The sequence below is a fragment of the Elephas maximus genome, chromosome 5, assembly GCF_024166365.1.
Source record: "Elephas maximus indicus isolate mEleMax1 chromosome 5, mEleMax1 primary haplotype, whole genome shotgun sequence".
Lineage (NCBI taxonomy): Eukaryota > Metazoa > Chordata > Mammalia > Proboscidea > Elephantidae > Elephas > Elephas maximus.
This window is the reverse complement of record NC_064823.1, coordinates 65,334,022-65,622,379: the sequence shown is the minus strand read 5'-3', so window position 1 is coordinate 65,622,379 and position 288,358 is coordinate 65,334,022. Positions and strand designations below refer to the sequence as shown.

Sequence of the window (288,358 nt, the reverse complement as noted above, 5' to 3'; positions counted from 1 at the left end):
GATTGTGTGACCATTCTCATTACAGTCCCTAAACATGTCATATTGATCCCTACATTGATGTCTTTATTTGCCTTGCCTTTAATCCCCCTATCTACCTCCAAGCTAAAAAAAAAAGTTGCCATGGGTCAATTCTGTGTTGCAGAGTAGAACTGCTCTGTAGGGTTTTCAACGCTGTGACCTTTTGGAAGAAAATTGCCTCTGCGTGGCCCATCTGAATCTTGCTTATTCTTCAAGGTTCAGTCCACATCACTCCTTTTATGGCTGAAAGAAACTTCAGAGAGAAGACATTCACCTTGCTGGTTTGCACATCCTGCTACTCAGAGATTTAGTGCTACTGAACTATGTGCCTCAGGATATGCCCAGGGTAGGGAAGAAAATGACGAAGAGGCTCTTTTTCTCTTCAACCACAAGTTTTTACTCATTTGATTTCTTTTGAGAAATGTGTGACCTTATTTAAAAAAATAAAAATAAAAAACCCTCAGGATATCACTTACTTAGATTTTAGGTTAAACTTTTATTTTACAGGTGGAGAAACTGAGGTTCAAATCTACAGATAATTAGTGGCAGGCATAGCAATCTCAGTTCTTTTCCCTTTCAGTCCAGTGTTCTTTCTGCTCATGTTCAGTGAACACTTCCCTGGTTATGGCAGTATGTTTGTTCACAAACACTCACTGCTTACAGAGTGCTGGGTCCTATAACTAGACCTCTGTGAAGCATGTGCTCATAGCTGTCCTCAAGCAGCTTCTAATCTCAGAGGGAGACAGACACCAAGAGATAATTATTTTATTGTGGGGAATATAAAATAATAAAGATATGCATAGCGTACTTATAATTATGTAATTCTTGCTTATTGCTTACTGTTATAATGTGTCTTGATTGTATTGCCCAAACTTCAATGTAAATTCTTTACATGCAAAGTGCTTTTTGGTTTTCTTCGAGTCCTCCTTACTTCTGTTTAATTCCTAGCACAAGACCTGTGTCATGATAACAAAAAAAAACAAACCCATTCCCATCTAGTCAATCCTGACTCATAGTGACCTATAGGACAGAGTAGAACTGCCCGTAGGGTTTCCAAGTAGAGTATGGTGGGTTTGAACTGCTGATCTTTTCGTTAGCAGCCAAGCACTTAACCACTGCTCCGTCTCATGGTAGACCCTATAAAAGCTACTGACAGAATGAGGCTAATCCATAGCTTTCTTTATCCTGTAAAAAATGAATGTATGGCTATACCAAACAAGGCATGGAGAGATTTTCTGAATTAGAATGCCACTAACCCTATTAAAAAAAAAAAAAAAAAAAACCCTATTAGAGATTATAAAATTTAAGTTGGGATGAAGTTCTTACCTGAAGAGGGAAGGGAGGTATATTAATAGCTAACACCAGGCTGACCAAGGTACTTTACTTATATTATCTAATTTAATGGTCAGAACAACCCAATTTTGTCATTATAATTATTATCCCTTTACAGATAGGGATACAAAAGCACAGAGACTTTTCAAAATCACTCAGCCAATAAATAATTCCTGGAGTTAGAATTTTAACCCAGGCAGCCTGTCTTAGATGCACACACTTAACCAATAATCTGCCCTCTGATAGTCTTCCTGTCCTAGCCAACTACCAAAACATCTTTTAGGGACCTGTATTTTGGGTTTTCAAAATTTTCTTTCTCTTAGGCTGGAGAATTGCTTCAGGTTAGAAACAGAGACATATATCCAGCACTCATATTTTTATCATCTACTGATATTAAAATAATGACAATGACATATGTACCATTCACATTTTCTCCAATTGTTAATAAAATCAGAAAAACTGAAAACCAGATTTTTCCAGAAGAACAGAAAAAGCATGGATCAGAATTAAAAATCTGATTAACCTGGATGAATTACAATTGTATATTTTCCTTCCAAATAAAACTATTACTAATTTTAAATCCTTTCTGCAGCATGAGGTCATACTTTGTTGTGCTGTGATTAATGGCTACAGTAATTCATTTTCTATCACTTAGAAGCTAATTTTAGACAATCTCCGCTTATAAGCAGACAGGCTGCTTTAAGCCTTCCTTTCAGAACTGGGCCAGCTCTCTAGAGAACCCAGTTTCCTTTTTTGGAAATGGGATCTATAAATTGACTGATACTCACACATACCAAAAAGGCTTTTGGGAAAGCCTTTGAGAAAGTTGACCTTCCCACAGGCCACTCACTGAAAAATAGATGAAAGAAGGCAGCTTTTACAAAATATTTACTTCTTTTTTGAATGAAAGTACACATTCATACTCACATACCTTGGCTCATGAATTTAGATTTTGGATTTCTGCTTAGGTTATTGGACAGCCCTAAACGCCACATTTTTCTTTTAATATTTATGGTATCTTTGAAATGTTTGAGAATACCATTTTTGCATACCCACAAAGTTAGCCATTCTGACCTTTCAGTGTGCTAAAGGGCAAATGGAAAGCACTGTCACCTTGGAAAAGGAACAAAAACGGTGATAAAGATTTTTAAAGAACAAATGGCAACTTAAGAAAACAAGCACTGGTCAAATGTGCAAGAAAATCAGTAAAAAGCTATTGCCTTTTGAAACATCAGAGAAGTTCCGGCTTTAAAGTCAATCTTGTTGAGACAAGAATTTGTCAGTCAGTTTAGCAGGAAAATTGGATTATACTTTGACCCATGATCGGATGAGTTGCAGAATATCTATCATTCAGGGCAAGAAATCAAATTAAATAAATTTAATTCTTCCTTGATGTCAGATATAAATATTATTTAGCCACCATCTTTTTTCCTACCAAAAACTAAATAGAATAAAATAAAATGCTATTTAAATAGAATGCTCTGGAGAACCAGTAAAGATACTACTCAGGACAAAATATATTTTCCCTTCTGACCAATTATCGCTTGAAATTCTGCCACTATTGATGGTGTTTTGTTTCCTTAATTACAGTCCCTTGCATTTGCATGGCCTCTTTATTAGAATTTTCACAATTACTCCCATAAGCATTGATGATTGTCTACTTAATAGTTGTTTCCCTCTTCTTCTTAGTAAGGAAACTCTTTTTTTTTTAGGTATCGGTATTCCTTCATGAGAGGGCAATGGTGATTCAGTGCTGTAATTCTCACCTGCCATGGGGAAAACCTAGGTTAGGTTCCTGGCCAATGCACATCCTTCACCCATCTGTCAGTGGAAGCGTGCATGTGGCTAGGAGGCTGAACGGGATACTGGGCCCAGAATAAGGCAGACTAGGAAGACAGGTCTGATGATCTACTCTCAAAACTCAGCCAATGAAAACCATACGGATCACATTGGTAGAACCACAGCTGATCACGGGGATGCCACAGAACTGGGTAGGGGTTCCTTTCTGTGTACATGAGGTTGCCATGAGTAGGGTGGAGCTAACGACAACATTCCTTCACGTGGGGACAAGTTTCAGGAAAGCCTGGCCCAGTCTCAGGGCAGAAATCTTGACTATCCCAATTATAGTAATTGGGAAATTATGGCTTGATAAAGCCAGCTGTGGTAATTCCAATGCCTTTTGACAATGATTGGTCGGGGAGTGTCATGTGGCCGAATCCAGGCCAGTGAGACTTAAACAGAAAATAGTTAAGGGGTTCTGAAAAAGGTTGTCTAGATCTTAAAAAGGAGCCCTGGTGATTCAGTGGTTAAGCATTTGGCTGCTAACCAAAAGCTGGACAGTTCAAATCCTCCAGCCACTTCTTGGAAACTCTATGGGGCAATTCTACTATGTCCTATGGGGTTTCTATGAGTTGCAATACTTGACAGCACATAACAACAACAGCACGATCTTAAAGATACGCAAGAGTTTTGATTTAATTCCTCTTTGTTTGTTTCCATTCAGACCTTGGTTTTATACTGTACTCATCCTGAGACCATAAGAGCTAGCTAACAAAATGAGAACAGCAAAGTGGAAAAAAGGGCCTTGAAGTTTCAATTTGAAGAAATCAATCACAAGATATAACAAAGAGATCTCAAGACTTCATCAAAGTGATGAAGTATGAAGCATTTTAAATAAAGGTATGGAGAAATAAAACCAGTATCTATTTATAGAAAAAGAAGAGGAATTTTCAGGTCATTTCAAGGATTATGAATCTTAGAAGTGAAACTACGCAATGGCAGGAGAAATAAGTTAATAAACCTCCTCATCATTTCCGGCACATAGTAGGTTCTCAATATCTCAATAACTATTTGAATTGATTCAAAGTCTTCATGTTAGTATATTCCTGTTTACCCTTTTGGTTTAGTATTTTGCTGTATACAGATGTCTTGCAAATGTTCAAAAGTGTCTTTCAGTGGCTCTATTTAACAATTTCCAGAATTAGATTTCCGCTAACTGATTTTAGTCAGTGAATAACTTGATAGTCAGGAATGTTCATAAAAGCACATTTCTCCCTACCTACTTTCATTTTCTGTGACTCTCTCTTGCACATTTTAATTCTTAGCTCTGTGAAACCACAATATTTCTGTGACTCTGTTATCCTGTCTCCTGCATCAGTGTCGTATTTCTGTGACTCTGATATCCTGTCTCCTGCATCAGTGTCGCCGTGTCCCAGGCACCTCCACCGCTACTGCCAGTGAAGGTAGTCTTCAAATGGTTTTTGTGGGAACTGTGGAGTTACTGAGCAATGGAAAATCTGTTTCAGTGCTGATTGCAAGAATGAAATGACTCTTCCTAAAATAAATAAATTAAAAAGAAAGAAAAGAACACCTTCCCTTTTGTTCCACCCACTTCATAGAGGAGGCAAGAAAAAAATACAGCTAAAATTCTGAGCAAAGAGAAGAAACATATTTCAGGGGTTAACAAGTAAAGTATTTAGACAGCAGTTTGCTGAGCAGATGGGTTGGGGAGGGTAAGGAAAGAAAGCAAAGTCTTTGTCGAAATCATTTGGTTAAGATTTAGTCCTTAAAACAAACTGAGCAATTGCATTAGCAGGGACTCAATAATAAGTCTTCTAACATGGTAAAGTGACACTCCCTCCCAGATAGCTTCATTTAGAAAACTGGCACACACTAGGAGAGGCAGCACCCAGAGGATATGCATTCTCACAGTTTCCTTAAGAAACAGGACCTCAGGAACTGAAGAGTGTGGTTTCAATCGTTCTCAAAAAAAAAAAAAAAAAAAACAACTTTCTACTTTCACTAAATCTTCTCAGGTATTTTGATGCAAAATCATAATCAGCAATTTTACTGGGTAGCTCACTCAAATTATTTTTAGTAAGTGCTTTAAATGAACAAAATAAAGCAAGTAAAACCCTATATTGGTCAGGGTCCCAGCAGGAAATAAAACAAATATCCGAACTGGGTTTATTTGAGTTGTGTTTAATAAAGGGACCATTTACAAAGTTATCAGCAAGATGTTGGGAAACCACAAGGGATTGAGAAAATCCTCTGGCTAATAAAGGTAATAAAGGTATGATGCTGTTATCACTCTGAGGTCTAAGAGACCAAAGGGATAGAGTAGTCACTGGAATCTAGAGAGAGAGAGGGCCATATGATATGACAGGAATTATGAACTTTGGTAAAGGGGTGCAGAGAGCCCTGAGTAGCTCTGCAGGGAAGGAGCTGAAGTAATACATTTCCTGGCCTCACTTTCTCCTTCCCTTGTGATATTCTGCTGGTGATTTCAATGGGTTGAATCCAATCAGAAGCCTGAGGGTAAAGGTGCTTGTTACTGGAAGTCAGACACCTGAGGCACAGTGCAAGACGAAGAAGAAGAAGATATCCACTGCTATCGTATTTTCGGATGTTCCCTTAGCAAGCTTTAATGATTTATATCTGGATATACTAGCAGTACATTTGAACACATTGTTTACATTCTACCTGAAATGGCCCTTCATTCTCCATTCTTCTAAGTTACAATAACCTCCCCTCCACTAACCCCAGGTTCATCTGGCTAAAATTCTACTTTACGCCTCAACTATCTGTATCTCCCCCTGGGAAGGTATGGAATGATCTTTTGCATTCCTGGTAACTACTGAATCAGAAGCATAAAACGGACACCCAACAAAAGAGTGGCTTAAACCTGATAGCAGTTCCTTACTCAAGAAAATTTGATTTTCTTAGGAAGAGTCACAGATCTCTAAAAATTGTCCTGTAGAAAATGGATGAACTCACCAAACTCCTGTAAACTGGGAGCTTGGTTCAGGCAGAGATGGTTTACAGCTCACAATAATTGTCAACTCACAATTGTAAGATGGAAAGACACTAGTTTCTATAGCATTGTAGTAATGATGAAAAGAGTATCGATTATATGTATAATGTCATGTGGTTCAATATTATCTAGAGATAATATATGTGTATATATATGTGTGAGTGTGTGTATAAACCCGTTGCTGTCAAGTTGATTCTGACTCACAGGGACCCTAGAGGACAGAGCAGAACTTCTCCATAGGGTTTCCAAGGAGCGTCTGGTGAATTTGAACTGCTGACCTTTGGGTTAGCAGCCGAACCGCTGAACTCTTAGCCACTACACCACCATGGTTTCCATATATATATATGTGTGTGTGTGTGTGTGTGTGTGTGTGTGTGTGTGTGTGTGTGAGGATAATATTGGAGCCATTATACCCTGTCTTAGAATGTGACCCAGCTGGAGCTGGACTCACAAGGACTTACAAGGACACATCAACTGGGCCCTGAGGTAAAAAAACCATTGCCGTCAAGTTGATTCCGACTCATAGTGACCCTATAGGACAGGGTAGAACTGCCCCATATGGTTTCCAAGGAGTGACTGGTAAATTCGAACTGCTGACATTTTAGTTAGCAGCTGTAGCCCTTAATCAGTATGCCACCAGGGTTTCCATGTACAGACAATAGCTAGGACAATCTTGGAAAACATCTTTTAGGGAACCTTTCATGTAAACTAATGAAACAGAACACAAAAGACTTCCCACTCTTATCTTTTTCTATTAGCATTTAGTGAATAGAACATTTATTGGACCAACGAAGAACCTCCAGGTTGTTACTATAACCTATACCAATGATTATTAAGAAAGATGATTTAAAATGTAGAATAATGGTGATCTAGCAGTTTTTAGCCAATCAGTGAAAGGGTGAAGCTGTCAATGATTTTACCCATTTGTAATGTTAATATATACTGATGATTCTGTAAAGTTCCTCGGACTTGGACAGACAAGGCGTGGCAGCACGGTTGTCCATTTTCCACTTTCGCCTCTTTGAACATACGCTGAATAAAACCTTTCTTTTTGCTTTACTAAACTTTATGATGTTTTTACTCTAGAACAATATGTATATATGCAGCCTTAGTGGCATGGTGGTTGAGAGCTATGGTTGCTAACCAAAAGGTTGGTAGTTGAAATCCACCAGCCACTCCTTGGAAATCTTATGAGATAGCTCTACTCTATCCTATAGGATCAATGTGAGAATCAACTAGAAGGCAATGGGTTTGTTTTTTTTTGTTTTATATAAACAGAAAAAGTACAATGATGGGGGAAAGGACTTATACACTGCAAAAACATTTTCTTTCAGGAGAACACAAGAAATGTAGTGAAAGAAAGATCTAGTTATGTGAGCTCTTCGGAAGTATCTTCTTCAAATAATTTGCTCTCCAATAAAGATAATCGTTATTATATGGTTCTCCAGTTGCGAGTACATATTCTCTGGCACAGAGGAGTATGGAGAGTTCTGTTAATGATGGTCAAAGTTATCAAATGACATGAAATCTAGGGTAATAGGTGAATGGAGAACCATTTACTCAGTTCTTCTGATAATTATCCTAACTGTCAAGTAAATAGGGATGCTGTATACCTCTGAAACCAGACACCACACACAGGAAAATCGTCTCATGTTCTTTGCTCCAGTAACATCAGACCTCATTCCAAATTACATAACACTCAGAAGGACATCCCCACTCTGAATTTTATTAGATTATATTGACTACTAGATTCCAGTACTAATTTGAAGAAAGTGCTAATCAAAGGACTGAGAGGAGAAAAAGTTATGCTACATGCTTCTCTCAGTTCTGAGATAATTTGGGAACAAATTAACTCTTTTTTCAAAACTCAGATCATAGAAAATCATTTTGAAGGGATTAATTTTGCTCATTACTCTTTTTGCGCTTGCTCTTAAGGTGGCACGGAGGCACGAAGAGTAAATATTGTGATTATCGCTTTGGGATGTGGCTGGAAATTTGTCAGTGAGCTAAATGTCTCTACTTTTGCTTTTGTAATCTCTCTCTCTCCCTCCCTTCTCCCTCATCCCATACTACAAATGTCTCTTATACCATATATTAAGTACCATGCAGTGTTTTTTGGATAATTTTATTTTATGGAGAAATGGCAATTTAAATATAGCTTCTGGAGGAAAATCTTTCAAACTACCAAGTGAAGGAAAGAGGGTTGAACTTGCGCATCTTTTTCGTGCTAGAACAACATGGAGCCCTGGCGGTGCAGTGTTTAAGAGCTATGACAGTTTGAATCCATAAGCTGCTCCTTGGAAACCCTATGGGGCACTGCTACTCTGTCCTGTAGGGTCACTATGAGTCGAAATCTATTCGATGTCATTGGGTTTGGGTTTTTTTTTGTGGGGGGAACAAATTTACTACCACATGACAATCCAGGAAGGAACAGGAAGGAAGAAAGGAAGGAGGGAAGGAAGGAAGGAAGGAAGGAAGGGAGGGAGGGAGGGAGGGAGGGAGGGAGGGAGGGAGGGAAGTGGAAACCCTTTCAAATCAAGGGAGAGGTGTTTATAAAAGACTAACTCAAAGTTTCTGATGAATCCTATGGAATTAGAGATTCCATGACACAAGTTTCCATTTCTTTAGACATTTTATAAATTAGTAAAGCAATACAGAGAAATGTAACACTGCTGCATTACTTTTAGAAATTTATTTGATAGAATTCTGAGAAATGTTCAGTTTGCAGAAACCTAACACATTATATCTAGCCATTAAATCTGGAGAAGAGAGATGAGTATAAAATTGTAACTACATTTTTTACTGCTTTTAATGCCATAAAAAAGAAAAAAAAAATCTCTCTATGATTCACACACTGTTCTCGTGTTGGCTTTATAGAACTGAATTTAAATGAGGTTTGACTGTGGAGGAGTTTGTTCCAGGTGTACTGGAAAAGAAGTATCATTCTGGTTTAAACGTTAACTCCCAAATACAAAAGCCCTGTGTTTGCTTTCGTATGTCACGGTGGAAATCAGCTAGAAACAGTTTTATGTCCCCTTGAAAAAGCGTTTTAAAGTTGGTGCTGAAGATTCATCTTCCAGATGGGCAACTTTAAGCAGGCCCTGCTGAGATGGCATATTAAAGGCCTAAATATGCCTCTAGTCTACACATGAATTCCCCAGGTTGACAATAAATATTTAAAGAGTTGCTCGTGTGTCACAAAAACAAATACTGCACCTTGTGTCTGTGTAGGATGGTTTATAAATAAATCTGTTTTCCACTTTTTCTTGTCTAGTTATTTTTATTTATAGGGGCTAAACCATCTGCATTCTCAAGTGCTTACCAGTGTGCTGAGCCACATAGCTGAGTTATATAGTCATCATAAGCTACAGATAGGCGCTACGCGGAATCACGTGTATGTTCTGTGGATGTCCTCAATATATACATTCATATATCCTCCCAAAGATGACACCACTAAATGAGCAGCAGTAAGACTAACCGCATGGAGCCCCAGAGCCCCAGTGGCACAATGGTTGGGAGTTCAGCGGCTAGCTGAGCAGCTCAAACCTTCTAGCTGCTCCTGGGGCTAAAAGATCTGGTGATCTGCTCCCATAAGGACTGCAGCCTAGGAAACCTTATGGGGAAATTCTATTCTGTGTGCTATAGGGTTGCTATAATTTGGAATTGACTGGATGGCACACAACAACAACAACAAAGACTAACTACATTCATTCATGTGAAAACTGCAAAGTAATAAGACTACAAAAATGATGACATTCATGATAACAATAATACTTATAACAACTAGATAATTTCTATCATTCATTGAGTAACTACCGTGTTGCAGGCATTGTACAGCATTTAATCCCCCTCTAAAACTCTTTGCGATGGGTATAGTCCCAGTTTTATTGCTATGGAATCTGACATTGAAGGGCAATAACATTCTTGCTGTCACATTTAAATGTAAATTTCATCTCCAAACTGGGACTCTTTGTATCTCTCAATTCATCTTAAATAAGTCACTTTCTCCTTTTGGAAGCAAATAACAAATATTTATGGGAGCCTCAGGACTATACTGGAGAATATATCATGAGGTTCTAAATGCTTAAGATTTTCACAAGTTTCTTCTAAGGAAAGTGGTCCCATGCAATTCTTTCTTTATAAAGCTACTCTGGTTCACGTAAGGTCTGTCAATTGAATTTCCACCTCCTTCCCTGGATCAGGATTTGGTGCACAAGCCAAAGAAGAGATGGCCCATAAGGAAGGCTTCTAAGATGGCTCAACACCATAACAGGTGGTAAAAAAGTTGACCCAAAGAGGCCCGATCTATGGGAAGGACGACTGCTAGGTACAAAAAATAGGACAAAGTGGAAGACAGATGGCAAGGTGTTCAACAGTCCTGAGTATGTGATGAAAAGGTGTACAATAATATAGTTTCAGTTCTATTAGGTTTTCTTGAAAGTGCCAAGTCCAATAATTAGCAAAGTTTTCCGTTACCAAACATAATCAGGACAACAGTGGGAAGACTCCAGTGCTGTTTATTGAGTGCTAACTCTGAATTGTTATTGTTGGGTGCTGTCTAGTCAATTCTGATTCATAACAACTTCAGTGGCAGAGTAGAACTGCTCTATAGGGTTTTCTAGGCTGCAATCTTTAAGAGATCAGATCCTCAGATGTTTTCTCCTTTGGAGCCACTGGCTGGGTTCGAACCACCAACTTTTCGGTTATCAGCAGAGCGCTTACCTTTTGTACCACCAGTGCTCACTTCCTTCAACATTACATACAGCCTAGGAAACCTTATGGGGCAATTCTACTCTGTCTGTCTCATGGGGTGGCTATGAATGTCAATTGCCTTGACGGTGCACGACAACTCTGAATTAGGAACTGTACAATATGTTTATATGCTCTTTTGAGTCAATTCTACCTACAATAGTTGCTCCTATTGTTTACTGATAAGGAAACTGAAGCTTGGTGACTTTTCTGAGGTTCATATAGGGTCGCTATGAGTTGGAATCGACTAGATGGCAATAGTTTTTTTTTTTTTTTTTTGATATAGTTCTTAAATGTTGAACCAGGAATTGAACCCAATAAGTACTCTTCGCCACTACTTTGCCTCTTTCACTTGCTGCATAACAAATACAGAATAGTTGATAATTGGCACAGAAATATATTTTACCCTTAATTTAATCTCTGGCCTTCTTGGATAAGAATCATACCAAAAAAAAAATTGCATTCACTAAATGAATGCAACATGAGATTAGCTCTAGCTTCCAATATTCAAAGCTTTGTTTTTTTTCTGGGGGGGGCGGGTAATATCTTTAATACAGGGTCCATGAAAGTGTATCTTGAACCTAATTCCCATTTGCAGAGGAGACAATCTAGCACAAGGCATTTTTCAATGCCAGAATCAAATTTCTGTAGTTGTCAAATAAAGAACTTCATGTCCAAAGACAGTATTTTGCCAGAGATTAAGCTAATAATAATAACTAGTATTTATTGAATACTTCCTACATGGCAGGCACTCAGGTGTTTTATTTAATCCTGAAAAAAAAAAAAATCCTATAATGTAACTACACTTATTTTTTCTCCCTTTGTAGAAGGAAAATTGGTATGTATTCATAAATTTATTCTACAAATGTATTAACTATCTACTGCAGTATAACAAATTACCACAAAGGTAATAGCTTAAAATAACACGTTTATTACCTCATAGTTTCTGTGAGTTAAGAATACAGGCATGGCTTAGCTGGGTCTTTTTTTTTTTTAAGGATCTCACAAGGCTGCAATCAAGGTATCATCCTGGGCCAGAGTCTCATTTGAAGGCTCTACTGGGGAAAGAGCCAATTACCAGCTCACATAATTGTTGGTAGAGTTTGTTCCTTGGGGGCTGTTAGAACCAGGGCTTTAGTTTCTTGCTGGCTTTTGATCACAGGCTGCCCTCAGTTCCTTGTCATGTGGGCTTCTCCACTTAACAGCTTGCTTTGTTGAAGCCAGTAAGAGAGTGAGTCTGCAAGCAAGACAGAAGTTACTATCTTATGTAACCTAATGACATCAAGGACATTCCATTACCTTTACCATATTCTAGTGGTTAGAAGCAAGTTGCTAGGCTAGCCCATATACAACAGGAGGGGATTACACAAGGGCTTTTGGGTTGGGTTGAATATTAGGGGGAAAGGATCATTGAGAAGCATTTTAGAGTTAACCCAAAACAACAAATATTTTTGAGCACTTACTGTATAGCAGGTACTATTTTAATCTGGGAATAGACTCCCTGTCCTCATGAAACTCATACTCCTGAGATGCTTAACACTGTTAAATATCTCAAAGTAAAGAATTAAATGATTAAAGGAAGAAATTTAAACAGTATTTAAAGCCCTTTCAGAAACAATCGATTTTAGAAAAAAAATTTGGAGCAAGTGATAAATCTAGTTTCCAATCAAAAGATGAGATATAACTTACATACACAATTATGCAACCATGACTTTCCTGTTTTAGAAGGTAGGACAACATACCATGAGGTAAGGTATATTTGGTTAAGGAGAATGTTTTCCAGTATTCAAAGCTGGTGATTACAAAATGATTTATTTTCAGTTATCAACACACTTTCATTATTCAATAAAACTTAAAACATTTCAGCAGCAGCAGAAATTTAAAGATGATGCCACAATAAATCTTCTCTTTCTAAAAAACCACTCCTAAGATACATTTCCTTTTATTTTTCACTAAACTAATGTACCAGAAGGTCTGTCATACTTACCTCTTTTTGCTTATGTTGCCATTTTTACTATCAGTGAAATATCATTAAGGCGGTCAAAATTCATCTTTTGTTGAGTTTAAAAGTCCTTTGAAATAATATTCAAGCACAAAAAGAAGCAGGAGGATGCATAACCAGCAACTTGCATCAACTACACACTCTGAAGGCAAGTACCTTCTCCTGCTTCTTTGTTTTCACAAATAAAAAACCTAAACCAAACCCATTGCCATCAAGTCAATTCCGACTCATACCAACCCTAGAGGCTAGCGGACAGAGTAGAACTGCCCCATAGGGTTTCCAAGGAGCAGCTGGTGGATTTGTACTGCTGACCTTTTGGTTAACCACTACACCACCAGGGTTTCACAAATAGTATATATGAATTGAGGAAAAAATAGAAAATCACACAAAAATTCTGTTATTGAATAACCACTAAAATATTTTATTATAGCTATCATTTTTTCTATGCATAGGTATACACATACATTTATGCAATATATGTAGTATTAATATGCATGATAATTTCATGAATAATCTGCTTTTGTAATTAACAATATTTCATATTTGTTCAATGTTAATGAATATACAATTATGCATAGAGTTTTTTCCATGTACTTTTTTTTTTTTAGTATTCTACTGTATCAAAAATACTTAAACCAAGGAGGCGGGACCAAGATGGCGGACTAGGTGGATGCTACCGCGGATCCCTCTTGCAACAAAGACTCAGAAAAACAAGTGAATTGATCACGTACATAACAATCTACGAGCTCTGAACAACAAACACAGATTTAGAGACGGAGAACGAACAAATATGGGGAGGCAGCGATTGTTTTCAGAGCCTGGAGCCAGCATACCAGTCAGGTGACCTTCGGAGCCCAATTCGGGGCAGAACCCAGGGGGGCAGAAGGCACAGACAAGGGGCCCAGCCCTAGCCCCCGAACTCATTCCGGGAGGGGGCCCAGCCAGTTTGCGCGGGCCGCGTGGCGGCGCAGCTGGTGGGAGAAGTCCCCGGGAGGCAGTGACTGGTCTTGGAGCGGAGAGAGCAGCGTCCCAGCCAGGGAGCCGTCCCGCCGGGATTTGCGCGGGCACGGGTGTGGTGTGAGCGCGGGGAGCAGCTACATCCCCCTGAATTGACCCCGGGGGGGGCCCAGCTGGTTCGCGTGGGCGGCCCCCAGCCGGATCGCGCAGGTGGTGCGGCAGCGCAGCCGGTGGGAGAAGTCCCCGGGAGGCAGTGACTGGTCTTGGAGCGGGGAGAGCAGTGTCCCAGCCAGGGAGCCGACCCGCCGGGATTTTGGCAGGCGCGGGCGTGGCGTGAGCGCGGGAAGCAGCTCCATCCCCCTGAATTGACCCCAAGGGGTCCCAGCCAGTTCGCGGGGGCAGTGCGTGACGCGGCTGGTGGGACGGGGAGTCCCCGGGAGGCAGCGACTGATTTTGGAATCTGGAGTGCACCATCCCAGTAGGGGAGCCTTAACCTAGGGGGTGGGGCGGACAGCGGAGGAACTGACCGTGACTCAAGCGGACCTCCACACAGCCAGTACACATAGGTGATGCGCCCTGCAGAAATCTCAGATATAATAGTCATTCCAAGCAAGACAAGCAACTCTGGCTATATTCTGAGGTGCTACTCTCCTAGCTCTCTGATCCCTCTCTCACCCTCCCCAGGTTGCTCCATTAACATCCGAATAGCCTGAGCCAGAGGGAGAACTCTGATAGGGATCTGACTGCATTTTTTTTTTAGCGGATTTTCTGGAAAAACTAGTTTCCCAGTGATGGCTTGGAGACAGCAGTCCATATCAAACCACATAAAGAAGCAGACCATGACAGCTTCTCCAACCCCCCAAACAAAAGTATCAAAATCTTTCCCAAATGAAGATACAATCCTGGAATCATAAGATACAGAATATAAAAAACTAATTTACAGAATGCTTCAAGACATCGGAAACGGAATAAGGCAAACTGCAGAAAAAGCCAAGGAACACACTGATAAAACTGTTGAAGAACTCAAAAAGATTATTCAAGAACATACTGGAAAAATTAATAAGTTGCAAGAATCCATAGAGAGACAGCATGTAGAAATCCAAAAGATTAACAATAAAATTACAGAATTAGACAACACAATAGGAAGTCAGAGGAGCAGACTCGAGCAATTAGAATGCAGACTGGGACATCTGGAGGACCAGGGAATCAACACCAACATAGCTGAAAAAAAATCAGATAAAAGAATTAAAAAAAATGAAGAAACCCTAAGAATCATGTGGGACTCTATCAAGAAGGATAACTTGCGAGTGATTGGAGTCCCAGAACAGGGAGGGGGGACAGAAAACACAGAGAAAATAGTTGAAGAACTCCTGACAGAAAACTTCCCTGACATCATGAAAGACGAAAGGATATCTATCCAAGATGCTCATCGAACCCCATTTAAGATTGATCCAAAAAGAAAAACACCAAGACATATTACCATCAAACTTGCCAAAAACAAAGAGAAAGAGAAAATTTTAAAAGCAGCCAGGGAGAAAAGAAAGGTTTCCTTCAAGGGAGAATCAATAAGAATAAGTTCAGACTACTCAGCAGAAACTATGCAGGCAAGAAGAGAATGGGCCGACATATACAGAGCACTGAAGGAGAAAAACTGCCAGCCAAGGATCATATATCCAGCAAAACTCTCTCTGAAATATGAAGGCGAAATTAAGATATTTACAGATAAACACAAGTTTAGAGAATTAGCAAAAACCAAACCAAAGCTATAAGAAATAATAAAGGACATTGTTTGGTCAGAAAACCAATAATATCAGGTACCAGCACAATACAAGGTCATAAAACAGAACGTCCTGATATCAACTCAAATAGGGAAATCACAAAAACAAACAAGTTAAGATTAATTTAAATAAATAATACACATAACAGGGAATCATGGAAGTCAATAGGTAAAAGATCACAATAATCAAAAAGAGGGACTAAATACAGGAGGCATTGAACTGCCAGATGGAGAGTGATACAAGGCGATATAGAACGATACAAGTTAGGTTTTTACTTAGAAAAATAGGGGTAAATAATAAGGTAACCACAAAAAGGAATATCAACTCCATAACTCAGGATAAAAGCCAAGAAAAACGTAACGACTCAACTAACATAAAGTCAAACACTATGAAAATGAGGATCTCACAATTTACTAAGAAAAACGTCTCAGCACAAAAAAGTATGTGGAAAAATGAAATGGCCAACAACTCACATAAAAAGGCATCAAAATGACAGCACTAAAAACTTATTTATCTATAATTACGCTGAAAGTAAATGGACTAAATGCACCAATAAAGAGACAGAAAGTCACAGACTGGAAAAAGAAACACGATCCATCTATATGCTGCCTACAAGAGACACACCTTAGACTTAGAGATACAAACAAACTCACACTCAAAGGATGGAAAAAAATATATCAAGCAAATAATAAGCAAAAAAGAAGAGGAGTAGCAATATTAATTTCTGACAAAATAGACTTAGACTTAAATCCACCACAAAGGATAAAGAAGGACACTATATAATGATAAAAGGGACAATTGATCAGGAAGACATAACCATATTAAATATTTATGCACCCAATGACGGCTGCAAGATACATAAATCAAATTTAAACAGAATTGAAAAGTGAGATAGACACCTCCACAATTATAGCAGGAGAGTTCAACACACCACTTTCGGAGAAGGACAGGACATCCAATTTATATCGATAAATAAAAAGAAGAGCCAAAATCAGAGAACTGTCCCTACAACTTGAACAAATAGAAAGTGAGCAACAAAAGAATCCATCAGGCACCAGAAGAAAACAAATAATAAAAATTAGAGCTGAACTAAATGAATTAGAGAACAGAAAAACAATTGAAAGAATTAACAAAGCCAAAAGCTGGTTCTTCGAAAAAATTTAAAAAAATTAATAAACCATTGGCTAGACTCACTAAAGAAATACAGGAAAGGAAACAAATAACCCGAATAAGAAACGAGAAGGACCACATCAGAACAGAGCCAAATGAAATTAAAAGAATCATTTCAGATTACTACGAAAAATTGTACTCTAACAAATTTGAAAACCTAGAAGAAATGGATGAATTCTTGGAAAAACACTACCTACCTAAACTAACACATTCAGAAGTAGAACAACTAAATAGACCCATAACAAAAAAAGAGATTGAAACGGTAATCAAAAAACTTCCAACAAAAAAAAGCCCTGGCCTGGACGGCTTCACTGCAGAGTTCTACCAAACTTTCAGAGAAGACTTAACACCACTACTATTGAAGGTATTTCAAAGCATAGAAAATGACGGAATACTACCCAACTCATTCTATGAAGCTACCATCTCCCTGATACCAAAACCAGGTAAAGACATGACAAAAAAAGAAAATTATAGACCTATATCCCTCATGAACATTGATGCAAAAATCCTCAACAAAATTCTAGTCAATAGAATCCAACAACACATCAAAAAAATAATTCACCCTGATCAAGTGGGATTTATACCAGGTATGCAAGGCTGGTTTAATATCAGAAAAACCGTTAATGTAATCCATCACATAAATAAAACAAAAGATAAAAACCACATGATCTTATCAATTGATGCAGAAAAGGCATTTGACAAAGTTCAACACCCATTTATGATAAAAACTCTTACCAAAATAGGAATTGAAGGAAAATTCCTCAACATAATAAAAGGCATCTATGCAAAGCCAACAGCCAATATCACTCTAAATGGAGAGAACCTGAAAGCATTTCCCTTGAGAACAGGAACCAGACAAGGATGCCCTTTATCACCGCTCTTACTCAACATCGTACTTGAAGTCCTAGCCAGGGCAATTAGGCTAGACAAAGAAATAAAGGGTATCCGTATCGGCAAGGAGGAAGTAAAGTTATCAGTTTTTGCAGATGACATGATCTTATACACAGAAAACCCTAAGGAATCCTCCAGAAAACTACTGAAACTAATAGAAGAGTTTGGCAGAGTCTCAGGTTATAAAATAAACATACAAAAATCACTTGGATTCCTCTACATCAACAAAAAGAACACCAAAGAGGAAATCACCAAATCAATACCATTCACAGTAGCTCCCAAGAAGATAAAATACTTAGGAAGAAATCTTACCAAGGATGTAAAAGACCTATACAAAGAAAACTACAAAGCTCTACTACAAGAAATTCAAAAGGACATACTTAAGTGGAAAAACATACCTTGCTCATGGATAGGAAGACTTAACATAGTAAAAATGTCTATTCTACCAAAAGCCATCTATACATATAACGCACTTCCGATCCAAATTCCAATGTCATATTTTAAGGGGATAGAGAAACAAATCACCAATTTCATATGGAAGGGAAAGAAGCCCTGGATAAGCAAAGCATTACTGAAAAAGAAGAAGAAAGTGGGAGGCCTCACTCTACCTGATTTTAGAACCTATTATACAGCCACAGTAGTCAAAACAGCCTGGTACTGGTACAATAACAGGCACATAGACCAATGGAACAGAATTGAGAACCCAGATATAAATCCATCCACATATGAGCAGCTGATATTTGACAAAGGCCCAGTGTCAGTTAATTGCGGAAAAGATAGTCTTTTTAACAAATGGTGCTGGCATAACTGGATATCCATTTGCAAAAAAATGAAACAGGACCCATACCTCACACCATGCACAAAAACTAACTCCAAGTGGATTAAAGACCTAAACATAAAGACTAAAACCATAAAGATCATGGAAGAAAAAATAGGGACAACCCTAGGAGCCCTAATACAGGGCATAAACAGAATACAAAACATTACCAGAAATGATGAAGAGAAACCAGATAACTGGGAGCTCCTAAAAATCAAACACCTATGCTCATCTAAAGACTTCACCAAAAGAGTAAAAAGACCACCTACAGAATGGGAAAGAATATTCAGCTATGACATCTCAGACCAGCGCCTGATCTCTAAAATCTACATGATTCTGTCAAAACTCAACCACAAAAAGACAAACAACCCAATCAAAAAGTGGGCAAAGGATATGAACACACATTTCATTAAAGAAGATATTCAGGCAGCCAACAGATACATGAGAAAATGCTCCCGATCATTAGCCATTAGAGAAATGCAAATTAAAACTACGATGAGATTCCATCTCCCACCAACTAAGCTGGCATTAATCCAAAAAACACAAAATAATAAATGTTGGAGAGGCTGCGGAGAGATTGGAACTCTCATACACTGCTGGTGGGAATGTAAAATGGTACAACCACTTTGGAAATCTATCTGGCGTTATCTTAAACAGTTAGAAATAGAACTACCATACAACCCAGAAATCCCACTCCTCGGAATATACCCTAGAGATACAAGAGCCTTCACACAAACAGATATATGCACACCCATGTTTATTGCAGCTCTGTTTAGAATAGCAAAAAGCTGGAAGCAACCAAGGTGTCCATCTACGGATGAATGGGTAAATAAATTTGTGGTATATTCACACAATGGAATACTACTCATCAATAAAGAACAGTGACGAATCTCTGAAACATTTCATAACATGGAGGAACCTGGAAGGCATTATGCTGAGCGAAATGAGTCAGAGGCAAAAGGACAAATACTGTATAAGACCACTATTATAAGATCTTGAGAAATAGTAAAAACTGAGAAGAACACATACTTTTGTGGTTACGAAGGGGGGAGGGAGGGAGGGAGGGAGAGGGTTTTTTATTGATTAATCAGTAGATAAGAACTGCTTTGGGTAAAGGGAAAGACAACACTCAATACATGGAAGGTCAGCTCAATTGGACTGGACTAAAAGCAAAGAAGTTTCCAGGATAAAATAAATACTTCAAAGGTCAGCGGAGCCGGGGCGGGGGTCTGGGGAACATGGTTTGAGGGGACTTCTAAGTCAATTGGCAAAATAATTCTATTATGAAAACATTCTGCATCCCACTTTGAAATGTGGCGTCTGGGGTCTTAAATGCTAACAAGCAGCCATCCAAGATGCATCAATTGGTCTCAACCCACCTGGAGCAAAGGAAAATGAAGAACACCAAGGTCACAGGACAACTAAGAGCCCAAGAGACAGAAAGGGCCACATGAACCAGAGACCTACATCATCCTGAGACCAGAAGAACTAGTTGGTGCCCGGCCACAATCGATGACTGCCCTGTCAGGGAGCACAACAGAGAACTCCTGAGGGAGCAGGAGATCAGTGGGATGCAGACCCCAAATTCTCATAAAAGGACCATACTTAAGGGTCTGACTGCGACTGGAGGAATCCCGGCGGCAATGCTCCCCAAACCTTCTGTTGGCCCAGGACAGGAACCATTCCCGAAGACAACTCATCAAACATGAAAGGGACTGGTCAGTGGGGGGGAGAGAGATGCTGATGAAGAGTGAGCTAATTAAATCAGGTGGACACTTGAGAGTGTGTTGGCAACTCTTGTCTGGAGGGGGGATGGGAAGATAGAGAGAGAGGGAAGGCGGCAAAACTGGCAGGAAACGAGAGACTGAAAGGGCTGACTCAATAGGGGGAGAGCAAGTGGGAGAAGGGAGTAAGATGTATGTAAACTTACGTGTGACAGACTGATTGGATTTGTAAATGTTCACTTGAGGCTTAATAAAAATTAATTAAAAAAAATACTTAACCCACTGTCTTAAGGTTCCCTTAATATATATGTATATAAAATGTTATGGTGCCTCAAAACAACAAATATACAGAGAGAAAGGAGAAGGAGAGATTTTGAGGAATTTGTTCATGTGATCATGTGATTATGGGAGCTGGCGTGTCCAAAATTTTTAGGTCAGGCAACAGGCTGGAAATTCTGGCAGTATTGTCTATTTACAGTCTTGAAGCAGAATCCTTCTTCCTGAGAAAACCTCAGTTTTTCCACTTAAAGCCTCAACTGATTATGGGAGCCCCATATTGTGGAGGGTAATCAGTTTAGCTCAGTGTCAAAGGACTTAAATGATAATCACATGTAAATACCTTCATAGCAACATCTAGGCTATTATTTCACCAAACAACTGGGCATCATAGCCAAGCAGACCCATAGAATTAACCGTCACACCTACCCTCTATTTTTGGACTCCTCCAGCATTTTTCAAGACTATATATAATATTGCAGCAAAAATACTGTACAGAAATGTTGTCATGCACACGCACACACTCACTCACAAGTGTGTATATGTGTATGCTTCAGACTCATATATGTATACATATCCTTGGAAACCCTATAGGACAGTTCTACTCTGTCCTATGGAGGCCCTATGAGTCGGAACTGACTTGACCACACAAAACAACATCAATATAATAATTTTCTAGAGTTAGAATTATTCAAAGAGTAAGCTAATTTAAATGGAATGATAAAAAAATACACATACTATAAAATGTGTACCAGAAAGATGGTATTAATTTACATTTTCCTCAATAGTATATGAAAGTATCAGTTTTCCTGCATTATTGTTAAGAACTGATATTACCATCCTTTTTAAAACTTTAGAAAACTACCCTTTTTTTGAACTTTTTAAAATTATACTTTAGATGAAGTTTTACAGAGCAAATTAGTTTCTCATTAAACAATACATGTACAGTTTTGTGACATTGGTTGCCAACCCCATGACATGTCAATACTCTCCCCTTTTTGACCTCCGGTTCCCCATTACAAGCTTTCCTGTCCCCTCCTGCTGTCTCATCCTTGCCCCTGGGCTGGTGTGCCCATTTAGTCTCATTTTGTTTTATGGGCCTGTCTAATACTCGGCACTGGGTTTGTTGGGCTAATCTTTGGATGAAGGGTGAACCTCAGGAGTGACTTCAGTACTGAGTAAAAAGGATGTCCACGGTCCATACTCTCAGGGTTTCTCTGGTCTCTGTCAAGCCAGTAAGTCTAGTCTTTTTTTGTGAGTTAGAATTTTGTTCTACATTTATCTCCAGCTTTTTTTTTTTTCTGTCCAGGACCCTGTATCTAGATCCATGTCAGAGCAGTCCATGGTGGTAGCCAGGCACCATCTAGTTGTGCTGGACTCAGTCTGGTGGAGGCAGTGGTAGTTGTGGTCCTTTAGTCCTTTGGACTAGCCTTTCCCTTGTATCTTTGGTTTTTTTCATTCTCTCTTGCTCCAGGTGGGGTGAGACCTGTGGAGTATGTTAGATGCCTGATCACAGGCTTTTAAGGCCCCATACATTACTCACCGAAGTAGGATGTACAACATTTTCTTTATAAACTATGTTATGCCAGTTGAGCTAGATGTCCCCTGAGACCATGGTCCCCGGCCCTCAGCCCAGTAATTCAGTCCCTCAGGGAGTTTGAATGTGTCTATGAAGCTTCCATGACCTTGCCTTGGTCAAGTTGTGCCAGCTTCCCCAGTACTGTGTTCTGTCTTACCCTTCACCAAAGTTACCACTTATCTAATGTCTATTTAATATTAAAAATTACCCTTTTAAAATTAAAAATATTGAGAAATAAAATACGGTGTCTTTTTCTTTTAAATTTCCATTTCTCTAATTATTAATGAATTTGGTCATAGTATTTTTTATATATATTTTATGAAATCGTATTTTATATACCTGATGATTATTTTCTTTTATTATTAAATTAATTATTTGTCATACATAACTTTATTTTTTTGAAATTTAAAAGTAGCTAGTCATTTTTGGAACATATCATAATAGGAGTTGACAAGTATATTGTCAAAATCAGTCACACAATGACAGTATGGAAATTATTGTTCTTTCCAAAAGCCTTTCTTGTGTGGCAAGTTTTTAGTCAACCCTTCCTCTAACCATGAATCCTGGGCAACTGTCTTGTACATACCATGTACTATGTGCTTTTTGATTCTGGCTTCTTTCATTTAAAACCAAAACCAAACCCGTTGCCATCAAGTCGATTCCAATTCATAGCGACCCTATAGGACAGAGTAGAACTGCCCCATAGGGTGTCCGAGGAGTGCCTGGTGGATTTGAACTGCCGACCTTTTAATTAGCAGCCGTAGCTATTGACCACTATGCCACCAAGGGTTCCTTCTTTCACTTAGTATGATACATTTCACATTGATGAATGTATTGATAGTTTGTTTCCTTTCATTGGTGAGTGCTATTCTGTTGTGTAGACATACCACAGTTTAAGTATTCACCATTTGGGGGAACTTTGGGTTTCCAGTTGCTATGAGTAAAGCTGATATGAATGTTTAAAAAATACCTTTTGTATTTATGCTATCATTTAAGAATATGAAACATTTTTTAAAATATCTTTTATGTTTTTATTTTATAATAGTTTTTATTTCTATAAAGGATATTTTAATTTGTTTAATAAAATATTGATAATATTTCTAATCAATAAAAAGGTTAACCTCAAACTGCTTAAATTCATAAATAAGATCATGTGTGAATACACATGCTTTGGCACTCAACCCTGAGACTCCCTAAAACATTTTCTGTTAGTAGATTGTTTTGCTATTACCACCTAGATCATTAAGTGAGATTTGTTAACATTTCTTTAATATTTTTCATGGTAAGTCATCAAGAATACAAAGCAACTTGAAATTTCAGAACTAAATGAAATAAAATTGATCTAGCTATAAGTATATGGTATGTAAGTATAAGTATGTTGTAGTCCTGGTGGTGCCACTGTGGCTAAACAAGAGGTCAGCAGTTCAAATCCACCAGCTGCTCCTTGGGAGCCCAATGGGGCAGTTCTACTCTGTCTTACAGAGTCATTACGAGTTGAAATTGACTCAACAGCAATGGATTTATAAGTATACTATCATATTATATTGATGAAGCATAACTCACTAAAGGCCTTACCCAAGTCAGGTCTATTCCCTGGTTTATAAGCCCACTCATTTATACTTCCAATTGTTAGATTCCCTCTTTGCTAGTTAGCGTCATATATTATATGTTACAAATAATCAAAACTCACTGAAATTTGAACATAAGGTTTATTCTGAGTAGTTATTCTATATGCATACAGGTAGACCATTTTGATTGCAGAAAAAAGCAAATGATTTGAAGAAGCCATGTACAATGAGGCTTATAAGGAGAAGAGCAGGGAGAAATATAGAAGATCAACCTAATAGGATTGATAGAACCATGCTTTCCCTCCCTTTACTGAGATTAACTTATATCAGGTTACTTCTGGGTTGGCTGCTAATACTTTGGCCCTCCACTCAACTGGAGCCACAAGGCTTTTTAAGATTTAAAACACTTCAATGACCATTGGGATACATACCTTGCTGCCCATGCAATTTTTTCACCCCTCAGGTTCATTGAGAAGCTGCTTTCCCACTGACAGTGCATGCTGCTGCAAGATAGGGGCCTTTGTGACTGTTTGAAACTGAAAAAAATGGGCATGTACAGCAAATTACTGTTTCTACAGGGTGTTGTATGAAGTGTGTACATTTTTGGTACGAAGCAAAATTTTTGAAAATTCTTCTTTGGGATATCTCAATATGAACTCCTCACAACTTGACCAATAAGTAACATTGTGATAAATTGAGAAAATATTGACGTTGTCAAACATTTCATTTTACTTGAGTCCACAATTAATGTCCACGGAAGCAGCAGTCAAGGAATCAAAGAACACATTGCATTGGGCAATTCTGCTGCAGAAGACCTCTTTAAAATGTTAAAAAGCAAAGATGTTACTTTGAGGACTAAGGTGTGTTTCACCCAAGCCATGATATTTTCAATCACCTCAAAAGCATGTGAAAGCTAGACAATGAATAAGGAAGGCTGAAGAAGAATTGATGCCTTTGAATTATGGTGTTTGCAAAAAATATCAAATATATCATGGACTGCCAGAAGAATGAACAAGTCTGTCTTGGAAAAGGTACAGCCAGAGTGCTCCTTGGAAAAGAGGATGGTCTTACATCTCACGTACTTTGAACTCCAGGGAGAATCCAGGGGTAGAATTAGTGGGATACCATTTGTCCCTTGGGACTCAGGGTGCAGGATTGTTTTTGGCAGGGGGGTGGGGGGAATAAATAAATAAATAAAAATCCATACTACCAACCAAAAATTCAGCAACACTCAATGAATCGGCATGCTTCCATTAATGAAAACACATGGCATCAACAATAAATTCAAAGCAAAAAATAATTTGTTAAATTAGAAGGTAATGGTTTGTCAACTACCCTTTTATAGCAGCAAAAGACAAATTTACATTACTATAGAGCAGTTTCTGGCAGGCTTTTGCAATTTAGTTCTGGTTTTTATGGTTAATACATGGTTTCATGGATAAGAAAAATGTTAAAATCAAAGTAAAATGTCTGTTATTAATTATCCTATTCAACAAATATTAAGACAGAGGTCTCCCCGCTGTGGAAAATTCCACTGCTTCAAGCAGCTTGCTTGGCACACCCCATAGCTTTACGTTAACATTCTGGCTCCCCTTTCCTCAATTGCTGCCCAAAACTAGAGGAAATCTGCAGAAACTGGTTTAAGGCACCGTGTTGACATTCTGGATAACCTCTTAGCTCATTACATACCTCATACATAGTAACTTCCCCTCCTTTTGGTGGAGTTTAACTGCCATTTTCTGAACATGCGATGCATGAAGTTATATGGAAACCCCATTGTGCCTGCATAGTATGATTAAAAATGTTGCTGGTGTAATGTGTGTAAACTTCCTGCTTGTAAACCCCATAAAAGTAACCTTCCCTCTCACCCTCAGTGAGTGGTCTTGACAGCAGCAGCCCCAACTGTCCCTTTCTTTGCACAACAAATTAAAATGGCTTTCTGATCTTCCACCTCGGTCTCTTGTTTATTGGCTGAGACTTGGGGTTTCCACCTGGCAACAATATTACGACTTTTAAAGACTTTAAGGATCACATATTCCCCTTATTTTTCAAATGGCACTAACAATTCATGTAAGTTGAGTGTCTAAAACAATATTACACCTTAGCAGGACCAAAAACTAGGCCATTTGATTTTTATACTACATCATGGCTCTCCTCCATGGATCCAAATAAGAGATATTTGCTGGCATTAATTTCAGCAAATTCTTTTATTTCTGAAGAAACAAGAATTAAATTTCATGGGGTGATTGAGATGTCAAGGAATAATTCTGGAATCATTTTGCTTTGGTGACTGCAATCCAGAATAAGGCTCTCAGTTGCTATTTTTTAATCCCCACTTCTACCACAGCAATCCAGATTTTAATTAACAGTGCACGGTAGAAAAGATGGACCATGTGAAAAAGAAGAAGCGGAACCTGGATTCCCATTTTTTAGGAAATGCTTTATAAAAAATAAGGCCAAAAAAGGCTAATATTAGATAATTCAGATTTCTAAAACCCTGAATTCAGAAATAGGACTCAACAGTGTTGAAGAGGAATATTAATAACAGACATCTTACTTTGATTTTCAGGTTTTTCTTACCCATGAAACCAGATCTTAACCATGAAAAGCCTGACCCAAGCTGCAAAAGCCAGCCAGAATTTACAGCAATGTAAATTCATCCTTTCCTGCTAGAAAACGATAGTCAACAAAACCATTACCTCCTGATTAAATGAAAAAGAATCTAGTTTCTCCTAATTTAAATCTTGACAATTGCCGTGGTTGCAGGTAGATGGAGAGCCAAATTATTAGCAGCCAGGCTAGAAGTAACCTGATACCAAATGATCTAAATCGAAGGAGGAGGGCAGCGTTCAATCAATCATGTTAAGATTAGCCAATGGTTGATACTCTATTCTTCTCTGTCCTCTTCTCTTTATAAGCTTTATTGTAACTAGCAAACTTCCAGCCATTTGCTTTTTCTGTAATCAAAATGGTCTCCCTATAAGCATATAGAATAACTGCTCAGGATAAACTTTGTGTTTCAATTTCTTTGAGTTTCCATTATTTTTAACAGTAGTATGATCCAAGTAACTCAATATCATCCAGGAGAGGGAGGGAGACCAAGCTGTAGCTGATGAGGGTGAATAAAGTAAGATTCGGGTTGCAAACTCTGGGCAGGGAGCAGATCGAATTGGATGGAAGTTGGTAAAGGAGCCTAAGGTAGACCAGAAAATCAAACTAGATAGAAAATTCCATGAGAAAGCATTCTGACTACTTGGACTGGGCCTCTGGCCATAACTGTCTTTTTCTTAACACGGTCGGGTACTGGATGCAATGGGGCTATGCCTGGTTCCTGACAGCCCCAAGCTTTTAATTTGGGATCAGAATGCTCTCAGTCCAGTCACTTGGGTACTAACAAGCTGCACCTCGCTTCCTTTGTTGGTTATTTCTGAGCAATGCCTGGACTTTTGTGTCAGAAAAACTTGAGTTCGAATCTCAGATTCAAGGTTATTAACAATATGACTTTGGGCAATTTGGTTAAACTCTCTGAATCTCACTTTATTTGTAAAACAGAAATAAAGATAACTATTGGGGTAACATATATATATTACATATATATATATTTATATATATATAAATCCATTGCTGTCACTCACTTCCGACTCTTAGCAACCCTGTAGAGCACAGTGGAACTGCCCCACAGGGTTTACAACAGCTGACCTTTTGTTTAACAGCCGGACTCTTAACCACTATGCCACGAGGGTTACCTATGTATAGGAAACCATGTTGGTGTAGTGGTTAAGTGCTACCGCTGTTAACCGAAGGGTCAGCAGTTCAAATCCACAGGAGCTCCTTGGAAGCTCTATAGGGCAGTTCTACTCTGTCCTATAGGGTTGCTATGAGTCGGAATCAACTCGATGGCACTGGGTTTGGCTTTTGGTTTTGGTATATATATATATATATGCATATATGTGTATGTATATACATACACATATATACATATATATAATTCGACTCAATGGCACTGGGGTGGTGGGGGGGCACAGTGGTTAAGAGCTTGGCTGCTAACCAAAGGTCCGCAGTTTGAATCTACCAGTTGCTCCTTGGAAACCCTATCGAGCAGTTCTATTCTGTCCTACAGGGTCGCTGTGAGTCAGAATTGACTTGACAGCATTGAGTTTGTTTGTGTTTGGAGCCATTATTCCCTGTCCCTGAGCATAAAGAATGTGACCCAGCTGGAGCATAAAGGACCAACAAGGACACATTAACTGGGCCCTGAAGTATAAGAGCAATGGCTAGGACAATCTAGGACATCTTTTAGGGAACCTTTCACATAAACAAATCATAAACAGCACAAAAGACCCACATTCTTTTCACTCTTATCTTTTTCTGCTAGCATTTAGTGAATAGTAAGATTTGTTGGACGAATGAAGTCCTATCATTACTGAAATCTGTACCAATGGTTACTAAGAAAATTGAAAGTGTAGAATCACAGTGGCTGAACAGTTTTTAGCCAATCTGTGAAAAGGTGAAGGTTTCAATGGTTTTGCCCATTTGTAATGTTAACATACGCTGATGACTTTGTAACATTCCTCAGACTCGAACGGACATGGCTCTGGCAGCATGCTTGTCTGTTTTCCCACTTTTGTCTATTCTGTAATATTCCTTGGACTCTGAGAGACATATCTGTGGCAGCATGCTTGTCTGTTTCCCACTTTTGCCTCTTTGAACATATGCCTAATAAAACATTTCTTTCTGCTTTACCACAGCTTTGTGATGATTTTTACCCTAGAACGCCTGGTAGGTTCAAGCCACCAACCTTTGGATTAGCAGCCAAGTTCTTTAACCACCAGCGCTCCATATATAAATATACAACGTGTTTGGTATAAAGATATGTATATATGTGTGTATACACATATATTTTAGATTCCTATATAGCACACGGAAACCCTGGTGGCGTAGTGGTTAAGTGCTACGGCTGCCAACCAAAGGGTCCACAGTTCGAATCCTCCAGGCGCTCCTTGGAAACTCTATGGGGCAGTTCCACTCTGTCCTATAGGGTAGCTATGAGTCAGAATCGACTCGACGGCACTGAGTTTGGTTTTTGGTACATAGCACATTGTAAGTGCTCAATGAATAGGAATCAACTTGATGACAACAACAAGAACTAATCAATAAGTGACATGTAGAAAGATTAAGAGTCTAAATCATAACTTTAATATATTGAATCTTTACATTTAAATTTATATCACTTAAAAAAGTGATAAAAAGTAATAAAAGATAAAACGAACTCTGTTTTTAACTTCTTTGCACAGTGTTTACTTGGATGCAATGGATAGAAACAAACAGAACAAGGCATTAACTCAAATTAGGGAGTGAAGCTAGAATCTAAGAAGACAATAACAACCTCACAATTTCCATACAAATGAAAAGTCTCAAGAGAAAGGAATAAATGGCAGCATAGTCCAACAGTCATGTACCTAACCCTCTTTTTAGGTCTGGTTATAATTTTTCTAATTTGTACCAATAAGAGCCCATGACCAGCATTTCCCTGGGGTTTGAGTCATCCAAGAGAACTAATAACAGAAGATTTATACTCTTGTATTTCAAGGTCAATTTTCATTGCAAATGCAGGAGGGTTACATCAGTCCTTGGAATGTAGGCATTATAATATCAAATTCTGAAAAATATAAGTAAATTTACTAAAGGCAGACAAAGTATAAAACTAAATGTGATAAAATAAATTCACTTAATTTTGTATTAAAATTTTTTTTTTTTTTTTAATTCCAACTCATATGGACCCTAAAGGAGAGAATAGAACTGTGGCTGGTGGATTGGAGCTGCCAACTTTCTAGTTAGGAGACAAGTTCTTAACCACTGCCCAGCGAGTGCTCCAGTAGGTCCTCAAACCAAAAAAAAAAAACCATTGCGGGCAAGTTGATTCCGACACATAGCGACACAGTGGGACAGAGTAGAACAGCTGCACTGGGTTTCCAAGGAGTGGCTGGTGGATTCCACCCGCCAGTCTCAGCTGAGCTCTTAACCACTGTGTCACAAGGGTTCCAACATAATACTATACAGCGATTTAAATATTTTAAAATAATTAAGCGCATAGAAATATGCTGATGAAATAAAATTAAGTGAAAAAAGAGAATAAAACTCCATAAATTATAACCCCAAATTTGGAAGGCTATATGCCATAATGTTAACTCCTATAATTTTTCAGAGCGCCTGGGTAAAAACTGGGTAGTTTAAGTAATTAACACATTTGGCTGGTAACTGAAAAAGATCGGAGATTTGAGCCCATCCAGGGTTGCCTCAGAAGAAAATTTACTTTTGATAAATCAACCACAGAAAACCCAGTAGAGCACAGTTCTACTCTGACACATATGGGGTCACCATGAGTGGGAACTGATGTGATGGAAACTGGTATAAAGTCTTATGGGAGCATTGGTGGTTCAGTGGTAGAATTCTTACCTTCCATGCAGGGCCAGGTTTTATTGCAGTCAACGCAACTTAGGAACAGCCACCGCCCCACTTGAAGGCTTACATGTTGCTATGATGCGGGGTAGGTTTCAGAGGAGCTTCCAGACTAAGATGAATGAAGACCAAAGGCCTGAGTTCCAACCATCTGATCATCAGCTGATTATGGGGATGGTTTTATTCCTTTGTGCATGAGGTAAGCATGAGTTGGGGCCAACTAGACGGCAAAAACCCAAAAAACCAAACCCAGTGCCATCGAGTCGATTCTGACTCATAGCAGTTAACAACATTTACAACTAATTATTAAGGGATGATAGGATTAGGGGAAACTTTTATTTTCTATCTTATATTTTTTATATTTTCCACATAAGAATGTGACTATAATCATAACAAGAGAAATTATACCAATAATATATAAAATTTATACCTATGTCTCCTGTCTTTTCTGAGCACCAGAACTTAATTGAGAAGTGACTGCTAGATATTTGCACTACACATTATTTTCACAGATAGCACAAGCTCTACATAACCCCCAAATCTGCTATTCCTCCTCAATTTCATGATTTGATTAATTTTATTATCATTGCCTAGTCATTCATGATAGAAACTATATTTATCTTCATCTGTTTCTCTTTCATTATTCAAAAATAATTATGTTTAAATTCCTGTACATTCTCTCTCCTAAATGGCTCTTGAATGCATCCTCTAGTCCCCAGATCATTAGTACCTACAGAATAAGGTCCAAAATTCTCTAAACCTGGTACAAAAAGTTCATAAATACATATTGAGCTTGATCTTTTAGACAGTCCAACCCAGTGTGCCATATACACCAGCCACACCAAACTCTTTACCACTTCTCAAGTGAGAAATTCTGTTCGCCTTAAAACTCCTACTCACTAAATAAAACAGCAAAAAATGTCTCCTCTTCTCTGTTTTCTGCTCTGAGTGTTCCTAGAACAGTTAATTAAGCCATCTTTATTGCCCTCTTACTACTTTATATAATTGACTATTAACAAACTCATCATACTGAACTGTGTTTATTTGCTTTCTATGAGTTCTCTTCACTAGACTGTGGGCTACCGTATAGAAGGGAACATGCCCTCAACCCTAACAGAGGATGAAATATATGGTAGGCATTCTGTAATTTTTTGCTGTATATACATTGCTGTCTAGTCGATTCCAACTCATAGCAACCCTATAGGATAGAGTAGAACTGCCCCATAGAGTTTCCAAGGAATGCCTGGTGGATTCAAACTACCAACCTTTGGGTTAGCAGCTGTAGCTCCTAACCACTATGCCACCAGTGGTTACTGTGTAGTCCCCTTTTAATTCTTATCCTGTTATTCTGCTTCTAAACTCAAATGTAAATTTACATTGAACCATTGATAATTATTTCACTGTAGTCTCTGCTCATATAATTCTTAGAATTTATCTTGATATCATTAAAAGGCCTGCGAAAGCAAGCCATCTTTAACTGTCTATGGGCTATATGTATATAGTACATACATACAATGGAGTATTACTCTGTCATAAAGAGAAATGAAATTCTGATACTTTACAGTATCAAAATAATTATAATGACTATTGTCAAGGAAATTACCTTTGCTACAAATCTACTAAAGATTATACTAGGCACTCTATATATTTAATCTTATGTACAGTTTTAAAAAAACTGAGGCTTAAAAAAAAATTTTTTTTGAGGCTTAGAATATTTTAAAAACTTGTCTGAGTTCTCACAACTAAAAGTATTAGATCTGCCTAATATTGAATCCAAGTCTGTTCGAATACAAAACCAGAGCTTTTTCTACCAAACTATGTCCTTCTTTTAAATTAATGGCCTGAATAGTTTTTGTAAGAAATAATATAAAATACCTAACTAAATGGGAAAAAGCAGAGGTTATGTGGGTATTTTCTGGCTAGATCACAAAACAGTTATAGAAGCAAGAATTAATAGTACTGTATTTCAATCATCTTGATATTTGTAGGAAATACCATTCAAGTAAAAAGTAAGTGTCTTATGTGATCCCAAAGTCTCTTACTTCCCTGCATATCTGTAATTGACAAAATATTTGACAAGGTAGATCAAATTATCCTTAGGGATACTACCAAGAAATACAAGCTAGATGTTAATGTTATTAAAGAGAAAAGAAATTGCTTATATTATCATACCCAGAAAGTATTAATGAATTGATCCCAATCTGTTACCATTTTATTAAGGCCTTGAATAAAGAATTAGAGAGCATGCATATCACATCTGCAGATATGATGGAAGACAGAATCAGGGTCAAACAATAGAGGCAGAGATTAGAAGAATGTGGTAAATCTTTAGAAATTGCACTCAAGAGGTGTTAATATAATTCCTTGTCCTTGGCTCTAAAATATCTGCATATTAGGAAAAGATATCTTAATAGCAAACAGAGGTAGGAAAAGAGGAAAATAAATGAAAATTTGTTGTTTTCCTTCAGTCATAAGCTTAGGGCGAATCAATGTGGCTGCCTCAAACAAATAAAATAAGAAAAAGGAATTCTAGTCTGAACTAACACAATTTCTGGAGGAATCATTTTACTTAATAAATTCAGATACTTCCAGATTTCAGCACTTAGTAGTAAAAGGCAGCTCTCTGGGTGAGGAAAGGCATCTAATAAAACAGGCCTTATAAGGTTGTCCATACATTATACCTTGTTCTCAGAATTCAGCCTCTTAGAATATGGCTGCCATCATGAGGTTGGGTGCCAGTGTACATTGCTCCCCTTCAATCCAAGCAATTACAAAAACGATAACTTTGCATACACATCACTAAATTAAGCCTAGTTAAGATTTTCAAAGAAATCTTACTGAACATTTGTTGTTTTTGTTGTTGTTGTTAGCTGCCGTCATGTCAGCCCCTAACTCATGGGAACCCCATGCACACACAACTGGATTGGACCATTGTGATCCACAGGGTTTTCACGGTGTGATTTTTGGAAGTAAATTGTTAGGCCTTTCTTCCTAGTCTGTCTTAGTCTGAAAACTCAGCATCATAGCAACATGCAAGCCTCCACTGACAGACAAGTGTAGGTTGAATTTGAGGTACATTGACTGGGAATCAAACCTGGGTCTCCTGCATGGGAGGCAATAATTCTACTAAGGGAGAATAAGAGAGAAATTATTAATGAGGCTATAAAAAACACAGAAACAGTTTTAGCTCACGAGGTTTGAGCACAAGGTTCAAATTCTGCCTAAGTCTATGGGTTTCTAAAAGTAAAGAAAGACACCTTTCTTATATCCCAAAGGAACTAATAGAGCTTCACAGGTGAAGGGTCAAAGTGTCCAATCTCTAGCTCTTAGATTGTTTCCACTTTTGATTCATTTTCCAGAAGTTACCTGCCTGAGCATCTTGTTCTCTTAACACACCCTGCTTTCCTCCTACCCAGTTCAGCTTTTAGGTCTGAGAAGCATGAATCTTCACGGTAGTTGGACAGATTCATGTTTTATGATCACTTTAATTTCACCTTTCAGGTCATTCTGCATGCTCTATACTTGGAAAGAGACCATACTTTTTCATGCTCCCAAGAGTAAATAACTGCAGTCTAACCCAGAATGTGTGCTGCAAGACACTACATGAAAAAGTGTTCTGAGTTCCAATGGGAAACGCATTATATTCACCTCTTGGTGAATCAACAGACATGATAGCATTTTAAAGTTTCTGACATGTCCTACAATTTAAAAATCTTTTAAATTCCCTAAACTTAAATTAACCAAAAGTTTTTCAAACTAATTTGAACAGAGAACAAATTATCTGTATGTGTTGTGTATGTGTATAAAATCGGTTGCTGTCAAGTCAGTGCTGAGCCATGGCAACCTCAGGTGTATCAGAATAGAATTGTGCTCCATAGGGTGGGTGGCAATGGCTGATTTCTCAGTAGATTACCAGGCCTTTCTTTCAAGTAACCTCTAGGTGGAGTTCAGCCTCCAACCTTTCAATTAACAGCCCAGCACATTAACAATTTGCATGACCCAGGGACTCATGTAGTGTATCAAAAACTAATCAAATCCATTGCCAGTGAGTGAATTCCAACTGAGAAGGACCCTCTAGGACAGAGTAGAATTGCCCCATAGGGTTTGCAAGGCTGTAATCTTTATAAATGCGAACTGTCAAATCTTCCTCCTGCAGAGTGACTGGTGGGTTTGAACTACCAATCTTGTGGTTAGCAGCCCAGCACTTAACCACTGTAGGTGTATACCAAAAAAAAAAAAAAAAACCCATTGCTGTCCAGTCAATTCTGACTCAGAGTGACCCTGTAGGACAGAGTAGAACTGCCTCATACAGCTTCCGAGAAGTGCCTGGTGGGTTCAAACTGCCGATCTTTTGGTTAGCTGCCATAGCACCTAACCACTGTACCACCAGGGTTTAGCACCCATTATATTCTTACGGAAAATATTTTGTACAACTCTGTCCTAATCAAAGAAGTATACTATCAGATTTCATATGTAAAAAGCAGGTCATTCTCTCCCAAAAGCAAAGTTTCTAGACCACATAGGATCCAGAGTGAAGGGGGAGGAGAGAGGGGCACTTGTCCCTAGGCACAAGTCCAAGGGAGAGCCAGATGAGCCATGGAATGACATTCTGAGGTGTCACAATATGAGGCGCCTGACTGAGGCAGCCGGACAAGACGGGTAAGAGATTTTTGCTGCTGCATCGCCACTGTCAAAGCCGATATTCATCTTGAAATCGGGGGTGCAACTTAGAGATTGCCCCGGGTCCTCATTACCCTCACCATGCCCCTGATTGGTTCTACTCTGTATCTTCAAACATACAGTATTTCAATTTGCGCACCATCCCTCCAAGTAGTATAGACATATACGAATTTTTTTTTTTTAATGGGAAGGACCGAGAGATTTTATAAAGTTATTGAAATCATGCCACATAGTGTATGTGTAGAGCAACCTGGAATGGGATACTTAGCATGGAAAATATCTAGGGTATACCAAAAAAAAAACCAAACCTGTTGCCATCACGTCGATATCAACTCATAGCAACCCTACAGGACAGAGTAGAAGTGCCCCACTGGGTTTCCAAGGTTGTAATCTTTACAGAAGCAGACTGCCACATCTTTCTCCCACAGAGCAGCTGCTAGGTTCTAACCACCAACTTTTCCTTTAGCAGCTGAACACTTAATCACTGCACCACCAGGTATAAGGTATAGGGAGGAAAAAATGTTATTGATTGCTTCAATAATTGCATGTGAAATAAATCCATGTAACGCATGTTTAAGGTTTTTCTGTATTGGCTCAAGAAAATAAGAAGGACTTTTCAGTAGACCCCATGGGAAACAGAAATCAGCTCAATATAATAATGCTTTATAAAAACCAGAGCTATCAAAAATGAATGGGCTGACTCCCAAAGACATAGGATTCTTATCATTAGAAGAGGATCTTTGATTCACCTGCATTCCAGATACTTAGACAACTCCGGATAATACAAAGGTGCCTTCTAGAAATGCATACCTAACCCAGAAACACACACAGGCACATGAAGGAAAAATAATATGAGAGCCTGGATTAAGACTTTTACAAAGCTCTGTAAATATACAAGGAGGGAGTGATTAGTTCTAACTAGAGATCACACCTGCTTCATGGAAGGTGTTTGAGAACACCCAGAAAGTTATCTTAGCTAAAATATTGAAGAGAAGAGTTCAGCCTTTGGTTAGTGATGTGATTAAATGATTCTGAGATCTCTTCAATATCTATTTATTATCAAATTCTATTTATTATTATTAAATTCTATTTATTATTTTAAGACTATCATGAGCAGTCCGATGGGTCACTTTTGTGTGACTTTTCTTGCCATGATCTCCTAATTCCCACCCAAGTGATTGGGTAGGACTGTGCAAATAAGGTAATTTTGGCCCACCAAGGGGATTAGTCAGACAATTAGAGAATTTCAGAATTGGGAGAAGGCAAATAATCTTTAAAGGACCCTAGAAAATGTTCTACTAATTTAAATGCCAACTGACATGAAAAATGAATTGATACACAAAAGCACAAAAATCTCCATAAAAACTCTCTGGCAGGAAAGTCAAAATCCCAGAGATATGTAATGAGCTACAGGAGAAATACTGTTATGAGTTCAATCCAAACCAAGAGATCTCAGAACTCATCAGTTCCTGTGTGCTTGAGCAGAAATTAAGGGCAGCAGGTCACCTTAAACAATCCACAAAGCTACTCCACTTGCCATGATACAGTTATATCTGGCCTATTATTCACTAATCACTATCAGAGAACATAGTTATAGCTAGCCAAAGGAGCTGTGAGGATTGGCAGAAAAAAAATAGATATAGGAGTCCCTGGATGGCATAAACGGTTAAGTGCTAACCAAAAGGTTGATGGTTTGAATCCACCCTAAGACATCTTGGAAGAAAGCCCTCGCAATCTGCCTCAGAAAGGTCAATGATGTGAAAACTCTATGAAGCAGTTTTACGCTGCACACGTGGGGTTGTCATGATTCAGAATACAGAGAAACAATATCTGTAATTACAGTAAACATTAAATTTCAGTCTATGAGGACAAAATATGATGAATCTCATGTGAACCTCTTATAGTTATCTGTATTTTAACTAATAGTTCTTCAAATTCAAAGGAACTTGGAGGAAGATAAACGATTACATTTCTCTTAATATCAGATATGTAACGAGACATTAGTATTAATTCATTAATCAATTCTATGGCAGCAAAGGTGAATTGAAATATATGATTCAAGTCCAAACACAAACTATTTCTATTTGTAAGTGGATGTAAAAATGGTATGGTGGAGGTGTTTGACTTCCTCTAACATCACAAGGCAGAAGGAGATTTGAGATCAATAACCCAAGGTGATTCCTATGAGACAGAGGTGAGACATGCCTTCTCTCTGTGCCATCTTTACCAATCCTGACACGAAACATTTCTCCCATGGCACTCTCTACTCTGCTGAGTTAAATAATTCATTGTAATGGCCACACAAAACTCACAGACCATACTCATGATTATGGGGTTTATTAGGGAAGTGATAGGTTACAAATCAGGTTCAGAAATGCTCAGGATATAGTTCTTCCCTCAGAACAGCCTCTTCTCAGCAGTGCCCGCAGGCACATCTCTTTCTGACTATTTGGCCTCTTCCCTGATCAGACAGGTATTACAAAGCACTTTTAGCTCTGACGATAAGTGCCCCAAGGCACCCCACTCTGCCAGTGAACCTTGGCCTGAAGGCACTCAGCTTTCTTGGGGAGCTCACTATGTCATCTATTACCAGTCTCTCCTGCCTCTGTTTCTCTGCCACCACTTCTCACCATCTTCAGTGTTACAACTCTCTCTCTCTCTTTTGGTCTTCTGGTTCCAGGAGCTTCTCAGTGCAGGGATCCTGTGTCCAAAGGACACACTCTGCTCCTAGCTCTTCTTCTTGGGTGATGGTGAGAAACTAACCAATTCCTTCATTAGGGTTCCACAGCCCTTCTTTGCATGGCTCCACATCCACAGGGATGCCATGAACTTTATTTGCATTATTAGCAAGCTATCCACCTCTCTTTGTGGGTCACAATTACCTTATTTGTATAGCCCCACCCAATCACTTGGGTGGGAGTTACAAGACCATGGTGTGAAAGGCCATATAAAAGTGATGCAACCCACCGAGGTATGTATACGTGCATTGCTATATATATGCAAATGCAAAATGCGATATATTTCATCTTAATTACAAAAAAGAAAAATAGGAAATATATACAAGGTCAAGTATTTTTCCAGCTTCTTTTATAGAGAATTACATGTATTTGCTTTCACAAATTCACTCACTGTAAGATATATTTCTTGGCCTACAACAAATGCACATATGTGGAAAGTGGTTAACATGCCCACTGAAAATTTTACATTCTGTTCTTTTTCAGGGTGGGGGAGGGTATGTTCATGTAAAGGTGTCTTTTTACAGATGTGCAATTCATACACACACACAGAGACACATATCCCATAAATGCCCATATACGTTGGAGATACATTTGACAAAGTGCCAAATGACTAAGTATCAAAAATCAGTATTTGGCTGAAGCAGATTATCAACTTCTAGGATGAATATCTAGGATAAAGAGATAATTGTGAGATTTTTATTTCCAAATCGATTATTTTTTATAATTTATTGGTTGACATTATGGTGCAGAAATAATAGTGTCTCAGCACTGTGAAGTGCTAGATTATTCCTCTAGTCACCACACTTGAATATTTGTGATACTAAATGATGTGAAGTATATTTTGGCTGGCTCTGCATAGGTTATTGCTCATTGGATAGTTTTGCCGCCTGTTACAAAGTAAAGGACAAATGAGGCAAAGTTGGTATTCATGTGTCAAGTCACCTTTATAAGACTAAAGAATTACTGAAGAGTGTTTTTAATTGAAAGACTTATGGGCAAAATGGGAATTAAGTAACTAAGCTTTAATTGCAATTCTTAGAGGTTGTTTTATTTAATGTTATATATACTAGTTCCCTAATAACTCTACAAAGACTAGAAATATAATACAACATAGTCTTTACTTTTCTGATTTTAGTTTCTATTGAAATTATTTATAGCAGTGCAATGGTTCTAAGGAGCCCTGGTGGCACAGTGGTTAAACAGGTTGGTTCCTAATCAAAATACTGGCAGTTCACATCTACCACCCACTCCTTGGAATCCCTATGGGACAGTTTTAGTCTGTCCTATAGGGTCCCTCATAGCTATGAGTCAGAATCAACTCAAGGGCAATGGATTTTTTTTGTATGGAGTCCCTATGAGTGGAATTGACTAGACGGCAATGAGTTTTGATAGCTTTAAAAGAATATAATGTTCTTCCTAAAATTATCTACATATTTTCCTTTGATATTAATAAAAGTCAACCAATTTTACTACCTACGAGTTCTTAAAAAGGGCTCATGTGAATATAATTAACAATTTCACAACTGTCATTAATGATTGCACCATTTTACTACTGCAATAATAAATATGCATTTATCTTCAGATTAACTAATACAATTTCATCATAAAAAGTTTCACTCTGAATTACCTATTTTTTTTTAATAATATTTTATTGTGTTTTTGGTGAAGTTTGCAGAGCAAGTTATTTTCCCATTTGACAATTTCCACACAAATCGTTCAGTGACATTAGTTACAGTTTTCACAATGTCTCAACATTCTTTTTGTGTTCTGCTTGTGAAGTTACCTATATTTAAAAGTGAGTAACAAGACATTGACAATAAATCAGAAGTATATATTCTTGCTCCTTGGTCATGTCGCTGATGTTATTTTGCTTAGATTTGATGGTAATCGATGTGATCATATTGATCACACATATGTTTGGTGTCAGAAATAACACTGCAGCAAGCATTTAGCTATTTGAACTTCCAAGGGACAAGACCAAAGATGAATCGAAATATTAGATCTTGGTCAAATCAAGTTATAAGAGCTCCTTATAACTCAGGAGTGATTAGTTTTACCAGACACACTCCAGTGATACAATCTCATTAATATAACACAGAAAACCCTGTCTATGTAGGATTACTTCCACAGATGTAATAGTCAAAACTAGAACACATATTTTCAGGGGACACAATTCTATCCTTAATGCCTTTCTTTAGCAATCGTGCACCAAATTCCTTTGAGATTTGGGTGGTACTGCTCCGTGGCATAATTAACAAAAAATTATTTGATAAGTAGCACTTCTTGACTCACAGCAGGTGCTTGAGAATATTATTTTATTGAATTCCACAATGTGCCTATGTTCACACATGTATTCCAAGGCCATTGTATATTGCATGAATGTTTTACCTATTTTAGTTTTTTTTTTATTATGTACCATTTTTCACTTGAAGTCATTTTAAGATTAAGTGTTGAATTAAACTATAAAGTCGTAGAGTTAGCTTTCTTAATGAAGCTTCTATAATGAGAAAATGAAGCTTTTTTTTTTTTTTTAGCCCAAATGACACCAATATATTGTCATTCTAGAAAGAAAAAAATATAATTCTTATTGGTTCCGAAGTAATAATTTTAAAAACTTTTCTGTAAGTTCTCATGGAACCATTACTTACATTTACAAAATTCACTGATAGACATTTTTAGATCCAGTTTTAAAATGATTTCTGTTTGGAACTTGCTTTTTGTCGTAGTTAGATCAGAGGATATTACAAAGAGTATATTCATCCTGATCATTGACCTGGACCTGGACCCTTTGGTTTAAATGCTGACTTGGCACGCCTCAGTCTTGTAGCAACGTTTGGAAGTCATTGCCTCGTTTTCAGAAGTGGTCTTTCAGAAGTCTCAACACGGAGCCAGTGGAACATCCTCGTTCTAATGTACCCGGCCTTGGGGACATCTGGTTAGAAACCCTGCACCTGTGCTCCACATGTTGCCCTTATGTGGGCATGTGACCCCTGCTGAAATAAGAAGACACCATTTTTAAAAGACTCCATGAAAATTTTTAAGGCCTCCGAGTGTTGCAAATGGTTTGCTCTTGACTACTAACCTAAAGGGTGGTGGTTTGAACACACCCAGTGGCACGGCAAAAGAAAGGCCTGGCAATCAGCTTCTGTAAATATTATAGCCAAGAGAATCCAATGAAGCAGTTGTACTCTGTAACACATGGGGTTGCTGTGAGTCAGAATTGACTAAAGGGCAACAGTTTAAGTTTTTTTTTTAAAATATTTTAAATAAATAGTAAGTTCTGAGATCAAAGTAAACAGCTTAAATATTTACCTAGTCAGAGATTATATCTTGGATTAAATCATTGGGCAAGATTAGACTTTTTTCCATTATTCATGGAACTTTCAGCTTCTTTTGAGGCATTGCTTAGATGCTCTAATGAGGTACAAGGACTTGGTAAACCTTTAATTAGTTTGCTATTAAGAGATGAAATTGATGTCTTTCAGTTCCTTGCCTATCCCAGCCCAACCACAAAATTATTCAGAAGGAACAGAAATAAACAGACAATGAGGAAAAAAGGATAAGAAAGTAAATTTAAAAAGAAAAAATTGCATAGACAGATATCCAGAATACGACTGTCTACCTTGTATTAGAAACACCTTATCCCTAGAATCTCTTCTGCCCTAATCTAGCTGCTCTCCACTCCCCCCAACCCCCACCAAAAAAAAAAAAAAAAAGCTTATATAATTTCTGGTATTGTTTCTAGATCTGAATACATAATAATTAATTCAATATATATCTAAATGTTCAACTACTTTATTTAAAGTTATATTTATAAAATTTAGCAATTTTTGTTCAAATCAGTGAAGCGTGTATTTATATATGGATATACCTACATAGAAAGAGAGAGAGAGAGATTTACCTCAAGGAAATGGCTCATGCTTTTGCAGTAGCTGGTAGGTTTCAAGTCCATGGGTCAGGCTTCAGGCTGGAGGCTTCTTCCAGCTCACACAGCTGCATGGGCTGAACAATCCAAGATCAGCAGCTCAGGTGACAGGTTGCTGGCTTACAGGCTGCAGAGGCTGATGAATCCCAAGATCAGCAGCTACCGGCTCAAGTTCTAAGAACTGGAGGACAGACGGTGACAAGCCAGATGCAGGATGCAGAGCCAGAAAAATTAGTGAGCTTTGTCAGAAAGCCCATATATGTTGGATTCAGGCCACACCCCCAAGGAAACTCCCTGTCAATTGATTGGCTGCTCACAGCAGCGCTCATCATGGAGGTGATTACATTATATCAGATTTCATCATAGGGCTGGTTACATCATTGCATGATTGCCAAACTTCATCATAACTGCCAAACCACTGAGAATCATGGCCCAGTCAAGAAGACACACAACCTTAACCATTACACAAACACAAATCAAATAGACAACATCAATCGAGTTTCTGTAGTACATTTTATCTTTAATTTAATTACAGCTTATTTGCCTGTGTATTTTTAGAATAGAAGAACTAATTAATTTTCTTTCCTTTTGTTCTAATTCTAAGCTATCAATAAAAATACAATTTTTTGGCAATGGGATTATTGCTATCCTTTTCTACACTCTGTAGTATGAATTTTGAAAAAATCTATTTCTTTTTAAAAAATTAAATTCATTTTGGAAAAGTTCTGATAATTAAGGAGAACCAAAAAGTCCCTCAGAATGAGTATTAGTTAAAACATTATGTATTGTTGATTATTTTTTAAGACTTACCATTATATATTTGAAAAATAATTGATAGATAATATTTTTCCTTAAAATGTCAGTTTTGACACAAAATATTTATTAAAAATAAAATAATATTAGGAAATTATGTGCTTTAAGATATAGGAACAAAGCTTTGGGACCTAATTTTTTTTTTCAGTGATGGATTATCAAACACTACAATGAGTGCTTGAGCAGCAGAAAATAAAATAGATAACTGGGACCTCATAAGAGTTAAATATTTATGTTCATCAAAAGACTTTATCAAAAGTGTAAAGAGACAGCCTACAGACTGGGGAAAAAAAAGAAAAACTTCAGAAATGGTATAAATGTTAAAAAAGGGGCTAATATCTAAATATATAGACATTTTGTACAATTTAACAACAAAAATACAAATAATCCACCAGATACTTAATGAAAGAGGATATTCAAATGGCCACTAAACACATGAAAAGATGCTCAGTACCATTAACCATCAGATAAATGAAAATCAAAACCAGAGTGAGATACCATTCCACTCTCTCTAGAATGGCTGAGATAAAAAACAGACAGAAAATAGTTAATGTTGAAGGAGATGTGGGGAAACTAGAGCCCTTATCTGTTGGTGATGGAAATGCAAAATGATACAGTCTTTATGCAAAACAGTCTGGTGAGTCATCAAAAGACTAGATGTAGAGCTGCTGTAAACCAAAAAACCAAACCCAGTGCCGTCTAGTAGATTCCAACTCATAGAGACCCTACAGGCCAGAGCAAGACTGCCCCATAGAGTTTCCAAGGAGCACCTGGCAGATTTGAACTGCCGTCCCTTTGTTTAGCAGCTGTAGCACTTAACCACTACGCCACCAGGATTTCCAGAGCTGCCATATGACCCAGCAATTCTACTCCTAGTTATGTACTCTAGGGATCTAATAGAAGTGACACAAGAATAGAAGTGCACACCTATGTTAACTGCAGCACTAGTCACAGTAGCAAAAAGATGGAAACAAGCTAACTGCCCATTAATGGATGAATGGATGAGCAAAATGTGGTACGTAAATACAATGGAATACTATTCTGCAATAAAGAAAAATGAATTCCCAAAACTTCTTACAACATGGATGAACCTGGAGAACGAAAAAACAATTACTAAATGTTCTCACTTTTATGAAATGACATGAATAGAAAAATATACACAGACTAATTTTTTTTTAGGTGGGGGTTGGGTAGAGGGAAGAGGGAGAAGTACTCCCTAGGTAGTGGTCACTTTTTGCTTGTAGTAAATAGGAAAGGCAGGGCCAAATGTCAGTGAAGTTTGCACAGCATGACTGATGTAATTGATGTCAATAAGCTGTACATAGGAAAACGGGATGAATGGGCAAATATTAGGTTGCATACGGTTTTGTACAATAACAACAACCATAATATAAAGTGGAGGACTACAGATGCTGAGACTAATTAGACATAATCAATCCCTCTACCTTCCATCTAAATAGACTGACATAACTCAAACCAAAACAAAACCTGTTGCGGTCCAGCCAGTTCCAACTCATAGAGACCCTATAGGACAGAGTAGATCTGCCCCATAGGTTTTCCAAGGAGTGCCTTGTGAATTTGGACTCCTGACCTTCTGGTTAGCTGCTGTAGCTCTTAATCACTAGCCACCAAGTTTTCCTAATCACCTTAAGTTACACAAATTTGGAAATACTTTGAGCAAATAATGGTCATAAGGCATAACAATGTAGTGAGTAGGTCATATGGTCTGAGGAAAGCTATACTTGGGTAGAATTTCAGCTTCACCAAATGTTAAGCGTGTAATCTTGGACGAGTTATTCCTTTTATATTTAGAATGGAAATAATAAAACAATTCAAAATTTGAAAATGTCATGTATCAAAAACCTATTGCAGTATATTGTATATGATTTACAAAAATTAGTTTCCATACTATTTTACCTGTGTAAAAACTTGAGATAAACAAAAAATACAAAGTTAATATGGCAGCCAGGAGAGATCATAGCACTGTATAACACTAATAAAGATAATGATAATAATGAAGAAGGAGGATGAGGAGGAAAATAAGTAGCCAGGTTAGTTAAGTGTCACTTACTTTTGTTGAATAACTTTGAGTTCCTCCAAAATGGTTTGCATTTAATACTTTATCTTCTGTATTACTTATGCATCATCACATTATCGTTGGATTTAGGGGTGCAGAGTTAAGGGAGAAGTGAGAGGCGAGAATTTAGTTACTATAAAATTAGTTAGAGACAAGAAGAATGCAGTTTCTCCAATTCACAATCTCATTTACGAAACTCCTGTTCCCAGAAAGGAATATTTTTTTAAAATCTCGCTCCACAGTATTTTATTTTACTTATATCATCTGCTAATAATGGAGATTTATCACCTTTATTTCTAATTTTACTTGATGAAGAAAAATTGAAATGTCATCAAATAAAGGATTTCTCAATGCTTTTCGTAGCTGACACAAACTTTTACACATAATACTTGAGAAAAGGACTTTTTATTCCCCATTTTTGAATTCCAGCGTCCATTAGTGTTTATTATTATTACATTTATCTTCAGAAGTGTGGTGCTTCCACACACTTCCAATCAAAAGCTCTCATCTCCACATGGAACATGTTTGATTTTAGTGACAATCTGACAACCCTTATGCTGACTGTTAGCTTGACTAGTAACAGCAGCAACTGTGAACCACTTCGGTTAATGTTTTTCTGGACCAACTTTTAATTTCATATGTCTATGGGGACTGGGGAGCAAATATCTGTGCGTGAATCATAGGTGTGTAGGTCTTAACCAAATGGATCCTGCTGTGGAACTCAGTGTTGTTGACTGCAGGACCTCAGTCTCTGCTACTTGGGGATTTTTTACCCAAGGATAAAATTAATTTGAAAATTAGGATTTACCGTATTAGATATCTGAGATTTTTAAAACAATTACCTTAAAAATGATACTAGATCTTTCAGTCTCTAAGCTGAGATTTAATTGACTGATTACTGATAAGTCTATGGCTCTAGATAGCTGTAGCTGGTTATATTGGGAGATATATTGCCTAGAATATTGATTAATTAACTAAAATATTAAAGTTTTCTGTAATCTTAGAAGTCAATGAACAATGAAAGTGCTCTTAGGGCATGCATACACCAGGAAAGTAATTATTTAGGGCTGGAATTTGAGTGTACTGGCTGATGTGAAATCCAACTAGACTTAATAGAACTATCTTATAAATAAATACTAACATGATTTCCACAGGGAAGTTATCATTGTCCTCTCCAACCTCACCCTTCTCATAGAAGGGGCAAGTCATTAACTGTGACATAAACCCACAGATCATTTCATGTCCTATTATGTTATTTAAGACTAAAGTTTTTCTTTGGTACAATAATACTGGAGACTACTCATTAGTAACATCAATTTATTACATATCAATATAGAATTTTTCCACTGGGAAAATGCTTGGAAAAAATTAAAGAGAGCTGATGTGAAACAAAGAAATTCTTGTTTACTTCAAAATACTTGTATACATCCAAAGTCCCCAAATCTGCCATCACTTATAAAGACAACCGCTAATCAATTGAAAGAGCTGTGTGTTTTAGATCAGGAACCTAGTTCCAGTTTGTTGCTGAACATGATGGTGAAAATGGGGAATTGAATTAGGTCAGATGTGAGTTACCACCAGCTCCAATTTTACTCTGACTTCGGGTATTTAAGGAAAAATTTCAACCTGCAGTTGACACTATTTATTCCAGTAAGAATGATGCACTTTCAGTGCCATAACAATAAATTATTTGCTGAATGTGAAATAGAGTGTAATCCTTCACTCTTTACTGTGAGTCTCTCCCAACTGATTTCTACTCAAATCCTACCCAAAACCAGAAAGCCAAACCCAGTGCCATCTACTCCATTCCAACTCAGAGCTAACACTTAGGACAGAGTAAAACTGCCCCAAAGGATTTTCAAGGCTATGGAAAAAGATTGGCACATCTTTCTCCCGCAGAGGAATCTGTGTGTTTGCAGCCAAGTGCTCAATCACTGTGCCACCAGGGCTTCTTATATCCTACCCAAAGAGACAAAAAATAATGCATATTCCCTCATTTAAGAATAGATGAGCAGAGGTGCGGCCAAGATGGTGGACTAGGTGGACGCTACTGCGGATCCCTCTTACAACAAAGACTCGGAAAAACAAGTGAATCGATCACATACATAACAATCTACAAACTCTGAACAACAAACACAGACTTAGAGATGGAGAACGAACAAATACGGGCAGACAGCGATCGTTTTCAGAACCAGGAGCCAGCGTACCAGGCAGGTGACCTTCGGTGCCCGCTCTGGGGCAGAGCCCAGGGGCGCAGACGGCACAGACAAGGGGCCCAGCCCTACCCCCCGAACTCATCCTGGGAGAGAGCCTAGCCGGTTGGCGCAGGCAGCGTAGTGGCTCAGCCGGTGGGAGAAGCACTTGGGAGGCAGTGACTGATCTTGGAGCTAGAAGAGCAGCGTCCCAGCCGGGGAGCCGTCCCAACGGGAGTTTGGCGGGAAGCGGGCGTGGTGCGAGGGTGGGGATCAGCTATATTTCCCTAAAGCGACCCCGGGGGCGGGCCCAGCCATTCATGAGGGCGACGCCCACCCAGTTCGCTTGAGCGGTGCTGCGCACCGGAGGGAGAAGAAGTCCCTGGGAGGAAGTGACAGGTCTTGGAGCGGGGAGAGCAGTGTCCCAGCCAGGGAGCCGTCCCGCCAGGATTTTGGATAGCACGGGCGGGGCGTGAGCGCGTTCCCCTGAATAGACCCCGGGGACGGGCCCAGCTGTTCATGAGGGCGACGCGCACCCAGTTCCCGCGAGTGGAGCCGTGCTCCGGAGGGAGAAGTCCCCGAGAGGAAGTGACTGGTCTTGGAGCGGGGAGAGCAGCATCCCAGCTGGGGAGCCGTCCCGCCAGGATTTTGGCAGACGCGGGCAGAGCATGAACACGGGGATCAGCTCTATATTCTGAGGTGCTACACTCCTAGCTCTCTGATCCCTCCCCTACCCTCCCCAGGCGGCTCCATTAACATCCGAATACCCTGAGCCAGAGGGAGAACTCAGATAGGGATCTGACTGCATTTTTTTTTAGCTGATTACCTGGAAAAACTAGTTTCCCAGTGATGGCTCAGAGACAGCAGTCCATATCAAACCGCATAAAGAAACAGACCATGACAGCTTCTCCAACCCTCCAAACAAAAGAATCAAAATCTTTCCCAAATGAATATACAATCCTGGAATTATCAGACACAGAATATGAAAAACTAATTTACAGAATGCTTAAAGACATCACAAATGAAATTAGGCTAACTGCAGAAAAAGCCAAGGAACACACTGATAAAACTGTTGAAGAACTCAAAAAGATTATTCAAGAACATACTGGAAAAATTAATAAGTTGCAAGAATCCATAGAGAGACAGCATGTAGAAATCCAAAAGATTAACAATAAAATTACAGAATTAGACAACGCAATAGGAAGTCAGAGGAGCAGACTCGAGCAATTAGAATGTAGACTGGGACTTCTGGAGGACCAGGGAATCAACACCAACATAGCTGAAAAAAAAATCAGATAAAAGAATTAAAAAAAATGAAGAAACCCTAAGAATCATGTGGGACTCTATCAAGAAGGACAACTTGCGAGTGTTTGGAGTCCCAGAACAGGGAGGAGGGACAGAAAACACAGAGAAAATAGTTGAAGAACTCCTGACATAAAACTTCCCTGACATCATGAAAGACGAAAGGATATCTATCCAAGATGCTCATCGAACCTCATTGAATATTGATCCAAAAAGAAAAACACCAAGACATATTATCATCAAACTTGCCAAAAACAAAGAGAAAGAGAAAATTTTAAAAGCAGCCAGGGAGAAAAGAAAGGTTTCCTTCAAGGGAGAATCAATAAGAATAAGTTCAGACTACTCAGCAGAAACCATGCAGGCAAGAAGGGAATGGGACGACGTATACAGAGCACTGAAGGAGAAAAACTGCCAGCCAAGGATCATATATCCAGCAAAACTCTCTCTGAAATATGAAGGCGAAATTAAGATATTTACAGATAAACACAAGTTTAGAGAATTTGCAAAAACTAAACCAAGACTTCAAGAAATGCTAAAGGAGATTGTTCGGCCTGATGACCAATAATATCAGGTACCAGCACAATACAAGGTCACAAAACAGAACGTCCTGATATCAACGCAACTCAAATAGGGAAAGCACAAAAACAAACAAATTAAGATTAATTCTAAAAAATAAATAAATAAACAAAATAATACACATAACAGGGAATCATGGAAATCAATAGATAAAAGATCACAAGAATCAAAAAGAGGGACTAAATATAGGAGGCATTGAACTGCCAAAAGGAGAGTGATACAAGGCGATATAGAACGATACAAGTTAGGTTTTTACTTAGAAAAATAGGGGTAAATAATAAGGTAACCACAAAAAGAAATATCAATTCCATAACTCAAGAAAAAAGCCAAGAAAAACGTAACGACTCAACTAACATAAAGTTAAACATTATGAAAATGAGGATCTCACAATCTACTAAGAAAAACGTCTCAGCACAAAAAAGTATGTGGAAAAATGAAATGGCCAACAACTCACATGAAAAGGCATCAAAAGGACAGCACTAAAAACTTATTTATCTAAAATTACGCTGAATGTAAATGGACTAAATGCACTAATAAAGAGACAGAGAGTCACGGACTGGATAAAGAAACACAATCCATCTATATGCTGCCTACAAGAGACACACCTTAGACTTAGAGACACAAACAAACTAAAACTCAAAGGATGGAAAAAAATATATCAAGCAAATAATAAGCAAAAAAGAAGAGGAGTAGCAATATTAATTTCTGACAAAATAGACTTTAGACTTAAATCCACCACAAAGGATGAAGAAGGACACTATATAATGATAAAAGGGACAATTGATCAGGAAGACATAACCATATTAAATATTTATGCACCCAATGACAGGGCTGCAAGATACATAAATCAAATTTTAACAGAATTGAAAAGTGAGATAGACACCTCCACATTTATAGTAGGAGACTTCAACACACCACTTTCGGAGAAGGACAGGACATCCAGTAAGAAGCTCAATAGAGACACGGAAGACCTACTTACAACAATCAACCAACTTGACCTCATTGACTTATACAGAACTCTCCACCCAACAGCTGCAAAGTGTACTTTTTTTTCTAGTGCACATGGAACATTCTCTAGAATAGACCACATATTAGGTCATAAAACAAATCTTTCCAGAATCCAAAACTTTGAAATATTACAAAGCATCTTCTCAGACCACAAGGCAATGAAACTAGAAATCAATAACAGAAAAACTAGGGAAAAGAAATCAAATACTTGGAAAATGAACAATACCCTCCTGAAAAAAGACTGGGTTACAGAAGACATCAAGGAGGGAATAAGGAAATTCATAGAAAGCAACGAGAATGAAAATACTTCCTATCAAAACCTCTGGGACACAGCAAAAGCAGTGCTCAGTGGCCAATTTATATCGATAAATGCACACATACAAAAAGAAGAAAGAGCCAAAATCAGAGAACTGTCCCAACAACTTGAACAAATAGAAAGTGAGCAACAAAAGAACCCATCAGGCACCAGAAGAAAACAAATAATAAAAATTAGAGCTGAACTAAATGAATTAGAGAACAGAAAAACAATTGAAAGAATTAACAAAGCCAAAAGCTGGTTCTTTGAAAAAATTAACAAAATTGATAAACCATTGGCTAGACTGACTAAAGAAAAACAGGAAAGGAAACAAATAACCCGAATAAGAAACGAGAAGGACCACATAACAACAGAGCCAAATGAAATTAAAAGAATCATTTCAGATTACTACGAAAAATTGTACTCTAACAAATTTGAAAACCTAGAAGAAATGGATAAATTCTTGGAAAAATACTACCTACCTAAACTAACACATTCAGAAGTAGAACAACTAAATAGACCCATAACAAAAAAAGAGATTGAAAAGGTAATCAAAAAACTTCCAACAAAAAAAAGTCCTGGCCCGGACGGCTTCACTGCAGAGTTCTACCAAACCTTCAGAGAAGACTTAACACCACTACTACTGAAGGTATTTCAAAGCATAGAAAAAGACGGAATACTACCCAACTCATTCTATGAAGCTACCATCTCCCTGATACCAAAACCAGGTAAAGACATGACAAAAAAAGAAAATTATAGACCTATATCCCTCATGAACATTGATGCAAAAATCCTCAACAAAATTCTAGCCAATAGAATCCAACAACACATCAAAAAAATAATTCACCCTGATCAAGTGGGATTTATACCAGGTATGCAAGGCTGGTTTAATATCAGAAAAACCGTTAATGTAATCCATCACATAAATAAAACAAAAGATAAAAACCACATGATCTTATCAATTGATGCAGAAAAGGCATTTGACAAAGTTCAACACCCATTTATGATAAAAACTCTTACCAAAATAGGAATTGAAGGAAAATTCCTCAACATAATAAAGGGCATCTATGCAAAGCCAACAGCCAATATCACTCTAAATGGAGAGAACCTGAAAGCATTTCCCTTGAGAACGGGAACCAGACAAGGATGCCCTTTATCACTGCTCTTATTCAACATCGTACTTGAAGTCCTAGCCAGGGCAATTAGGCTAGACAAAGAAATAAAGGGTATCCGGATTGGCAAGGAGGAAGTAAAGTTATCACTATTTGCAGATGACATGATCGTATACATGGAAAACCCTAAGGAATCCTCCAGAAAATTACTGAAACTAATAGAAGAGTTTGGCAGAGTCTCAGGTTATAAAATAAACATACAAAAATCACTTGGCTTCCTCTACATCAACAAAAAGAACACCGAAGAGGAAATAACCAAATCAATACCATTCACAGTAGCCCCCAAGAAGATAAAATACTTAGGAAGAAATCTTACCAAGCATGTAAAAGACCTATGCAAAGAAAACTGTAAAACTCTGCTACAAGAAATTCAAAAGGACATACTTAAGTAGAAAAACATACCCTGCTCATGGATAGGAAGACTTAACATAGTAAAAATGTCTATTCTACCAAAAGCCATCTATACATATAACGCACTTCCAATCCAAATACCAATGTCATATTTTAAGGGGATAGAGAAACAAATCACTAATTTCATATGGAAGGGAAAGAACCCCCGGATAAGCAAAGCATTACTGAAAAAGAAGAAGAAAGTGGGAGGCCTCACTCTATCTGATTTCAGAACCTATTATACAGCTACAGTAGTCAAAACAGCCTGGTACTGGTACAACAACAGGCACATAGACCAATGGAACAGAATTGAGAACCCAGATATAAATCCATCCATGTATGAGCAGCTGATATTTGACAAAGGACCAGTGTCAGTCAACTGGGGAAATGATAGCCTTTTTAACAAATGGTGCTGGCATAACTGGATATCCATCTGCAAAAGAATGAAACAGGACCCATACCTCACACCATGCACAAAAACTAACTCCAAGTGGATCAAAGACCTAAACTTAAAGACTAAAACAATAAAGATCATGGAAGAAAAAATTGGGACAACCCTAGGAGCCCTAATACAGGGCATAAACAGAATACAAAACATTACCAAAAATGATGAAGAGAAACCAGATAACTGGGAACTCCTAAAAATCAAACACATATGTTCATCTAAAGACTTCACCAAAAGAGTAAAAAGACCACCTACAGAATGGGAAAGAATATTCAGCTATGACATCTCAGACCAGCGCCTGATCTCTAAAATCTACATGATTCTGTCAAAACTCAACCATAAAAAGACAAACATCCCAATCAAGAAGTGGGCAAAGGATATGAACACACATTTCACTAAAGAAGATATTCAGGCAGCCAACAGATACATGAGAAAATGCTCCCGATCATTAGCCATTAGAGAAATACAAATTAAAACTACGATGAGATTCCATGTCACACCAACTAGACTGGCATTAATCCAAAAAACACAAAATAATAAATGTTGGAGAGGCTGCGGAGAGATTGGAACTCTCATACACTGCTGGTGGGATTGTAAAGTGGTACAACCACTTTGGAAATCCATCTGGCGTTATCTTAAACAGTTAGAAACCATACCACCCAGAAATCCCACTCCTGGGAATATACCCTAGAGATACAAGAGCCTTCACACAAACAGATATATGCACACCTATGTTTATTGCAGCTCTGTTTACAATAGCAAAAAGCTGGAAGCAACCAAGGTGTCCATCAACGGATGAATGGTTAAATAAATTGTGGTATATTCACACAATGGAATACTACGCTTCGATAAAGAACAGTGACGAATCTCTGAAACATTTCATAACATGGAGGAATCTGGAAGGCATTATGCTGAGCGAAATTAGTCAGAGGCAAAAGGACAAATATTGTATAAGACCACTATTATAAGATCTTGAGAAATAGAAAAAATGGAGAAGAACACATACTTATGTGGTTACAAAGGGGGAGGGAGGGAGGGAGAGAGAGGGTTTTTTATTGATCAATCTGTAGATAAGAACTGCTTTGGGTGAAGGGAAAGACAACACTCAATACAAGGAAGGTCAGCCTAATTGGACTGGATTAAAAGCAAAGAGGTTTCCGGGATAAAATGAAAGCTTCAAAGGTCAGCGGAGCAGGGGCTGGGGTCTGGGGAACTTGGTTTGAGGGGACTTCTAAGTCAATGGGCAAAATAATTCTATTATGAAAACACTCTGCATCCCACTTTGAATTGTGGCGCCTGGGGTCCTAAATGCCAACAAGCGGCCATCTAAGATACATCAATTGGTCTCAACCCACCTGGAGCAAAGGCAAAGGAAGAACACCAAGGTCACATGACAACTAAGAACCCAAGAGACCGAAAGAGCCACATGAACCAGAGACCTACATTATCCTGAGACCAGAAGAACTAGTTGGTGCCCGGCCACAATCGATGTCTGCCCTGACAGGGCGCACAACAGACAACTCCTGAGGGAGCAGGAGACCAATTGGATACAGACCCCAAATTCTCATAAAAAGACCATACTTAATGGTATGACTGAGACTAGAGGAATCCCAGAGACAATGCTCCCCAGAACTTCTGACGGCACAGGACAGGAACCATCCCCGAAGACAACTCATCAGACATGAAGAGGACTGGTCAGCGGGGGGGAGAGAGATGCTGATGAAGAGTGAGCTAATTAAATCAGGTGGACACTGGAGAGTGTGTTGGCAACTCTTGACTGGAGGGGGGATGGGAAGATAGAGAAAGAGGGAAGACGGCAAAATTGGCACGAAACGAGAGACTGAAAGGGCTGACTCAGTAGGGGGAGAGCAAGTGGGAGAAGGGAGTAAGATGTATGTAAACTTACATGTGACAGACTGATTGGAATGGTAAATGTTCACTTGAAGCTTAATAAAAATTAATTAAAAAAAAATGTTAAATGACAGTGGTGAGAGCAGACACTCTTGTCTTGTTTCAGATATCAGGAGGAAAGCATTCAACTCTTTCACCAGTACGTATGAAGTCAGCTACAGGTGTTTTGTAGGTGTTCTTTATCAAGTTGAGAAAGTCCCCCTTTATTCCTGTTGTTCTGAGAGGTTTTTTTTTTAATCATGTATGTGTGTTGCTTCTTGGATCAAGTAGACACATGAGACTGTGTGGACAGTTCCTGTCTGGAGGTGAGATGAAAAGGCAGAAGGGGACAGAAGCTGGCTGAATGGACAGAAAAATAGAGGGTGGAGAGGAGTGTGCTGTCTCATTAGGAGGAGAGCAACTAGGAGTATATAGGAAGGTATATATAAATTTTTGTATGACAGACTGACTTGATTTATAAACTTTCACTTAAATCACAATAAATATTTTTAAAAAATGAAAAAAAAAAAAGAATAGATGAGCACACTTGCTTCTGGAACTTTGCACGTGTTTTTCTAATTATGAGGTAGGAAAAGACATGAAAAACTGAAACTTCCGGTCAATATTAGCCTGCAAACCAAAATTTCTGACCATATGAGAAAATATTAAGACAGATTAATTTGAGGACTTTGTTATCAGCCTTGAAAATACACAATGTACATATATACATATATAGACATTGTCTTAGTCATCTAGTGCTGCTATTACAGAAATACCACAAGTGGAAGGCATTAACAAAGAAAATTTTATTCTCTCACTGTCTAGTAGGCTACAAGTCCAAATTCAGGGTGTCAGCTCCAGGAGAAGACTTTCTCTCTCTGTCAACCCTGGAGGAAGGTTCTTGTCTTCAGTCTTCCTTTGGTCCTGGAGCATCTCAGCGCAGTAACCTCAGGTCCAAAGGACGTGCTCTGCTCCTGGAGCTGCTTTCTTGGTGGTATGAGGTTCCCCTGTCTCTCTGCTCACTTCTCTCTTTTATATCTCAAAAGAGATTGGGTTAAGACACTACCTAATCTTGTAGACCTCATCAGTATAAATGCTGCTAATCCATCTTATTACATCATAGTGATAGGATTTACAACATACAGGGAAATCACATCAGAAGATAAAATGGTAGACAATCATATAATTAATACAAGGGAATCATGATCTAGCCAAGTTGACAGATATTTTGCGGGAGACACAATTAATCCATGACAGACATAAAAATATATATATATTTTAAACATAACTGTCATAATTATGTAACAAAAATTTTATTTTCTCAATCTCTTAGCCAAGGCAAACACTGTTAAGTGCACATTTTGAGGATATCTTCCTCATCTAACACATAAATAATGACAGATTTTAACATGAAAGTAAAAAGAATAAAGGCAACCATTTTCAGAAGCAAGACAAGAATTTTTGTGGACCCAAAAATGAAATTGAAACATAAAATGATAAACAAAGCAGAGTCTGTAGCCGTGTCAGGCTCTGGGGCTGGAAACAAGAGTATGCTACCAGGAAATTCTGAACCTGAGGGATAATGGAAATTAAATGCACCTCTTGTGGGATAGGGGACAGAACCCTCTTCACTACTTGAAACCAAAGATTCCCAATCATGTGGAAGAAGGCTCCAAAACACTGTGGCTTGTCCCTGCAGCTATGGCCTGAGGAGGAGGATATAGATGCAACCGCCTAGTCCATGCTTCAGCCAAGCTGCCTACTGGATCAGTGATTGGTCTGATAACCCTTCAACATCCCTATGGCAAAACCAAAACCAAAAACCAAACCCACTGCCATTGAGTGGATTCTGACTCATAGCAACGCTATAGGACAGAGTACAACTGCCCCATAGGGTTTCCAAGGCTGAAATTTTTATGGACGCAGACAGCCACATCTTTCTCCTTTAGAGAACCATGACCTTTTGGTTAACAGATAAGTGCTTTAACCACTGCTCCACCAGGGCTCCTTTCCCTACGGTGAAGGAGCTCAAAAGCACCTGTGTCAGAGCTAGTGGCTGGTGTCAGGTCGATGCAACTGCAAAATCTCTAGGCTGGAGAGGTGGGGACAAAACTGAATCTCCCAGTCAATATTAACCAGCAAATCAAAATTTCTGACCACATGAGGAAATGTAATTGAGAAAATCAGCCAACACACTAAATAATTTAAATAATAAAACATTCTTTTTTAGTTTTAGAAGAAGACCAGTATTCAAAATACTAATAAGTAAATTTTTTCCAGATGTTAATAAAAATATGAGTCTTAATCTACGAAATTCATTTTGAGTGCCAGACAGGATAAATAAAAATAAGTCTACAGACTTTTACAGACATTCTAGTGAAACATCAGAGTATCAAAAAATTAGGAAAAAATTGGAAACCTGTCAGAGAGGAAAAATTATTAGAAAAAGGTAGACTTCTCAAAAGCAGCAAAATAAGCCCAAAGACAATGATAATTTACATTAAAGTGCTGAAAGAAGCTAACTGTCCATCTAGGATTCTATACCTAGAAAAGAAACTAAAAGAGCTTACTATCTATGCTTTTCCAGAAAGAAATACTAAAAAAACTATTGCACCACAAAGATTAAACTCAGAGAAAAAGAACAGGAAGCATGAAAAAGCTGTGAGCACAAAACTGGTGAAATATATTGGCAAATTTAATTAACTATTGATTGTAACATTTATAACTAATAACCAATTTAAGGATTTAGAAAAGGTGAAACAAAGGGACTAGTCAATAATAAGAGATTGAATGCTGAGAGAAATGGGGAGGGTAAAAAATCAAGATCCTTGTCTGACTAAGGAGCAGGATAAGTATAATTAATAATTTTATACATCATTACATAAAATACATACTATATATGATGTTATTTTTTTTTTTAGTTTATTGTTAGTTTCCGTTATACACAGGGTTAAGATGAGTCCGAACCCACCCTTCTCATCTCAACCCTATGTGTAGACTCGTCTCAACCCCATGTACAACAGAAAACACTGCCCAGTCCTGTGCCATCCTCATACTCATTTCTATGTTTGAGCCCATTGTCATCTATCTCATCTATCTGTCTCACTGAAGGTCTTCCTCTTTTTTAATGACCCTCTACTTTGCCAAGCATGATGTACTTCTCCAGGGACTGATCCCTCCTGATAACATATTCGAACTATGTGAGATGAAGTTTTGCCATCCCCATTTCTAATGAGCATTTCTGTTTGTTCTTTTGGCAGCCCATGGTATATTCAATATTCTTTGCCAATACCATAATTCAAAGGCATCAATTCTTCTTTGGTCTTCCTTATTCATTGTCCAGCTTTTACATGCAAATGAGGAGATTGAAAATGCCATTTCTTGGTTCAGGGGCACCTTAGTCCCCAAGATGACATCTTCGCTTTTTAATGTTTTTTTTTTTTTTTTTTTTTGGAGCCCTCTGGCGTAGTGGTTAAGAGCTCATCTGCTAACCAAAAAGTCAGCAGTTCGAATCCACCAGCTGCTCCTTGGAAACACCAGGGGGCAGTTCTACTCTGTCCTACAGGTCACTGTGGGTTGGAATCAACTTGAAGGCAATGGGTTTTGTTTTGTTTTTTGCAGCAGATTTGCCCAGTGCAATACATTGATTTCTTGACTGCTGCTTCCATGGGCTTTGATTGTAGATCCAAGTAAAGTGAAATCCTTGGCAACTTCAATATTTTCTCCATTTATCATGATGTATTTTACTGGTCCAGTTGTGATGATTTTTGTTTTCTTTATGTTGAGGCGTAATCCATACTAAAGACTATGGTCTTTGATCTTCATCAGTAAGTGTTTCAAGTCCTCTTCACTTTCAGCAAGTAAGGTTGTCATTTGCATATGGAAGGTTGTTAGTGAGTCTTCCTGGAATCCTGATGCTGAGTTCTTCTGCATATAGTCCAGCTTCTCAGATTATTTGCTCGGCATACAGTTTGAATAGTTATATGAAAGGATACAACCCTGACACACACCTGTTCTGATTTTAAACCACGCCAGTATCCCCTTGTTCTGTTCTAATGACTGCCTCTTGGTGTAAGTACAGTTCCCTCATGAGCACAATTAAGTGTTCTGAAATTCCCATTCTTCCCAATGTTATCCATAATTTGTTATGATACACACACACACACAGGCACATGAATAAAGAATCACAAGGCTAAAGAAAGAAGATTATTAAAGGCAAAGGAAGAAAAATAATGGAAAAGACTTAGAAGGGTGGCTGCCTCAAAGGAGGAAGAGGAATCAGAATGGAAGAAGTAAATAGGGATTTCAAGTTATATCTTAACGTTTTGTTCCTTAATAGACAAAAAAGATATAAAATAACTATGCTGGAAGGCTAACATTTGTTGAACGTGTGTGGCAGGTATATAGGTATTTCCTCATGGTGCAACAAGTGCTCGGCTTGTAACTGAAAGGTTGGCATTTTAAACCCACTCAGTGATTCCAGAAGAGAAAGACCTGGGGATTTGCTCCCATACAGATTACAGCCTAGAAAACCCTACGGGGCAGTTCTGCTCTATCACACAGGGTAACTATGAAGTGAAAAATGGGCTGGATGGTGCCGAACAACAAAAAGCGTACTGCAAGGGTTAAATATTGTAAAATGCAAAATAAATAACAAAGGAAAACAAGAAAAAAATACATATATCATCTCAGTGAAAATTCATCAATTCCTTCTCTTCTCAGGGCCTGCTACCGGAGTTTAAGAGGTTTGAAGCAGTGAGTAAGAGTTCAGCTGCTAACCAAAATGTTGGCAGTTCGAATCCACCAGTGCAGATCCTTGGAAACCCTATGGGACAGTCCTACTCTAGCCTATAGGGTCACTATTAGTTGGAATTGACTCAGTGGCAATGGGTTTAATACATAGGAAATCCTGGAAAAACAGGCTTCCTTTCAAAAATCAAACAAAAATAAAATGAGAGGCAAAACCTCTTCAATTTCTCTTATATATTGACTGCTTCTCTTTAAAATCCTTAGTTCCATGTTCATTTGACGTTTGTTTTAACTGATTTCTGCTAACTAAACATATTAGCATTTGGACACTTTATGCTACCCATAAGTAAGATTATCTTTCTGCAAATGTGCAAATTGAGCACCTTTCTCTGGCACTAAATTTGCCTTAGGATACGACATTGGATGTATTTTAATTGTGTGTTTTTATGAATCAGAAAATCTAATTGGACTGCATGTGGTATTTGAAAAATCACCTAAATTGGCAGTCTAACAAATGAAGACAGCCTTCTCTCAAATTTAAGGGCTTACATTGATATACATCACTAATTTAGGACATAAATACATTTAAACCTGAGCACATTAAAGAATATTGAGAGATTATTTTTAAATGGAAGGTATCACCCTAATGCCACACAACCTTTATTTCTGTTATAAATTTGATTGAAAAAAAAATCAGCTTGCACAATGCCCATCAATGATTCTTCCACGGAGGGGAAAAAAAAAAATACTTGCTTATACTCAGAGGCAGCTAACAAATTATGATTGGACCCTAACTGAAGTCAGAAAATTACAGGAAACTTCTAACACCAATATGGTTTGAAAGGTTGACAGGAAAAGTATACAAACGTAGGAAAATAAATAGATTAGAAATCATCAGGGGATGGGCTCAGAACGGCAGATTGAGCAAACACGTTTACTCCCTGCCCTACCAACAATTCTACTGACATAACAAAAAGAAAGCATGTTTAAAAAGAATAAACCTGTAAATCAAGAATAGATTTTGACAATAGGCCAGAAATTGTGAGAAATTATAGAAGTTAAAGCATAGATAGGATCAGATTGATAGAGAAACAAGGATAGAGAAAATCACAGACAAAACACATATGGAGAAATGGTCTTCTACTGGAAAGAGCAGGTTATCGTACAAAGCCAAGAGAAATTGCATGTTCAGAATAAATAAAGCCAAAAAGTGGAAAGGTCCACTAGACAATGACCAGGATCCTTCAGAAAAGGCTCTGCAGTCCGACATTTTCCTGCTCATGAATATGGAAAGGCTGGCATTCAGTACCATGATGATGAGTCAGAGTGTTCCAGAAGGAGAGATCAGAGAATGGGGGGAAGAAAATAGTAAAAGAAACATTAAGAAAACATTTACAAAGGTAGGAAGATCTGTAAGTCTTTAGATTGAAAGGGTCTATTGTTGTTGTTGTTGTTGTTTTTTATTGTTGTTAGCTGTTGTCAAGTCTACACACAGGATTCATGGCAGTCCGGCAATCCGGTACATAATGAATGAAACACCACCCAGTGTTGCACTATCTCCATAATCGGTTGGGGATCAGGCCATTGAGATTACCAGAACTTTCTTTCTTGTCCATCTTAATCTGGAAGCGCTGCTGAAACCTGTTCAGCATCCTGTCAACACAGAAGCCTCCACTGACAGAGAGATGGTGGTTGTGCCTGAGATACATCGGCAGAGATTCAGACTGGGTTCTCCCTCACAGAAGGCAAGAATTCTACCACTGAGCTACCACTGCTCTCATGTCTACCTAGTTCCAAATAGGATTAATAAAATGAGAGTTACACTTAGACATATCCTAGAAAAAATTCAGAACTCTAAGAATTAAAAAAGTCCAAAATCTTCCAGAACCACCATCATCAAAAACAAAAAGATAAATCGCTTATGAAGAACAAAAATTAAACTTGCAACAGCCTTCATCAACTTTGCATGTGAGAATAAAAATGGAGTAATAGCTTCAAAGCATTGAAAAAAGAAAAACATGTTTTGAAGCTAAAGTATCGAACTCAACAAAACTGTTTTTAAAGTTGAGGAAAAAGTAAGGACTTTTTTTCAAGTTAACCATTTGAACAAAACATTGTTATTTGGTGGACTCGACTCCCAGTCTCAAGCTTCATTCCCTTGGCTATTTTATTACCAGAGTTGTCTACATTATGCAACTCTGGCCAATGATAAGTGGAATTTTGCCATGGAGCTCCTGGGAAATTTTTTTATTTCTTGATGGAGATGTCCCTCCTTCCTTTCGCTTGTCTTTCCTACTAGAAGATTTGCATGAGAGCTGTAGCAGTAGCCATTAAGCAACTATGAGGAAAATGCAAGGAAAATTGCAGATACTGGCCTTACAGTATATAGCCCTGAACCAAGACCAAAACTACTCACGTTCAGTCTTAAAGTTTTGAGACACAAATAAATCTTAATTTGTCTAACCTCCTATTATATGAGTATTTAATTTCAGGTAAAGACATCCCTAATATTAAAACATTAGATCTTTTTAAAAATGATTATCTGAAGATGTATTCTAGCAAAAAAGAAAAGAAAATCTACAAGAGGATAAAATGGAGAATAAGAAATAGCAATGAGCAAAGAAATCAGTAAATTTATAATAAAAGCTGTATAAATGTTGATCCAAATTAAGAACAAAGTAGTGACAATTTTGAAGTCAAATCTAAGACTTTCAAATATGTGAGGTGGTAATGGAAGAAGTAGCAGAGAAGACAAATGGAATAAAGTATTTGATATATTTGGAGATATTAATTGCAGATACATAGAATAGAACAGGAGTGACATTTTTAATTAAAAATTGAGATGATCACTAAAAAGAAGGCAAAAGAAAACAGAAGGTTTAATTCTAAGTCAATAGAGAGAAAAAGAAAATGATTCCGATGAACTACAGAAAAAGTAAGACAGAAAAAGAAATGGTGATTAAAAAATATAAAATAAGGTGCAGGAATAATTCTAAGCATATTGCATCCATAATAAAAGTGTAGTAAACTACTCCATTAAAAAATGGGTGTTTTTCACATTTGGTAGTAGATAAAACACACAGTCACAAGTTATTTACAGAAGACCTGCCTAAAACAAATGGATTAAAAGTCTGAAAATAAAAAGGTGAAAATAGAAATTTCAAACAACTGACAACAAGAAAAGTAGGTATGGTGGTATTAATCACATACAAAAATGTGTAACGGCTATAGTTTTTTATCATCGTACAATATGACTTAAAGATAAATTAAGAAAAATATGATAGAACCATAAATCCTCAATTTTAATGGAAGACATAAATTCGTTTTTATCAGGTAAGCATTTAAGAATAAATTAAAAACATAAGAGTTGGATACTGCAATCATAAAGTTTTATCTATAATCTCATTTTTTTTTTCTATAGTCTCATACAGCCCTTTACATCCAACCAAGAGAACCCTGTCTTTTAAAGAACCCAGGAGACATTTATAGAAATTGACCATGTGTTATGTCACTAAGAAATTCTCCAAAGCAGAAATTACACCAGCATTTTCTCTCTCTGCAATATATTACACTAAAAATTAAAAATATTATGGAGATTAAACAATGCTGAAAGTGAAGTTGACTGGAAACACTGATGAAGGTAAACGATTATAGCCTTCAGTATGGATTTTACTTGAATGTAAAGAAAACGTAAATCCTCACAACTAAATCAATACACAACATCAGGATAAATGGAGAAAAAATTGAAGTTGTCAAGGATTTCATTCTACTTAGATCAATGATCAGTGCTCATGGAAACAACAGTTAAGAAGTCAAAGGACATTTATCTTTGGGCAAATATGCAGCAAAAGACTTCTTTAAAGTTCTAAAAAGCAAAGATGTCACTTTGAGGACTAAGGCACACCTGACCCAAGCCCTGATTTTTTCAATTGCCTCATATGCATCGGAAAGTTGGACAATGAAAAAATAAGACCTGTATCTGTGTTGTATCCTAATGATAAGATACTAGGAGGAACAAACAAGTCAGCTTTTATGTAGTCTGTTTTCTCCAAAGAGAACTGCTGCTTGTTTCAGTTAAAACCCAAGATGTAATTCAAAATAACATTGCTGTTGTGTTATTGAGTTGATTCGGATTCTTAGCAACCCCATATGACAGAATACAATTGCCCCACAGGGTTTCCTAGATTGTAATCTTTACGGGAGCTGACAGCCAGGTCTTTTCTCCCATGGAGCTGCTGGTGATTTTGAAACTCCAACCTTTCCATTAACAGCTGAGTGCTTAACAATTGCACCACCAAAAACCAAAAAACCAAGCCTGTTGCTGTCGAGTCAGTTCCAACTCACAGCAACTCTATAGGACAGGGTAGAACTGCCCCATAGGGTATCCAAAGTTATAAGTATTTATGGAAGCAGACTGCCACATCTTTCTCCCATGGAGCTGCTGGTGGTTCAAACTGCTGACCTTTCAGTTAGCAGACTAGTACTTAACCACTAAGCAACCAGGGTTCCATTATTGCATCACCAGGGCTCGCAAAATAGCAGTAGCTGTTTTTCGTATGCCAGAAAAAAAAAGACCCAAAAACTCATTGCCATCAAGTCAATTCTAACTCATAGTGACCCTATAGACAGAGTAGAACTGCTCCATAGTGTTTCCAAGCAGTGGCTGGTGGATCTGAACTGCTGATCTTTTGGTTAGCAGCCAAGCTCTTAACCACAGCACCACCGGGGCTCCAAGAAGCTACCTAATTATCGTCATGTAATAAACCATCCCCAAATGTAGTGGCTTAAAATAACTATTCATTTAGCACATATATCTGCAGTTTAGGCTAGGCTCAGTTCGGTGGTTTTTCTGGATGAGCTGAGAACTAGTTGGTCTAGGATTGCCTTAGCTGAGACAGCTCCTCTCTTCTCCATGTCATCTTTCATCCTCAAATAGGCTAGCCCAGGCTTGTACAAATGGTGGTCACAGAGTTTGTAAAGAGACTGTTACATGTAAGACCTTTTGGGATCTAGGCTTGGAAGTGGCACACTGTCACTCTTACCACATTCTATTCACCAGGCCAGCTCAGAGAGAGTGGTGGAGATATAAACTCTACCTCTTGATGAGAAGAGGTGAAAATCTCATTGAAAAGGGCATGGATACAGAAAGGAGTGAAAAATTGTGGTCATTTTGGCACTCTATCCTACTTGTCACTAGCCAGGAAACTAACTGCATGTTAACACCTGGAAAATTAATCTTGGTAGAGGGCATGAGCTTGACTATTACTACATTCGGGTAAAAGATAACTTATGTGGCAAGAGGCAGGTGTGAGACACAGAAATGACTACAAACTGGTCAAGAGATAGTACAGGCAAGAAGAGGAGCAGCAATCCTGGGAGTTCTAAAGGGGAAAGTTACCATAGGTAGCAAGTCTTGACTTTTCATCCAGGAAGGCTGAATGTTTGCTGTATAGTTTTATGTTGACATGACCTAGACGAGATTTGCTGGACATGGGAAGTTTCCGCAGTGATTATGAAAGTGGAAAGCTTGTCTGTATAATGTAGTTGTCACAAGAGAAAACTATTTTTGAAAAGCAGTGTGTCTATGTTTAAATGGTAACAGAAATGATAAACACTTCTTAACTAATATTGTTTTTCTACAATCATAACCCATTTCAGGATTAAATAGAAAATTTTAGACAGAAACATGAGAAATTAAAGACTGAAGGATGTACAGAAGAACAATATTATTGTTAAAAATATAATAATATTTTGTTTTTATTGAGGAATGACCATGGCCACTCATCTGTCAGTTTGTCTTACTGTGGAGGCTTGTCTGCTGCTGTGATGCTGGAATACCAGCTGGGTCACCCACAGTGTACACATTTCAGAGGAGCTTCCAGACTAAGGCAGACTAGGAAGAAAGACCTGGTGATCTACCTCTAAACAAATTGGCCAGTGGAAACCTTATGAATAACAGCAGAACATTGTCTGATATACTGCCAGAAGATGAAAGGCACTTAAATAAGACTGGAGAAGAGCCGCCTCCTCAAAGTAGAGTCAACCTTAATGATGTGGAAGGAGTCAGGCTTTTGCGACCTTCATTTGCTGATGTGACCATCTTAAGAACAGATTTGACACGTTGAACACTAATGACTGAATACCAGATGAGTTGTGGAAAGGCATCAAGGACATCCTATGTGAAGAAAGCAAAAGGTCATTAAAAAGTCAGGAAAGAAAAGACCTATATCAATGTCAGAAGAGATTCTGAGACTTGCTCTTGAATGTCAAGTAGCTAAAGCGAATGGAAGAAATGATGAAGTCAAAGAACTGAACAGAAGATTTCAATGGGTGGCTCTAGGAGACAAACTAAAGTATAGTAATGAAATGTGCAAAGACCTGGAGTTAAAAACCGAAAGGGAAGAACACGTTCAATATTTCTCAAAATGAAAGAGCTGAAGAGAAAACCCAAGCCTTGAGTTGCAATATTGAAGGATTCTATAGGCAAAAAATTTGAATGACACAGGAAGCATCAAAAGAAGATGGATGGAATATACAGAGTCACTGTACCAAAAAGATTTTACCCATGTTCAACCATTTCAGGAGGTAACAAATGATCAAGAACCAATGATATTGAAGGAAGAAGTCCAAGTTGCACTGAAGGTATTTGCAAAAAACAAGGCTCCAGGAACTGACAGAATATGAATTGATATGTTTTAATAAATGGACACAACTTTGGAAATGCTCTTTCCTCTATGCCAAGAAATTTGGAAGACACCTACCTGGCCAACTGACTGGAAGACATCCATACTTGTGCCCATTCCAAAGAAAGTGATCCAACAGCATTTGGAAAGTATCTAACAATATCATTAACATCACACACAAGTAAAATTTTTCCAAAGATCATTCAAAAACAGTTGCAACAGTTCATCGACAGGGAACTGCCAGAAATTCAAGCCAAATTCAGAAGAGAACATGGAATGAGGGATATCATTTGTTGATGTCAGATAGGTCTTAGATGAAAGCAGAGAATACCAGAAAGATGTTTACCTGTCTTTTACTGACTATGCAAAGGTGTTCGACTCTGTGGATCATAACAAATTATGTATAACATTGCAAAAAATGGGAATTCCAGGACACTTAATTGTGTTCATGCAGAATCTGTACGTAGACCAAGAGACAGTTGTTTGTACAGAACAAGGGGTTACGGGAGTAGTTTAAAATCAGGAAAGTTGTGGGTCAGAGCTGTATCCTTTTACCATACTTATTCAATATGTATGCTGAGCAAATAATCGGAGAAGATGAACTATATGAAGAACTCAGCATCAGGGTTGGAAGGAGACTCATTAACAACCTGTGACATGGAGATAACACAACCTTACTTGCTGAAAGTGAAGAGGACTTGAAGTGCTTACTGATGAAGATCAAAGACTACAACCTGCAGTATGGATTACAACTTAACATAGAGAAAACAAAAATCATCACAACTGGACTAATAAGCAACATCATGATAAATGGAGAAAATATTGAAGCTGTCAAGGATTTCATCTTACTTGGATCCATGATCAATGCCCATGGATACAGGAGTCAAGAAAGTAAACAATGCATTGCATTGGGTAAATTGGCTGCAAAAGACCTCTTTAAAGCATTACAAAGTAAATATATCACTTTAAGGACCCAGATGCATCTGATCCAAGCCATTGTCTTTTTAATCACCTTATATGCATGGGAATGCTGGACAGGGAATAAGGAAGACCAAAGAAGAATTGATCCCTTCGAATTATGGTGTTAGCAAAGAATACTGACTTTATCATGGACTGCTAGAAGAATGAGCAAATCTGACTTGGAAGAAGTACAGCCAGAATGCTCATTGGAAGTGAGAATGGTGAGACTTCATCTCACTTTCTTTAGACATGCTGTCAGGAGGGACCAGTCCCTGGAGAAGGATATCCTGTTTGGTAAAGTAGAAGATAAGCAAAAAAGAGGAAAACTCTAGACAAGATGGATTGACACAGTGACTGCAACAATGGGTTCAAACACAACATGGATTGTAAGGATGGCACAGGACCATGTAGTGCTTTGTTGTACTGCACATAGGGTCGTTATGAGTTGGAACTGGCTCAATGGCACCTAAAAATAACCTTGGCCAAGGAGCCCTGATGAAACAAATGGTTAAGTGCTCAGCTGTTAACCCAAAGGCTGGAGGTTTGAATCCACCCATCAGCTCCATGGGAGAAAGATCTGGTGATCTGTTTCCATAAAAATCACAGCCAAACAAATTCTATTGGTCAGTTCTACTCTGTTACATGAGGTTCTTATGAGTTGGAATTGACTCCACAGCACCCAACATCAACAATTTGCCAGATACCATACTAATATGTAAGGAGTCCTGGTGCATGGTAGTGAAAGTACGTGGCTCTTAACCAGAAGGTCAGCAGTTCGAACTCTGTAGGAGAAAGATGGAGCGATCTGCTTCAGTAAAGATTTACAGCCTTGGAAACCCTATGGAACAGTTCTATTTTGTCTTATAGAGTCACTGTAAGTCGGATTCTACTCGAGGGCAGTGTGTTTGGTTTTGTATCAAGTAGTAATATGTATATATATATATATATTTTCTAGTCCTCATAGCAACCCTACAGGGTCATTGTGACAGTTTTAAAAGATGAATTTCAGAGAGTTAAACAAATTTACCTAATACACTTGATTAGTATAGAATGTAGTGGGACTTCAGGTTTTAGTTCATATAAATAATATGAACTAATATCTTTTTCTCTAATATCATGTAATATCAGGATAAGGTGAGTGGTAGTTGAATAGCAGTACATTCGTGCATGGCAGACCTACGGGATTTAATGGTGTAACTACTGGTAACTTCTCCTTCATAAAGCTAATCCTCCTGAGGGATTACCCATTTCTCCTACATCTCCCAGATTTCTGCTTTATCTGCAGATTTTACTTTTAAGTCACATGCTGTTTTGTTGTTACTATGTTGTTGAGGGAACAGGAACAATATTTCTAAAATATAACAACATGCAACTCTATGCCTCAGCCAGCATTTAATAAAAATTTCCTGAAAAAAGAAAGCAACAAGAGAAAGATATAATCATTCAAGACTACTCTACCAGATCAGTTTTTTCATGTCAAAGATATGTCAAATATTATTCACTCAAATAGCACTTGTTTTTGGTATAATAAAGAAATTGTTGCTTTAGTCTACTGCATTTTCCTCTCTTGTTATTTTGTTCAAGCAGAATACTGTGCTGAATTGACCATGAAATGAGCTGTATTGAAAAACATCAATAACAAAAATGTTCTAAGTTGTCATCTGCATTTTCGTTTCTGGTTGTACAATTCTTTCTACAGTTACTACTTTGATAATAATTTAATGTTTTCATTTAGGTACTAAATCATAAAAGAAACCAAGGCTGGGTTAAATTAGCATAATTTAATACAATAAAGGAATTATTAGCATCAGTAAAAACAGTGAGCACTAAACAGGTCTTATAATTCGATTATCTCATATTGCATATTCGGTTAGTATTTGTTAACTGTTCTCATTTGACACATTGCTATGTGCTCAAGGATCATTATTTGGACTGAAAATGTGACATTTGAATACAGCTTGAAGTAGGTGAGAAAAGAAGCTATAAAAAATGGCATGGGAGCAGCTTTGTCTGATCTCCTCTAACTTCACAAGAAGGAAAGAGAATCAAGATCAACAGCTCAAGGATGATTCCCATGAGACAGAGGTCAGACATGCCTCCTCTCTTCTCCATCTTTGCCAATCCTGATACCAACCAACCCTTCCATGGGTTCTCTACTGGGTTCAATAATTCGTTGCAATATCCACACAGAACTCACAGACCATACTCATGATTATGGGTTTATTAGGGTAGCAACAGGTTACAGTTCAAGTTCAGGAACACTCAGGATACAGTTCTTCCCATCCGGGTAGCCTCTTCTCAGCTGTACCTTCAGACACATCTTTCTGTGGCCCTTCAGCCTCTGCCTTGCTCAGGAGAGTGCTTCAAAGCTCTTTTAGCTATGCCAGTAAATGCCCTGAGCCCTGAGGCACCCCACTCTGTAGTAAGCCTCGGGCTGAAGGCGTACACCTCCAGCTCCTTGAGTTGGCAAACCTAGATTCATCACATGCCCAAAAGCACCCAGCTTTCTTGCTCCACGGGCCAGGAAGCCCACTGTGCCATCTCCTGCCGGTCTCTCCTGCCACTGTTTGTCTGCTACTGCTTCTCGCCTCTTGTATGTTACAGCTCTCCCTCTCTCTGTCTCCTGGTTCCAGGAGCTTCTCAGTGCAGGGATCCTGGGTCCAAAGAAAATGCTGTGTTCTTGGCTGTCCTTCCTTGATGGTAGTGAGATCCTCTCTTTCCCACCACTGGGATGGCTCTTTTCAAGCCCAGCAGGATGGCAAAACTGACCAGTTCCCTTGGTGGGCCATAATTACCTTATTTTCACACCCACCCAGTCACTTGGATGGGAGTTACAAGACAATGGCGAGAAAGGGAACACAAAAGTGATCCATCACACTACACAAGCCAAGCATATATCAGGGGAAGAGAATTCATTCTAGCAGAGACACAGATTCGAAGTGAGGTGGGTTCCTGGCACTTTCTAGGAACAGCAAGCTGATCACTGTGTTAGGAGCAAATGAATTAGGAGGAAGGGAGGAGATTAGGTCAAAGAGGAATAGTGACTACAGATCATGTAGGCCTTGTAGGCTACTGTAAATGAGTTTGACTTTTACGCTGAGTGATGGAAAAACAGAGGATTTGAGCAGAAGAGTGAAATGATTCGACTTTAGTTATAACAGGACTGCTTTGCCTGCGCTGTTGTAAACAGAATGAATGTGCTGGGGTGGGTAGTGGATTGACAACTATAAGGGAAGCTGGGGTACAACATAGGAAACAGCTGTTTTCTCCCAAATCCATTTCTAGCCCTTCCTCTGATCAGATCTATATCATAGATGTCTGACCCTTGCAAAGCATGTTTCCCATGCTCCCTTGCTAATTGGTTTCCAGCTGAATTTGGTCAAGGAGAATTATGGTCATGAAATTAAAGGCAGGAAGATGGGAGAAGACTGTATATTTCTCCCTTTCTTTATATATATTTGTTTTGATGGTGCCTCTGGTTGCTGCTACATATATTCCATGGCCATCCCACGCTGGGAAGGTCACTTCTGTTTGGTGATCTTGGCTTTTGAGTTCCAGTAACACGACCCTCTAAAGATAGAAACTTCCTGTAATCTGAATTATTTTAACTCTTCTGTTTTTTTTTTTTTTTTTCCCAGATATTTACCATTTTTATAACTAATTGGCCTCTATTAACTTCCTAGAGCTGGTTGAGTTTTTCCACTGGACCTTGAAAAATGGAGTGGCAATGACAATAACTCAGACTAAACATGTCTGTGACTTGGAACAGGGTGGTAACAATAGAAATGATAAGGAGTTACTCAATTCAGGATATATTTTGTAGGTAGAGTCAAGAAAACTTTTTGGTAGATTGTATTTATGTTGTAAGAGAAATATAGGAGTCAAAGATGACTATATTTTTGCCTGAGAAAATTTAAAGAAAATATTTTTTTTCAGTTACTATTAACTACAATGAGAAAGCTGTAGGTAATAAAATAATAAGGTATCTAGTGCTGCTATAACATAAATACCACAAGTGGATGGTTTTAACAAACAAAAATTTTTTTCTCTCATAGCTTAGGAGGATAGAAATCTGAATTCAGGGTGCCAGCCCTAGGGAAAGGCTTTCTCCCTCTGTCAGCCCTGGGGGAAGAACCTTGGCTCTTTTCAACATCTTGGGGTTGGTGTTCTTTGGAGATCTCCATGTATCTTGGCATCAATCTTTCCCTGGGCTAGGAAGTTCTCAGCACAGGAAACCCAGATCCAAAGGATGTGCTCCATTCCCAGCTCTTCTTTCTTGGTGGTAGTGAGGTCCCTCCCTTCTTTGCTCACTTCTATCTCCTTTTATCTGTCATAAGATAAAAGTTGTGACTTAAGCAAGAGTGTGATTTGAGTGAGGGTATAAGTGTGTGACTTTTGTAAGGCTATGACTCAAGATACATTCCACACTGATCTTGCCTCACTAACATATAAAAACTCAAAACCAAAGCCAAACCTGTTGCCATTGGGAACCGCCCCTTAGTGCTTCCAAGGAGTGACTGGTGGATTCAAACTGCCAATCTTTTGGTTAGCAGCCAAATTCTTAACCACCAGACAACCAAGGTTCCCATTAACATGTAGAGGTTAGGATTTACAACATATCACAAAATGGAGGATAATTAGATCACAAAATGGAGGCCAATAATACAATACTGGAAATCATGGCCTAGTGAAGTTGGCACATATTTTAAGGGGACACAATTCAATCCATGACATATAGTGAAGAAGTTCAAGAGTTCAGACTTGGTCATGCTATGTTTGAGATGCCTATAATACATCTAACTGAAGATGTCAAGCAAGCCTTTGTATATATGCATCTGGAAGTCAGAAGAGAGGTTCAAGCTAGAGATATAAATGTGGGGATCACTAAGAAAGTAAGCATATATAAAAAATGATAAGAACCACCGGTAGTGAACGAGAACTCTCTTTACCGTATCATTATTTTAAATCTTATAAACAAGTGCTTTCCAATAGAAATTCCTAAATGATAGAAATATTCTATATCTGTGCTCGATATGGTAGCTGTATTAGTTTTCTATCACTGCAGAAACAAACTGCCTAAATTGCCTGAAGCTTGGTGGCTCAAACAACACCAATTTATAAATTACAGTTCTGTAAGTCTGACATGATCTCACTGTGCTAATATCAAGGTGTTCACGGGGTTATGAACCTTTCTGGAAGATCTGGGGGAGAATCTGTTTCTTCTAGAGGCTGACTGTATTCCTTGACTCATAGGCCCCATCCTCCATTTTCAAAACTAGTAAGATCTGTCGAGACTTTATCAGTATTGATTACGTTGATCTTTTCTTCTGGCTCCCTCTTCTATTTTTAAGGAGCCTTGAGATTACATTAGGCTCACTAGGATAATCCATGAAAACCTCCCCATCTCAAGGTCCTTAGCCTTAATCACATCTACAAAGTCACTTTTGCCATGCAAGGCAACATGTTCACAGGTTCCGGACATTAAAATGTAGACATTTTTGTGGTGGCATTATTCACAGTAGCCATTATCATCATGTGGTGATTGAGCACTTGAAATGTGGCTAGCATGACAGCATTTTTCATTTTATTTAAATTTTGATTAATTTAAATCGAAATCTAAATAACCACATACGGATTGAGGCTAACCTATTGGACAACACAGACCTAGAAAAATAGGACAGTATAAAGCCAAAAACCAGTTGCCATCGAGTCAACTCTGACTCAAAACAATCCTATAGGACAGAGTAGAACTGCACCATAGGGTTTCTAAGGGGCTGCTGGTGGATTTGAATAGCCAACTTTTTGGTTAGCAGCTGGGTTCTTAACCACTGCACCACCAGGGCTCTGCAGAGTGTATAGACAAGAGAAATGTGGTATGATTACAACCCCAATATTAAAAGCCCAGGTATGGTTCGTGGTCATGAATGTAAGAAAGCACGGCTGTATTTCGACATTCATGTTTAGTTAGTGAATGAAATCATACAGTTGGCTTAAAGATATATTTATCAGAAAAATATAAATACAAAGCAAAGAAGAGAAAATTTTTGGATTCAAGAAACAGTGATGAACAAAAGGACAAAAAAATTCACTTAACTTTAAATAATTATTGAGGCTGTCACTTCAAAATTCAACATAATTCTTAGAGGAGAATTTACAAAACAGAAGATCCACAATGTAATGAAAGATTATAATGATCTATTAAAATTCATATGATTAATTTCTGACATTGATGAAAAAACAACTAAAATATTTTCTTCCAAATTTAAGGATAAATTATGTTGTTGTTAGGTGTCGTCCAGCGGCTCGGACTTATAGAGTTCTCAAGTACAACAGAACTAAGCATTCTGGTCCTGTACAAGCCCCATAATCATTGCTATGCTTGAGCCCACTGTTGCAGCTACTGTGTTAATCTATCTCATTGAAGGTCTCACTCTTTTTGATTGACCCTGTACTTTCCCAAGCACTATGCCCTTCTCTAGTGATTGGTTTTTCCTGATAATGTGTTCAAAGTAAGTGAGATGAAGTCTCACCATTCTTGCTTGTAAGGAGCATTTTGGCTGTATTTCTTCCAAGACAAATTTGTTCCTTCTTCTGGCAGTCCATAATATATTCAGTATCTTTGCCAATGCTACAATTCAAATGCATCAATTCTTCTTTCTTCCTTTTTTATTGTGCAACTTTCACATCCTATGAGGCAATGGAAAACATCATGGCTTAGGTCAGGCACGCCTTAGTCATCAAAATGACTTTTTTTTTTTTAACATTTTAAAGAGTTCTTTTGTGGCAAATTTTTCCAATACAATATATCTTTTGATTTCTTGATCGCTACTTCCATGGGCATTGATTGTTGATCCAACATGAGGGGCTCATCTTCCAGCACTGTATCAGACAATGTTCTGTGTTTATCCATAAGGTTTTCATTGGCTAATTTTTGGAAGAAGATCACTAGGCCTTTTTCCTAGTCTGTCTTTGTCTGAAAGCTCCACTGATACCTGTCCACATGGGCGACCCTACTAGCATTTGAAATATTGGTCGCATAGCTTCCAGTATCATAGTAACATTCGAGCTGCTACAATGTGACAAAATAACAGATAAAACTCAAAAACCCACTACTGTCAAGTCAGTTCTGACTCATAGTGACCCTATAGGACAGAGTAGAACTGCTCCATAAGGTTTTCAAAGGTGTAACTTTACAAAAGAAGACTGCCATATCTGTGCCACTAGGGCTGCTAAAATGACAGATAGGTAAAAATGATTTTTGTTTGTTGTCGTTAGGTACCATTGGTGGCACCAACTCATGGTGACTCTATGTACAACAGGATGAAACACTGCCTGGCCCTCCACCATCCTCATAATCGTTGTTATGCTTGAGCACATTGTTGCAGCCACTGTGTCAATACATCTCACTGAGGGTCTTTCTCTTTTCCACTGACCCTTTACTTTACCGAGCATGATGTCCTTCTGCAGGGAATGATCCCTCCTGATAACATGTCTAATGTATGTGACACATAGTCTCACCATCCTGGCTTCTAAGGAGCATTTGGTTGTACTTCTTCCAAACTTCTTCCAAGACAGATTTGTTGGTTCTTTTGGCAATCCATGATATATTCAATATTCTTCTCCAACACCACAATACAAAGGTGTCAATTCTTCTTCACTCTTCTGTATTCATTGTCCAGCTTTCATATGCATATGATGCGATTGAAAATACCATGGCTTGGGTCAGGTGCACCTTAGTCTTCAAGGTGACATCTTTGCTTTTCAACACTTTAAAGGGGTCTTTTGCAACACATTTGCCCAAGGCAATGTGTCTTTTGATTTCTTGACTGCTGCTTCCCTGGATGTTGATTGTGGATCCAGGCAAAATAAAATCCTTGACAACCTCAATCCTTTCTCCATTGATCATGATGTTGCTTATTGGTCCATTTGTGAGGATTTTTGTTTTCTTTATGTTGAGGCATAACTCATACTGAGGGATGCGGTCTTCAACCTTCATCAGTAAGTGCTTCAAGTCCTTTTCATTTTCAGCAAGCAAGATTGTGTCATCTGCATAGTGCAGGTTGTTAACTGGTCTTCCTCCAATCCCGATGCCCCATTCTTCTTCATATTAGTCCAGCTTCTCGAATTATTTACTCAGTATACAGACTGAATAAGTATGGGAAAGAATAACTTACAGAATAATAAAAATAAAATATAAAATTTGCAATTCATTAGAGAGAAAGAGATATCAATTTCTTTAACTAGATTAAAGGCAGAAAAGTTTTTTTCAAAAAATGACATTTGAAACATGAACAATAGAAAACCTAACACAAGGTGACACCGAAAAGTTAAACTTATTAGTGATCATATTTATTGATTCAATTCCCCTATCAAAGACAAAACTCATCTTTCAGTTTGTCATACTGTGGTGTCCTGCGTGTTCCTATGATGCTGGAAGCTATGCCACTGGTATTTCAAATGTCAGCCGGGTTCACCCATATTAGACAGGTTTCAGTGGCACATCTAGACTAAGACAGATTAGGAAAAAAGACCTGGTGATCTACTTCTGAAAATTTTATGGATCAAACAGAACATGATCCAATATAGTGCTGGAAGATGAGCCCCTTCGGTTGGAAGTCAGTAATGGACTCAAGCATGCTGGAATCATGAGAATGGTGCTGGACTGAGCAGTGTTTGTTCCGTTTCATCATAGTGTCGGAGCCCTGATGACACAGTGCTTAAGAGCTTGGCTACTAACCAAAAGGTCTGCTGTTTGAATTCAATATCAGCTCCTTGGAAACCCTATGGAGCAATTCTACTCTGTCCTGCAGGGTCGGTATGAGTTGGAATCGACTTGATGGCAACAGGTATGGTTTTTGGTTTATTATAGGGTTACCATGAGTCTGAGCTACCTTGACAACAACCAACAACACCAATGTCAAAGACAAAAAATAAAATACAGTATTTTTAAAATTCGGTAATTAGCTTCTCTTAAGAGGCACACTTAATACAAAATTACAGAGAACTAAAAGTTGAACAGCAGGATCAGAAGCAAGATAATGCACAGAAAGGTTTCAGTGGATATCGGAGCCATTCTTCCAACAGAGTGTTGAGTTCATACTTCCTGTGGAGCCAAAAAACCTCTACCAAAGTTTAAAGTGATTTCCAATTGAAGTTCCATAAGATTGCCCATGGAAGTAAATGCAAATCCATTCACTTTTATGTTTGTTTGTTTGTTTTAATTTTTTTGTTTTGCAGGGAAAGAGGGCGGTGTGCCTGACTACTACCTGCCAGTGAGTCTTCTAAAATGAAGCCTGCAAATTTACATGTTTTTCTCATACACCCAGGGATTGCATCTTTTTCCAATTCAAGAAAGAAGACACTTAGGGAAACAGACAGATCTAAGTACAATACAGTCCTGTGCCAGCTGCCAATATTAACCAAAATAAGTTGTCTCTTTATAACAAAGAGAGAGAAAAAAAAAAAAAAAGATCACCAGAAATTTAGAGAAAATCAATAGGACAAAAGAAAAACATAACCAGATTACAACTTTTGGTCAAAGGTCTCTGCAAGTCCAGACAATTTAAAAAATATGCTGCAGAAAATTAGGATTTTGTTAACAATAAAAAAAAGAAAGATAATTAGAAACACCAGATTAAAAAGTAAAAGCTTCACAATGAAGAATGGCCCTAATATTGAGCTAAGTAAAATGTGGCAGATTTTGAGCAGTAACTGAGTGGAAGGATAAAGAACACATTTGAACTTGATACTAGGGATAGTCTCCTTTCAGTGTCATAGGAGTCATGGAATTGGATCAATTCAGAAGGAAAGGTAAATACCAGTGCTACACCAGTTGGTTCCATAGTGAACAAAGTCAGTCATGTATATTTTGTTGTTCTTGAACATTCTGATCAATCTTTAGACTGAGCACAGATGAATTAAATATAATATTATTAACCCTTTTACATTATAATAAAGATGGTATCTACATGGAAGTTTGAGATAGGAAAATGAAATTGTAGTCAATATATCCACCTACATAGTGAGTTTAGATCCTTGTCAAAAGTTATTGTCATAAGAAAGAGTGGTTTGGGGACATTATTTAAAATTATAAGGTAACCACAAAGGAGTTAAAAATAAAATATCAAATGCAAAAGTAAAGAAGGAAAGAAGAGATGGTTAATAATGTGAGTAAATCCTGAGCTTTCAAAATGAGAATAGCTCAAAATAGACGTGGCAAAAGAGGTTGCCTCTGGAAAAGAGATTATCTGTGTTATAACATTTTGTACTGTCATAAACGGCTTTTAGAAAGAGCAGAAGCATGAGAATACTTTATTTGGTTTAAATTTGCACCCTCAGAGAATGTCATGAATTAATGCATTCCTAAAAGAAAAATAGTCTGCTATTATTAATAGCTTTCCTGAAAATTAAAAATTTATTTAAAAAAAAAAACCCGATGTTATAGCCTTTAAAAATTATTTTCAGTTGGATTTTTCTCTTTAAGAGTTATTTAAAAGAGTGCTTATTTCAAATTATGCAGGTTTTTAAAATTAATTTTACTGTCTTTTCCCTATAAACCACAATTTTATTGTATTGCCATCAGAAAATAGAATGCATTGAAATTTTAATTTTGATAATTTATAAGAATTTTTTATCACTGAGGGGATTTTTATAACTGTTCTACAGGATTTCAAAAGAGGGTAAATTATCTTTTTTGTTGGGTAGAAAGATTCCTGACATATACCTGTATCATAATACTGTAAAGTACTATAATACTGCACATTTTATGCTATGCATAATTATTTCTGAGAGCTGTATGTTAAAGCCTTGACTCTTGTGGCTTTGTCTTTTCTTCCTCTATGTTTTTATATTTCAGTGACATGTTATTTGGAACACAAAATCCATAACTATTGCATATTTAATAAAAATAAAATATCTGCTCTAACCATTGATGCTTTTCATGAATTTTATTTTGTTGAATATAAATGCTGTCAATTAAACATCCTTTCATTATCAATTGCTAGATATTTTCCTAATTTGTAATTGCTTTAAAATGAAAGAAAAAGGAGGAGCACTTACAGAGTGATGTAATAAAAATGGAAAAACACCACTCCACCATAAAAGCAACACGAACACTGAAAGAAAGCGGCAGAAAAAATATTCGAATATAAATGGTAGAAATCATTCACATATGATGAAAAACTTTGATCTGCATTTCCAAGAAGCTCAAGGAATTCCAAACAGAATGAACTGAAATAAATCCACATCTTATAATAACTCACTATAATCAAATTTAGAACAACACAGAGATCCTTGAAAGCAGCAAGAGAAATTCCACTCATATGCGTGCACACACACACACACACACACACACAAAACAAACCCATTGCAGTTGAGTTGATTCCAACCCATAGCAACCCTATAGGACAGAGTAGAACTGCCCCATACAGTTTCCAAGGGGCACCTGGTGGATTTGAACTGCTAACCTTTTGGTTAGCAGCTGTAGCTCTTAACCATGACTCCACCAGGGGTTGTATACCTGTGATCTTCATATCCTCATATACAAGTGGTCCTCAATAAAATTAACAGCTAACTTCTCATCATCAACTATGGATTCCAGAAGTGGGATGGATCTTGAAAGTGTTGGGGAAAAAATGTCAACAAAGAATTATATATCCAGTAAGACTTGCCTTCAAAATTAAGGAGAAATTCATTAATTTTTTTCCTGTGCGTTGTCTGATGTGCTGCAGTCTTGCACCGTCATGACTGTTGGTATGTTTCAGTACATTGCTACAATCATATTTGTGTTGTTGTTCTGTGTGGCCAAGTCAGTTCCGACTCATAGTGACCCCATGCAGGACAGAACCAAACAATGCCGGGTCCTGCACCATCCCCACAATCATTGCTGTGTTTGAGCCGATTGTTGCAGCCACTGTGTCAATCCATCTCACTGAGGTTCTTTTTTTCTCTGACCGTCTTTTTTACCAAGCATGGTGTCCTTTTCCAAGAACTAGTCCCTCCTGATAACATGTCTCACTATCCTCGCTTCTAAGGAGCATTCTGGCTGTACTTCTTCCAAGACAGATTTATTTGTTCATCTGGCAGTCCATAATATATTCAATATTCTTTGCCAACCCCATAATTCAAATGCATCAATTCTTCTTCTGTCTTCCTTATTCGTGGCCCAGCTTTTATATGCGTATGAGGTGACTGAAAATACTATGGCTTAGATCAGGTGCGCTTTAGTCCTCAAGGTGACATCTTTGTTTTTTGACACTTTAAAGAGGTCTTTTGCAACAGATTTGCCCAATGCAATACGACATTTGACTTCTTGACTGCTACTTCCATGGGCATTGATTGTGGATCCAAGTAAAATGAAATCTATCCTTGACAACTTCAATCTTTTCTCTGTTTATCATGATGTTGCTTATCGGTCCAGTTGTGAGGATTTTTGTTTTTTTTATTTTACTGTGTAATCCAATATGGAAGGCTGTAGTCTTTGATCTTCATGAGTAAAGGCTTCAAGTCCTCTTCACTTTCAGTAAGTAAGGTTGTTTCATCTGCATATGGCATGTTGTTAATGAGCCTTCCTCCAAACCTGATGCTGCATTCTTCTTCATATAGTCCAGGTTCTCAGATTATTTGCTCTGCATATAGATTGAATAAGTATGGTGAAAGGATACAACCCTGACACACATCTTTCATGATTTTAAACCACATGGTATTCCTTTGTTCCATTCAAACAACTGTTCTTGGTCTATGTAAGGTTCCCCATGAACACAAGTGTTCTTGAATGCCTATTCTTTGCAATGTTATCCATAATTTGTTATGATCCACACAGTCAGATGCTTTTGTGTAGTCAATAAAACAGAAGTAAGCATCTTTCTGGTATTCTTTGCTTTCAGCCAAGATCTATCTGACATCAGCAACCATATCTCTAGCTCCATATCACCTTCCGAATCCAGCTTGAATTCCTGGAAGTTCCCTGTTGATGTACTGCTGCAATCATTTTTAAATTATCTTCAGTTTAATTTTACTTGCATGTAATATTAGTGATATTACTTGATATTTTCCACATTCTGTTGGCTCACCTTTCTTTGGAATAGGCATGAATATGGATTTTTCCAGTCAGTCGGCAGGGTAGCTAGCTGTCTTCCAAATTTCTTGGCACAGACAAGTGAGCACTTCAAGTGTTCTATAAGTGTGCTGAAATGTTTCATTTGCCATTCTGTCAGTTCCTGGAGCCCTGTTTTTCACCAATGCCTTCAGTGCAGCTTGGGCTTCTTCCTCCGGTACCATTGGCTCTTGAACATATGCCATCTCCTGAAAAGGTTGAACACTGACAATTTCTTTTTGGTACTGTGAGTCTACGTATTCCTTCCATCTTCTTCTTTTTTTAATTTTTATTATGCTTTAAGTGAAAGTTTACAAATCAAGTCAGCCTCTCATGCAAAAATTTATATACGCCTTGCTATATACTCCTAATTGCTCTCCCCCTAATGAGACAGCACGCTCCTTCCCTCCTCTCTCTCTTTTTGTGTCCATTCTGCCAGCTTCTAACCCCCTCTGCCCTCTTATCTTCCCTGCAGAAAGGAGATGCCAACATACTGTCAAGTGCCTACTTGATCCAAGAAGCTCATTCTTCAACAGCATCTTTCTATCCCATTGTCCAGTCCAATCCCTGTCTGAAGAGTTCGCTTTGGGGATGGTTCCTGTCCTGGGCTAACAGAAGGTCTGGGAGTCATGACCACTGGGGTCCTTCTAGTCTCAGTCAGACCACTAAGTCTGGTCTTTTTATGAGAATTTGGAGTCTGCATCCCACCATTCTCCTCCTCCCTCAGGGGTTCTCTGTTATATTCCCTGTCAGGTCAGTCATCAGTTGTAGCTGGGCACCATCAAGTTCTTCTGGTCTCAGGCTGATGTAGTTTCAGGTTTATGTGGCCCTTTCTGTCACTTGGGCTCATAATTACCTTGTGTCCTTGGTGCTCTTCATTCTCCTTTGCTCCAGGTGGGTTGAGACCAATTGATACATCTTAGATGGACACTTGCTGGTGTTTAAGGCCCCAGATGTCGCTCTCCAAAGAGGGATGCAGAATGTTTTCTTAATAGATTTTATCATGCCAATTGATTTAGATGTCCCCTGAAACCATGGTCCCCAAAACCCCACCCCTGCAACACTGGCCTTTGAAGCATTTTGTTTACTCAGGAAACTTCTTAGCTTTTGGTTTAGTCCAGTTGTGCTGACCTCTCCTGTATTGTGTGTTGTCTTTCCCTTCACCTAAAGTAGTTCTTATCTACTATCTATTTAGTGAATACTCTTCTACCACCATCCCTCCCTCCCCCGTCTCGTAACCATCAAAGAATATTTTCTTCTCTGTTTAAACTATTTCACGAGTTCTTATAATAGTGGTTTTATACAATATTCGTCCTTTTGCAACTTACTAATTTCACTCAGCATAATACCTTCCAGATTCCTTCATGTTCTGAAATGTTTCACAGCTTCATCACTGTTCTTTATTGATGCATAGTATTCCATTGTGTGAATATATCATAATTTATTTATCCATTCATCCATGACGGGCACTTTGATTGCTTCCATCTTTTTGCTATTGTAAACAGTGCTGCAATAAACATGGTTGTGCATATATCTGTTTGTGTAAAGGCTCTTATTTCTCCAGGATGCATTCCAAGGAGTGGGATTGCTGGTTCGTATGGTAGTTCTGTTTCTAGCTCTAAATCGATTTCCAAAGTGGTTGTATTATTTTACATTCCCATCAGCAGTGTATAAGTGTTCCAATCTCTACAGCCTCTCCAACATTTATTATTTTGTGTTTTTTGGATTAATGCCAGCCTTGTTGGAGTGAGATGGAATCTCATTGTAGTTTTGATTTGCATTTCTCTAATGGCTAATGATCATGAGCATTCCCTCATGTGTCTGTTAGGTGCCTGAATGTCTTCTTTAGTGAAGTGTCTGTTCATATGTTTTGCCCATTTTTTAATTGGGTTATTTGTCTTTTTGTAGTTGAGTTTTTGCAATATCATGTAGATTTTAGAGATCAGGTGCTGATCGGAAATGTCATAGCTAAAAACTTTTTCCCATTCTGTAGGTAATCTTTTTACTGTTTTGGTGAAGTCTTTGGATGAGCATAGACTTAATTTTTAGGAGCTTCCAGTTATCAAGTTTTTCTTATGTGTGGTTAGTAATGTTTTTATACTGTTTATGCCATGTATTAGGGCTCCTGACATTGTCCCTATTTTTTCTTCTATGATCTTTATCATTTTAGATTTTATGTTTAGGTCTTTGATCCATTTTCAGTTCATTTTTGTGCATGGTGTGAGATACGGGTCTTGTTTCATTTTTTTTTTTTTTTTTTTGCAGATAGATATCCAGTTATGCCAGCACCATTTGTTAAAAAGACTGCCTTTTCCCCATTTAACTGATTTGGGGCCTTTGTCAAACATCAACTGCTCATATGTGGATGGATTTATGTCCGGATTCTCAATTCTGTTCCATTGGTCTATGTGTCGGTGGTTGTACCAGTACCAGGCTGTTTTGACTACTGTGGCAGTATAATAGGTTTTAAAATCAGGTAGAGTGAGGCCTCCCACTTTGTTCTTGTTCAGTAATGCTTTACTTATCTGGGGCCTCTTTTCCTTCCATATGAAGTTGGTGATTTGTTTCTCCATCTCATTAAAAAATGTCTTTAGAATTTTCATCAGAATTGCATTAAATCTATAGATTGCTTCTGGTAGAATAGGCATTTTTATAATGTTAAGTCTTCCTATCCATGAGCAAGGTATGTGTTTTCACTTACGTAGGTCTCTTTTGGTTTCTTGCAGAAGTGTTTTGTAGTTTTCTTTGTATAAGTCTTTTACATCTCTGGTAAAATTTATTCTTAAGTATTTTATCTTCTTGGGGGCTAGTATAAATGGTATTGATCTGGTGATTTCCTCTTCAATGTTCTTTTTGTTGGTGTAGAGGAATCCAACTGATTTTTGTATGTTTATTCTGTATCCTGATAGTCTGCTGAACTGTTCTATTAGTTTCAGTAGCTTTCTTGAAGATTCCTTAGGGTTTTCTGTGTATAAGATCGTATCATCTGCAAATAGAGATACTGTTACTTCTTCCTTGCCAATCTGGATGCCCTTTATTTCTTTATCTAGCCTAATTGATCTGGCTAGGACCTCCAGCACAATGTTAAATAAGAATGGGGATAAAAGGCATCCTTGTCTGGTTCCAGATCTCGCGGGGAATGCTTTCAGGCTCTCTCCATTTAGGATGATGTTGGCTATTGGCTTTGTATAAATGCCCTTTATTATGTTGAGGAATTTTCCTTCTATTCCTACTTTGCTGAGAGTTTTTATCATGAATAAGTGTTGAACTCTGTCAAATGCCTTTTCTGCATCAATTGATAAAATCATGTGATTCTTGTCTTTTGTTTTATTTATAGATGGATTACATTAATTTGTTTTTCTAGTGTTCATGCCTGGTATGAATCCCACCTGGTCATGGCGAATTATTTTTTTGATACGTTGTTGAATTCCATTGGCTAGAATTTTGTTGAGGATTTTTGCATCTAAGTTCATGAGGGATATAGCTCTATAATTTTCTTTTTTTGTAGTGTCTTTACCTGGTTTTGGTATCAGGGATACGCTGGCTTCATAAATTGAGTTTGGGAGTATTCCGTCCTTTTCTATGCTCTGAAATACCTGTAGTAGTAGTGGTGTTAACTCTTCTCTGAGAAAGTTTGGTAGAACTCTGCAGTGAAGCAGTCTGGGCCAGAGCTTTTTTTTGTTGGGAGTTTTTTGATTACCTTTTCAATCTCTTCTTTGGTTATGCGTCTGATTAGTTGTTCTACCTCTGTGTTAGTTGAGGTAGGTAGTGTGTTTCTAGGAATTCATCCATTTCTTCTAGGTTTTCAAATTTGTTGGAGTACAATTTTTCATAGTAATCTGATATGATTCTTTTAATTTCAGTTGGGTCTGTTATGATATCACCCATCTCAGTTCTTATTCAGGTTATTTGCTTCCTGTCCTGTTTTTCTTCTGTCAGTTTGACCAATGGTTTATCAATTTTGTTGTTTTTTTTTAAAAAAAAAAAAAAACAGCTTTTGGTCTTGTTAATTCTTTCAGTTGTTTTTCTGTTTTCTATCTCATTTAGTTCTGCTCTGCTTTTTATTATTCGTTTTGTTCTGGTGCCTGAGGGTTTCTTTTGTTGCTCTCTTTCTATTTGTTCAAGTTGTAGGGATAATTCTTTGATTTTCGCCCATTCTTCTCTTTGTATGTATGCAGTTATTGATATAAATTGACCTCTGAGCACTGCTTTCATTGTGTCCCAAAGGTTCTGATAGGAAGTGTTTTCATTCTCATTGGATTCTCTGAATTTCTTTATTCCACCCTTAATGTCTTCTATAATCCAGTCTTTTTTGAGCAGGGTATTGTTCAGTTTCCTAGTGTTTGATTTCTTTTCCTGCTTTTCCTGATATTGATTTCTACTTTTATGGCCTTATGGTCAGAGAAGATGCTTTGTAATATTTCAATGTTTTGGAATCTGCTAAGTCTTGCTTTATGACCTAATATGTGGTCTATTCTAGAGAATGTTCCATGTGCACTATAAAAGAAAGTATACTTGGTTGCTGTTGTGTGGAGTGTTCTGTATGTGCCTACGAGGTCAATTTGGTTGATTGTGGCATTTAGATCTTCCATGTCTTTATTGAGCTTCTTTCTGGATGTCCTTCACCAAAAGCAGTGTGTTGAAGTCTCCTACTATTATTGTAGGGCTGTCTATCTCACTTTTCAATGCTGATAGGGTTTGTTTTATGTATCTTGCAGCCCTGTCATTGGGTGCATAAGTATTTAATATGGTTACTTCTTCTTGGTATATTGTCCCTAAGTGTCCTTCCTTATCCTTTATGATGGATTTAACTTTAAAGTCTATTTTGTCAGAAATTCGTATTGCTACTCCTGCTCTTTTTAATTGTTGTTTGCTTGATGTATTTTTTTTCCATCCTTTGAGTTTTAAGTTGTTTGTGTTTCTAAGTCTAAGGTGTATCTCTTGTAAGCAGCATATAGACAGATTGTGTTTTTTAATCCATTCTGCCACTCTCTTTTTATTGGTGCATTTATTCCATTTACATTCAGGGTAATTATGGATAGGTATGAATTTAGTGCTATCATTTTGATGTCTTTTTGTGTATTGTTGACAGTTTCTTTTTCCCACTTAATTTTTTTGTGCTGAGTAGATTATCTTTATATATTGTCTTTTCCTCGTATTTGTTGTTGCTGGTTTTGTTTCTGCTGAGTCTCTATTTTTTCTTGTATTTTGATGTGTAGGACAGTTTCTCTCCTTTGTGGTTACCTTATTATTTATCCCTATTTTTCTAAATTTACACCTAACTTTTATTTCTTTGTATTACCTTTTCTTCCTCTCCATTTGAAAGACCTATGACTACATTTCTTAGTCCCTCTTTATTGTTTTAATGGTGTCTTTTTTTCATATAATAACATCTCTGTTTCCCTGTTTTAAGCTTTTTTTTAATCCTAATTTATTTTTGTGATTTCCCTGTCTGGATTGGCATCTGATTACTCTGCCCAGTGTTCTAGTCTTCGGTTGATACCTGAAATTATTAATTTTCTAACCAAAGAACTCCCTTTAGTATTTCTTGTAGTTTTGGTTTGCTTTTTACGAATTCCCTAAACTTCTGGTTATCTGAAAATGTCTTAATTTCACCTTCATATTTGAGAGACAGTTTTGCTGGGTATATGATTCTTGGCTGGCAATTTTTTTCCTTCAATGCTTTATATAAGTCATCCCATTGCCTTCTTGCCTGCATGGTTTCTGCCAAGTAGTCTGAGCTTATTCTTATTGACTCTCCTTTGTAAGTGACTTTTTTTTTAATCCCTAGATGCTCTTAAAATTCTCTCTTTATCTTTGGTTTTGGCAAGTTTGATTATAATATGTCTTGGTGACTTTCTTTTAAAATCTACCTTATGTGGCATTCGATGATTGTCTTGGATAGATATCTTCTCATCTTTCATGATACCAGGTAAGTTTTCTGCCAACAAATCTTCAACAATTCTGTCTGCATTTTCTGTTTTCCCTTCCTGTTCTGGTACTCCAATCACTTGTAGGTTATTTCTCTTGATAGAGTCCCACATGATTCTTAAGATTTTTTCGTTTTTTAAAATTCTCTTATCTGATTTTTCTTCAAATATATTGGTGCCAAGTGCTTTATCTTCAAGTTCAGAAATTCTGCCTTCCACTTGCTCAATCTGCTCCTCTGACTTTTTCTTGAGTTGTCTGCTTCTGCAATTTTATTGTTAAACTTCTGAATTTCTGCTTGCTGTCTGTGGATTTTTCCAACTTATTAAATTTTTCTTTATGTTCCTGAATAACGTTTTTAATTTCTTCAACTGCTTTACCTGTGTGTTCCTTGGCTTGTTCTGCTTATCGCCTGATTTCCTTCCTGATGTCTTGAAGGGTTCTGTGTATTAATCTTTTGTGTTCTGCCTCTGGTAATTCCAGGAAGGCACTTTCGTTTAGAAGATCATTAATTCTTTGTTTTGAGAGCTTGGTCTGTTTCTTTATGTGACTTGATATTGACTGTTGTCTCCGAGTCGTCTGTAAGTTATTGTATTAGTTTATTTTATGTTTGCTTATTTATTTATTTATTTATTACTGTATCCTAGCTTCTTGCTTTGTTTTGTTTTGATATGCCCACATGGGTTGCTTGAGTGAGCTAGCTTGATTATTTTCACCTGTGGAGCTCTGACATTTTGTCCCCAGATGGGTAGAGCTATTATCAGGTATATCATTCTAGGAGTCCATTTACTTTTCTTGTATGAATTCAGTTCAGGTGCCTAGGTAGCTGATCATCAAGTGTGTGGTACAGGCTCTGTCCTACAGTCTTAGAGGAGCAGGGGTGATTGGCGTAGGTACCGGTATCTGGTTGTAGCAGGAGGTCACTCTCTGAACAAGGCAGGGAGCTGAGAATCATGTCCCATGTGTCTCTGAGGAAAGCATGTCCCTGTTCCCTACAGTGTACAGGTGGGTGGGTTATGCAGACTGACCATGGGCACCTGATGTTTTTGGTTGTATGGACCCTTATTTCAGGTGGCTTAGTGACATGAGTGGAGCCACCAGTCCTTAGGCTCTTGATGTGGGTAGGTGAGGACCCTGTTTAGTAGTCAGTGTTGTCAAACATCAAATACCCACCTCTCCACTGCACAGCTGAAACAGTTGTATTCTGCAACAAGGGCCTATTCTCCTGAAATAGGCTCACACAGGTCCATGCAGAGGGGAAAGTAACTCTAAATCCATAGACCATTTATGCCTGGACAGGAGCTCCCTCTGTCCTGAGCTCCCCCGTTTGGTGGGGCTGGCAAATTATCTTTTCCCCCAATTACAAATTTATTCCTTCTCCAGGGCCTGGAGTTTGGCTCTAAGCACTGAACAGGTCCTATCTCAGGCCCAGGGAAATCAACAGCCACTGAAGCTGTCTTGGGGGCAGAGGGTGAGATAAAACACACTCAAGTACTTAGCTTTTGCTGAGAGCGCCTTTCTTGTCTGGTTCAAGAGGTGTGAGTAGGCTGTGTGACTGGCTGCTTCTCCCTGAGAAAACTGTGGCTGAACACTACTATCAGCCCACCGCAGCCACTCCCAGGAATGGTGCCTGAGGGCTCCTGGCAATTCATGTCCGGTAACTTTTCTCTGCTTCTGAACCTTCCCTTCCTCCCCCTGCCCCTCAGTTCATTTTCTAACCTTGCCTTTGATGTTCAGGGCTCCTAGCTTGTCATAAATATACTCATTTCACTTGTTTTGGGGGGCTTTTTTTGTAAGAGGGCTTGCCAGAAGCATTTGTCTATTCCGCCATCTTGGCCCAACCTCCCATGTTCCTTCCATCTTCTTTTGATGCTTCCTGCATTATTTAAGATTTTGTCATGGAATCCTTCAGTATTGTAACTTGAGGCTTGAGTTTCATCTTCAGTGTTTTCAGCCTGAGAAAGGCCAACAATGTTCTTCATTTTTTTTTTTAATTCTAGGTCTTTGCAAGTTTCATATAATACTTTGTCTTCTCAAGTCTCCCTTCGAAATTGTCTGTTCAGCTCTTTTACTTCAGCATACCTTCCTTTTGCTTTAGTTACTGCATGTTCATGAGCAAGTTTCAGTTTCCTCTAACTTCCATTTTGGTCTTTTCTTTCTCTCCTGTCTTTTTAATGACCTTTTGTTTTCTTCATGTATGATGTTCTTGATGTCATTTCACAACTTTTCTGGCCTGCAGTCATTAGTGTTCAATGCCTCAAATCTAGAGACCATCTTGAGATGGTCTCTAAATTCAGGTGGGATATACTCAAGGTTATATTTTGGCTCACGTGGACTTTTAAAAATTTTCTTCAGTTTCAACTTGAACTTGCAAAATTAGCAATTAATGGTCTGTTCTGCATTCTGTCCCTGGTTTTGTTCAGACTGATGATATTGAGCTTCTCCATCTTCTCTTTCCACAGATACAGTTGATTTGATTCCTGTGTATTCCACCTGTTGAGGTCCTCATGTATAGTTGCTGTTTATGTTGTTGAAAAATGTTGTCATGCTGTGATGGCTTGCATGTTGCTGTGATGCTGGAAGCTGTGCTACTGGAATTTCAAATACTGTTAATGAAGGTAGACAGATTTCAGTGGAGCTTCTGGAGGAAGACAGACTGAGAAGAAGATCCTGGCAATCTAATTCTGAAAACACTGTCCAGTGAAAACCTTATGGATAGCAGCAGGACATTGGCTGACATAGTGTCAGAAATTCCTCCTCAAAGTAGAGTTGACCTTAATGATGTGCATGGAGTAAAGCTTTCAGGACCTTCATTTGCTGATGTGGCATGACTTAAAAAGAGAAGAAACAGCTTAACTCAGGTAGAGAAGAGGGAAGCTATTATTGCCCCTAAACCTTCAAGATGTACATGAAGAGTCAATCAACAATTCATGAATAAAAGAATAGAAAGAAAAAGTGGTCATACAAACACTAAGGACTAAGGACCAAATGAAAAATTAATCCCTCCTCTAATCTTAGCAGTTAGACATATTTCCCCTAAAGGTATATTTGTACTTTGTCATTTCTTTGTTTAGAAACCTCAGCTCCCTCTTCTATGAAATTTTGCAATGGCTTCTAGACTTTTAAGAATTAATAGCTAATGCTTAAAGTTCTCAAACACTTGCAATTACATTAGCTCGTTTGAGTGTCAACAGGTAAAACATTATCATACAGAGAAGAAATAAGACTCAGGGAGGCCTGTCCTTGTGAGTGGTAGAGCTGGACCTCAGAATAAGGACTGTCTGAGTTGAAATTCATTACATTGCCGGATACTATGGTAGACATTACAAATGTTCATGAATATCTAGTTCTCCTCCACTTCTGCGTAAAGAGAGGATTGTTCTTCCATGCCTCCATGAAGTTAGGTTGTGTGATCAGATATAACCAAATAAACTGAGAATTAATGCATGTCACCTTTGGATCTAAGTCTTTAATTCTTGGTGATCAACTCACCAGCTCTCCTTCTTTCTTTGCCAGAGTTTCTTATGTACGGAAGCACATTGTTAAAAATAATAAAAACTCAAAGATATTGAAACATAAAGTTTATTCAGAATATTATTTTATATGCATATAGGGAGACCATTCTGATTTCAAAAAAAGCAAATGGCTCAAAGTAGGATAGGTACAATGAGGCCTATAAATAGAAGGGGCGGGAGAATAAAAGATCATCCATTGTCTAATCTTAACAAGATTGATTGAACCCTGGCTTCCTCTTTTACTGAGATCAAAAGATATCAGGTCACAAGGTATACTATGGCCTTCCACCCACCTGCAGCCATGATACATTCTGAAATTTAAATTAATTAAGCCTGGCTTTGAACGGGAAAGAAAAGATTAGCAACTTTGGCTGAAGAAAGACCACTAGCAGGATTAATTAATTAATTAATTTTATTGTACTTTGGATGAAGGTTTTCAGAGCAAACTAGTTTCTCATTAAATAGGTGATGTACATATTGTTTTGTGACATGGACTGCTGACCCCATCTCGACCTTGGGTTCCTCCCCCCCCCAAAAAAGAAAAGAGTTTATAACATCCATTAGTAATCAAAACATGGAATATACGCAGTATGAATCTAGCAAAACTGGAAGTTGTCAAAATGAAATGAAACACAGAAAGATCAATATCCTAGGCATTATTGAGCCGAAAGGAACTGTTACTGGCCACTTTTAATTCAACAATCATATGATCTACTGTGCTGGTAGTGACAAATTGAAAAGAAATGGTGTCATATTCATCATCAAAAAGAAGATTTTAAGATCTTTTTTTTTATACTTTAGATGAAGGTTTACAGAACAAACTAGTCTCTCATCAAAGAGTACACACATTGTTCTATGACACTGGTTAACAACCCCACGACATGTCAACACTCTCCCTTCTCGAACCTTGTTTCCCTGTTACCAGCTTTCCTGTTCCCTCCTGCCTTCCAGTCCCTGCCCCAGTGCTGGTGTGTCTCTTTAGTCTTGTTTTGTTCCATGGGTCTGTTCAATCTTTGGCTGAAGGGTGAACCTCAGGACTGACCTCATTCCTTACCTGAAATGGTGTCTGGGGGTCAAGATCTATCTTGAAGTACAATGCTGTCACTCTTAGGATAATATCCATTGGCCTACAAGGAAGATCAGTTAATACAACTATTATTCAAATTTACATGCCAACCACTAAAGCCAAAGATGAAGAAAACAAAGATTTTTACTGAATTCTCCAGTATGAAATTGATCAAACGTGTAATAAAGATGCATTGATAATTACTGGTGATTGGAAATGCAAAGTTGATGATAAAGAGGAAGGACTGGTATTTGGAAAATATGGCCTTGGTGATAGAAATGACAGTGGAGGTTGCATCAGAGAATTTTGCAACGCCATCGACTAGTCATATTTGTACATGGCTACAAAAAAATGTAATAAAAGATGTTTTTAACATTATGCTTGAAATAGCAAATAATTATGTTTGGAATAGCAAATAACACCCTAAATAGTTCCAATAAAACATAATTAAACCGCCTGGTATTTCTGGTGATGGGAAAGGCAATACACAATGTAGGGGAAGTCAGCACAACTTGACCAAGGGAAATGAAAACATTGCAAGGTATGCAAGAATAAAGGACAATTACAGTAAATGTTATAATATATACAATTTTGCAACAACTGTAATAATAACCAACGATTCTACCTAGGAGCACAACTAGAGGCTCTGGATGGAATGGGAGAAAAATGTAGGAGAAAAATCAAATTCCTAAATAAATAATAAAAAAAAAAAACAGACTTAATGGACTGATAGCGACTAGAGGAACTCCTGAGACTATTGCCCTAAGGTACACTTTTAACTTGGAACTGAAGCCACTCCTGAAGATATACTTTCAGCCAAATAGATTGGCTTATAAAATAAGCAATATCACCCATGAGAAATGTGCTCCCTTAAAAAAATCAACTGTAAAAGACTAAATGGTCAGGAATTACCCAAAAGCAAAGATGAGAAGGCAAGGAGAGTTGGGAAACTAGACAAATGGAGACAGAACTAACAGATTGGAAATACAGAGAATGCTGACACGTTGCAAAAACTGTCACAAAACAATTTGTACAAAAATTGTTGAATAGGAACCTAATTTGCTGTGCAAACTTTCACCAAAAACACAGTAAAATATTAAAATACATATATATAATTAACCAATTATGTGACCTAGTAAGTGAAAAAAGCAAGTCAACAAACAATACAAATAGTATGCTAGCTATAATGTAATCAGATAATGAATATGTATGTTTGCATGTATATGTTTAATATGTATGTATTTTTAACTGGAAAGAAATAGCTTGTGAAGGACACCCTGTAAACTTTTGTAATAGCCAACCACTGAGAGGATTAAAGGTTAAAGAATTTTATATTTTATATATTTTTTTCTGTAGTATTAGAATTTTATTTCTTTCATATGTAATTTTAAAAAATGTTTAAAGAATCTAGGGAGTAGAGGGAGCAATGCCCTACGTATTTTTTTTTTTTTCCATCATTGTTGTTATTGTGGCTGTTAGGTGTCATCAGGTGGGTTCCAACTCAGCAACATTATATACAACAGATCAAAACACAGCCCAGTCCTGTGCCATCCTCACAATAGTTGTTATGCTTGAGCCCATTGTTGCTGCCACTGTGTCAATCCATCTCTTTGAGAGTCTTCCTCTTTTTTACTGACCCTTTACTTTATCAAGCATGATGTCCTCCTCCGGGGACTGGTCCCTCCTGATAACATGTCTAAAGTATGTGAGACAAAATCTCACCATGCCTGCTTCTAAGGAGCATTCTGGTTGCATTTCTTCCAAGACAGATTTGTTTGTTCTTTTGGTAGTCTAAGACATATTCAATATTTTTTGTCAATGCCACAATTCAAAGGTGTCAATTCTTCTTCCATCTTCCTTATTCATTGTCCAGCTTTCTCATGCATGTTTTGCACCATTGCAGATATTTAATCCATATTAATGAAGGAGTGGCCAGTAAACATTACCACACATATTGAGAAAATTATGAGTGTTATGCATCCTTTGTCCTCACATTGTTGTATTTACTTGTGGGACTCTCAATAATAAGGAATTGCACATACTTGAGAAGAAATTAAAAAAAATGACTTCATTGTTCCTAATGTAGTATTAAATACAGAGGATTCAAATAGAATTCGATAAGTGGCTTGATCAGATCAAAATAGCAGTGGCATAAGCTACTATCCAGTTCCTTATCTTTAACAGTTGTTTGTGCTATTAGTTTTAAGACTGATTCATCCCTTGAGGTTTCAGGGTGACCTACTCTCTTATGCAGAGCTATTTTAGTACACAGCCATGGGAATGGGAAGGAAATTTGAATAATTGATTTTGTAGAAGTGAGGAATATACAAACACTATTCTATCTGGAACCTTAAGTCAACTAGTGGAGAAGTAAGATTTCATTGTTACATCAGAGCTTCCAGTTGAGCCATTAAAAAAGAATTATGTGTGGTTCTTCTCTCTGTGCACAAGTGATTTCCGATGGCTGTGCATAGTTTATATCCTGTGGCTCCTGCTGTGTGTTGAATTGTGTCCCCCAGAAAGATACATTCAAGTCCAAATCCTTCCCCCAACCTGTGAATGTGATCTTATTTGGAAACAGTCTTTGAAGATGTAATTAGTTAAGATGAGGTTATTAGGGTAAGTTTTAATCTCCCTACAAAACCAGTCCTTATAAGAAGGAGAGAGACATAAATGTGAAGACAGAGATCGGAGTTATGCTGCCACAAATCAAGAAGCACCTTGGGCTCCCAGAGCTGAAAGAGACAAGGAAAAATCTTCCTCTAAAGTCTTAGCAAGGAGCGCTAGTGGGCTAAGTGCTTGGGTGCTAATCAAAAAGTTGGTGGTTCAAACCCGCCCAGTGGCAACACAGGAGAAAGACCTGGCAACCTGTCCCTATAAAGATTGTTGTTACTGTTGTTAGGTGCTGTCGAGTCAGACCTGTGTATGACAGAATGGAACACTGTCTGGTCCTGTGCCATCCTCACAATTGTTGTTATGCTTAAGCCTATTGTTGCTGCCACTGTGTCAATCCATCTCATTTTAAAGGTTACAGCCTAGTAAATCCTATGAGGCAGCTTTACTCTGCCCTTCAGGGTCACTGTAAGTCAGAATTGACTCCAAGGTACACAACAACAACAACAACAGAGCCTTAGGAAAGGGCATGGCCCTGCTGACACACTAAATTCAGGCTATTGTTTTAAGCCTCCTGCTTTCTGGTAATTTGTTACAGTAGCTCTAGGAAAGGAATAAACCAAAAACCGAACCAAACCGGTTGCTGTCGATTCCGACTCATAGTGACCCTATAGAACAGAGTAGAACTGCCCCATAGGGTTTCCAAGGAGTGGCTGGTCAATTTGAACTGCCAGCCTTTTGGTTAGCGGCCTAGCTCTTAACCATTACACCATCAAGGCTCCAAGGAAGCCTCTTGTTAAAAATTAAAAATTTTTATAGAAGCAAAGGCTAAAATGGCTTCCCTGTGTCAAGAGCCAAGCAAAAATTAATCATAAGGCCATTTACAAGAACAGAATCAAAATTTAAGCCAGTTTTCCTTATGGGCATAAATTGGCGTGAGTTAGCTGTACTTATCACGTTTTTTTTTTTTTTTTTAATCACATGAGCGAGCAAGCCAGTTTATCATTCAGTGACCAACTTTACCAAAATAAAAGGAATGTTAGATGTGGTTAATCGATCAAAGCAAAGGGCAAGGTACTTACTCATCTAAGCTTTAAAAAGGTGTTCTGTGTAAACTTGAGCCTTCTTACCATTTTCAGTTTGGGTTGCTCCCTGTTGGTGAACTGTTTGTCATTCAATAAATTCTGTTACCTCTAATTGACTCATTGTTCTAATCTTTCTTTTCCACATTCCTCATCACTTTTGCACCATAACTTTAATAATTTTAAGAGATAAGCATGTTTCTTGTAAAAATCATATGCAACATTTGTGAACACCTTTATTTTACTGCATACATAACCATTTCTACATTTGCCTAATTAAATTCCCTTGATATTCTTTACAGCAAAATGCTATCTTTATATTTGTAATATTATTATGTTTATTAAAAAGACTTGTACTGGATTAAACAGAATAATAGTGGAGTAGTAAAGAATATGTCTTTCTCTTAAATCTTTTTATTATTTCCCTCTCTAGTGTTATTTACTTTGTCCACCACCACCCCCCGCCCACTCTCATCTCAGGTCTGCTAACGGTTCCCATTGCAATGGTCCATGAAGGACAGCCCTTCTTCATCATGACTTAATGTTTCCTCAACATAGTGTAATTATCCCATGTCTTATCAGCTCGTGATGTTGATTTTAGTTATTATTCTGTTGGAAAACAAGATGTTGGTGTTACAAAAAAAATCCTCTTCTGAGCTATTTATATCTATATGTACTTATACAACCAATAGGAATGAAAAATTAATGGCAACATTATGTAACCAGAAGCAGGACAACATTATAGAACCAGAAACCAGACAAAAAGGTAGCACCTTTTGAGAACCAGATCTTTGGAGCCCTTGAAGAAACATTACAGCAGAAGTCCTTATTGGCCGTTCAGGGACTGAATATACAACAGGACAATGGCCAGACCATACATAAAAATAGGTTTTTAACATACAACCTGTAGCACCCAGCCCAGGAAGTCAAAACACTATCTGCAGCTACCAGTCTAGGAAGCCAAACAACAATTGCAATAACAATGAGCCCAAAATGGCCAGGACTTGATTAATAACTGACAGCTTCCCTAATTTTTGCACCCCGCCCCCACTTCCAATGTAGGACCAAACAGAGAAAGCCAAATATGTTCCCCTAACCAATTTCATAGAATGTTTTGCTTCTAGTTACCACATGTCTTAGTTTCTTAGAGCGTCTGTAACAAAAATACCACAAGCAAGTGGCTTTAACTAAGAGAAATTTATTTTCTCATAATTCTGTAGGCTAAAAGTTAATCAGGGTCTCAGCTGTGTCAGTTTTTTCTGTGAACCTTTCTCTTAGCTTCTGTATCTGCAGGCTATTCTTGCTTATAGACAGGTCCTCAGATGTCATCTATCTACCCCCATGTGTTTTTCTGTGTCTATTCTAGAGTTTTTATAACTCAGAAGTGATTAGGTATAGGATCTACACTAAGCTGGTATGACCTCATTACCATAACAAAAAACTTATTTCTAAACAGGGTCATATTTATAAGGGTTAGGATTTCAACACATATTTTGGGGAAACATGAATCCAGAACATCCCACTTCTAGCCTCCCTGTGCCAATAGCCTCCCCTCAGGGCATAACTCAAATCTTTTACTTTCTGCTTTCCTTGAGCCTCTGACAAACATAAGTGATAGTCACCAACTCCCTTGCTATAGCAAACTCTGAGGAAATAATCTTAGTTTGTCCTTACCTGGGCATTTTTTGTCTACTTCCACACCCTGAATATTTCAAAGTGAGTATTAAAATTAGTACATCTACAGTGTATTTTATTTTAAAATGTTGAAATTTTTCTACTCCTCATATTCCAGTGAATGAAGGGATGGATATGTTAACCAAAGCACTACTCTTGTCCTATAAACAGTCAAACCTAATTGATACAAACTCTCAAAGGCATTTCTGTCAAATAGCAAAACAGAAAATTGACAGCAAAAATTCTAAATTCTAATTATTTATTCAATCTTGTTTCTAGGATTTCATTGGATGTTAAAAGATAATTTCCTAAAATTTAATATGAAGGAACTTCATGTGAAATTTTATTCATTGTGAAATTTTATTTAGTAATAAGTATCACAAAGATTTTTTTATCACAAAGATTATTCAGAAAAAAATTAATAGTAATAATAGTAATAAAAATAATAGTAATAAGTATCACAAAGATTTTTTTTTAATCACAAAGATTATTCAGAAAAAAATTAATAGTTGCCTCTATAAAAGGCTGTAGATGGAAATCTCAGAGATTAGAACAGCAAAGATTGGTTAGATGTCAAGGAGTCCTCTTCAAAAATATGGTGGTTGTTGTTGTGTGCCACCAAGTCGATTCTGACTCATAGCAACCCTAAACAACAGAGTAGAACTGCTCCATAGGGTTTCCAAAGAGTGGCTGGAGGATTCGAACTGCTGACCTTTTGGTTAGCAATCTGAACTCCTAACCACTTTGCCACCAGGGCTCTTAGATTTATGTAATAGAACCTACTTGGAACTGGAGACTGAAGGTCTTTTTCCCGATTATACCACTAGCTAGCTATGTGTTATCGGAGTTATCTAACTCATTTGGGCTTCCATTGCATTATCAGTGAAACGACAGGGCTTGAGTAATTGAATTTCTAATAACTCCAGCTGTAGCATTGTATGAATTTAGGCTCTCCTCTGTCTCACTACAGATTTTTATTAATTAAACTTCTGTGTTTTAAAATAATTGTATTCACAAGCAATTGTAAGAAGCACTGCAAAGAGATCTTGTGTACCTTCTATCTAATTTCCTCCAATAGTTATGTCTTGCAAAACTATCATACAATATTACAACTTGTTAATTACAATCGCTGTTGATATTGATACAATCAAGATACAGTTCACTATAGATTTGATTCCTTAACATTAATTAATGTAAAAGGATTAACAATTTCTGAGCAATTACTGTACAGATACAATGGTGTGCTTTATATTCTTTATTTTATTTAATTGCAAGCTGTCTAAGAGAGGAGGCTCAGCTAAAAGTGGTAGAATCAGGTTCAAGGTCGGTCTGTCTTCTCAGTTGTTATTCTTTCCACTGCATTGTGCTACCTCTGGAAAAAAAAATCTCAAAAATCTTTATAATCCCTTTACATTGCATTAAATAGCTTCATAGAAATAACTGGGGAAATATATGCAAGTATGTGGATTGGTTTCCTTCAGGCAAGCTTTGCTCATACAGCTTTAAAGAGCCACAGACCTAGAAAGATTTAAAACATATCCAGGTCTAGGTCACCCTGCCCACCAGCCATTTAGCCCAAATTAAATTTGCAGCGTCTGTCTTCTGAATTCCTTCCTCTTTTTCACCTTTTACACCATAGCCTCATTCTCTGAATGATAAATGATGGTACAGCACAGCAGAAAAAGAAGCAGGGATACTTTGAAAGCAGTCATTTGTATGCTCCAAGGGAAGAAATGTAATTTTACAATTAGATTTGCCCAGGCGCTTTTTTTTTTTTCCTTTACAACAAAAAATTTTACTGTAAGAACATGAGTGCAAAATTGACAATCACAATACTAGGACAGTTTTCTACCATCCCATTAGGGTACTCAACACAATTCTTTCTGAACTTTTGGGGATTCTTATACCATTGGTAGAAGAATACTGGAGTAACAATGTACACAACAAATACTTATTTAAGTGTCAGAATAAGAACATAGGGGGCATCATGGTAACCAGAAAGACACAGTCCCTGTTCCCTTTGTGAGGGAGAGAGAATTTTAATGAATAAGTGTACAAATAGATATCTACTTGTACTCTATATGCATTATGAAGGGAATTCACAAGGCATTATGGTAATATATGATAGGGAAATTTAGTCTAATCTGAGGGGTCAGAGAAAACCTCTTTGCAGAAGCAACATTTAACTTGAGAACTGCCGGATGAAAGGATAGCTTCTCTCTAGTTAGAGAGAAGCCTTGTGGCCTGGGACAAATATCATCTGAATGCTTGCTCACTCACTGATCGGATCCTGGCTTTCAAATGAGTCTTTAGCTAGGGCTATCAGCTGGAACACCTAAGCATGGTCTCTCCATACAGCTTGGACTTCTTCACGACATGGTGACTGGGTTCCAAGGATGTCATCCTGAGAGAGAAAGAGAGTTACCTTTTATGGTGTAGTCTCAGAAGTCACTCAGAATCACTTTCACTGTGTTTCATTTTCTGAGGAGCCACAAAGGCCAGACAGGTTCAAAGGGGTGAGAAATGGACTCTAGTTCTTCATGAGGTACTCTTCCAGGGCATGTGAGACTGGAAATATTACTAGGCTCATTTATTTGAAAATATAACCTCCTATAACCATAAATATCATAATTCAAATCTGTAAAATAAGACAAAGTTCAACTGCCACCTTGAACCCTTTAAGTCAAATTATGAAACCCTGTAAGTCTGTTTGGTTACCATAGATGCAAGATAAACATTGTACTTCTAGTTTAATATTCAAGAAAAAATAAAACATTTATGCATATATGTATTTTTTCATATATTAGTTTCCATTTATTTGTTTAACTATGTTTCAATTGTCAATTATATTTAGATCTCTATGAATTAAGTGACTAAGGGGCAGATTTACAAATAGATTTTTACCAAGCATTGACTGCCTTATACTTTCATTTGCCTTCTAAATGAATTGTCTTAGTTCAAATTAATCAGTGTTCCCTTCTTTATTCTTTGGTTACCCCAATCTAACACTTCACCTATTCCTGACTGAGCCATCATGGTATTATGACTGAAACAAATATATTCAAAATGCCTTACAAAGAGATTCCAAAGGGAGTACAGGAATAACCAAAATAAAAAAGCAAAACAAAGCACAACATGGTTTGTAGTTTAGTGAACAAGATCTGAGATCAACTATCTGAGTTTGCAATCAAGCTCTACCATTTACCATTTGTGTAACTTTTACTTTATCTCTTTGTACCTTAGTTTCCTTTCCTGTGACATAAAGGTAATAACAAAAACCAAAAAAAAAAAAAAAACCAAAAGTGTTGCTGTCGAGTCAATTCCAACTCATAGTGACATGATAGGACAGAGTTGAACTGCCCCATAAGTTTTCCAAGGAGCACCTGGTGGATTCAAACTGCCAACCTTTTGGTTAGCATCTGTAGCACTTAAAAACTACACCACCAGGATTTCCAAGGGTAATAATAGGACCAATCAAATTGAGTTATCTTCAGTTAAAACATGAAAAACACAGCCCAGTACTTGGCACGTTTTAAGCATTCAGAAAACATTAGATACTATACCAGATTTGTTTTTATAAATAAGAAAAAATGGCACCAGGCTTACCTTTATTAATGAGAGTAAGAGCATAAGGAAATGAAGTATGTGAGTGTTACCATATATTACATGGTCAGGTATATAGTCTTCCAGTACAGTAGACTTAGGTAGATCTGGGACGATAGCTTAGTATCATTGGGAATATAGTCTGAGTGTAAGTGTCATTGACCCCTCTGTACCCAGACCTCTCATACTTCTCAAAGAATCTGATTGGGTTAGTTTTGTTATCATCCAATATGGTCTCTGATGTTCTGCCTAAACATAGTTACATTAGGTTGGTGGCCAATCAGTTGAGATTTGTTTGCCTTTGATATAAAAGCACAAGAAGAATCATGTGTGATTAGGAGGGCATCGTGGGCCTGGCAGTCTCCTAGAGTTTCATCCATTTTCTCTGAAAACAAGAATTTGTAGCAGAAAGGAACGCACAGGTGAGTTCTCATCCATCACAGAGGAGATGAGTAGTGCTTTCCACCACTGTTTTTGCCACACCACTGTCAGTCAATGCCCCTTAAAAAATCACTCCCCCCCCCCACCAGCTACTGCTTGACTTCCCATTCTTGTGACAGTAAATACTGAGTTGACCAAATGTCTGTCATTTAGTTTCATGAACTTCTCTTTGGAACCCAGTGTCAACCTGCCTCCCACTCTTATTTTTCTCAATCATCACTCAAATATAGACCTTTGGATTACTTGGCACTATGTCTTATGCTCATATCAATATCATTTTATGCTTCTGTTTCCTGATCCATCTTCTGCCTCTTCCCTTCCTCCAGACTCCCCCATTCCCTGAATAATGAACTCCACAGGTCTTCAAACTCTTTACAAAATATTTTGTACCCCTCTGGTTTTGAACAAAATTTCATTCTCCCTTGAAGACCCTAATTAACCTTTTCCTCTTTCAAGCAAAAATGCATATTCTTCTGTATCTTATCTCTGTCACAGTTGACAGGCAGGGACTGAATACTCTATGTTCTTCACTAAAACTTTTGGATGCTTATTACTTTGCCTTCTTATAAAATTTTCATGTTCCTTCACGGATCATGCCAATCAGTTATATCACCTCCATCACTATCAGAGCTAAAGAGCAATTCAGGAGTTGTTTTTCAAAAGGTGCTACAGATGGCATGGTCTTGGTCCAGAACCGTTGGAATTTATGCTGTGATTATCCTACTTGGACTTGTCAGAAATTCCACACAATATGTTTTCCTAGCACAAATAATGGGTCACATTTTAAATTTTGAAACTGCAGAATCTGAGATTTTACTCTACTTACAAGTATGTAGCAAGCTAACTACATATACATAGAGTGACAGAAAGAGAGAAGCTAAGTGTATGTAGCATGTGTGTGTATTTATACATATAGCCACCACTCATCTGTCATATTTAGGTGGCTTGTGTGTTGCTTTGATTCTGGAAGCTATGCTATTGGTATTTCAAACATTAGCATGGTCACCATGATGGACAAGTTACAGCAGAGCTTCCAGACTAAGACAAACTAGGAAGAAAGGCCTGGAAATTTGCTTCCAAAAATTAGCCAAAGAAAACTTTATGGATGACAACAGAGAATTGTTCAATTCACTTTTTTTGGAAACATCATTGGGAGGTATCAACCACTAAAGGAAGATATCATGTTTGGTGAAGTAGAAGGCCAAACAAGGGTGATGGAAACCCTCAGTGAGATGAATTGGCACAATAGCTGAAATGATGGACGCATACATGCCAGCAATCAAGAGAATGACACAGGACTGGGCAACATTTAGTTCTGTTGTATATAAGGTTGCCATGAGTTGGAGTCAACTCAATGGCAGCTATCTTTCTCTCTCTCTCTAAGTGTGTGTGTGTGCATGTGTATGTATACATAAAATGTATATAAGCATGTATATATATGAGCCCTGGTGGTACAGTGGTTAAGAGCTCGACTGCTAATCAAAAGGTTGGCAGTTTGAATCCACCAGCCACTCCTTGGAAATCATATGGGGTGGTTCTACTCTGTTCTACAGGGTCCCCATGAGTCAGAATCAACTCGCTGGCAATGGGTTTTTATGTATATATACCCACTGTATATATATATGTGTGTGTATGTGTGTTTATGTACATATGTATATGTATGTCATATGTACACATCAGACTTCTGGATCAGAAAAGAGATTCAGAGCACCTTAGCAGTACCTTAATTTTCCATGGGATAACATGACAAAGCTCAAAATCTCACCCGTGCATGCAGAAGTTTCACCGCAGGGGAAGAACCTTGAAATTATGACAGTCAGAGCTTATATAAGGCAGTTGCCACATCTGCCTCTCTTTCTCTCCAGAGAGAGATCATTGCTCAGGAATGTAAACAAATCTTCTCTGTGAAGAAAAGGGAAAGTCTCTGACTTTCATTCATCACCTTGAAAGGTAAACAAATGACTCCAGGGAAGATGATCTTTACAATTGCTATTTAATCTTGCTTTACTCAGAAAGCCCGAACCATGCAGAAACAAAAATATTAGTTGTTTCACAACACTGTGATCCAAGCACTTTTATTGCAGCCTGGATCTGCAGCAGGGCACTTTCCTACTCTGGGTACCACTCAAATTTCGCAGCCTTTCATGTCATCCACTAAACTTAGAGCACTTTTCCCAACAGTCTCCTAGACACATAGAGATACCAGATGTAATAATTACTTATTTATTTTGGAGAGGACCTTAGGACTATTGGAAAACTAAAAACTTTGCTAATGTATTAGATCCCTGATTCTTCGAGGCTTTGTCTCCCAACCAGTGAGTTCATGTGCTTAAGAAAGCTCTCTAACAATGGACCACCTCTTGTTTATCTAGTTTCAAACATGATGCTATCCAGATACTGAATTGTTGTGATGGCCTATAAATGTTTGGACAGTTTAGGTATCTTCAGCATACATTTTAAGGACGGCAGGAGAGTTAACATATCTCTGTGGTAAGACAACAAAAGTCTACTGCTGTCTGTCCCAAATGACTGCAATCTGTTTCTGATTCTCCTTCTTAACGGGAATGGATATCAAAACATTTGCCAGATCAATGAACACACACCATGTATTTGAGTCCATGTTAATCATTCCATATCCAGCAGAGCAAACAGAATTCATCTAGCTGACTAGTGAATTAATTGGGGTCCTGCAAAGGACCTTTTCAAAGTGTTGAAGAGCAAAGATGTCACCCTGAAGACTAAGGTGCGCCTGACCCAAGCCATGGTATTTTCAATCGCATCATATGCATGTGAAAGCTGGACAATGAATAAGGAAGACCGAAGAAGAGTTGACGCCTTTGAGTTGTGGTGTGGGTGAAGAATATTGAATATAGCACAGACTGCCAAAAGAACAAACAAATCTGTCTTGGAAGAAGTGCGACCAGAATGCTCCTTAGAGGCAAGGACAGTGAGACTGCGTCTTACATACTTTGGACATGTTGTCAGGAGGGACCAGTCGCTGGAGAAGGACATCGTGCTTGGCAGAGTACAGGGTCAGCAGAAAAGAGGAAGACCCTCAACGAGGTGGATTGACACAGTGGTTGCAACAATAAGCTCAAGCATAACAACGATTGTAAGGATGGCGCAGGACCGGGCGGTGTTTCGTTCTGTTGTGCATGGGGTCACTATGAGTCAGAACTGACTTGATGGCACCTAACAACAACAACAACAACAATGGGAACCCACCACTCCTACATCCTTTAAGCCTTTAAAAGTAGCACTAATCTCTGCCATTCCTTTGAAAGCCCAATATTGATTTTGATTTACTAACTTGGCTAATGGAGGGGGAAGTGGCAACAGTTTCAGAAGGTTCTGTGTTGTCTTCCTCACTACAATATATTTCACCCCACAGGACAAGAAACAAAGCAAGAGTTCTATCAACAGCCAAGTATGTCCATACCAATAATATACAGACAATCCCTGGGGTTATGAATGAGATCCGTTCCAGAGTGTGTCATTAAGAGTTTGTAGGTGAGTTGGAACAAGTGCGTACAGTTCTTATTTAGCCTCACTTTAGGGCAAGAAAAGATTTGAACACTTTCCAGTGATTTAAAATCTGTGCGTGCAGCAAGTGAAGGTGATTGTGATGAAGAATTTGTTGTGAATAAGGCTTGGTTCAATCTTTTCCAAAAAAAAAAAAAATTTTTTTTTTTTTTTTTTAATTGGACAATAGTAACCCAGGGACTACCTCTATTATAAATGACCACTGGGTGGCTATAGGGACCCAGTGAATTCACTGTATGACAACTTGCTCCAGTATTCCAATTCTTATATGCTACACGTCTCTGAGCATCAACGTCAACACAGGTTCAGTATTCAACAGTCCGTGAAACAGTTTTGTGTTCCCTTCTTCCTAATGTGTGGTTAGTTGAGCTATAAGCCCATTTGACTGGAGAATCATTTTTCTATGTACTTGCCCAATCTCATGGTGTTGCAGGGTCCTTCCTCCTGGGGACCCAGCCCCTCCTTTAGTCAATGTGTTTCATACCTATAAATCGGCTCAAGTCCCAAAATTGAACAAGCATTTAAAACATTTTATTGTGCTTAGTGTCCTAAAGCTACTGATCTCTCATTCTTGATTTTTTTGATTATATGGATTGAGCAATACCCTTGTAGGTTATTCATTTTCTTGACCATAAAGAATCTATGCTTTATTAACAATTCTTATGATGCTCTATGGGTCAAGACTACTGACTTGCTACTCCAGTTTTGCTCTTCATGGCATTAATTGCAAACACTTTGCTTCTGACGTTCACTGGTGCTACCTGGCATCTATTATTTTGGGATTCTGTCACTCCCATATCAGTTATTGAGTCCAGTTCTAAAGCAGTATCTTCTGATGTTTGCCCTTGCCTACAGAGAATAGTCACCACTGAGCTTCAGGAGGATGTTGGTGCCCCTCTCACCAGAGAATAATTTAACACTTTGGTATAAGAAGTGTCCTCCAAGGTCACCCATGGAACAGTTTTTCTGATCTTACATAGATATCCACTTTAGCATGTCTACTTCTACTATCTGCCACTGCAGTTATTTCATTTGTTTTACTTACGGTGAGCCACTGCTACCTTCAGGTTTCCAACTGCCAGCCAAGCACCAAGTTAGCACCATCTTCTGGGGTCTTTATCAGCTTATTAAATCCTGTATTATGGATGAATACTCCCATAGTAATAAGCTTATCATTTCCTATCTTCTGTTCCTTTCACACATACCTCTCCTCCTCCCTGATCTAGCACCCTCAGGATCCATCATTTCCAGGCTCCTGCTGGTAACCCTAGCTAAATCATAGAGCTTCTTCAGGATATAGTTCATTTCACCTCTTCTAGTACCAGCACTTTACTGGCCAGCTAATATTGTGACTCGATGCTAGTTATTGGTCTGGAGGGTAGGTGGGGGTGTGGAACTAGACACTTAGGGGGACACTAGCCAAGTTAGAGGCTGCTTTACGGTCTTCAAATAATGGGCAAATTTTAGTCTCTGATAGGGAGGAGTGGGATCTTTCTGTAGACTCAGAGGATTCAAGATGATCTGGGGCTTCAAGACTTTTTATGCACATGACCCCATCCCACATCACGGAATCTCGCTTCTTTCCCATCGGAGCCTTCACTTGCTGCAGTTGAGAAGGCTTCAGCCTTCATTGGAGCTCTGCTACTGGACCAGAGCCTTTGCTTTTTCTCTCCAAAACCTATAAAAGATAAGAGTGACTTTACATACTGCCAAGGAGGACCTCTGGCTTCCACATTTTGTGTTTGATTGGTGATTAATTACCCTCAGCCTTTCAGGGTGTTTCTCCAGTGCATCAGTTACACTCAGCAAGAGCCATCTTATTCCATTGTCCTTATAATTAGTACTTCCACTGATGCTTTTCAAAAGCCTGATACATTGTACCAGCCTGTGTATTTTCTCTTTCTGGCATCTCATCCCATTTCAACTGGAAAAATTTTAATAGCCATAACTCACATCAAACGTCTTTCTACCTTTTTATTTGATGCCAGTCTTTTCCCATTATTCACAATTCAAACTGAGTTCTAAGTCCCAAGTTCAGTGTCTGGCACAGCATAAATACTCTATTTACTGAATATGTAAATATTAGATTTCACTTATGGTCTCTGTGATGATTTTCACTAAGCCTCGTAATTGGCTCCTTTATAACACAAAGTGAATGAGGTTAAATCTAATTAGTGATACAGGGGAATTGGGTTCTATCTAGTCAGAGGTATCTGATTCCCAGTAATAAATCAATTGCAGCTAAGCCAGTGGTTATCATTGATCAAAAACTGGCCTAGTCAGGCCAACTTGATGTGCTGGGGTCTGCTCAGCATTTTGATCAAGCTTGTTAGAAGTAGACACTAGGATTCTGGGTAAAGGTCTCTCCACAGATAATGAAATAATCTCAGTCAGAGCTCCAGGTTAATTTTAGAATCACCTGTGTAAACATTAATTGAAGCAACCATATCACTTTCATGGAAAAGTGTATACCCATTGCCGTCGAGTCGATTCTGACTCAAAGCGACCCTATAGGACAGAGTAGAGCTGCCTCATAGAGTTTCCAAGGAGCGCCTGGTGAATTCGAACTCCAGACCTTTTGGTTAGCAGCTGTAGCTCTTAACCACTACACCCCCACGGTTTCCAAGGAAAAGTGTGTGTGTGTGTGTGTGTATAATCTATTAAAATTGAATAGGTTATGATTGATAATGGATACCAGCAAAATTCTGGTAAAGCTGTTTTGACCAATGAAACATAATGCAATGGAATCAGTAACAGTTTTCACAGCCTCCCCTATCTACTATACTCACAGAAACCTCAGCCTTCATCTCCAGTGCAGGTTCTTTCAAAAGCAGCATGGCTTGCAATCACAGAAGGAATGCCATTCTAGTTTACTTGTGTCCTTGAGGGTGAAGGTCAAGAGCTTTGAGTTTAATTGATTTTCTTCTTCCCAAGTAAGAAAAGACAAGATAGACGGAGCTTTGTGGAACCACCCTGGTGTTTCCATGTGTTTCATCTGCCCATGTGCAAAACAGCAAGGCTTTCAACTCCTCATAGGCATCCATGCTTGGCTCCTGTCTTCCCGTGCACTGCTGGTATCTTGCCCTGAATCTAACAGCACTGCTGAACGTACAAAGAAGTCTGTTGTATATTTTGTCATTTTAGTTCTTGCTTGAGCCCCACTGATGCTGCTCCAGCTCAGCAGTCAGCTGCTCAGACGATGAGAGCCTGTCTCTTCATCTTGCAATTTCCTGCTTTCCATTCTCCACTCCCAAGATCCAACAAAAGGAATTCATTAAAGGAGTTAAGTGCTTGGTTATTATCAGAGGGGGAATAACAAATTTAGCTATTTTTGACCACAGAGGTCTCTCACAACAGTCACTGAAGTAAGCCCTTTCCTCTGTTATAATAATAAAGTGTCACCCACAAATTTCTGCTGGTCACTGCGTTCTGCCACTACAGGATGGACAGAAGAATGACTGTGATTTTTCTTGTTGCTTAAAAACCAAAGACAGATAATGTAATTATTTGAAGCGTTTGCTATATTTTTGGTGTTATTATTCTTTGCTCCTTTATACGGCCGTTGTATAGTCACTGAGCTTCTTGGTAATAGCCGAATATTGAAGCAAATAAAGCTTATACATGTTTTCATCTTCCCTTGATTTAAAAAAAAAGAAACAAAGTCTTTACTAACAGAGTAAAATCCTTCAATCCAAGACTAGTCAAAAGCTTTAATACCTCTTAAAGCTCCAAAGGAAACTCCAGCTAATTTCTAAAAAGGTGTCAAACACATATATTTTTGATAAATGCACTGTTACATAGAAAAATTACTTCGTTCTTTTATCATACCATTAAGTGCTCGACTTTCTATAAAATTCAATGGAGTTGAACGATTATATTTCACATTCAAGACTTTATAAAGGCATAAAAAGGAAAAAAATATTGAAGACTATTGAGCTGAGATTGTTTTCTAATAAAAGTGTTTACTTATGTAAATAAAATCGATTGCATTGTGTTAATGCTTCTTTCTGTGTCCTCCAAAGGAAGACCAAGCACCTATTTTGGTTGTATTACCATACGGTGAAATAACCTGCTCATAATCCATGGCTCTCAAGTTGATTCTGACTCACAGAACTGCCCCATAGGGTTTCCAAAGAGCAGCTAGTGGATTCAAACTGCAGATCTTCTGGTTAGCAGCCCAGCTCTCACCCACCGTGTCACCAGGCCTCCATCTTGCTCATAACTGGCAGGCAAATATTTAATCTTAAAGGTACAACCAACCATTAGCTTCGATAATCATTAAAATTTAATTGGTGAACTATCACTTTTTTTTTTTTTCCTGGTTGTAGGAAATAGCTCTTGGGTTAGTTTCTAGATTTCAACAACTCTTTCCTTCTCTGGAAATGGCCCCTGATACAGTGGGTTGGGCCTTTGCTGCTTACCAGCAAAAAAAAGAAAAAATGTTAATATAGAGTCAGTTTTGTTTTGTTTTTTTATGTGTGTCAAAGTATGACAGTGCTCCTTAGGGTTTCCAGTGGCTGACTTTTCTGAAGTAGATCACCAGGCCTTTTTCCTGAGGTGTCTCTGGATCAACCTTTCAGCTAGCAGTTGACCACATTAACTGTTTGCACCACCCAAGAAGTCTTACCGGTTACAACTGTGGCAGTTGACTGGTTAACATGTGGTAGTCAAGTGATCCCAGGAATGTAGAAAGCTGAACTGAGAGACACAGAGTCTGGGAGCTTCCGGGAGCTGAGTTTTATTAATGACAGTGCCTCTGAGGTCTGTAAACTCCCAGTGCTCTGATGCCTACTTTATCTGAGACTGGGTTGTTCAGCTCTAGTTTAGCTTCTGTGAGATGTGCCAGCATCTTTCTAAATGTGTGTTTATTTGTTGAATCTAGCTCCAGTTTGTGCCTGTTACTTGTGACCAAATGTAAGTTAGCTAAAATCTTAAGTCTTTTTTTAATCATGCTTATACATTTATTTTTATACTCTAACCATTAGTGTTATTTTCCATTTCTCCTGCCTACTAACAAATGTATGGCAGTTTTTTTTTTTTTTTATGGAAAATTTGTACTCAAATAAGAATGTTTCCATTAATCATAATGGAAACAAAATTTAAATTTCAAGGCTATTACTATGGATATCCATAATAGAAAATCCATGTGTTAGATTGCAGTTCATTGAAATATTATTGAAAGAATACATCCTTAATCTAGATATTTAAAAAGTATATATATATATTTAAATAAATAAAATTATTGTTTGTAGTTATCTTACAAAGACCATTATTCTTAGAAAGATCATTTCTACTACTGAGCACACTACATTAACTTTTGATAATTCAATGTTCTGTCTAATGATAGCAGTATAAAAGATGGTCGTTGAAGGATACAACCTAATAAAAATCAGCCCAACATTTAAAATACTGTCATGTTTAACACAGAACTTTTTAACAACATACCAAAACCAAACCAAACCCACTGCCATGGAGTTGATTCTGACTCATAGCGACCCTATAGAACAGAGTAAAACTGCTCCATAGTTTTTCCATGGCTGTAAATCTTTACAGAAGCAGACTGCCACATCTTTTTCCCAAATTGCAGTTGTGGGTTCAAACTCTCGACCTTTCAATTGGCTGCCATGTGCTTTAATCACAGCTCCATGGGGCTCCTTTTAACAACATCCCGATCCCGTTGCTGTCGAGTCGATTCTGACTCATAGTGGCCCTATAGGACAGAGTAGAACTCCCCCATAGAGTTTCCAAGGAGCGCCTGGCAGATTTGAACTGCCGACCTTTACATTAGCAGCCGTAGCACTTAACTACTATGCCACCAGGGTTTCCACCTTTAACAACATAGATTCCCTAAAAATGTTCATAATTATTTTTTAAATGTACAACCCTTTGCCATTTTACAAATAACAGGTAACATCAGCTTCCACAGCAACACTTAGGTAACATAAAAATAGAATTTTACAAATGAGGAATCCAGTAAGTGATACCATGTCTCATTTACCATAAAAAAAAAAAAAAGAAAACTTATTGAAAAGTTCCTCTTATTCCTGGCGGATAAAGTAGCATCTGTTTTTGTCCTTTAGTCCTTTGTGAGACTGTTGGCTTCTTCAGATCTTGGAACAGGTCTTCTAAAGGTATATACTCAGTCTTACGTTCACTGTAGGTATTCCATAAATATTTGTCAAATGAAAAATTTACCTCTGTGGGAGGCTAATGAAGAACAGATGTAGGCAAAAAGAAGACTATGAAGCTAGGGAAGAATACGGAAGCTAAAAAAACATTAGGGTGAGCAGAGGGAATAAAAGAAAAAAATACCAGTTGCTGCCTCAGTGAAGTCAGTGGACATAATTGAATAGCTGATAAAGTAGGTAGGAAAGAAAAGGACGACCTGTGATTTTCTTTCTTTAGGTTACAGCTGTGATTCTTTTAGGAACAAAATGTGTTCCCTATTCATTCATAAGAAACATCAATCCTCTTTATAGCACTTTATGGATTTTTATAGTTACATAGAATGTCTGGTTTTTAAGAAGTGAGATGATGTAGGTTAACTATTATTCAAGTTTAATAAGCAGCAGAGAGCTTTATGCTCTGATAATCTCTTCCTTCCTTTTGGTTTTATTTATTTGTTTTGACATAGGTTTGCACTGGATTAAATTTCAAATCCTGGTAAGTCTAGAGGTAAAAGATAGCTCTTGGCTATATCTATCATGTTTTTGCACATTTTCATCAATGTCTCTTTATTTCCTGGAGTTTACAGGTAAAACACCCTCTGCCTCTCTTATTCTTTTCTTCTCTGTCTGTCCCTGTTCTTCCTTCTACATTTTCTGTATACCAGCTGAGTAGCTAGGGAGCAAGTAGTAATGACTCTGGGACAATAGAGCCAGGTGATATATTTTCAAAGGTAATTTGCCCAGATGATTAAAGAACGTGTAAAGAATAACTCATCCAATTGGGACCTGCCAGTCAATTTATCCAGTTGTGCAAAACTATGATTATTGCTGGTCAGAGTCTAGTACAATGTAAAAGACACAGTCGCTATTGTTAGTTGCCATCAAGTCAACTCCAGCCCATGGCGAGCCCATGCGCACCAAATAAAACTTTACCTGGTCTTGAGCCGTCTTCACAATCGTTGGTATGATCATGTCCATTGTTGAGCCCACTGTATATTTTGAGTGCCTTCCAACCTATGGGACTCATCTTCCAGCACTAAATGTGTGATTCATTGGGTTTTCATTGGCTAATTTTCAGAAGTAAATTGCCAGGTCTTTCTTCCTAGTGTGCTTTAGTCTGGAAGTTCTGCTGAAACCTGTCCCATGTGGGTGACCTTGCTGGTATTTGAAATACGGGTGGCATGGCTTCCAGCATGATAGCAACATGCAAGCCACAATATGGCAAACTGACAGATTGTGAACTATCACTATATTATTCACTAAAAATTGTTTGATCTGAATTTAATCATAAAAGCTTCAATTGATCATCTATCATTCAATGTTTGGTCAGGAAATGCAGTCTTAAATCATCATTTCCCCAAGTGTGTTCCTTGGAATATTACAGCCAAGCAATGCTCCCTAGTTAAAGAAGTTTCCATGGGTAGGTGAGATTTTTAAACACTGCTTATTGTATCGCACCCTAAGACATGAACAAATGTTAATGGCTCTGAAAAGTACTGCAGTAAAGAAGTTTAACCACCAAACTCTTTTATATCTCTCTAACTCCCAAGGAACTTGTGTTTTATGGAATACACTTTGTGTAAGCAAGTTTCAGTCCATGATTCTATGATGCGTTAGTAATTACACAACATTCTTCTTCTTTAGATTCTCAATCTCTTCTTAGTCACACTCACTTTAGAGGTGGATGAAGACTATAAATGTTTTTCGTCAGAAAAACTTTATAGACATATGGACATGGAATTTTGCATAAATTAAAAAATTTGCATATTATTTAAAAGTGATCCTTAAAATTCACCATCGGCACTATGTTAAGAAAACTTGAAACTTTTGGTTTACTCATAAATTAAACTTCCTATTTGTTGTTATCGATTCGATGGCAATGGGGATTGGGGTGGGGATTTGTTGTTGGTAAGTGCCACAGAGACAGTTCCAACTCACAGCAACCTTATGTACAACACAAGGAAACACTGCCGAGTCCTGCACCATCAGAATCACCACCATGTTTGAACCCATTGTTGCAGCCTTTGTGTCTATCCATCTCATTGAGGGTCTACCTCTTTTTCGCTGACCTTCTGCTTTAACAAGCATGATGTCCTTCTCCAGGGACTGGTCAATCCTGATAACTTGTCCCAAGTACTTGAGACTAAATCTCACCATCCTGGTTTCTAAGGAACATTCTGGCTGTACTTCTTCCAAGACAGACCTGTTTATTGTTCTGGCAGTCCACGGTATGTTCAATATTCTTTGCCAACACCATAATTCAAAGGCATCAATTCTTCTTTAGTCTTCCTTATTCATTATTCAGCTTTTGTATGCATATGAGGCAATTGAAAATACCATGGTTTGGGTCAGGTGCACCTTAGTCCTCAAAGTGACATCATTGCTTTTTAAGACATTAAAGAGACCTTTTGCAACAGATTTGCCCAATGCAATATGTCTTTTCATTTTTCTTTTCTAAATCTTTTTTTTTTTCTTTTAATTGTGCTTTAGGTGAAAGTTTACAGCTCAAGTTAATTTCTCATACAAAAATTTATACACATATCGTGACATTGGTTGCAATCCCTATACTGTGACAGCACATTCCCGCCTTCCACCCAGGGTTTCTTGTGTCCATTCAATCAGTTCCTGTCCCTTCCTACCTTCTCATCCTGCCTCCAGAGAGGAGACACCCATTTGGTCTCGTGCATCTGCTTGCACTAAGGAACATGTTCTTTATGAGTATTGTTTTATGTTTTATAGTCCAGTCTAATTTTTATCTGAAGAGTGGGCTTCGGGAATGGTTTTAGTTCTGGCTTAACCATCCTTTCATTTCTTGACTGCTGCTTCCATGGGCATTGATTATGGATCCAAGTAAAATGAAATCCTCGACAACTTCAATATTTTCTCCATTTATCATGATGTTGCTTATTGGTCCAGTTGTGAGGATTTTTGTTTTCTTCATGTTAAGGTGTAACCAATACTGAAGGCTGTGGTCTTTGATCTGAATTTGATTTGAATAATAGTTGTATTAACTGGTCTTCCTTGTAGGTGTGTGGATATTATCATATCACTGACGGCATTGTACTTCAGGGTAGATCTCAATATGTTCTTTTTGATGATGAATGTAATGCCATTCCTCTTCTGTTTGTCATTTCCGGTGTAGTAGACCATATGATTATCTGACTCAAAGTGGCTAATACCAGTGCATTTCAGCTCACTAATGCCTAGGACATTGATCTTCATCTGTAAGTACTTCAAATCCTCTTAGCTTTCAGCAAACAAGGTTGTGTTATCTATGTATCGCAGGTTGGTAATGAGTATTCCTCTGATTCTGATGGCCATTCTTCTTCATATAGTTCAGCTTCTTGGATTATTTGCTCAGCATACGGATTGAATAAATATGGTGAAAGGATAAACCCTGACACACACCTTTTCTGATTTTAAAACACTCAGTATCCCCTTTTTCTGTTTGAATGGCTTGTCTATGCACGGATTCCTCATGAGCACAATTAAGTATTCTTGAATTCTCATTCTTTGCAATATTATCCACTGTTTATTTGCATAGTAAATAAAACACAGGTGAACCCCTTTCTGGTATTTTCTGCTTTCAGCCAAGATCCTTCTGACACCTGCAATGATATCCCTTGTTCCACATCCCCTTCTGAATCCAGCTTTAATTTCTGGCTATTCCTAGTGATGAAATCCTATAACCAGTTTTGAATTATCTTCAGCAAAATTTTACCTGGTTGTGATATTAATGATATTGGTCAATAATTTCTACATGCCATTGGATCACCTTTCTTTGAAATGGGCACAGATATGGATCTCTTCAAGTTGGTTGACCAGGTAGCAGTCTTCTAAATTCCTTGGCATAGACGAGTGCTTCCAGCATTGCATCTGTTTGTTGAAACACCTCAACTGGTATTCCATCAATTCCTAGAACTTTGTTTTTTGACAGTGTCTTCAGTGTAACTTAGACTTCTTTCAGTATCATTGGTTTTTGATCATATGCTACCTCCTGAAATGGTTGAACGTTGATCATTTGTTTTTGGTACAGTGACTCTGTGTATTCCTTCGATGTTCTTTTGATGCTTACTGAGTAGTTCAATATTTGCCCATTGAATCCTTCAATACTGCAACTCAAAGCTTAAATTTTTTCCTCAGTTGTTTCAGCTTGAGAAATGCTAAGAATGTTTTTTGCTTTTAGTTTTTTAATGCCAAATCTTTGCACATTTCCTTATAATACTTTACTTTGTCTTCTCAAACCACCCCTTGAAATCTGTTCAGCTCTTTTACTTCATCATTTCTTCCTTTTACTTTAGCTACTTTACATTCAAGAGAAAGTTTTGAAGTCTCTTCTGACACCCATTCTAGTCTTTTCTTTCTTTCCTGTCTTTTTTAGTGATCTTTTGCTTTCTTCATGTATGATGTCTTTGATGTCATCCCACAACTTGTCTGGTCTTCAGTCATTAGTGTTCAGTGTAACAAATCTGTTCTCTCGATGGTCTCTAAATTCAAAAAAACAACAATTCAAGTTCCTACTTTGGCTCTTGTGGACTTCATTTACTTTTCTTCAGCTTCAACTTGAACTTGCGTAGGAGTAATCGATGGTCTGTTCCATAGTTGGCCCTGGCTTTGTTTTGACTGATAATATTGAGCTTTTCCATCATCTTTTTCCATAGATATAGTCAATTTGGTTCCTGTGTATTCCATCTGATGAGATCCCATGTATAGTCCCAATTTATGTTGTTGAAAAAAGGTATTTGCAATGAATAAGTTCTTGGCTTGCAAAATTCTACCATGAGATCTCTGGCGTCATTTCTATCACCAAGGTCTTATTTTCCAACTACTGATACTTCTTTGTTTCTAGCTTTCTCATTCCAATCACCAGTAATTATCGATACATCTTGATTGCATGCTTGATTAATTTCAGGCTGCAGGAGTTGGTAAAAGTCTTCAACTTCTTCATATTTAGCATTAATTTTGGGCATATAAATTTGAATAATAGTTGTATTAACTGGTCTTCCTTGTAGGTGTGTGGATATTATTGTATCACTGACGGCATTGTACTTCAGGATAGATCTCAATATGTTCTTTTTGATGATGAGTGTGATGCCATTCTTCTTCAGTTTTTCATTTCCAGTGTAGTAGACCATACGATTTTCTGATTCAAAGTGGCCAATACCAGTCCATTTCAGCTCACTAAATGCCTAGGGCATTGATCTTTATGTGCTCCATTTCATTTTTGATGACTTCCAATTTTTTTAGATTCACATTTCAAATATCCCATGTTCTGATTATTATAGGATGTTTATAACTGTTTCTTCTCATTCTGAATCTTGCTACATCAGCAAATGAAGGCCCCGAAAGCTTGACTCCATCCACATCATTAAGGTCGACTCTGCTATGAGGAGGCAGCTCTTCCTCAATTGCATTTTGAGTGCCTTCCAAGCTGAGGGGCTTATCTTCCAGCACTATATTAAACAATGTTCCAAAGCTATTCATAAGGTTTTCACTGGCCTTTTTTTTCTTTTTTAAGTAGATCCCCAGGTTCTTCTTTCCAGTGTGTCTTAGTCTAGAAGCATCACTGAAACCTGTCCCCCATGGATGACTGTCCTGGTATTTGAAACACAGGTGGAATAGCCTCCAGCATCACAGCAACATGCAAGCCACCACATCATGACAAACTTACAAATGAGTGGTAGAATTGATAATTACGTTTTGCAGGGTTTTACTAATGCCCTTTACTTAATGTAACATGTGCTTTTACCTTTCCGTGGCCCTTTTGGATCAACCTGCAAGTAGAAAGATCCAGACATTATCAGACAACCAAGAACAAGGAAGCCATGGCCGATTTCCCTACCTTGTATATATTCTGGCTAGCACCTGTATGTCAGTTTGTAGTATTGTGGTAGCTTGTGTGTTTCTGTAATGCTGGAAGCTATGCCACTGGTATTTCAAACCAGCAAGGTCACCCATGGTGAACAGGTTTCAGCAGATCTTCCAGACTAAGACAGACTAGGAAGATAAGTCTGTAGATCTACTTCCAAAACTTAGCCAGTAAAACCCTATGGATCACTACTGAATACTGTCTGATATAGTGCTGGAAGATGAGCCACTTAGGTTGAATGTCAAAATACACAGTGGCTGCAACTATGGACTCCAGTACACAAACAATTGTGAAGATGCTGCAGGACTGGGCAGTGTTTCATTCTGTTATAAATGGTATCACCTTGAGTCAGAGCTGGCTCAAGGGCAACAAACAACAACAACATATATTCTGAAATACAGTGTTTAGAGTACAAAATCTTAAATTATTTTTTTAGTGGATAAAGTTCAGGAATATATTAGAATTTCCTTGCTCTGTTTATATTACTGATACTTGAAAGTATAATATTGAGTAAATGTAATTAATCCTATCAAGATTGAATCAAATTTTTAAGTTTTTTTATTTTTTATTTTTCCATAAATGGAATGCATGCTGAATCATTGAGTATGTTTACATTGAGTGAGTCCCTCTGCACTCTGGGAACAAATATCCCTATGGACTCAGGTGCAGGTTTGCGGAACACATATGCCAGGATGCACCAGGATGTACTGCCTCATACAATGCCCAGTAAAAACAGTAATTTGAAGTGCACACCTGTTTCTTCCACTGCAAACAGTTGTACAGTTCCCCTACTAATGGCTGCATGCACTGTTAGTAGGAAAGCAGCTTCCAATAAACCTGAGGGGCAGAAAATGTAGTTGGTACCTATATGTATCTGTGGTCATGAAAGAGTTTAACATTGTAAAGCATTTTTTCAGTGCTCTGCTGTAACCAAAATTGAGAAATGCAGAGTGTAATTGGTTAGTGTGCAGTTCGTTTCAAATATATGCCTATGGATGGACCTATTAGTTTTCAGTTATTTTTCTTTGTGTTTCATGCAAGTTAAGTTGGTTTAAGTATATAAATAGATTTTGCTTTGCAATTTAATTTAAATCTCTACATCTAAGTACCTCCTACTAAATCAAAACCCTTTCAGAAATTATCACATTCTCTTCAAGGTAACACACAAGAAGATATTTTTGTGGTAGTAATAAAGTTTGAGAGGAACTCTAGTGAGCCAGTGGTTAAAGTGTTTGGCTGCTAACTGAAAGGTTAACAGTTCAAACCCGCCAGCTGTTTTGTGGAAAAAAGATGTGGCAGTCTGCTTCTGTAAAGATTACAGCCTTGGAAACCCTATAAGGCAGTGCTACTCTGTCCTGTAGAGTTGCTATGAGTCAGATGACTTGACAGCTGTACTCTGTCCTATAGGGTTGCTATGAGTCAGACTTGACTCAACAACAACAAGCTTGTGTTTTTTTTTTTTTTTAATGAAGTTTGAAACTTTATGTTAAAGATGTTTCCTTAGGTTTCTTTGGCCCTAAACTCTCATTACCTGAGTTTTTTTCTTTCCTTTTCTTTGCTCTTTTTTCTTTTCATTTATTTCTTATTAAGTCACCATATTGATACAATTAATTACTGGATTTTAAGCCCAAACAGATACATTTATTTGAATTGTATATTTATTGGCATATTTATATCATTTTAATTTTAATATATACATTTCAACTTGATGGTTAAAAATTTGATTTTTATAACAGAAAATGAGAAGTGGATATGAAGAAATACAAGGTATTATTATGGATAATTTAATTATAGTAGAGTTCATTTTAATCTTTACAACAAAATACAGTAAAGGTTACTATTATGTTCAATTTACATATAAATTTCAGAGAAACTAAGATATTTTACACATAGCGGGAATGTGGAAGACCTAAGACTTGAACCTAAGGATTCTGATTTTGTAAAACAGCAGTCCTTTTCTATTTTTTACTAATTTCAAAATAACTCAAGTATGTTAATTTATGGTGAAGCTATAGAAGTAAATAAGAATGTAGCCTTAGAGAAGCATGTTCCTGAGGTTAGAAGCACAGTAACAGTTGAATTTGTTTGAGTAACAATATTATTGTTCTCCATTTTTATTTTGTTGTCTAACTCTTAACCCTGTTTTCCTTTGCACATCATTCCTGTCCTAGGGTCTAGATCCATGGCATGCCATGTAGAAAAATACTTTCATAGTTTTTAATTAATTATACACACAAATATACATGCAATATTTCATATATTTTCTAAAGTATATCCATTTCCAAACCTCAAACTCAAAAGGCCTTAAGTGGCCTAGTTTGGAATTCTGTCTCTTGTAGATTTGCTGAGCTCACACCTGCTGCTTCTCCATCTGCTACAGTTTTAGATCAGTAAGACCTTTTTGAAATGTGTGGTAAATGTCAAGCATATTCCAAAATAGGCACTGTCTTCTTCTAAGCTTATGGTGTCCTGAGATGACTGGAGATTTTTTTCTAAAGATTAGCACTCACCTCTTTTTTTTCATTGACCTGGAGTTTCTTTGTTTAAAGGATCTAGACAACTTTGTCATGGTCTAGAGAACAGCTATCCTCTTTGACATGGTGCTAAGGCATTTTAAGTAAAGCTTATTTTTAACCTCTTTAGAGCCCTGGTTTTTTGGTCTATAGCCTGTCTTTGGTCTTGGTAACTCACCAGAGTTTCCAGAATCCCAAGGTTAAGCCTCTGGAATTGGAATGTGGGGTGGGGTGGGTTGATGCTGTCTGCTGTTAGACTTCCCTGATGCTGTTTGGATGAACAGTGCTTGCTCCTATATTCTTTGTGCTGTGTGTTTCACCCTCATGCTTCTGGCTACTTCTTGGACATTTATCTCACTGTCATGTGTTTGATGGTTTTCTACCTATTGCTTATGTCTAGACTTCCTCCCATCATTTCCTTCTCCCCATAGATGAGTGAATTCAAAGTGTTTGTTTCTCCCAACATGTCTTGTACTACAAGTATCTAAGTCTTCTATACTCACATGTTGTGAGATGCAGTTTTTTCTTTTCTTAAGAAAAAACAAGGCTTTGAATTCTGCCAGTGAGTATGCAATGCTTGAGACTTAAGCTACTTCTGAGAAGAAACCTAGCAGAGCTGGCAAACTGAATCACCTGTATGTCTATTCTGGCCGTATTGTGTGATTACACTAAAGGGGAAGGCAGTGCAATTTTAAGATTCCCCATTCCCTTAGGATAGCCTGGGACTCTCACTCTTTTTTTCTTCTTCACAAAAGATCCTGGTTATAAATATATCTCTGACTATAGATTTATGACTTAGAGAAGTGCCATTTAAATGTGTTATATTCTAAAAAGAGCTTTTGGTAATAAATTTCTGTTGTTGTTAGTTGCAGTCAAGTTGATTCCAACTCATGATGGCCCCGTGCATGCAGAGTAGAACTGCTTCATAGGATTTTCAAGTTTGTGACCTTTTGGGAGCAGATCACCAGGCCTGTCTTCTGAAGTGCTTCTGGGTAGTTTTGAACCATCAACCTTTTGGCCAATAGTCAAGTGCTTAACCATTTGTACTACCCAGGGACTCATTAATAAGGCTGTCCCAGATATAAAAATAGGAAAAATTCAAAGAGCTTCTCTATCCCTCCGCAAAATAACAAGATAAACCACAATCAATGACAATAAAAACAAAACTGTCTTATTTCTGCAGACATCAAAAACTATATAATCTTTGTGGTTCCCACTTGAATTTGGCTACAAAGAGACTTAGATCTAAACGTAGGGTCTAAATATATTATTCCACACCATATTCTCAATAAACTTGTTTCTTCACTCTATAAATGTTTCAAGGATCAACTGTTAACCGAAAGCTTGGCAGCTCAAAACCGTCAGTGGCTTCACTGGAGAAAGATGTGGCAGTCTACTTCCATAAAGACTTACAGCCTTAGAAACCCTATGGGGTTGCTATGAGTCAGGATCAACACGATGGCAGTGGGTTTTGGTTTAGTTTGTAAATAGTTTCCTACTTATTATTATTTTTGCTTTATTTCACAGTTCAGTGAAATGCTCCCTCCTCCCCCAGCTTTGGTGGTTTTTGCTTGTTTGTTTTATTGAAAGTCAAGCCTGAATATTTTGGAGGTAAGCTGGATATAAATAAAAAAATACATTCAGAAGTCAGAAACATTGTACAGATATTAAGCGTTAAAGAATAAAACATCAACATCTTTTTACTGAACACATTCCACAATTAAATATGCAGGATTACAAATAGGTCTGTCTTAAGCTGGTGATGAGTATGTGAGGGAGTAGAGATGGAGAGGCTTGTCAGTAAAGAGATGGCTTTAGGAATTGCAGGCATTTAGAAACACAATATGAGTTATCATCTATAAAAAGGTGCCTATTATGTGGAAATCATAGTTATTCCTGGGAGAATTATTTTTAGCTAACTGTTTCTAGCACATCTAGGAATGGTTGGCATGAAAAAGATGGCTAAAAGCTATGTCTAATGGCTTGGAACTAGCACTGATAGTGAAAAATCTGCAGAGTATAGCATTTGAATGTCTGTTCTCACCACCGACAGTGACAAAACAATTAGATCAAAACACCTTAATACGGAGTTTTAGAGCTGTTCTAAGACACAACTTTGGGTTGAGCTACGCATCTTTTCAGAGGGGCTCCAAGTTCCATCAATATTTCACCTCCAAACATTGCCATAACAATCATAGCTCAGAATCGGCTTTTCACAATTTATAATTTTCCATCCCTTTTTAGATACTGTGTTTGCTTTTGGTTCAGGTAAGATCAAGAAAATTGTGGGAAAGGCCCTTATCTCAACTGTTACCTTTTTGTTCATCATTCTCAGGCAAACAGCCTAGCTAAAATGATGGTGCAAGCTGTTAAGGGTGCCCAAGGTTGATTGCTGCGGAAGTTTGCCAGGAAAATCCGCCAGATTTCTCATCATTTAGCATGACACTCCATCTTCAACAGCAAGAGTGAGTCTTGTTGAATTACAAATGTTTGGCAGTCTCTCAAGAGTTGCCTTGAACATTCCCATAGAGGTTTGGGTAAGGCCTTACCAGACAAATAATATGTTCTAGATGCTCATCTGTCTATATTTACTTTTTGTTTATTTTTACTACAAGAGTTAATCTTTTTCAGGAAATACAAGGTTGAATAATACATTTCAGCTAGTATAGCTTAGTTCCTTAGGCAGTGTCAAACAGTGTCCAGAGGGTAAAAGAACACAAGTGTGTTGTACTGTGATTGATTTTCAATGTGAGCTGAATAGGATGGTCAGGCAGAGCAGAAGCATGGCAAGCATCTCACCAGTTTGCTCACTCTTTTTAGTAGTGATTCCTAGGGACTCAGCAAAGATATAAAGAGAAAACAAACAGTAACCCTCCTGGAACCATTGTAATTGCTGGTATCTCTATTACTTCTACTGTAATACAGAAGTTGTCACATAAAACATAGCCTGTTTTAGGTTCAAAAATGAGATCCAACCAAGAGGGAGGGATATGCGGAAAGACAATCGGAAATGGATGAGATTTGGGAAATGGATGAAGATTCAAGGGGCTCAGATTTTTTCTCTTGTAAAACCCAAACCCATTGCCATCAAGTCGATTCTGACTCATAGCAATGTTTTAAACCAGTGAGTTTTACTTATATATGCTTACCTTTTGTCTTTTTTCTAGTGGCCAGAACCATAATCTGTGAATTTTTTTTTTTTTTATATACATATATATCAGAAACCCTGGTGGCGTAGTGGTTAAGTGCTACAGCTGCTAACCTAAGGGTCGGCAGTTTGAATCTGCCAGGTGGTTCTTGGAAACTCTATGGGGCAGTTCTACTTTGGCTAGGGTCGCTATGAGTCGGAATCAACTCGATGGCACTGGGTTTTTTATATATATATATATATATATATATACAGCCCTGGTGGCACAGTGGTTAAGAGTTTGGTTGCTAATGAAAAGGTCAGCAGTTTGAATCGACCAGCCACTCCTTGGGAACTCCATGGGGCAGTTCTACTCTGTCCTATAGGAGGCGTTATGATTCAGAATCCACTCGACAGCAATGGGTTTTTTATAAAAAACCCGTTGTCATTGAGTCAATTCTGACTCATAGTAACCTTATTTATATACATTCACATATATATAATTAAATACATCTCACTTGGATAAGAAGATATGTGACTTGATGAGTAAAGCCGAGTTTAAAGATAGATGCATTCCATAAAGACACTGTTTATGGATTTGGTGCATATTCGCCTCTTAGTTTTTAGGGATTACCTTTCCCTCTTTTTTTTTTTTTTTTGGTGCTAGGTGATATTCTGCTAATTACACTCAAGTATAGTTTAAAAATACTAAAATATTTTAATAAAATATCAAAATCCCCCCACTAATAATTGGTAGGCTCTGCCTCAAGTCCCCAAAGTGCCTCTACCATTATCCTGACCTTGATCACTGTTCTATATTAAGAGAAGATAGAGATGAATATATGTGAATATTTTTAAAGATCCCTTATTTATTATTTCCCTTTAAAAATGCTGTGTATACTACTGATACTAGTATGGCATCACTGATGACTTACCTTAGGCCAGGCATGATTCTAAGTATTCTACTTACATCAGCTCATTTAATCATCACAACAGTGCTGTGAGGCCCTATTCATCGGCATTTCATAGACAAGGAAACAGATGCATGGAGAAATTAAGTAGCTTGTTCAAGACAACAGAGGTAGTAATTGACATAACAGGGAGTCAAACCTACACAGCCCAGTTTTAGAATCCAGGCTCCTCCCTACTACTCCGGCCAGCTTAATTAAGGAAGCATCACTGTTTATTCTAGGCAAAGAGTATTATTTTTCTTTCTATCATAAATATCAGAATATAGGCCTGCTACTGTTATTTGTTTAGATTCAACTTTCCTGGAGTCCAGATTAGCTTTGACATTTGCAGGCACAGTTTAGCTTTCATCTCTCTGCAAGATATAAAGGAAGCGGGTGCTTAGTTTACCTGCAAAAGGTAGTTATCAAGCCCTAGAGGAACCTAATTAAAATGCAGCACATTTCCCAGGCGTCATGTCTTGCTGTGCTGCCATAGAAACAGTGGGAATTTCTGGTCAGTGACCTTTGAGGGGTTATGGGGATACATATTCATATAGTTCATAAGAAAAGCCATCCCAGTACATTAACCTATAGTTGCAGGACCAAAATTTGGAAATCTCCTATGCAACCCTAGCTGACTTTAGAGCTGAAATATATTGATGAGAACTCACTAGATGCTCAACTTAGGGATTTTTAAGGGAATGTTCTTAACTGTTTTTAATATAGCAGTTTTGAGATGGATTTAAAATAATCAAAGATACTGTTGTAGCTCCAAAGAAAGAGTAAAGGAAATCTTAGATAATTGTAAAAGAGGTATTAGAACTAAAATAATATGTAGAACCAGTTTTAGTGTTAAATTTGTTCTATTGTATTTGGACTCTTCAAATCTAGGCTTACTGAAAGATTAAAATATAACATTACTGTATTGAAAAAGGACACATAGAACATCAAAGCTTGTCGTAAAATGTTACAGTGTTACTATTATTTCAAAATATAGTATTGTAGCTAGGCCCATGCCTATTTTACTCATTTTTAAATTCAGTTATTACATTACAAATATGTACAAATGAATACCTCAATTTTACCTTAATTTATTTGTCATTTGTTATATGCCATTTTACCTTAAAATATTTGTCATTTGACAGAAGCAGATATCCATAAATCAATAGCATCGTTGTTACTATTATATGAACATTCTTATCTTTTAATGAAAATAAATAACTTAATTCTAAGGTCAGGATATGTATAGAGTTTAGGCTACAAGAAAATATCTGTCAGGGAGTGGCTAATTTATCCACAAATTAGAAATACATCTTCAGCTGAATAGAGTAGTTGTATCATTTATTCTGGACACAGAAACCTGAACAAAAGTAGAAATATACTTGTCGATTATACGTAGAAAAGTGAGGCTACCACCTAATTCCCTACACTTCTAGAGGATTCACTTACATGGTTATTTGCTCTCACTCTGAGAGACGACGTGGCCTAGGGGCCAAGAGCACAGGCTATGGTACCATATTGATTTTGACTTCTGGCTCTACCACTTATTAGCTGTGTAGCCATAAGAAAGTTAACCTGTGGGTATCTCACTCAGTTTGCTCATGTATAAAATAATAATGAAAACTCTTAGGATTGTTTTGAGAAGTGAATGAATACATATTGATCCATATGTATATAGGATCCATATATGACTTACAGTAAGTTATAAAACGTGTGTCCCTAATTCCAGGGACAGAGCTCACAGAGAAATTCCAGCCTTATTGTACTCCTGCTCAAAACAGGAGAACAAAGTGGCATGAACTCATCATCTCAGATAAAAATACAGAATGTTATCATTCTGATGGACACAAGTGTTCTCTAAGGTTTTCATTAGAAAAGTGTTTTTTCCTTCTTCAGCATGGATTTAGATAGCACTATGTCCACCAGGAAATCCTGGTGGTGTAGTGGTTAAGTGGTATGGCTGCTAACCAAAAGGTTGGCAGTTTGAATCCACCAAGCACTCCTTGGAAACTCTATTGAGCAGTCCTACATTGCCCTGTAGGGTTGCTATGAGTCGGGATCCACTCAAAAGCAATGGGATTGGCTTGGTATGGGATCTCTGAGAATTGGAGCCCTGGTGGTGCAGTGGTTAAGAGCTTGGCTGTGAACCAAAAGCTTGGTGGTTAGAATCCACCAACTGCTTCTTGGAAACCCTGTGGGGTAGTTCTACTCTGTCCTACACAGTCGCTATGAGTCAGAATCGACTCAATAGCAATGAGTTTTTTTTTTTTTTGGTATCTCTGGGCATCAATGTTTGTCATTGAGATGTGTGTGAGTGTGTGGTGTGTGTGTGTTTAATCCAATAGTTACCTACTGGATGAGCTAGAAGGATGAGGAAGCATATTTGCATCTCGCACCGGTGGGCAAATTTTGAAAAAGATCCAACTTGGAATGCCGAACCAAACTCGATGGTTCTGCTCTAAATTATGTGCCAAAGTCCACCCTGAACTGTGTTTGCTAAAACCCTATATGGAGTACTATGAGGCTGAATAACTCAGACTTGGGGAATGCACGTCTGCAAAATGAGCCTATGGCCAGATTAACCCTCAGACCACTTGCCAAGCAGATATCTCAGGAAAGGATGTGAGGTGTGATTCATAAAAAGGCTTGTGTGGTTTATACAACCTTTTGTGCAAATGCCTGGCATAAAATAAACTATGAAGGTAGATAAAATAATTCACTGTTCACAAATAACTGCCAGATAAATGTTAAAAGAAAGAAGCATTTTAGAGTAGGCTTTCTAAAAATATAAACCCTTAAATTCAAATTCCCAACGTTTCTAACCTCAAACTTGTCAATCAAAGCTGTTAATCTAATTCTGTTCTCGCTTTGTTTTTCTGAAATACAAAATCTTTTTTTTTTTTTTTAATCTGGTCCTTTAGGTAGATTTACCACTATTTTTTAACCTGCCTTGTAATATGCCATTCAGTGATAGATCCTTTACTTACTTAATATTGGGTTTTCTGATCATACGTAAATCATCACGATACTTCTCATTCACATTCTTCCACCTTCTGAGACTCTTCTATTTTAAATACTGGTAATGTCAACACAGAGCCCTGGTGGCACAGTGATGAAGAGCTCAGCTGCTAACTACAAGGTCCCACCAGCTGTTCTGTGAGAGAAAGATGTAGCAGTCTACTTCCATAAAGATTATATATAACCTTGGAACCCTATGGAGCAGTTCTACTCTCTCCTACAGAGTCACTTTGAGTCAAAATCAACTCAACAACAACAGGTTGATGTCAACATACCAATGATCATGAAGAGGGCACAGAATCTGGCAATGTTTTGTTCTATTATACCTAAGTTTGCCATGAGTCAGGGCTAACTCCCTGGTAACTACCAATAACAACAACAGCAATAATGTCTTTCCTGGGAAGAAACGCCCGGTGGTCTAGTTCAGAAAATCAGTCCGTGAAAATTCTCTCGATAACAAAGGTCTGATCCACAACTGATCATGGGGTTGCCATGAGTCAGGGACTGATTCAATGGTAGTTAACAACAACAATGCCTTTGCAATAAAATAGATAGCCCACGTTACTTGTAGAAAATTTTAAAAATACAGAAAAAAAAACCTCCCACAAACCTAGTACCTAAAGTAAACCACTATACATATATATTGCTGTCTATCTTCCTACAGTGTTCTTTTAATGCATAGTTAGTACTAGAACACTTCTTGTAAAAAAGATATTTTCATTTTCTTATGTGATTTTCCTCATTAGGAACAGTCTTTAATGCATCTAAATAAAACAAGAGAACTACCACTTCCCTCCAATTTGATACTACACAGGTAACAACATTCTGTAATGGTCTCTTTCCACTTAGGAAAACAATGAAGTTTCTATGGTGATCATGCTTCTATTTCCTCACTCCTCCTTCCTTCCTTGCCAATGCCTAATATATATCAAATTATTCAGGATTACATATAAACTGCCTGGCACTTGTAGAATATTTTCTTAAAACTATACTTTCTACTGATGACTTATTAAAGTGGTTATGCTATTTTTCTCCTGAGTAAAGATAAACCAAATAATTTTTCAATTAATTTATATAGGGTTTTTTTCAGTCAAGATTACTGTCATCACTTATAGGGAGTTAATGGATTTTCCCTAAATTGAAAAACCTTTCCTAAAGAAGTATCCTGGAAATTGTAAATTTACCAGAATTAAAGTTCATGAGATTTTTATAAATCTAGAGAACTGGTATTTCCCAAGGCGACTGGTAATTTCCAGAGATGTTTAAAGGTATTTTCTGGAAAAAAAAAAAAGATATCTGAATTTTAAAAATTAAGAAAAATGGTGTGTTATAGTTAAAAAGGTTTCCTCAGAAACTTTAATATTTAAGCTAATATAAAATATGTATTTACATATCTTGAATATCTAAAGGAGGTGTAGTCAAAAGCATTTCTTACACTTCTTTGATCTATGGACAGAACTCACTTTTAAATATAGCCTCCTAAGGGTGCAATCTCCCATGCATCTGCCAGTTTGTGGTACTGTGGGGGCTTGCGTGTTTCTCTAATGCTGGAAGGTATGTCATGGGTATTTCAAATACCGGCAGGGTCACCCATGGGGGGCAGGTTTCAGCTGAGCTTCCAGACTAAGACAGACTAGGAAGAAGGGCCCGGTGGTCTACTTCTGAAAAGAACTAGCCAGTGAAAACCTTATGAACAGCAGTGGGACATTGTCTGATACAGTGCTAGAATATACTCAAAAGACAACTAGGGAAGAGGTGCCTCCTCAAAGTAGACTACACATGGCTGCAACAATGGGCTGAAGCATAACAACAATTGCGAGGATGGCGCAGGACCGGGCAGCGTTTCCTTCTGTTGTACATAGGGTCGCTGTGAGTTGGAAATGACTCAACGGCACCTAATAACAAGGGTGCAATGCACCTCAGACATATTTCAGGTAGTGGTGCTTCAGGAAATGCCCAGATTACAGGCTTAACGTTCCATCCTTTCTGTTTAACAAAACCAAACTAAACCTGTTGCCATCAACTCGATTCCAACTCATAAAATATAGAGTAGAACTGCTCCAGAGGGCTTCCAAGGCTTTAATCTTTATAGGAGCAGATGGCCATGTCTTTTCTTCCATGGAGCCATTGGGTGGGTTTGAACTGCCCACCTTTTGGCTAGCACTATTAGCCACTGTACCACCAGGGCTTCCCCTTTCATTTAACCCCTTTTAAATTCCTCCTTCCTCAAATGGCTGACAAGAACTTTATATTTAATTGTGTCAGTTCTCATTTCATATTGTTTATACACATGGTTTTATTATTAAGCAGGATGGGATAAAAATAATAAAAAAATATATGTAAGGAGATAACATTTTATTTTAATTTTCACTATATTCAAGCACAAGTTAATAAAACACATCACAAAAAATAAGACTTCATAGTTAATATGTATAGGTGCATAGTTCATGCTCACGTTTTTAAGTATTGTATATATTAACAAATTTCACAATACATCATTATTCTTGAACAAAAAGAATTTTTAAAAGACATCTAAAAGTCTTATAAGATACAATAGCAAATCACTCACAACTGCTCAACAACAACAGAAAAATAGTGAAGATTTAGAAATGCGTGGTAGTCACTTCGGTGTTTTTAATTTAACATTTGAATTTGAAGCCACGATGTCCACAGCACACAAGGACCCTGCTACCATATATTCATTTCAGTGAGAGGGAAACCCTGAAATGACGGGGGGAGGGGGGCAGATACAGATACGCCAATCACTGCTGATGGAAGACTTCAAAATACACTATAAAAACTTTGAGAAAATGTCAGGACCGGGCACATTGGAACTGAGTACTTGTACAGGATGGAACATCTGTCAGCAGATCACAGGAAACTGGGAGCAAAGATACTTCTTAGGCTTCGGGTTCATAGTCTTGATACCCTTCCTAATTTTAGGAAAATCACAAAGACAACATTTAGTGTTTGTAAAAGTGATTGTTAATCAAGGGGTTATTGCAAATAAAGGTTATACTCATAATAGGTCTGGAACTATTCTGCCACCCACAACATAACTTTATTTTCAATAACTGTGTCTACTTGTCAACTACAAAAATTATTTTTTGTAATTAAATGGTAATTATCAGAGCCAGAGTGTTGGGGGTCGAGTTCCAGATGTGCCATTAGAAAATAGTATGACCTAGTACTCTAAGGAAATCCTGGTGGCATAGTGGTTAAGTGGTACGGCTGCTGACCAAGAGGTCGGCAGTTCAAATCCGCCAGGCACTCCTTGGAAACTCTATGGGGCAGTTCTACTCTGTCCTATAGGGTCACTATGAGTCGGAATCGACTTGATGGGGGTCTTTGGAGTACTCTAGGAAGGTAATTGACCTATCTGGCTCTCAGTTTCCTCAACTGTAAAATGTGAGAACCATACCAAGTGGCCTCTATTGCCTCTTCTAGGGTTAAAAAAAAAAGGGTTAAGATGCTCTAATTCTTGGAATAAAATGCAGTACTTTGAAGACAAAGTACATTTTCTCTCCTTTCACTCTCTCAATTGAAAATCTCATCTACATCCATGACTTTAATTATTACCTCTGTCCTAAAGTCCCCCCTCCCCACCATATCTGGGTAACATTCACAATAAAAATATTAATGGCCATAACTAGTCAGATTAGTTCTCCCAAAGAACAACTTACGAAACAGCTTCAATAACCCACCTTGCTTGCTGAATTAAGTACAAATATAATTGGCAAGGTTTTCCTAGTACTCTATAATTTGGAGGAACCCTGGTGGCATAGCAGTTAAGTGCTACGGCTGCTAACCACAAGGTCGGCAGTTCGAATCCACCAAGTGCTCCTTGGTACTCTATGGGGCAGTTCTACTCTGCCCTATAGGGCCATTATGAGTTGGAATCAACTCGACGGCAATGGGCTTTTGGTGTAGTTCAATGGTTAAGAGCTCAGCTGCTAACCAAAATGTTGGTGGTTCCAACGCATCAGCAGCTTCATGGGAGAATGCTGTGGCAGTTTGTTTACTTAAACCAAAACCAGAGTCATTGTTGTTGAGTCGATTCCCACTCATAGCGACCCTATACAACAGAGTAGAACTGTCCCACAGGGTTTCCAAGGAGTGGCTAGTAGACTTGAACCCCTGACCTTTTTGTTAGCCAATGAGCTCTTAACCACTGCACCACCTAAGCTCCCCTTAAAGATTACAGCCTTGGAAACCCTATGGGGCAGTTGTACTCTGCCCTGTAGGGTCACTGTAAGTGGGAATTGACTCGATGGCAATGGGTTTCTACAATTTGTCTCTGTCCCAACTCTGCAGCCTTAATCTGTCATATTATCTCTATTTCCTTAACTTTGAATCATATGCAATTACTAACTGCTTCTCAGACATATCCATATGCATTCTCAGATATACATGGCTTGGCTTCTGATATTCCCTTGTGCTGGAATGTTACTCCTTCATATTGGTCTATCATATTGCTCTCCCCTTTCTCCTGCCTAGATCAACACCACTTCTATAAAATTTTTCCTGATGATCTAAACAGATCCTTTAAAATGTTATAACTTTTTATTTATTGTGTTTTTTGTGAAAGTTTACACGGCAAATTAGGGTCCCATTTAAAAAAATTCTGTATATATTTTTCAGTGACATTGGTTAAATTTATCACAATTTGTCAGCATTCACATTATTTCCATTTTGTTTGTTCTGGTTCCATTAATCTAGCTCTCTTGCTCCTCCCTGATCTTCTCATCTTTGCTTTAGGGTATATATAGACTGTTTGGTCTCATATAGATGATTATTTAAAGAAGCACAGTACTCATGGGTGATATTGTTTATTTTATGAGCCAATCTATTATTTGGTTGAAATGTGACCACTGGGAGTGGGTTTAGTTCAAAGTTTAAAGTGGATCTCAGGGCAACAGTCCTGGGGGATTTTCCAGTCTCTACTGGTCCAGTAAGTCTGGGCTTTTTTTTAAAGGAATTTGAGATTTGTTTACATTTTTTCTCATTCTTTCTAGGGCCATCTATCATGGCCCTACTCAGAACAGTTGTTAATGCTCGCCAGGCATCATCTAATTCTGATCTCAGGGTAGATAAGGCCATGGTTTATGTGAGTTATTAGTCCTGTAGACTAGTTTCTTATTTGAGTCTTTGGTTTCCTTCTTTCTCTTTTGCTCTAGATGAGTACAGACCAATAGTTGTATCTTAGATGGCCACTAGCAAGCTTTAAAGACCCCAGACACGACTCACCAAACTATTATGTAGAACAATATCTTTAAAAAAATTATGAACTATATTATGTCAGTTGACTGAGTTGTCTCCTGAGATTATGGCCCTAAGCCTTCAAATCCAGTAAACCAAACCTGAGAGGTGTTGGGTTATATTATGTGCTTTATTATGTATATGAATATATATGCAGCATGCATAAACATGAATATACATATGCCCACAGATACACCTATACATGCATACCTATATACTCACATGTGCCTTCCTATACACATATATACATATATATCTACCTATATGACCACACATATATTTTTTGGTTGTTATTACTGTTTTTGAGAAATTGTATATGTTATAGCATTTACCAAAATTGTCCCTTATTCTTGTGTACTTCTTAGTTTTGTCATTTACTTTGGTCAAGTTTTGCAGACTTCACCCATATTGGGTATTGCCTTTCCCATCACCAAAACTAACAAGTGTCTACTATCTAGAAAGTGATCCCTCCTCCTTCCCCCTCTTTTCCCTGGTAACCATCAAAGAATGCTGCTTTCAGTGTATATACCTATTCTTGTCTTTTTATAAAAGTAAGATCATTCAATATTTGTCCTTTTGTGATTGATGTATTTCACACAGCATGTCCTCCAGATTCATCCATGTTATGTTTCAAGAATTCGTTATTTTTTATAGCTACATATTATTCCGTTGTATGTATGTACCACAGTTTGTTTATCCATTGATTTGCACATATGTTGTTTCTATCTTTTTGCTATTGTGAATAATGCTGCAATGAACATATGTGTGCATATGTCTGTTGATGTCACTGCCATTAGATATCTAGGATACGTATCTAGGAGTGGTATTGCTGGATCATAAGGTATTTCTATTTCTAGCCTTTAGAAGCTCCATATCATTTTCCATAGTGTTTGTACCATTTTACAATCTCACCAGCCGTGTACAAGAGTTCCAATCTTCCCATAGTCTCATCAGCATTTGTTGTGTTCTTTTTTTTTTTTGGATCGGTGCCATTTTTGCAGGGGTGAGATGGTATCTTATTGTAGTTTTGACATGCATCTTTCTAATAGCACCAGTTGCATGTTAGTTTGATGTACTGTGGTGGCTTGTGTGTTGCTGTGATGTTGGAAGTTATGCCACTGGTATTAAAAACACCACTAGGGTCACACATGGTAGACAGATCTCAGCAGAGCTGCCAGACCAAGAAAGACTGGAAAGAAAAACCTGGCGATCTACTCCTGAAAAACTGGCCAGTGAAAACCTTACGGCTAGCAGTGGAACACTGTCCTATATATTGCTAGAATATGAGCCCCTCAGGTTGGAAGGCACTCAAAATACAACTGGGAAAGATGTACCTCCTCAAAGTAGAGTCGACCTTAATGACATGGATGGAATAAAGCTTCGGACCTTCTTTGCTGATATGGCACACTCAAAATGAGAAGAAACAGCTGCAAACATTCCTTAGTAATTAGAACATGGAAAGTATGAAGTATGAACCAAGGAAATTTGGAAGTCATCAAAAATGAAATGGAATGCATAAAGATCAATATCCTAGACATTTGAGAGCTGAAATGTACTGAATCAGGCAAACACATGGTCTACTATGCTGGGAACGATAAAATGAAGAGGAATGGCATTGCATTCATCATCAAAAAGAACATTTCAAGTTTTTTTTTTATCCTGAAGTACAATGCTGTCAGTGATAGGATAATATCCATATGCCTACAATGAAGACCGGTTAATTGAACTATTATTCAAATTTACCCACCAACGACTAATGCCAAAGACAAAAAAATTGAAGATTTTTATCAAATTCTGCAATCTGAAATTGGTAAAACAACTGGTGATTGGAATGTGAAACCTGGAAACAAAGAAGGATTGATAGCTTGAAAATGCCATCTTGGTGATAGAAACAATGTTGAAGATTACATGATAGAATTTTGCAAGACAATGCCTTATTCATTAAAAATATCTTTTTTCAGCACCATAAAGAGTTTGACAATAAACATGGACATTGCTAGATGGACTACACAAGAAAAAAATCGACTATATCTATGGAAAGAGACTATGGAGAAGTTCAATATCAGTCAGAACAAGATGAGGGGCCAACTGTGGAACAGACCATGAATTGTTCCTATGCAAGTTCATGTTGAAGCTGAAGAAAATTAAAACAAGTCCATGAGAGCCAAAGTACGACCTTGAGTGTATCCCACTTGAATTTAGAGACATCTCAGGAAGAGATTCTGTGCACTGAACACTAACGACCAAAGGCCAGACAAGTTGTGGGATGACATCAAGGACATTATAAATGAATAAGGCAAAGGTCATTAAAAAGACAGAAAAGAGAGAAAAGACCAAAATGGAAGTCAGAAGAGACTCTGAAACTTGCTCTTGAACACAGAGTAACTATAGCAAAAGGAAGAAAAGCTGAAATAAAACAGCTGAACAGAGATTTCAAAAGGCAGCTAGAGAAGACAAAGTAAGTGTTATAATGACATACGCAATGACTTGGAGATAGAAAACCAAAAAGAAAGAACATGCTCAGCATTTTTTAAGGAGGAAGAACTCAAGAAAAAAATTCAAGCCTTGAGTTGCAATGTTGAATGATTCATTGGGCAAAATATTGAATGATGCAAGAAGCATCAAAAGAAAATGGAAGGAATACACAGAGTCTCTGTACCAAAAAGATTTGGTTGATATTCAAACATTTCAGGAGGTAGCATATGATCAAGAACCAATGGTACTGAAGGAAGGAATCCAAGCTACACTGAAGGCATGGGAGAAAAACAAAGCTCCAGGAATTGACAGAATACCAAATGATATGTTTCAATAAACGGATGCAATGCTGGATGCACTTACTCATCTATGCCAAGAAATTTGGAAGATAGCTACCTGGCCAACTGACTGGAAGAGATCCATATTCATGTCCCTTCCAAAGAATCCAAAGACATGGGGAAATTATCAACTAATATCATTAATATCACATGTAAGTAAAATTATGTTGAAGATAGTTCAAAAACAGTTGCAGGAGTACGTCAACAGGGAACTGCCAGAAATTCAAGGTGGATTCAGAAGAGGAGGTGGAACAAGGGATATCATTGATGATGACAGATGGATCACAGCTGAAAGCAGAGAAAATCAGAAATATGTTCACCTGTGTTTTATTGACTGTGTAAAGACATTAGACTGTGTGAACCAAAAAAAAATAATGGTTAACACTGAGAAGAATGGGAATTCCAGAACATTTGTGGTCATGGGGAGCCTGTGCATAGACCAAGAGGCAGTAGTTCCAACAGAACAAGGGGGATAATGCACAGTTTAAAATTAGGAAAAGTGTGCATCAGGGTTGTATTCTCTCACGTATTTATTCAATGTATCTGCTAAGCAAATAATCTGAGAATCTGAATTATATGAAGAAGAAAGCAGCATCAGAATTGGAGAAAGTCTCAACAACCTGCCATATGCAGATGACACAACCTTGCTTCCTGAAAGTGAAAAGGACTTTAAGCACTTACTGATGAAGATCAAAGACTTCAGCCTTTAGTATGAATTACACGTTAACATAAAAAAGAATCCTCACAACTGGACTAATAAGCACCATCATGATAAATGGAGAAAATATTGAAGTTGTCAAGGATTTTATTTTACTTGGATCTACAATCAACACCCCTGGAAGCAGCAGTCAAGAAATCAAACAATGTATTGCATTGGACATATCTGCTATAAATGACTTCTTTAAAGTGCTAAAAAAGCAAAGATGTCACTTTGTGGACTAAGGTGAGCCTGACCCAAGTCATGGTATTTTCGATCTCCTCATATGCATGTGAAAGCTGGACAATAAATAAGGAAGACTGAAGAAGAATAGATGCCTTTGAATTATGGTGTTGGAGAAGAATATTGAATATATCAGAGACTGCCAGATGAACAGACAAATCTGCCTTGGAAGAAGTACAGCCAAAATGCCCCTTAGAAGGGAGGGTAGTGAGAGTTCATCTCACTTACTTTGGACACATTATCAGAAGGAACCAGTCCCTGGAGACGGACATCATGCTTGGTAAAATAGAGGGTCAATGAAAAAGAGGTAGACCCTCAACGAGATGGAGTGACACAGTGGCTTCAACAATGGGCTCAGACATATCAATGATTGTGAGGATGGCACAGGACCAAGCAGAATTTTGTTTTTTGTGCAAGGAGTCACTATGAGTCAGAACTCACTGGAGAGCACCTAACAACAATAATAGCTAACGATCGCAAGTATCTTTTTACGTGTTTGTTAGCTGCCTGAATGTCCTGTTTGGTTAAGTATTCATTTCTTTTGACCATAAAATGCTATAATTTTTTGTGTTGTTGTTTAAAGGCGCCACCTTATGGGGACATCTTTTTGACTCATAGAGATCCCATGTGACAGAACAGAACTGCCCCATAAGGCTTTCTAGGCTATAATCTTTGTAGCAGTAGATCGCCAGGTCTTTTCTCCCACTGAGCAGTTCCAACTGCCAAACTTTTGGTTAACAGCTGAGAGCTTAGCTGTTGCACCACAGGGCTCCTCACCATTTTGTGTACCTTGTATATTTTTGCCGCTTGGGTGCCTGATGCATAGGAGGAAGTCAATAACCTTTGTTTCTCAAAGGAATCATGGCTGAATAAATAAATTAATTTGTATTTGTTATTATCGCAACTAGTAGATTATAAAATCTTTGTGTCCTGGTATTATCAGTTACTCTTTTTTATATTTTCTATCATGTTTAGCCTGGGTCATAGGGATGGCTGAGTGCTTGGCTATTAACTGAAAGGATGGCAGTTCTAATCCACTCATAGGTACCTGGGAAGAAAGGCCTGGTGATCTGCTTCTGAAAGATCACAGTCATTGAAAATTCTATACCGCACCATTCTCCTCTGACACATAGAGGTTTGCTAGGAATCAGAATCACCATGTGTCAGCAGCTGGTTATGGTGTTTGGCACTGTGTCTTATGTTAAAAAAAAAAAAAAATCCAATTGTATTTGTAAAATCTAGTTAGATAAATTAATCGCAGTTTCTATAAAGGGGATTATTATCAATATGCCTTTTAACACTAATACATAAACTAACTGCAACATTTTGGAACTCAGTTTTCAATGGAGTAATGATATATTTTCTTTTCTTGTGATCCCTTTATCTGGTTTTAATTTCAGGATAATACTAGCATTATGGAATGAGTTGGCAAGGAGCCCTGTCTCTTCTATTTTTTTTTTTTTTTTTTTTTTGGAAAAGAAATTAATTGGTATTAACTGCAATTGGGTGGCATTAATTCTTTAAATAAATACTTGGTGGAATTCACCAGAGAAGCCATCTACGCCTTGGATTTTCTTTGTGGGAAGGTCTATGATGACTAATTCCATCTTTCTACTTTGTCATAGGTCTATTCAGATGTTCTGCTTCTTCTTGAATCATTTTCTGTAATTTGTGTCTTTGTAGGAGTTTGTTCACTTTATCTAGGTTGTCTAGTTAGTTAGCATATAGTTAATCATAATATTTCCTTATAATCCTTTTTATTTCTGTAAGGTCAGTAGTGATATCCCCTCTTTCATTCCTGATTTTAGTAATTTTAGTCTTCTCTCTTTTTTTATTCATCAGTCGAAAAATAAATTTGTCCCTTCTGTTCATGATCTTTCAAAGTATCATCTTTTGGTTTTGTTGATTTTCTCTTTTGTTTTTCTGTTCTCCGTTTTATTAATTTACCCCCAATTTTTTAATTTTTTCCTCCTCTTTTCTTTAGGTTTAATTTACTCTTCTTTTTCTAGTTTATTCTGGCAGAGAATTAGGTTTTTGACTCAACATGTTTCTTCTTTTTGAATATAGGCATTTACAGCCATAAATTTCTCTCTTAGCACTCTAACTGCATCCCATATGTTTGTATGTTGGGTTTTCATTTTCATTCATTTCAAAGTATTTTCTATTTTCTCTTATATTTTCTACTGAAGTTTTTATGTCCAAATTTTAAAAAATTACAAATTATGCTGGTTTAAAATATTAGACTGAAATATTATATCAATTGTTGTAACCATGTATTTATTATCTTTCTACTCTATAGGCTTTTTTTTTGAGGGGGGATAACACTTTGTTTTACTATATAAACATCCCAATGAAAATGTATGCCAAATAATATTACTTTCCCTTGGCATTTAGTTGATTTCTATAACCTTTCATTTTGAAATTTATTTTAGCATGTAAGGTTTCTAATAAAATAATTCTCTAGTGAAGGGGAGAGAAAACCTTTTCTGTAAAGGCCCAGTAGTAAACATTTTAGGCTTTGTAGACAGAGACATATGGTCTCTGTCATATATTTTTCTTCTACTTTTAACTATCATTTTCGAAAGTAAAAATAATCCTTAGCTTGCAAGTTCTTCAAACGATCCATGGCCTGCATTTGCCCACTCTTTTGGATCAAGAGAGCCAGTCATTGTCATTAAGGACTAACAAAAAGAAAATCTGACAGGGACAAATTTTTGGTCCTGCCTACTATAAAGACCCAACTTGAGCTCCTAAACTATTTCTTTAGTCTTATGTATATAAACTTCTACCTCAGAAGGCATTTCATAAGCCTCATGGTCAGGGTCCACAGGCACATCTTCAAGAATTCCTTCCTGTGGAGCTCCTTCTTCACCCTGGTATTAAAAGTAGAAAAGAACATCATGAGGTGCCATTTTTCACTTACCAAAATCCCAAAGATGTTTTGAAAAAAAAAAAAAAATACAGTATTTAAAGGGATGTAGTAAACTGGCACTCCTAAATGTTACTGCTGGCATTCTAAACTGTGTAAGATTACAACCTCTTACACTGTGGCAACATGAGCTATTAGCCATAATATGTACAAGGTCTTTGCCCAAGTAATTCAACATCCAGGAAACATTCCAAAGCCATAGACTAAAGATGTTTATTATAAGTCAATGACAGGAGTAAAAAATTGTTAACCTAAATGTTCAATGGATGATAAATACTTAAGAAAATTATTACTGAACTATTCAATAGATCATATGAAGGTATATATTCTATAAGACAAGAATTATGTAGCAAAATGAGAAGTTATTTGTGATATGATGTTTAGCAGGATATGGGGTGTATATTGTACACACAACCTACATAAAGCTCAGATGAAAAGATTAAAAAATTGGAAAGACACAATTAAATATTAAAAAGTATTTTTTGTTAGGTATTTATACATGATAGTTTTACTTTTTTCCCAAGTAAAACCATCATACCTAAATACCCAACAAAAATTTAAAAAATTATTTTTTAAATAAGAAATTTTTCTCTGAAATTTGAAGATTGTGAAAAGCAAATAATTTCTTAATGGCTTGTATTTATAAATAGACTTTGCCAAAGTTACATTCTTTAAATACATTTAATTTTGGATGAAGAAAATCTACATGGACAAATTTTTCCATGTATCCCTCCTTAGAAATAGGATAACACAAAATTCAACCTAAAATTGTCCTGGCTTTAATTAGTATCCTTCATTGTATACCTTCTGTCACTTTGCATTTGTTCCAGCAAAGTACTTTAAAAAAGATCAGGTTCACTGAAAACTGAAAGAGCAGAGAAGCACTGCAAGCCTAAATGGACTAGAAGAGAGCAGTCTCTCAGCCAATGTGGCTTATGTTTAACAACATGTCTGATGTAAGTAATACCTCATCATGCCTTCATCACAAGAGCGACTGACAGATGGTCACAGGGATAAAAATACAGCTGACAGAGAGAAAAGGTGAAACTTAAGATCCTACATACACCAGGTGGGCAGAGAAGTACGGTTCATCCTCCCATGTCCCAACTCCCTTTGTATAAACTCCAAAAATCCAAATCATTTATAAATGAATAAACTGTAAACCATCTCCAACAGCCTCACTTCTAAATGTGAAGTGAAGATACTGTCTTCATGGCATTTCACCTCTGGCTAAAGTCAAGATGGGTCCCCTGTTATGGTGGTGAGGCACAAGTGCTGTGGTGTCACAGGATTTGATTATAGATCTTCTGTCATATTAGACAAGTTTCTTACACTTTCTCTAAGCTCAACTAGAAGCCCTGGTGGCACAGTGGTTAAGCACTTGGCTGCTAACAGAAAGATCTCTGGTTCTAACCCACCAGCAGATCTGTGGGAGAAAAGGCCTAGCGATCTGCTCCTGTTTAAAGTTTACAGCCTATAGGGTCACTATGAGTGGGAGTTGACCTGATGGCATACAACAACAAGCTCAAATAGCCTTAGTGATAAAAGGCAGCAGCAATACTTTATAACTGTGAGGAGTAAATGACATATGGCATCACTAACCTGATCAACAATAATTAGGTAACTTCTTGGTCTCCTGCCCACCAGACTCAACAATTATATCAATTTTTGCAAACCATGCATTTACTTCCTCTATACTCTATAATTTTTTTTCTAGGTAACACTTTATTTCACTGAGCCAAGACATAGTCAAGTATCCGCGAAAGTCAGTATGAGTGAAAATAAGGAAAATGTCCTGTTTCCGTGCATTTTTAAGCTAGCAAACAGCGCTTTATTTTTATAACCTAATTTGATAGAAGATTTTTATATAAACTGGATAAGTAAATATGGCAGAACCAGAATGTTTGTTGTTTGAGTATCACAAATCAAGTGCTACTATGCAACTAAGATGTGTGTATACATGTGTTTTTGTGTGTTTGTGTGCATCCTTCAATGTTCAGCCAAATAAAAATGGGTTCTGCTTGTGTTCATTGGCTACATTAATCATTTGTTGGGACTAACTGCAATCTACCTTTGTTAATTTTAAACACTGATTCACTTGAGTTAAAAATATATAGTAACTGCTTATTTTAAAAAGTGTATGCATTTCTGACCATGCATTTACTTAATCTTTAAGAGCTGAGCCGCTAACTGAATGGTTGGCAGTTCACACCCACCAGTGATTTGTGGCAGAAAAGATCTGGCGATCTACTCCTGTAAAGACTACAGTCTAGATTAATCCCTATGAGACAGTTCTACTCTCTTCTATAGAGTCACTATGACTTGACAGCATGCAACAACAGTACATAAAGTAATATATGTGTCATTTATTTTGAACTATATAAAGGGCATAAAAATTATGCTCTTTTATATCATTTATAGCATACAGATTAAATATGTATGGTAAAAGAATACAACCCTGACACACACCTTTCCTGACTTTAAACCAATCACTATTCCCTTGTTCCGTCCGAACAACTGCCTCCTGATCTATGTAAAGGTTCCTCATGAGCACGATTAAGCATTCTGGAATTGCCATTCTTCACAATGTTATCCATAATTTGTTATGATCCACAGAGTTGAATGCCTTTGCATAGTCAATAAAACACAGGTAAACATCCTTATGGTATTCTCTGCTTTCAGCCAGGATATGACATCAGCAGTGATATCCCTGGTTCCACGTCCTCTTCTGAAACTGGCCTGAATTTCTGGCAGTTCCCTGTTGATACACTGCTGCAGCCGTTTTTTAATGATCTTCAGCAAAATTTTTCTTACGTGTGATATTAATGACAAAAAAAATTGTTCTATAATTTCCACATTCAGTTGGATCACCTTTCTTGGGAATAAGCATAAATATGGATCTCTTCCAGTCAGTTGGCCAGGAAGCTGTCTTCCATATTTCTTGGCATAGACGAGTGAGCACCTCCAGCACTGCATCTGTTTGTTGAAACATCTCAATTGATATTCCATCAATTCCTGGAGTCTTGTTTTTCGCCAATGCCTTCAGAGCAGCTTGGACTTCTTCCTTCAGTACCATCAGTTCCTGATCATATGCCACCTCTTGAAATGGTTGAATATCGACTAATTTGTTTTGGTATAATAACTCTGTGTATTCCTTCCATCTTCTTTTGATGCTTCCTGCGTCATTTAATATTTTCCCCATGAACTCCTTCACTATTGCAACTCGAGGCTTGAATTTTTTCTTCAGTTCTTTCAGCTTGAGAAATGCCAAGCATGTTCTTCCCTTTTGGTTTTCCATCTCCAGCTCTTTGCACGTCATTATAATGAGCTGAAGCATAACAATGATTGTAAGGATGGTGCAGGACCGGGCAGTATTTCCTTCTGTTGTGCATAGGGTCGCTATGAGTCAGAACCAACTCAATGGCACCTAACAACAACAACAACATATCATTTATATTTATGTCACTGGTGTATTTTATGCTGTCTTGAGCAATTATTGTAATAAAGATTTTAAGAATTGTAAAACTATTTTGTGTATAAGGATTTTAGAAACCCTAGAGGAAATGCTAATAAAATGTATAAAAAGAGATCAAATAAGTGATGTGATAGAAAATAAACTACAGGAATGAAAACACATAGATAAACAGAAGAAAGAGGGAAAAAAATAAGAGAGGCTGAACAATCATAGATAAATGCCAGGATGTTCAATAACTAACAACAGGTTACAAGAACAAGCCTATATTTTCAGAAACCTGGTGGCGTAGTGTCTAAGTGTCTGGCTGCTAACAAAAAGGTTGGCAGTTCTAATCCACCAGCCACTCCCTGGAAGCCATAGGGGCAGTTCTACTGTGTCCTGTAGGGTCACTATGAGTCAGAGTCCACTCAACGTCAATGGGTTTTTAAGGTTTTTTTTTTTTTTTTAATTATTATTATTATTCATTTAAGGAATAAATAAATGTTGCTTTCAAAATTCTAGCCAGTGGAACTCAAGCAGAGGCGGAGCCAAGATGGCGGACTAGGCAGACGCTACCTCGGATCCCTCTTACAACAAAGACACGGAAAAACAAGTGAATCGATCACATACATAACAATCTACGAACCCTGAACAACAAACACAGATTTAGAGACGGAGAACGAACTAATACGGGGAAGCAGCGATTGTTTCCAGAGCCTGGAGCCAGCATACCAGTCAGGTACGGCACAAGCACAGAGACCTGCTCCACCCCCCTGAACTAACCCCGGGAGGGGGACTAGCCGGTTCCACGGGCGGCGTGGGACGCAGCCGTTAGGAGAAGTCCCCGGGAGGCAGTGACTGATCTTGGAGCAGAAAGAGCAGCACCCGAGCCGGGGAACCGTCCCACAGGGATATGGACTGCACGCAGGTACGCCATAAACATGGAGAGTTGCTCCACCCCCTGAACTAACCCCGGGAAGGTGACCATCCGGGTCGCGCGGGCGGCGTGGGACGCAGCCGGTAGGAGAAGTCCCCGGGAGGCAGTGACTGGTATTGGAGCGGGGAGAACAGCGTTCCAGCCGGGACACTCGGTCGCGGCACAAGCACGGGGAGCTACTCCACCCATCTGAACTAACCCCGGGAGGGGGCCCACCTGGTTCACGGGGGCGGCACGGCCACGCGGCTGGAGGGACGAGAAGTCCCCGGGAGGCAGCGACTGATTTTGGAGTCGAGAGTGCACCGTCCCAGTAGGGGAGCCTTGACGCTGGGCGTGGGGCTGGAAGCGGAGGATCTGACCGTGACTCCAGCGGGCCAGACCCCCCGGGGGCAATCTCCACACAGACAGCACACATAGGCGACGCGCCCGCGGGAATCTCAGATATAATAGTCTTTCCAAGCAAGACAAGCAACTCTGGCTATATTCTGAGGTGCTACTCTCCTATCTCTCTGTTCCCTCCCCCACCCTCCCCAGGCAGCTTCATTAACATCTGAATAGCCTGAGCCAGAGGGAGAACTCTGATAGGGATCTGACTGCAGTTTTTTTTTAGCGGATTTTCTGGAAAAACTAGTTTCCCAGTGATGGCTCGGAGACAACAATCCATATCAAACCACTTAAAGAAGCAGACCGTGACAGCTTCTCCAACTCCCCAAACAAAAGAATCAAAATCTTTCCCAAATGAAGATACAATCTTGGAATTATCAGATACAGAATATAAAAAACTAATTTACAGAATGCTTAATGATATCACAAATGAAATTAGGATATCTGCAGAAAAAGCCAAGGAACACACTGATAAAACTGTTGAAGAACTCAAAAAGATTATTCAAGAACATACTGGAAAAATTAATAAGTTGCAAGAATCCATAGAGAGACAACATGTAGAAATCCAAAAGATTAACAATAAAATAACAGAATTAGACAACACACTAGGAAGTCAGAGGAGCAGACTCGAGCAATTAGAATGCAGACTGGGACATCTGGAGGACCAGGGAATCAACACCAACATAGCTGAAAAAAAATCAGATAAAAGAATTAAAAAAAATGAAGAAACCCTAAGAATTATGTGGGACTCTATCAAGAAGGATAACCTGCGGGTGATTGGAGTCCCAGAACAGGGAGGGGGGACAGAAAACACAGAGAAAATAGTTGAAGAACTTCTGACAGAAAACTTCCCTGACATCATGAAAGACGAAAGGATATCTATCCAAGATGCTCATCGAACCCCATTTAAGATTGATCCAAAAAGAAAAACACCAAGACATATTATCATCAAACTCACCAAAACCAAAGATAAACAGAAAATTTTAAAAGCAGCCAGGGAGAAAAGAAAGGTTTCCTTCAAGGGAGAATCAATAAGAATATGTTCTGACTACTCAGCAGAAACCATGCAGGCAAGAAGGGAATGGGACGACATATACAGAACACTGAAGGAGAAGAACTGCCAACCAAGGATCATATATCCAGCAAAACTCTCTCTGAAATATGAAGGCGAAATTAAGATATTTACAGACAAACACAAGTTTAGAGAATTTGCAAAAACCAAACCAAAGCTACAAGAAATACTAAAGGATATTGTTTGGTCAGAGAACCAATAATATCAGATATCAGCACAACACAAGGTCACAAAACAGAACGTCCTGATATCAACTCAAATAGGGAAATCACAAAAACAAACAAATTAAGATTAATTAAAAAAAAAATACACATAACAGGGAATCATGGAAGTCAATAGGTAAAAGATCACAATAATCAAAAAGAGGGACTAAATACAGGAGGCATTGAACTGCCATATGGAGAGTGATACAAGGCGATATAGAACAATACAAGTTAGGTTTTTACTTAGAAAAATAGGGGTATATAATGAGGTAACCACAAAAAGGTATAACAACTCTATAACTCAAGACAAAAACCAAGAAAAACGTAACGACTCAACTAACATAAAGTCAAACACTATGAAAGTGAGGATCTCACAATTTACTAAGAAAAACGCCTCAGCACAAAAAAGTATGTGGAAAAATGAAATTGTCAACAACACACATAAAAAGGCATCAAAATGACAGCACTAAAAACTTATTTATCTATAATTACCCTGAATGTAAATGGACTAAATGCACCAATAAAGAGACAGAGAGTCACAGACTGGATAAAGAAACACGATCCATCTATATGCTGCCTACAAGAGACACACCTTAGACTTAGAGACACAAACAAACTAAAACTCAAAGGATGGAAAAAAGTATATCAAGCAAACAATAAGCAAAAAAGAAGAGGAGTAGCAATATTAATCTCTGACAAAATAGACTTTAGACTTAAATCCACCACAAAGGATAAAGAAGGACACTATATAATGATAAAAGGGACAATTGATCAGGAAGACATAACCATATTAAATATTTACGCACCCAATGACAGGGCTGCAAGATATATAAATCAAATTTTAACAGAACTGAAAAGCGAGATAGATACCTCCACAATTATAGTAGGAGACTTCAACACACCCCTTTCGGAGAAGGACAGGACATCCAGTAAGAAGCTCAACAGAGACACGGAAGATCTAATTACAACAATCAACCAACTTGACCTCATTGACTTATACAGAACTCTCCACCCAACTGCTGCAAAATATACTTTTTTTTCTAGCGCACATGGAACATTCTCTAGAATAGACCACATATTAGGTCATAAAACAAACCTTTGCAGAGTCCAAAACATCGAAATATTACAAAGCATCTTCTCAGACCACAAGGCAATAAAACTAGAGATCAATAACAGAAGAACGAGGGAAAAGAAATCAAATACTTGGAAAATGAACAATACCCTCCTGAAAAAAGACTGGGTTATAGAAGACATCAAGGAGGGAATAAGGAAATTCATAGACAGCAACGAGAATGAAAATACTTCCTATCAAAACCTCTGGGACACAGCAAAAGCAGTGCTCAGAGGTCAATTTATATCAATAAATGCACACATACAAAAAGAAGAAAGAGCCAAAATCAGAGAACTGTCCCTACAACTTGAACAAATAGAAAGTGAGCAACAAAAGAATCCATCAGGCACCAGAAGAAAACAAATAATAAAAATTAGAGCTGAACTAAATGAATTAGAGAACAGAAAAACAATTGAAAGAATTAACAAAGCCAAAAGCTGGTTCTTTGAAAAAATTAACAAAATTGATAAACCATTGGCTAGACTGACTAAAGAAATACAGGAAAGGAAACAAATAACCCGAATAAGAAATGAGAAGGACCACATCACAACAGAACCAAATGAAATTAAAAGAATCATTTCAGATTATTATGAAAAATTGTACTCTAACAAATTTGAAAACCTAGAAGAAATGGATGAATTCCTTGAAAAACACTACCTACCTAAACTAACACATTCAGAAGCAGAACAACTAAATAGACCCATAACAAAAAAAGAGATTGAAACGGTAATCAAAAAACTCCCAACAAAAAAAAGTCCTGGCCCGGACGGCTTCACTGCAGAGTTCTACCAAATTTTCAGAGAAGAGTTAACACCACTACTACTAAAGGTATTCCAAAGCATAGAAAATGACGGAATACTACCCAACTCATTCTATGAAGCCACCATCTCCCTGATACCAAAACCAGGTAAAGACATTACAAAAAAAGAAAATTATAGACCTATATCCCTCATGAACATTGATGCAAAAATCCTCAACAAAATTCTAGCCAATAGAATCCAACAACACATCAAAAAAATAATTCACCCTGATCAAGTGGGATTTATACCAGGTATGCAAGGCTGGTTTAATATCAGAAAAACCATTAATGTAATCCATCACATAAATAAAACAAAAGACAAAAACCACATGATCTTATCAATTGATGCAGAAAAGGCATTTGACAAAGTCCAACACCCATTTATGCTAAAAACTCTTACCAAAATAGGAATTGAAGGAAAATTCCTCAACATAATAAAGGGCATCTATGCAAAGCCAACAGCCAATATCACTCTAAATGGAGAGAACCTGAAAGCATTTCCCTTGAGAACGGGAACCAGACAAGGATGCCCTTTATCACCGCTCTTATTCAACATCGTGTTGGAAGTCTTAGCCAGGGCAATCAGGCTAGACAAAGAAATAAAAGGTATCCGGATTGGCAAGGAAGAAGTAAAGTTATCACTATTTGCAGATGACATGATTATATACACAGAAAACCCTAAGGAATCCTCCAGAAAACTACTGAAACTAATAGAAGAGTTTGGCAGAGTCTCAGGTTATAAAATAAACATACAAAAATCACTTGGATTCCTCTACATCAACAAAAAGAACACCGAAGAGGAAATAACCAAATCAATACCATTCACGGTAGCCCCCAAGAAGATAAGATACTTAGGAATAAATCTTACCAAGGATGTAAAAGACCTATACAAAGAAAACTACAAAGCTCTACTACAAGAAATTCAAAAGGACATACTTAAGTGGAAAAACATACCTTGCTCATGGATAGGAAGACTTAACATAGTAAAAATGTCTATTCTACCAAAAGCCATCTATACATTTAACGCACTTCCGATCCAAATTCCAATGTCATATTTTAAGGGGATAGAGAAACAAATCACCAATTTCATATGGAAGGGAAAAAAGCCCCGGATAAGCAAAGCACTACTGAAAAAGAAGAAGAAAGTGGGAGGCCTCACCTTACCTGACTTCAGAACCTATTATACAGCCACAGTAGTCAAAACAGCCTGGTATTGGTACAACAACAGACACATAGACCAATGGAACAGAATTGAGAACCCAGACATAGATCCATCCACGTATGAGCAGCTGATATTTGACAAAGGACCAGTGTCAATTAACTGGGGAAAAGACAGCCTTTTTAACAAATGGTGCTGGCATAACTGGATATCCATTTGCAAAAAAATGAAACAGGACCCATACCTCACACCATGCACAAAAACTAACTCCAAGTGGATCAAAGACCTAAACATAAAGACTAAAACGATAAAGATCATGGAAGAAAAAATTGGGACAACCCTAGGAGCCCTAATACAAGGTATAAACAGAATACAAAACATTACCAAAAATGATGAAGAGAAACCCGATAACTGGGAGCTCCTAAAAATCAAACACCTATGCTCATCTAAAGACTTCACCAAAAGAGTAAAAAGACCACCTACAGATTGGGAAAGAATTTTCAGCTATGACATCTCCGACCAGCGCCTGATCTCTAAAATCTACATGATTCTGTCAAAACTCAACCACAAAAAGACAAACAACCCAATCAAGAAGTGGGCAAAGGATATGAACACACATTTCTCTAAAGAAGATATTCAGGCAGCCAACAGATACATGAGAAAATGCTCTCGATCATTAGCCATTAGAGAAATGCAAATTAAAACTACGATGAGATTCCATCTCACACCAGCAAGGCTGGCATTAATCCAAAAAACACAAAATAATAAATGTTGGAGAGGCTGCGGAGAGATTGGAACTCTCATACACTGCTGGTGGGAATGTAAAATGGTACAACCACTTTGGAAATCTATCTGGCGTTATCTTAAACAGTTAGAAATAGAACTACCATACAACCCAGAAATCCCACTCCTCGGAATATACCCTAGAGATACAAGAGCCTTCATACAAACAGATATATGCACACCCATGTTTATTGCAGCTCTGTTTACAATAGCAAAAAGTTGGAAGCAACCAAGGTGTCCATCAACGGATGAATGGGTAAATAAATTGTGGTATATTCACACAATGGAATACTACGCATCGATAAAGAACAGTGACGAATCTCTGAAACATTTCATAACATGGAGGAACCTGGAAGGCATTATGCTGAGCGAAATGAGTCAGAGGCAAAAGGACAAATACTGTATAAGACCACTATTATAAGATCTTGAGAAATAGTAAACCTGAGAAGAACACATACTTTTGTGGTTACGAGGGGGGGAGGGAGGGAGGGTGGGAGAGGGTTTTTTTATTGATTAATCAGTAGATAAGAACTGCTTTAGGTGAAGGGAAAGACAACACTCAATACATGGAAGGTCAGCTCAATTGGACTGGACCAAAAGCAAAGAAGTTTCCGGGATAAAATGAATGCTTCAAAGCTCAGCGGAGCAAGCGCGGGGGTCTGGGGAACATGGTTTGCGGGGACTTCTAAGTCAATTGGCAAAATAATTCTATTATGAAATCATTCTGCATCCCACTTTGAAATGTGGCGTCTGGGGTCTTAAATGCTAACAAGCAGCCATCTAAGATGCAGCAATTGGTCTCAACCCACCTGGAGCAAAGGAAAATGAAGAACACCAAGCCCACATGACAACTAAGAGCCCAAGAGACAGAAAGGGCCACATGAACCAGAGACCTACATCATCCTGAGACCAGAAGAACTAGTTGGTGCCCGGCCACAATCGATGACTGCCCTGACAGGGAGCTCAGCAGAGGACCCCTGAGGGAGCAGGAGAGCAGTGGGATGCACACCCCAAATTCTCATAAGAAGACCAAACTTAATGGTCTGACTGAGACTGGAGGAATCCCGGCGGTCATGCTCTCCAGACCTTCTGTTGACACAGGACAGGAACCATCCCTGAAGACAACTCATCAGACATGAAAGGGACTGGTCAGCGGGTGGGAGAGAGACGCTGATGAAGAGTGAGCTAATTATATCAGGTGTACACTTGAGATTGTGTTGGCAACTCTTGTCTGGAGGGGGGATGGGAGGATAGAGAGAGAGGGAAGCCGGCAAAATTGTCAAGAAAGGAGAGACTGAAAGGGCTGACTCAAGACGGGGAGAGTAAGTGGGAGTAGGGAGTGAGATGTATGTAAACTTATATGTGACAGACTGATTGGATTTGTAAACGTTCACTTGAAGCTTAATAAAAGTTATTTTAAAAAAAAAAAAAAAAAAAACTCAAAAAAAAAAAAAAAAAAAAATTCTAGCCAGTGGACTTCTTAAGTGTTGTATCTCAGAAGAACGAGATTATTGATTTCATTAAATAAAAGTATGTTAATATTTTATTAATACATTATCATTAACAATTATAAAGATATTAAATAACTGTATTAGATTCCATGAAGTAAAAGTAGCTCACAGAACTCCTATGAGGCAGGCAGATTTTCAGTAGCCACATTTTCTGGAGAAAACTTGATCTCAGAGACTAAGGGAGTTTAATAACTTGTCTAGACTCTTTGCTCCTACCTACTATCCTGAGCTTCTTCCTCAAAAGGATTCGAGCACTGGAAATGAATTTCAGTCTCAGCAACCAACATGCATTCTGAACATCGTTCTTGGTAAATGTTTTCTCTATTTATCTATATATTGCAGTAACTGAGAAATACTACTTTCTCTTGTATTCCTTACTGTGTCCTGGCTATTCATCTAAGACCCACTTATGAGTCTATTCCAAGTAAAGGAAATGATCTCATTTTGATCACAGAAACCCATCGATGAAAAAGTAATCATGAATCTGTCCATAAGTTTATTCAAAAATATTTATTTTATCCAGTCATTACATCTTTTATGCTATAAAACTATACATGGAAGAAAAAAATAAAAGCTAATATTAGTTCAAGAGCAGGTGAAGCTCTCTTTTTTATCAAAACACTAATGAGTGACTTGTCTGTATTAAAAAGAGCCTCAAGGCAGAGCCAGAGGAACAAGTGAGGGCCAAAGAACTAGTGGGGATGAATGAGTAGTATAAAAGATAGGCCTAGCCCAGTGATAACTTCTGGCAACTAAAGTAGTTAAGGAGCCCTAGTGGTGCAGTGATTAAGCACTACAACTGCTAACCAGAAAGGCAGAAGCTCAAATACACCAACCGCTCCTTGAAAAACCTATGGGGCTGTTCTACTCTGTCCTGTAGGGTCGATATGAGTCAGAATCAACTCAAAGACAAAGGGTTTGGTTTTTGTTTTGTTTTGTTTTTAAGTAGTCAAAACATTTAAAGAACAGAAACACCTAACATTCAGTTTCCTATTTTCTATCCAGTCCTGTGCTGAAATGTAACTTCACCATTCCACCCTCCCGCTCACTCAGCCCCACTGTTCCTAAATCTTCAATAAAGTTTGCTACATAAGCCTCTGGAGTCTTAAAAGCTTGTGAGCAGCTATCTAAGATACTCCACTGGTCCAACCTGGTCTGGAGAAAGGGAGAATGAAGACAACCAAGGACACAAGGGAAAGATTAGTCAAAAGGACTAATGGACCACAAATACCAAAGCCTCCACAAGACTGAGTCCAGCACAACTAGATGGTGCCAGCTACCACCACCAACTGCTCTGACAAGGATCACAATAGAGGGTCCTAGACAGAGCTGGAGAAAAATGTAGAACAAAAGTCTAACTCACAATAAAAGACTAGACTTACTGGTCTGACAGAGACTGGAGGAACCCCAAGAGTATGGCCCCCAGTCACCATTTTAACTCAGTACCGAAGTCAGTTCTGAGGTTCACCCTTCATCCAAAGACTAGACAGGCCCATAAAAGAAACAATAATACATGTAGCTCAATCATGTATACAAGACTAAATGGGCACACCAGCCTAGGGGCAAGGACGAGAAGGCAGGAGGGGATAGGAAACTGGAGGAATAGAAATGGGGAGTCTGAAGTAGAGAAGGGGAGACAATGTCACAAAATAATTTGTGTATTAATTGTTTAATGAGAAACTAATTTGCTCTGTAAACCTTCACCTAACCACAACACAAAAATAAAGTTTGCTACCTAGTGTTCAGATAGGACTCCGCAGGTTAGGAAAGGTACAGCAGGAGCAGAGAGGGATTATTTCATGGAAGCAAGAAGTCAGAACCAGAATTGAACAGGAGAAATTGTAATCTTGGGGAAACTATCAAGCCTTTCCAGTACCAACTGTACCTCAGGGCAAACAAATAATTAATGACTAGAAGTTTTTCTTTATAAAGGTAATTTAGCTAAGGAGACAAAGCTAGAATATCACGTTTTCATAACACTTCATAGGCAATGATCATCAATGGCTGCTAACATGACATGAAGAGATATAACTAGGTATTACATAGAGTCCAATGGAAGTGTACCTGTTATATATCCTTGCCCAAAATTTACATTTGATTCACACTTACTTTCACTAGATCTCAAAATTTGCAACAAATATAGGGAGCTGGAAATATGTTCACATCATTGGATGCAATTAGCAAATTCCAGGTCATGGAAAACTCTACAGGGAAATGACACATCTATTTTGACAAGTAACTTACAAGGAAAATAAAAGTTCATGGGAACCTACTAATCCTGGGTGGCACAAAAGGTTAAGTGCTTAGCTACTTACTGAAAAGTTGGTGGTTCAAATCCACCAAGAGGCACCTTGGAAGAAAATCCTGGTGATCAACTTCTGAAAGATACCAGCCATTGAAAATCCTATAAAGGGCAGTTCTACTCTGAAACACATGAGGTCACCATGAGTTGGAATCAACTCGAACACAACTGTTTGTTTGTTTGTTTGTTTTTCTGATTATAGATCAAAGTAGATTTGAGAGAGCTTCAGCAAAATGTGACATAAGGAACTTATTTGATTCTTATTTGGATCCTGATTTAAGCAAATGGAAAGGAAATCTGAGAGATCTGGAAATATTTGAACACTGGATATTAATTAGAATCATTGGGGTTTTTTTTAAGTATGATAATACATTAGGACTTTGCTTTACAAAAGAACCCTTAACTTTTAGAAATCAAATAATTAAATATTTACAGATCAAATAATATGATGTCTAGGCATTTGCTTTGAAATTATTCAGGGGTGAGTAGGGGGAAGTGGATGGGGAAGAGTGTGTGAGTTGACAACTGCGTATGTCTGTAATTTTTCATAATAAATTTGAAAAAGTGTATATGCTCATTTCAGTAGTAATTTCTATAACTCTAATATGCTTTTCTGAGTATGAATATGTGATCTAAATTTGGTGACTCCATAATACTGACAGATTTTTAAACATATTAAAATAGTTGCCAGTTATTCTAGAAGAGGACATGACAAACACTTTATGAAATCATTAAATATAATGTTATCCCTAAACCTGTGTATTTACCATTCTATAAATCTATCTCTAAAAGCATTATCTGAGTGTTATCTATAAAGGTCTATTTTAATCAATTTCAATTTCAGCTCTAATTTAGAGCTGTGCCTAATAATGCTGCGAATGTTACAAAAAAATTAATTTTATAGAAATTAAGAACTCTATAAGACAGAAAATGATACTGGTGAGGAGTGTGCTTCTTAGCTCAAGTAGACACATGAGACTATGTGGGCAGCTCTTGTCTTGAGGCTAGATGAAAAGGTAGATGGGGACAGGAGCTGGTTGAATGACACAGAAAATACATGGTCGAGAGGGGAGTGTGCTGTCACATTGTAGGAAGAACAACTAGGGTCATATGACAATGTGTGTATAAGTTTTTGCATGAGAAAGTGACTTGACTTGCAAATTTTCACTTAAAGCACAATAAAAAAAAGAGCTAGAAAAAAAAGAAAAGGGAAACAAGCAGAGAGGTGGGGACCTCATACCACCAGGAAATAAGAGCCAGGCGAATAGCGCACCCTTTGGACAAGGGGTCCCTGTGCTGAGAAGCTCCTTGACCAGGGGAAGATTGATGACAAAGACCTTCCTCCAGAGCTGACAGAGAGAATATGCCTTCCTTGGAGCTGACAGCCTGAATTTGGACTTGTAACCTACTAGTCTGTGAGAGAATAAACTTCTGCTTGTTGAAGCCAAAAAAAGGAAATTAAGAACTTACTTTCAAAATATAATCACATTTGAAAATATGAACTGCTGCTTTTATTTACTCTTACCACAAAGAAAAGAAAAACCACCAATATAATAAATGTTGAACATTTTTGAAAAAAGATAGCTTGTTCCCAAGTTTTCATTATGATATGAAGTGAGAATATGTTAAAAAAAAAAAAATTTTTTTTTTTTTTTTTTTAGGGTAATACAATTACGATAAAAATATCTGGATTCTGGTATATGCCCTGCACCTTTGAGAACCTATGGGCAAGAAATGTATAGAGTACACAGATCTAGTAATAGAATACCTTTATTCCCTCTCTAACAAAACAAAAAACCCAAACCCGTTGCCGTAGAGTCAATTCCGCCTCATCGCGACTGTCTTAGTTATTTAGTACTGCTATAACAGGAATATCATAAGTGGATGCCTTTAACAAAGAGAAATTTATTCTTTCCCAGTCTAGTAGGTTATAAGTCCAAATTCAAGGTGTCAGTTCCAGGGAATGGCTTTGTCCCTCTGTCGGCTCTGGAAGAAGATTCTTGTCCTCAACCTTCCCCTGGTCGAGGAGCTTCTCAGGCGCAGGAACCCCAGGTCCAAAGTACGTTCTCTGCTCCTGGTGCTGCTTTCTTGATGGTATGAGGTCCTCCTGTCTCTCTGCTGGCTTCTCTCTTTTATGGCTCAAGAGATTGCCTCAAGACACAATCCAACCCTGTAGGTTGAGTCCTGCATCATTAACACAACTGCCATACATCCTCCCTCATTAACATCATAGTGCTAGGATTTACAACACAGAGAAAAATCACACAATACTGGGAATCATGGCCCAGCCAAATTGATACACACATTTTGGGAGGACATAATTCAATCCATGACAGCGACCCTACAGGACAGAGTAGAACTGCCCTGTAGGATTTCCAGAGAGTGGCTGGTGGATTCGAACTGCCAACTGTAGCTCTTAACCACTGTGCCACCAGGGCTCCATTCCCTCTCTAATAGTCCCTATTTGGGAATATATTTGGTCTCCTTTTTCAAATGAGATAGTTTTAAAAACAACAAAATCGAATAAGCTCAGTATCTTACGTCTGCATACACGCCGTAGAAAGAAAAATGGTTATCAAAAAGTTTAGAGGAAGAATCTAATTTGCTCTAGAAACCTTCAACTAAAGTACAATTTTAAAAAAATTACAGTGGAATAACCCTCCATTGCTAATAAGGAAAGGCAGTGACTTAGAAGCTATGTCTTTAGTGTATTCATTGCAGTCAAGTTGATTCCAACTCATAGCAACCCTATAGGACAGAGTACAACTGCCTTACAGGGTTCCAAAGGTGTAAATCTTTATGGAAGCAAACTGCACATCTTTCTTCCATGGAGCAGCTGGTGGGTTTGAACCACCAACCTTTTGGTTAGCAGTGGAGCACTTAACCAGTGTGCCACCAGGGCTCCTTATGCTTTTCGTAGGGACCAGAAATGTCTGTGACTGACCTCTCCCATCTCAAAACACACACAAGTTCTTTTTAAATGAACCTGCTATGTCAATCAACTGATAAATAACAAATAACTAATTGATGTTTTTCTTAGCTGAAGTTCTCTATAAATCAAACCATGAGGGAAGGCATAACTGCTAATGCTTTATTAAGAAGTGCAATTCCAGGGAAATAAAAGTGAGGGAAAAGACATGTGCGACAAGGAGAAATGGGAAGTAATATAAGCTTTTAAAAGAGCAATGGTATTCCAGTGGTATAATTCTCCTTTCCCATGGAGGAGCCTGAGGTTCAATTCCTAGCCAATGTACCTCAGGCATAGCCACCACCTGTCAGCAGAGGTTTGCATGTTGTTGTGATGCTGAACAGGTTTCAGCAGACTCCAGGCCAAGAGTGATTAGGACGAAAGTGATCCACTTTTAAAAAAATCAGCTGTTCAATGTCTCCAGGAGTTGGGGGCTTCCTTGAAGGAAGCAAACAACAACTGAATGTCTGATTAAGTATGTTCCTTGGAAACCACTGTTCAAAATCACCAAAGACTTGTAAATTCTATAATGTCATTTAGTACAGCTTTATTTGGTACATTGGTATAAACTTATGTACCGTCAGTGAGCACACATCTAAAAAGTAAACGACTACCATTTTGAAAACTCTGAATGGTTGTTGGCAAATGATCTGACTTTTCAAAAGACTCCAAGAAACAATACATGGTGACATTTATAATAACAGAGCTTCATCAACAACCTGGTGTCTACACCTTAAACATTCAAAGCAGCAGAGGCATTCTTTTCTGCATTTACTCTACAAGGTATTTTGGGTAGGACCAGCATTTTGCTGCATTGTGGAACAATACTGATAAGCCCCAAATAATGGAATTAACATCTTTGCTCAACAGCTAAAGCCATGGGGAAGGAAGAGAAAAATAATGACAAAGGAAGAAATTAAAACAGAAAGTACCTTGATTTGAGGAAAAAAAAAAAAAATTCAATTTAAGAACTCATCTTAGGGGAGGCGGAGCCAAGATGGCGGACTAGGCAGACGCTACCTCGGATCCCTCTTACAACAAAGACACGGAAAAACAAATGAATCGATCACATACATAACAATCTACGAACCCTGAACAACAAACACAGATTTAGAGACGGAGAACGAACTAATACGGGGAAGCAGCGATTGTTTCCAGAGCCTGGAGCCAGCATACCAGTCAGGTACGGCACAAGCACAGAGACCTGCTCCACCCCCCTGAACTAACCCCGGGAGGGGGACTAGCCGGTTCCACAGGCGGCGTGGGACGCAGCCGTTAGGAGAAGTCCCCGGGAGGCAGTGACTGATCTTGGAGCAGAAAGAGCAGCATCCGAGCCGGGGAACCGTCCCACAGGGATTTGGACTGCACGCAGGTACGCCATAAACACGGAGAGTTGCTCCACCCCCTGAACTAACCCCGGGAAGGTGACCATCCGGGTCGCGCGGGCGGCGTGGGACGCAGCCAGTAGGAGAAGTCCCCGGGAGGCAGCGACTGGTATTGGAGCGGGGAGAACAGCGTTCCAGCCGGGACACTCGGTCGCGGCACAAGCACGGGGAGCTACTCCACCCATCTGAACTAACCCCGGGAGGGGGCCCACCTGGTTCACGGGGGCGGCGCGGCCACGCGGCTGGAGGGACGAGAAGTCCCCGGGAGGCAGCGACTGATTTTGGAGTCGAGAGTGCACCGTCCCAGTAGGGGAGCCTTGACGCTGGGCGTGGGGCTGGAAGCGGAGGATCTGACCGTGACTCCAGTGGGCCAGACCCCCCGGGGGCAATCTCCACACAGACAGCACACATAGGCGACGCGCCCGCGGGAATCTCAGATATAATAGTCATTCCAAACAAGACAAGCAACTCTGGCTATATTCTGAGGTGCTACTCTCCTATCTCTCTGTTCCCTCCCCCACCCTCCCCAGGCGGCTTCATTAACATCTGAATAGCCTGAGCCAGAGGGAGAACTCTGATAGGGATCTGACTGCAGTTTTTTTTTAGCGGATTTTCTGGAAAAACTAGTTTCCCAGTGATGGCTCGGAGACAACAATCCATATCAAACCACTTAAAGAAGCAGACCGTGACAGCTTCTCCAACTCCCCAAACAAAAGAATCAAAATCTTTCCCAAATGAAGATACAATTTTGGAATTATCAGATACAGAATATAAAAAACTAATTTACAGAATGCTTAATGATATCACAAATGAAATTAGGATAACTGCAGAAAAAGCCAAGGAACACACTGATAAAACTGTTGAAGAACTCAAAAAGATTATTCAAGAACATACTGGAAAAATTAATAAGTTGCAAGAATCCATAGAGAGACAACATGTAGAAATCCAAAAGATTAACAATAAAATAACAGAATTAGACAACACACTAGGAAGTCAGAGGAGCAGACTCGAGCAATTAGAATGCAGACTGGGACATCTGGAGGACCAGGGAATCAACACCAACATAGCTGAAAAAAAATCAGATAAAAGAATTAAAAAAAATGAAGAAACCCTAAGAATTATGTGGGACTCTATCAAGAAGGATAACCTGCGGGTGATTGGAGTCCCAGAACAGGGAGGGGGGACAGAAAACACAGAGAAAATAGTTGAAGAACTTCTGACAGAAAACTTCCCTGACATCATGAAAGACGAAAGGATATCTATCCAAGATGCTCATCGAACCCCATTTAAGATGGATCCAAAAAGAAAAACACCAAGACATATTATCATCAAACTCACCAAAACCAAAGATAAACAGAAAATTTTAAAAGCAGCCAGGGAGAAAAGAAAGGTTTCCTTCAAGGGAGAATCAATAAGAATATGTTCTGACTACTCAGCAGAAACCATGCAGGCAAGAAGGGAATGGGACGACATATACAGAACACTGAAGGAGAAAAACTGCCAACCAAGGATCATATATCCAGCAAAACTCTCTCTGAAATATGAAGGCGAAATTAAGATATTTACAGACAAACACAAGTTTAGAGAATTTGCAAAAACCAAACCAAAGCTACAAGAAATACTAAAGGATATTGTTTGGTCAGAGAACCAATAATATCAGATATCAGCACAACACAAGGTCACAAAACAGAACGTCCTGATATCAACTCAAATAGGGAAATCACAAAAACAAACAAATTAAGATTAATTAAAAAAAAAATACACATAACAGGGAATCATGGAAGTCAATAGGTAAAAGATCACAATAATCAAAAAGAGGGACTAAATACAGGAGGCATTGAACTGCCATATGGAGAGTGATACAAGGCGATATAGAACAATACAAGTTAGGTTTTTACTTAGAAAAATAGGGGTATATAATGAGGTAACCACAAAAAGGTATAACAACTCTATAACTCAAGACAAAAACCAAGAAAAACGTAACGACTCAACTAACATAAAGTCAAACACTATGAAAGTGAGGATCTCACAATTTACTAAGAAAAACGCCTCAGCACAAAAAAGTATGTGGAAAAATGAAATTGTCAACAACACACATAAAAAGGCATCAAAATGACAGCACTAAAAACTTATTTATCTATAATTACCCTGAATGTAAATGGACTAAATGCACCAATAAAGAGACAGAGAGTCACAGACTGGATAAAGAAACACGATCCATCTATATGCTGCCTACAAGAGACACACCTTAGACTTAGAGACACAAACAAACTAAAACTCAAAGGATGGAAAAAAGTATATCAAGCAAACAATAAGCAAAAAAGAAGAGGAGTAGCAATATTAATTTCTGACAAAATAGACTTTAGACTTAAATCCACCACAAAGGATAAAGAAGGACACTATATAATGATAAAAGGGACAATTGATCAGGAAGACATAACCATATTAAATATTTACGCACCCAATGACAGGGCTGCAAGATATATAAATCAAATTTTAACAGAACTGAAAAGCGAGATAGATACCTCCACAATTATAGTAGGAGACTTCAACACACCCCTTTCGGAGAAGGACAGGACATCCAGTAAGAAGCTCAACAGAGACACGGAAGATCTAATTACAACAATCAACCAACTTGACCTCATTGACTTATACAGAACTCTCCACCCAACTGCTGCAAAATATACTTTTTTTTCTAGCGCACATGGAACATTCTCTAGAATAGACCACATATTAGGTCATAAAACAAACCTTTGCAGAGTCCAAAACATCGAAATATTACAAAGCATCTTCTCAGACCACAAGGCAATAAAACTAGAGATCAATAACAGAAGAACGAGGGAAAAGAAATCAAATACTTGGAAAATGAACAATACCTTCCTGAAAAAAGACTGGGTTATAGAAGACATCAAGGAGGGAATAAGGAAATTCATAGACAGCAACGAGAATGAAAATACTTCCTATCAAAACCTCTGGGACACAGCAAAAGCAGTGCTCAGAGGTCAATTTATATCAATAAATGCACACATACAAAAAGAAGAAAGAGCCAAAAGCAGAGAACTGTCCCTACAACTTGAACAAATAGAAAGTGAGCAACAAAAGAATCCATCAGGCACCAGAAGAAAACAAATAATAAAAATTAGAGCTGAACTAAATGAATTAGAGAACAGAAAAACAATTGAAAGAATTAACAAAGCCAAAAGCTGGTTCTTTGAAAAAATTAACAAAATTGATAAACCATTGGCTAGACTGACTAAAGAAATACAGGAAAGGAAACAAATAACCCGAATAAGAAATGAGAAGGACCACATCACAACAGAACCAAATGAAATTAAAAGAATCATTTCAGATTATTATGAAAAATTGTACTCTAACAAATTTGAAAACCTAGAAGAAATGGATGAATTCCTTGAAAAACACTACCTACCTAAACTAACACATTCAGAAGCAGAACAACTAAATAGACCCATAACAAAAAAAGAGATTGAAACGGTAATCAAAAAACTCCCAACAAAAAAAAGTCCTGGCCCGGACGGCTTCACTGCAGAGTTCTACCAAATTTTCAGAGAAGAGTTAACACCACTACTACTAAAGGTATTCCAAAGCATAGAAAATGACGGAATACTACCCAACTCATTCTATGAAGCCACCATCTCCCTGATACCAAAACCAGGTAAAGACATTACAAAAAAAGAAAATTATAGACCTATATCCCTCATGAACATTGATGCAAAAATCCTCAACAAAATTCTAGCCAATAGAATCCAACAACACATCAAAAAAATAATTCACCCTGATCAAGTGGGATTTATACCAGGTATGCAAGGCTGGTTTAATATCAGAAAAACCATTAATGTAATCCATCACATAAATAAAACAAAAGACAAAAACCACATGATCTTATCAATTGATGCAGAAAAGGCATTTGACAAAGTCCAACACCCATTTATGCTAAAAACTCTTACCAAAATAGGAATTGAAGGAAAATTCCTCAACATAATAAAGGGCATCTATGCAAAGCCAACAGCCAATATCACTCTAAATGGAGAGAACCTGAAAGCATTTCCCTTGAGAAAGGGAACCAGACAAGGATGCCCTTTATCACCGCTCTTATTCAACATCGTGTTGGAAGTCTTAGCCAGGGCAATCAGGCTAGACAAAGAAATAAAAGGTATCCGGATTGGCAAGGAAGAAGTAAAGTTATCACTATTTGCAGATGACATGATTATATACACAGAAAACCCTAAGGAATCCTCCAGAAAACTACTGAAACTAATAGAAGAGTTTGGCAGAGTCTCAGGTTATAAAATAAACATACAAAAATCACTTGGATTCCTCTACATCAACAAAAAGAACACCGAAGAGGAAATAACCAAATCAATACCATTCACGGTAGCCCCCAAGAAGATAAGATACTTAGGAATAAATCTTACCAAGGATGTAAAAGACCTATACAAAGAAAACTACAAAGCTCTACTACAAGAAATTCAAAAGGACATACTTAAGTGGAAAAACATACCTTGCTCATGGATAGGAAGACTTAACATAGTAAAAATGTCTATTCTACCAAAAGCCATCTATACATTTAACGCACTTCCGATCCAAATTCCAATGTCATATTTTAAGGGGATAGAGAAACAAATCACCAATTTCATATGGAAGGGAAAGAAGCCCCGGATAAGCAAAGCACTACTGAAAAAGAAGAAGAAAGTGGGAGGCCTCACCTTACCTGACTTCAGAACCTATTATACAGCCACAGTAGTCAAAACAGCCTGGTATTGGTACAACAACAGACACATAGACCAATGGAACAGAATTGAGAACCCAGACATAGATCCATCCACGTATGAGCAGCTGATATTTGACAAAGGACCAGTGTCAATTAACTGGGGAAAAGACAGCCTTTTTAACAAATGGTGCTGGCATAACTGGATATCCATTTGCAAAAAAATGAAACAGGACCCATACCTCACACCATGCACAAAAACTAACTCCAAGTGGATCAAAGACCTAAACATAAAGACTAAAACGATAAAGATCATGGAAGAAAAAATTGGGACAACCCTAGGAGCCCTAATACAAGGTATAAACAGAATACAAAACATTACCAAAAATGATGAAGAGAAACCCGATAACTGGGAGCTCCTAAAAATCAAACACCTATGCTCATCTAAAGACTTCACCAAAAGAGTAAAAAGACCACCTACAGATTGGGAAAGAATTTTCAGCTATGACATCTCCGACCAGCGCCTGATCTCTAAAATCTACATGATTCTGTCAAAACTCAACCACAAAAAGACAAACAACCCAATCAAGAAGTGGGCAAAGGATATGAACACACATTTCTCTAAAGAAGATATTCAGGCAGCCAACAGATACATGAGAAAATGCTCTCGATCATTAGCCATTAGAGAAATGCAAATTAAAACTACGATGAGATTCCATCTCACACCAACAAGGCTGGCATTAATCCAAAAAACACAAAATAATAAATGTTGGAGAGGCTGCGGAGAGATTGGAACTCTCATACACTGCTGGTGGGAATGTAAAATGGTACAACCACTTTGGAAATCTATCTGGCGTTATCTTAAACAGTTAGAAATAGAACTACCATACAACCCAGAAATCCCACTCCTCGGAATATACCCTAGAGATACAAGAGCCTTCATACAAACAGATATATGCACACCCATGTTTATTGCAGCTCTGTTTACAATAGCAAAAAGTTGGAAGCAACCAAGGTGTCCATCAACGGATGAATGGGTAAATAAATTGTGGTATATTCACACAATGGAATACTACGCATCGATAAAGAACAGTGACGAATCTCTGAAACATTTCATAACATGGAGGAACCTGGAAGGCATTATGCTGAGCGAAATGAGTCAGAGGCAAAAGGACAAATATTGTATAAGACCACTATTATAAGATCTTGAGAAATAGTAAACCTGAGAAGAACACATACTTTTGTGGTTACGAGGGCGGGAGGGAGGGAGGGTGGGAGAGGGTTTTTTTATTGATTAATCAGTAGATAAGAACTGCTTTAGGTGAAGGGAAAGACAACACTCAATACATGGAAGGTCAGCTCAATTGGACTGGACCAAAAGCAAAGAAGTTTCCGGGATAAAATGAATGCTTCAAAGCTCAGCGGAGCAAGCGCGGGGGTCTGGGGAACATGGTTTGCGGGGACTTCTAAGTCAATTGGCAAAATAATTCTATTATGAAATCATTCTGCATCCCACTTTGAAATGTGGCGTCTGGGGTCTTAAATGCTAACAAGCAGCCATCTAAGATGCATCAATTGGTCTCAACCCACCTGGAGCAAAGGAAAATGAAGAACACCAAGCCCACATGACAACTAAGAGCCCAAGAGACAGAAAGGGCCACATGAACCAGAGACCTACATCATCCTGAGACCAGAAGAACTAGTTGGTGCCCGGCCACAATCGATGACTGCCCTGACAGGGAGCTCAGCAGAGGACCCCTGAGGGAGCAGGCGAGCAGTGGGATGCAGACCCCAAATTCTCATAAGAAGACCAAACTTAATGGTCTGACTGAGACTGGAGGAATCCCGGCGGTCATGCTCTCCAGACCTTCTGTTGACACAGGACAGGAACCATCCCTGAAGACAACTCATCAGACATGAAAGGGACTGGTCAGCGGGTGGGAGAGAGACGCTGATGAAGAGTGAGCTAATTATATCAGGTGTACACTTGAGATTGTGTTGGCAACTCTTGTCTGGAGGGGGGATGGGAGGATAGAGAGAGAGGGAAGCCGGCAAAATTGTCAAGAAAGGAGAGACTGAAAGGGCTGACTCAAGACGGGGAGAGTAAGTGGGAGTAGGGAGTGAGATGTATGTAAACTTATATGTGACAGACTGATTGGATTTGTAAACGTTCACTTGAAGCTTAATAAAAGTTATTATAAAAAAAAAAAAAAAAAAAAAGAACTCATCTTAAAAGACCCACTGTTTCTAATATGAAATCAAGGTCAGAGCTCCTATGTAAGTGAAAATAGCATAGTTTTTAAAAATGTGCATATCATATGCCCCTTACCCTTAAAAAAGACCAAGGAGCCCTGGTGGCATAGTGGTTAGGCACCCGGCTGATAACCAAAATGTCTGTGGTTGGAACCCACAGCCTCTCCACCACAGAAAGATGTGGCAGTCTGCTTCTGTAAAGATTACAGCCATGGAAACCCTTACTGGGCACTTCTACTCTGTCCTACAGGTTCACTATGCGTTGGAATCTACTCGGTGGCAACGGGTTTCTTTTAGTTAGTTTTGTTAAGAGAGACCACCGTTAGTATATAAAAAAAAAAAAAAAAAGTGTATTTTATCACTATGTAAGAGAAGTATCAGATATTTTATTGAAACACTCAAGATGAGGTAGGCAGGAATGCGAATATTGTTTCTAAGTAAGGTTAAAGGTATATTCCTTTTTCTGTTGTCAATTCTTAGTGTTCTAATAATACCATTTGTGGGGAGGGTGAGGTGCATCTGATCTCAAATCAGCTTAATCTCTGTGTTTAACAGCTAAAGAATTTTACAAAGAAAAGAAATTGAACTAAAAAAAATCTAGACAATGTTGTTTAATCATTAAAACCAAAAGAACATATGTAGTTTAGAAATACCACTATATTTTAAATCTTAATATTATGGACAGGAAAGGACACTGTAGAAAGGATAATGTAATGATGATATTTGTTTTCCAACTACAGTGTATTTAAACGTGTTCTGGTAAACATGAGCTATGAGAGAATAGTGGTTTGAACCTACCCAGAGGTGCGTTGGAAGACAGGAGTGATGATCTGCTTCCAGAAGGCCATAGCCTTGAAAACCCTATGGAGCAGTTCTACTCTGCACACGTGAGAAACCATTAAAATCAATATGTTCTAGTGTATTCAATTTCCAAAGAATAATAAAGCATGCTAAAGAGACACTTAATGAATTCTGCCTCCTTTTGCAAATACCTAGTGGTAAATCAAAATTTAATTTGTATTTTTGGAGAAAGCACTTAGTGGTAAATCAAAATTTAATTTGTATTTTTGGAGAAAGCACACTTATGGTTTATAGCTAAGGTGGAATTAAATGACCGATGAATTTGGTCTTTTCGATGTTCTACCCCCTCAGGAATGCACCAAAACTGGCCGGACCCACTAGAAATTGTTGTGATTGAAGCTCGTTGGACTAACCTGTTCCTTGGAGGCAATTGATTCACAGGGCCAAGGAGCTGCAACATTGTCTAGAGAAGCTGATGCCAAAAGGAAGGGGCAAGTGGAAGGGAACACCATCGGCAAAAATTAGAGTGACAGGTCTGGTATAGTCATAGAGACAAGTCAATAATTACAATATTTTGAATATTTAGGACTGCTGTTTCAGGGTAGTACTGTTTTAGAGTCTGTTGGCCTAACTTTTTAACAAGATAATAACTTTCAAGTTTTGAAAATGTAGTGTCTTGTCATATTTTAGATGTCCTAGTCCATAACTTTCTATCAACATTTACTACTCACTTGGGCAAATCAGGAGCCCTGGTGGCACAGTAGTTAAGCATTCCACTGCTAACCAAAAGGTCAGCAGTTCAAATCCACCAGCCACTCCTCGGAACTCTATGGGGCAGTACTACGCTGTCCCATAGGGTCACTATGAGTTGGAATCAACTGGACGGGAACCTGTTTGGGTTTGTGTGTGTGTGTGTCTGTGTCTGTGTCTGTGTGTCTGTGTGTGCATGCGTGCAAACATGATCTGGGATGTGGGAACACACACACACACACAAACACACGCAGATTACACTACACCCCTGACATTCTCTGGGACCTGCTCTTGAAACCATCTACTAATTAAAAATTATGACTATAATATATGATTTTCATTATCAGTTGCATATACCACAACAAGCAAAAACTATCAATAAAGGTGAGTGAAGATGTGGCTCCTGGGTTAGTTGCTAGGCTTTGTCATAGCAAAAAGACTTACTCCCTTTCATCAGCTTTGTTACACACCTTTAGGGTTGCTATGAGTCAGAATCGACTTGACCGCAATGGGTTTTGTTACACACCTATTCAGATTGTGTGTCAGCAGATTTACAAATTACTATGTCATCAAACTCCTGGGTCACTTGGGAATGGTTGAATTGGTAAACACTATAAGTCCTATAGCAAACATATTATACACAGTTCAGGAGCCTTTGCACATTAAAAATGCAAATCTCTATTCTATAAGAATGTATTTATATTAAATCGTCTTGTTTATCTAGGAATACCACAAGTGGTTGGTTTTAACAAAGAGAAATTTATTTCTTCCCAGTAAAGTAGGCTAAAAGTCCAAATTCAGGGCATTAGCTCCAGGGAAAGGCTTTCTCTCTCTGTCAGCCTTCTCATCAATCTTCCCTCGGGCTAGGAGCTTCTTCGCACAGGGGCCCCTGGTCCAAAAGAGGTGCTCTGCTCCCAGCACTTCTCTCTTGGTGGTATGAGGTCCCCAACTCTCTGCTTGCTTCCCTTTCCTTTTATGTCTTGTGAGATAAAAGGTGGTACAGGCCACACCCCAGGGAAAATCCCTTTACATTGGATCAAGGATGTGACCTGAGCAAGAGTATTACATCCCACCCTAATCCTCTTTAACCACAGGCAGAGATTATGATTTAAACACACAGGAAAATAAAAAAATGGAGGACAGCCACACAGTACTGGGGATCATGGCCTAACCAAGTTGACACGTTTTTTGGGGACACGATTCAATCCATGACATAAGTGATAACTTTTAGAGAAATCGGTCTTACATAGAAATAATATGTGTTTAGAAGCCATTCATGGTCTACTTTGGATACTCCATTTTCACATTACTAATTTTCTTGCCTTTTGTCCTTCTAGCCATTTCTTTAGTATTGGCCTCCCCTCAGAGAATGAGAAAGATAATTGATGAAATGCAAACTAGTTTATTTCACTATTTTTAAAATGATTGGAAGTTGAGAGAGAATAAAAGTAATACATTAAATGTATTTGGGGTTATTTTTGGATGCTATACTACCAATGGTATTATCCTTGAATCCAGTTTTAAATATGTTCAGCTATAAATTACAAAATAATGTTTCTATAAACCACGAATCACTGTGAAATCATTTTTAAGAAGAAATTTTCACTATATAGCAGAGACATAGTATTCAGTCTTTAAAAGCCTCATTCTCTTTGGTAAGCATAACAAGCAGCTTAGTGTCTGCCATGTTTATGACAGTGCCATACAATTAGGTGACTCACCTAATAAGACTTCACAGCAGAGCAACAATTGCCAGCTTTTCCTCCCTATCACTTAGATATAGACCTGGTTGCAAATAAAAACTAATACATAGTGGGAACTCTTGGAACAAACTATTTTTAATCTTTGTGGTTCACAAATTGAAAAAATATAAACATGTCTTTGAATTTATTATTTTAAGTCTGCATGGATACAAGTCATCAATGTCAGCCCCTTGGATAGTGATTGAATGAAACATCTACAAAATGAATCTGGGAAAGTGGGTGGACCTGAGAAAGTCTTCTTTTGTGTTGAGCTCAGAACCAGCCAGTCATTTCGTCTTTTCGAAATCATTGAGATTTAAAGACAGATTTTAAAAACTATTAATTTATAGGCTTTGAAAAAGTAAAAATTAAGGCGGGGTCTGCTTCTACATTTTAGGGGGACGTTGGTAGTTCAGAGGTAGAATTCTTGCCTTCCATTCAGGACTTACGTTCAATTCCTAGACTATGCACCTCAGGCACAGCTATCACCTGTCTATCAGTGGAGGCTTGCCTGTTACTGTGATGTTAAACAGGTTTCAAGTGAGCTCCCAGAATAAGACAGACTAGGAAGGTGGGGCAATCTACTTCCAAAAATCAGTCAATGAAGACCCCATGGATCACGATGGTCAAATCCACAACCCATCAGGGGGATGGCTCAGGCCCAGGCAACACTTTGGTCCATTGTGAAAATGGAGTGGCCATGAGTCCGGGGCCACCTCCACGGCAGTTAACAAAAACCACTAAATTCTATATTTTAGGGAAACTTAGGTAATGCTGAAAAGCTCCTGGGAAAGAGGAAATCTGTTATCAAGGTCTTAGTGGGCTATGACCCAAATGTGTGCTTTCAAAAATAGGTGGGAAACCAGTTTTAATATTTGACTGGGAGAAAATACTTCAGTCAAAGCAAATTATTCATACACAGATGGGTAGATAGACTTCACAGAGTACTAAAGTGCTACAGCTGCTAACCAAAGGGCCAGCAGTTCGAATCCGCCAGGCACTCCTTGGAAACTCTATGGAGCAATTCTACTCTGTCGTATAGGGTCGCTATGAGTCGGAATCGACTCGATGGCACTGGGTTTCTGGGTAAAGGCAACAATAGCTTCAAGATCAGTGGATAAGAAATCCAGGAAAAGAATCTTAAAGAGCAAGATAAGAATGTGTGTTCCTCATCTAAAGGATTAGAGATTAAGGAAGACTTCAAGAAAATTAGAGCAGAAATACAGTAGTGACAGTGTCTTGTGATAACCTGGTCTTCCAGGAGCTTCCACAAGGGAACAGGTCTCAAGTAACGCTTAAAAAGCCCTGCAGATCTGCAAGGAAAACCCTTCAAGTATTTCTCAGTCTTCAATTTGGAATATATTTACCATCTAATATATCAGACAGGGGGCACTGAGGAAACGATGCCTCCCAGACCACAGTAGTCAGTTTTCCTTTAAATTCTTACATTAAGCTCTGCTTCATAGATTGAGGTTGCCATCTTCTTTCGGTTACCTAGAAAGTTTCTTCTGAAAAGCTCTACACATGCCTCAACAGATCTGAGATAAAAGGAAATCTTCTTACTCCTAATCAAGAAAGATAATGGTCTAGGTCTTTCAAGGAAAAAAATATTTAAATGCTTACTTTTCCATCTTACTGTGAGATGGAATAAAAATAATAGCTAGTGTTTATTTGGTGCTTATTCTCTGTTTGGTACTATTCCAAGAGTTTTCCATGTATTATTTGATCATAAAAAACAACTTAATGAAGAAGTTATTACTACTATCTCCATTTTACCAATGAATGAATAGAGGTAGGCAGTCTGGCTCCAGAGTTTCTGCTCTTAACTATTATGCAATATTATTTTTCAAATTTCTTGAAAAAAAATCTTATTTACTAAAACATTAAGTTGAGCTGCTTAAACAAGATAAAACTAAGTTTCAAATAATTAATTCTTTCTATTTACAATGTAAAATATTTGAGCTATCTCTAGTACTACTTAGAGCATGCCATTATTTATTTTTATTGGAAAAATAATTAACAGACTAAAGAAATTGATATATGCATATATGTGTGTGTGTGTGTGTATGTGTATCTTTTACTTTGCAAAAAAATTTTATATATACATTTTTTGCAAGGCAAAAACCCAGACAGAACTTATTTTTTATTAGAAGGTTATTAAATCCCCAAACACTAAGTTGATATACTTTTTTGGTACAAGGAAAAATACCTGTTTATGAATTTTGAATGTACAGTATTTTCTGGTTAACTTAGATGTTTTCATTAGAGTGTGTTGTTAGGTGCCCTTGAGTTGGTTCTGACTCATAACAACCCTATGCACAACAGAATGAAACACTGCCCAGTCCTGTGCTATTCTCACAATCCTTGCTATCTTTGGGCCCGTTGTTGCAGCCACAATGTCAATCCATCTTCAAGCATGATGTCCCTCTCCAGGGACTGGTCCCTTCTAATAACATGTCCAATGTAGATGAGTCAAAGTCTGCCATCCTTGCTTCTTCTAAGGAGCATTCTGGCTGTACTTCCTCCAAGACAGATTTTTTCCTTCTTCCGACAGTTCCTGGGGTATTCAATATACCTTGCCAACACCATAATTTGAAGGCATCAATTCTTCTGCGGTCTTCCTAATTCATTGTCCAGCTTTTGCATGCATATGAGGTGATTGAAAATGGCTTGGGTCAAACGCACCTTAGCCCTCAAAGTGACATCTTTGCTTTGCTTTTGGCCAATGCAATATGTCACTGAATTTCCTGGCTGTTGCTTCATGGAAGCAGCAGTGTAATGGAATAAAGACAATAAAATTGTCAGAAAGACATTTTTTATTTTCATCCTAAATATATGGCACAAGTACTAAAGCTGTTTAGAATGGTTTGAAATTCCATTACTCGAATGTATTACTTCACTCCTTTTAGCCAACCAAGAAATCTTTTGTTGGGTCACAGGTCTTACTTTTCTTACCTTTACACTGGCAATGGTAATATTTTTTAAGCCCCTATAACAAATTCATTTTGACTATCATGATAAAACAATAGTCCATTAAGTCCATGGGGCAGATGTTATACATGGTCATGATATTTATTTTATTTATTGCCCTGCCTTATTCCACTGAGAATCTGAAGAAAAATAAATTATTATTTCCTCATCACAACAAGAAAATTACTTTGTCTAATGTTGTCTTTTCTCTCTAATTAGGTATTAAATGTTTATTTGTTATTCTCCTTTTAATTACTTTTAAAACACCCTTTATTTCTGAATTATATTACTGAACTTTCAGTAAATCAATACACAGTTCTGCATTTAATTAAATTTTTTTTTAATGATTCCCCCTTCTTTAATTTGGTTCATTTATATCTCCCTTCAGTTTTTATTGAATGGGAATTACTAACTTCTGTATCACAGCAAGAACCAAACAACACACAGAATATTCGATATTTAGGATTCTGCAACTGTGTCTACGGCTGCAAGAGGCAGGTGGTTGATGCCCATGTACTCACGTATGAGAGCTGTGTGTGTGTGTGTGTGTGTGTGTGTGTGTGCTGCAAAACTGGATAGTGAGGATGATTCCCAACTCTATCACTCTGTTGAGCAACTGAAATGATGGGTACACAGTCACTCTAAATACTTTGTATCTTAATCTTCCCCCTCCATTAATTACACTCTTCAAATTGGGCACCCATTCTTACCCTGCTTTTCCAAATTATTCCTCCTTCACTAACACGAGCTCACTGCCCCGTAAGTTTCTCCTGTAAACATTGGAGTTGCTTTTGTCAATTTGATCCCATATAAAGAATTCTTAAAAGAGCACGATGCTCAAGACAAACATTCCTTACTAATTAAGTGAAACTATTGCTTGGTTTGGAAACCCTGGTGGTATAGTAGTTAAGACCTATGGCTGCTAACGAAAAGGTCAGCAGTTCAAATCCACCAGGTGCTCCTTGGAAACTGTATGGGGCAGTTCTATTCTGTCCTATAGGGTTGCTATGAGTTGGAATTGATTTGTTTTAAAGAATACTTCAGGGGATATTTTTGGATTAAAGTTTAAGGTTTAAAGATTATCCCAGGGCAATAGTTTGGAGGGTTCATCTAGCTTTTATGGCTCCAGAAATTCTGGATTCCATGGTTATTTGAAATCCTGTTATACATTTTTCCCCTTTTGATCAGGATGCTTCTATAAAATCTTTGACTAAAACGTTCAGTAGTTCAGTAATGGTAGCTGGGCAACATCCAGTTCTTTTGGTCTCATGGCAAAGGAAGTAGTTGCTCATGGAGGTAATTAGCGACATATCCCATTTCCTCCTCATATTCCTGACTCTCCTTCTTCCTCTCTTGCCCCAGGGGAATAGAGACCACTTGTTGTAGTTTAGATGGACACTTGCAAGAACACATGCTTTTAAGATCATGGAATTTGGTGGCGGATTGACCCACTGGCAGATAGCACTTCTGTCATCTTGAGTTATTTAGATGTCTCAACTGAAAAAGGAAGAAAAAGAAACCTTTTTCGAAGTGCTTTTTTATTAAATGAGATGATATACATAAAATAGAGCACAATGACCAATGCATGGTCATAGTAAAAACAAATATTTCTTGAGAACCTGCTATGTGTTAGATTGTTTTAAATACTTTGCTTTTGTTTTCCAAGTATCCCAAAAATGGTATAGCACACATTGTTTCAATAAGTAAGCCGCCGTTGTTAAATTCTCATCTTATTGCTAATTTCATTGTCAGATGTTGTTGTTAGGTGCCATCGAGTCATATTCATCTCATAGTGACTCTACGTACAATAGAAGAAAGGCTGCCCAATCTTGTGCCACCTTAACAACCTTTGCCATACCTGAGCCCACTGTTGCAACTACCATGTCAGTCCATCTCATTAAGCATCTTCCTCTTTTTTTCTGACCCTGTACTTTACCAAGCATGATGTCCTTTTCCGGGAACGGTCCCTACTGATAATATGTCCAAAGTACATGAGATAAAATCTTGCCATTCTCACTTCTAAGGAGCATTCTGGCTGTACTTCTTTCCAGACAAATTTGTTCATTCTTCTGGAAGTCCACGGTATATTAATAATCTTCACCAACACCATAATTCAAATGCGTTAATTCTTCTCCAGTTTTCCTCATTCATTGTACAGCTTTTGCATGCATATGAGGTGATTGAAAACACCACGGTTTGGATTAGGTGCATCTTAGTCCTCAAAGAGACACCTTCGGTTTTTACCACTTTAAAGAGGTCTTTTGAAGCAAATTTGTCCAATGCAATGCGTCCTTTGATTTCCTGACTGCTGTTTCCATGGGCGTTTATTGTAGATCCCAGTAAAAAGAAATCCTTGAAAACTCCAATTTTTTTCCATTTATTATGATGTTGCCTATTCGTCTAGTTGTGAAATGTTTTTTTAAGAATGGCAGTCCATGCTCATTTCATTAACTAACTCCATGTTATGTTTACTAACTACATGTTTATGTTGAGATGTAGCCCATACTGGAGGATGTAGTCTTTGATCCTCATCAATAAGTGCTTCAAGTCTGTTCACTTTCAGGAAGCAAGGTTGTGCCATCTGCATATCACAGGTTGTTAATGAGTTTTCTACCAGTCCTGATGCCACATTCTTTTTCATGTAGTCCAGATTCTCAGATTACTTCCTTAGCAAACAGACTGAATAAGTATGGTGAAAGGATACAACACTGAAGCACATCTTTTCTGATTTTAAACTATGCAGTATCCCCTTGCTGCCTGTTGGTCTATATATAGGTTGCACATATGCACAATTAAGTGTTCTGGAATTCCCATTCTTCACGATGTTAGTCATAAATTGCTATGATCCACACAGTAAAATGCCTTTGTATAGTGAAAAAAACACAGGTAAACACCTGTCTGGTATTCTTTGCTTTCAGTCAAGATTCATCTGATATCAACAATGATACCCCTCATTTCATGTCCCCTTCTGAATCCTGCTTGCATTTCTGGCAGATCCCTGTTAATGTACTGTTGCAACTGTTTTTGAATTATCTTCAGCAAAATTTTACTTGAGTGTGAAATTTATGAAACTATTAGGTAATTTCCACATTCTGTTGGATCACCTTTCTTTGGATTGAGCACAAATATGGATCTCTTCCAGTCAGTTGGACAGGTAACTGTCTTCCAAATTTCCTGGCATAGATGAATGAGTGCATTTGTTGAAACATCTCAGTTGGCATTCCATCAATTCCTGGAGCTTTGTTTTTCACCAATGCCTTCAGTGCAGCTTGGACTTCTTCCTTCAGTACCATCAGTTCGTTCAGCTTGTGAAATGCCGAGTGTGTTCTTCCTTTTTCAATTTCTAACACAAGGTCTTTGCACATTTCGATGTAATACTTTTTCTTCTCGAGCTGACCTTTGATATCTCCTTTTCAGCTCTTTTACTTTATCATTTCTTCTATTCACTTGAGCTACTTTATGTTCAAGACCAAGTTTCAGAGTCTCTTCTGACATCCATTTCAGTCTTTCCTTTTTTTCCTGTCTTTTTAATGACAGTTTGCTTTCTTCACAAATGATATCCTTAATGTCACCTGGAATTGGTGTTCAGTCATTAGTGTTCAATGCATCAAATCTATTCTTGAGATGGCCTCTAAGTTCAGGCAAGATATATTCAATATATTTTCTTCAGCTTCAACTTGAACTTGCATATGAGCAATTGGTGGTTTGTTCCACAGTCGATCCCTGGCCTTTTTCTGAATGATATTGAGCTTCTCCATCATCTCTTCCACAGATGTAATCAATTTGATTCCTTTGTATTCCGCTCAGTGAGGTCCATGTGCATAGTCATAGTTTATGTTGCTGAAAAAAAAAAACTACTTGCAGTGAATAAGTCATTTTTCTTACAAAATTCTAATCACAGGCAACATTTCTATCACCAACACCATATTTTCAAACTACCTATCCTGCTTCTTTGTTTCCAACTTTTGAATTCTAATAACCAGTAATTATCAATGCATTTTGATTGGTTGATCAATTTTAGAATGCAGAAATTGGTAAAAATCTTAAATTTCTTCATCTTCGGCATTAGTGGTGCATAAATTTGAATAATAGTCATATTAACTGGTCTTCCTTATAGGTGTATGGATATTATTCCATCACTGAGGGCACTGTACTTCAGGATAGATCTTGAAATGTTCCTTTCGACAATGAATGCAATGCTATTCCTTTTCAATTTGTCATTGCCAGCATAGTAGACCATATGAATGTCTGATTCAAACGGCCAATACTAGCCATCAGCTTACTAATGTCTGGGATATTCATCTTCAAGCATTCCATTGAAATGTCCAGTTTTCCTAGATTCATACTTTGTGCATTCCACATTCCGATTACTTTACTGATGAATGTCTGAAGCTGTTTCTTATCATTTTGAGTTGTGCCTCATCAGTAAACGAAGGCCCCCAAAAGCTTGACTCCATCCACATCACTGAGCTCGACTCTACTTGGAGGAGACAGGTCTTACTTTGAGGACTAATTAATTAAAAAAAGAAAGAAAAAATTCTCTTCTGGGAAAAATCACTACCCAAAATTACTTTTTTAAGAATGGAAGTCCATGCCTCATTTCATTAACTAACTACATTTGACTCTCCAGTGAGCCTTCACATTTTGCATTTCTCTAGCTGATGCACAGGTCCTCCTTTGCTCCCTTTCTTTCAGTTGCCTAGAATTATAGCTGAGGACTTTAGTAATAAATGGCAGATGCATCCTGAATACATCCTAGTGAAATGGATAGGGAGCAACTGTTACAGTGTTATCAGTGCAAATGTTACAAGAACAGTGCTGTAATTGTTTTTAAGTGAAGAGTTATCAGCAGAAGCAGTGAGCTAGTGTTATATTTAGACATACACTGAGGGTGAGAAATATTCACAGCACCAGTATTTGAGAATGAATGCACTTTTCCTGATATTTTATAATGCTAGTAAGGAAGCATCTCTCATCCCTGCAATAACTAGCACCCCATAATTGATTGAAAACAAGTTATATATACATATTTATATAAAACCCACCGCCTTCGAGTCGAGTCCGACTCATAGTGACCCTATAGGACAGAGTAGAACTGCCCCATAGAGTTTCCAAGGAGCGCCTAGTGGATTCAAACTGCCGACCTCTTGGTTAGCAGCTGTAGCACTTAACCACTACGCCACCAGGGTTTCCATATATATGTGTATATATACGGGCAAATATAAAATACATACAAAATTCATGACCTTTCCTTTGTAGTCTCTTATCTTAACCTCACAAAAGGGCCAGTACTGCACCTGTGAAACTCTAGCTGCCTTGACATAAGAAATACAACAGAGGAAAAATATCAAGTGTTGAGATCTTTGAAATGGCAGATACCAACAATGTAACATTAGTATTTATGACAATGCTTCACAGTAATTCGTAGCACTGTGGCTTGTTTCCAAAATGTGCAATACATTTGCGTTTCAGAGACTGTAATATTTTGGCAGGCAAATTTGAAATTAAAATTGTTTTATATTAAGGATTGACCTAATAATGATGATTTTAGTAACATTATTTATCAATAAACATCTCTAAGTTATAATAAAAACTATGAAATACAAAAAAATTATTTCTCCCATCTAATTCAGAGATAAGGTATCTATATACTTTATATTATCCCACTGCTGAATATACAATATTATTATCAGTGCCAGACCACCTGACTAATCAAAAGAAAGAGTAATTAGTAGTATAAATCCAATAAATATTTTACATAGGGCATTGTCTTAGTCATCTACTGTTGCTATAACAGAAATACCACAAGTGGTATTTTACAAAGAGAAGCTTTAACAAAGAGAAGTTTATTCTTTCACAGTCCAATAAGCTAGAAGTCCAAATTCAGGACATCAGCTCAGGGCAAGGCTTTCTGTCTCTGCCGACCTTCTCATTAATCTTCCCCCAGACTAGGAGCTTCTCCAAGCAGGGACCCTGGGTCCAAAGGACATGCTCTGCTCCTGGCACTGCTGTATTGGTGATACAAGGTCCCCTCTCTCTGCTCACTTCCCTTTCATTTTTATCTCTTGAAAGGTAAAAGATGGTATAGGCCACGCTCCAGGGAAACTCTCTTTAGATTGGATCAGGGATGTGACCTTAGTAAGGGTGTTACAGTCTCACCCTAATCCTCTTTAACATAAAATTACAATCACAAAATGGAGGACAACCACACAATACTTGGAATCATGGCCTAACCAAGTTGACACATATTTTTGGAGGACACAATTCAATCCATGATAGGCATTATATCAGTAGTCATAGAATATACAATCATGTACGAGGAAATTCATGTATAGAAACATAAAAAAACAGATATATAAATGCTGTAAAACACAATCTAGTAAACGCGATGTACGGTATATGGGAGGTAAAAGTCAAATGTTCAGAAGAGGGAGAGATTACTCCTGGCTAGGAAAAACACTGAAACTAGGCTGAATGTGTTGGTCAAACTAGAAGTGGACACAACACAGACAAAAACATACCAGCAGGAATGTGATTTTGTCTGGAAGGAAATTAGAGTGTGGAGATAGATGTGCACCCTGAAAGCTAGTCAAAGGAGTTTGAACATTCAAAAATCATTCTGCGTTTCAAGTGGTATAGTTATATGGTGCAAGTTTGGTTTAGAAAGACTACTCTGCAATGATGTCCAGGTGAGTCTGGAAGGAAGGGAGGCAGAGATTGATCATAAAGGGGCCTATAACAATAATCCCAGAAGAAGTGATTAGGTAACTAGAGTAATCGAAGTTGAAATGGAATAAAAAGTTTTGTAAGGTACTGTCGAATTTGATTGAATAGAATTTAGCAATTGTTGTTTAGGAGTTTCAAATTATATGTGATTTTTGTCCTACCTGAAAGCAAAAAGTTACCCTGCCACAGATTTAAGGATGCTGGGTGAAGGCACAAAGCTCCTGGATCAGGACTTTATTACTTACAGCAACAGCAGTAGCCAGAGTACCATCATTTTCTAGTGCTGGTTCCCTGAGCCCCAATTCACACAGAGCAATGTGAAGAAGTTCAGGTGACACCTATACACACAGTCGGTTGCATTACAGAAGAAGAACCCAGAACATAGGGAATCTGAATCTTTTATAATAGGGGATAAAGGTGTCTTCTTCCCTTTACTCCAGAAAGAGACACAATCTCTAACCTCCAAAACTGTAAAAAAAAAAAAACCTGCCTTTTCTCCACAGGGAGGAAATTTTTCTATCCTCTAAAGTTGACCACTATTCAAAAGTCTTTGAAAAGACAGTCCAAACAAAAGAACTCAGTGCCTTGTTGGAAAACTGTGCATAAATTTGAGATCATTGGAGATATTTCCCAATATTGTTTGAATGTGGGAGGATGACACAGGGACAAGGTGTAAAAATGATTAGGCTTTGAATTTGACTGACTAGAAAGATGGGGACTATTAGTATTAGCGATAGTGAAAAAAGGTAAAAATAGATTTCAGGGGCCGATAACAGACATTTTTTTAGATATACTGAGTTTGAAGTGTTTCTATAAATACACATTGGAAATATGGAACTAGAAAGTTAGGAAATACAAATATTTTTTGATCATTTACTCCAAAGAGGTGATTGAGGAGGTAATTAGAGTTCATAAAACTAAGGACAGTAAATGAGGCAAATGAAAGAAAATAATACAGTATCACATGTCCAAGAGTGTTAGGAGGCAAGAAAGCAAAAAAAAAAAAGATGAAAAATAGAAAGAATCAATGTTTCAGAAGTTAAAAGAAAGAGGCCTTTTACAAATGGATAGGTGCATAATAGTTTCAAGCATTAAAAAAAGAAAATGATATGAGAACCACAAACATGCACTCAGTACCAAGTATTGTACACATGGGAGACATGTATGTGTTTAATAATTTCATTTTAAGTTTGTTGAATAGAAAAAGATAAAAGAACTGGATTTCGGAGGATAAAAGAATAAGGGAGATCATTGGAAACCATGACATTTTTGAGACATTGTTAACAAGGGAGCGTTGGTATTTGATGACAATTAATTTTGAGGGTAACAGGATTTGGGATTTGAGTAGGTATTATTGGTTCTGTTTTTCTATGTTTTGTTTTTAAAGAAAAGGAGAGACCTGTTCATGATTCAGTAGATTAAAGATAAATAAGGCTGAGAGGGGTTCATTGATGGAGCAAGATCCCAAAAAAGAGAGGGAAGGGGATGGGTAAAGAATACAAGTGGTGTTTACTTTGGGAAGAGAGGGACATGTTAAGATTTAGGTACATTCCAAGATGGAGAAGAGAAAAATGAAAGAAGCTTCTGACATATGGTCTCTATTTTCTCAGTAAAATAGATAATCAGATCAAGAAGAATCAAAAATATAGGAATGGGAGGGAACTTATATGTATTTACTGAACAATCTTGTGTTAATTATTCCTTTTTTCTGAGGATAAACACGAATGTTAGAGGTGTGACATTTTTGCATAAAATCCACAAATGTTAAATAAAATAGTCAAGCTGGGTTCAAAACCACATCAGTCTTACACGAAAGTCCATGCTCTCTTTAAATGCTATGGTGGAGTTGTGGTCTTAAGGGGAGTGGAGAAGATTTATAATGTACTCTATGAGTGAAAAGCTGGAAGCACTCACTTGTCTATGCCAAGAAATTTGGAAGACAGCAACATGACTACCCAACTGGAAGAGATCCATATTTGTGCCCATTCCAAAGAAAGGTGATCCAACAGAATGCAGAAATTATCAGAAAATATCATTAATATCACATGCAAGTAAAATTTTGCTGAAGATAATTCAAAAACAGTTGCAGCAGTACATCAACAGGAATCTGCCAGAAATTCAAGCCAGATTCAGAAGAAGACATGGAACGAAGGATATCATTGCTGATGCCAGATGGATCTTGGCTGACAGCAGAGAATACCAGAAGGATGTTTACCTGTGTTTTATTGACTATGCAAAGACATTCCACTGTATGGATCATAACAAATTATGGGCAACATTCTGAAGTATGAGCATTCCATACCACTTAATTGTGCACACATGAAACCTGTACATAGACCAAGAGGCAATCGTTCGAACAGAACAAGGGACTACTCTGTGGTTTAAAATCAGGAAAAGGGTATGTCAGGGTTGTATCCTTTCACCATGTTTATTCAGTCTGTATGTTGAGAAAATAATCAGAGGATCTAGCTGAACTATATGAAGAAGAGCGTGGCATCAGGATTGGAGGAAGACTTATTAATGGCCTGTGATATGCAGATGACACAACTTTGCTTAGTGAAAGTGAAAAGGATTTGAAGCACTTACTGATGAAGATCAAAGACCACAGCCTTCAGTATGGATTACACCTCAACATAAAGAAAACAAAAATCTGCAAAATTGGACCAATAAATAACAGCATGATAAACGGAATAAATATTGAAGTTGTCCATGATTTCTTTTTACGTGGATCCACAATCAAGGCCCATGGAAGCAGCACTCATGAAATCAAATTATGTATTGCATTGGGCAAATCTATGGCAAAAGGCCTCTTGCAAGTGTTAAAAAAGCAAAGATGTCTCCTTGAGTACTAAGGTGCGCCTGACCTAAACAAGACCCAAGCCCTGGTATTTTCAATCACCTCATATGCATGCTAAAGTTGGACAATGAATAAGGAAGACTGAAGAAGAATTGATGCATTTGAATTATGGTATTGGTGAAAAATATTGAATGTATAATGGACTGAGAGAACAATGAACAAATCTGTCTTAAATGTATAGCCAGAATGCTCCTTAGAAGCAAAGACGGTAAGACTTCATCTTATGCACTTTGGACATGTTATCAAGAGGGACCAGTCCTAGCAGAAGGACATCATGCTCGGTAAAGTAGAGGCTCAGTGAAAAAGAGGAAGACCCTCAATGAGATGGACGGACACAATAGCTGCAAAATGGGCTCAAACTGATCGGTGATTATGAGGATGATGCAAGACTAGGCAGTGTTTTGTTGTACACAGGGTCGCTATGAGTCAATGGCACCTACCAACAACAACAACAGAAAATAAGATGAAATATCATTAGGGAGAAATAAAACAACTGCTGAGAAGCAGTGAGTGCCAAAGAGAAGCTGGTTTCTTCACTTTTTGTTGAAGCAATCAGCCTAATTTCGTGATTTTTCTTTAGCAGACAGAGGATTAAGCCTAAATTTTCAATCTTTTACATAGACTTACTTCATTGTGAACCCTTTCACAGCAATAATACAATCGTTTTCAACAGATAACAAAAACAAAACCACCACTGCTGCAACAGTCTGGTGCTGGAGTTTCTCCTGTAGGGCGACTCTGCAGACTCCATTGTTGGTTTGTAAACATAGAATTCAGACGGCCCCTTATGTTACGCTAACTAAAAGCCAAGTCCAGAATACATGTAAAAGAACATATCTGTATGTAAAAGAACATATTTGTATGCAAAATAACCTTCTATTCAACCAAATTCTTAAATCATACAATTGAATATTTTTTCCAAATTTCTCTCCAGATATTTGGAAAGAAGAAATCAGTCATTTGTGACATAAAATTGAGATTGACATTAAAAAGAGGATCGTGCATAATGTGTTTTAAAATGAATGGAAAAAAATTAACTTGATTTTGAAAGTAAAAATAATTCAGTATAAAACTATTTTTATTTAATTATTCCGAACAAATATTGTATTTGTTTTCCAACCTTCTTTTATATAAGATTTTTGTTGTTGTTGTTTGGCTTACTCTCATTTTAGATTTCTCACCTTTGGTTTAATTTTGGTTTAAAATTCCCTGAATTTTAAGTCTAGAGAACTAGTCCATCTTCTCTAACCCTAGCTTTTCCAGTGCTTGTGTTCCTGCTTTAAGTTGTAGCTTTCTTATCCCACTTTTCATATCTCAGACCATAATTTGGTGTGGTGTACCCATGCATCCCATCTCTATGGAAACCAAGATGTAGGCGGCACAAAGAAGATTTTATTAGAAAGTTCACTAGAGCAAAAGAGTCAGTGCATACAATTTACTTCCCCAGCAGACTCAGCAAATTGGACTTGGTAAAGAATGTTTGCCTTTGTGGAACTTTCCTAGGCAAATGAAATATTTGAAAGCCATTCAATCTTCCCAACAAAACAAAAACCAGGCTGTAGAGCTATGCTATTGTTCTCTCATCCTCATGCCCAGAAAATAAGCAGGTTGGAGCCTCTCTGTGATTAATTACCATTACGATATAACAATTCATGGACAGATTTGACAGTTCAACTATTTATAAAAACATTTTTTGAAGAATATCTCTCTGTAAATAGATAAAAGTGATCCCAGCCTATCATTCACCTTCTCCCTTTGAAACTCTAAACCACCTCTGGGGTCAGGAGACTTAGGTACATAGAAGGAATTCACAGTGCTCCTTGGAGCATGGATAAAGATGAAAAAATAAAAATGATCGTTTACATAAACACTCCCATCAAAAGAAAGATACAGACCTGTTAGTTCAGAAAAGGCAGCATGATACAGTAGAGAGAGTACCACTCATTAAGCAACTTGAGGCTACTTTTAATGCACCCCTGATAAACTATTTCTTTGGCAAGTTAACCAAGGTCCCTACACTTCAAATTGGGGACTTTGAAAGCACAAATAGTCAGTCAGCGTCCGAACATGAAAGTTTAGGCCTTTGGTTTAATTTTCCTTATGGCCTAGCACAATATGTATTGAATGAATCAATAAATTAATAATCATAATAAAGATTGACATGGATTAGTTTTAGTCATATTGAGAACATAAAATGATTTCCATAAAATAATTTAAAGATGGGCATGGACATCCATTACTCCTAAATCTCTCTGTAACCTATGCCCTGATTTCAGTCATAGCTATTTAGCCATAGGTGTTAATCACTGCTCCTTCCTTCTGGTCTTCTTTTAAAAGGTCGGGGTTATTTCTGGCAGGTAAGACAAGTGTTTTGTTTAGTGTGAACACACACCACAGTGCAGCCCTAGGCACCTGAGAGAAAAGGCTGCCAAAAAAGAGGGAAATATCTCAGGAGAAAAAAAAAGATAGGGAGCTAAAAATACAACATAGACGTAGTTGTTTACTTATCATCTAATTTATATGGTACCCAGTGCCACAGGGTAGCCATTTTTAAAAGAACAAAGAGTATCTAGAAATATAGTGTCATCTGTGGCCATACGTAATGCTGTGGCCATTTAATATGAAGCAAAGTGTGCTTCTTGCTTGATCTCAAGAAAGATAATTCAGAATCGAGAGCTTAATCTCAAAGGAGAGTTTTTAAACTCTCTAGAGGCACACCAAGTAAATAGAGTTTACCATTTTCAGAAAACACTGCTATTATTCAAGTCAGAGATATGGCTGGTGGAAGATTTTAAAAAGACTTGGAAAGATCACAACAGCAATCTGGCTTTTAACAAAAACGAATATTTTTATGCAGGTTCTCACTCAATTTACAGAGTAGGAAGACTTACCTGAACGCTAATGCAATGGGGTGCCTATATAGATGGTGACATTATGTAAAAAAGGTTTATGGATGGGTGGTTTTAATACGGGTATTCCCCTTACAGTAGGATTCCAAACCGATGACTGTGTTGTAAGTTAGTTCTGACATAAGTCCAATACTTCTTTTTTTTTTTTAGTTTTCATAGCCTGCTATACAGCAGTGTTTTGAACAGTAAATTATAATACTGAACATGTGAGAATGATAACATCGGCAAATTACGTGCTGCAACATAGTATGTAGTACATATTACTAATGATATAAAAATTAATGATATGGTGTACAAAAAAACAAAAACATGGGCATAAGCGTGGTTTGTCATAACTCGAATATGTTGTAAGTTGGGAGTTATTTGTATTCATAAATGTGGTCGTTCAGCAAATTTTCTCCTGTGCTTCCAATATAGGAACATATCATTTTTTGATACTATATTATTCTTTGTCAATAGTTAATACTTCTTATTTTGAATATGCTTTATTATCCTGCTTCACATTTCTCTGTTCATGTCTACCAGTTGATTTCTTAAATTATTTTCCTTCAGCCCTCTTATTACCACTATAGGATTTTTCAAAAGTCTGGTTTACTATATTAAATCCTCCTATTGTGAGTTCCCATTGGTGGTGTAGTGGTTAAGTGCTACGACTGTTAACCAAGAGGTCAGCAGTTTGAATCCGCCAGGCGCTCCTTGGAAACTCTACAGGGCAGTTCTACTCTGTCCTATAGGGTCGCTATGAGTCAGAATCAACTCAACGGCAGTGGGTTTGGTTTGGTTTTGGTTAATTGTAAGTTCAGTAATATTTTGAGTTCCAGGGATCTATCTGACATTAGGATGACTTCATCAAGCATAAACATCGACATGAAAGAAAATATTTAAAAATAAAAGGCCTGGATTGAAAGGAGAGGTCAAATTTTGCAGGGTGTTCTGTGTCTTGAAACTCCTCCTGTTGTAATTATCTGAAGTCCTCGGCTAGGTAACTATTGAGGGACTCTTGCAATTGTCCCTTTTCTCTACATAGATCACCACATTAATTAAAGGAGGATCACTGGGGACAGGTTGCTGTTCTACATCTGTAAGTATTTTTAGTTCTTCATTTTCTAAAGAGAAAAAGGCATAAAGAAAAAGGTTGCTTATCGGCCAAATTTTCTGATACACAGATATTCTCAAAATGGCCTCTGGAATGTGCCTTAACAATCCTACTTCTGCGCATTTTTTTGAGGAGGTCATTATCAACTTTGTACATATTTCATGACCTATAATGTACTTCTCTGATCAGATTTCAACTGAGCTAGTAAAGGAATATGGATCAGGTACTTGCTGTAACCAAGATGCTGAAGTTATGTTTATACCATAACACAACTTTAAGTGTGAAAGCTTAGTGAGACAACTGATAATTGATTAGCTGCACAGTGCTTCAAGTCTACATAGAATTAGCGCAGTGATGGAAGAACCTAGAGCCTGAGCTACAGGAATGCCAAACAAAGTGTATCCACCCCTGGGACTTCTGAGAATGGTTTATTACATTACACTGTATAAAAATACACAGACAAAAACAAACTGACTGATAGAAACCGCTTCAGTTTCCTCACCAATTTCCTTATTACATTTTTCTAAGGCCCAGCTCCTACTACCTGCCTGTCAGTTTATTATACCGTGGTGGCTTGCTATGATGCTGGAAGATATGCCACTAGTATTTGAAATACTAGCAGTGTCACCCATGATTGACAGGTTTTAGTAGAGCTCCTAGACTAGGACAGGTTAGGAAGAAATGTCTGGCAATCTACTTCTGAAAACCGTATGGATCACAACAGAATATTGTTCAATATAGTGCTGAAAGATGAGCCCCCTAGGTTGAAAGACACTCAAACTACACAGTAAAAAAAAAAAAAAATTTTTTTTTTTTAGCTAGGACAAATTCACAGCTTCTGGGAAACAGAACCAGGAAGATCCGCTCAAGAAGCTAATTTCTGAATGACTACATAACACTGCCTCCCAAGCATGCCTGTATGTCTGAATGAATATTTAGGCCTACGTGCATACCAATGTGTTATGTTGAAAATGTTTACCAATTGCTATCGATTGACATGTGTCTCTCCCCACCCCCAGCCCACAAAATATGTAATGGAATCCTAACTTCTATATCTGTGAATGTAACCATATTTGGAAATAGGGCTTCCTTTGTGGTGTTAATGAGGCTATACCAGTGGGGTACGACCTAAACCTAATCAGTTCTCAGTAATACAAAGCGCAGATTAGACACAGAGGGCACATATTGGGGACGACAGATGCCATATGAAGATTGTCAAAACCAAAGAATACCTAGAGTTACTGACAAGGAAGCAATCAACACGGCCAAGACTCTGATTTTGATGTTTGGCCTCCAGAATTGTGAGAAAATAAATTTCTGTTCTTTAAAGCTGCCCACTTGTGGTATTTGTTATAGCAGCCTTAGCTAATTAAGACACCAATGTTTACCTTAAAGAATGGCATTCCAGGTACTTAAGCTTGATTTAATTCTCTAAAAAAAATTCTGCCTTTTAAAAATCAGTCTTCATGTCTAAGAAAACAGCTGTACATTATGAACCATTTGAGTTTAATGGAATTCACTAACAGCCTGTATTCCTCTACATTTCGATAATACACTTAAAGTATAACAATTATATGGGAGCTTTTATTAACTCTACAATTTAAGCACAAGTGTAAGAAACTAGTATAAGAAACCCCCACGTGTCTGTCAGTTCATTGTACTGCAGGGACTCACGTGTTGCTGTGATGCTGAAAGGTATGCCACCAGTGTTCCAACACCAGAAGGATAACCCATGACGGACAGGTTTCAGCTGATTTCCAGACTAGACAGACCAGGAAGAAGGATCTGGTTGTCTACTGCTGAAAATAATTAGCCAGTAAAAATCTTACAAATAGCAGCGGACCACTGTCTGAATATGAGCCAGAATATGAGCCTCTCAGGTTGGAAGGCACTCAAAAGATGACTAGGGAAGAGCAGCCTCCTCAAAGTAGAGTTGAACTTAATGCCGTGAATGGAGTCAAGCTTTCAGGACCTACATTTGCTGATATGGCATGACTCAAAATGAGAAGATACAGCTGCAAACATCCATTAGTTGTCAGAATATGGAATGTATGAAGTACGAATCTAGGAAAATTGGAAATCATCAAAAATGGCATGGAACACATAAACATCTGTATCCTAGGCATTAGTAAGCTGAAATAGACTGGTACTGGCAATTTTGACAATGCTGGGAAAACAACTTGAAGAGGAATGGCATTGCATTCACCATCAAAAAGAACATTTCAAGATCTATCCTAAAGTACAACACTGTCAGTGATAGGATAATATCCATATGCCTACGAGGAAGACCAGTTAATAGGACTATTATTCAAATTTATGCACCAACCCCTAAGGCCAAAGATGAAGAAATTGAAGATATTTACCAACTTCCTCAGTCTCAAATTGATCGAACATGCAATCAGGATGCATTGATAATTACTGGTGATTGGAATGTGAAAGTTGGAAACAAAGAAGAAGGATTGGTAGGTGGAAAATATGGCCTTTTTGATAGAAATGATGCCTGAGATCGCATGATAGAAATTTGCAAGACCAATGACTTCTTCATTACAAATACCTTTTTTCACCAACATAAATGGAGACCATACACATGGACCTCACCAGATAGAATACACTTGAATCAAACTGACTACATTTGTGGAAAAGGACGACGGAAAAGCTCAATATCATTAGTCAGAACAAGGCCAGGGGCCAACTGTGGAACAGACCATCTATTGCTCATATGTAAGTTTAAGCTGAAACTGAAGAAAATTAGAACAAGTCAACGAGAGCCAAAGTACAACCTTGGGTATATCCCACCTGAATTTCGAGACCATCTCAGTGATAGATTTGATGCGTTGAACACTAATGACTGAAGACCAGATGAGTTGTGGACTGATATCAAGGACATCATACATGAAGAAAGCAAGAGGTCATTAAAAAAAAACAGGAAAGAGAGAAAAGACCAAAATGGATGTCAGAAGAGGCTCTGAAACTTGTTTTTGAGCATCAAACAGCTAAAGAAAAAGGAAGAAATGATGAGGTAAAAGAACTGAACAGTATGGATAGCACCTCAACATAAAGAAAACAAAAATCCTCACAAGTGGACCTAACAAGCAATATCATGATAAAGGGAGAAAAGATTGAAGTTGTCTAGGATTTCGTTTTACTTGGATCCACAATCAACACCCATGGAAGCAGCAGTCAAGAAATCAAAAGATACATTGCACTGGGCAAATCTGCTGCAAAGACCTCTTTAAAGTGTTGATAAGCAAAGACATCACCTTGAAGACTAAGGTGCACCTGAACCAAGCCATGGTCCTTTCAATCGGCTCGTGTGCATGTGAAAGCTGGACAGTAAATAAGAAAGACCAAAGAAGAACTGAAACCTTTGAATTGTGGTGTTGATGAAGAATACTGAATATATCATGGACTGCCAAAAGAAAGAACAAATCTATCCTGGAAGAAGTACAACCAGAATGTTCCTTAGAAGCAAGGATGGGGATATTACATCTCACTTACTTTGGATATGTTATCTGGAGGGATCAGTCCCTGGAAAGGAACATCATGCTTGGTAAAGTAGAGGGTCAGCAATAAAGAGGAATACCCTCAACAAGATGAATTGACACAGTGGCTGCAACAATGGACTCAAGCATAGCAACGGATTGTTAGGATGGGGCAGTACCAGGTGGTGTTTCTTTCTGTTGTACAGGGGAATGCTATGTGTCAGAATTGACTCGACGGCACCTAACAACAACAACGTAAGAAACATTGAAATTTACGTAAGAAGAAAAAAACTTTAACAGCTACTCATAAGTCTCCAGATCCCTCTCGATTTGACTTTAAATGCTGTCATATATCCCAGAAACTCATATCTTCTAGCTCACTTCTATTAAAGAATTTAGAAAAAGCAAAACAGAAAAGATAAAAATGCAAGCTCTTAAAATAATACCGTTTCTTTCTCCCATTCTCTCTCTCCAGGGCATACCAATTCTTTCAAAGTCAGTTGATAACATTATAACTACCAGTGCTTTTTTGTTTAGTTAAAAAATATTCGTATATGTATATACATCTATGTATAATATGTTGTGGTTGTTAACTGCCCTTGAGTGGGCCCTGATTCATGGCAACACTATGCAAAGTGGAAGGAAACAGATTAAACCATTGTGATCCCTAGGATTTTCATTGGCTGATTTTTGGTAGATAGCCAGACCTTTTTTCCTAGTCCATGATAGTCTGGAAGCTCCACTGAAACTTGTTCAGCACGATAGCAACATGCAAATCTCCATGGCTCCATATGTGGTACACTGGCTGGAAATCAAACCCATGCCTCCCACATGAAGCGAGAATTCTACCACTCAGTCACTACTGTCTCCATATAATGTTGTTGTTGCTGTGTGCCATCTATTTGATTTCCACTCTTAGCAACCCTACGTGACAGAATAGAATTGCCCCATAGGATTTCCTAGGCTAAAAACTTCATGGGAACAGATCTCCAGGTCTTTTCTCCCACAGAGCAGGTTGGTCGGCTCTAACTGCCGACCTTTTGGTTAGCTGTTATGTACTTAACCATTGCACCACCAGGTCTGTTTCCTGCTTCCTTGGCCTCTCAGCCCTTCAGGCCTTGCCACCCACATCTGCCCTGGTGGGGCAAGCATTCCAAAGCTCTGTAGCTCCACCGATAATTTCCTGGAGGCACCCCATTCCGCCAGGAAGTCTCCTGTGCAAAGACACTCAGCTCTGTCATTCCGTAGGTCGGCTCCAAGCTGTCTCGTGCTTGTCTCTTGGTCCTGCTGCTGCTGTTTCTCTGCTGCTGCTTCCCACCATCTGCATTGTCTCCAGTGTAACAGCTCTCCTCACTTCCTTCTGAGTCCTCACCAGATTTGTCTTTGATGTCCATAATCCCACCAATAGTCTCTTCAAGGCAATCTAGGTGTTTATGATTAGGTATTTTAAAACTCTTCCAACATCTACCCATTCAGTTTCAAAATTGCTTCCACATTTTAGGTATCTGTTAGAACAGCACCCCACTCTCCTGGTACCAAATTGTTAGTTATCTAGTTCAGCTATAACAGAAATACAAGGGAATGGCTCTAACAAAGAGAAATTTATTCTCTCACAATCTAGGAAGCTAGAAGTCTGAATTCAGGGTGCCAGCTCCAGGGAAAGGCTTTCTCTCTGTGTTGGTTCTGGGTGAAGGTCGTTGTTATTAATCCTTCCCTGCTTGAGGAGCTTCTCAGTATGCACTCCCTTCCTGGTTCTTTATTCTTGGTGGCATGAGGTCCCCCTGTTTTTCTGCCCCCTTTTGTCTCTTATATCTCAAAAGATATTGACTCAAGATACAACCTAATCTTGTAGACTGAGTCCTGCCTCATTAACATAACTGCCTCTAATTCTGCCTCATTAACATCACAGAGGTAGAATTTACAACACATAGGAAAATCATATCAAATGACGAAATGGTAGACAATCACACAATACTGGGAATCATGGCCTAGCCAAGTTGACACACATTTTAGGGGGACACAATTCAGTCCATAACAAGCACAAAACATAACACCAAAGGCTACAGTTTATTACCCAGTAAAATATTAACGAGTTTTTTTTTTAAATCTGCAAGCCGATTTATCTCAGAATTCCTTTCACTCAATATTTTTGTAAATCTTTATTCCTCAAATTCTCCTTTGAGCCAATCTTACCAGTTTATTGATTTCCACGTTAATTAAAGAGTTGAACAAAATTTTTTTGACATGTGCTTACTTTATTTTTGTATGAGAGTCATGTTTTTAACTTTTTGAAAACTATAACACACATTAGAAAGAACAAGGGCTAGGTTTAACTGAAGCAATCATTTTTTCTTCTTCTAGTTTTAACATTCTATACAATTTTAGATTATTTAACACCTTAGAAATGTCTTATCTCATATTTCTAGACTTCTTAAGTAATATAATCTGTTACTTAAATTAGGTAAGTAAACTTTCTTGTAAACTTTCATAAACAAAAGTAAATACCGGAAGGTAGAAATTATCTTCCAGATCTCCAAGCAATATCCATATAATGGCTCCTTAATAGGAGCTCAATAACAAGAAAAGGTGGATTTTTTTTTTTTTAACACACATTGCATTGGATGTTGCTGTAAATTTTTTTTTTTATAAATGGTATCTCTTTCATTACTCTTTTTTGGGGGGGGATGCATTACTTATTTTGGTGGTTTTAGAGGAAGCATGCATCTTATTCCAAGGGTTTTGTTTTTTTTCCTGAAGAGTACAGGTAAGTATGCCAAAATTAGAACAAAAAAATGGCTACCTATCCAATCAAGTGGTTTTGGAAGGACAACAATAAGACGATCTAAAGTAATGAAGGATTCAAACCATTGGGAAGCCCTGGGAAGTGGCTCCTCCCTTTTTTCCTTCAAATTCTTTTCATATAGAGATTCTGTCCCTTTTCCTATAAAGATCAGGTTAACTCCCAGGATGACTATTCTCCTCACCCCAGCCTACATACAAGCCCAAAGAGATTAATTAACATTTGTTCCAGGAAGAAATACAGACAATAGCATCAGATATCAGAATATTCCTTTGTGATTTGGCATAAACATTATTGAGGGGAAGGGAGATATTTTGAGGGAGGAAAAAAAGCATTGGATTTTATTATTTAAATCTAAAACAAATGGGTATTTGTGGTAAAAGTAAAACAATAAGTGTTTGTACTAGATACTGTATTACAGTCAATGGTCTGTAAACTTAAGAGGCTTTCATAAAATGAACAATTGTACCTAAAACCTCCACTATTATAGTAGGTTCTGAAGATCTGAGGACCTTCAACAAATGGGTGGTTATGATGTTACAGGCAGAACACACTTATAAAGGCACAAATAGAATGGTTTCCTTTCAAGTAAAGTATGTTGTTGTTGTTGTTAGGTGTCATCAAGGCAGTTTCAACTCATAACAACCCCATGAACAACAGAACGAAACACTACCAGATCCTGCACCATCCTCACAATCATTAAGCTTCAGCCCATTGTTGCAGCCACTGTGTCAAAGTATAGTTTTATATAATGTTTATATAAAGTATAGTTTTATATAATACAGTTAAAAATATAGCTTTTTTTAAAGTCAGATTTAAAATCTACTTTGAGATGGACACTCAGCAATTTAAATTCAGGACCACTTGCTTTTTGACAAAAGCTCTGAAAGGAAATATTTTTGAGAACTTGGCTGAATCTGAGCCCATTTTAATAAGTAGATTCCACATTTAGATTTTGAGTGATGACTTTGGAAGCTGCCGAGACCTACCGGTTACCATCTTTCTAGTTACAGTGTTATCTTCTTGAAAGAAACTGAAAGTGATTTAAGGACATTATCTAACAATTCTTTCTCATAGCATCCCAGGAAAGTATAAATTTGCAGGCATTAAATCAATAGGTACTGAGATATTTCTCATTAGTTAGTTGTAACTGTAAAATAAATCCCATATTTAACAATATTCCCCAATAAAGCTTTAAATATGCATAAACTCATGCAGATCTAAACTTACAATAAAGAAGTCAAATATTGAAAGAGGTTTACTTTGTGAAAATGGATATATATATTTTGTAACCAAAACCATCATCACATTTTCCTCCTCTTCCTCTTCATCCTCCTCATTTTGTTTCTTACATATTTATGGTTATAGATATATATAATGAAATAGGATTATATTAATTACCGTATTATAAAATCTCAATGTGTCCCTGGGTGATGCAAAAGGTTAAGGACTCTACTACTAGCCTAAAGGTTGGCAGTTCGAACCCACCCTAAGGAGCCTCGGAAGACAGGCTGGGGATCAAAGCCTTGAAAATCCTATGGAGTAGTTCTGCTCTGCACACATGGGGTCACCTTGAGTCAGAATCAACTTGATGGCAACTGACAGCGACAACAACAACAAAAAAACGCAATGCTTTCCCACAGAATTGTAAATAAAACCCAAGCTCCTTACTGTAGCTTATAAGATCTGGAATAATCTAATTTATCTAGAAGGAGCCTGGGTTGCACAAGTGATTTGTGATTGGCTGCTAACCTAAAGGTTGGCTGTTTGGACCCACCCAGTGCCTCCTTTGAAGAAAGGCCTGGTGAACTGCTTCCGTAGAGCCTATATACAGCCAAGAAAACCCTATGGAGCAGTTCTACTCTGTGAAACAAATGGGATTGCTATGATTTGGGGGCCAACTTGACAGCACCTAACAACAACAATTTGGCTAGATCTCCAGCCTCCATCCTTCCTTTCTGTCCCATACTCACTATACTCTAGCTATTAAAAAGATCAGATTCTCTCATCCTAACGGTCTTCACATATAAGTTTTTTCTGCCTTGAATATTCCTGCCCTACATTCTAATCACCCTTCCCCCCCACACACATTCTTTCTCATCACATAGCTGGCCCCTCTCATCCTGCTGATCTCACTTTAAATGTGATCTGCCTGTACGAATTTTCTGTAAGCTGTTTAAGCACATATGGCTATTGGGTTTTCCTTCCCTTTACATGCCCTCTATTTTATGATGCTTTGCTTGATTAAAAAAAAAAAAAAAAAGGGGAAGGAGAATGGAAATACTGGTGTAGAGAAACAAGAAGGGAAACAGTGTCTGTCCCTCAGCCTGGCTCTAAGGGATCACCTGATGGTCACAGAGAAAGACAGCGAGAGCTGCAATAAATGCTGAAGGTGCTGTTTTAAGGTAATTGGAATCCTCAGGGCACAAGAAGCCAGGTCACCGGCCAGGGTGGCAGTGGCGTGGCTTCTCCTTGAAATAAATTGAAGCAAGCAGATTTCAAAAAGGAAAGCAAAGCAGATGAAAGCGAGCAGATTTGTTCTTGAGCACATTTGAGATACCCTTGGAAAGGGAGATTCCAATAAATCACTGGGGACGCTGCTAGGGAACGCCTGGCTCCTGCAGCTAGAGTTTCTCAATGGAGGGTAATCATGCTTATCCTTAGGCTGTGAGGTCTCTATACCAAATCAGACACCAGCATCCAAGGACCACCAAAAGCCACAAATCAATCCCATTTTCTTATCAGGACCAATGTAGGGCTTTTCCCTTCCTCATAGCTACTTAACGGCTACAGGCAACCTTTCAAATAGACAAAGAAGAAAGGATAAATATGGCTCCCGAATTTAAGGTGAGTCATTAGTCAGCTATCTATTAGTTGGTATCTTCAGGGAGTTTATTCTGTTTCCTAACTAGCTTTATTTTAGCACAGCCATGAATTTAGCTGTAATTAGCCTTCACCTCCAATGACTCAATACATTTAAACATCTCATTTGACTCTCAACCATGAAAAATTACAACTGATTTGCCAATATGAATATGCTGCCATTCGCATATGTATGATGCTGTCAGAACAATGTGTGCTTTCAGTATCTGTTTTTCTTGAGACGTTGAAGGACTATCACAAACCATCTTATAATATCTCTCCCAGTCCCCTATGGTACCAATAGGATGCAATTCGAGAGCAAGTGAATATGGTACAGTTTGAGTTTGTGGTTAGTAGCTAGATTTTTTCTAATATCAAACTGATACATATAAGAATTCAGCAGAGCCTGGGAACATTTTTAAAATAAATTTACCTAATCGAAACATGATAAATGGAGAAAACATCGAAGTTGTCAAGGATTTCACTTTACTTGGATCCATAATCAATGCCCATGGAAGCAGCAGTCAAGAAATCAAATGATGCAATGCATTGGACGAATCTGCTGCAAAGACCTCTTTAAAGTGTTAAAAAGCCAAGCTGTCACCTTGAGGACTAAGGTGCTCTTAACTGAAGCCATGGTATTTTCAATCACCTCATATGCATGCGAAAGCTGAACAATGAATAAGGAAGACCAGAGAAGGATTGATGCCTTTGAATTATGGTGCTGGCAAATAATACCGAATATACCACTGACTGCCAGAAGAATGAACAAACTTGTCTTGAAAGAAATACAGCCTAAACGCTCCTCAGAAGTGAGGATGGCAAGACTTTGTCTCACATACTTTGGACATGTTATCAGGAGGGACCAGTCCCTAGAGAAGGACATCATGCTTGGTAAAGCAGGGGTCAGCCAAAAAAATGAAGCCCCTCAATGAAATAGACTGACACAATGGCTGCAACAGTGGGCTCAAACACAGCAATGATTGTGAGGATGGCACAGGACTGCGTAATATTTTGTTCTATTGTACATATGGTTGCTATGAGCCAGAAGCACCTAACAACAACACAACTGAAACATACTCTTAGTCAGTGAAGAAAGTCTATGCATCTTCTATAACTGATAATAAAGGTTATTTTTAACTAAGATATAACATTGTTCTTTAAGACAAATTGTTGTTTCAATCACCAGGGTTACCATTTAAAACAGATAGATAAACATTTGTTTTTTTAATCCAGAGAAAAGTTGAAGTAAATGGCAATTTATATTTAAGTTACACCGAGCATGTTTTATAACGGGAAACATTTTTAAACTTTAAAAATTAATTTGACACCTTGTGAGTGTTCCTGAGAATAATTAAGATTTCCATTACTCTAAGTATTTTCATTCACCTGTGAATTAACTTGTAAAGGAGATAATAGTGAGATTCAAAGGAAGAGGCAACCTCTGTGGACAGCTCCATTTCAAGATTCCAACAAATCATTAAAACATTTACAGCACTAAGAGTGAAGGAGACTGGTTGTAGGCACTCTGTTTTTGTGGCCATATTGCATAGCAGGAGGGAGTTTAGAATAATAAGGTTCAGTCATCCATTTAAACTCCTATCGGAGTTCAGGGCACTTCGATTTATGGTTATGAAGATAAATTTCAAAACAGATGAATTATTAGTAGATCCATACTAAAAAATCATTAGTAGATCCATGTTAAAAGTCATGCACCCTATTTTGAAAAAAAAAGGCACAAGTATATAAATACAAAAGAATTTAATTTGAAGATTTTGAATGCATTTTAAATATAAAGAAATGCAAAAATAAAATAACCCAGCATGTTTTGGTTAATATATTTTCATTCATCAGTTTTTTTACATAAGAAAATATATGATTTTTGTATATACATAAAAACTTCCACAAAAGGGTGTGTGTGTATTATATATACATGTGTGTATTATATATATTATACATTATTATATTATATATATTAGATGGCACGGGGTATTATATATACATGAAGCCCTGATGGCACAGTGGTTAAGCTTTTGGCAGCTAACTAAAAGGTCAGCAGTTCAAATCCACCAGCTACTTTTTTGGGAACCCTGTGGGGCAGTTCTCTTCTGTCCTATAGGATCACTATGAGTTGGAATCAACTCAACGGCAATGGGTTTGGGTTTTTTTTTTTTTGGTTATACACACACATATACATACATAGAGTATATGCTATACATATATAAATATATAACAGAGCAAGTATACTTTGTATAATATAATATACATATAATATATGACCACTGAATAAAATTTTATGATTACTAGCATTGTAAAACTACAAATGTTTAGAAGTTTTTCATAACTTAAAATTATTAAATATATTAAATAAAAATCTTATTGTAGCAATATTAACAATTTGAAATCTTAAATACATATATGATCCAAAATATAAAATATACAGCATTAATTTCTCCATAGAATAACAGCTTTAAATGTATTTACCTTAAAGAATCTTCTAAGTGCTTTGTGAGACCTTAAGATAAAACGTGTTGGTCGTTGCTGTGTGTTATTGAGTCAATTCCCACTCACAACAACCTTACAGGGCAGAGTAGAACTGCCCCATAGGGTTTCTTAAGCTGTAATCTTTAAGGAAAGGAGCCCTAGTGGCATAACCAAAAGATACCCAGTTCTAAACTACCAGCCATTTTGCTGGAGAAAGCTATGGCAGTCAGTTTCCTCAAAGATTACTCAACCCAAATCAAACCCACTGCTGCTGAGTAGATTTGGAAACCCTATGAAGCAGTTCTGCCCTGTCCTACAGAGTCACTATGCATTGGAATTGATTCAATGGCAATGTTTTGGGTTTTTTAAATCTTTAAGGGAGCAGATCACCGGGTCTTTTCTCCTACAGAGCAGCTAGTGGGTTCGAACTGCCTCCCTTTCGTTTGCCAGCCAAGTACTTAACCATGAAGGAAGAAATTGTCCTTCAGAATTTTTGAAAAAAGAGGGTAGACAGTTTTATAGAGTTCAGGGAAAGTTGTAAGATGGCTTTTTTTTAATATATATTCCTTATGCTTCTATAGCGTAAATGATCATTTTCTAGGGAGACTACAAAATTGTTAATATTAAATGTTTGGACATGAATGTGGACTATAGAGTTAACTGTCTTAATTTAAGGTTTTCAAAGGCAAATTAAAAGCAATTATATTTTTTAAAACATTACCCAGAACTAAATGAGTATTGTGGAAAACCTAGACTTATGTGTCCTAGATGATATAAAACATGAAAATAAGTATATTTACAAATGACGTATTTGTTTTAATTTCAAGTGTAGTTGCCTAACACTTCCAATACCATCTCTCCCCATTTTTGACCTGTTTTATGTTGACATTCAGTTAATGAGCAAGCAGAAAATTAAATAGAACAATTGGAAATAACCATCAAATGAATCAGTATCTGATAGCCTAAGAAATAATTTGATATGGATTTTATAAAGTATTTGAGCTTACAAATTTGCTAATGTTCATTAATAATAAACATAATTGTTTATTGAAGTACTTGTTTCTGGTATCCTTAGGGGCTATAGCAACTCAAAGTATTGAATTATACCCAAACAAAGGGTGCTTTTGATTGACATTTGTTCTGATTGCTAGTTACTTATTCTTCATATATCTTTTGGGCAGCAGTTATGAAGACAGCCAGAAATACAAATTTTATGTATATAATAAAGAGAGACAGCATTCACTCATTAAAATAAGGTGTATATTTATCTTGAGACCAAGGTAATCTAGACTGGTCAAATACATTTCTTATTGGAGCTATTGCAATCTACTGCCTTTAAAAACTTCTCACACATTTAAACACTTCTTTTCACCCCTAGTCTCTTAAGCACAAGTAGACACACTTGCAGCAACATCTCTGCATAAGCCATTTTTGAGGGAATAAGAATGTCTAAAATATAGATGCTTATTTCAGAGATGTTGCAACACTTTATGAAAATTCTATGAGTATAAGGAATACATGCATAATGCATTTTTTCAGGCAACAATTTCATCTTCAGATAACAATGATAATATGTATGTGGGTGTTTGCAGAGGTTGGAATTCACTCACAACTGATGGCTTTGGCTTGAAATAGTCTTTAAAACAATGTCTATGGTTTAATGCTCGAATCCTGACATGGTCCCTATTATAGTCAAAATGTTTGTGGGAGGGTTGGAAGATTCCAAATTTAAGCATTTCAGGTCTGTTCCCCTGGTGATGAAATGGTTAAGAGTTTGGCTGCTAACCAAAAGGATGGCAGTTTGAATCCACCAGCATCTCCTTTGAAACCCTATGGGGCAGTTCTACTCTGTCCTATAGGGTTGCTATGAATCAGAATCTACTTGACAGCAATGGGTTTGGTTTGTTTTTTTTATACTAATAGTTACACTAAACAGCTGAGTTCAAAATTCAATTTGTAAATTCTATTATCAAATGTTAAAAAAAAATGAGGTAAAAATAAACGTAAGGTAATTTAAAAATGACAAGAAATCATATTTCAGAAAACTGAATTTCCTGACATATGCACAGTTTTCAGTGTCTTTGAAACTGTAAACACCGCCAGTGTGACGAGATGATGAGCAGGCTGCCTCTGTGATATTATTAATTACACAGTCAGAAAGCAAAGGCTTTCTTTTCACATTAGAAGCTGTTTTGGAAGAAAGGGTATGTGTGGGTAATCAGGAGCAAGAGGAGATTAACTTGTAAGCCATTATCTGATGCCAAAACAAACATGTAGTAAGTCATCCACGAGGAGATGGTTTGATAACAGCTAAACATTCAGATTAATCTTCTGGGACCAAGATTCCCTCAAGTGTGACAGAACGCTCATCTCAAGGCCATGCCAGCACTCCTATTTAAAAAGGTCACATTTGGCAAATGGCTTTGGTGTTCTGAGTTCTGCTCAGTGACAGGTTTGTTTTCATTCTGGTTAACATTATCTGAGGACTAGAAAATGACCTTCAAGTAAGACTCCCTTTTAAATTTTGTCTACGTGAGCCCCACTATGGTGGACTTTGGCTGATCTTTAAAATACTCAAAGATGGTTATGAAAGTGATATCTGGGAAGCCATAGAAAATAACCATAGTTCAAGGCTCTTCTGTGTACCACTAGGAACACCCCATGAGAGGAAAATATTCATCTCAGAAAAAATATATATATTTATCTAGCCAACACAATCCAAAATGGTTTCAGCTTAAGCGAGCAACATATGAGACACATTTGTGATGAAAACAGGTGATGCTCAGTGCACAGTCTAAGATCCTTATTCAATTCTGTTTGTCATCTAATCTGATTGACATCTCATCTTTTAATAATATGTGGTGAGAAAATCCTTGTCACAAAGATTTTAGACACACGTACCGCATTTCTGTAATTGTACTTCTGTGATCACAAACAAGTGGGTAAATGCTTGACTGGGCTACAAGAGCACCTCTGCCTATACTTCAACACCGCTTCTGTGAGCTTTGGAGTACTTTACATTGAGAGTGGCTCTGTTTATAGCCTCTGCAAAAAAATGATGCAAAATTAACTGGGACTCCTTATATCTTCTCATAAAGTCAGAAAACCTGCTCATTAATCCCTTTGTGAAGTCCACACAGAAATCCTTATAGAAGAAGGCATGCTATTTACTTTGGCATTGTTTCTATGTTAGGAAAAAGACAAAATTTATAACCGTACATAGGCATCCATCTAAATTACAGGTGCTTTTATTCATATGTTTCCAGGCCTATGACTGAGCCATTCTTTTAAAAAATGCTTATAATTTTTAAAATGCTTTCACTTATAATATAGTGCCTCTCTTCTATACCAGGCTATTTTTATATACGTATTTAGATTAGATTATTCATAGTTCCACACATCTTCCATTTAATTTACCTTTTTAACTTTATTTTATTCATCTGTTAATGTTAGGGTACCACTGTATTTGCTGTCATAAATAAAATATATGTAAATACATTTTACCAGTTGTAGACAGGAAATAGTTAAGAGATCTTAACAGCTTTTATGTCAAGAAAGGTAGTGGATTGCCAAGAGCCATAAGCTTTTAAACTCGACTTTGATCTCTGTAAGCTGCAAGTTCAAGGAGCTGTTTGAAGTGAAAAAACAGCAAATGGATGGGTCAATTGATTGCCTTATGGATTATTTTTCCTCCTAGTGCTTTACTTACAAGTTTTGCCTTTCTTCACAACCTCAAAATAATAGGCAAACAGTATGACCTGGTTAGGCTCAGCCAGCCACTATCCTAGGGCTCAGCTGATGTAAGTCATGTGAATAGAAGACTAGACGTGTTATTTCAAAAGTATGGTTACAACAGCTAGGGATGAGAGAGGAAAGCAGGTTGCATGTGAGTCTAGATGTGATCTGGAGCAAAAGGTCAGATACTAGGGGTACTCTTAAAATGATAACTACTAGTTAAAACTAGGAAACATAATTTCATGTGTATTATGTTTACATAGCACCTATTCATCATCAAGCAAGCTATTCCAAAAAAACAAAGATGACAGTGGATTAAAAAAATAAATTGCATTTCTTTATCAACCCCAAAAGGCATAAAACTTGACATCCTAAAAAGCACTTATATGTTCTAGCCTTAGCTCTAATGTCTCCCGCATTCATTTTCTGCTACAATAAAGTGACATAGTCATTCATATTTAATGCACATTTGTTACATCCTGTTCTTTGTTTTCATTTAGATAAATATGCCTCTATACACTAGGTACTACAGGAAATCCCAAAGCTCAGAAAAGCACTAATGAGAGTGGAAGGAATTAAGCATCAGGGAAGCTGAAGCGTGCAGCTACTATGCAACACTGCTTGGAATTCATGTAATAGTTTAATCAGTGCAGCAGCTGTTCAACGAGTTTTATTGGATTCCAGTCTCACATCCTAAGTCTGAAGTATCTATCCTTCATAAAAGTGCTAACTTTATGCCTTGCCAAAAAAAAAGCCTCAGATACTATTTTTAATGAATTAACCCTTTGTCTTTCCTCAGATTTGTTTTCTTCTTAGAATCTTGGAAAATATTTGAAGGATAATCCTATGTAAAGGTGTAAACTCTGGGCTAACACAGTATAGGCAATCAACAAATATTGTCCAATGACTAAGTGAAGGGTGAATGAGAAAATTATATGGCTGTATTTAGAATGGGTTCAAAGACAATCTCTAAGTTAGCTGAATTATTTAGTATTAGCACATTAATATATTTTTGCTATTAAATTTTATATTATTAAGCAAAGATGGTGTTGGAGAGTTACATGGATGGTGGATTATCTGTAACTTCCAATATGTGCAGAGAACGTGAATTTTAACATATACTTTTTTTAAATATAAATTCTGCAACACAACACTATGACTTTTTTATTAGATTTTTTAAGGAACTGAAGATCAATAGTTGATTTCCATAAGTAAAAGCTTATTAATATGTGCAATATAATATAGATTTAGTGCAATGTAAATCATATGTACTATTCCTACAAGAAATCTGTAAAAGTGAAATTATGATTATAAAAGTCAGCAGACCCAAACAAATGAATATGTGTTTCAATAAAGTTTATAGATACCAAAAACATTCAACTTTAAAATCTCATTGTACAAAATCAAATGGAAAGTGATAAAGGGATCAAAGCTGTGGTTACTAATATAATTGCTACCTAACTGCAAACTAACATACTTTAATAACTGCGCAGGAACCAGGATATTATCTCTTTTAACCTTAGCTAAAGAATATTTACATGAACCTTACTACACATAGATATACAAGAGCATAGCACTCGAGAGAAAAAATAGAAAGAAATATATGAAAGAGTTCTCTTATTTTCAAGCCCTAGAGATGTTACTTTATTGGTATTCCAGTTCTGTATGAATTCATGTAGAATATAAACCTTCCTTGTAGCACAGTTTTACTGACATACCAAATTGTACAAATAATTGTACTTCCATGTAGTACCCATAGATATTGTTCTGTTAATTGGCATCATTAAGTAAGTTTTAGAAATTATGATGCTTTTAAGTGTACAAACAGAAGGCTTGATTGGGCAATGATATATCAGCTAGTTGATCTCTAAAGACATGAGGTCCAATGGAACAAAATAAGACTAAAGGGGCACACCAGCCCTGGGGCAGGGACTGGAAGGCAGGAGTGAACAGGAAAGCTGGTATTAGGAAACCCAGGGTTGAGAACGGAGAGTGCTTACATTTCCAAAGGCTGTTAACCAATGTCATAGAACAAGGTGTGGACTAACTGTTTGATGAGAAACTAGTTTATCCTGTAAATCTTCATCTAAAGTATAATAAAAATAAATAAAGATATGGGGTTCAACCCTTACTAGATGTTATCCTTAACTTACCTGTCACAAATTTGAAACTCAGTATTTTTAAGCTGCAAATTTTATGTTTATGTTGAAAACTTAAACTGTAATTTTAGTTAAGTAAAAGATGATTTAAAAATGCAATGCTATCCATGGTTGCCTCTTATCTTTTGGGTTTCTGGTAAATTCTTTTAAGACTTTCTGTATTAGGGATAAGAAATATGTGAGACCAAATGCTACAATTTCTCTAATTTTAATTCCTGAAATTCTCATTTTTATTTTAGCAAAGGCAACCAAAAAACACGCAAAGCCTATTGATCTATCTTTCCCCTCTACCAGCTCACACAAGACTAGCGACTCCATTCTTCCTGATATTCCAGGTGTACACTTTAAAAAAAAACACTTTAGAAGACTTTTATTAAATTCCCATCGTATTCTTCAATCATCCTGAGGCCAATTCTTTCCAGGTCATTCCCTAAACTCTGTTTTATATCTATAGTTATCAAAATATTCAAATATGATTATAAATTCCATAGTCTTCTCTTTATAATAATAATGAGCCATTCAATCTACAATGGTTATGGGCCACATACTGTGTCAAACACTTTATTTAAATCCCTTGAGATATGTATAATTTTTATCATCATCTCACACATGAAAAAATTGAGGCATATAGAGATCAAGGCATCTTGACCAAGGTCTCACAGCTGACAGATTGGTCTGTCTCACAGTAAATACCAAGATTTTAACCATTATACTAGAAGATCTCCTGTATTGTCATTACAGCCTTTCATTACGTGGTCTTTACATTCAGCTTCTTCAGCTTCAAATGTATTCATCCTGCAATCATGGCACTCAATTTGCACTTGGCTTTGTTTGAAGCCAACTGCAGGAAAATTAGTCCACGTTAGGAAATAAAGGTAGGCCATAGAGCGTGTTACTTGTGTCAGTAGGAGGTTTGGGCTTTCTCCTGCAGTGGGGAGGTAAGTCATTGAAGGGTTGCCACCTGGAATGTGCAGAGTTGCATTGTGGAGAGAGTTAATGGCACCACTGACCAGGAGACCGGGTGAAAGATAAGAAAGCCCTGAACTAAGTTAATGTTGGCAACATACAAAGGAGGGACAATATCAAAAACTGTTTAAAAAGTGAAGTTTCTAGGACTCGGTGATTGATTGAAAGAAGGGATGAGAGCATAGGAGTTGTTGACAGCTACATTTCAAATAAATTACAGTAAAGTGCACTAGAAGAGTGGTATGCTTCTTACTCTGCCCTCCCACTCTCAGCCTGGACTGAGTCCTCCCAGTGGATGGTTGTGAAAGCACTACGACTCCTACTTACTAGTGACCCAACGCACTGGATCACGGGCAGAAGAGAGCCAACGATGGAGTCTGAGGTTGCCTAGCTGGAAATGAACAGGTGGGCTGCATGTTTGCCTGGGTATGGGTATATATGTCAGTCATCAGTGGACTCACTGCAAATAATGTTCTTTATAACAAAAATCTGATCAAAAATAGGATATAATTAGTTCCACATATTTCCAAGCAAGACTCCTCTTTGTACCAAAGCAGCATTCAGCATTTACCCACCACCACCAGTTGCCATCGAGTCAGCCCAACTCATGGCGACCCCACGTGTGTTTCAGACTAGAACTGCTCCATGGGGCTTCCACGGCTGTGACCTTTCAGAAGCAGAGTATCAGATGCTGAGCTATTTGCACCACCCTGGGACCAGCATACTACAGATGTCAATAAATTTAGATGATTAATGATCACAGTTCTGTTTCTATAACTTAAAAGGATATGTAAGTTATTCACAGGCACACACACCCACACACACACATAACACATTGTTGTTACGTGTAGTAGAATTGATATAGTGAACCTATAGGACAGAGTTGAATTGCCCCACAGGGTCTTCTAGGCTGAAATCTTTACAGGAACAGATCACCAGGTTTTTCCTGCTGCAGACCAGCTGGTAGGTTCAGGCCGCCGACTTTTCTGTTGGCAGCCGATCATTTTCACCACTGCGCTGCCAGGGCTCCTTATATAGATACTATATAATTAAAATAACATGATTTGCAAGACAGTTACCTAGATGCAAAAATAAAATAGGTGTCATAATTATCTCCACCACTTCTGCAGAAAAGCTAATTTCAAAATGCAGCTTTCTTAGCACTACATATGAAATCCTTTGACAAGCCACGCTTCGTTCTTGACAGTTTAGCCCCAGAGGCCCCTGGAGTTACACTAGATGATGCCCAACTAGGTCAAGGCAATAACAAGGGATCAGGTAAGAAGCAAAATGAAATAAATCAGGTGGCAAATCAATATGTTTACTAAACAACAACAAAAAAGTATATGTGAGTGTATTTTTCTGTGTATACACAGAAAAAAGTTCTGTACAGGAAGACCCCAAACTTTTGACAGTCTTACTGGGATGAAATGTATATTTGGGGTAAAAATATAGTTTGTTTTGAAAAAAAAAGATTTTGATGAGAAGGGGACAGAGAGACTTTGATTTTTTCCTTCCTCTGTTGATGATTTTGAGCCTTCAGGCCAGGACCTACCAGAACCTGGCACACAGTAGGTGCTTTATGAATAGTTGTAGAATGAAGAGTGAAAAGCAGCTTGGGCTTTTATACAAGTAAAATGCAAAATCAAGGACCTTGCCTTTTCCCCATCAAAGGGCCTTTATCTGAAGATGAAGTAGGAAGCCTAACACTCCAGAGGTAAGGACCCAGATGTGCTCCTTCATTTCCTTTCAGTACAGGGAGTATGGAAAACCTGGTGACATAGTGGTTAAATGCTAGGGCTACTAACCAAAAGGTCAGCCATTTGAATCCACCAGGTGCTCCTTGGAAACTCCACAGGGCAGCTCTACTCTGTCCTATAAGGTTGCTGTGAGTCAGAATCGACTCAACCACGACAGGTTTGGTTTTGGCTTTTTTATGGTGAGTATAATGATAAAAGCATGGGCTTTGGACCTGGGAGTGTGTGTGAATCCTAATTATTAAGTCTTTGATCAAGGGCAACTTACTTAACTTTTCAAAACTTCATTTTTCTCATCTGTAAAATGGTAATAATAATGATGTTTACACCTTAGATGATTGTGAAATTAAATGAGATGAAGCATCTAAAGACCATAACTTGGTGCCTAGCACATATTAAGTGTTCAGTGCATGCCAGAGATTATGACTGTTTGCTACAAAGTCACAGTAAGCTCAATAATTTAAAGTGCTGTTTCTCTCATATTTTTTGCATTCTAAAACCAGGATACTTTGTTTTTTTTCCATGATCTAGGTGAAAGTTTACAGAGCAAATTAGTTTCTCATTAAACAGTTAATACACAAATTGTTTTGTGACATTGGTTGCCAATGCCGAGATGTGTCAACACTCTCCCCTTCTCCACTCCTGGTTCCTTTTTCCCATTCATACAGTTTTCCTGTCTCTTCTGCCTTCTCGTCTTTGCTTTTGGGCTGGTGTGGCCATTAGTCTTGTAGACGAGATTGAACTATGAAGCATGTCCTTCATGTGTGTTATTGTTTGCCCTATAGACCTGTCTAATCTTTGGCTGACATGTAAACCTCAGGAGTAACTTCAGTACAAGTTAAAAGGGCATACTTGGGCCATACTCTCATGGTTTCTCCAGCCTCTGTCAGGCTAGCAATCCTGGGTTTTTTTTTTTTTTCTTTCTTTTTCTTTTTTTGTGAATTTGAATTTTGTTCTACATTTTTCTCCCATTCTGTCCAGGATCCTCTATTTTGATCTCTGCCAGAGCAGTCAGTGGTGGTAACTCAGCATCATGTAGTTGTTCTGGGTTCGGTCTGGTGGAAGTTGTGGTAGTTGTTGGCCATTAGTCCTTTGGATTAATCTTTCCCTTGTGTCTTTTGCCTTCTTCATTCCCCTTTGTTCGAGCCAGGATGGAATCAGTAGATGTATCTTAGATGGCCACTGGCAGGCTTTTAAGACCCCAGTCACTACTCACCACAGTTGGACGTAGAGCATTTTCTTCACAGACTATGTTATGCCAGTTGAGCTAGATGTTCCCCGAGACCATGGTTCTCAGCCCTTATCCCAGTAGCTCAGTGTCTCAGGGTGTTTGGATATATCTGTGAAGCTTCTATGACTTTGCCCTGGTCAAGCTGTGCTGATTTGCCCAGTATTGTGTACTGTCTAACCCTTCACCAAAGTTAGCACTTATCTATTATCTAGTTAGTGTTTTTCCTTCCCACCCCTCCCCTCCCTCATAACCATCAAAGATTGTTTCTTTCTGTGTGGGAACATTTTCATGTGTTTTTATAAGACTGGTCTCATACACTATTTGTCATTTTATGATTGACTTATTTCACTCAGTATAATACCTTCCAGATTCATCCATGTGGTTAGATGTTTCGCAGATTCATCATTGTTTTTTATCATTGCATAGTATTCCATCGTGTTATGCACCACCGTTTGTTTATCCATTCATCTCCCATTTAACACTGTGCTGGAAGTCCTAGCTAGAGCAATATAAGGCAAGAAAAAAAAATGGTATCCAGATTGGTAAGGAAGAAGTAAAACTATACCTATTCACAGATGATATGATACTATACATAGAGAACCCTAAAGACTCCACAAGAAAACTTCCAGAGCTAACAAAGGTTTAGCAGAGTAGAGGATGCAAGAAAAACATACAAAAATCAGTCGGATTCCTATACACCAATAAACTACAGAAAGGAAATTAGGAAAGCAATAGCATTTATAATGTTATTGCTAGGTGCCGTTGAGTTGGTTCTGACTCATGGCGACCACTGAAGGAAACACTGCCCGGTCCTGCGCCATCCTCACAATCATTGTTATGCTTGAGTCCATCATTGTAGCCACTGTGTCAACACATTCACTGAGGATCTTCTCCTCTGCTGTTTGACAGCTGCCTATGAGGGTAAGAATCTTGATGTTTGAAGTGTTCACTGAACTAAAATTTTTGCTAGGCATTCCCCAAAGTTCAAGAAAAAGAAAAATAGGTGTGAAGCTACTTTTGCAAGTGATGACATTTATTATAATTCATCTAATTATTTGTACATATCCAGTTTTTTATTATCATTCCTTCAGTACTGATTATCCTGAGCTGTGTAATTTATATTCAGGATGCTTAAGATTGCTTAAGCAAGGGCAGGTTTGAAAATATAGAACAAAATGAATTATTTTAAGTACCAAGGTAAATCTTTCTCTTCCATGAAAAACTAACATACTGTTTTTAATTTTATCCTTAGTTGAAATATGTGTTTTTATCATCATCAGTATTTACACAGGATAAGATCATTGTCATTAGCGTTTTAATTTTTGCTGAAATATTTAAGCAACGACAAAATACTGTGTAATGTGTTTAAGAAAGAAAGAAGAAAATAACTGGCTACAAACGTGATGTTAAAAAGTTTCTCAGTCTATTGAAAGTATACTTAATATATACTTGTGCAGTACTATGGAACACTTTCGTGAGGCTTTTCTAGCCATTGTCTTGTAATTCCCACCTAAGTGACTGGTGAGATTGTGTGATAGGGTAATTGTGGTCCACCAAAGGGACTGGTCAGTTCTGCCATCCTGCAGGGCTTGAGATAAGCCACCCCAGAGGCAGGAAAAAAGAGAATCCCACCACCGCCAGGGAAGAATAGCCAGGAGCCAGCACACCTTTGGACCTGGGATCCTTGCACTGGGAGGCTGGGACCAGGAGAGAGTGAACTGTAACCTGAAGACAGTGAGAAGTGGTATCAGGAGACTTCCAGCAGCAGGAGGCAATGCAGTGGGTTTCCTGGCCCATGTGGAGAGAGAAAGCTGAGTGCCTTTGGGCAGAGACCTTGGGCCAAGGAGAGGTATGCCTGAGGGCACAGATGGGGAGAGGCTATCCTGATGGAAGAACTGTATCCTGAGCCTGGATGTAACTGTTACTTCCCTAATAAACACCATAATCATTAGTATTGTCTACGAGTTCTATGTGGCCATTGAATTATCGAACACAGTAGAGAAATAGAAAGTGCCATGGGAGGGATGGTTGGTGCCAGAATTAGTAAAAATGGTGGAGAGAGGAGGCATGTCTGATCTCTGCCTCATAGGAATCAGCCTTGGGCTGTTGGTCTTGGCTCTCCTTCCTCCTTGTGAAATTAGAGGAGATCAGATATCTCCCCCACATCATTTTTACAAAATGTAAAAGCAATTGCTTTAAAAACTTAATCGTCTAAATTTAAAATAGTAATTTTTAACTATAAATATATAGCTATAAAAACTTGTAGAGATCAAAAGTTTGGGTATTTTTAACCCACTTCTGTTTCTGTCTTTCTCTACACACAAACACATATATACCATACACATAATATTTACTCAGAGGCATAGGGATTGATATTCATTTTTATCTGAGTGGATTTTCAGAGTTGCTTGGTAACAACTATTGCCACTAAACTGAGTATTAACAAAGGAAAAATTTTTTTGAAATATACTCTCCGAAGTAGGGGGTAATGCTTTAGTTCCCTTTTTTTGGCACATGTATTTTACATTACAAGGTTTGTATTTCTTTCAGAAGTTTTCCAGAGTTTTATAAATAGACACATATAAATACATACATACGTGTGTGTGTGTGTATCAATCAAATCTGTTGCCATCGAATTGATTCCGACTCATATCGACACCATCCCATGTGTTTTCAGAGGGGAACTGTGCTCAATAGTGGGTTTTAATGGCTGTAACCTTATGGAAGAAGATCCCTAGGCCTTTCTTCTGTGTCACTGCTGGGTAGTTTGAAACTGCCAACCTTTCTGTTGGTAGTTGAGTGCAAACTGTTTGTGCCATTCAATGTGTACACACACACACACACACACACGCATATGAAATACTTATAGAATACAACCAGTTGCTGTCAAGTTGACTCCAACTCATGGCGACCCCATGCACTTCACAGTAGAACTGTGCTTCATAGGATTTTCAATGGTTGATTTTTTGGAATAGATTGCCAGGCTTTTCTTCTGAGGTGCCTCTGGGTGGGCTTGAACCCCCAAACCTTCAATTAGTAGCCAAACACATTAACCATTTCCACCATCCCAGGACTCCATATATATAATACATACACACCCATACACATATTTGAAGAGAATGCCTGTTATCGAAGGAATCGCCCTACCAATTACGAAATGTAAAGAAAACCAGAATTTTAAATTACTAAGAAAATAAAGAGGGATCATATATAATCACAGTACTGCTTCTTGATTCCTGTCACTTATGAATAGGATTCTGTAGCCAGAACCAGAAAATTTCTGGCATTTGGTCTAGAATCATTTCAAGCATAAGCCTGGTGCTATGATACTATGCACAAAAATTTGGCATTTGGCTCTGAAAATATGCTAGGAATTAGCTACTTCTTCCCTCAGCAACAGGCCCACAGCCAAATATTTTTTAACCAAATTTCAGAGCCCAATTTCACTTGAGCTAGTGAGATTCTATTTCAAGTTGCTATCAAATATCAAGGCATGGGGAGAATGAAATATTGTGAGATGCTAAGATTTAAACTAAATCTATACTATTCCTGTTTCTGCATTAAAAATTAATAAAAGAAACAGAGGGGGAAAAGTGTGATGTTTCCAACCCACTTAATTGATTCCTTCCACCTGAAAATTAAAATTTAAAAAATTCTAAACTAGAGGATCTCTTAAAATCAAAACCTCAGATGGAGTCTACTAAATAAAAGGAAGTTGAATTTTATTTCTAAAAGGTGCAGGAGAAATGAATAAAAGACATTTTGCTGTTTTTACTGGCCTATAACAGTTGTATTGAGACTTTTTCACTAAATAAAATAAATTATGTTTCCTTGAAATGTTTGTTTTACGGTCATATCACGTATTCCAGCTGAGAATTTAATGAACACTTACTTGTGTAAATGGATAAAAAAAAGATTCTTCAGACAGGCATTCTGTGTGGTCTGTTCTTTCTATCAGTTTCTTTTCTAGTAGAATTTAAATTATTATAATTCATTCTGTTTTCAAAATTTATCAAATAATGCTTATGTTTTTATGAAATGAAAAGGGATATTCACATAATTGCAAGAACTGTGTTTTAAAAATTACTTTAAATTCCAACTGTGGCAATACTACTTTATGGTCTTTTTTAAATTTTCTTAGCATCATGCCCACTTAATTTTCTTTTATGATTTTTAAGCTAATTATGATTTTCTATTATATTAGTGTCCTATTGTGCTAACAAATCACCACAAATTTAGTGACTTAAAACAACACAAATGTGTTATTTTATAGTTCTGGAGTACAGAAGTCTAGCAGGAGTTGCAGTGGGCGAAAATTAAGGGGTCGGCAAGACTACGTTCTTTTCTGGAGGTTCTCAGATCCATCTCCTTGCTGGTTCCAGCTTCCTGAGACTTTCCACACACTTCGGCCCTCTCCTGTCTTCAAAGTCAGCAAGGCCGGTTGAGTCTCTCTCACTGCAACACTCTGATGCTGTCTCTCCTTCCTCCCTCTTTCACTTAAAGGACCCTTGTGATTACATTCGGCCCACTCAGATAATCCAAAATAATGTCCCTATTTCAAGGTCAGCTGATTAGCAACCTAAATTCCATATCCAATCTCAGTTCTCCTTGCCTAAGATAACACATTCACAGGTTCAGGGAATTGGGATGTGGATATCTTTGGAGAACTATTATTCTGCCTGCCACACAGCTGCAGCCACAGTTGGTTCTCTATCCATGGTAGTTACGCTCTATGAAGTCCTCACAGATACTGAATTAGTGAATACCAAAGCAGCCTTGCCCTACCTCAGCTGGGAATTTTTTGCCACTCTGGGCACACACCTGTCTGCAAACGATCACAAAAGCACCCCAGGTATTTTTGGTATTTTTAGTGAATAGGAGAATTCTCAGGTATAGAATCCACAAAACATGAGGATTGACTATATAACATTCTTAAAAGAAAACAAAATCTATTTTGTAGATGATAATTTTTTCAGTATTATGTCTTCCATTTTACTCTGAAATTTAGTTAGAAATTAAGTCACAAAATATTAAATAACAAAATATACCAGTACTAGCAGTAAATGCCTAAAAAAAAAAAGTAACCCTAATATTTCAATAATATTAAATAATCGTGGCCTTTGTATAGCTTTTGGTATTGGCCTTTTACAGCTGTTATCCATCAATGGCTGATTTACAGCTGACCGTCTTTTCATAACTCAGGTCTCTCTCACAATCACAGATAAGAGTCCACTAAGATACAAATAAAAAAAGTCATCTCACCATTTCTCCATATCCCCTCTCTTCAACAGGCTCTATGTTTTGAACTGTTATACTATACTAGCTCTGAAAACTCAATGGGCTACCTTCCTTTGGAATTTTTTGGCAATTCTTTTTTGTTGTTATTTTCAATTAGTACATATTTTGCCTTCAAGGGGCCACTATTCTTCATGAAGTGGTCAAGGATTTATTTACCCACAAAATTATAAAAGAGTCTGAGTATTTCCTAAAAGATTAACCTTTGGAGAAAGAAGTCTGCTTGTTTTTTTCTTCCTTGCATTCTGCTACAGCAAACACACACACGTACACACAAACACACATACCCTAAGGTCTGCAAACTTTTATTTCTTTGATTCCAAATCACTACCCTCAAACCACCTGTGTCCACACCAGTCTTCCCATTGTCTTCCAGTCCCCTGTCAGAATAACCATCTCAATTGTATATTTATGGTGCACTGCTTTTCCGATACATAGTAACAAATGAGGTATCCAGACCAACCAAAGAGAAAGTGAGCCTTCCTCTCATCTGCCTGGAAAGAAAATGACTAGCAAATTGTCTCTTTTCTAAAGGGTGGTAGCTTCACCCAATCTATTTTCAAGCTATTTCAAAATTGCAATACATCCTTTTGAGTTATTTTAGTTCTTTTATTTTATTTTATTTTATTTTATTTTATTTTATTTTATTTTATTTTATTTTATTTTATTTTATTACCGTAAAGGCCAACTTTTAGATTAAGGCAATGGAAGCTGAGAAACTTATATTGGAGTTGCTTTTATGTTTGGAAGCTGACTGCTGCTTCAACAATACTGCAGTTATAACTTACTGTACTCATTTAAGTGAGTTTGATGGTGAAAAATATGAATATCTGCCTTTCTCCTGAGCTAGAATTGCATTCACAGATGACTAGGTTATATATTTTCCTTAAATGTGATGGTATTTTCTTCCTTGTGGTACTTGCTCAGTGGCCAAGCAGGTTGAAAGTTTTAATCTTTTTTTTTGAATTTCCAGAAAGGATTATTTGAATTAATCACAGATTTCTGAGGCTGCAAAAAGTAAATAGTTGTGTTGTTGTGTATTGTCCCGTCAACTTCAACTCATAGCAACCTTACAGGACAGAGTAGAACTGCCCCATAGGGTTTCCTAGGTTGTAGTCTTTATGGGTGCAGATAGGCCAGGTCTTTCATCCCACAGAGCCACTGGTGTGCTCGAACTGCTGACCTTTCGGTTAGCAGCTGAGTGTTTAACCATTACACCACCGGGGCTCCTTAAAAAGTAAATAATACAGCATATAATAATGGTAGCACTAATTAGAAAGCAAAACATTTTCAAACTAGCAAATACATTAGGCAAGATACAGATAACGTGTACAGAAATCACAAAGCATATTTCCAGCAAAAAAATTGAACTAGATTGCCCAGCCCAGGAAATTTAACTTATTTTTGTTTATTTTCTAATATTTAAATTTGTTTGCACATTTCTAAATATGCAAAGGTTTATTTGTTTCATCAGGGAGAGAAGTCCAAATACTCAACATCTTTTAGAATAAGTATTTATAGAGTTTATCCACAATCAGAAGATGAATAGGAAAAAAGAATAACAAACAAAAACAAACGACCTCTTTTCTCATTCTCCTTTGGTATTTAGTCAGTTAAAACCTCTTCATTATGTATCATAAGTATCTTTTTTATATATATAATTTTTATTGTGCTTTAAGTGCAAGTTTACAAATCAAGTCAGTCTCTCACACAAAAACTTATATACACCTTGCTACATACTCCCAATTACTCTCCCCCAATGAGAAAGCCCACTTCCTCCTTCCACTCTCTCTATTTGTGCCCATTTCGCCAGCTTCTAACCCCCTCTACCTTTTCATCTCCCCTTCAGGCAAGAGATGCCAACATAGTCTCAAGTGTCCACCTTATCCAAGAAGCTCGCTGCTCACCAGCAACTCTCTCCAACTCATAAGTACCTTTATGCCCTGGTTCAAGATGGCATTATTCTCATCTACATTATTAATCATAAATGGTGTTCTTGCCTTTAGTTTTGCTGCCTCCAAGTTAGTCCTCAATATTGTTGAGAAGGTGACATTCAAGAGTACAAATCTTAGGGTCATCGGTAGTCTCTCACACCTGTGAGACAAAGTTAACGCTCTTTAACATAAGACCTAGTCCGATCTAGTTTTCCCATCTCAATGCCTGTACTCCTTCATATGCATCCCTTTTCCAACTCCACATACTCTGCCTTTTCCTAAACTTAATATGTGCTGTGTGCCCCAGTGCCTTTGAACATGTTAATCCACTTGTCCAACATACACCGTCACTCACCTGTCTACAAGAATACAGAGCAGATCAAAAGGAACATCCAAGGTGCCCCTGCTCACAGTTCCTTGCCAATTCCTCAGATTCCAAACAGTGCTGAGGACAGAGTTTCCTGTGGTCTTCATTTCATTTTCTGCCACTATTTTGCCTTAAGGATGCCCTGCCTTTTTGCTCTCTGCCTGGGGCTTCTCCAGTGACAAAGATAAGATGGAATCCCAGCCAAAATGCCAGGGGTTAACAAACCGGTAGCAACTTTCAGTCAATGGGAGACAGGAGTGGATGGATACATGATTCTTTCTCTTGTTCTTCAAGAAGCTACTTCAGGAAAGTTGCCTGTACAATTCATAAGATCCTGGAGAATTAGAGACCCAGTTGCCTTCAATAATATACCTTTATAATGATGTTTTCTGCTTACTTGTCACTCTCTCTCTTTCTCCCTGGGATCACCATCCAAATAAACCACCTGTACCAAGACTATGTTTTGGACTCTGCTTTCAGAGGAACCTAACCACACTACAACAATAATCAGCTTCTTTTCAGACAGATCCCACTCTGAGCTCCCAACATCCCTAAACCTGCTCCTACTACAGAATTTATCATAGAAATTTCTGTAAACATAAGTTTTCTCTTGTTCATTTTAATAACTCTAGTAGTATCCTTACAATTCCTAACAAGCTATAGATGCTTAGTGATTAAATATTTAGTGATTAAATATTTAGTGATTAAATAAGCAAACAAATAATTCTAATGTATAAACTTAAATTGCAAACTTTAGGAAATAAATAGACCTGGAAAAAAAGCCTGTAAGATTTACATCACCTAGTGGTGGCTCAGTGGTTAAGAGCTTGGCTGCTAACCAAAAGGTTGGCAGTTCAAGTCCACCAGCCACTCCTTGGAAACCCTATGTGGCAGTGTTACTCTGTCTTACAGGGGTTGCTGTGAGTTGGAACCAACACGACTACAATGGGTTTGGTTTTGTTTAGTACTTAGTGAGAGCATTGGTGGTTCAGTGGTAGAATTCTCGCCTTTCATGTAGGAGAACCAGGTTCGATTCCCAGCCAATGCATCTCGTGCACAGCCACCACCCATCTGCCAGCGGAGGCTTGCATGCTCCTCTCATGCCGAACAGGATTCAACTGAGTTTACAGACTAGGAAGAAAGGCCAGGGAATCTACTTCTGAAAATCAGCCAATGAAAACCTGTGGATCACAAAGGCCCGATCCCCAACTGATCATGGGGATGTCCTAGAACTAGGCAGCATTTTGTTCCATTGTGCATGGGTTCACCATGAGTAGGGAGTAGACTCGATGGCAACTAATAACGACAATAGTACTAACAGCTCATAAAACTTGTAGAGTGAAAGGAAATGAAAGAAGCAGACTTACCAAAAGAATGTTGCTGTTTTTAGTTTTCATCTAGTTGATTCCAACTCATGGCAAACCCATGAGTGCAGAATACAATTGCTCCATAGAGTTCTCAAGGCTGTAACCCTTTAGAAGCAGAACGAGAGATCTGTCTCCTGAGGCATGGTGGGCTCAAATTGCCAAACTTCCAGCCAGTAGTCAAGCACTTAACTGTTTGCACCTCCCAGGAATCCACCAAAAGAATAAACATAGCCACAAGTCTATTAAAAAGAAACACTACCCAGTGTAATTTCTGATAGGTTGTGAGAGAGAAAGAAAGACGGTATCAATGCCTTTTCTCAGGCTTCAGATCTAGAGATAAGAACCTGGGTTGGGAGGAAATGGGGTCTCATGGATTGAATTGTGTCCACAAAAAATATCTGTCAACTTGGAGAGCCCATGGTTCCCAGTATTGTGTGATTGTCCACCGTTTTATCATTTGATGTGATTTTTCTTATGTGTTATAAATTCTATATGTTGTTAATATGAGCCCTGGTGGTATAATGGTTAAGAGCTCAGCTGCTAATCAAAAGATCAGCTGTTCAAATCCACCAGCCACTCCTTGGGGACCCTATGAGGTCTAAAGTTGCTATGAGTTGGAATTGACTGGATGGCAACGGGTTGGTTTGGTTGTTTTGGTAAGTTGTTAATGAGGCAGGATTAGAGGTAGCTATGTTAATGAAACAGGACTCAATCTACAAGATTAGCTTTTGTCTTAAATCAATTTCTTTTGAGGTATAAAAGAAGCAAGCAGAGAGACTGGGGACCTCATACCACCAAGAAAGTAGTGCTAGGAGCAGGGTGTGTCCTTTGGACCCAGGGTCCCTGTGCTGAGAAGCTCCTAGTCCAGGGGAAGATTGATAATAAGGACCTTCCTCCAGAGCTGACAGAGAGAGAAAGTCTTCCCCTGGAGCTGACACCCTAAATTTGGACTTCTAGCCTATTATAGACTATGAGAGAATAAACTTCTGTTTGTTAAAGCCATCAGTTTTGGTATTTCTGTTATACCAGCACTAGATAACTAAGACACAGGTTCTCAGGAGAAAAAGGATGAAAGCAAGTTTCACCACTTTCTTTCACCATCTAGCTGAAGCCAGTCTTCCTGCAAAACAGTCCCAAGACAGTCCTGCCCCAGATAAGGCACTGACACCCTGACTGCTCACACAAATTCATTCTCCAAAACTCACAGCTACAAGCATCTAGTGCTTCCCAAATTTTTTTCTTTGTCTTTTAAAAGTTTCAGGAAACATTATAAGAGGTCAGAGATATTGAGTGTTTTTATTAGAATACATGGAAGTCCATGTCCTTTCACCCTCTAATTGCTGCCACCAGCCTTAAAAAAAAAAAAAAAAAAACAAACCCTTGGCATCGAGTTTATTCCAACTCATGGCAAACCCAGTTGTGCAGAGTAGAACTGTGCTCCACAGGGTTTTCTAGCCTGCGACTTTTCTGAAGCAAATCACCAGCCTTTCTTCCAAACCACCTTTAGGGGGGTTCGAACCACCAACCTTTCCGCTAGTAGTGAAGTGTTTAGGCATTTGTGCCAACCAGGAACTTCTAGCCTTAATATACTATTATTCATGATTACATTATACTACGTTCACTAATCTACCAATGAAAGGTTAAAGAGATTTATAGTAATCACCCCAAAGTCTTCTGACAATTTCCTTTATCAGTGTTCTATAGGTTTGGAAATAAACTTTATGTTTGTATGATTCTACACGGGAGTTCCTGGGTGGCGCAAATGGTTAAGTGTTCATCTACTAAATAAAAGGTCGGCAGTTCAAACTCAATCAGAAGCATCTTGGGAGAAGGGCCTAGCAGTCTGCTTCTGAAAGGTCACAGCGTTGAAAACCCTATGAAGTTCTACTCTGCACACATGGGGCTGCTATGAGTCAGAATTGACTTGACAGCAACTAACAGCAACATGACTGCATGTAGATATAATAAAACCTTGTATGTAAGTGTGAGATTAATGCATATTCTTTCAACTACATTAGCAATAGCTTTAAGACAGCAGTGTTTATTCAGCAATAAACATAGGTTGTAGCTGTAGTGGCTAGAGGTTCAACAATCATGCCATATCAAGGTTTTGCGAAAAGATCAGTAAAAAAAAAAAAAAACAAGGAGGTTTAAAAATGTTAATTTATATAAATAGCACCATAAACAGCAGCAAAGTTGAAGTATTTTTGTAGTCATACTGCTTTTGAAATTACTTGAGGTATTTTGCTTAATAATTATTTAAAAAATTATTTAATTAGTTAATTCAAAAATATTTATGATAACATTTCTATGTTTTTATGTGAAAAAATACTTTTACCAGACATACATTTTTCAGGCTAGGGAAATAATTTGTTTACTTCAAATATTTGTGAAGACAAATGGTCACAGTAAGAATTTATTAAACATAGAAGTTCTACCCACACTTAGGCAAATGATTAGAGAATAAAGAAGTTTTTTTTATTTTTTTTTATTTCTGGGGTTAAATAGAATTCATTTGTTTTTACTTGCCTAGGATTTTGAGGCAAAGTGGCTGGACTCTTTTGTCATATAAGGTATATTAAAGAGGCTGTGAAGTGAGGATTTATATTCTTTTCAGTCCACAGCTGAAACAATAAGTTGTAATCATTTTGCTTTGTTCAAAATTGAGTATTAGGCATGACCAGCTCAAGTATTCAAAATTTCATTCACTCCTTAAAAACAGTTCCGCACTTAGTCATCCTTCACGCCTTTCTCCCTCACCCCTCTCACGCCCACATTTGTCAACATTTTCTTTATTCTCACATCCACAAACTGGTTCAGAACAACAGTGAACTCTCACATATACTCCTGCATAAATTTTTGAGCTGAAATTCCTATCTCTAAACTCTTCTCCTAATTATAATGTCATCAGAGTTTTCTTTCTAAAACCCAAAGATTATTTCTTCACTCCTCTTTTGAAAAACTGTCAATGTGTCCACATTGCCCTCCGGCTAGAGTTCAAACTAGTATGGCATAAAGAGTCATTTGCATGCTGCTCAACCTACTTTTCTGGTTCATCTCTGGATATTCCCTCTCTCATGTTCTCAGGGTGGTGCTGAGGGTATACAGGTGAATCCAACAGCCATTGCTCTCAGGGAGCTCACAATCTGACTGAGGATATAGACAAGCAGTTCACTATAAAGCAATTTGTCTAGAGTAATGACAGAAGTATCCATAGGTGCCATGGGAACAAAGAGATTAAAAAAAAAAACAAAAAACCAAACCCATTGCGGTCAAGTCAATTCCAACTCATAGCGACCCTATACGACAGAGTAGAACTGCCCCATATGGTTTCCAAGGAGCGCCTCGTGGATTCGAACTGCCAACCTTTTGGTTAACCACTATGCCACCAGGACGGATTGGTAATGATGAAGGAGTGTGTATCTCCATTGCTTAAACATATTAATCAAATTCAGAAAAAAAGAAATCACCAGCAGAGATGATCTTCAGTACTTTCAAAACACAGAAGGCTTAAGAAGAAGAAGACTAAAGCACTGGGGGGAAAGTCCTTACTCCAGTGCCCTTCCTATGGCTTTTTTGTTTTCTGACCTTGGGCAAGTCAATTAATACTCAGGATCTGAAGATGAATCTAAAGATGTTCTGCAGTCATGGCTCATCATGAAAATTCGATGGCATTTTTGAAGATTCTCAAAATATCAGAAATTTAATAAGAGTTTATCCTATTGAAATATCTATGGTAGTATTTCCTATACATAACGTTCTGCCATGCACGTAAAGAGATGTATTTACTAAAATTTCTCTTAAATTGTCCTTTTGCAAGGTTAGTGGAAGCTGAACAAATCTTAGAGAAACTCATTTAGAATCAGTGGTCATTTTACTTAGCTAGACAACTACTTTAATTTTTTAATAATTAGCCATTTTGATTTATCTGCAAAAATTCAATGTTAAAGTAACTGTTATTGAGAAATACGGAATGGAACTATCAGCCAATATTTACTAAGCAACATTTACTCTTCTAGGATGTGTGGGAAGAGAATGCAAAAACCTATTAACACAAAAGGGATTGATCCCACAGATCATATAATATAGGTCTGGGGGGTGGAGGTGGCAAAAATATTGTCATCAAAGAAGCAAACTGTTTTTCAGGGACAAGAACTGACTTCTTTGGTTTTTCTCGTTCTATTCCCACTATGTCCCTAGCATCATATCACTGCTGCCAATAAATTGCATCCAGAAGGTGGGAAAAAATGCCAAGCTATACTTTTGGCAGGATTCCAGAGACTCTCAGATGGTATTTTTACCCCCTTTTTCAAAACTATACCATAGCACCTAGGTTTATTTTGAAATGTCTGTGAAAAGCAAGTCAGATTTTTTCTTGAAATTGGCCCCTCTTAGAGATAAAGTGTTTTTGGAGATGCTTCATGTAAGTCCATTTGTTCATTTTATTGGTTTTAATGTAGCTCATAAATCTGTCCTCTGTAGTTTCCAATTTCACCATGTTCTGATGTTACTGTAAAAAAATACCCAATATGTTCACTTGAAAGACAGCAATCAATATATTTATTTGAACAAATGTCTTATTCTCTAATCTTAAGAAATGTTAAAGAGAAATCATTATAGCCTGAAACTGAAATTAACTAACAATCATTAAACTACGTACATTTTATTTAACAAAAATTAATGATAGTGATGAAAAGTATATAATGCTTTAAGGTTTTCAAAGAACTTTCACATGTATGTTTCCATTTGACTCTGACAATAACACTGCTAGATACGTAATATTATCCTCTTATTACACGTAAGAGGTCCCTGGGTGGCACAACTGTTAAATGTTTGGCTACTAATGAAAAGGTTGGCAGTCCAAATCCACACAGAGGTGCCTCAGAAGAAAAGCCTGGCAATCTACTTCCAAAAGATCACTGCCATTGAAAACCCTATGGAGTGCAGTTCTACTCTGACACAAAGTGGGTCACTATGAGTTGGAATCAATCTGACAGCAACTGCTTCTTATACATAAGATTCAAGGAGGATAAATGACAGTAGCAAGGTCATAGAGTTCTCAAATTACATTTTGGGAAGCAAATCTAAGGCTGCTGTTTCCACTTCTTGTATTGTTTCTATAGGATCAGCAGCCTCCATTTGATTTCAAAAGATATACAGTTGTATTGTATTATAAAATTCTGCTAATCTTTTAGTGACCTCATATACATTTGTTCAGGAAGCTACTGCAAAAACAAGAAGGTGAATAGATAAAATGAGAAGTATTTACTAAATATAATGCATTTATTGTACATTGGAGATTTTCAGTATTTTTAAAGGCATATATGCATTTTCCAATATTTACTTCTCCATTTTGTCCTAAAAAATTGATGAAGGTATAAGCAAAGACCTATATGTAAGAATATAATTTATAATACATAAAAATGATAAATTCAGTATTCAACAACAGATGGATGGTGTTTAATTTACAAGTAAACTGAGATCCAGAAAGGTCACATGACTTGATCGCAGGTACAGCCGTAGTTATGGGCAGACTTGGAACTAAAATCCATGTTAGCTATCAAGATACAAAATACTCTCTACCAGGAAACTTTTTATACGATACTCTAATTTCAGGGCTGATAGTATTCCTGGTTGTTTGTTGAATATGGGTATGGGTTTCTGTGTAATTGTGATAAGATCATTATTCTTTTAAATTAAAAGAAGAGGGTGGTAAATAGATTGCAGCCCAGACAAACAATGGGTTGTTACGCTTCCACATGTGCCGAATATTTGATGGTACTCTTCGTATTAAATATATCTTTAAGGTCGGTCTTTTTCTCCATCAGCTGTCACAATGTATGATGCTCTGGTAGGAATTTAAAAAACTGTGAATGCTGAACTCCTCACTTATATTACAACTAAATGATGTAGTTAAAAGGGGCTTAAAATTAAGTTTATTGAAAAATTAGGGATAAACCAAAGTCAATATTTCAGTTGGCCTTTCTTCATAAATTAAAAAAAAAATTAACTTATCAAAATTACACTTTGGGTTCCTTTAGAGATGTCAAAGAGGACTGGCAGAGAAAAGATGATGCAGAGAAAATAAATAACGTTCTGAGCTGATATCCACAGAGTCTTCAAATGCTGTTCTGGCATCAGCTACTGTTAAAGAGTGAATGATTGCCAAGCAGCCAAGAGTTCAAGCTGGTACACAAGCTGCACATTAATTACTTGAAAGAATTCCCAGTAGGGCAACATCTAAATGTATTTCAGTGAGAATGGTATAGAGATTTGTTATAAAAAGGTGATGTTATAAAAAGGGTGTCTAACCTCCAAAATGCATCTGATATTAAAAATCAAAGAAGCATATGAAGAGTGGGTAAGGAAACTTGCAACACACATGGGCTTCTCCACATCTTGGCGACGCCTGCACACTTGGCCAGATTAACCTTAATGTTCAAGTCAGTCCAAAGCTGTCAACATGATTAGTTGGCTGTGAAAAATGTACCCTTTTGGTTAGATATTCTAATTTTGTTGCGGTTATAAAAACACAGTCTTTCTGTAGCACTCCTACTTTTGCCTAGAAATCCCTCTCCCCTGTCTAAAACTTGAGGCTTCTCATCCTACATTGAGAACTAGGAAAACTGACTGTTGAAAACTAGTATAACTAGTAAAGAAACCCATCTTTGAGAATGGACTTATAGTAAATTTTGGTTAGATAATGTAGTACTAGTAATATAGCATTATAGTTTAATGATATAATAATAAAAGAGACTGGTTTGGATTTACCTTGGGAACTAAAACACAATGTAATTTCTATAGTATAAAAATATTCTTTGTTCATGAAAATGACTTACAAACACATTTTGGGAGAAAACACATTCATAACTGAGGAGGCAATGTCCTGGAAAATAATGAGATGGACTTGAGAAATGAACTTTCATTGTGCTTAAGCATTTGTTAAAGAAATTCACCCTATCCTACTTATATAAGGATGATAAATAGATAATCACTAAACAAATTGGCTCCTTTTTTATGGTGTGATTTTTTTAAATGCTGAAATATTTATGAGCCTACAGAGAAGCTCCAAAAACAGTGGTATAGGTATACATGGTAGCAAGTATAAATGTGTTTAAACATAGAAAAATAAACTAAAAGATTAAGAACTATTTTTAACTATAATTATTAAACCAAAACATTTTTCCTCTCCTTGACATAATAATACTGAAAGGTGACTTGTTACCATCCCACAGAAATTTATTGCTAAAATTGCATTCATGAATATGTCACTGTATTTAAGTGACACAAGTGCTAAGTAAGTGTGATTATATTCCACATATTTATTCTTTGTAAGCTCACTGACAGAAGTGACTATGTTTTCTTATAAAATTTCTTTATGTCTTTTTAGTCAGCATCTATCAACAAACAGTGCTCAATATCAGGTTGTATCAGATTTTCTAGCTGCCCATCAAAATCTGTTCTTTGTCAAGGTACATGCTATGTGACATTTCCCAGTTTCCTTTGAATTAACTGTGACCATTTAACTAGTTGAAGGAAAGAGGGAATAATGTTCGCCACTTCAAGCTGTGGCTGGATGCAGAAACTAAGGGGATAACAGGGCCACATATAGGAAAGCTTGGGTTCCTCAATCATTCTGTGAAGAAAGTCACCCACCAATCAAAATCACCTGATGTGGACTTGAGCAATAAACTTTCATTGTGGGTAAGCATTTGTTAAATAAATTCATCCTACCCTGCTTAATATACAGATGATGAATAGATGTTCGGTAACAAGTGAATTCCTTTTTCATGGTAAGAGTTTTTCAAATGTTGAAATAATTTGTAAGCCTACAGAAAAGTTTCAATAACAGTGCAAAAAATCCTTGCATTCCCTTCATCCAGAATCCTCAATTATTAAAATTTTACCTCATTTGTTCTCCCTGCCCACCATGTTGTTGTTGTTAGGTGCCGTCGACTCGGTTCCAACTCACAGCGACCCTATGCACAACAGAACGAAACACTGCCCAGTCCTGTGCCATCCTTACAATCGTTGTTATGCTTGAGCTCATTGTTGCAGCCACCATGTCAATCCAACTCATTGAGAGTCTTCCTCTTTTCTGCTGACCCTGTACTCTGCCAAGCATGATGTCCTTCTCCAGAGACTGATCCTCCCGACAACATGTCCAAAGTATGTAAGATGCAGTCTCGCCATCCTTTCCTCCAAGGAGCATTCTGGTTGTACTTCTTCCAAGACAGATTTGTTCGTTCTTTTGGCAGTCCATGGTATATTCAATATTCTTCGCCAACACCACAATTCAAAGGCGTCAACTCTTCTTCGGTCTTCCTTATTCATTGTCCAGCTTTCACATGCATAAGATGCGATTGAAAATAGCATGGCTTGGGTCAGGCACACCTTAGTCCTCAGGGTAACATCTTTGCTCTTCAACACTTTGAAGAGGTCCTTTGAAGCAGATTTGCCCAATGCAATGCGTCTTTTGATTCCTTGGCTGCTGCTCCCATGGCTGTTGATTGTGGATCCAAGTAAAATGAAATCCTTGACAACTTCAATCTTTTCTCCATTTATCCTGATGTTGCTCGTTGGTCCAGTGGTGAGGATTTTCGTTTTCTTTATGTTGAGGTGTAATCCATAGTGAAGGCTGTGGTCTTTGATCTTCATTAGTAAGTGCTTCAAGTCCTCTTCACTTTCAGCAAGTAAGGTTGTGTCATCCGCATAACGTAGGTTGTTAATGAGCCTTCCTCCAATCCTGATGCCCTGTTCTTCTTCATATAGTCCAGCTTCTCGTATAGCATACAGATTAAATAGGTATGGTGAGAGAATACAATCCTGACGCACACCTTTCCTGACTTTAAACCAATCAGTATCCCCTTGTTCTGTCCGAACAACTGCCTCTTGATCCACGTAAAGGTTCCTCATGAGCACAATTAAGTGTTCTGGAATTCCCATTCTTCGCAGTGTTATCCATAGTCTGTTATGATCCACACAGTCGAATGCCTTTGCAGAGTCAATAAAACACAGGTAAACATCCTTCTGGTATTCTCTGCTTTCAGCCAGGATTCATCTGACATCAGCAATGATATCCCTGGCTCCACGTCCTCTTCTGAAACCAGCCCGAATTTCTGGCACTTCCCTATTGATATGCTACTGTAGCCATTTTTGACTGATCTTCAGCAAAATTTTGCTTGCGTGTGATATTAACGATATTGTTCTATAATTTCCACATTCGGTTGGATCACCTTTCCTGGGAATAGGCATAAATATGGATCTCTTTTTTTCCAGTCAGTTGGCCAGGAAGCTGTCTTCCATATTTCTTGGCATAGACGAGTGAGCACCTCCAGTGCTGCACCTGTTTGTTGAAACATCTCAATTGATATTCCATCAATTCCTGGACTCTTGTTTTTCGCCAATGCCTTCAGAGCAGCTTGGACTTCTTCCTTCAGTACCATCAGTTCCTGATCATATGCCACCTCTTGAAATGGTTGAATATCGACTAATTCTTGTGGGTATAATGACTCTGTGTATTCCTTCCATCTTCTTTTGATGCTTCCTGCATCATTTAATATTTTCCCCATGGAATCCTTCACTATTGCAACTTGAGGCTTGAATTTTTTCTTCAGTTCTTTCGGCTTGAGAAACGCCGAGCGTGTTCTTCCCTTTTGGTTTTCCATCTCCAGCTCTTTGCGCATGTCATTATAATACTTTGTCTTCTCGAGAGGCCCTTTGAAATCTTCTGTTCAGTTCTTTTACTTCATCAATTCTTCCTTTTGCTTTAGCTGCTCAGTACTCAAGAGCAAGTTTCAGAGTCTCCTCTGACATCCGTCTTGGTCTTTCTTTCCTGTGTTTTCAGTGACCTCTTGATTTCTTCATGGATGATGTCCTTGATGTCATTTCACTACTCGTCTGGTCTTCGGTCACTAGCATTCAATGCGTCAAATCTATTCTTGAGATGGTCTCTAAATTCAGGTGGGATATACTCAAGGTCATATTTTGGCTCTCGTGGACTTGCTCTGATTTTCTTCAATTTCAGCTTGAACTTGCATATGAGCATTTGATGGTCTGTTCCACAGTCGGCCCCTGGCCTTGTTCTGACTGATGATATTGAGCTTTTCCATCGTCTCTTTCCACAGATGTAGTTAATTTGATTTCTGTGTGTTCCATCTGGCAAGGTCCACGTGTATAGTCACCATTTATGTTGGTGAAAGAAGGTATTTGCAATGAAGAAGTTGTTGGTCTTGCAAAATTCTATCATTCGATCTCCGGCATTGTTTCTCTCACCAAGGCCATATTTTCCAACTACTGATCATTCTTCTTTGTTTCCAACTTTTGCCTTCCAATGGCCAGTAATTATCAATGCATCTTGATTGCATGTTCGATCAATTTCAGACTGCAGCAGCTGATAAAAGTCTTCCATTTCTTCATCTTTGGCCCTAGTGTTTGGTGCGTAAATTTGAATAATAGTCATATTAACTGGTCTTCCTTGTAAGCATATGGATGTTATCCTATCACTGACAGTGTTGTACTTCAGGATAGATCTTGAAATGTTCTTTTTGATGATGAATGCCACACCATTCCTCTTCGAGTTGTCATTCCCAGCGTAGTAGACTATATGATTGTCCAATTCAAAATGGCCAATACCAGTCCATTTCAGCTCACTAATGCCTAGGATATTGATGTTTACGTGTTCCATTTCATTTTTGATGATTTCCAATTTTCCTAGATTCACTGCCCATCATATATATGTGTATATATATGAATATGTGTACATTTACATATCCATATATATTTACATATACACATATGTAATAAGCAGAGAGTGTGTGTATATATATTTATTTATTTTTCTTTTTATGGCATAATGGTCCATAAATCCTAAATATTCCAGTACTTACCTCCAAAACAACACAAGTCACTCTTCCACACTGACACTATACAACTCCCACAACCAGGGAGTCGACACTGATGTAACATCAAAGCCAGAGGATGTGAAAGTATTATATGCTTATTGTTTGCTCACTAGCATTTTTGAAAGCTGGTAGTAAAAACAATCCCCAGAGACCATCCAATGTGGAAATTTTTACTTCACTAAATATTCTGTCTGAGTCGAAGGGAACATCCGAGAAAGCTAAGAAATCAGAGTGCACTGCCTAAACTGACAATTCTCTTTGCTGCCCAGCATCTCTTTGCTACCTCCCTAAAGAGCAGGACCAACCACTCAAAGCTGAATTCTTCTCTGAACTTGACATCTGAATCTTTCTTCTCTTGTTCCCTTGATTGTCACAAATCTCCCTAGGTCTGAGAGAGTCTAAAGGTCACATGCGAATACCGAATATCCCTTCAATTGTCTGGTAGCATAACTCAGATTACCTGTAAGGTTTTACTTAAATGTACTTACTGTTTTCTTTACCTTTTTAGTTCCTTTTACCACAGACAAAACACTGCTTACTTATACAACATGTTTAAGATAACACTTTTTTTTTTTTTTTTTTTTTTTGCCAAAGCAAAGCTTTTCTCTGAAATATAGCTACAGAAGAGGCTTATATGTAGTGTAAAGGACACGTTCAGAAACATTTTGTCACACAGATAGTTCAGTAAAACACTCCATTTCTATGTAGGAGGTATAAGAATCCTGCTAAAAATACATTTCCTTCCTTGAATACTCACAATAGCTTGCCAAAAATTCTTGCAAATGATTAAAAACAGAACTGATTAGTATTATTTAACACAACAATAATTTAGATCTTATATCATAATTTTAACATCTATTCATTATATTAAATAATATCATAAAAATCTCTTGATTAATGTACTACATATAACATTTTGTCAATTACTTTGATAAATTAACAGAAAAGAGGTTTTCTTCAGTATGTGCAGTAATCCAACAGGGCTTTAACAAACCAATACAGGTGAGAATATATAAGAAAACAAATAGCAACTTAAAACCATAACAGGAACAGAACATCATTACCAGGACTTTGTCTCCTCAATTATGAATGTGTTTCCTCCTAAAATGTGTTTGCAAGTCATTTTCTTAAACAAAGAATATATTTATATCATAGAAGCTACTTTTTTTAAGTTCCAAAGGCAAGTCCAAAACGAGTTCTTTTATATTACGTCATTGAACTTTAATACTATATTACCAGTACTACAATATCTAACCAAAATATAGTACAAGTCTATTCTCAAGACACGGGTTTCTCTACTAGTTATACCAGTTCTCAGCTGTAAGTTTACTTAGTTCTCAATGTAGGAAGAAAAGTTCCAAGGTTTAGACAGGGGGGCAGGGGTTTCTAGGCAAAAGTAGGATTGTTACTGAAAGGCACTGAGTCTTCATGAGCAAACTTGACATGTACCTGTAGTTCAGGTCTTGGCATGTGGTGAATACTGGCTGAATCTCCGTGTTCTAGGTCTCTAGCAGCAATTGGCAGGGAAAGAACCAATTTTTGGTGACAAAAATGATGGTGGAAGAAGAGCGGGAAGAGGTATGAGTGGTCACTAAGAAAAATGAAACAAGGATGAAAGCACAATTACAGCAGTTCCCTACTTGAGCAACTGAATGTCCGACTTAGGGAAATCTTCTCAGCCTAGGTCAGCCAGTCACTGTGAGAGACAGTTAAGTCCACTCTTTATAGGTCAAGGAGTCCATGTGGTAACAAGTCCTAAAATGTAATGTGATGAGAAATAAAATACCTTTAAGTTTGTTATGTGGGTAATAAATGGAGGAAAAGTACATTTAAAGTAGTCATGTCCTTTTATTTCTTTCTTCACAAGTTCTTTCCATAGCCAATATTGGTACTACCCTTCATTGTAAGTAAAAAAATATACAAAGTATGTATTTACAGACGATAGAAATATTGAAGTTAAGACTGGCTTTTCTTTCTCCCTCTGTCTCCCAAATGACAGCACTACTGACTTCACATATTTCTTCTCTAACTCCACCACCACAGTGTCAATTTAAGTCTCTAACTTATCTTGCCTGAATTGTAATGATAACTTTCTAACTTCTTTCTTTCACAATAGCATATTCCTGCTACACTGACTTACTATATTATATTAGTTACACCCTATAAACTCTTGGTAAGAGCCTGTCCTGAGATTGTTTATCTGAGGCTCCATGAACACCTAATAGATTAATGGAGCATTTTCCGGATTTTGGTGAGCCCTTGGAAATTTTATGCAAAATTCTGTATGCAGGAATGTGTAATTTTGGGAGACGTGTTCATGGTTTTCATCAGGCTTTTATTGAGCTAAATATCACATGAGACAGCAGAAACTTATAATGAGAACTCAAAGCTTCTTTCCATCCCCTCCACCAGCATAACCATCCATTCACATCTTATATTAAGTTCTGAAATTGAAACTTTAAGAGCACATGGCACAGCCATCATAATAGTGGGTGGAACATTAGCAAGTAGAATAAAAGGCTCATAGGTTCTTTTCCTACACATGACTACCATTAATTTGACAAATATTTCCTGAACTCATACTTTGTACCAGGCACTATTCTAACTACTGGGAGTACAGAACAAGACATACAAGGTGCTGCTTTCATGGAACAGGTAATAAGTGGCTAGATAAATAAAGTAATGTGGTTAGTTATAGGTGCTATAAAGAAAACAAAATGGAATGGTATCTAATGATAATAATATCATTTGCTCATACTATGTGCCAGGCACTACGGTACTATGTATTTTCAAACATAACCTCAATTAATCCTCAAAATGACGTCTTGGTATTAATATCCCATTTACATATCACAAAATCGATTCTTAAAAAACTAAGGTATTTTCCCCTAGTTACATATCCCTAAACATAGTGGTAGAGCAAAAATCACGACTCATTTACTCATTTAACTCATATTGACTAAGTGCTTATTATGTATCAGGCGTTGGTCTAAGACACTGGAATATACCTATGAACAAAACAAAACAAAACAAAATCCTGGTGGTCAAGGAATTGAAATTCTCATTGGCAAATGGCAAACAATAATCAGAAAAAATAAATATAATATATAGGATGCCGGATCATGATAAGAACTATGGACAAAAAATGTCGGGAGAGGAGACTATGAAGGGACGCGGTGCCAGTGGTGGGGTGAGGGAGATGCAGTTTTAAATAGATTGGTCAGTGTAAGCATCACCTAGAGGGTAACATTTGCAAAAAGACCCAAAGGAGGAGACAAATTAAGCCATATATATAACGGGAAAGAGTTTCCAGAGTATTCTTTGAAAGAGGAATGTGCCTAGCGTGTTTGAAGAAAATAAGAAGCCCAGTGTAGCTGTGTATTATAAATGAGCAATAGAAGATAAAGTCAGAAGGAAAAGAGGGTCAGATTGAGTAGGGCTTTGTAGGCCACCATACCAAAAAAAAAAAAACCTTTGTTTTTACTCTGAGTGTGCTAAGAATCCATTGAAGAGTTCGGGAATTCAAGTAACAACTTTTACAAAGATCACTTTGAGTATTGTGATAAGACTTGATGATGGGGGTGAGTGGGCAAAGGTGGGGAGCAAGGAAATCAGGAGGCTACTGCAATAATCACAGCAAAAGATTATGCAGGCTTGGACCAGAGCAATAGCAGCAGAGGTGCTGAGAAGTTGTTAGATTCAGGAATCACAGTATTTTGAAGGTAGAGCCACCAAAATCAGCTGAAGGACCAGATATGAGGATCTAGGATGACTCCAAGGATTTTAGTCTGGCCAACTGAAAGTATGGAGATCCCATTTATCCAGCTGTATTTGATTCCAAAGCTCATGTTGTTATTCATGTGATTATACTGTCTCTGAGAATGGAATGCACTCTTTACTGGTAGAGTTTGTTCTAAGCCAAGTAAAGCCAAGTGATATTGTGTACCAGTAAACAGTGGCATCACTAGGGGGTGAGGGAGTTGCGAACCACACCCCATGACACTGATTGAGGGGGTGACACCAAAATGACCCCAGGGTGTGCAGTGGCAGAGAGCAGCCAGCATTGCCAGGGAAGGGGCTACCATTGATGTCACTAGTGATGTCACTAGGGTTGGTATAACTCGTCACCCAGTGTGGTAACTCAGAGCAGTGGGCCAGTGGGAGAGGGGAAAAGCTGCAGGGAGCTGTATGGGGACCCTGTGAGAGGGCTTGCTGATTCATCAGCTGGCCAGACCCTCCTGGGCAGGGGGGAGGTGACACCAACTCTAGTGACACCATTGGCAATAAAGAAGCTAGACTGTCTGAATCTGAATCCTAGACTCTACCACTTACTAGCTCTGTGACATTTGAGAAGGCCTTTAAACTCATAGTGTCAGTTTCCCCATCTAAAAGAGACTTAAAGTTTGTTGTGAGGATCAAATAAGTTAATAAGAGTAAAGTCCTTAGAAACAGTACCTAGCATATATTAGTCAGAATATTACTAGCATTCATTTAATTTCTTTATTCTAAAAGTTTTATACCTAAATCTTTCCTCTTCCCATTCATGAGGTGGTAAAATTTCTATAGGATAGACTGTAGCTATGTTATTAGGACACCTCTGCCTAGGTCTCACACAGTAAATCACTTTTATTTCATTCTCTCAGTGAACTGATAAGAATAAAAGATCCAGACTGACTGAAGCTCACAGAAAAGGGGCCACCTCTGGACTCCGGACTGTACCAATAGGTTGAGGGGTATAGAAACCAGTTCAGGAGAACTAATAGCAGTTGGGGCTTAATATCCCACTGAATTAGTTTCCCATTATGTGGTAAAAATCACTACAAACTTAGTGGTTCAAAACAACATAAATTTATTATCTTAAAATTCTTGAGGTCAGCCAATAACTCAACTTAAAAAATTGGTAAAGGGCCAAGAGACAGAAAAAAAAAAAAAAAAAGACAGAAAGGGCCACATAAACCAGAGACTCTACCAGCCTGAGACTGGAAGAACTAGATGGTGCACGGCTACCACCAATGACTGCCCTGAAGGGAACACAACAGAGAATCCCTGATGGAGCAGGAGAAAGTGGACTACAGAACTCAAATTCTAGTAAAAAGACTTAATGGTGTGACTGAGACTAGAGGGACGCCAGAGGGCACAGCCTCTGGACTCTCCGTTAGCCCAGAACTAAAACCATTCCTGAAGCCAACTCTTCAGACAAAGATTAGACTGGACTATGAGACATAAAATGATACTGGTGATGAGCATGCTTCTTAGCTCCAGTAGACACATGAGACTATGTGGCCAAGTCCTGGGCAGAGGTAAGATGAGAAGGCAGAGGGGGACAGGAGCTGGTTGAATGGACACAAGAAATACAGGGTGGAGAGGAGGAGCATGCTGTCACATTGTAGGGAGAGAAACTAGGGTCACATAACAATGTGTGTATAAGTTTTTGTAAGATAAACTGACTTGAATTGTAAACTTTCACTTAAAGCACAATAAAAAAGAAAAAAAAAAAAAAAAAGATGGGCAAAGAATTTGAAGAAACACTTCACCAGAGAAGACATTCAGGCAGCCAACAAATACATGAGGAAATGCTCACAATCATTAGCCATTAGAGAGATGCAAATCAAAACTACAATGAGATACCATCTCACCCCAACAAAGCTGGCACTAATCCAAAAGACACAAAATAATAAATATTGGAGAGGTTGTGGAAAGACTGGAACACTTACACACTGCTGGTGGGGATGTAAAATGGTACAACCTCTTTGGAAATCGATTTGGAGCTTCCTTAAAAAGATAGAAATAGAAGTGCTACACGATCCATTAATCCCACTCCTTAGAATATATACTAGAGAAATAAGAGCTTTCACAGGAATAGAAATATGCATACCCGTGTTCATTGCAGCACTGTTCACAACAGCAAAAAGATGGAAACAACCTAGGTGCCCATCAACAGAGGAATGGATAAACGAATTATGGTGAATACACAAAATGGAATATGACACAATAATAAAGAACAATGACAATTCTGCAAAACATCTCACGACATGGATGAAACTGGAGGGCATTATGCTGAATGAAATTAAGTCAGTCGCAAAAGGAAAAATATTGTATGAGACCTCTATTATGAGAACTCAAGAAAAGGTTTAAACACAGAAGAAAACATTTTTTGATGGTTATGAGGGTGGGAAGGGAGGGAGAAGGGTATTCACTAACTAGGTAGTAGACAAGAATTGTTTTAAGTGAAGGGAAGGACAACACACAATACAGCAGAAGTCAGCACAACTGGACTAAAAAGGTAAGAAGCTTCTTGAACACAATCAAACACTTCAAGGGACAGAATATCAGGGGCTAGGGTCTGGGTATCATGGTTTCAGGGGATTCTAGGTCAACTGGCATAACGAAGTTTATTAAGAAAATATTCTGCATCCCACTTTGGCGTCTAGGGTCTTAAAAGCTTGTGAGCAAACATCTGAGATGCATCAATTAGTCCCAACCGACTTGGAGCAAAGGAAAATGGAGAACACCAAAGACACAAGGAAAATATGAGCCCAAGAGACAAAAGGGCCACATAAACCAGAGACTCCATCGGCCTGAGACCAGAAGAACTAGATGGTGCCTGGCTACCACCAATGACCGCCCTAACAGAGAACACAACAAAGCGTCCCTGACAGAGCAGGAGAAAAGTGTGGAGCAGAACTCAAAATCATGTAAAAATACCTGACTTACCAGTCTGACTGAGACTGGAGGACCCCAAAATGTATGGCCCCCAGTCGCACTGTTAACCCAGAACTGAAACTATTCCTGAAGCCCACTCTTCAGACAAAGATTAGACTGGACTATAAAACATAAAATAATACTCATGAATAGTGTGCTTCTTAGTTGAAGAAGATATACGAGACCAAATGGGATGTTCATGCACAGAAATAGGATGAGAAGGCAGGAAGGAACAGGAGCTGGTTGGAGGGACTCAGGAAACCCAGGGTGATATACGGGAGCGTGCTGTCACAACTAGTGATTGCAACTAGTGTCACATAACAATATGTGTATAAACTTTTGTATGTGAAATTAACTTGAGCACTAAACATTCACCTAAAGCACAATTAAAAAAAAAAATCTGGCGGTCAGAAGTCCTAAAATCAAGGTGTTGGCAGGGCTAAGTTCCTTATGGAGGCTCTAGGGGAGAAACTGTTTCCTTGCCCTTTCCAGCTTCTGGAGGCCACCTGCATAACTTGGCTTATGGTCCAGCATCACACCAACCTTTGTTTCCACCTTCATATCTCCTACTCATGTCTGATTCTCTTGCCTCCTTCTTAGATGGACCTTGTGATTACACTGGGCCCAAACAGACAATCCAGAACAATCTTCCCGTAACAATCCTACATTAATTACAGGTTCCTGGGATCGGGATGTGGACATCTTTGCGAGGGCCACTATACTATCTATTATACCAATTAATAATTAAATCACACTTCCTCTGGTGTCCTTCAGGGGTTCTAGATGACTGGACACAGCCCAATAATTGGAATTAAAGTCTCCAAGCTCTATTCTTAAGAGACACACTAATTTCTTCTCCAAGCCAGAAATGCTTATATATGCTGATCTTTCCTCCTAGCATACTCCTCCTTCTTGTGCGACATGCTAGATTCATCCCAACTCATATTTCACCTCTTCAACTTTTCTCTGATCTTTTGTAAAGAAATAGTGTGAAGTTTCCAAAGAGAAAAAAAAAGAGCCAAGCAAAATCAAAAAACACATTCTTTTACCTGCCTCCAATTGATCCTCTGTTGTAATTAAACAAAACTGAATTCATAAAATAGTTTATATACTAATCCAAGGAGTCCTAGTGGCACAATGGTTAAGTGCTCAAACCTACCCAGCAGCTCTTTGGGAAAAGACTTGGCAATCTGCTTCTGTAAAGATTACAGCCAAGGAAACCCTATGGGGCAGTTCTACTGTCACGTGGGTTTGTTATGAGTCAAAATTGACTCCACGGCAAAACAATAACAAAAGATATTCATATCCTAATCCCTAGAACCTGTGAATAGGTTATACGGCAAAGGAGAATTATGGTTGCAAATAGAATTAAGGTTGCTAATCAAATGACCTTAACATAGACAGATTCTCCTTGATTATTTGGATGAGTCCAATATAATCACCACGATTGTTTAAAGAACTTTTTCCTTTCCCAGGTACTCTAAGGGTCAGACAAAGAGATGTGATGAAGGAAGCAAGGTCAGAATGATGTGATATAAGAAGGACTGCCCACTGTTGGTAGTTCTGAAGATGGAGGAAGGGTGTCAGAGGCCAAGAAATGTGAATGGCTTTGGGAATCTAGAAAAGGCAAGGAAAGAGCTTCTCCTCTAGAGCTCCCAGAAAGAAATGCAGCCCTGCTGACACCTCAGTTTTAGCCTAGCAAGACCCCTGTCAGACTTCTAACATAAAGAACTACCGTATAGCAAATCTGTGTTGTTTTAAGTCACTAAATTTGTAGTAATTTGTTATAGCAGCAATTTGTATCTAATACTATATAAAAATAATTTATAACATAAAACAATAAGATGTAAATGTGACAAATCATACCTACAAGATTATTATGAATGCTGAATAAGATAATGTGTTTTAAGCACTTGGGACAATATTCGATATAAAGTAATGCATGCTCTAATATCATGATCGTCAGACATTAGCGGCTGAAACAAATGATTTAGATATGAAAGTTATAAGACTTTTTTTTTTATGAAGTAGGGGCTATAATAGAGCACGTACTGGTAGATAACAGCTACCAAATAAGGGAACACTAAAATGTTTTTGGAACCCTGGTGGTGCAATGGTTAAGAGCTACGGTTGCAAACCAAAAGGTCAGCAGTTCAAGTCCACCAGCTGCTCCTTGGAAACCCTATGGGGCAGTTCTACTTTGCACTACAGGGTTGATATGAGTTGGAATCAACTTGACAGCAACAGTTTTTCTTACTTTTTTTTTTAATGTTTTTAGCTTTGAAGTCCACTATCTAATTTAAAAAAGCAATAGAGAGGCATGGTAGGATTTTAAGAGGAAAATGCAAGCTAAAGGAGAGATTATATTCTGACTACTGTATGTGTAAGAATGAAGGGGTGATCGAAATTGGAAACGTTAAGATATTAGATTATTGACACACTTTATGCAAGTGATAGCATCATGACTGGGGAATTATCTATGGAAACAAGAAATAATCCCATTGCTGTCAAGTCAATTCTGACTCATAGCGACCCCACAGAACAGAGTAGAACTGCCCCACAGAGCTTCCAAGGCTGTAATCTTTACAGAAGCAGAGTGTCACATCTTTATCTGGTGGAAAGGCTGGTGGGTTCAAACCGTTGACCTCTCAGTTAGCAGCTGAGCTCTTGACCATTGTGCCACCAGAGTTCCTCACAAGGAACCTTACTAGAAGTAAGCCAAGAAGATGGTGTTAATAAGAAGGAATGCCCACAGAATAACTCATGGCAGCCATTGCGCTGTTGTGAAGGAATTTTGTAGGTACTGCATCACCAGGTTTATATCAGGAAAAATTGAATGGGATGGGTATAATAACACTGTAGTACCAGTTACTTATGATTTAGGCAAGGTATTTAGGCTTATTTTTTCTCATTTGTAAGTTTAAGGATATGTGTTATAGAATCTCTAAGGTTATTTCTAGCTGTAAAATAATATGACTGTCCATTGTCTCCTCAGCAGAAATTTATTATACATTACAAATAAAATATTCTAAATGCATGGGTTATTATGAATACTCATTTTAAATGAAACTATAAAAATAAGCATTCTAAAAATAAACACAGAGGATGTTTAGATTCTATATGTCATTATTTGTCTTTAGGGGCACCACAATAAAAAGCATCCCAAGGTGAGAAAATATTGTAATGTTCTTGTATGCGGTGATAGAAACTGTCTTAGGACAATTTGGAAAGATACGCTTTCCTGAGGCTGGTTTCCTACTAAGCCCCTTTTACTTTTCCAAATGAAAGCAATTCAGAGAGGCCAATGTTTATGTTTGAGGGCAGTCTGGTCAAAATAATTCTTTGCAAGTATTTTTTATCTTGTAGAGACTATTGCTACGCAACACAGAACTAAGCAATTGAGTAACAACTGAATTTACAAAAGGCTGGAAAATTGTAATAGGCATGATTTTGAGACAACAGTGTATCATTACCTTTCAAAGTGGCTGGGGTTAAAAACCCTTCACCGTGCAAAACAGTGGTGATAGTGGAACGGTGGCAAGGAGAGGGGATTTTTATTTTTCTTCGTGGACAGAAAAACATATGCTTCATTTTTGTCAAACTGTTAAGTAATGGCTGTGCAGAATTTATTAATTTATTCTTCTGAGACAGGAAAAAGCCACCAAGGAAATCAACAACTTGCTCTCCTCACATCTGATGAACAGTCTGAGAGACATCAGCGACTTTAGTTTTGACCTGAGGAGTAACTCTTCTTAAGAAAAAAAATTAATTCAATGACTATGCTACTTAATCTTTGGCCTTTACTTTATGAGACATTTTTTCCTAATGACATGCTAAGCTGTCTCAGTGCTGTAAGTTGTGCCTCCTGAGATAGACGAGCCTAGACCACAAATATTACACAGTACACAAATCTTATAATAAGATTTAACACATAAGATTTACCAAAACATTTCATATGTAGGTATAGTACAAATATTCTCACTAATGTCAGAGAGCATCTATTAAATACTGAGTTAGAACACTTAAAGATATTGAATAATAACTATTATTTTGAACTAGCTTAAAATTGAAATATTTCAATTAGTAGATTAAATTGATAGTTCATGAGTACATATATATATATACATATATATGTATATATATATAAAGGTACATAATACATGTTCCCATGAAATTACTACTGCACAGAAGTTTTTACAATACAGTATTATAACCAGAAATAGAAACACTACCAAATCATGCAGTAGACATAAAACTCCTACTTTCATTGTTAGGGTGTTAGAAAGGCCCCTGAGCTACTTGATTTTCAGATAGAGACAAAAAGCAGCTATTCACTTCACATGAAGTAATCACTGCTGCTTAGAGTTCAAGGTTAATTTTGTTCACATTGGGTAGAGTTTACTAAAGAGAAGGATCAACACCTAAAATTAGTCCTAGTGTACATGAAGAGGTGCAAGGTATCTTTTTTGTCATAATATTTAAACTGAAGGATACTGAATTTTAATTTTGTTCTATTATTTCATACCTTTATGAAAAAATATTTAGGAAAATTACAGAAAGGAACATTTTATAAAGCAGTGTCTCCAGATTTTCCTAAACTTGTCAAAACCCAGCAATATTTGTTTCACATAATAAAAAAATTTATTAACAAAAGAAAAAAAAAACACTAAATAATAATTGAGTCAGTTCCTTTGGAGATCTTCTATGTTCAAGGACTTTGCTAAATGATGAGGATTTTAAAAATGAGTAAGATACAATACCTGCCTTCAGGAAGTTCCCTGTCAAATGTTGAAAATAAACTATTAAACAAAGTTACCATCCACCATGAATCATGAAAGTCATGAAAAACATACACCTAGGGTGCTAAGGGAGCACAAACTAACTAAGGGGGAAAATCTGATGCAACAGAGGCAAGAGACGAGGTGGGACAGAGAGCTTATGGAAGGTCTTGTACGGCCACATCATTACCTAGAATTATAACCTGAAACAACAGACTACAGGAGGAGGAGCAATTGCAGGGGAAAGACAGATCATATGAGTCCCATGAACAGTAACAACAACAAAAAAAAAACTCCTCCATACTCAACCCCCACGTCTGTCAGTTTGTCGTACTGTGGGGGCTTGCGTGTTGCTGAGATGTTGGAAGCTATGCCATCAGTATTCAAATACCAGCAGGGTCACTCATGGTGGACTGGTTTCAGGTGACCTTCCAGACTAAGACAGACTAGGAAGAAGGACCTGGCAGTCTATTTCTGAAAAGCATTAACCAGTGAAAACCTTATGAATAGCAGTGGAACACTGTCTGATATACTGCTGGATGATGAGCCCCCCAGGTTGGAAGGCACTCAAAAGATGGCTGGGGAAGAGCTGCCTCCTCAAAGTAGAGTTGACCTTAATGAGGTGGATGGAGTAAAGCTTTCAGGACCTTCATTTGCTGATGTGGCATGACTCAAAATGAGAAGAAATAGCTGCAAACATCCATTAACAATTGGAACCTGGAATGTATGAAGTATGAATCTAGAAAAATTGGAAATCATCAAAAATGAAATGGAATGCATAAACATCGATATCCTAGGCATTAGTGAGCTGAAATGGGCTGCTATCGGTCATTATGAATTGGACAATCATATGGTCTACTATGCTGGGAATGACAACTTGAAGATAAATGGTGTTGCATTCATCGTCAAAAAGAACATTTCAAGATCTATGCTGAAGTACAATGCTGTCAGTGATAGGATAATATCCATACATCCACAAGGAAGACCAGTTAATAGGACTATTATTCAAATTTACTCACCAACCCCTAAGGCCAAAGATGAAGAAACTGAAGATTTTTATCAACTTCTACAGTCTGAAATTGATCAAACATCCAATCAGGATGCACTGATAATTAGTGGTTATTGGAATGTGAAAGTTGGATACAAGGAAGAATGATCAGTAGTTGGAAAATACGACCTTGTGATAGAAACAATGCCAGAGATTGCATGATAGAATTTTGCAAGACAGATGACTTCTTCATTGCAAATACCTTTTTTCACCAACATAAACAGTGACTATACATGGACCTCACCAGATAGAATACACAGGAATCAAATCGACTACATCTGTGGAAAAAGAGGATGGAAAGCTCAATATTATCAGTCAGAAAAGGCCAGGGGCTGACTGCAGATCATATCGTCAATTACTCATTTGCAAGTTCAAGTTGAAACTGAAGAAAATTAGAAGTCGACAAGAGCCAAAGTACAACCCTGATCATATCCCACATGAATTTAGAGACCACCTCAAGAATAGATCTGATGCATTGAACATTAATGACCAAAGACCAGACAAATTGTGAAATGACATCAAGGACAGAATACATGAAGAAAGCAAGAGATCATTAAAAAGACAAGAAAGAAAGAAAAGACCAAAATGGATGTCAGAAGAGATTCTGAAACTTGCTCTTGAACACCGAGTAGCCAAAACAAAAGGAAAAAATGATGAAGTAAAAGAGCTGAACAGATGATTCCAAAGGGCATCTCGAGAAGACAAAGTATTATGATGACATGAGCAAAGACCTGAAGATAAAAAAACAAACGGGAAGAACATGTTCAGAATTTCTTGAGCTGAAAGGACTGAAGAAAAAATTCAAGCCTTAAGTTGCAATACTGAAGGGTTCTATGGGAAAAATATTAAACGACCCAGCAAGCAACAAAAGAAGATGGAAGGAATACACAGAGTCACTATACCGAAAATAATTGGTCGATATTCAACCATTTCAGGAAGTAACATATGATCAGGAACTATGGTACTGAAGGAGGAAGTCCAAGCTATACTAAAGGCATTGGCAAGAAACTAGGCTGAGGGAATTGAAGGAATACCAATCAAGATGTTTAAACAAACAGATGCAGCACTGGAAGTGCTCACACACCTATGCCAAGAATTTGGAAGACAGCTATCTGGCCAACCGATTGGAAGAAATCCATAGTTATGCCTGCTCCCAAGAAAGATGATGCAACCAAATGCGGAAATTATTTGAACAATATCATTAATTCCACATGCGAGCAAAATTTTGCTGAAGATCATTCAAAAGCAGCTGCAGCAGTATACGACAGGAAACTGCCAGAAATTCAAGCCAGATTTAGAAGAGGATGTGGAACCAGGGTTATCATTGCTGATGTCAGATGGATCCTGGCTGCAAGCAGAGAATACCAGAAAGATGTTTACCTGTGTTTTATTGACTATGCAAAGGCATTCGACTCTGTGGATCATAGCAAATTATGGATAAGATTGGGAAGAATGGGAATTCCAGAACAGTTAATTGTGCTCATGAGGAACCTGTACATGGATCAAGGGGCAGTTGTTCAGACAGAACAAGGGATGCTGAGTGGTTTAAAGTCAGGAAAGGTGTGCATCACGGTTGTATTCTTTCACCATAACTATTCAATCTGTATGCTGAGCAAATAATCCGAGAAACTGGATTATATGAAGAAGAACAGGGCATCAGGATTGGAGGAAGATTTGCAGATGACAAAACCGTGCCCACTGAATGTGAAGAGGACTTGAAGTACTTACTGATGAAGATCAAAGACCACAGTCTTCAGCACAGATTAAACCTCAACATAAAACAAAAGTCATCACAACTGGACAAATAAGCAACATCATGATAAACAGAGAAAACACTGAAGTTGTAAAGGATTTCATTTTACTTGGATCCACAATCAAAGCTCATGGAAGTAGCAGTCAAGGAATCAAAGGATGCATTCCACTGGGCAAATCTGCTGTAAGGGGTCTCTTTAAAGTGTTAAAAAGGAAAGATGTCACTTTAAGGACTAAAGTGTACCTGACCCACGCCATGGTGTTTTCAATCACCTCATATGCATGCAAAAGCTGGAAAATGAATAAGGAATAAAGAGAAGAATTGATGTCTTTGAATTATGGTTTTGGTGAAAAGTATTGAATGTAATACCAAGAATGAACAAAACTCTCTTGGAAGAAGTACAGCCAGAATCCTCCTTGGAAGTAAGGATGGTGAGACTTCATCTCACATATTTTGGACATGTTATCACAAAGGACTAGTCCCTGGAGAAGGACATCATGCTTTCTAAGGTAGAGGGTTAACAAAAAGAGAAAGACCCTCAACGAGATGGACTGACACACTGGCTGCAACAATCGATTTAAACTGAACAACGACTGTAAAGATGGCACAGGACCAGGCAGTGTTTTGTTCCGCAGTTACACAGGATTGCTATGAGTCCAAACTGACTTGACAGCACCTAACAACAACAACAACAAATGAAGGCAAGCAAAGGAAATAAGATTAATAATAAAAGGAATCAGATAGGGTCCCTTATCACATTGACAGATAAGTTTAGAATGTTATAAAAAAAATTTTCTACAGTATAATATGATTTTGTGAAACTTCACACGAAGTTTCTTGTAAATAATGAGATTGGCCCTACATAGAAAGTCAAGTCAAATTCTGTTTTACTTTGAAATTATAGATGAATATTTAGAAAGTAGAAAAAGTATAATGCATTTGGTAATTGTTGTTTAGCTATAAGTTTTATCTGCAATATTAATGTTAGCTTTATGAATGGAGAAAAAGCTAAGATTTTTAAAGTATTAGTATAATATTAATAATGCCTAACAGTTTTGAGAGCTTACTCTATGCCACTTATATTCTAAGAGCTTTAAGTACATAATCTGATTTATCCTTACAGCAACATTCGGTACAATTTACTATCATCACCACCTTACAGATGAAGTGACAGAAGTCCAGGGAGTGGAAGTAACTGCACAGGCAGACAGCACAGGTAGTCTGAGTCTAGATCCCACGCTCTTAACCACTACACTGTATTGCTCCTCGTGGAAAGGAAAGCTATTTTTATTGAACTACATATATTTTATTGAACTACTATATATTTAATAAAACTATCAAATAGGTTAAAAAGAGCAAAAGCTAAGGACACAAACTGTACCAAACTGAAATAAGCACCCCAGGGGTTTTAAATATTAGAAGAATAATGAGCCTTTAATGCATGCAATCAAACTGTGCAACAGTGACATGTAGTATGTAGTCCAAGATGTTCCTGGAAACCACACGGTTATGAAAAGGTAATTGCAGCAAAGAAGGATAAATCTAAATATCGCGTACTCATTTTAACAGAATTTTCACTAAGAGAAAAAACTAAAAGCAGTAAGGAAATGAATAAACAGCCTTGGACTTCTGTTAGGGAATACAAATTACCTGAATTAAAGTATTCAGATAACTTGGGTCAGTGCACATGGCCTAACAAGTTAATCAAAATGTGAAAGCCTATCATTAACCTGCTCTCTACCATTACCTGTACCTATACATGTGAAAGCTGGACAATGAATAAGGAAGATCGAAGAAGAATTGACCCCTTGAATTGTGGTATTGGCAAAGAATATTGAATATACCATGGACTGTCAAAAGAACGAACAAATTTGTCTTAGAAGAAGTACAACCAGAATGCTCTTTAGAAACAACGATGCCGAGACTTTATCCTACATACTTTGGACATGTTGTCAGGAGGGATCAGTCCCTGAAGAAGGACATCATGTTTGGTAAAGTACAGGGTCAATGGAAAAGAGGAAGACCCTCAATGACTTGGATTGACACAGTGGCTGCAACAATGGGCTCAAGCATAACAATTGTAAGGATGGTGCAGAACCAGGCAGTGTTTCGTTCTATTGTGCATAGGGTCTCTATGAGTTGGAACTGACTGGATGGCACCTAACAACAACAACTACAACAACTACCATTGCCAACATTAAACTGTATACATAGATATAATAGTTAACTTTAAGAGTAATGTACCATCAAACAATACTGATATTTCACTTTACCACCTTGCTTGTAAAATAAAAAAAAACATATTAAATACTCTATGCTTTGTTGTCTAGGACGATACTGTTCAACAGAGTCATAATATCAGCCACATACATAGTTTTAAATTTTTAAGATGCCACATTATAGAAGAGTAAAAAGAGAAAGGTCAATCTTATATTTTATGTGATTAAACTTATCCAAAATATTAGTTTCCACATATAATCTATGTTAAATTTACTGAGAAATTTTATGCTTTTTTTTTTTTTTCATACTAAGCCTTTGAAATCCAGCATGCATTTTACATTGGCATCTTATTTCATGCTAGCTACATTTCAAGTGCTTAATAGCAACAAGTGTCTTGTGGTTACCATAGGAGACAGTGAAGGTCTAGAGATCAACAGGAAACATTTATTGAGTGCTGATCATATGCAAGAGATTGTACTAGGCATTAGGAAAATAAAGAGAGAAGAGCAGTCATTCCAACACTGAAGTTACACTCAAGTTGTGATAAAAGATTTGGTACTGAAAAGATAACTAACATCAGCAGCCTCTTCTGAGAAGCTCAGCAAGAGCAGTACAAGCAACAGGAGCTATAAGAGTTTATAGCACGGATTATTGTGATTTGGGGCAAGCTTTTGCAAGATTTTGCAGCTTAGATAGTTGGGATTTTAGCTGTAAAATATATGACAAACATCATGTGAGGATAGAAAAAGCTTCCTGTGTTCTGCTGACAATGGATACACCACTGCTGGAGGGCTCCTATGGTAGATTTTGAATTTCCTGGGCACTCAATAGACAGTTAACTTTGTAAAATTATTATTGTGGTGAAAATATATGCAACAAAATATTCACCAATCTAACAATTTCTACATGTTTAATTTAGTGACATTGATTACAGTCTTCAAGTTATACAACCATTGTCACTATCCTAACCAAATTATTCCACCACCATTACCATAAGCTCAGTGTTGCTTAAGCAATGATTTCCACTTTCCTACTCCCTCCTACCCCCTGGTAACTACTAATAATTTTTATTTCTATATATTTACATAGGACGCCTTAGGGCACAGTGGTTACACACTCAGCTGCTAACCAAAAGGTAGGCAATTCAAACCCACCAGCCGCTCCACGGGAGAATGATGTGGCAGCGTGCTTCCATAAAGATTTACAGCTTTGAGATAACCCTATGGGGCACTCCTACTCTATCCTATAGGGTCGCTGTGAGTCAAAATGCAACTTGACAACAATGGGTTTTGTTTTGGCTTGGATATATTTGCTTATTTCATATAAGTGAGATCATATGGTATTTGTCCTTTTGAGAGTGACTTATTCTACTTAGCATAATGTTTTCAAGGTTCATCCACGTCGTGGCATGCATCAGTGCTTCATTTCTCCTTATGGCTGAGTAATAGTCCAATGTACATATACAGTACATTTTGTTTATCCATTCATTCATTGGTGGGCATTTCAGTTGTTTCCACCTTTTGGCTATTCTGAAAAGGACTGCAATGAACACCAGTCCACATGCTTCTGCTTTTGTTCCTGCCTTCGCTTCTTCTGGGTATACCTAGGATTAGGATTGCTAACTCTTAAGTGAATGAATAAAGAAATGACAAAAATAATATATTGGAAAAAGGATAGAGACAAGATTTAAAAAAAAAAAAAATCAGTCTAATGACAAACTCTGGATTTAAATGAATGAGGAGTCAGTTAAATATGTTTGAATAGGCAATGATGTGTGAAGTTGTCCATACAGCAGTTAACTGGAAATAAAAAGTAAGCCAGTCATTGAAAACTGAGAGACTATTACACCAACTACGAACTGATTTCATACTAGAAGAGATGGACAAAATATGGATCCTAGAATCATCACACAGCTAACTGTGGGCAACAAGTGTTTTTGAATACACCAACGGTTTATATTGTAGGTCACAGGGAAAACACTGGTGCCAACAGTGATAACTGAAATGAAAGCGTTCCTTATTTGGGGGAATAACTAAGTTCAATTTTAGACCTAATGAAATTGAAGAGACAGTATGATATCTAAGTAAAAATGCCAAGTGGACAAAGAGAAATATGAGAGTATATCTTAGGAAAGAGTTTGGGCTAGAAATGTAAACAAAGAGATAAACAGTCGTGAAAACATAATACATTGCTGAGAGAAAAAAGAACAAAAATTGGAGAATACATGAGAAATCTATAAAGTAAATGAAAAGTGAATTAAAGGCTTAAGGGGTAAAAATGTGAGAACCAGTTTTTTGCAGAGAACGCTCTAGGGAATAACTACAGATGAATAAAAGAATCAAATATCAACTAGGTAGAAAGGCCATGTGTATTTGTGTGTGCAAACATATATAGCTGCATAGAAGTCAAGTTTACTGTCTTACGTGGTTATAGTACTATGCAAACTATACCCTTTAACAGTACGTAATTTGGAAGCTATAGAGGGATTGCCCGTGTAGTCATGAAATCCTTTGTGCATACATCACATCGTTCTATTACATTCCTGTCTATGTTTTGCATAACATGACTGACTGTAATCTTAGTATCGTATGTGCCCTTTATTAATAAATCCTTGTATAAATCCCACAAGGATTTTGTTAAGGAAAAACCTGACCTGCTAGATATTATGCAGTGCAGGTTGAATTTTAATAAATTCCCATAAAACACTACCAGGCATACCTTTAAGATTTCCATATTTTCAGTGCTGTCTCTTCTTCCCATGTCTGTTATTTTCATTGATTTATTTTGTGGATTTGCTGGTTTCTTCCATTTTCCATTTAAGAACCTCTTTCCCCCTTACTCCTGCTCTGGGCCTTAGTAAGATGGCCTGTACGGACAATGTCAGGGTTTCTGAACCTCAGCACTATTGATATTTTGGAGCAGATATTTCTTGGTTGTGGGGATTATAATATGGGTAGTAGGATATTTAGCAGCATCACTGACCTCTACTCACTGGATGCCAGTAGCACCCCTCCCAAATCCTAACAACCAGAAAATGTTCCTTGGCATTACCAAATATCCCCTGGAAGTAAAATTGTCCCTGCTGGAGAACCACTGGGCTACATCAACCAGCTCCTTTGCCTTTTTGGCTATACCATGTAGGTTTGGCCAATGGAAAGCACGATAGGAGAGCAGATGGAAGAAGAAAAGTAAGGTCAGGCTATTTATTTCCAGAATTCACTCATTGCCAGGTCAGTGCAGCGTAGGCAGGCAGTACAGTTCCAAAGATTACAGCTCCTGTAAGGCAGCACTCATCACATAGCTAATACACTCGCTTGCTTTCTCTCTCTCTCTGGGCGTTCTGGTAACCTCACCTGCCCTATCCATTTAGGCCTAGTGGTTTTAATGGCGTCCACTGTTACTATCCCAGAGTACTGCACTATTACTTGTGTTTTTCCTAATTCTGTCCAAATCTTCCTACCTAATCACTTAATGAAAGTCTCCTCAAATTACCCAGTTTGCTTTGGCCATCTGTTTCCTGCAGAAATCATAATGGATAAAGGGGTAGTACATACAAAATATTTACAGAAAAGCAAAATACAGAATAGTCATTGAGGTGTTTTCTCTAAATTAACCCTAATTATTGGAATGTTTTAGGCACAGTCTCATAATATCCATTGATTGACAACTATATTACTTTTTATGCCTTTATTTGATCATGGAAGGCTAGCTATGAACAAAAAGATCATATGAAACATTGCCTTGCCCTTGTTACTCTCATCGGTGAAAGGGGGATATGAACTGGAAATAAAGAGTAAAAATCTAGTGGAACTCTGAATCAGCTGTATGACCAGGAAAGAAGAATTGGGATCATAAAGTAACGAGACTAAGTCCGTAGATAATGAATATCTGTTTCACCATTTTATAATTGCAATTTATAAATAAGCAGGGATATTTCTTTATTAATTTAGTCATGCAGTCACTTATTGAATCAACAAAGTCTTGAGGTATATCATTTGGCGAGGCATTTTGCTAGATACTGTGGTGCTTACAAAGAAGATGAAGATGTGCTTAGCTACAAAAGAATTTATAGTCTCCAGAGGTGAGGATAAAAAGAAAGACTGTAAGTGAAAGTGATATTTGAATGCCAACTTACCAAGATGACAAAGAAAGTTTCCTTGGGTGCCACCGAGGGGCCACATAATAGGCCCACAATAAATGCTTGCTGAATGTGCCGTGAAATAAAAATTTAAAGGAGAGAGGAAAAACAAAACCAAAACCGTGCATTGCTTTCTAGTGCTGTGCAGAGGCTAAAAGTATAGCATGCTTTTATTAGTTTCTAATTATATCCCTGGCATATCTTATGTACACCAATCTTCTCCAATTAAATGAAACATTAATTGCTCTATTCATCCTTACTTTAGAAGTAGCCCATCAATTAAGGGGCATTTTGAAATGCAAATAATTTCCCCATAAATCCTAAATTCAGATGTTTGTATACTAAGTATTATTAAAGTAGAACACAGCTATAAACTGTAAACTGTACAACAGGTAAAATAACCAGAAATAAGGTGCCTATAAACAAAAAAACAAAACCCATACCAGTGCTAAATCTGATTTGGGTTTTACAATTTAATAGCTAGGTTATGAACTGGCAAGGGGCCAATAAATGAAACTAAGATACAACTATTGGTCTCTACTCACATGGAGCAAAAGAGAATGAAGGTAATCAAAGGCTTAAAAAGGAAACTAGTCCACAGGACTAACAGCCCACACAAACCACAGTGTTCTGTAACAGACCAGAAGAACTAGATGGTATCCAGCTACCACTACTTACCGTTCTGACCAGGTACACAATAGAAAATCCTGGATAGAATGGGAGAAAAATGTAGAACAAAACTCAAATTCCTAAAAAAGGCCAAACTTACTGGACTGATAGTGACTAGAGGAACCCCTGAGAACCCCTTATCACCCTAAGATAACCTTCGTGCTTAGATTTGAAGCTATTTCTGCAGGTTCCCTTTCAGTCAAATAATAGATTGGCTTAAAAAGAAACAATATCACCTGCGAGTAATGTGCTCTCTTAAATGATTAACTACATAAGACCAAACAGTCAACATTACTCAAAAGCAAAGATGAGAAGGCAAGGAAAGGAAGGGAAGCTAGATCAAACAAAACAAACAGAATGGAAATAATGAGAATGCTGACACATTTAAAAATTGTAACCCATGGCATGAAACAATTCATATAAAAATCATTAAAAAGGAACCTAATTTGCTGTGTAAACTTTCATCTAAAACACAATAAAATAATATTAAAAGAAAAAGGAATGTGTAATGGGAATATTATGGCCAGAAAATGGAAAAATAACAGTGCAAGCATAGCTAGCGCATGCAAACTAATTCCCAAATTTGTTGTGGACTATTTTATACAATCGTATAACATATGTAGTATAAAAATTAATATAAGGACCACCCAAAAAAAATTATTTCTGTGAATGTGAAAAAATATTAGCTTTGATTTCTTAGTCCCCCACCAAAAAAAGAGGCCAAGAAAAGAGCAGAGGTTCTGCTTTTTCTATTGAAACAATGAGGAAATTAGTTAAAATTACAGAAAGATTGTATGAAGAAATTAATGTAAGAAATTTTCTGTTCTGTAACACATGGGGTTGCTGTCAGTTAGAACAGACTTGATGGAGATGGGTTTAGTTTTTGGATTTATAGAGGTAGTCTGATAAATTCCTATGAAGTACTAGGAAGTAAAAGGAAAGAACTAAAAAATATTAAGCTCCTTTCTGGCAGGCTCTGTTCCCACATTATGCCATGTAATCTCCATCACATCTCTGAGACTGGGGTTCTTTATTGTTCTCATTTCATACAGGTGATGTAACTGAATAATGAAACAATTTGTTCATGGTGACACAAGTAATAAAGATAGTGTAATTCCACTCTTTGTGAAAAGTTGAAGAAGGCTATATTATATATATCCTTAATTGCAGGGGACATTTCTAGAATTCAAGCTGGACCATACTACATAACTTATGTCTATAAAGTCCTACTGAAAACCCTGGTGGGTAGTGGTTAAGTGCTACATCTGCTAACCAAAAGGTCAGCAGCTCAAATCCACCAGGCGTTCCTTGTGAACTCTATGGGGCAGTTCTACTCTGTCCTGTAGGGTCCCTATGAGTTGGAATTGATTCCTCTTCAAACGGGTTTTGTTTTGTTTTGTATGGTCCTACCACATTGAACATGCCAAATCTTGTCTGATCTCAGAAACTAAGCACTGTTAGGCCTGGTTAGTAGTTGGATAGGAGACCCCCTGCAAATACTGGATGCAGCAGTGGTTAAGAGCTCAGCTGCTAATCAAAATGTCGGCAGTTCAAATCCACGAGCTGCTCCTTGGAAACCATAAAGGGCAGTTCTACTCTGTCCTATAGGGTTGCTATGAGTCAAAATTGACTTGATGTCAACGAGTTTTGGTAGGTTTTTGAAGCCCTGGTTGTACAGTGCTTAAGAGCGATGGATGCAAACCAAAAGGTCAGCAGTGGGAATCCACCAGCTGCTCCTTGGAAACCATATGGGGCAGTTCTACTTTGTCCTGTAGGGTTGCTATGAGGTGGAATCAACTCAACTGCAACGGGTTTATTGTTCCATAGCTTACTGATAGTGTTAAAAAGTGGGATCCTTTTACATGGAAATACTTAAGGGCGCAATTCCTACTTACTAAAGAATTTGTTTTAAATACTGGCCCTGTGTTCAAAATGTTGCTTTATTTTTTTTCTTTCCATCAGCCACCCTTTTCCCTCTCTACCCTTAAAGGAAAAAAAAAAAAAAAACACCATCAACAACAATCTCATTCTATTTGTGACCTTCGGTATCAAAGCACTTCTGGATAGAACATCAAGACAACTTTGTGGCAGATTTAGTATCTCTCTGTCTCAGCTTCATGGTTGCCCACAAGTTAAGAGGTTTGGAATAATTCCAGTCTGATAGGAGAAAAAGACATTGAACAAAGTGTCTAGAGCCTAAAATAGACCTGGGGAAACTATTTCTTTAGTTTTACTGAGATTCTATACAGGAGTTAGGCAGAAAGGAGTATGAATAATGGCTACCCAAAGACACTACAGTTCCTTTTTTTCCCTAGATCTAAGAATATTTTTTATTCATTCTTGAATCCTAGAATTTATCAAAGTGTGTGGCACTGCACAGAAATTCATCAAATATGTTAAACATCAGATGTGAACGGGGTAGTGACAGAGCCTAATGCAATCTTTTTTGGCTCACTTATTTACCTGTAAGGTTGCTCTTTAGACAGTATTGCTGTTAGAACCATTACTGATGGCTTCCTCAGGGATCACCTTCAAACATCAGTTAAAATATATATATAATTTTTTTTTAAGAATGAAAAGTAAATGCATTTCTAGCTTAGATCACATAAGAAGGATCTTAAATGGACAAAAAAAACACAAGTTTTTAATATGTATGCAATTAAACAGATTCTGAAAAAAAAAGTTCTGATTACATCAGCTTGTGTGAAATGTGCTTGAATGAAATCAAACAATGGTATTCTCGGAAACAATGCACCTTAAGATCGTTAATATCAGCCAAATACACTGTAACAACACCATACCAATTTCTCTCACAATGAGATGCAGAGAAAACAATGTAACTCTAATATGACAAAACCCAATGCTATCTTAATTGGGGATTGAATTAGAAATATTTTAAATTACTTTCCTTAAGGTAACAAATATAATTCTAATAAATTTACTTTTAATAATCTGAATAGGAATATATAGGAAACAAATTAAAACAGGCAAATTCAGAATTTAGAGAGACAATAGGAACTAAGATGAAAAGCTGGTTGAAAATCAATTTAAACAATAAAAAATATAGAAATATATACATATCATAGAAGGAAAGGGAGAAAAGGGCATGAAAAATTCTAAATGAATAGAAAAATTTTCAAAACCATATTTTACTAAATTGTTCAAATTAATTTTAAAAGAGGAATTCACCTGGAAAGCAGCAAAGTCATCTCTGAGTGTTTGGCTGAGTTGGGTTTAGGTAAAAGTTTGGGTAGGGAACGATTAAGTGAAGATTTGGGGCTGAAATAATTACGCACAAAATATAACGAATAAATCAAACAAAATTTGTACACTGATTCATATAATCAACTCCTCAATATTTTTAACATGGTGAAAAGTATTAATTCCACTCAAATATCTAAATTTGTCTGGGAGTGAAAAAGTAAGTATGATCACCATCACTGTGGTCACCACTACCGCTACCTTTTCGAGGCAGAATGGATAGGGCCACAACGGACTATCTAGGGCTCTTCTAATTTCGTCGCGTTTCCTCAGAACAGGAAGTGGAAAGAACTGTGGCCCCCAGACCATCTTGCCCACACAATTTTCACTGGCATCTAGATTAAGGAAAAGTACCAGTTGCCATCAAGTCAACTCTGACTCATGGTGACCCCATGTGTGTCAGAGTAAAACTGTACTGCATAGAGTTTTCAGTGGCTGATTTTTTGGAAGTAGATCACCAGGCCTTTTTTCTGAGATGCCTTTGGGTGGATTCAAACTTTCAACATTTTGGTTAGCAGTTGTGCACATTAACCATTTGCACCAACTAAACCAAACAAAACCCATTGCCATTGAGTCAATTCCAACTGATAGAGACCCTACAGGACAGAGTAGAACTGCCCCCAAAGTGTTGTCAAGGAGAAGCTGGTAGATTCAAACCACAGCCTTTTGGTTAGCAGTCAAGCTCTTAACCATTTGTACCACTCAGTAAATATGTGCAAAATTTTCACTGGCTGCCAAGCGAGTGACTCTTACACATAATTTTGCTTTAGGTTATCAATTAGTTCCCTTTTGCAAAAGAGGATTTGTTAAAGTGAAATGGTTTCAATCAGATCAAACATTATAGTAGGCAGAATTTATCTGTAGTTCATAATGAATTTTTCATTTATTCTAAAGGAGATCAGTCACACTCAAAGTCACCTTCTGATAATAGATTTTTCTAGATAAATCAACATAACCTATGGAGAGAATAAGTCACAAAGCCTTCCTTGATACTCGAAGATAACTACTCTTCATTACAAAAGCTAACTAGTTTTTAATGTTTTACTCTGGTCCTAATGAAATCTTTATTGCTGAAGTGTCCCAGAAGAAATAAATTAAGAAGCCTGGTGTCTCAGCCAGTGCCTCTCAGAGTTCCACATGGTTGATGAGTCCAGGCAGTGACAGACGACACACTATTCCTCAGTGTGCAGCCTTTCCCTGCCTCTCATCATCTTGCAAATCAACACTGTTCCATTCCCTGCAGAGGAGAGGTACATTTCACAGCTGTCGTCCTTGCATAAAAGGCAGGGGAAGGTGGAGATTTCTCTTTAATCTGCCTAAACGTTTCATTTTATTTATATACAAATGACCACAAAAAAGCATTGAATATGTGTTTGGATATAAAATGTGGAAAGTTGTATTGGAAGGCATTGCTTTCAAAGGAGAATATAGAATGGAGAGTCAGGAGCTAAGAATCAACCTTTTCAAGAGCAGTCGGAAGCTCCCTGTCTTGATATTCCTGATCTTCCTGGCATCTTATGCCCACCAACTGCCTAATATCACATGCATATGGTTCTGCCCATCTGTCCAAGAGTCATTCGAATTTATGTGGCTTACTAAGATATTTAATGGAATATGAACAAGTACAGTAACAAGTAGTTTTAAAATTTCCAAGATTTATCTCATGAGTGAAATCATTGTTTTGTTTCTTAAGGAGAAAGTTAATTTCATGAATCCATATATAATCAACTAAAGTTATTATAAAAGCATGGAAAAACTAGAACTTTTGTGATAAGTATAACAGATATAAGCAAGCTCATTAGAACAGGCTCATATTAGATAATATACTAAATTATTAATACGCTGTGAAATCATGTGGAGGTCTGAAACAGAATGATAGCTTTGCTATACTATACATTCATGTAGTTCATATTTCTAAAATTAAAATTGGAAATTCTGGACAGTTTTTTTTTTTAAGACTATATATCATGTATCTTTTAAAACAAGGAAATAGTCCACACTTAAATTAATAAATCTCACTTACATGTGTTTACTGAGTATTGGAAATGTGCTTGGCAGGCTCAAGTAACAGTCAGGAGGTCAGGGTACTATAAGGATATACACAAGGAGAAAAGGGATCGGAAATAAGAATTTAGGAAGGGTAACACAATTTTTTTTTTTTTTTTTTACAATATAGAGCCCTTAAACGATAGTAAAAATTCAGATTTCATTCTATGTATTATAGGAGGCCAATGGAGGATTGAGAGCAGGGGAGAGACATGATCTGGTTTAAGTTTTAAAAAAATTGCTCTGGCTGGTAGAGAATATACCAGCCAGGATGTGCGAGGGAAACAGGCGGATCAGTTAAGAGGCTCAGCTAGGTGACAGATGATGAAGGCCTGGCTTAGGGTGGCAGCAGTGGAGAAAGGGAATGTGGTAGGATTAGGAACATGTTTTTCAATACGAGTAAAATAACTAACTAAAAGATCGAATGAAGGGTATAAGAGGAAAAGGATGAGGAATAACTTCAGGTTTCGGCCCAAGCAACCAAAAATACATGGCATATTCACAAATGCTATGAGATCTATGTAAATCAAAATTACTATGAGTTTCAGCAGTTAGGGAAAAGTTTTGGGACTTCTGGAGGCTGCAGCCTGGATAAATTCAGACAGAAGTCATAGAGGCTTTCTCCATGGAAAACCAAACCCATTGTTGTCAAGTCAATTCCAACAGCGACCCTATAAGACAGAGTAGAACTACCCATAGGGTTACCAAGGAGTGGTTGGTGGATTCAAACTACTGACATTTTGGTTAGCAGCTGTAGCTGTTAACCACTGTGCCACCAGGTGAAAAGTTGCATGCTTAATCAGGTACTTGGGAGGTATTTTGAAGACATTTGTCTGCTTAGATTGTTTCGTGGAGTAATCATGAGACAGATGGTTGAAAATAAAGGGAGGCTGGATACAACACCCTGAATAACAGAATGAGGGCTTGAAACCTGATTCTATAAATAAAAGAAAACCACAGGATAATTTTCTAGAACTAATCTGGCTAGCAACTTCCAAATTTCTAGCACACTACATCAAAGGAAGTACTGTGAAAAGCTACTTCACAGATTCCAAAGATAGAGCTCAATATACATACTTTTATAGAATGGCCAGACACTAAGAAGGCCAAGCCAATTTCTGAAGACAACTCTGCCATAAAAGTCATTACATACATGATACATTGACACACACACACACACACCCACACACATGTTCATATGTATACACATCCAACACTAAACCCTGATCATAACATAAACCAGTAAAAGCAAAAAAAAAAAAAAAAACTCTTTGCCATCACGCTGATTCTGACTCACAGGAGCCTACAGGACAGTGTAGAATTCCCTCAAAGGGCTTCGAAGGCTGTAATCTTTATGAGGCAGCCTGCTACGTCTTTCTCCTAAGGAGTGGCTGGTGAGTTTGAATCACTGAGCTTTTGGTTAGCAGCCAAGTGTTTAACTACTGTGCCACCAGGACTCCATACATAGACTAGTATCCAAAACATTTCTAATGAGAAAGAAGAAAGTGTAAGAGAGGAAAGAAATTTCATTCTCTCAGTAAAGAATAAAAACACAAATATTTGTTACATATAAAGAGATATACATTTTCCTCAAAGATTTAGAGAATATTTATCACATAAAAAAATAAGTATTTTGGGGAATTATTCCCCTAAAGCCTTCAATAAGACTATGTATTTAAATCTGGAAAAACTAATTTCTCTTCATAGCTAAATTCTACTTCTAAATACACACTAATGCATCAATACTTGTGTTATGTTTCAATAAATGATTATGACCCCAAATTATAACCTAGATATTTGGGACTATCAGTCATGCTTGTTACTATTAACAAAAAGCAGTAACTGTTAACAAGATGATATTCACAGTTTATAGGGCAGTGGACTAAAATACATAAGGATCCCCTCAGTCTAGGTACAAAGTTTGTTTGTAACTGAAATAAATCCACACATTGTACTGTAGAAATAAGCAGATTACAGTAAATAGCCTATCAAAAAAGTGTACTTTTACAGCTTACTATATTCAGGCTGCTGAACTTTTAGTTAGTAGCTGAACTCTTAACCACCGTGCCACCAGGTTCCATATGTTATCAGACAGGTTGACAAAGATATTGAAAAGTAATTTGTAAACTTGAGAATTCTGGCTTTCGATGAATGAAATGGAGCCCTGGTGCAAGACACATAAGCTTTTGGCTGCTAAACAAAAGATCAGAGGTTTGAACCCACCAGGCACTCCTTAGAAACCTTATGGAGCAGTTCTCCTCTGTCCTATAGGTTTGTGGTGAGTCAGAAACGACTAGGTGGCAAGGGTTTGGTTTGGTTTATGGATGAAACATATTAAAACAAGAAGGCAAAGTTGTAAGGATATATGAAAATAAGAGTATAACAGCATTCTCACATACCTGAGTTTTTATAAGAATCTGCAAAATCAAACAATAAGTAAAGCCCCAAATGTTTGAATACACTAGCCAAAAATGAAAGAGAAAAAAAAATTATTTAATTCACTTTGACAGTACATCTTACTCGCTTCTGTAAATTTTCTGTTAAAATATATTTTGAAATTTTGGATACTGTCATGGATTGAACTGTGTCTCCCAAAAATATATGTCAACTTGGCTAGGCCATGATTCCCAGTGTTGTGTGATTATCCACCATTTCATCATCAGATGTGATTTTCCTATATGTTGTAAATCCTACCTCTATGATGTTAATGAAGCCGGATTAGAGAAAGGTATGTTACTGAGGCAGTACTCAATCTACAAGATTAGGTTGTGTCTTAAATCAATCTCTTCTGAGATATAAAAGAAAGAAGAAGGCAGAAAGACATTGGGGACCTCATACCACCAAGAAAATAGTGCCAGGACCACAGTGCATTCTATGGAGTGAGCAGCTCCTCGACCTGGGAAGATTGATGACAAGGACCTTCCCCTAGAGCCAACAGGGAGTAAAAGCCTTCCTCTGAAGCTATCACCCTGATTTCGAACTTCTTGCCTCCTAGAATGTGAGAGAATAAATTTCACTTTGTTAAAGCTGATGTCAGATGGATCCTGGCTCAAAGCAGAGAATACCAGAAGGATGTTCACCTGTGTTTTATTGACTCTGCAAAGACATTTGACTGTGTGGATCATAACAAACTATGGATAACACTGCAAAGAACAGGAATTCCAGAACACTTAATTGTGCTCATGAGGAACCTTTACAGAGATCAACAGGCAGTTGTTCGGACAGAACAAGGGGATACTGATTGGTTTAAAGTCAGGAAAGGTGTGCGTCAGGGTTGTATTCTTTCACCATAACTATTCAATCTGTATGCTGAACAAATAATACGAGAAGCTGGGACTATATGAAGAAGAACAGGGCATCAGGATTGGAGGAAGACTCATTAACAACCTGCATCATGCAGATGACACATCCTTGCTTGCTGAAAGTGAAGAGGACTTGAAGCACTTACTAATGAAGATCAAAGACCACAGCCTTCAGTATGGATTACACCTCAACATAAAGAAAACAAAAATCCTCACAACTGGACCAATGAGCAACATCATGATAAATGGAGAAAAGATTGAAACTGTCAAGGATTTCATTTTACTTGGATCCACAATCAACAGCCATGGAAGCAGCAGTCAAGAAATAAAAAGACGCATTGCATTGGGTAAATCTGCTGCAAAGAACCTCTTAGAAGTGTGGAAGAGCAAAGATGTCACCCCGAAGACTAAGGTGCGCCTGACCCAAGCCATGGTATTTTCAATCACATCATATGCATATGAAAGCTGGACAATGAATAAGGAAGACCGAAGAAGCCTTGATGCTTTTGGATTGTGGTGTTGGCTAATAATATTGAATAGACCGTGGACTGCCAGAAAATGAACAAATCTGTAGCGGAAGATATACAACCAGAATGCTCCTTAGAAGCAAGAATGGTGAGATTATGTCTCACTTACGTTGGACATGTTATCAGAAGGGACCAGTCCCTGGAGTAAGACATCATGGTCAGCAAAAAAGAGGAAGACCCTCAATAAGATGAACTTATACAGTGGCTGCAGTAATGGGCTCAAGTGTAACAACAATTGTGAGGATAACACAGGATTGGGCAGTGTTTCATTCTGTTGTACATAATGTCGCTGTAAGTCGGAACTAACTTGACAGCACCTAACGACAACAACAACAAGCATCTATAAAGCTAACATATTTTTTTAATCAGTTGAATGAACATAGGAGGAAACTGAGACACTAAAAAGGAAAATTAGTATTTTAAAATCCTAATTCTGCTCAAAGTAGCTGAATGATTAGACACATAAATGTTGCATAGCATGGCGTATTTATAAATACTATTTATTATGCTTTTGTTATTGATATAATACACACATATTAAAGGAAATTATGGAAAATACAAGTAAGCAGAGGGGACAAGGAAGTGACTACAGTCACTGGCCAGGAAATAATCACTCAGACACAGTGTTTGGCTCTTTGTGGTTGCAATGCCTGGGGAGCACTACTGGTGTTTAACAAGTAAAACCCAGGGATGCCAAACATCCTACGGTAAATGAGGTGATTCCCATCGCAAAGAATTATCCAGCCCAAAATGACAGAAGCACTTCATTGAGAAAAACTAAGAGTCTGGAGCATTCACTTCAGCTCTGGATTACACAAACACACCACACAGATTTTTGAAAAATCAGTCAATAAATATAGGCTCTTTTTTTATTGTACAAACTGCAGCCTATTCTTTTCACTTACTGTAGCAGAAACATCTTTCCATGGCGCTAAGTATTCTTCCATACCAGCACTGTAATGGCTGCTCATCGTGCCATAATGCAGTTAACTAAAAATTATTGCCATATTTTCAATGCTTGTTTTCCACTTTATTATAATCAATGCTGTGATGGACATCCTCACAGTTCAATTCAATTTCTTAGAAGTGATATTGTTGAGTCAAAGAATATGCATAACTTTAATGCTTTTAATGTAGATTTCCAATATAGCCTCAAAAAAAAAAAAAAAAGCCTCAAGAATGACTTAAATCGATTTATTCTCCAACCATATCATTGGTGAATAAAGGACACCTCTATCATAAAGTTGATGAAAATATGAAGCAGCAACTTAAGGCACTGTGCCCTGTGTATGGGCTGGCCCCTTCCACATCTCACATTTAAATAGAAACGTCAAGAGATACTGTGGAATAAGCCCACAATTGAAAACAGTGAAACTAAATTCTAAACGTCCTAGTGCCAGTGCCAGAAGCTTTTATTTATTTATTTTCTTAATTCCATTAGTAAAGTATAAATAGAAAGAAGGAGAAGAGGTCTTCAGGGAAAAAGATTTGAAAGGAAGTATTAGTGGAGCATTAGAGTTTGTTTTTCCCCTCATTCCTTCTCTGTGAGTCAAGTGGTAATGAGGCCCATCACCTCATGAAGTTTAGTGATGTCTGTGAACAGGGAAGAGTCCCTGGGTGGTACAAATGGTTGCTAGGCTGCTAACCAAAAGGTTGGAGATTCGAGACCACTCAGAAGTGTCTTGGAAGAAAGGTACCTACTTCCGTCTACTTCTGAAAAAAAAAGTCAACCATTGAAAACGTTACAGAGCACAGTTTTACTCTGACACACATGGAGTCATCATGAGTTAGAATCGACTTGACAGCAACTGGTTATTTTTACTGGTGAGCAGGGAAGATCAGAATCTCATTACTTGCTAGGATGGTGCCTGAGTATCAGGGTTTGCTGATCTTTCCCAGTTGTAACAGAGTATAGGCAAAGAACCATACAGACATGGAGGATGGACATTCCAAGTTGAAGAATTAAGTTCACTCCTGTTCACTACACATTTCCTGGTTCCAAAGAATTGAGACTGGTATGGTAGGGATTCCTAGGTTTCCCATGGGCTCAGATCAGGGTTGGAAAGAACTGAAGGCAGGAACTCACTGGCCAAAATATGGAGGGCAGAAGCAGTGAGTGACAGGAAAGGGTGATTTCCCTTCTAGACCCCTCAGTTCAAGAGGAAACCAGCCAGGCACATTTAGACAATATAATGTAACACTTCAGAGAGTTACCCCAGGACATAAGCCGCTGAGTACCACTAGTGTAGGATGAAAACCAGAACCCATCAAGAGCAAGGATATATTCATTCCTATCCCTTCTCCTTCCCCTCTTTGCAGACATATCATCCCACTTTGAAGTGAACTTGAGGAGAGAGGACTTTGAACCCTATTAAGCTCTTATAACAGACAAATCTTGAATTTTATCGAATACTTGTACAATAAGTCTGTTTTACACTGGCAATAACTAAAATGAGATTAAATACAAGGCCTTTAACTAGGATTTAGTGCTTACCATGAAGACATCAAAGTTAGATGAGCTTTGGGTTCTCTCTGCTCTGTAGGCGCTCTCATTCTAGAAAGTTCTAGCATGGGAAATTAGCATGGGGAGAAACTCTCTGCCTTCCTTCCCTTTAATGGACTTCCCTGCCTTTGGGCATGGAGGAAAGGGACCAAGAAAATGTCTCTGCCAATTTTCACAGTTGAAAGCTACTCAGACCTGCCCTTATCTGGGTTCTTATGAATTCACTTCCATACAATTTATCTTATGTATTAGGTGTGAAGAACAACAAAGTAAAAAAGGTAAGATAGTTCCCATCTTTAATCAGGAAGATAAGATATATATCTTTCCATTTGTTCATTTATTCAATCATTCATTTATTTATTCAAAAACATAATTCATGGCTCAGAGTTCTTTGTATTAATACACACTGTTGCCTTACTAAGAATTAAGTACTAGTTTTGGAATTTTCATAAATTATGTTTTTATTGATTATAGAATCACTTGGTACAGAGAGACATTTAAATTGTTACTTAAATACTCTAATGTTTAGTAAGAGTTTTAATGAATTTCTGTATAAAAATATTATCTAATATTTGAGTTGACAAACTAGTAATTATTTCCTTGTAAAAGGACCATTAGATTGATGAGATGTATCATCCTTAACTAGCTCCCATAATCATATATCTATATGCAAAACACAACTGGCATCTCATTTGCCTTATTTCTGTTTCTTTGAAATTCAAGCAAATGTCCTAGATTTTTGTGTATTTTGAAATACCATGAAATCTATTTTTGATATTTTCTCTTAATAAAGCAAACGACATCATCAAATGCTTCCCTGAAATTTAGAAAACTAAAACTCTACATTTGAAGGGGCAAAAAATCAAATTACTTCTTACTTTTCAGGGATAAACCAGTTATTTTCCTTGACGTTTGGAATGAAACTACTGAATATCATCATATATAATCATATCTTATTCACTTATAAGAAACACACGGTGGTGTGGTGGTTAAGCTCTCAGCTACTACCTGAAGGTCAGCAGGGTGAACCCATCAGCTGCTAGATAGGAGAAAGATGTGGCAGTTTGCTTCCATAAAGATTAGAGCTTTGGAAACCCTATGGGGCAGTTCTACTCTGTCTTATAGGGTCACTACAAGTCAGAATTGACTCAAGCGCAATGGGGTTTTGGTTCTCTTATTCCCTTTATGCTTGTCACCTAAAATATCATTACTGTTTTTCTAAGATTACCATTGAATTAATTACAAGGTAAAAAATGTGGCTTAAATGCTAATAGAAGTAAAAACAAACCACCTAAGTTTGAAACCATCCTATATATGGTTGTACCTGATTAATAAAACACTACCAAAAATATCATATCATGTTTAAATAGACATGAGCACATGTACAATGAAGACGTTTCTTAACAAAAATACAGTCATTGTACTCAGCAGAATTTTAATCCATGTTAAGCATTTATGAAGGAATAAGCCAATTGCACAATATGATTTAAAAGGTGTTGGTGTGCCTTGAAGCAGTTCTACTACAATCATCCTGCAATACATTTCTCTAGCAAACAAAACTATCATTACAATCGGTCTTTTGAAGACTGAAATTGGATTTTCAGGCACACATACATCACAGGATCATAATGCTTCCAGATTATTGAACTCTGATCCTAGGACTTGGGTGGAAGTGTTTTTTATGTTCTCGTGTCTAAAGAGCTAAAATATTGTGGCTCTTTTCTCTATCAGCGCAAAGTAATTTCACAGTCTATTGACAAAAATAAAATCAAGTATAATATTTATGGAGAGAACGGGCCCCTTGTATTTCTAACAAAAACCTTTTTTTTTTTTTTTTTCTGTGATGGATATGTATTTATTACAAATACATACTGTTCTCAAAGACCAGAGGCACTCCTTTTTCCAGTGGTAAATATGACAGTCTCTCTGCCTGAGCTGTATATTTCTCTCTCTCTTTTCTTTTTAATTCGAACTAATTTTTTTGTTTTAATTTTGGTGAAAATAAATGCAACAAAAGAAACACCTGTTCAACAATTTCTGCATGTACAGACCAATACCATTGGTTGCATTCTTCACATTGTGTCACCATTCTTTCTATCTCCAATCATATTGTCTTAGTCTCTATGCCCCTTAAAGTTCCCATCTATGCTTTGGAGTTATTGCTGCTAATTTATTGCATAATGGATAATTATTTAAAAAAGGAAAATGTTCATTGCCAACATTCTTTATTAATTGAGCTAAACTGTTGTTTTGTTTACAGATGACTTCATGGGATACTTCAGTTCAAGATATAAAGGTTATTTCAAAGCAATAGATTCAGGGGTTCCCTCAGTTTCAATGGATCCAGTAAGTCTGGTTTCCATAGGAATTTATTGTTCTGTTCTACATTTTTCCTCCTTTTGATCAGGATCCATCTATTGGGTCCTTGAGAAAAACATTCAGCAATGATAGACAGGCACCAGCCATTCCTTCTGATCTCATGGTGAATGAGTTAGTAGTTCATGGAGGCAATTAGACCTGCAGTCTGAACTGCACATTCCTTGAAGGCAGGAACCATCCTTGTGCTATTTACTTTTATATTCTCCATAGTGCCCAGGCTAGCATCCAGCACATATAAAGTACTCAGTAAATGTTTGAATGTTATTTAATTTTAATGAGAACATAAGAGTAAGCCTATTTTCCTTACAACTTTATATATAATTAAACTGTAGTTTCCATTCCAAACCTTATAGGATGAAGAGTTATTACAAATCATGGCTTATCCATCCATACCCCAGTGAAATATTATCAGATGCAAAGAAGAGCAATCATAACAGATGTGCTTATAAGTGGGGACCATTTGTGTAGCATTAAAAGACTCTCATGTGAGTATAAAATATTGATATGTTGATTTTTACATACCACACAGAAAAATATTACTGATTAGATGTCTTTTGAAACAAACCAATTAGGTCAATTTTTTTTTCTTTAATTACCACAGTTAGGCTTTAATCTAAGATCACAATGTCTTAATAGCGTATGCCCTTCCTACCAAAAATATAAATCAGGCAATTCATTGTACTCCAAAGCTTTTAGTTTAGGTTTAAATAGGATTAACATTCATGGTGGTTATCTCCTGAGGTCAAGCAGAATGATAGGAATCAAACATATCAATCATTATTAAACATTCAAGGACAGTTCACTGTCAATTAAAGTATTTCACTAATACCAGCATCTCTTACTACTACCTTCTTACAAACAATATAAGAGCATACATCTGGTCTATGCTTCTTCCAAGAGATCTGAAAGGTTGCCTGTGACCTGTGGCTTATTCGTGAAGTCAGTATTAAATGAGTCAGCTGAAGGCAGCTCCCATCATCTGATTAATCATTTAATCACAGGGTCCATAACACTCTAGTGTTTAAGAATAAATTTGCTTCAAGCTAAACATGACAGCGCTAGTAAGTCAAAGGAAATAAGTAAAGGACACTTCAATGTTATAGATCATAATGTCAAATCTGATATTTTTCATTTCCTGCCTTTGTTATATTCTTCTAGCACACTCTTGGTTAGACATCTCTTATGAAATAAGGCAGGATTACAGAGTATACACGCTTTTATTCATTTAAGCTTTTCTGAATAACTATGTGGGGGGTAGTTAAATTGTTTATGATCTATTTTTCCAAAATGTCATTCTTAAAAGAATGGCAAGAAGGCCATGGTGTCTGGGTACTACCAAAAATAATTCTGTTGTTGTGAAATTTGTAAAATTTCATCTTCTTCTGGTTGGCTCTTCATCTTCCAGCCACTTACCTGTTTAAAACAAAAGTCCTGAAACCCTTTGTATAATCTTACTAGAGCCTCCATATCTTAACAATATTTCCTAAGAAATGCGATGTCAAAATTCTTTTGAGAATTTTAAAGTCATCCTGAAATCATAACCTGCAGTTGATATGCATTTTAATTATCAGTTCTCACTAACATATATTTGTCATTGAACTGTTGTGTAATGAGAAAATATACAAAATAAGATGATGTCATCATAAAGACATGCTGTAAAAGAGCTTTATTTTGAACATTTAGATATTAGCACAGAGATTAGTTATATTTCAACAAAATGAAACTTCAGGATTCATAGCTAACATAAAAACACCCATTATTTCTGAAAGGTCACTGTTCATTTTGGCATTTACTGCATTGCTCAATTCATAAATTTTCTTAGAGAAAACGAAACAATCATGATTATTGTACAATTTGCATGGCATTTATCTGTGTTAGGACATCAAAAAGACAATACTCATATAAGGGTTGTGCTTTTTTATGGGGGAAAGGTTCAGCCAGCCCTCTATCCATAAGAAGCATCCTATTCCTGCTTAGTGACTCATGTGAGAATGCAACATAACCTCACAATCTTATAAATATAACATATGATGTATGCAGACATACCTTGCCCATTTGGTCCTTTTTGCCAAAGCCAGTGGCAGCTGCAATGCTCCCTGCTCCTTCCACTGTCTTCTGTGCTACTGCTGTCACACCTGTCACCACCGCCTCCCCAACATTTGTCACCTGCTCTTTGGTCTTCTCGGCCACTGGGATAAATAGAGAGCAACAACAGATTAATGCATGGTAGAAAGTCAGCAACTTAAAAAAATTTTACCTCCACTACGAGTCAGATTCTAAAACCCTGTATTTACACACATCATAGATGAATGAAAAGTCAAGAGAAATAAAGGTTATACAAGTTTCTAAATGAGAGTGTGGTTCAGCCAAACAATGATCTCTGCTAAGATATTTTATTGTAACCATGCAGATACTAAAAGGTGCTCAGAAACACAATGATCATGAACTTCGAGCCATGAGCGATGTGGATGAGGCTTACGTTTTAAGGAAAGTTTTAAAAAGCAACGCTTATGTTACTGGTGCAGTTACAGATATATCAGACTCAGCATAAATAGTTTTTTTTTAATTTCAGTGTTGATTCTTTGATCTCCTTCAGCATGTTCCTTTTCATCATACCTGAATAACACTACACATACTACTTATCTCTAAGTTCATACATGTTATTTCTCAGAAAGGAACCATAGCATAAGGGATGGTTATGAAGAACTTGGACAGTTTATAAAACATCAGGTAGTTGAAACAGAAAGGACCTTAATAATAAGATTTATTTTTGATAGTTTTAATGAGAACAAAAAGAGCTAGATTTAAGTAAAGTGTAAAAATGAAGAGATTTGCTAAGAACACTAAGTTTGTTTTCATAAAACCAAAATTGGCATGGTATTCAGCAGATTTAAAATATCAGTTCAAAATTTAGAGAAGACAGTGTAAATAGTTGGTGATTACAATTATAAGCAAAGATTTAATCTCTTATCAAGAATTCTTCAAGACATCCTAGAACTATATCTGATACAATTGCTGAATAAATCTGTCTATATTGTTTTTATAATTTTGCCACTTAAAGGAAGCATCAAAAAGACAAAATATTCTGCTCTTTTAATAATTCTAAGATCAATACAAAAATAAAACAACTCCTCTTCATCTAAGTTTCTGTAACACGTGCCCACAAAGTCTTAGGTCTTTCATCTTTTATCTATATGTATGTATGTTTGCTCTGATGCTGGAAGCTATGCCACTGGTATTTGAAATACCAGCAGGGTCACCACTGGGGAGCAGATTTCAATGGAGCTTCCAAACTAAGACAAACTAGGAGGAAGAACCTGGGGATCTATTTCTGAAAAAAACTGGCCAGTGAAAACCTTATGGATAGCAGCAGAACACTGTCTGATATAGAGCTAAAGATGAGCCCCTCAGGTTGGATGGCACTCAAAATACAACTGGAGAAAAGCTGACCTTAATGATGGAGACTTTCATTTGCTGACATGGCATAACTTAAGAAGAAACAGTTGCAAACATCCATTAGTAATCGGAACATGTAATGTACAAGTCATGAATCAAGGAAAATTGGAAGCTGTCAATAAATGAAGTGGGAAGCATAAAGATCAATATTCTAGGCATTATTGAGCTAAGATGGACTTGTATTGGCCATTTTGAATTAGACAATCATATGGCCTACTATGCCAGGAATGGCAAATTGAAGACAAATGATGTCACATTCATTATCAAAACAAACATTTCAAAATCTATCCTGAAGTACCTTTTGTCAGTGACAGGATAATATCTATAGGCCTACAAGGGAGACCAGTTAATACAACTATTATTCAAATTTATACATCAATCACTAATGCTAAAGATGAGGAAATAGGAGATTTTTGCCAACTTCTGTAGTCCGAAATTGATTGAACACGCAGTCAAGATTCATTGATAATTACTGGTGATTGGAACGTGATAGCTGGGAACAAAGAAGAAGGATCAGTAATTGGAAAATACGGCCTTGGTGATAGAAATGACACAAGAGATCAAATGAATGAATTTTGTAAGACCAACAATTTATTCACTGAAAATACCTTTCTTCAACATAAACAGTGACTAAATAATTGGACCTTGCACTATGGAATACACAGGAATCAAATCTCCTACATCCACAGAAAAAGACAATGAAGAAGCTCAATATTATCAGCTAGAACAAGGTGAGGGGCCAATTGCAGAACAGACCATCAGCTCCTCATATGCAAGTTCAATTTGAAGCTGAAGAAAATTAAAACAAGTCCACAAGAGCTGAAGTATAACCTTAAGTATATCCCACCTGAATTTAGGGACCATCTCAAGAATAGATTTGATGCATTGAACATTAATGACTGAAGACAAGACGAGTTGTGGAATGACAATGACATCACATCAAACATAAAGAAAGCAAAATGTCCTTTAAAAGAAAGAAAAAACCAAAATGGATGTCAGAAGAGACTCTGAAACTTGCTCTTGAACATAGAGTAGCTAAAGCAAACAGAAGAAATGATGAAATAAAAGAGCTGAACAGAAGATTTCAAAGGGTGGTTCAAGAAGACAAAGTAAAATATTATAATGACATATGCAAAGACCTGGAGTGAGAAATTCAAAAGGGAAGAACACACTCAGCATTTCTTAAGCTGAGAGAACTGAAGAAAAAATTCAAGCTTAAGTTGCAACATTGAAGGATTTTATGGGCAAAAAATTGAAAGGACCCAGGAAACATCAAAAGACAAAAGGAAGACACAGAGTCACTGTACCAAAAAGAATTGGTTAGTATTCAATTTCAAGACGTGGTATATAATCAAGAACCAATGGTACTGAAGGAAGAAGTCCAAGCTGCACTGAAGGCACTGGTGGAGAACAGGGCTCCAGGAACTGCCAGAATACCAACTGAAATGTTTCAACAAACAGATGCAAGGCTAGAATCACTCACTCGTCTGTGCACAAGAAATCTGGGAAATAGCTACCTGGTCAAGCAACTGGAAGAGATCCATATCTGTACCCATTCCAAAGAAAGGTGACTCAATGAAATGTGGAAACTATCAAACAGTATCATTAATATCACATGCAAGCAAAATTATGATGAAGATAATTCAAAAATGATTATAGCAATATTTTGACAGGGAACTGCCAGTAATTCAGGCTGGATTCAGAAGAGGATGTGGAACAAAGGATATCACTGTTGATGTCAGATGGATCTTGGCTGAAATCAGAGAATACCAGAAAGATGTTTACTTGTGTTGTATTGAATATGCAAAGGCATCTGACTGTGGATCATAACAAATTATGGATAACCATGTGAAGAATGAGAATTCCAGAGCACTTACTTGTGCTCATGCGAAACTTGTACAGAGACCAAGAGGCAGTTGTACGAACAGAACAAGGGGATACTATCTGGTATAAAATCAGGAAAGGTATGCATCAGGGTTGTATCCTTTCATCATATTTATTCAGTCTATATGCTGAGCAAATAATCAGAGAAGCTGGACTTTTTGAAAAAGAAAGCAGCATCAGGACTGGAGGAAGACTCATTAACAATCTGTGAAATGCTGATGACAGAACCTTGCTTGCTAAAAATGAAGAGGACTTGAAGCACTTACTGATGAAGATTGAAGACTAAAGTCATCAGTATGGATTACAGCTCAACATAAAGAAAACAAAAATTCTCACAACTGGACCAATAAGCAACAAGTTGTCAAGGGTTTAATTTTACTTGCATACACAATCAACACCTACGGAAGCAGCAGTCAAGAAATCAAATGACGTATCGCATTGGGCAAATTATTGATGGCTGATTTTCCTCCTAGCACATAATGGTTATTCACAATTCAAAGTTCAATTTAAAGGCCAGTGAAAAGCTGTAATGGAGATTTCATGTTTTTAAACATTTCTCAATATTAATCCTTATAAACAGTGAATTATGGGCTTCGAGTTGCCATTTTTTTCTTTTCCAAGAACATGAATAGGAAATTTTTACTGAAAATGGGCATTTTCTTGTTATAAAAGCTCAAAGCAAGACAAAAGCAGGTTTTGATTCTTTCACAGACTTATAAATCTCTTGCCATGTATGAAAGTTTATTTTTGAAATATCTAGATAAATCTTTAAATATGGCTAAATGTCAATCTATTATTTTCAATATGCATAAAAAAATAAAAAATTAATTAAAATTTTTATTTTTTTTATAAACTGTGAAGTAAAATGCATTTTGTACATATGATAACTTTGTTAGGCTTTACCATTGAAAAAATATGTAAATTAGTTACATTACAAAATGATAAACTTGTTGCAATAATAGACACATTTTAAAAGATTTCTGTAGGACTGATTCATGTAGCAGGCTATCCACTGCTCTTGAACCTCTATTTTCCCATTAAGACCTTTTAGACTATTTCCCTGCTCATTGATATTCCAACAAAAAGGGCGGCAAAATGGCAGAAATGGAGACACACTCAAATTAGTATATTTTGGATTTTATAAATGGTATTTATTTTGTAACCAGAATCAAAAAGATTATTTGCCTCCCTAATCAATTGATGCTACAATATTTTGAACTCATTTGTGTTTTCCCCCAATGTGCCAGCCTTTCCAATCCTGGTGTTCACAGCTCCATCTGGCCAGAAGCCTTTATCTCTCCCTTGTTTACTCAGTTTGTTAAAACTCAACTCAAATGTCATATTCTATGTTAAAAAGTCTCCTCCCAACAAGCTCCTTTTTCCTCCTCCTGTGATAAAGTAAAAGTTTAGATATATCTCTGCTATTGAACTTTTTACATTGCTTCTAAATTATTCCTTTACTAGTATATGCCTGCTCACCTCCACCATTCTATTCTGAGTTCTTTAAAATCAGGGATCTTTTTTTCATTTACTTTTATATTATTTCACAATAGATAAATAATTTTGAATGTACTAAAAGGAATTTTTGTATATCTTCAATTTATACATTAACGTCAATAACTAGGTTATATTTGAAAGTATTTTTAAGTTAAAAATTAAAATCCCCAAATCAAGAAATGTGGCATCATCTTTTAGAATAAATATAATAAATCAAAACTTGAACATTAAACAAAGTTATAAAATTAAGATCTAGCTTTGAATTGGTACACAAACTATAGGTTCGAGGAAAATAAAAAAAAATACATTATAAAACAATTAATAAGGAAATTTAAATCGTACCATGTTAAAAAGCTGTTTTATTGATTATGATTGACAGAGTTGAATTTCTATACCCTGTAATTCTGGAAATCTCTCCACCTTTTCGTGTTCTGGAAAATGGCTGACCTAGGCAACAATAACATTCTCCTCAGCTTGATTAAACTTAAGGCAGGGTTTTTCCTGACTCTAAGGAATCCGGGATGGTGCAAAGGGTTAAGCACTCAGCTACTAACCAAAAGGTTGTCAGTTTGAATCCACCCAGAGGTGCCTTGGAAGAAAGATCTGGCAATGTACTTCTGAAAGGTTACATTTATTGAATATCCTATGGAGTGCAGTTCTACTCTGAAATGTTTTCTTCCTGACTGTAGGCCCCTGACCTATCTCTTCCTCTCTGGCCCTTACAGAATCCAGATGGCACATTTTTCATCTACCCTTAAACTCAGGAGATAACTCCACGTGATCAATATGTCCCATGATTTAACCCCTTCCTAAGGAACTTCAGTATCTCAGTACTTCACTAATTCACTTCAGTCCTTGATAACTCATCCCCACATCTGCTTCAGTGGAGTAGGAGCTCAGACTTAGTCTGGTCTCTTTCCCCATGTAATAGCCTCCCTCCCATTACAATGTTCCTTCTCCTCCCTTTTCTTAGTCTGTTCCCTCCACCCTTAGGAGCCCTGGTGGCACAGTGGTTAAAGCTACCGGCTGTTAACCATGAAAGGTCAGCAGTTGGAAACCACCAGCAGCTCTATGGGAGAAAGACGTGACAGTCTACTTCCATAGAGATTTACAGCCTTGGAAACTCTATGGGGTCACTATGAGTGGAAATGGACTCAAAGGCAGTGGGTTTGGTTTGGGGTTTTTTTTTCCTCCTTGATGAAAACTTTTTTAGGAATAAAGTCACTGTTGCCTGTTTTAACATTGTCTGGTGCATTTTTTTTTTACATGATGTAATACATTTATAAGAATCAAAACCTTCAGTAAACTCCTAATAAAAGGAATTTCTTTACATAACATTTTTATGAGAAATAAGATCAATCATAATTTATTTTTTAAAGCACTTTCAAAGGTGTGTCATTCATTACATCCAGACTAAATACACTCACATTTTTTTATAAGGTGTTGCATCAATTTGACAACTTTATACAATTATTTCCGGAGTTCAGAAAGCCAGGGCTTAAAGTGGAGTTTTCTGGATTTTACCTAGAGATTGACTAACTAGAAGAATTTAATTTCCCTGGATATTGCAGGGTTTTTTATTGCAGGTAGGGAAGTCCTGGCCTTGGTTTAGTTAAGTCTATATTCTGCAAACACCTAATGATATGAATCTTGGGGAAATTTTTCTAACATTAGAGAATAATGTTATGTACTCCGTACTTCTCATTTCCCTCCCTTAAGTCTAATAACAATAAAAAACAACATTTATTTAGCACTTATGTACCCAAGGGAGTTCCTGGGTGACGCCAACAATTAACACTCTCAGGTTGGAGGTTCAAGTCCACACAGAGGAACATCAGAATAAAGGCCTGGTAACCTACTATCAGATCTTTAAAAATCCTATGGAGCCCAGTTCTACTCTGACACACATGGAGTCACCACGAGTCAGTCAAATGCATGGTAATTGGTTTTTGGTTTTACATACCCATAATAAACATTTTAGACCAAATATAATAAGCAAACAAGTCTCCTTCTTAACCATTGAGATTATCATCTCAAACTTATTTATCCTCATAATTTGAATTTGAAATTTTATATTGAATACCTCTATTCAGCAAATTAAGTAGTTCCTTCATTTGATATGGGAGAAGGCTGGTACTTTCTATAGCTGATTTCTCTCAATGTATTTCTCATAGCAAGACTATTTACAACTGTGTTTTTGATATCTTACTACTTCCATGATGGTTGACTGGTGCAATGGCTATAAATACTGTCCACATCAACATTATCGCAGTCTTGCTGCTTACGAGCATTTTCTGTATTGTTCTGGGGAACACTAGTTTCAGTCAATCCTAGTCACTGTTGAAAGGTTTCAATAGTCAAAAAATTTTGAGAAACTCTGGATTAAACCATGTTATGCAAATTTCTTTATTTTGGACAGCTCAGATTCTTTAATATGCTAATGTTCAAAATGAATCTCTAAAAGGAAGACACAGTATACAAAGTTTCTCAACATTGTAAGACCATGGAAACATAAGCTTGTGGGCTGCTTTCTTCAGAAAACACTGTAAAATGTTGACTTATTACACAAACTTCAGTCTCTCTCTTTCTCTCACACACACACACACACACACACACACACACACACCTCTTCCTAAACTCATGTTTGCAATCTGGCAATGTGGAGAAGACACAAAATATTCCCCTGAAAAAAACTCCTGACTTTTTCAACTGTTAAGCTTGCAGCCCATCTTCACAGATTCCTTTAGATGATAGTGCTAACTGGGTTCTTCAATTTCTACTTTAGGCTTTGAACCTTGTCACCTCCTTATTTCCTTTCCAAACCACATGGATTCTCCCTCAACTATCAAAATGAAACACCGTTAATCTAGGCCAGGCCTCCTTAGATAGCACAACCCTCAACTGTCTGCTATCCAGTTTTCATTAAAATCATGCTTAATGTCATCATATTTATAGAAGGTCCCTATGAGGCAAGACAATCCATTTACTTGCATGGCTTTCTGTATTTTATATTGGATTGCAACACAGCAAATGAGAGCTGCATACTTAAACTTAGTTTTTAGCCGAGCCAGTTTCAAAGTGTTCTGTTTTAGTTTTATACCCTCATTTTTTATCATAAGAATGCATTAAAAAAAATCATATGAAATACTCTTCTTCACTAGCTGTAAATATGTTGCTCAAGAAAGGTCACTATAGAGTGATAATAAGTAACACCTATATAATAAGGGCACAGTGGTTAAGAGCTTGGCTGCTAACCAAAAGGTAGACAGTTCAAATCCACCAGCCGCTCCTTGGAAACCCTTTAGGGCAGTTCTACTCTGTCCTACAGTGTCACTTTGAGTCAGAACCGGCTTGACAACAGCAGGCTCTTTGGTTTGGATATAATACAAACTATTCGCCTTCAGTATTCTACGTGTTTGGTGCACATCAATTCACCTAATTGTCTTATAGATGAGAATACTAAATCACAGAGAAGATTCTTGCAGAAGATCACATGGCCAGTGAAGTGTGAGTAGAAATTTGAACCAAGGCAGTCTAGCTTAGAGTTGTTGGTCTAAACCACAGCACTGTATTAACACTTTCATTTGATTTTCCCTGTTTCTATTTTATAATTCAGAGTAAGAAATATGATATTTTCCCCAGACACTATTATGTTTACTGCTTTCTGGGCACATGAATTGTATTTCTGATTATGTCTTTTGTTTCACCACATCAGTCAGGAAGTTTGGAGTACAGACAACAAGAAACTCAACGATATCAAGTGTGTGAGCTCTTAAGGTTATTACATTTTTCTTTTCCTTTTTTTTTATTTCTATCATCATCATCCTCCTTCTGTTTATAATCAGCAACATTGTTTTTATAATGTTTGCTTTCTCTTTATTGTAAATATTCCTATTAACCAAAAAAACCCCAAACCCATTACTGTCAAGTTGATTCCAACTCATAGTGACCCTACAGGACAGAGTAGAACTGCCCCACAGGGTTTCCATGGCTGTAATCTTTACAGAAGCAGACTGTCACATCTTTCTCCGACAGAGCGGCTGGTAAGTTTAAACCACCAACCTTTCAGTTAACAGCCAAAGTGCTTAACCACTATGCCATCAGCCTCCTTAAATCTTCCTATAAACAAACAAACAAACAAACCCTTTGTTGAGTTGATTCTGACACATACCGACCCTATAGGGCAGAAGAGAACTACCACTTAGGACTTCCAAGAAGCAGCTGGTGGATTCCAACTGCCAACCTCTTGTTTAGCAGCCAAGCTCTTAACCACTGCATCACCAGGGCTCAACTCTTCCTACAGTCCTACTCAAATTCTTGGTGAAATTAGGCCAAATAGAGATAAAGAGAATAAATATTTCACCAATCATCTCAAGAGTATTTCCTGAAATATCTTCTAAATCATTTTTAAAAAAAAAAGTTATAATCAGTATTGTTTAGTGTTCAGAATATGCTTGGTGGTGTAGTGGTTAGGAGCTCAGCTGCTAACCAAAAGGCTGGCAGTTCGAATCTACCAGTAGCTCCTTGGAAACCCTATAGGGCAGTTGTATTTTGTTCTACAGGGCCACTATGAATAGAAATCTATTCAATGGCATTGGGTTTGGGTTTTTTTGGTGGTGCTGAAAATTTTACTTTAATCTTCTGAAAAGTGTCAATCCTTATATGTTGTATATGCTAGCAGCCTGCCAAAACCTTAATTTGGTTGAAATACTCTAATACCAGCCGTTATAACTTAAAGCACAGCTGGTCAATTCAAAGTCGTTATTCTTGGAAGTTAAATATATTGTGTATTATATATTTATAATAATGACCTACTTCAAAATACTTAATAAATAAAAATAATTAAGGTTAAACCAAGCTGACTTACCATTAGAATGCTTCTACAGACACAGTAGTTGTTTACGATTATATTCCGAATAAACACTGCTGGGCCACACTGGTTATTAATACCTTTAATATCATCCCTGGATATAAGCCCCGTGGAGCTTACCTGTTGTCACACCATGAACCACGCCTTCCTTGGTTTTGGAGCCTAAAAGAACAAACAAATTTTATTTCAAACTACAAATTTCAAACTGTCCTTATATTAATGTTAATTGGTTTTAAATACCACTCATCAAAAAATCTCAATCTTCGGCAGCCTTATGTGATGATATTCTTACGGGGCACAAAACCTAAAGCCAGAAAATTCAGTAATCACTACCACAAAAAGCAGAAAGCAAACAGGAGGGTCTCTCCAATTAAAATTTTAGCACACGATGACTTTTTATCCCCTTGCTTCCCACTTCATATATCAGTTTATAAAGGAAAAAAAAAAAAAGGTGTGATAACACCGGGACTGGGTGGGAAGATGATTTTGGATTCAAACTGTAGAGGATTTACTGAAGCACAACAGAGGGATTAGTTAACCCATGAAATGCAAATAGAGAGGGAAGGAAAGACGGCATTGGCATCGGCTGGACAGTTACTATGTGAGAGGCACTTTATATCTACATCATTTAATGTTCATAACATCAACTGAGTATAGGTCTACTACGCGCAGCGGTTAAGAGTTTGGCTGCTAACCAAAAACGGTTGGCAGTTCGAAGCCACCAGCCACTTCTAAGAAACTTGTAACTCTGTCTTATAGGGTCGCTGTGAGTCAGAATCGACTCAACGGCAATGAGTTTGGTTTTTATACCTGTTTTTTATATGAATAAATTGAAAATTAAAGCTAGGTAACTCGCCTAAAGACACACAGGTAATAACAGGCTACAAGCATATTCAAACTGGGGTCTGTCCTACCTTCAGCCCACATTCTTTACACAAAACTATACATATATTTAGAAAGAAGGTAGTATTTTATTATTCAGGTTTTCCAATACTAGCTTCAAAAAGAGACAAGATAGGAATTTCCCTCAAACCTTGACCATTACTAAGCTTTTATAAAAATAACTTATTAATATATGTATTATTAAGACTAAGTTTGTTAACAATTTTAATTCATAATACCCCTAATGTTGGATCCTTCAGTATAATTCAGACCAGTTTTTTAATTAAAATAATTTTGGAAAAAATAACAACAGATTAGAGATTCATTTGAAAACTACCCTACAACTCAATTAATATAGATCTATAAGGAAATAGAAAAATATAAGGAAACGGGGAATTAAAAAGTAGAAAGTAGATATTAAAATTGTTACCAATCTCCTAGTTCAGTATAAAAACGCACTAAGTTTTAAAAACCCTTACTGACTATTCTAGAAATAACTGTAAACACTTTTTAAAACAAAGAAAAAAGTGTAAGGGGGGTGTCTCAGCTTTCTTACCAGTAAAATTAATTCATAAGATTAATTAAATAATCACTAAGAAAGAGGTTTTTAAAATATAAACTGTAGCACAATCAATTAGGTACGAGTGATAGTTAAAAATGTTTATTATTGACCCACAGCCCCTAATATTCAGTAAGTATGAAGTACAGATATTTACATTTTTAAGAATCCTAGTGTTCAAATGAGCCCTGGTGGTAGAGTGGTTAAGAGCTTGGCTGCTAACCAAAAGGTCGGTAGTTTGAATCCACCAGCTGCTCCTTGGAGACCCTATGAGGCAGTTCTACTCTGTCTAATAGGGTGGTTATGAGTTGGAATCCACTCTACAGAAAAGGGTTTGTTTGTTTTAGTAAGTGTTCAAATTAGTGCAGTAATTCCTGGATCAAATTTTAAGAAAAATTTATCTGGGTTAGTTTCTAGTTCCTTTTTTTTTTTTTTAATTTAAAAATACAAATCTATGATCTAGACAATAAGATAATGGAAATAAATATGCAGGATTATATTGAAAATGTTCATTGAGTATTTTTATAAAAATAGATACAATTTGGCATTAAGAGAAATTTACATGCATCATATTTAAACTTAAATCTTATAAAACTGCCAATGAAAGCTTCTACATTTAATAAAAGAGTTTAAATATATTTAAGAACTTCCCATTGTAATATAGCAAGTCCCCGAGTGGTACAAACAGTAAGCACTCAGCTGCTAACCGAAAGGTTGGAGGTTTGAGCTCAATCAGAGGAATCTCAGAAGAAAAGCCTGGCAATTTATTTCTGAAAAATCAACCACTGAAAACTCTACGGAGTGAAGTTCTACTCCAATACACATGAGCTGCCATGAGTCGGAATCAACTAAAGGCTACTGTTTTTATTGTTTTCTTCTCTTTTTTAAGAACCTCAAATAAAAATAAAACATAAACAATAGCTTTGTAGTTAAGAATGTGGGGTCTGGATTCAGATTGTCTGGGTTTAAATCTTCATCATATAACAATCAAATGCACATCATGGTGTCAATTCAAAGATTAAAGAAAATAATACACAGAAAGGTCTTAGAACAGTAAATATTTAGTAAACGTTAACTATTATTCTTCACATATAATGTTGTTTATAAAGGGATTTGCAGTTTGAAACACAGGACAAATCTCTAAATTATAAATGTCATATAAACAAAATTGTGCAATTATTAAATATGTTAAAGAATACGGGATGGTGTAATGTATGTATGTGGGTGTGTGTGCACATGTATTGTGTATAAATGTGTGTGTGTATGTGTGCATGTAGCTATATTGTCATCGTTAGTTGTTTTCGAGTCTATTCTGACTCTGGAGACCCTATGTGTGCAAAGTATAACTGCTCTATAGGGTTTTCAAGGCTGTGGTCTTTCGGAAATAGATTTCCAGGCCTGTCTTCCAAGGAACCTCTGGGTGGTTTGAACCAACAACCTTTTGGTTGGTAGTAGAGCACTTAATCATTTGTGCCACTCAGGGACTCCATATCTATCTATATCTATACCTAATATAAGCAATGTCCACTTTGCACAGTAGTATATGACTGTGAAATGACCACAGAAGTTGAAACTGTGAAATGAGATCTTAATAATCAAGAAAAAAAATTATGATTAATCAACGATAAAAATTACAATTATTTCACAATCTTTAAAACCTTCTCTCAAAACATTCAAAACTCTTCTTTTTAAATATACAGGGAAATTAAGAATAGTAAAACCAGTATCTATTCAGTATGCTGAAATTTAAAACATCTTATCTTGTCTCTCTCTCATGACCTCACAAGGATGCAGACTAGAAACATCAGAAGTAATGCCTGGGAGTTGAGAGAACTCAGCTATACGCTGTTGTGCACGCTATGCTGCCATTCTCAAAGCCAGGTCAACTTGGTGAAGGTAAAACACATTGTGACTTGACAGTTTAATTTCAGTCCAAACCTGACCATTGATGCTTGTTGAGAATAGCATTGGGAAGAGTTTTGAAGATCTTCACTTTGTTGCCTTTACTCTTATAATACTTGATATTACATAAGATTTAAAATTGCTTTCCAACTGAAGCATATCAAATTGAAGTATATTGATTGAAAATTTGTGTACAAAGGGAGAAGAAATCATAAAAATTACACTGATTGTTACAGAAGTTCTTCAATAGTTAAAAGAGATTACCAAAAGTGTAAGATACTATTATAAAGGGATGAGGTTATGTTTCTTAGGGGTTTATGAAGACAGTCTGCCAAACTTCTTCAGTCATAAGTGAAATTGGATAAATTTCTTAAGTTACTTCCAATCTTTCAAATTGGTTGTTGATAATAGTCCTTGTAATAAAGTATAAAGGACAAAAAGAAAACATGTTGGCAAAGAAATTATTCTGTTGGAGAGTTTCTTTGATAATAATGTCTCATATTTATGAAAGTGTGTTCAATGCTTACATGTTCTGCTCTATTATGACATTTTCACAAACTCTATAAGGCGATTGCAATTTTTTTCAAGCATATTTTTACTAATGAGGAAAATGATGCTCAGAGATGTTAAATAACTTTCCCAATATCCCACAGATAATAAGTGATGGAGCCTGGACTACAAGTCAGGTTTGTCTGCCATCAAGCCCAGGCTCCTTCCACTACACCAGAAGTAAGCAAACTATAGCCTATGGACCAAATCTGAATCACCACCTCTTTTTGTACATAAAGTTTTATTGGGACACAGAGTGATGCTTGTTATTGCCTATGGCTGCTCTCAACAACAGCAGAGCTGAGTAATTGAGGGACAAAAACTTGCCAGTCCCGGCTCTATACCATTGTGTCTTCACATGGTCATTGTTTACCTGACCTCCTGCGTATGAGTTCAACTTTCAATTAGACTTCAGAACATAATTAATAAATAATTTATAGAACTTACTGTTAAACATTGATAGACATTGAACATGATTTAAAAATACATGACGCATACACAAATTAGAATTTTATATGGTCATCTCAGAGCAAATAACAGAATTAATCTCTGAGAAAAAGAATCATTTTATTTACCCAAACTCAAAATTCACAATAAAAACAAAAATTGTTGCAGATGATGAAATTTGTTTATCATCTGGAAAAGTGCAATTATTAAGCTAATATTTGATAGTTTTTACACTAGCTACAAATTAATGAAGTTAATAAAACCAAAATAAACCTGTTGCCTTCAGGTCAATTCCAACTCATAGCAACCTGGTAGGACAGAGTAGAATTGCCCCAAGGAGCGGCTGGTGGATTTGAACTGTTTCCAAGGAGCGGCTGGTGGATTTGAACTGTTGACTTTTTGGTTAGCTGCCAAGCTCTTAACCATTGTGCCACCAGGGCTCCATGGAGTTAATATTAGCACCTTAAAAAAATCTTTAAGGTTACAAAGTTATAAAGTAACTTAAGTCAAAGAACAGTTACAAGCATGTACTTACACAACTTGGAAAAGTTAGAACAGATAACAAAGATATAATAAAGCACATGTCGTTAATTCAGTATTCCAAATTCCACCTAAAGAAATATAACTCATATTTCACAACAAACTTGACATTAATTCATCAAGTTTATCTGCTTTATAACATTCTTTATTTCAATGATTTTTCTGAAAATATCTTTTAAGGTAGAGAAAGTAATTTAATAGAAGATTTGTGGTAAGATCAACTCTACATAAAAAGGAGTTTATGAACAATGAAAAATAATAATCTGATGTAAATTTTGATGAAAGGCATTCATAAAAATCATTCCAAGTATAATTTTTTTCCTGCTAATCTACACTGCATAAACAGCGTAGCTTTCTTTCTCCCTCCAGACACAGGATAGCACCAGTGTCATCTATGCCATCCAGTATAGTTATCCTCCACCTTACTACTCACCCCATGGTTACTGCTACTATAGCTGCTCCCAGATAATGTGGAAGAGTTAAAAGGAGAAAAGGAGAAAGAGAACAAAAAGAATGAGCAGAGTGGCTGAGTGTGGGAGTGTGTGTGTGTGTATCTATTCCTGTTATATCACAGCGCCTTCCCCAAAGAATTTGAAGTGGTTTGTAAAATAACACCCAACCTAACACAGTTCTAGATATAAATAAGGAAAAAAGATCAAGACTTCTGTATATATTCCAAGGTGGGAATTTAGGAACGAGTAGAAGTGGTAAGCATCAATCTCATTATTTAGTATGTGCCGTTTGAGAAATGTATTATATAGACGTTGCAGAGATATTAGCAGTAGTTCTCAACCACTTTCTCAGCCTACCAGATGGCTACAATACGTAACTCCACCGAAGACTAATCTGTCCTTTCCATTTTAGGGCCACAGTACGTCTTTTTTTATACATCACAGACCAAAACTGAACGAAACCCATTGCCATTGAGTCGATTCTGACTCATAGGAACCCTATAGGACAGAGTAGAACTGCCGCATAGGGTTTCCAAGGAGCTGCTGGTAGATTTGAACTGCCGACTTTTTTGGTTAATAGCCGAACACCTAACCATTCTGCAACCAGGGATCCAATATCTAAATCTTATTTAAAATCAGAATACATAAAAAATTAGGAAACATTATGATGATAAAAGAAATCAAAGACCTATGAATGATTTTGATTCCTAAGAATATTCTTGATTATTTTTTATAAGTCTCTGAATTTTAAAAACTTCATCTGAAGTACAGTCACTTATACACATGGGTCACCATGAGTCAGTACTGAATCAACAGCGACAGGTTTGTTTTTTTTTAATGCAGGGAGGCACTTATTTAAAAAAAAAAAAGGAACTAAAAAATCCTAAATATTATTATAAAATTGAATAATCAGGAAAAACAAAAGGTTATCTTCATTTTGTACTATTAGCCGAAATGCACACATTCCCCTACCCACACATACCTGTGACTCAGTGCATTCTCTTTGCAAGTGATGATGCAAAGATGAATCAAGCAAAAAAACAGCATTTAGAGCATCAACCATCCTAACCCATCAGTCATGGATAAATATTAAAATGACAGTCGGGGTTTACCTACCTACGTAGAGAACACCCTCTTTTGTCTTTCCTGCTGCTTCTGCCACACCCTGTTTGGTCTTTTCAGCAGCAGCCACTACTCCTTCCTTGGCCTTTGAAAGTCCTTTCATGAATACATCCATGGCTAATGAATTCCTTTACACCACCCTGGAGAACACAAAATACACTTTGAATGAGAACTTTTTGGTAAAACAAAACAAAATTAAAAGCACCCAAGGTAAAAACCACTGAGAAATCAGTAGAAATCCCAAAAGTGTGAGACACAAACTTTTAAGTGTATCCTCATTCCGATGGCTGAACAAAACAACACTTCTTTAGATTTTGCTTTAAAAATTTAGCGTCCCTCATCCACCTTGCCAGTAAAAGTCTGGCTGCCTAACATGGATTAGGATGGATCATCAGGACTGTTTCTACTGCATTTTGCAAGTGGAGTAGCATGAAAGGATGGACCCCTCTTCCAACTTCCTAGGATCCAACTCGTGACAGTTTAAGTTAGATGCATGTTTAGAAGAAAACCACAAGAAAAGAAAAGAAAAGGAGTTGTAGGTGTGCATTCAGAGGCATCCTAGAAATGAATCCCAGAATAGGACTGAAAGCTTGATCTTGGTGGAAAGAGGCGGGAAGAGAACTACCCACCCCCCACACCGGGTGTGGCTGTACCTCTGGACAGAAGCAGGCTTCCAGCCCTCCTAATCCACTGGACCATCCACCCCACTCTCTGCTATCTATCCAGTGCAGGCGCTGTTCACACCGGCTGGTGGTCTCCAGATTAGCGCCACCCGAGGGGCAGTTCTCCGCCCTAACCGGCCAGGGGACCCCGTGTCCAGTGGTGAAGGCTGGGCCTGCACCTGTTAACCCTTTAACACATGTCGACTTGTTCTTCTGGCACTTCCGTTTAATTTTTTTTTGCAAAATGCAGCTTGCTTACATTACAGGGAAAACAGAGAGGGTGGAGTGGAGGATTTAGGTAAGGGAGTAATAAAAGTTGGAAATTCATCCGTCCATTGAGCATTCTCGCCTTTCCCAAAGGAAAAGCGTATCCGGAGAATCAGCCTGATCTCTCAGCCTTTGGGGTGGGTAAGGAGAATATGGGAATCAGGTGGAAAGCCAAATCCACTTACTTTCCTCCAGCTCACCAAAAGCACAAATAACCACCGCCAAGAGACTTGGCACAGCCTGTCCTGACCGCAGCAGCAACCCCCCCGCCCTCCACCCCCAGGCGTCCTCATCTCCCACCAGATTTTCTCCAAGATTTCCAAAGCTCCTTGCCCCTTTAGCTCCACAGGTACTTACCTGAGCCCCTCTGCTCCTCCGAAACTCTGTTTCCTCCCCCTCTTTTTAAATTTAAGCAAATGTTATTGAAATGAGAACTGGGAGGAGAGAAGTGCCCAGGAAGGGCGGAGCAGCTCCAGGAGAGGGAGGGTCCCCCAAAGGAGGCTGCTGTCAGCACAACCTGGCGACGAGAGGCTGGGGACGTGGGAGGCGAACCCGCGAACCTGTCGTCAAATTACCACTCCCCGTCCCCCGCACAAGAGGATCCAAGAGAAAGACAAGGTCGGAAGGGAAGGCGGCGAGAGCTGGAGAAGGATGCTAAGGCGGGGCTGGGTCCCGAGGTCCGCTCTAAAGACAGCACACACCTCACTGTCCCGCCTCGCCTTTCACGGTCGCTCGCCCCCTCTCTCCGGCCCCCTTCAGGTCGTCGTGGTCTTGCTCCTCCTGCTCTTCTTCCTCCTTCTTCTGCGCTCACCGCCCCCTCAGCTGATTTGTCAGCGCCTCTCCCCGCCCCACTCCAGGCGCCCTCTGCTTTCCTTGCCTCGTGCGCTTCGCTCGTTTTCCTGGATGGAGGGTGGAGGGACGGAAGGGGGTGTCTTTCCAACTCCAGTCTCCCGCCTGGTCCTGGAGGCAGGAAGGTGGAATGTTCGGCGTGTCACCTCAAGTTCAGGGTCACGGGGGAGTCCTGTGGCGAGCGTGAGCGGTTAGGCTTTGGCTGATGTCTCTCCTGCTTTCCCACAGCCTCTCTTTCCTTGTCTCCTCCTTTCGCTCTGGTTCTTCGTGAGGACCCCTAGTCAGCGCCAACCCCTGGGAGCCAGAAGCAATCTCTCGAGGAGCTGCTGAAGGACTCAGATAGATTAGGATGGTGCTCATATACGTACCGACAAGAGCACATTTCTCTCCGATCGCTTAAATTTGGTAAACGGTCGCAGAATACAAAGTCAGAGGTCGATTTTGTTCAAATATCCTCCATCCTAACCTCGGATGAGTCCGAAAATGTCCTGCAGGTGGAGAGGAGACTAGTAAGGAAGAGTTACAGGTTGATGAGGCAGGAGGAAGCTCGACAAATCCTCTTCCCACCCCACTGTCACCATTTTCTTTTCCACCAATCAGAGGATGCCAGACGCCGGTTTTTTTCCCCATCTGTGGAATAAATATTCCCCAGCCGTCGAAAACAAGCAGTCAGTCTAAGGTTTTTCGCTCTCTAAATGGAATTTACTTTCCAGACCACCAAGCACCTGGATGAAGGAGACAAATCCAGTCTGGTTTTTCCCCCTGAACGATGATTCCAATTTCCCTTCGGCTGCTTGTAAGACCGAGACTCAGAAGCACTCAACTCATCTTTCTAACTTCAGATTCACTCTGCCCTCGAAGTTGACACTGAACCTCCCCTAGCCCCCTCTGGACAGACAGACGGACCGACAGACAGTCAGACACACACACACACGAACGCACGTGCTCGAGTTTCAAAACGTCTTTTTTTTTTTTTTTTTTTGCATCGCTTAACACATTTTCACCTCTTTCAGAGCTTGGGAGGAAACAGATGTTCCTGGATCGGACCAGAATAGAGAATCAAGCTCCTCCCTCTAGCAGAAGGCCTTTGCTTTCTTTTGCCTGGATTAGGAGAATGATTTCACAGCTTGAAGGAAAAAACAAGTCTTTGCTGTATGGCTTTTTGTTTGTTTATTTGTTTTATTTATTAAAGATGTTTTCGAGGATATATATATATAGGTGGACAGTGCAAATCCACCAGCCGCTCCTTGGAAACCCTAAGGGGCAGTTCTCCTCTTTCCTACACGGTCCCAATGGGTATACATACATACATATACATTTAAAAAAAATTTTTTTATGTGTCTACATATATATATTCAGTAGAAAAAAGTAGAGAGTGAAACTGAGGTCATAAATATTTATTGCTTAAATACCTCCTTGCACTATTGTTTTATCTTTTTTTTAAAGCAGGCTTTCCAAAAACAGTAGCTCATAATTTGTTTCCTTGGGATCAGAGAAAGAAGGTTGAACCTGGGAACTGGTTAAACCTTAAACAATTATTTTCTGCTTCTGTTCCCCGATGACTCTTTGGTAAATGAGAAAATGAACCCAAAAGATTCTGTTCTTTTCAATTTATTATTACGGAAAATGTTCAAACATATACAAAAGTAGAGTAGACTAAAGGACCCTCATGTGAATACCACACAACTTCCACATTTATACGCCTACACATGTTGTCACAAAGCTCCCTCTATTTGTAAGTAAATCCCAGATACTACAAGCATCTTTTCATCTGTAAATACTTCCACATACATCCATAAGGTGTAAGAACTACTTTAAAACAAGCACAATAGCATTTAGGTGATTTTTAAAATTTAAGTATAATTTAAATACAGTGAAAAGTGTCTCTTTAAATCAGCTCTGAAAAATTCATGTATTAGTATAACCCACAACATTCTGAAGACACAGAGCATTGCCATCACTCCAGAATGTTCCCTTGTGCCCTTTCTTATTTGTGCCTATGCTTGGATTTCATTACACAAAATCATAGAGTATGAGCTTTCCTTGTACCTGTCTGACTTCTCTCACTCAGCGTATTTGTGAGGTTTGTTCCTACTCAGTTGTTGCACGCGTCAGTAGTGTTTCTTATTGCTTTCCATTGCTTCTTTTTATTGTTGCCAATAATAAATGCTTTCCACTGTGACCTATCACAGCTGGAGCTGGCTCCCTTAAATATTATGATAATTATTTAATGTATTATTTCATAGGATTTCTTTATAAGTTAACAGGGACGTTCTTGAGACTCGGTGCCTTAAATCAAAGGGGTAACTAAAATGACAGCTATTTTAGGTCCCACAGCAGACCAATGGGAGATTTATTTTGGGGTAGTGGTTGTTTTTTTGCTTTTCATAAAATAACATGATTCCACACCTTTATATGGTACTTCATGCTCTGCAAAGGACTTTTGCCTGAATACACCACCATTTTTATCCATTCTTCCATGTTCATGTACTTTCTGGTTTTTTCCAGCTTGAGGCTGTTTAGAAAAATCAAATTAATCTCAGGTCAATTTTTTTATCAGTTCTGTTCCCCTCCATTCCACTTTTGTTCTGATACCAGCTACACATGCAGCATTTCCTCCTCGGACCCTAACCACCTGGATTTAGGTCAGACCTCACAAGTTATAGGGCACTGTTCTCCAGACTTCCAAGTCTGCCCAAGATTTTAGATGCCAGCTGCAAGCTTGGGAGTCCCCAGTGGCCCCCCCATCTTTTCTGACCTGCTATGTACAAATTCAGGGGTTCCCTTTACCCCTTCAGAATACCAGCCATAAGCTCAGGATTCCCAAGTCCCTTCGCTTCTGACTTAGTTTCTCCTAACTCAGATTCCATAATTTGCTAGAACAACTCATAGAACTCATGGAAAGCGTTATACTTGTATTACAGTTGTATTACAAGAAAAAGATACAAATAAAGAGATGCATAGGGTGAGGTCTGGGAGGGTTCTCAACTCGGAGCTTCCATGTCCCAAAAAGGGACTCACTATTCTCCCAAGTGTATTGACATCTTTCACCAATTAGGCAGTCACTGGAGCTGCCAAGTCCAGCATCAATTTTGGGACCTCAGTTAGTATGCATGATTGATTGATTCATGCCCTACCTCCGTAAAGTTGGCTGCTATCACGTGGTGGTCTTTCTAGCCTGTCTAGGTACCACCTGAGTCACCTCTTTAGCATAACTTGTCGGGTCTGGAGTTCTCTTCGATAAGAAAGATACTTCAATAACTGGAGAAATCCCAAGATTCTAGAGGTTATCTGTCAGGAACCAGAAAAAAAAAAAAAACCCAATGCCATCGAGTCGATTCCGACTCATAGCGACTCATAGGAACCAGAAAAAGATCAAATTATTTGAATGAAGTTAATGGAAACCTCAGTGGGGCTTGTCATGGATTGAATTGCATCTCCCCCAAAAATATATATCAACTTGGTGAGGCCATGATTTCCAGTACTGTGTGGTTGTCCTCCATTTTGTGATTGTAATTTTATGTTGAGAAGATTAGGGTGGGATTGTAACACCACTCTTACTCAGGTCACCTCCCTGATCCAAGGTAAAGGGAGTTTCCCTAGGGTGTGGCCTGCACCACGTTTTATCTCTCAAGAGATAAAAGGAAAGGGAAGCAAGCAGACAGTTGGAGACCTCGTACCACCAAGAGAGCAGCACCAGGAGCAGAGCGCATCCTTTGGATCCAAGGTCCCTGCGCCTGAGAAGCTCCTTGGCCAGGGGAAGTTTGAGGACAAGGACTCTTCCTCCAGAGCTGACAGAGAGAGAAAGCCTTCCCCTGGGGCCGACCCCCTGAATTTGGACTTGTAATCTACTAGACTGTGAGAAAATAAATTTCCCTTTGTTAAAGCCATCCACTTGTGGTATTTCTGTTATGGCAGCACTAGATAATTAAGACAGGGCTGTTACGAATAAAGTTGCTCTGAACATTCTTCTGCAAGTCTTTTTACTCTTGTTGTTGCTAGGTGCCATCAAGTTGGGTCCAATTCATAGTGACTGTATGTAAAACAGAGTGGAATAGAGCCTGGTCCTGTGACATCCTCACAGTCATTGCTATGTTTGATGCCATTGTTGCACCCACCATGTCAACTCATCTCATTGAAGGTCTTCCTCTACTTTACCAAACATGATGTCCTTCTCCAGGGTCTGGTCCCTCCTGATAACATGTCCAAAGTACATGAGATAAAGTCTCTCCATTCTCACTTTTAAGGAACATTCTATTCTGGCTGTAGTTCTTCCAAGACAGATTCGTTGATTCTTCTGGTAGTCGATGGTATATTCAATATTCTTTTTGTATGTGTATGTGTGTATACATATCTATAAAGTTCTCTTCAATAAATCTCGAGGAGTATAATTGCTATGGTAGGTGTTTGTTTAAGAAACTGTCAAATTGTTTACCAGTGTGGTTGTACCATTTTACGTTCATACAGCAATGAGTAAGAGTTCTGGTTGCTATATCCTCTCCAATATCTGAAGTTGTAAATATTTTTCATTTTTACACGTTCTAGTAGTTGTATAGTGGTATCTCATTATGGCATCTCAGTAAAATTTCTAGTTCAACGGTATCTCAGTAAAATTTCTAGGAGTTCAATGGTATCTCAGTAAAATGTCTAAGGATGCAGTAGTATGGGGCATGTTGAGGCATCATTTGTAAGTGAAGGATATGCTGTTGCATATGGCCCCTCCTACAACCAGCACAAAGGGGCACAATGCCTAGTGGGATTACGGAAGTAACATATTCCTTGCTTGGGTGTGCTACTCCAGTCCATTTACTGAGTGACCTGAGAAGCTGATAGTTTCGAATAGAGTCTAGAACAAAAGAAGGCTCTTTAATTGGTATAGGCTGCCATGCAAACTACTGTGATATTTGGACAATATGATCCAACATATCCAATGGAGCTTGAAGCGTCAGTGGCAGATAGACGTTTGGAGTCTTTGGCAGGCCCACATAAGTAAATCACATCGTATTTCCTTTGAATTTTAGAGCAAATCCCTCTCATTCTCTGAGTAATGTCTTTTGAGAAACAGTTTTTGGTACGTTACTAGGCCTTCATAGAGACTGATTATTTAGCCAAGGACCACCAAGCTGCCATGTGACCTGAGCTACCCATCATGCACTGGTGTTGTCTAACTCAACAAGTCATAAATGTGGGAATGCACATCAAAACTCCACTAGCAATTGGAGTGACATATAGGAGATTAGGCTTGAGCAGACCCTAAAGGCACAGGTAAGTAACATGAGGAAATGGCCCAAATACCCATGACTCCTACTCCGGCTACGTTCCTCTCTCTCTCCCAACCTGCACAGATGGCCTCATAGGGAGTTCTAAAATCATTTGACTGAAAAAATAAAACTTAGGCTTGGTTTACAGATGTTTCTGGGTGATCTGGCATCCCTGAAATACAAAAATCTTCCCAGTGGGCAGAACTTTGAACAGTTGTTCATTTTGCTTAGAAGGAGAAATGGCCAGAGGTACAATTGTGTATCAATTCATGAACCATGGCCAATGGCTTGGACTTGGAAGAAACGTGATAGGAAAATTGGTGACAAAGATGTCTGGGGAAGTCGTACATGAATAGACTTCTCTGAATGAGCAAAGGTGTGAAGATATTTGTGTCTCATGTGAATGCTAACCAAAGGGTGACCACAGCAGAAGTGGATTTTAATAATTCAGTGAATAGGATGACATGTTCTGTGGGTACCATTTAATCTCTTTCCCCAGCCCCTACTGTCATTGCCTAATGGGCTCATTAGCAAAGTGACCACAGTGGTAGAGATAGAGATTAAGCAGGCGGTTAGCAATATGGACTGCCACTCATTAAGGACAACTTGGCCACAGCCACTGCTGAGTACCCAATCTGCCAGCAGCAAAGGCTAACACTGAGTCCCTGATATGGCACCATACCTCAGGGTGATCAGCTAGCAACCTGATGGCAAGTTGATTACATTGGACTGGATTCATCATGGAAAGAGAAGCATTTTATTCTTAATGGTATAGATACTTACTCTAGATATGGATTTTCCTTCTCTCCATGCTATGTTTCTGCCAAAACTGCTATCTTTAGGCTTACAGAATGCCTTATCCATCATCATGGTTTTCCACACAGCATTACCTTGGATCGAGTAACATACTTCACAGCAAATGAAGTGTGGCAATGGCCCATGGTCATGAATTCACTGGTCTTACCATGTCCCCCATCATTCTGAAGCATCTGGCTTGAAACAATTGTAGAATAGCCTTTTGAAGACTCAGTTGTGGCACCAGCTAAGTGGCAATACCTTTCAGGGCTAAGACAATGTTCTCCAGGAGGCTATACCGTTCTGTCGTCGAGTCGGTTCTGACTCATAGCAACCCTATGTACCACAGAACAAAACACTGCCCAGTCCTGCGCCATGCTCACAATTGTTGTTATGCTTGAGCCCATTGTTGCAGCCACTGTGTCAGTCTATTTCTTTAGGGTCTTCCTCTTTTTCGATGACCCTCTACTTTACCAAGTATGATGTCCTCCTCCAGGAGCTCATCCATCCTGACAACACGTCCAAAGTATATAAGATGAAGTCTTGCTTCTAAGGAGCATTCTGGTTGTACTTCTTCCAAGAGAGATTTGTTCGTTCTTTTGGCAGTCCATGGTATATTCATAATTCTTCGCCAACACCATAATACGAAAGCATCAACTCTTCTCCAGTCTTCCTTATTCATTGTCCAGCTTTCGCTCACATATGATGCAATTGAAAATAGGTGCACCTTAGTCTTCAGGGTGACATCTTTGCTTTTCAACATTTTAAAGAGGTCTTTTGCAGAAGATCAGCCCAGTGCAATGAGTCGTTTTGATTTCTTAACTGCTGCTTCCATGGGTGTTGATTATGGATCCAAGTAAAATGAAATCCTTGACAACGTCAATGTTCCCTCCACTTATCGTGATGTTACTTATTGGTCCAGTTGTGAAGATTTTTGTCTTCTTTATGCTGAGGTGTAATCCATACTGAAGGCTGTGGTCTTTGATCTTCATCAGCAAGTGCTTCAAGCTCCCTTCACTTTCAGCAAGCAAGGTTGTTTCATCTGCTAACGCAGGTTGTTAATGAGTCTTCCTCCAATCCTGATGCCCCATTCTTCTTCAAATAGTCCAGCTTCTTAGATTATTTGCCCAGTAAGGTATGGTGAGAGGATACTACCCTGACACACGCCTTTCCCGACTTCAAACCAAGCAGTATTCCCTTGTTCTGTTTGAACAACTGCCTTTTGATCTATATACAGGTTCCTCAAGAGCACAATTAAGTGTTCTGGAATTCCCATTCTTCAGAATGTTATCCATAATTTGTTATGATCCACATAGTCGAATGCCTTTGCATAGTCAATAAAACACAGGTAAACATCTTTCTGGTATTTCCTGCTTTCAGCCAGGATCCATCTGACAACAGCAGTAATATCCCTGGTTCCATACCCTCTTCTTTAATCCAGCCTGAATTTCTAGCAGTTCTCTGTCTATATACTGCTGCAGCCACTTTCGAATGGTCTTCAGAAAAATTTTATCTGCTTGTTAATGATGTTGTTCGATAATTTCTGCATTCAGTTGGATCACCTTTCTTGGGAATAGGCATAAATACAGATCTCTTCCCAGTCGGTTGGCCAGGTAGCTGTCTTCCATGTTTCTTGGCATAGATGAGTAAGCACTTCCAGCACTGCATCTGTTTGCTGAAACATCTCAGTTGATATTCTGTCAATTCCTGGAGCAGTGCAGCTTGGACTTCTTCCTTCAATATCATCACTTCCTGATCATATGCTACCTCTTGAAATGGCTGGACGTAGACCAATTCTTTTTGGTTTAATGACTCTGTATTCTTTCTATCTTTTTGATGCTTCCTGCATTGTTTAATATTTTCCTCATAGAATCCTTCGCTATTGTAAGTTGAGGCCTAAATGTTTTCTTCAGTTCTTTCAGCTTGAGAAATGCTGAGCGTGTTCTTCTCTTTTGGTTTTCTATCTCAAGCACTTTGCACATGTCATTATAATACTTTGTCTTCTGGAGCTGCCCTTTGAAATCTTCTGTTCAGTTCTTTTACTTCATCATTTCTCTACTTTGGTTTAGGTACTTGAAGTTCAAGAGCAAGTTTCAGAATCTCTTCGGACATCCATTTTGGTATTTTCTTTCTTTTCTATCTTTTTAATGAAGTCTTGCTTTCTTCATATATGATACCCTTGATGTCATTCCACAACTCGCCTGGTCTTCAATCATTAATGTTCAATAGTGTTCAACTTGTCAAATCTATTCTTAAGATGGTTTCTAAGTTAAGGTGGGATATACTCAAGGTCATACTTTGGCTTTTGTTGACTTGTTCTAATTTTCTTCAGTTTCAACTTGTACTTGCATTTGAGCAATTGATGGTCTGTTCAGCAGTCAGCCCCTGGCCTTGTTCTGACTGATGGTATTGAGCTTTTCAATCATCTCTTTCCACAGATGTAGTTGATTTGATTCCTGTGTATTCTATCTGGTGAGGTCCATGTGTATCCATGTGTATAGTCATCATTTATGCTGGTGAAAAAAGGTATTTGCCATGAAGGAGTCATTATCTTGCAAAATTCTATCATGAGCTCTCTAGAATTGTTTCTATCACCAAGGCCATATTTTCCAACTACTGATCCTTCTTCGTTTCCAACTTTCACATTCCAATCACTAGTAATTATCAATGCATCCTGCTTGCATGTTCAATGAATTTCAGACTGCAGAAGCTGGTAAAAATCTTCTACTTCTTCATCTTTGGCCTTAGTGATTGGTGCAGAAATTTGAATAATAATTGTATTAACTGGTTTTCTTTGTGGGCATATGGATATTATCCTATCACTAACAGCATTGTACTTCAGGATAGATCTTGAAATGTTCTTTTTGATGATGAAGGCAATGCCATTCCTCTTCAAGTTGTCATTCCCAGCATAGTAGACCACATGATTGTCTCATTCAGAGTGGCCAATACCAGTCCATTTCAGCTCACTAATGACTAGGATATGGATGTTCATGCATTCCATTTCATTTTTGATGATTTCCAGTTTTTCTAGGTTACTACTTTGTACATTCCACTTTCGATTACTAAAGGATGATTGCAGCTATTTCTTCTCATTTTGAGTCATGTCACATCAGCAAATGAAGGTCCCAAAAGCTTGACTCCATTCACATCATTAAAGTCGACTATACTTTAAGAAAGCAGCTCTTCCACTGTTGTCTTTTGAGTGCCTTCCAACCTGGGGGGCTCATAGTAACCCTACAGGACAAAGTAAAATTGCCCTATAGAATTTCCAAGGAGTAGCTGGTGGATTCTAACTGTTGACCTTTTGGTTAGCAGTGGAGCTCTTAACCACTGTGCCATATATTTTGGTATATGTATATATACACATAAGCATACACACACACATAGGGCCCTGATGGCACGATGGTTGAGAGTTCCGATAATCAAAAAGTCAGCAGTTAGAATCCACCAGGCACTTCTTGGAAACCCTGTGTATCAGTTCTACTCTACTCTATAGGTTCACCATGAGTTGAAATTGACTCCACAGCAACAGGTTTGCTTTGGTTTATACATACATATATATACATATACAAACCCGTTGCCATTGAGTGGATTCCAACTCATAGCGACCCTACAGGACAGAGTAGAACTGTCTCATAGAGTTTCCAAGGAGCACCTGGTGGATGACTGTCAGTGTACCTGGAACCTTGCATAGAGGTTGTAACTTCCTTAGAGGAAGTTAGGGGAAAATATATGCAGGGGATATGGAAAAAATTTACTGAGTTATGTGAACACACTCCAAGCATAATTTGATCAAGATAATATGATGGAAGAGATCTATGGAAAAATCACCCATATCTGATAGGCAGATTCAGAAAGCAGTGAGATGTTACCGCAAAATATATGAAGAAAAAAAGGAAAGGACCGTACAGACAACTCTCACTAATTTTCTTACTAGAAACATCAAAAAAAAAAAAACTTAGTTGCCATGAATTGACTCCAAATCATGGTGGCTCCATGTGTTTCAGAGTAGAACTGTTCTCTACATGAAAGTTCTTGCTGGTTCTGTTTCTCTGGAGAACCCTATCATAGGGATAGTATCTCTTCTCGCAAAGGAAAAACAGCCTAATTCGGACACTCAGCATCCCGTTGTTCTGTTCAGATGACTGCCTCATGACTTAGAGCTCCCATGGCCTGGGTGGACTCTAGCAGAATCCTTCTCATTAAGCTTTCAAGACTGATCATCAGCTTTGTAATGACTCTGAGGGATCTTTTTCAGTGTTCATTTGCAGCTCACTGACTCCATCTTCTTAGGTCACAGAGCTTAATCATAACTGTAATTGACAATAATATATTCTAATTTAACCATATTCTCTCTCTTAACAAAAAATAGGTCAAATAATAAGAAATGGAAAGCCAGAAACCACAACTGCTGCCCTCTTGAGAAGAATGATTTTGAAAACTATCTTCTCTTCATCCTAAATCTTATTTGAAAATAATTTCTGTGTGGGCCCGAATCCAGTGTGTGTATGTGTGTTTGTGCAGAGTAGTGGAACAGACAGTTTACCCTTTCAGCAACAGCAAGACTTAATAAACCAGTATCCGCTTTCTCCTCTCTGCTTTTTCCCAAGTCTCAGAAGAAGA

General features: G+C 37.7%; 1 protein-coding gene across 3 annotated transcripts; it reads right to left on the bottom strand.

Moving 5' to 3' along the window:
• Positions 1-126,639: 126,639 nt before the first annotated feature.
• On the bottom strand, positions 126,640-277,615 carry SNCA (synuclein alpha). 3 transcript variants are annotated; one of them, XM_049885724.1, is made up of 6 exons: positions 277,185-277,494; positions 275,893-276,038; positions 269,566-269,607; positions 259,785-259,927; positions 136,032-136,115; positions 126,640-127,163 (listed from the first exon to the last, which is right to left on the bottom strand). In XM_049885724.1, the coding sequence occupies exons 2-6, from the start codon at positions 276,011-276,013 to the stop codon at positions 127,131-127,133; spliced, it is 423 nt and encodes a 140-aa protein (XP_049741681.1). In that variant the 5' UTR covers positions 276,014-276,038; positions 277,185-277,494; the 3' UTR covers positions 126,640-127,130. The 3 variants fall into 3 exon arrangements, with proteins under 3 accessions (XP_049741681.1, XP_049741682.1, XP_049741683.1); XM_049885725.1 differs by lacking the exon at positions 277,185-277,494 and adding an exon at positions 277,529-277,615 and having other exon boundaries at positions 126,641-127,163; XM_049885726.1 differs by lacking the exons at positions 126,640-127,163; positions 136,032-136,115 and adding an exon at positions 258,839-259,151 and having other exon boundaries at positions 277,185-277,501.
• Between the last annotated feature and the right edge of the window lie 10,743 nt (positions 277,616-288,358).

Excerpts from the sequence above, each read along its gene's own strand:
- SNCA (XM_049885725.1), bottom strand. The coding sequence starts at position 276,013 with ATGGATGTATTCATGAAAGGACTTTCAAAGGCCAAGGAAGGAGTAGTG. Across the intron at positions 269,608-275,892 it reads AGAGGGTGTTCTCTACGTAG|GCTCCAAAACCAAGGAAGGC; the intron begins GTAGGTAAACCC and ends TTGTTCTTTTAG. Across the intron at positions 259,928-269,565 it reads GGTTCATGGTGTGACAACAG|TGGCCGAGAAGACCAAAGAG; the intron begins GTAAGCTCCACG and ends TATTTATCCCAG.